Source organism: Canis aureus, chromosome 2 (assembly GCF_053574225.1).
Source record: "Canis aureus isolate CA01 chromosome 2, VMU_Caureus_v.1.0, whole genome shotgun sequence".
Lineage (NCBI taxonomy): Eukaryota > Metazoa > Chordata > Mammalia > Carnivora > Canidae > Canis > Canis aureus.
The window spans coordinates 22,548,283-22,836,640 of record NC_135612.1 but is presented as its reverse complement, the minus strand read 5'-3'; the positions used below and the strand labels follow the sequence as shown (position 1 = coordinate 22,836,640).

Here is a 288,358-nt window from a genome sequence, read left to right as displayed (position 1 = left end):
AGGAAATAGTAACACAAAGTTTGTTCAAGTTCCTCTTTCAAGAATGACAAGCTCAGGACATTACTGCTGGTATATCCATTAATAGATGTTTATCACTATGCCACAGAGTCTCACAATTGCTGCAGCCCTTTTAACACATTCTAGAACTTCATTCTGTGCCCTTTTGGTATTTCCTGCTGATTCAGAGTTGAACAGAATTTTTGGATACCTCACATCACCTGATCTTGTGGAATATCTTCAGGACTTTAGCTTTTACAGAGTTCGAGTTCTTCCCATCTATTCTGTGACTCTAAACATGGTTATGAATTCTGTATAGATGCATGTGATAGATGTCTAATACATGAATATATACTGAGACTGACATTTGCTGGTTTATATCATTTTCTGATTCTATGCAAGAATCAAGGATCTTAATCATGTCCAAAGATTATCACAGACACTGTGTGGAGTAAATGAGCATGTCTGGGACTTTTCTACCTTATTTAACCAATTAGTGTAAATAAAAGTGAAGGTAGTTCCCCTCAGAAGTTAATATTCATGTTACCTGTTTATGATGGCCTCAATTTAAACAGAGAGTAGTTGAGTAAAAATATGTCACAGGTCGCAAAATAACCATGCTCTCTACAGATCAGTTGATGATTTTTAATCTCCCCTTGAAACTTTTCTTAAATATGCTCCATTTAGTAAACTATGCGCCTAAAACCTGTAGAATTGTGCTATTTAACCCTTTCACCCAAAAGTACATTCAAGTTGACAAGGATCTGGGTGTTTCCAAAATTATTCCCATTGAGAACAAAGAGAGAGTGTTAGAGATAAGGATGGGACTAGTGGGAGAGAGAGAGAGAGATCATATTTCCATATTTCATAGTTTCCATATTTCAGAACAATTAACTGGATTTCATGTTATGAATGCTGTTGAATACAGCTTTTATAAGTAACAATTGTAAAGATGTTTTTAAAATGTGTAGTCAAACTAGATTGTGCTGAGTATCTTATTTTGAATACAAGCTCAATAGGTAAGTCAAATATTTTTTAAATGGTTCAAATGTTTAATGGTATGATAATTTATCTACTATAATAATGAGACATCTTTAAAGTTCTTTGTTATATGCTGTATCTAATCAATCATCTCATTCATCTTAATTTTAATAAGTATTCCTACAAGTAAGTGGTTAAATATTAAATGTGAGTTGAATTTCTAGTCTAATATGCCAGGATTTTCCTAATCCAGCTGGAGGGCTTTTAATTTCTATCTGACAGGTATTACTTATCATGTCAACGAAACAACCAAAAAGGAAAATATCTTTAGATGAGATCTTTGATGATAATATCAGAAGTTCACTCTTAATTCCTAACTATATATCATTTATTACAGCTCTGTAATGAGATATGTATTATTATAATATCAAACATTGGCAAAACTGGGAGAAAACAGGGAATGTTGTTGCTATGTAGAGTGAAAATTATAAGCATTGTATTTCATAGAAAATTAGTCCTCAGAATTATGTTTAAAGTATGTCTTATTCCCATGAAGTTGGTATATGTGCCAAAATCAATAAAACCTACATTATTTTCTAAGTAAAGATTTTTTTAGCATCGTATTACTCTGATGACATCATGGGCATCACAAATATTGGTCATTGCTCCTGGAATGGTAAGAATGAGGATAAAATCCTTAACAAATATCTCTTTTTTGATATACGTAAATAGAAATTTTCAATCCTACTCCTGGTTTTTAGACCACCTATAAAGTGCCTATCATAGAGTTTTTCCCATTCCTTTGTTTTATTTTATTCCCTCCATTCTAGTCCATTTCCTTTAACTTTACATTTAAAGAAAACAGACTATTTGCCATTGTGAATTAAAATATAGTGCAATAAGATATTTTTAATATGGTTAAACAGTATTAATTAATCTAGCTATTTATTGAAGTCAGAATACAATCTACACTGGTCAGTAAAAGTAAATGAACCTTGAATTCTAAGGATAATTTGATCAAATATATTTCCGTAACATGCCCTAGAAAAGATGTGGGATGTGAGTAGTATAATATCTGGTTGTGAGTGTCCAGAGACGTAACTCAGACAGTCATTATATGGAATTGTGCTTTAGAGTCCAATATGGTATAGTGCAAAATAGATACATCATCTTTCTGTTGCCACCTGCCTGTTTGATCTACAGGAAAACCCATGACTTTATCAAAGTATACATTTCTCAGAGGATGACTTTAACTAAGGTTTTTTTTTTTCTTTTTTTTTCTTTATTGGAGTTCAATTTGCCAACATATAGCATAACACCCAATGCTCATCCCATCAAGTGCCCCCCACCAGTGTCCGTCACCAGTATTTTTTTTAACCAACTATTTTTTATACATGGTTATATTATGCCAGACTAGCTTTTCCTTTTTTGCCTCAGTTTCATAAAATTTTCCTGTGAAAATGGATTATCTCACTAAACTATATATAGGTCAAAGATATGTCTAATTAATGCAAGCCAAATAAATCATATGATTTATACATATAGATCTTTGATATATCATCTCAAGATATTGTACATGGCATTTATTTTTCTACACATCACTCCTGTCTATACACATGCAGGTCATTCAGTTGAAAATGAAAAAGCATTATACTTTCCATAGTACCAGAGGAAAAATAAAACACTATTTTATATTTTCTTTGGAATCTCCCTACTAATTAAGCATATATATCTAAGTGAAGTAATTTTCAAGGTGGCTCTGAAGTGGGCTTCAACTGATAGTGGGAAAATATGATCCAAGCAGTGTAGCACCCATATTTGTCACATCTTTCCTGGTACTCCAGCTGAATTTCAACTGTCAGCACCTGCATCTATGTGCATGAGATTTCCCCACTTTACTAGGGAAAGTCATGCAGTCCTCTTAAGAGTACTTGTGACAAGTGCAACATGCCAAAAATAAATATTCCCCAACAAACATTCCTCAACCAATGAACCTCTGCAGTTGGTGTATAATTATCCCAATTCTCTCAGACCTCTAAAATATGTGCTATGCGTCTCTTCACAAAGTTTTCCAGAATTATTTTCTAGCGATGATTATGGCAGCTGTTTTAAAGTGTGAATCTTATTATTATCCTTTTCCTCTGTGTATCAATTCCACCACCTTCCCACTTATGTTAATCGAACTTCTCAGTATACCACTTGCATCAATATTGGTTTCAGGATCTAATTAGGGGAGAATCCAACTTAGACAGTTAATATGAGATGAAATAAAGAAGGTGGGGTATACATGGACTATAAAAAACTACAATGTGTGTCTTGTATTAGAGGTTTTATCACCTCTCAGGTGCATCTCATTGTAGCCATGTGGAAAAACATGCCAAATTTCAGAAGATAAACATGTAACGTAAATTTTTACATAAAATTCCTCATTTTGTTAGTTTGTTTAAACATTGGCAAGTAATGAAATTTTATTTAAATGTACATGGTTATTAAAAAATACATCAAGGGCAGCCGCAGTGGCCCAGTGGTTTAGCATCGCCTTCAGCCTGGGGTGTGATCCTAGAGACCTGGGATTGAGTCCCATGTCAGGCTCCATGCACAGAGCCTGCTTCTCCCTCTGCCTGTCTTTTTCTCTCTCTCTCTCACTGTCTCTCTCTCAGTCATGAATAAATAAATAAAATCTTAAAAAGACACATCAAACTAAGTGGCTAAAATGGAGCAAAAATAATCTCTTTTGAATAATGCTCTATCACCACTGATTCTCTCTTGTCTAGCTTCAGGGAACTCATTTGCTCTAGGCTACTCTTAAAATTGGTACCTTTGAAATTAAGCTGATAAGTGTAAAGTAGCAGTACTTTCCAAATGTTGTATATTCTCTTTCCAAAATCCAAAGCACCCATAAAAAATCTGCCTTTTCCTTAGTGGTAGAAGTTAAAAGTATAATAGATTATCCTTGGATAATTTGGAACCATAATAACTTCATCAATGTGTTTGGTTTCTGAATATCTATGTATTTCCCTCCCATCCCCTCTGGTAAGCATATATCTAATATCTATTTTCATCAGGTTGGATTCACACAATGCCACCAATATAATGGACTAGCGTGGTGTTCTGGAGAATCTTATCATAGTCCAGATGGTTTTGACCAAAAACTAGCCTCCCCAAAATCTCAGTTACAAAAATTTATGTAAAATATGTATACAGCATGAGTAAAATCACAGTTCTATCATCAAACATAAAAAATTTTAGATGACTAAATCCTTGCTATAGACAAATTATTTTTGTATACATAACATAAAAATAAATTTTTGACATATTTTAAAATAGTTAATTTTCTTTTATTTAAAATGAGATTTGGGGGAGTTAATTTTTGTTCAAAACTACCTAGATTTATTTTATGCAAAATTTCAATTCACCACATATCATGATCTAAATTTGTGGTTCAAGGTTATAAAAATTCTATTATTGTGCACACGGGTAGAGTTGTGACAAAATACTTCCATTGCATGGTAAGAAGAACCCTTAGAATAAGAACAGATATTGTAGGAGTTTGATTTTAAACACTATTACAGCATTCAGTCAACTTCAGTAGGTGAATAAAAGGAGATAATGCTTTCTTTAAGGGTGAATAAAAATGTGTAAAGTATGAAAACCTGATTCTTAACCGAGAAAATTTTTTTTTTTTTTTTTTTAATGGGATGCCTGGCTGTCTCAGTGGTTGAGCATCTGCCATCAGCTCAGGATGTAATCCCAGACTTCAGGGATCAAGTCCCGCATTGGGCTTTCTGCATGGAGCCTACTTCTCCCTCTGCCTATGTCTCTGCCTCTCTCTCTTTGTGTCTCTCATGAATAAATAAATAACATCTTTTTAAAAAAATAAAGACGTTATTTATTTATTGACACAGAGAGAGAGTATAAGCAGGGGGAACAGCAGAGGTAAAGGGAGAAGCAGACTCCCAGCTGAGCAGAGAGCCCAAAGTGGAGCTCAATCCCTGAACCCTGGGATCATAACCTGAACCCAAGGGAGACACTTACCCAACTGAGCTACCCAGGTGCCCACTGAAAAATCTTCATAGGTATGATATAATACTGTAGCTATATTAGACAATCCCCAACTCAGATCTGGGATCCCAAATAAATACCACCTGTATCAAGAGTCTCTTTGTGTGATGCCTAGATGGCTCTGTCAGTTAAGCATCGAACTTTTGATTTCAGCTCAGGTCATGATCTCAGGGTGGTGAGTTTGAGCACTGCATGGGAGTTAGCTTGAGATTCTCTCTTTCTCTCTTCCCCTTGCTCCTCCCCCTGCCTGTTTTCTCTCTCTCTCTCCAAAATAAGTAAATCTTAAAAACAAAAAGTCTCCTTGTCTAGTCACCCGATTCTCCCTTAAGTTAATTGAAGCCTCTATACTTTAAATAGGAAGTTGACTGACACTTTAATTGCAATAGAGTAGTTTGAATTTAGGATTTAATGCCACTGTCAAAGTTTAAGAATGTCAAATTTAAAAATGTCTTTAATATTCTATTGTAAAAAGGTTTCCTAGATACCGGCCTCTTCCTGAAATTTCTTGCTACTCTTGATAACAGCAAAATTGACTTAATGCTGGCTATGTGTAAGGCACTATTCTGTGTACTTTATATGTTTTAATATACTTACTTTCACAAAAGCCTATGAAAAAGGTAATATCATTAATCTAATTTTATAGATGTGGAAGCTGAGGTATAGAGTTCTTATGGAGTTTGCCTAAGTTTACATAGCTAGGCAGAGACTGAGCTAGAATTTGAACCCAGAGTGACTTTGACCTAAAGCTATGCCGGAATATTGCCTCAGGAAAGCAGCAAGCAGTAGCCCCATAAATAGAAAAAGTCTGATGACTGTCTTCCCAAGGCAACTTGCCTCTAGAGAAAATAAATCCTTTCCCAGTAGACCTGTCTTTGTTGCTGCTTGAGATGGAGGTAGTACTCTACACAGACAGACAAAAAAAAAAAAAAAAAACAACAAAAAAAAAAAACTTTGTTTCCTGAGACAGAGGCTTCTAGAAAATCCTAGTCCTCTTCACTGGTGTCAGCTTGTTATCCAACCTGACAGGGATAGTGAACATCTAAATATTTTTCTTCTGGGGATCCCTGGGTGGTGCAGAGGTTTAGTGCCTGCCTTTGGCCCAGGGCGCGATCCTGGAGACCTGGGATCGAATCCCACGTCGGGCTCCCGGTGCATGGAGCCTGCTTCTCCCTCTGCCTATGTTTCTGCCTCTCTCTCTCTCTCTCTCTCTCTCTCTCTGTGTGACTATCATAAATAATTTTTTTAAAAATATAAATAAATAAATAAATAAATAAATAAATAAATAAATAAATAAATATTTTTCTTCTTACTGTTTTTCTTCCTTTATGGGCCTTCCAAGGACAGGACCCAATATTAAATTTGGATTTTGCTTTAATATAGTTCAGCGAGATTGTGTTCTCTATGAAATGTCCCACTTTAATTTAAAAGGAAGAAAAATAAGTTTTAGTTCTACTTTTGGAATGAAAACGTTAGCTCTTAATCTAGCACCATTTTTGTTTTGTTTTGTTTTGTTTTGTTTTACTGTCAGCACTATTGACATCTTGGACTGAGCAATTCTGGGTTGTGGGGGTGTTTGGTACATTGCAGGATATTTAGCAGCACCCCTGGCCTCCACACATTACATGCCAGTAGCATCCCCCCAGTTATAACAACCAAAAATGTCCTGTAGTTTGCAAAATCACCCCAGTTAACACTTAGACTCTAGCACTTCAAAAATAAAGATTGATGATGAGATCAAATTGACTGCAGAGAAGAGTGTTTAGTGTGACCATTCTAGGAATTGTTCCTTAGAAAAATAAGTTAATCAATAGGGCAATTTTTTTTTCTAAATTATGTTACAATGTTTCTATTTACCTTACCTAGATGTAAGCCAAATACCTAACTTATCCTATATATTTTATATTGAGAATTGCACGAAGGCCTATACACTTGCCTTGTGTAGGACTAAGAATCACATAAACAAAACCTAAAGATTTAACTCTGCTCCATGACATGACATATATCAGGATAATGAAATAAACTGAGGCTGGGAATGAATGAAATAGTGCAACAATTTGAGGAGGCATTCTGAATCCAGACAGATCCCCAAAGTCAAGGGTCTTTAAGAGTATCAATTCAAAGTCAAAATGAGCTAAAAGCCACACATCAAGATGGAGTAATAGGTTAAAGCAGTCAAGCTGTCAGGGACTTAAAAGCAACAGTATGTCTAGAGATAAGTTTATACCTCAAGTCAGAGAGGAGCCCTTCCTTCCAAATGCAGACTTTTAGAATCAGACATGGTAATTGATTTCCCAGAGCAGACTATTGCACAGTATGGTCCATTTAATGGATGTTGAAAATTATCAAGGAGAGTTGAAGAGAAGAAATATTTTAATGTATATATTACATTAAAAACAAAAGAAGAATGTGGTGAACATGTATCTCATAGTTAGAGAAGGTTAGAAGAGAAACATGATAGTATTATTTTATTATTTTTATTATTTTTTTATTTTTAAATGCTTTTATTTATTTATTCATGAGAGACAGAGAGAGAGTGAGAGAGAGACAGAGAGAGAGGCAGAGACACAGGCAGAGGGAGAAGCAGGCTTCCTGCAAGGAGCCCAGTGTAGGACTCAATCCCAGATCCCAGGATCACACCCTGAGCTGAAGGCAGATGCTCAAATGCTGAGCCACTCAGTCGTCCCAATAGTATTATTTTAAAATGCACACAATGAGGTCCAAAGAATTTAAATGACCATCTATGTGCTTATAGCTACTAAGAAGAATATAAATCCAATCTCTTAATTTCTCTGGTATCCTTTCCAAAGCATAGTACTTGTATTAGACTAATAAAACATCTCTGATTTAGTAGTTGGAGAAACACAAGTTTTTGTAGCATATTAAACAAACCACTAGTCATGACTATTGAGAAGGCAATACATTTTATCAATAAATAAAACTGACAGCAGTATTAGAGTTTTTAAAAATATACTTTTCATAAACATCAGATATTTTGTTTGGCTTACCTAAGAAATTACTTATTCCAATTACAATAGCTCTTCTCTGGTACAACTGCAGTATCATTTGCACACTTCTATCCTTAGCATCTCTTCAAGCATACTGTATGATAAAATGTCTCTTGTACTTTCTGTTTGCATAAACCTTTTAAATACAATATATGGAAATGTTACTGAAAGCTAAACTTTTTAACATAGAAACATATTTTCATGGGGCTCCTGGATGGCTCATTCAGTTAAGTATCTCACTCATGGTTTCAGCTCAGGTCATGATCTCATGAGTTATAGGATGAAGCCTCCCATCAGTCTGCATGCTCAGCAGGAGTCTGCTTAAGATTCTGTCTCCCTTCTAAAATAAATAAATATATTTTTTTAAAGATATGTCTTCTTGGGACACCTGGGTGGCTTAGTTGGTTAAGCATCAGATTTGATTTTGACACAGATCATGATCTCAGGGTTGTGGGATCCAGGTCTATGTTGGCTTCACACTCAGTGGGGAGTCTGCTTGAAATTCTCTCATTCTCTCTCTCTCCCCCTCTCTCTGCTCATACTCTTTCTCTCCAATAAATAAATAATTTTTTTCTAAACATGTATTTTCTTAGAAGAAAAAAACGGTATTGTATATATATAATGTATTTCTCCCTAAGTATCCCTAAAAGCATAGAGAAGGAAACTTATGTAAATAAATACATTACATATATAAAATAAATGTATCTCATGCAAGGAATACCTGTAGGATAGTGATTTTTTCCTCTGTGTGAGTCATCTCTCTCTTTCTTTTACTCTTATTAATAAGATTAATCAGATAAATCTTAAATTTTCCCATTTTGATTAAATTTGCTAATCAAGACATTTTGTTAATCTTTGTAATGAATACAATTGATGCAAATATCTCAGTTTACCCTAAATATACTACTTGTAGTCCATTCCCTTGCAGTATTTTGTGCACAGAATACTACTTATAAGACATCACAACTAGGAACTCAAATGTATATTTAACAAACTTGCATTCAGCTTCTATAAACTGAGATTTCCAAATAAGCACACATTTTTATTTATTTTTTTTAAGCACACATTTTTAAATGACATATTTGTCCATGGCATAATGGTTTACAGCCATATAACAGATATTCCAAGACGGAAATGGCTGTGACTAACTCTGGCATTTAGGAAGCAACAATCATGACTTTTATTTATACTTTATGGGAGGTTGTGGAAACTGAGAATTGGTGTGTGCTAAATTAAAATAGAACCTTGATTTGTTAAAATGTATTAAGAAAGAAAAGAAGCTCAAGATCCAAAACACAGAATTACTAAATCTATTAGTAGCTAAGGGGATTAGCAGTCAAAGTAAGTTTATTGTGCAGGATCTTCATCAAAACTTCTTCCCAAGTGTTAAGGATTTGTAGCTGATCTCCACTAGATCTCCAAGACCTAATTCCACCAGGAGGCCTTCAAAATGCTATCTTTTCAAGCAGTCACACTGAATTGTGATATAACACAGAAAAATTATGTGCTGTATTTCTACTTGGATTAATTATTATAGAGGGTCTTATGTAGGCCAAAGAAAATGTCAACAGTAGAAAAAATATATTACTTAACTAAATGTAAAATATATAGCACTAAAATTATTGAAGAGAATTATGAGATTTTTGGTCATAAGAACAAACAATTGTTTTTAAGTTGAATTATCATTTAGAAATCATTTTCTTTTTTTTTTTTTTTTTTTTCTAACTATACATTTCTTTTTTTTTTTTTTTTTTTTTTTTTTTTTTTTATTGGTGTTCAATTTACTAACATACAGAATAACACCCAGTGCCCGTCACCCATTCACTCCCACCCCCCGCCCTCCTCCCCTTCCACCACCCCTAGTTCGTTTCCCAGAGTTAGCAGTCTTTATGTTCTGTCTCCCTTTCTGATATTTCCCACACATTTCTTCTCCCTTCCCTTATTTTCCCTTTCACTATTATTTATATTCCCCAAATGAATGAGAACATATAATGTTTGTCCTTCTCCGACTGACTTACTTCACTCAGCATAATACCCTCCAGTTCCATCCACGTTGAAGCAAATGGTGGGTATTTGTCATTTCTAATAGCTGAGTAATATTCCATTGTATACATAAACCACATCTTCTTTATCCATTCATCTTTCGTTGGACACCGAGGCTCCTTCCACAGTTTGGCTATCGTGGCCATTGCTGCTAGAAACATCGGGGTGCAGGTGTCCTGGCGTTTCATTGCATTTGTATCTTTGGGGTAAATCCCCAACAGTGCAATTGCTGGGTCGTAGGGCAGGTATATTTTTAACTGTTTGAGGAACCTCCACACAGTTTTCCACAGTGGCTGCACCAGTTCACATTCCCACCAACAGTGTAAGAGGGTTCCCTTTTCTCCACATCCTCTCCAACATTTGTTGTTTCCTGCCTTGTTAATTTTTCCCATTCTCCATTTCTATACACTAACAATGAGACTGAAGAAAGAGAAATTAAGGAGTCAATCCCATTTACAATTGCACCCAAAAGCATAAGATACCTAGGAATAAACCTCACCAAAGATGTAAAGGATCTATACCCTCAAAACTATAGAACACTTCTGAAAGAAATTGAGGAAGACACAAAGAGATGGAAAAATATTCCATGCTCATGGATTGGCAGAATTAATATTGTGAAAATGTCAATGTTACCCAGGGCAATATACACGTTTAATGCAATCCCTATCAAAATACCATGGACTTTCTTCAGAGAGTTAGAACAAATTATTTTAAGATTTGTGTGGAATCAGAAAAGACCCCGAATAGCCAGGGGAATTTTAAAAAAGAAAACCATATCTGGGGGCATCACAATGCCAGATTTCAGGTTGTACTACAAAGCTGTGGTCATCAAGACAGTGTGGTACTGGCACAAAAACAGACACATAGATCAGTGGAACAGAATAGAGAATCCAGAAGTGGACCCTGAACTTTATGGGCAACTAATATTCGATAAAGGAGGATAGAAATCATTTTCAAATGTGGAAATATTTGTACATTTTAAGGTAAAATGTTTATTGTTCATATTATAACTTTGATCAAATTTATTAAATAATTATAACATGACATTTTAACCAATTTTCGTTAAGTTCTTCATTTTTTACATTTTGAAAATAAAAATATCGTTTTCTACAGGAAGTCAATTGAAATATTTTTATGCATTATGACTTACACACATATAAAAATGATTGGTTTACTGCCTTTTCTCATCTTATAACTGAATAGAGTAAAATATTCAAATAGTTAAAATACACTATTCAAGAGTTACAATGTAGTTAATATCATTTTACTAAAAATGACAAATTTGTAAAATTAGCATTTTCCCCCAAGTCGATTATGGTGTTATGGAAAAAATTTTTGCCCTGATGCATCTATATGCATAATCAGTTTCATAATTTGGTCTACATGGCAAAACCAGTTAGGTAAAATTGCTGTGCAATTAAATACATTTTTTAAAACAGCATAAATCAGGGATAGGTTTGTAGCATTACATCAATGGATTTCTTTACTTTGCAACTTAGTTGTAGTTACTAATAGTATTACCAATAATGAGACAATAAAATATCATCACTTTGCTTAATGTTTTAATTACCCCAAATATTTTTTTACTTCCCACAGATGATAATTCCAGTACTTTATTTATTAACTTGAATACTGAGAATCACCTCAGAAAATAGTTAACATTTTAAATGTAGTTAAATCTCTAAAATGTTGATGTTGGAATTACAATATTTTCTAAGGAAAGTTGTTAATAGAGAATCATGCTAATTTTGAAATTTGCAGCTAAAGCTTCTTGTTATAACATTAAGCCCTTTCTTAGCAATCCAATCTAAAAGCACCTCTGTTCACATTCTGTCCTGCATACTAGTTTTTATTAATGGCACTTTACCACCATCTGATTTATTTATATATAGACACAGATATATATATAGATATATATAGATATATATATCTATATATATAGATATGTGTATAGATATCGTCCATTATTAGAATTTAAGCTTCAAAAACAGATGACTTATGTGTTTTATTTGACACTGTATTTTCAAAAACAGTATTTGGAATGGGACTATCAATAAATATTTCCTGAGTGGATTAATGCAAGAAAAGTCAAATGAATAAATAAATGAAAGATTCCCGGCTGCTACTCAGCCTAGGGTACACTCTATCCATGTATTGCCAATGGCAAGATTTCATTCTTTTCGATGACTGAGTAATATTCCATTGTGTACATATACCACGTCTTTATCCATTCATCAGTCGATGAACATTTGGGCTTTCCATTATTTGCCTATTGTTGATAATGCTGCTATAAACATAAGGGTCCATGTATCCCTTTTAGTTAGTATTTTTGTATCCTTTGAGTAAATACTTAGTCGTGCATTTGCTGGATCACAGAATAGTTCTTTTTTTAACTTTCTGAGGAACCTCTATATTATTTTGCAGAGTGGCTACAGAAGTTCGCATTCCCAACAACAGTGCAAGACAGTTCCTCTTTCTCTATATCTTCACCAACTTCACTGTTATTACTTGTGTTGTTGGTTTTACCCATTCTGACAGGCTTGAGGTGCTCCATAGAATTTTAACATTTGAAAAGCAGCTTAATCCCATATTCATCTTGAAATGTAGAGCTTTTGATGGAACCCTCTTACATTTGGAAATAAAAGCATGGTGCTAGGAAATCTCTGGTATCAGGAAAAAGTCCTATTTCTTTTGCTGTACCTCACTGAAATGTATAATTGTTGTTTATTAAAGATGTCCAAATGCCAGAAATTGATCTATCAATAAAGATATAAGAGGTTGTAGCTGTGGGCAAAACAAACTATGTTTGTTCTGGCTCACTTTGCTGTAGCAGGGCTTAAAACATCATTATAAATTTGAGCTAATAGTAATATCCTTAGCATAGGTAATTTGGGGTTGATATTTGAAATCTCTACCCTCCAAGAGTCTTCTCTCTTCTTCCCTCCTGGTTTTTTTTCCCCTCCTCTCTCATGTTCTCTCTCTTTTGTCTTAGAAGGAAGCATCCCTGACAATGAACTCTGCTTTCTGAGGCCAAAGATATAAGTGGCTTTGTTCACACTTGCCATCACTAGACCATCTGGTGGTAGCCCCATTTCAGCTACTCTGAAGAGTGGTTTTCCCACCCTCTAGATATGGGAAAGTATTAATTTTTAGGTTTTTAGTAATGTATTGGTTTATAGGAGAGAAGATGCCTCTCCTGTCCGGCCAACAAACATGCTTTGCATTTTGGTTTTTGTTTATTAGTTTTGTTTTGTTGTCAGTATTTTTATGTCCTTTAATTATTCTGTTATTCCCATTAGATCCTTATAGTATTATTCTTTTAAGACGTTCTCAAAATTTTTTATTAAACAAAAAAAATCTTCCTTAAAATTCTATTAAATTCAGGTTTGAAAATATAAATGAAAGTCAATTTTTAAAATATTTGGTAGACGTCATTATATTAAAGAGTAAAAGTGTTTTAGGCGCACCTTGAAATACACAATTAATGTAAGAGAAGCCAAGGATTCAAACTCATTTCACATTAAAATCTCATTATCGGGATCCCTGGGTGGCGCAGCGGTTTGGTGCCTGCCTTTGGCCCAGGGCGCGATCCTGGAGACCTGGGATCGAATCCCACATCGGGCTCCCAGTGCATGGAGCCTGTTTCTCCCTCTGCCTGTGTCTCTGCCTCTCTCTCTCTGTGACTATCATAAATAAATAAATTTAAAAAAATTTTTTAAATAAAATAAAATCTCATTATCTCTACTGTATCTATATTTTATAGCCAATGTTTTTATTAATCTCCTATCTTTTCCTTTTGTGGGATAAAATGAATTTAGCGACTATGGTTTCTTCAAATTCATCAAAAAGAAAATTAAGTTCTGTCAATGATAAGTCTATATTTTAATTTTAATCTTTAAGTAAGGGTTACATTGCACCTAATAGCAATTTTCACTAAGAAATCATATTATTATTTTTGAAAACTTCATGTTTATAAAGTACTTAGTTGAGAGAGAATCACTCCTTTACTCAATGTAGGCAGTTTTGAATTTAATTTTCTGATTTGACCTAAAACTGATGACTTAACTCTTATCCACAGCGCTTCTTCTTCCCACTGTGAAAGTGTAATAAACTGTACTCTTTCATGGACTCTCTTGATTGAAAAAGAAAAAAAAAAACAGACTATGAGTCCTTACATTTTTCAGTGTTTCTATTAAATTTATATCTTAAGGTTAATAAATTTCACAAAATTGCCAATGTATTTTAGGAAGTCAGTTTAAGTTCATATATTTTCTATGGAAACCCAGGGTGTTTTATAATAAATTTTAACAGATTCTGGAGTAGATATGACCAATTTATCTCCCAGAAATTTGTCTAGAAAACTAATTATACTGCTTCCTCTCAATTTAGTGAATTATCACACTGTTATTAGGCAAACAAGTTGGTCTGTTAGAGTTTCACTGAACCATGCTGATAAATGACTAATAGTCAATGTTTTCTAAGGTATCATAAATATATTTTTCTACCCCTGTTTACTCAAGTATAATAAATACAAGAATAGCCTCCACATGAGAAAGACAGATAAAGCCTGGAGACTTGCCAGCTATTAGTTGCCTTGCCAAAACAAGATAGCATCATATTCAATAATTCTTACAAAAACTGTTCTTACTCATAGCAAAATATTCCCATGGGACTCCTCTTGAGGAGTTATGCAGTCTTTAAAAATAAGTAATGAAATTATAGAGTTCATGGAAGAAAATTGTTCTCTCTCCCAGGTTCATCTATTCTACCGTATCTGAACTTGAAACATCCTTGTATTTTGTTTTTAGTGCAACGTTTCACCCTTAACAGAAATAGGCATTAGAAAAACATGCATACCCTACCATGGGTTTATGGTATAATAGTTAAAACAAACTTCCTTATGCCCCTATTTGAAGTGGTGTATTTGGGGTGTACTGAAAGTATTCACACTGAGAACAAAGCACCATAGTTCAATTCGGAGTAGAGAAAATTAATGCCTTTTCAGTGTTGAAAACAGTTGGGAAAATAGGAAGTCTTACTCACTTTTTTGTGAGAGTGTAATTCTTCAGCTTATTGAGAGGACAATTTAGCAGTAACTATTGAAAGTTCTAAAAGTAATTTAGAACAATAAGGGCTTATGTCTGGAGGTGTGTATGTGCGTACATGTATGCGTGCGTGTGTGTGTGTGTGTGTGTGTATGTGTTTAAAGGTGACCGTGTATAACTGAGGACTTGATGAATGAGATTGGGGGGTGGGGAGGGAACCTGTGTGTAGATTTCTGAGCAATGATGAAAAGGTTTTACTACTGATCTTTACAACTATGAAGGTTTCTACACTTGATCTGAGCTCAGAGTTAATCATTACTAATGTCGCTGATTTGGGTTTTTTCTAGCTATTACTTCTTACATTGTGGTGTAACGTTCCTCTTCATTATTAGAAAAAAAATTAAAAAAAAAATAAATATTCTGTAGTAATCTAATTTCAGAAATAGTATCACTCCGTGCCAAGATATTTGTATAAAGATTCTTATAGTAGCAGCAATTGTAATTATTATATATAAAATAAGCATAAATAATATGAATATCCATCAGAAGTACCATGGTTAAATATATTACATGGAATACTCTAGAATACTAAGCATCCATAGGAAAGAAAGAAAGAAAGAAAGAAAGAAAGAAAGAAAGAAAGAAAGAAAGAAAGAAAGAAAGAAAGAAAGAAAGAAAGAAAGAAGAAAGAAAGAAAGAAAGAAAGAAAGAAAGAAAGAAAGAAAGAAAGAAAGAAAGAAAGAAGAAAGAAACTAAGCAGCCACTAAAAAGATCTATTAGGTCTCTGTGTCCTGATATGGAGAAACTATTACTATTTTTGTTTTTTGTTTTCTTTTTTTGATATGGAGAAATTAGTAACATGTTCCCTTAATTAAATACAAGTTGTGTTATATTTAATTATATTTAATAAACATGTATAGTGCCTTCTAAATGTCACATACTGTCCTAAGTGTTTTATAAATATTAACATTTGGTAATTTTTAGCAACAACTTTGTGAAGTAGGACTGTTATTATTTATCCATTTTCCAGAGGATGGAACTGAGGTATGGAGAGGTTAAGTGTGATTTGCCCACTTTAACACTACAAGTAAGCAAGAAAATTTATATTTAAACCCAGAGGTGAAAGAGCAATGGGGCATATAGATACTGGATGATACCACACAATTGCCTCCTAGATCAAGAAAAGAAGTGGATTGTTTTTATAATGATAAAGTTCCCTCAAAGAAAACTGTAGAAATGAAAATGATAAAGCACTTCTCATTTACATCCTCCAGTTTTGGGAAATTTCAAAGTTCAGTATATAGATTTAAATGCCAAGTTCTCTTTAAGATTAAAATAACAGAACACCACAAAATGTGCCTGAAATAGTTTGCCACTATTAGTCTTATTATCTTTCTTAATCCTGCAGGCAGATATACTGTGTACTCTTAATTAACTAAAAATAAATCTCTTCAGAACTTTACATTAAAGTGACTTCTGACAAAGTTTGCTGACCTTAATCAGAAATCCAACTACATTGTAACCAGAGATAAATGCCTGCTTAGAATCCACTCGTGTACTAATGAATTCAGATTCTACCTAAGAATTCTGTATATAAATTGGAAGGAAATCATATTTTCACACCCTTAATTACTTATTTTTTCAGCTGTATAGAAATTTAATTGACAAAAATGTAGTGTATTTAAAATATATATAGCCTGATGATTTCATATGCATATACATTGTAAAAAGGATTCCCACAATCAACATAAAATATCCATTATCTCAGTTACTTTTGTGTGTGTGTATATGTGTGTGTGTGTGTGTGTGTGTGTGTGTAAGACTGGATATGATCTACTCTCAGCAAATTTCTACTATACACTACAGTATTATTAACTGTAGTCACCATGGAACATTTAATCTTCAAATTCTATTCATTTTATAACTAACAATGTGTATTCTTTCACCAATCTCTCCCCATTCCCCCACCCCTAGTCCCTGGCAACTACCATTTCTCTATTTTTATGAGTCTTAATTAATTTTATTTTTTATGATTCTATAAATAAGGATATATATATATATATGTATATATATATATATATATATATATATGTAGTTATATCACATTGTCTTTATCCATATCCTTTCATTTGTTTCCACACTTGAGATACTGCAAATAATGCTGCAATTAAAATGGGCATACAGACACCTCTCTCAAGATACTTATTTTGTTTCCTCTGGATATAAACCCAGAAATGGTATTGCTGGATCATACATTACTTCTGTTACTAAGTTTTTGAGGAATCTGTACATTATTTCCATAAAGTACAGATTCCTCAGTGTCACAGTGACAATTTACATTCTCATCAACAGTATACAAGGGTTCTTTATTTGTCTACATCTTCACCAACATTTGTTAACTTTTGCCTTTTTGATAACACATAACCTAATAAGTAAGAGGCAATATCTCATTGTGCTTTTGATGTGCATTCCCTTACAATTAATGATTGTAAGCAATCTTTTCATATACATATTGACCATTTGTATGTGTTCTTTGAGAAAATGTCTATTTGGGTTCTTAGCCCATTTTTAAAATGAGTTATTTGGGGATGCATGGGTGGCTCAGCAGTTGAGCATTTGCCTTTGGCTCAGGGCGTGATCCCAGGGTTCTGGGATCAATTCCCACATTGGGCTCCCTGAGGGAGGCCTACTTATCCCTCTGCCTATTTCTCTGCCTCTCTGTGTGTGTTTCTCTCATTAATAAATAAATAAATAAATAAATAAATAAATAAATAAATAGTCATTTGTTTTTGCTATTGAATAGCACAAGCACTTTATATATTTTGGATATTAACCTCTTACCAGATACATAGTTTGCAAATATTTTCTCTCAACCATATGTAGTTTTGTTGTTGTTGTTATTGTTATTGTTGTTTTTGTTGATGGGTTCTTTTGACATGCAGAGCTTTTTAGTTTGATGTAGTCTCACTTGCTTATTTTTGCTTCTACTGCCTTTGTTTTTGTTGCCAAATTCAAAAAATTGCCAAAACTAATGTCAAGAAATTTTCTCTACATTTTCATCTAGGATTTCTAAATTTCAAAGTGTGCATTTATTATTTAATTCCTTTTGACTTTTGGGTATGGTATAAAACAGGAGATTCAATTACACTCTTTTGAATGTGGCTATCCAACTTTCCCAATATTATTTATTGAAGAAGCTATCCTTTCCCTATTGTGTATTCAATGTGTGTTTTGGAAATAGCTGACCATATATCATGAGTGTATCTCTGCACTTCCTATTCTGTTCTATTGATCTATATCTCTGTTTTGATGCCAATACCATCCCGTTTTGGTTACTAGAGCTTTGCAATAGACTTTAAATCAGTGATGCTTCCACCTTTGCTTTTCTTGCTCAAGATGCTTTAGCTTTTTGTTGTCTTTCATGGTTGCATGGCATTAATTCTTTTTTCTAATTCTGTGAAAAATTCCATTGGAATTTTCATAGAGATTGCATTGAATCTACAAATCACTTTAGTATGAACATTTAAAAAAGTATGAATTCTTTCAATCCATGAGTACAGGATATCTTTCCATTTATTTGTGTCTTCTTCAATTTCTTTCATCAATGTTTTAACTTACTGGTATTCAGATCATTTCTGCAGGACAGCTTTGCCAGGTAATGTATTCTTGGTTGGTGGGGTTTTTTTTGTTTGCTGTTTCTGTTGTTTTCCTTTCAGTAAAACACTATAGCCTCCCATTCTATCCTGGACTACAAAGTATCTGCTGAAAATTCTGATAATAGCCTCTTAAGACTCTTTTTTTCTGAGAGTATTTTTTTTCTTGATATGTTTAAAATTGTTCCTTTGTCTTTGATTTTAGACAGTTTAATTAAAATGGGAGTCACAGAAGATCTCTTTGAACTGAAACTGTTTAGGAACCTATGAGCTTAATGAACCTGGATGCTCAAATCTCTTTAGCAGTGGAAACTCTGAGCCATTAGTTCTATAAATAAGCTTTCTACACTTTTTCATCTTCTCTTGGTATCTTAAGAGTACAAAAGTTGTTCCATTTGGTAGTATCCCATATTTCATGTAGGCTTTCTTTACTATTTTTATTCTTTTTTCTTTGTTCTTCAAGTCTGAATAAATTAAAATGACGTGTTTTCAAGTTCATGTGTTTCTTCTGCTGCTTGATTAGGTCTGATATTGATTCTGTCCATCTAGTGATTTTTTTTCTCCTCCCTCTATTCCATTTATTATATTCTTCAGCCCCAGAATTTTTGTTTGATCCTATTTTAGTTTTCATTTCTTTCTTGCTATTATTATTTTCTATCTCTGTTAGACTCACTTTGTTCATGTATCATTTTCCTAATTCTATTGAACTGTCTTTATTCTCTTGCAGCTGGATAAATATCCTTAAAATAATTATTTTGAATTATTTGCCAAATGATTTGTAGATATCCATTTCTTTGAGGTCAGTTACTGGAAAATGATCGTGTTCCTGTGGTGGTGTCACGTTTTCTCTATTTGTCAGGTTCCTTGATGCTCTGTGTTGTTATCTTCACATTTGAAAAAGCAGTCAACTCCTCCACTTTTTACTGGCTGGCTTTAGGAGAGAAAAGCCTTCTGTCAGTGCTGTTGGAGATTTTGTCTCAAATTTTCATTTGTTTCTTTGGATTTTTTTGATATTTCATTTTGTTTTATGGATATGACTATTGCATATTTCTTGTTCTCTCTTAGTGGAGGTATTTTTTTAAGATAGTATGCATTGTCTTGATCCTACAAAACAAGGCTGGTTCTGGCAGCCCCCCATTTACTTTGCCCAGCGTGATTCTGAGAGTTCAAGCTTTGTGCTTGCATTCAATCCTGCAGAGCAAGACTGGTGTTCCAGGCATACTCACTAGCTATCTGCAAGGTTCACATTCACCACCCTCAAGGACATTTAGAGGGAGCCAGGTATGGAATTGGGAGCATTTGAGTGAGGCATCTGCAGTGTTTGGGTGACCATGGACCAGATGACAAGAATCGACATGTGATGTGTCCTCAGTGGTTTGTAGACAGGCCTCCTGATAGAGTCTGTGAATGGTTTAGAGGATCTGCATCCCTTTATCATGTTCCAAACCCTGGCTGCTATTCTCCAAGCTCCTTCCTGCCCTTCAGTCATGCAGCTCACCTCAGTATTCTGGATGGGATAGGAAAGGTGTGGGCTTCTTTGACAGGCTCATACACAGCTTGAGAAGCTGGGTGCCCACTTACATGCTCTAATTTCCACTTGTGAATAACACTATGGGTCAAGGGGGAGCAGGTCTCTCTTGGCATTGAACTTGTGATAACTTGGGGAAAGGATGGTGTGAGTAAGGTGAAACTGTTCATCTTACTCTCTTCAATGCATTTAATCTTGACTTTTTTTTTTTCTCCAACGATGTACCAGAATTTTTCTGCTGAACTACCAAACTTTCATAAAGGTACTCTTGTCCATGAGTGATTGCTAAAATCACATTTTGCTGGTAATATGATAGAAAACTATTATTTCACCTCTTTGCTTATATTATTTAGCCTTAATTCTTGATTAGTGATTTCTAGCTGAATGTGAAAATAATTGTTATTTACAACTTATTGACTCATATAAGTATGTATGTTACTATTCTTGGAATAAAGGCTGCAAGTTTAGCAAATAAAAATACCAATGTCCAGCTCAATTTATTTTTATTTATTTATTTTTAAAGATTTTATTAATTAAGTCATGATAGACATAGAGAGAGATAGAGAGGCAGAGACACAGGCAGAGGGAGAAGCAGGCTCCATGAGAGAAGCCCCACGTGGGACTCAATCCTGGGACTCCAGGATCATGCCTTGGGCCAAAGGCAGGCACTAAACTGCTGAGCCACCTAGGGATCCCCCCCCCCCGCCCCCGAGCTCAATTTAAAGATCATATAATCAATAGCTATTTTTGTTAATGTGACAAACAGAGTATTGGAACATACTTATATTTTTAAAAAGACTTTGTTTGAGTGGTCCTGGGTGGCTCAGTCAGTTAAGTGTCTGCCTTTGGCTCAGGTTATGATCCCAGGGTCCTGAGATCGAGCCCCCTCATCAGGCTCCCTACTTGGCCTCTGCCTCTCTCTCCCTCTTCCTCTGCCTCCTGCTCAAGGTCTCTCTCTCACTGACTATTTCAAATAAATAAATAAATAAAATCTTAAAAATAAAAAAAACTTTGTTATCTGAAACTCAAATTTAATTGAGTATCCTACATTTGATTATAATTTTATAAAATGTCTTTATATAAATATAAATATCTTAAATATTTCTATATTTTCATTTTTAAAAATGTCCCCTTCTATGCAGACCTAAATGTAGACACACACACACATGCATATAAATATACATGTACACAGACATATTGGCTTATAGATTCTTCTGTCTTATGTAGAATCAACGAGAAAAGAAATAGCACATTTACCCAAAGCATAAATTGGGAAGTTAGCTCAGCACACTTTATATTGCAGCTGACAACCAGAAGATGTGACTTATCTTTACATGCAGGAATCAAATATGCCAAATGTCCTATGCTGCTTCCAAGTATGCCAGATGTCTTATGCTGCTTAATATATGTCCTACTCTCATATTTTTCAGTTAATTAAAAAGCTATGCTAAATGTAATACCTCAGAATGATTCCTAGGCTACAGACATGTTCAGGGATATACTGGTATGCTGACAAATACCTTAAATTTCATGTAGTCTACAAATACAGTTCTATCCAAATGATCCCACTGGTATTCTACTGAGGATTTTATAGCCTTCCAAATAATGAGTGTTTTAACATATGTAAATACAATCTATGTCACTTTAATTCTTAAAATCTCAAGATTTAAAATCTGAAATCAATATTCTAAATGACATGGAATTTACAATGTGATCATTCGTAATTTTACATAATTTGTAGTTTTGTACAAATGCTTCAATAAGAATAAAGATAAGTAATATTGAGTTAATATTAAAAGAACTTATATATTATATGTCTTATATTTTACAACAGGCAGTTACCAACATAGGCACTTATTCCTAGACACCAATTTTCGTACTCATACTCCTTTACATGAGGAGCATGTTGCCCCTCTACCTCTCAGACCTATAGAAATCATAAAAAATGTTTATCCACATGAGTATATTGTTTTTATTGTTAAAAGTAGCATAGAGCTGGCTGTTTTATGTAAGATTAAGACTTTAAATTGGCTATTCTAAAACATTCCAGGGCACCTGGGTGGGTCAGTGGTTGAGTGCCTGCCTTTGGCTCAAGTCGTGATTCTGGAATCCCAGCATCAAGTCCCGCATCAGGCTCCCCGAGGGAAGCCTACTTCTCCCTCTACCTATGACTCTGCCTCTCTCTGTGTGTCTCTCATGAATAAAATCTTTAAAAAATTTTTTAAAAATAAAACTTTCCTTAGACTTTTTGGTAGCTCAACTTTATGGTGGCTTATAATTAAAAGATTTACACATCAAATTGACTAAATCAGTGTTGGGTTTTATAAAGTAAAAGTAGGAAATGACAACTTGAGTTAATTATTAGATTGATGCTTTCCTGAGGTATTATTATGATGAAAATAACATTTAATAATACATAATACAAAACAAAAGATCTTCCAGGGTCAAATTGATGCACAGTTATGGGTAGAACTTTGAGACTCAATGACTGTTCAATATTCCTAGAATAACCTCAATTTATTCCCCACTTCCTTCTTCCTTTCTTTCCTTACATGAAAAAAAGGTCTCTCCTGATAATCAGTGCTATCTTTCTGGCCACCTCAGTTGATAAGCAAGTATGATATTCTATTCAAGAATTTTTCTTTCACAGAATTTGTCATTATTCTAGGATGTCCACCCTCACTGGATCTCACCTAAATGGTATGAGAGAGTATCTGCATTCCAAATACTGCCAGGTAAAAAAAAAACTGAACACACTCTTCTATTCCTATCAGAAGATTACCAATTACCTAATACCACATGGCCCACTTGGTCTTCTTCATTCTCTATATGTGTCCTTGCCTTAATCTAGATCATCATATGTACTTATCCTTGTATACTTTGAGGCCCTTAATACTCCTTTTACTGAACTACTCTTTAGTATTTTGTCAGATTCTATAATAAAGGATGTTTTAAGGATCAATACTTTGAAACATGTTAGATCTGTGGTAAGGATATTATGGAGGACAGTATCCAAACACCAAAAGTTAAATATTTATTTTTTGAGGTGGAGTTAGGTCCAGGGGTTTCTGGACCCTGAATTTCTGAGCAGTTGTTCTGATTGCTTATCTTCTGAATACCCTTAGAATTTCTGAGCAGTTGTTCTGATTGCTTATCTTCTGAATACTCTTAATAAAATAAATTTATTTATTTTTATCCTTCACATCAACTCTTAAATTTAATAGCTTCTATGTTTGAATCTTATATATTTATTTATTATTTTTAAATAAGCATCCTCATTGAAAAGCAAAGTGAAGAAAGAGGATTTCTGTGCTTTTTCCTTATGTGAACTTTGTAGAAATCCAATTTTGTTGGAAAAATGCAGAATAAGTCATTCTCTAACAAAGGACATCCCAAGTGCCAGTGCTCGCCAGTGTTCTTCATCCAACTGAACTCCAATATTGAAGATCAAGACAAGTGGAGTCGATTACTTTCTAATAGCAGTAGTCCCTATTTGACCCTGCTGTCAAACTAGTGGGCAGTCTTAATAGCTTTGTAATTATATCTTAGGTTTGTGGCAGTTGTCAAGCTACAATAACTGCTCCAAGTTTACTGTTTGGATATTCCCTCCCCTGCCATTTCTTAGCATATATATAATTTATTTCTCCTGTTCATGCTTTGCCAATTAGTAGACAGCACAATAATGTAGGTTCCAAACCAGTCATAGGATTTTTTTTCTTTTGGCGGATTTCAGGAAAGTAAAAACACATAAAACCATATTTAACAATATCTAAAAGAGTTATCTTTAAAGCATAGAATATATTTTTGAGTAAAATTTAGCTTACTAATGGAAGAATATAATTATACTTATATATGAGGCAGGATGCACTGGTGTTTAAAACCTCCACATCCATAGAGATCACATGGATTCTCCATATAAACTTGTCCATTTAGATGAAGGAATGCCATAGAATTCTCTAAAAAATAATGTAAGAATAGTTTAAACTGTGAATAACCATAAGCTACTTGATATTTTAAAAAATTAGAAGTATAAATGTAACATAATTAACATTTTTTAACATTTTCCAAACTTGAATATTCCTGATGGAATATATCCATTCCTGATGGATATAAGTACCTACAGGAGGATGCTATAATTATCTTCACATTAATAAAAAATGGGAAAACATAATTATTGCATTGGTTAGTCTTAATGTAAAATAAGAATAAAGACATCCCTATTGCATAGATTGCATTCTTCTTTGGAATTGCTTGTTAACAACATAGTAATGTATTTTTAAAAATATTTTACTTATTTATTCATGAGAGACACAGAGAGAGAGGCAGGGATGTAGGCAGAGGGAAAAGTAGGTGCCCTGCTGGGAGCCTAATGCAGAACTCGATTTCAGGACCCTGGGATTGCGCTCTGAGCCAAGGGCAGATACTCAACCACTGAGCCACCCAGGTGCCCCCATGATAATGTATTAAAATGAAGTGATATAATATTGCAAAAAGTTATCACAAAACAAAAATTAGGTCTGTTTCCAATTAAACATTAGTACTCCCAGAATGCTCTTCAAAGATGTATGTCTGTCCTAATGATAAAGTGCAGATGTTGCTTTTCTGTAGAAGATAGATTGAAACTTAAGCCACTATTTCTAATGCTGTTTTCTCCTTTCCTGATTATATTTTAAGATCTATATTATCTCTACAAAACTGACACGATTCAAATTGCCTTTCTTTTATATTCTACTATTGAATATCTGAGTGAATTAAGAGTTATGTCCAGGATTCAAGAACTATCATGTATAGAAAACAAAGAGCAATAACTATCAGGAACTAGTGAGGAAACTTGCTAAAACATGGACATAGATTAGAAAGTATTTCATTTAGCTAAATAGTTATTCTACCACAAACATAAAATCCAAACCAGCCTTGGAGAGTAGGCATTTGTTCTTATTCACATAAGGTCCTGAATGAATGATAATATTAACAATTTGAAAGGATGTTGTCCATTATTTTGGGTGATTCTAGGACCTAATGGTTGATCACACTTCTTCCAGGAAATCCAAACTAGTTGAATAAAACTTTAGACAAATCACAGGAAACAGGGACCAGTATTGCTACTGTACATGTATTGAGTCACAAAACTGGAACAAAGCTGGAGGTTTATAAACATCTAATTAACATTTTGACAATCATTAATCAAATCTTCTTTCTGGAAAAAAAAAAAAAAAAAAAGGAGGGGAGCTGCAAATTGCAAAGTGGCAAACTTTGCTTACATGATGATTTTTTTGGAACCAGAAATGGCACTCCATGAATGCAAGCTTGTTAAAGCACTTGTATGAAATTTCTCTAATTTCTAATCAAATTAACTCAATTCATGGTTTAAAAATCTAATAAATACAGAAGGAAATCTGATCAAAATAAAAAGAAAATTAAAAGCAAATAGTATTAGTTGTTGTTCCTACTTCTGAGTCACATTCAGCATAAGACTCATTTAGTTTTACACATGCATAGGGGACAGAGGAGGTTACAGGGATATTTAGTAAATAACTTCTATACAGTAATATGATGATTTGGGAAATTTAATAAATACCTTTACTTTACTGAGGACAAATTGTAGAGGCAAATATTGTCATTTTATTACATGCTATTTTACAGAATTTCCACTGGGATTTAGAATAGCTGTTCCTGGATCATTCAGGAGTTGATCTTGAAACTATTCTTGAATGATGCTTCCTCATACTAGTTATACACATGTAATATACAATACTTAATTATATATTATATTTTTAGTATTTTATGGTTTATAATAATAGATAAAAATATATCATATCCAAACATGTAGCAAAAGACAGATGCCAAGGGTAATTTAAATAGAGGTTGAAGCTGCAGTTTGATTCATAATCTTTCCTGTTCCTAACAGTCTGCATATGGTTATATGCAGTCTACATACAGTCTGTATACAGATATAGCATAAAGACGACAGCTGCATCTTAATAAGACTTTTTGTTTTAGCATTTGGTATTGAAGATTATATGCTCTCACAAGAAATTATCATTGAAATGAATGGCAATCTATAATTAGGTAAAATGACCCCAGTTTAAAATTCAAAAGGCCAAAAGAGACAAATTTAGTATCAGTAGCAGTAAAATAAAATGATCAAATATATGATTGTCTATGTTGTGCAACTCACATTGAAATATAGGATTTAAATTTCAATAGATAAATTTGCTCTGTATTGACCTTGAAAAAAGTTTGTGATGTGGGAAACATAAAATTATGGTTTTTCCCTTATACTAAATATATCCCTTATATAGTCAGAGTGAATTATTGTAAACTTTTCAGAGTGAATTATTGTAATCTTCTCTTCATAACATTTTTATTATTTGAGAAATAGCTTATGTTATTTGAGAAGGTGAAAAAAAATTGTGTGACAGTGCCTGTTTCTCTTCCAGTAAACAACTGCAGCAAGTAAATAGGAAAGAAAGGTCAAAAGTTTTTATCACTACATTTCAATATGATTTTCCCCTAAATATTAGATGGTTACATTATTATCTAGAGGTTTTGCATGCTTTCAAATTCATGAAAATAGAGAGAAAGGAAGAAAAGTTTGAAAAATGAGAAAAAAATTAGTCAAATTAGAAAGTTTTCCTATAAAAAAAGAATGTTTTGCTATGTTTAGAAGATGCAGATAGATTTGTGTCACATTTTGTAATAATTTCTGAAATAAAATTATTCTCAGGTTTAGAAACAAAGTTGATATGACCCATTTCCACTAAAAATGTGATATGATACTTTATTATATCTTAAAATATATCAGGTGAGAATAAGTAGAGCTATTTTTGTAGACTATATAAAGAGAATTAAAAATTCTTGTTTTAGGTGTTCCAACTCATGCATATGTACATGCATGTACACACACACATACGTATACACGTGCACAAAACAAACCTAAAACAAAATTTTGGAAAAATATACTCTTGAAGATTACAAATTATTCTGAAAATAAATATTTATTTATGGAGGACTGAAATCTCATGAGTACAAAACTTGCAAAATCTGTAGTTCAGGTAGAAAGCACTGTCTGAAGGACTAATTATGAAGTTAAGCACTTAGAATTATTAAAGTTTAGAATTTCTAAAGTTTATTATTATTATTAAATGAGATGTTATATATTGTGAGGAAAAGCCCTAAAGTATTTTTCTGATATGAATGACAGTCTCTTGAATAGAACTGGTAATTGTAGGTTCCTTTGCCTGAGATTTCTACTGATGTCAGCTTATAGGAAATTACTCATCTACATATCCAAAAGCATATTAGATTCCTAAGTAATACCCCATAAATTACTAGGATTTTAAAATATTTTCCCTTTCTTTTGGATATCCCTTCAAAAATTGTGGGCTTATACTAATTTATGAAAAAGCAAAATCAATCCCTATTCAATTCTTAATCAATTCTTAATGATAAGAACAAAAATCTCTGTCTAGAAAATGAAATGAAGAAACAGTAATCCTGGGTTCTATGAATAAAAGCAAATATACGTTAAAGAGAAAGAACTCCACAGTGTAAAGCCCTCCTGATGGACAGGAGATATTTTAGGATAACTTATTATATATTTTCATAATAGGACATTGTTAAAAAAAATATACAACCAGAATGAAAACCAGAAGAAATGCTAAAAACAACAAAGATTTAAGTTTAAAAATAGTTGCTAAATTAAAATTTATTATATAGATATATTTATGCATAATGATTAAAAACTAACACAATGAAAAATAATGATAATAACAGAGATCAAATTGTACTACTTAAAATGGAGAATTTAATTGTAACTCTTAAGTATGTTAAATAATTCATTCCACTCAACAAAAAGTCAGAGGTTATTTGCCATTGACTTTTCAGTTAGGCTCAATTTTTTTAAACAAAAGAACAGTCAACCAATAACAGATTTTTTTAAAAAGATCTAGATGTTAGAGAAAACAAATATTTTTTTTTCATTTGTTTAATGAAAAATATTTGAGTGCTTATTCCATGTCAGGTATTGAACAGTCATTATCAAGCAAGTTCAAAATATAGTTACTATCAATTTAAAATGATCTGGCACTTGCTCTCATGAAACTTACATTCTAGATGGGGAGACAGACAGCTATATAAGTTATTGTTGAGAAGAGTAATGTGTACCACTTATCAATCCCAAGGGTACTGTGTACTTATTACTAAAACTGGGGAGGACTCTAAACACTTCTGCACACTGCATGTTGGTACCTGAGTTGCAAAGGAAAACACAGCACAAACAGTGGACAGAACGATGCTTTACTTATAGAACGAAGAGACACAGCCAAATCAGTTTCAGTAAGTGTGTGTCGGCCACTGTTGGCCAGAGTCTCTCCTACCCATAGCTCTTTTATGCTGCACTGGAAGAAATCTTGCCTGTTCCCCACAGAAAATAGACATTAACATAGGGGTTGGCCAGGTGCCAAATGACATACAAGGCTTAAGCAGAGATAAAATAGTGCTCAATATGCTTGAAACAAGGAAGATATTTGATAAGTCTGACACAGGATGTGTGTGTTATCTCTTGGTAAAGAAGTGTTACAAGCCCAAGGACCAGTTTTATACAGCCAAGAAGGAGTTAAAAGACTGTGTGCATGAGACTGCCTTTACCAACAGTCCACTCCTCACCCCTCAGTTGACCACTGAAGCAGTGGAGAGGGTATATAAAATCTGATAGGACCATTGCCCCTCTCAAATTTAGAGATGCAGTCAAGTCCAGTGGGGCCCCTGAACAACCTGTAGGCATGTGGTTTGTTCACAGAGCTTGTTTTCATCATCACTTTATCAGGCCAATAGGAAAGCCGCACATGAAAGAATGCTTAATCCTCCCTGGAGACTACTACGCAACCGGGAACCCCAAGTGCCAGGGCTGAGCCACCTATAGAAGTCAACTAATGAGTCTAGGAGGGACTGTAGTGTACAGCTGATAGATAACCATTCCATCTGAGCATGGATTCTCTCCACTTTTTCTGAATTATAACACAAAATGTTCACAGTAACACAAATGCCACTCTGTTCTGCCAGCAGATAAACAAAAGCTGTTTGGTTGTTCATTTCCAAATTTGCTCATGAGTTCAGTGAATCTTGTTGGCCCTGAATAGCTTAAATGGTAGCATTAGCTATCCTAACCATAGTCAATGACAAGTTACCACCTTTCTTCTCTGTTACCATATATCACAAAGGGTAAGCAACTATCTGATGGTTTTTCTAGCAGTGTGCTTCATTTAGGCAATGACGTCATGTGCTAAAAATGCGGGGCCCTTCTAGTCTAAACTGCCATTTTGCACAAACACCTAGTACTTAAAATCCCCAAATACCATGCCCTATCTGAGGGTGACAAGCACTCCACAACCCAATATAAGCCAGAAAGAAACATAACTTGAAGGAGCACATGGATCTCAAAAACAAATGCAAGAAGAAAATTGCAGATTAGTATTTTCATTAATTTAGATGCAGAAGTTCTAAAAAAAAAAGTAAACCAAATCTCAAAATCTATAAAAATAAGTATATACATTACCAAGTTGAATTTATTCCAAAAATGCAAGAACAACTCAACATTTGAAAATCAATGTAGTTTACCTTAACAGCAAGCTAGAGAATATAAAAACCATATGAGCATATCAATTAATACAGAAAAAGAATGTAATAACTAAATGCTTGTTGGTACTTTGGTATTTTGTTGTAGTATCCCAAGTGGACAAAGAGAGTAAACTTATTATTCAATAGTTGTTAGAGGATGTTAGGATGTAGTCTTACCTGAGGATAAAAGTGATGAAAAAATGTATAGACCACTGGTACGCGTGTGTTACAAATTATGGTAAGGATCAATCCAACTCTGCTCATTTGTAATACAACCACTACCACAACTATCTCAACTTTCTTTACTTCTATATCAGGCACCCCTTTTGAGCCAATTTTTTTAATTTTTTGGAAATCTTTTTATTATAAGTGTGTTTTCATATTCTGGATGATTCCTAAAACTTTACCATATATTTAAAATTTTGAGCCCTATTAGAAAGCAGATACGTCTGTGAGATGTCACCACCTAAAATGTCAGAATAACTCAGTGTTATTCTATTTCAATTTCATTCCAGAAAACTTTTAAAACAGTTTGAAAGCCCAGAAAGACACAAAGTATTCACTAGGTACCAGGCAGACTGGGGATAGGATTCTATAAATCTGGATTGTGATCTTCCGTGGCAACCAAACAAACTTATTCAGAATTTCTTGGTGCTCTATATAGTACCTGGAACAGAAATGCTCGTTAATATTCATTGTATTAATTAATAAATAAATTAAAAAAAGAAAGTCCAGGACAGAAAAAATGAAGATAATATGACTTTGGACAAAATAGATTTGACAGTAATTAGAAGTAACTATAAATATTTCTTATTACTTCATTCAAGGACCAGCATTCAACAGAACATGTACTCTCAGGTTGCCTCAAAATTAATGACTGAAGATAATTTTCACACATCACTGGACTGATAAGTTTTGATTACATATAGTGGTAGTGCATAATGCATAGTGATGACTTGATCAAATATTATGTCAGCAACTTTTTTGAAAAATGGTCTCAGTGAAAAATGGTCCCATTATTGCTCTACTATAATGAGTAGAGCATTATAGTAGAGCAATAATGCCTGATTTTAAAATCAAACCCTCAATACATTTGTGATGGTAGGTAAGGTACTTTATCTTTAAGATGGAAACAATAATAATGTTTACCTCATAGTTTTTGTTGTTTTTTGTGAGAACTAAATGAGTTGATATTTTCAAACATCAGGGAAAAGTGTCAGGAGTATAAAAAAGGTTATGCACATATTCACACATGATTATTATGCTTCTGAGCAGAATAACTGGCTAAATGATTCTCAGTATCAATCTTCCACTATGCATTCTGTTGTATCTCCTTCCATTAAATGGCCTATCAATTCTACCTCTCTTTTATCTTTTCATCTCAGTCTCTCCATTTTCTTTTTTTTAAGATTTTATTTATTTATTTGAGAGAGACAGAGAGATACAGCAACAGAGATAGCACAAGCAGGGAGGAGAGGGAGAAGAAAGCTCCCTGCTGAGCAGGAAGCCAGACAACCTGTGGCTTGATCCCAGGACCCCAGGATCATGACCCCAGCCGAAAGCAGAAGCTTAACTGACTGAACCACCCATGTGCCCTGTCTCTCTTGTTTCATCAGACCACCTTACTCACTGGTTTCACATGGGTAAGACTACTCGGCAAGTTCTAAATCATTTGCTAATTCTGTATTACTCATACAGAATGATCTCTCTCTATTCTTCTCCAATGATACACTAACCAGGCTAATAACATACATTGATTCATAAAACATACAACTATCTTTCTTTAACTCTATTCTGCTTTTGGATATAATTCTATGCCACACTCTCATTTCTTCTTTACTTATTCGTTTAGATCTGCTTCCTAAATCCTTACAAACTATTTTTCTGTCACATTAGTTATAAGCCCAGAAAAAAGAATGCCCATATTATCTCCTTTGGATTTGGTATCTTCACAGTTCCTCTAGAGTGTTTGGCACAGGGTAGATGCATAATTAGATTCATTGACTAAATATAGTTAAAGTATTTCAGACACTATGGCAGTTTTTGATTTTGAACATCTAACCATTTTCAATGGTTAACTGAGCAGAAATGTTTTATAATAGTATTCACTCAATTATTTGATATACAAAAGAATAAAACATAATGAAACTAAATTATCATAGAATTGATATTTATAAAATTGTCTGTATTCATTAGATCTAATAAACATTCTTACAGTAGGACAAATTTTTGGAAATATAGCCCAAGAAAGAAGAACATGCTTGCATAATTCAAAATCATGTCACCTAAGATTATATAAAGTGTTGTTCAAATAGGAACATATTTCTTGGTGTTTCCTATATGTGTATGAGACAAACGACTCCATAAACCTGTTTGTATCATTGACTGAAATAACCTCATGCTAAGCAATGCTTTAGATAACCATTAACTTGATTCAAAGAACAATAATGTTTGAATTTGTTGTAAGAGTCATTGCTACTTATGATGCTGAAAAAGCTCAGTACACCTTATAGAGGTGTTTGGATATTTGCTTAAAATATTACTCACTACAAAGGAATTTCACAGTGTCATTTCTTAGGCAATGCTGACTGATAGCATCACATGCTACATCTTCTGAAGTGCTTACTAATCAGGTTTTCAAAGGCACTGAGCTCTAGTCAACAGAAGGAAGGGCAATTTCAATGACAGTATTCACAATAAATGTTCTCCTGGGGAGCATTTACATAATCATGGGAATGGAAATGATCATTACTTGTCATTTATTATTTTACTATGTCCCCTTGAAGAGTACTATGGATGAATCCATCCATCCTTTTTCATAGATTACTCTAATAAAGCTCATCTATACAATCCACTTTGTAATCTCCATAATAAGAACAGTTTAGACTCTGAAAGGAACCTTTCATTTATGCAATTATTAAGCACATTTTAATGATGCCAGTAAAATAAGAAAAGAAAAAAAGAAAAAGAAAATGGATTCAAGCAAAGTCCTGTAACAAAGTACACATCCTAATGTGTATTCCGTTTCTTCTAAATAACCTTAGGGAAGATTCCACTCTGAAAAACAAAATGGCATTTGTCCTTGGTTTATGGATATCTTACATTGCCATGCAGTTCCCTGAAATATTTTGTTTGTGATATAATTACTTTTTTCTAAAAATATAAAAGTCCACGTGAGGTATAAAAATATAACTAAAGAATCAAAGGTTATTAAAGCATTTAGAGAATGCATTGCTGAATACTTTAATATGTTTCAAATATTCCCTGAATAACTTTCTGCTTAACCTCTTCTACTGTGTTATGAAATGTGTACTAGTCAATGATCAGCTATAGAACAAGTGTTTCTTCTGGTTCTTCACTGAGGTCTCTGTTTCTACACCACCCTTGGGTGAGCTATCTTTTGGAATAATTGCAACCAGTAAAACTTGCCCTCAAGGTCATATATTATAACTCTAAGTTTGTTTGCCTTGTTTACCCAAGCCAGCCATAATCAAAGGAATTATTTTAAAGGATCTATCAAGATAGCTTACATAATTAATGTGTGGGTATAAAACAAAAAAAGTTAAATAAGGCAAAACAGGAAGTGGAGACTAAAAGGCACATTCCCAAGTCCACAACATTAACTTAATCCACTTGCAAAGTATAAAATCAAAACAAACAAACAAACAGACTTGATCACCTGTCAATAAATGTTTCTAATCAACAGCTTAAATATATGTATACATATGATATCCAACTTTTAAGATAAAGGCCACTATATGTAATTCTGAGGACAAGAAAAAAATCTATATCCTTTTAAAGATGTTACCATGAACAAGATTATGATTAACTCTATTAATAAATAATGTATTAGAGTATTTCTTTTTACCATGCTATTTAATACATGCAGATAGCATCCCACTAAAATATACTTTATAAAAGGTCAATTTTTTAAAACATATAAACATTTAATTTTCCATATATGGTTCTTTGATAATATACTGTTATTATGGCATATATCTTGCTTATATTGCTAGGGGGGTAAACTACATAATTTTATGCACAGTTGTTAACTACTATTACCTGCAAATAAACTCAGTCCACAGTGAATTCAAGCTCATACTCTGTGACAAGTATCAGGAATGTGACTATTGCTTACAATAAAAACCCAAGTTTGTGGTAATTATCACTCCATTTGTAAATATACCTGGTTTTCAGTGAACTCCTTCCTTGTTCGAATTCGATATTTCACAGCAAATATTCAGAATTCACATTCAAAACTATAATAGACTAAAATCCTCAGTCATCTAAAGGCTTTAGAAAAACTGCACAGTACAAATTTAAATGAGTAGAATATTCAATTCTATTAAAACTTCCATTTAAATTATTATAAATATGTTTCTAGGAGGATAGGTAATCAGTTATGCAATGCATCTAACTAATTGTATACGGTGGCAGTCTGCATCTTGGGACAGAGGACAGAGGAAAATAAGATATCTTTCTTTTCCTAGTTCAGAATTTATATCATCCACACCTTTGTTTCTTCCATTAAAACAAACAAACAAAAGCAAACAAAGAAAAAGACATGTTGTGACTACTCCTAATTTCAAACACAAAAATACACATATTCTTTGACTTTCTCAGTCTCTGGCACAGGATGACAGAGAGTAACACAGGCTTTTGAAAGATGCAAACACTACTTATCTAACCCTCTCCACTACTTACTGCCTTTGTCTTTAAGTAAGCTACTTGATCTTTCTAATCTTCAATTTCTTCAGTTTTAAAATGGAAATAATTAGAAAACATTTTCTATGAAACTGTTGTAAGACCTAAATGAGACAAAGTAGTAAATTGAAGGTTTCACCTGAAGCATTATGATAAAATAGACTAAAATTCACAAGTTAGTTAGAAGATGGAAATATGTTGCAAAAAGTGATTTTTACACTTCTTCACCCTTTCATTCACATCCAGGATATTAGATACTCAGGTAGAAAAAAGAAATGTTGCCAGTGTTATTTCCTATGATGAAGGGGAGAGCGAGTCCTATCCCCTTAATTCTAGGAGGACCAGGATAGCTAATGTTTAACTCCTTTTCTCAAGCCTCACTGGTACCACTGAGATAACTTGTTATGTGTTCCCTGTATCTGGGGATTACAGTGATCTGGTGTCTGACTTCCATCTCAGGGAATTAATAGGCCAGCAGAGATGGTCTGGAAAGCTGCTTAGAAGACAAATCTGGGTTGTTGCTGTATCTAGAAAGTAGCTATACTCCCATCTGAATGGCAAGTAACAAAAGAAACCTAGTGTTTTCCAAGGACAAATATGGACCATATATTAGAGAAACTTTTTTAATATTGTTTAAAATCTTACCTAAAATGACCTAGTGGAAAGGTTAAAGTACTCAAAAGGGTGTCTCTGTAGAGTGGAGATGTCAGTCTGCAGAGCTGAGAGTAGAGTGACATCACCAAGATCATTCAAGTTTCAGTTGGAGGGCCCCCATAAAAGGCATCCACATGAGAAAGCGCATCTGCCCACCTGAGTTACAAGTATGCATCCAGTGAGTAAGACTATGTGTTATTCTAAACTCACCCAGGGACCATTGTAGGAAGATTAAGCAATTTTAATTGGCAAATAAGGAAAGGAAAATGCTGAATGGGGAAGAGAATTAGCTACCTCAGCCATAGAAAGCAGCCAGAACTCAGTATGCCCAGGGCTGGGAAAGAAAAAAGAAGATATTTTGTCTCTCTGTCTCTATCTGTCTGTGTTTGTCTGTGTCTGCCTCTGCCTCTCTCTCTCTCTCTCTCACACACACACACACACACACATTTGGAGCTTGTGTGTTTAGAGATTGAATTGAAGGGGCAGTTCTGAAATTTAGGTACTCACTGTTCCACCTACTATCTAAGTTTGAACAAAAAAGTGATGGGTTATTTTCCAGTTTTTACCTGGATAAGGAACTGCCACTATTGGGCACATTTTACAGTGACAAAAAAAAAAAAAAAAGGAGAAGCAGAAAAGAAGAATAAACGCAAACTTGTGTTTTGATTATATCACTTTCCTTGGGCTTGTTAATGTACTGAGTACTTTGATTCAAGGAGTTATTCTTTGTTTTTATGCAATTGCTTGGGATGCAAATTTCATGTTTGAAAAGTCAGTCTTGAGTTTTACTTAAAATCTTCACTAAGGTCCTTTTAATATGCAAATTAATGAAACCACATATTCTTTGGTTCAAAAAATCACTTATTGTGAATATTGATAAAGCATCATTCTAGTCTATGGTTCTAAACAAAGAGCTGGAAGATGAGTTGCTTTATTTATGAAGTGGTAATACTTTTCCTCCATCTGAATGTGTTGCACATATACTGACCTCTATGTTTCCAACCACCAATAGCACTGGAGAGTTTACTCTGTAATGTTCTACAACAGTTTAACCAAAGCAATTACATCAGCATTTTATTGCTTAGTGGTACGTCAGTGTTGGGCCCTCTAGATTCTGGGAAAGCTTATCCATGAAATTTGTAATCATTTTAACACAAATACAGGGCACCTTAGATTTCAGGGCATTTCTTTTGTAAAATCTAGCTCAATACATTATATTTTTCTTTTCCTGCTGTGAACAGTTTTCTATAATAGAATAATCTTTTCTAAAAGTAAAAGTTACAGCTTTTTGAGGAACCTCAATATTGTTTTCCAGAGTGGCTGTACCAGTTTGCATACCCACCAACAATGTAAAAGGGTTCCCTTTCTCCGTGTATTCACCAACACCTGTTGTTTCCTGTGTTGTTAATTTTAGCCATTCTGACAGGTGTGAGGTAATGTCTTATTATAGTTTTGATTTGTATTTCCCTGATGATGAGTGATGTTAAGCATCTTTTCATAGTGTCTGTTGACCTTCTCTATGTCTTCTTTGGAAAGATGTCTATTCATATTTTCTGTCCATTTCTTAACTACCTTACTTATTTTTTAGGTGTTGAGTTTGAGAAGGACTTTATAGACTTTGGATACTAACCCTTTATCAGATATGTCATTTGCAAATATCTTCACCCATTCTGTAGGTTGCCTTTTAGTTTAGTTGATTGTTTCCTGTACAGAAGCTTTTTATCTTGATGAAGTCCCAATAGTTCATTTCTGCTTTTGTTTCCCTTGTCTCCAGATGAGCACTTATCTTCAGAATTCAGGGTCATGGTTTTTCTTCAAATTCAGCTCTATGATGGATCCATGAAAGTCTTTAAGTTTCACTTTATTCAGCTTCTACTTACAAGACAATGACACCTTTTAAGAATGTTACATGACTGAAATAACACTGGAAGTCTAACTTTTTTTTTTTTTAAATGACTTCACTGGATTCTTCCTACCTATAATTCCCCAGTATCCTTGGGTTTCTGTGGTGTGAACTCTCTTGCTTCTCACTGGTATCCTCTCCAACTGGCATTTAGAGTTCAATTTGCCATTCTGTTAAATTTCATCATGCTTTCCACTAAAAAATAATGTAACATTTTTGGGTAGTCGGTTTTCTTTCCTCCCCCCTCTTAATAACTGGGTATTTTAAAATGCCCATTTAAAGATTATAAAAATCCTTTACTGTTTTATTTTTTGATCTCTCAAGAGGAAAGTACTTATATTCAATGTGTAACTTTAAGAAGAAAGAATGCACACACACATTATATTTTTAGTTAGTAACAACTGGCAGTAAGAGACAATATTCAATTATGTGGAAAATATGTTTGTTCCTTTTTCTGGAATATTTCATATCCTAAAGGCATTTCTCAAATGGTACATATAATATTGAGAAAATAATTATCTAGTTTTATTTTGTTTAGAAAGATGTCATTTTATTAACTACTCTATTGGATAAGATAGTAAAATGTTACCAAAAAACATCATTTAGCAAGATGTTACTAAAATTAGGCCTCATATTAATAATTATGTAAATTGACCTTCTAAAGGTGTTGATAAAATACTTAGTCATGTATTTAAAATTGTTCTAGACACAAGGAGTAAATGTTTAGATATAAACAAAACTTCTCTTGAATTTTATATATCTTCTCTAGAGTTAATTTATTAAATTAATAGAACATTAACTTGCACAAAAACTCAGTGAAGATACATAGGATATCTTCTGGAAGTCAGGCAGTTTTGTCATGTTTTTATTATGACTTTCCATCAAAAAAAATAAAGTAAGACTTTTTTAAAGTATTGAGCTTTTGAGGCACCTGGGTAGCTTACTCAGTTGAGCATCTGACTCTTGATCTTGGCTCAGTCATGGTCTCAAGGTCATGGGATCATCAGGCTCCAGCTGGGCTTGGAGCCTGTCTCAAGGTCATGGGATCATCAGGCTCCAGCTGGGCTTGGAGCCTGTTTGGGATTCTCTTTCTTCCTCACCCCCCACCCCTCCATCTCTCTCTCTCTCTCTCTCTCTCTCTCTTTTCAAGAAAGAAGAAAAGAAAAGAAAAGAAAAGAGAGAGAGAGAGAAAGAAAGAAAGAAAGAAAGAAAGAAAGAAAGAAAGAAAGAAAGAAGAAAGAAAGAAGAAAGAAAGAAAGAAGAAAGAAAGAAAAAGTATTTAACTTTTATCATGTCTTTCTGGTTTATTCTCTTGGTATTGGTTTTCCTTCTTTTGTATCCTGCCTATTTTTTTTTTTTTTAATCAACTAGACTTTGCTCTTGAAGACTTGCTGAGAAAACAAAGGAACCCTCAGGCAATATGTTCTTAGTGCTAAGTTAAAAAAAAAAAATTCAGCCTCTGAATTTTTTCTCATTGTCAGTTCTCATGATATTGCTGCAAGGAGGGTACCTAGAAGTTTATCCAGGTTAAAAATGTGATTTCAGAAGTTTTGTGGTGGTGTTAAATATAGGAGTTTTGTGATTTCTCATAGTTAATACACCTTTTCAAGTGGGAATACACTTGACTTCTGTGATTGTATAATAGAAGTCAACATGAAAGTATATTGGATTTAGACACTTATAAATTCTGCTCCTGGACAAAGTGTGGTGAATTGATATAATGTAATAAATGCTCTATTATCATTGACTTCATTTTATTGATATTTGTTTACTAATTCATTATGTATATTAAAGTGAATTTTAATATTACAATAAATGGTATGACCATGGTGAGCATATGTGTACTCTCCAAAATTGTTCAGCTCTGGTAGTGATTTTGTTCATTTTTCAATCTTCTGGAAGTTTTATAATCCCCAAGGGATTGATAATTTACATAACAAAAGAGTGCCTTTTATTAACTATATAGAATATAGATCAGTCAACAAAGTACACAGTTTCTTCAGTTTCCATAAATCTTTTCTAAACTACAATATTGAAATCAATGCAAATATACGAAGCATACTCATAATAAAAGAATACATTGTTATATTTTCCTTCATGAATTTAAATTCCCAACAGACAAAATCTTCCATTTTTTACTTTGCTATTTTCAATTTGGGCTTTGATGTTATATTATTATATTCAAAAAGTTATATTCCCTAAACCATGGGTCAGAAACTATGGCTCATGGCCACATCAAGTCCCCACTTTTATTAATAGAATGTTATTGAAACAAAGTGCCCATAATTTACATACTGTCTATGGCTGTTTTCATGCCACAACATCCTACTTCAGTAGATACGACAGAGATCATTTGGCCACCAGGACTAAAATATTAACCATTTCTTCCTTTATTGAAATTGTCAGCCACTGCCTCAAGATATTGTGTCCTTTAATTTAAATTTTCCATATAAGATTTGGAGTTCAAGTCACCCATGAAAACAGCCAGGAAATTGATCCTTTTTCCTCATTGTTTCTACAGTCTTAATGACCTCAATAGTTACCTAATCCACATATATTATTGTATTTGATATATTTCCCCTGAACAAATGGCCTTTAGTTAAGATAAGCATATATGCTGTGCCAATATAGCTACATTATAACATTCATAAAGATAAAGACTCTTGTTGAGCTCTCCTTAATGTACAAGCAGTAACGGTAATGGACACAATGGTATTCAATGACATTTGAAACTTTCCTCACGCCAAGCACTTAGATATTTTGATTCCTCTACCAAAACAGTAAATTACAGCAGTAGAATCAAAACTACTCTGTGATATTCTTACTACACTAAGCTATAGTCTGCATATTTTGGTTTTGCAAGGAAATCACTACAACAGCAATTCTTAGACCTCTGGATTTATAAAACAGCAGTCTAGGAAAGAAATACAAAGAAACTAGAATCTGTCAGTTATAAGTTCGGAAACTTAGAGACAGTGACAAAAACTGCAAGAAGCAATATATTATCCATGAAGTACCCATGATAGAAACCAAAACAAAACAAGGAAAAGCCACTATTCATTTATCCTAATAGGAACAAGCATTCATTATGGATTCTGCCCATATAAAGTAACATCTTCTTTTCGTTTATATAATTTAGTAGACTTTTTTCTTATACATGTATCTCCTTGTTTGTTTTAATTTCAGCTGAATTGCAAGGATATAAATATTTATTAAATAAGTATATTGTACAAATAAGAGCAAATTTTCATAAATAATCACAATTTTACCATAATATGACTATATAATAAAACACAATAAAAAATTTCTAAAAAATAAAAACACCCAGGGAAGTTTAGAAATAATTGGTAGCCTGTAATTAACCCAAATATTAAATAAGAGTAGAGAATGTATAATCACATCCACTAATATATATTTGGCATACTGTATATTAATCAAGTATAAACTTAATTGCTTTTTAATACGTACTGAATCAGGATATATTTAATGATCCAAGACCAAGGCTACTCAAGTTATTACTTAAAATGTAGTTAACCTTTGGCATGTTATTAACTATATTTCTTTCTTAAATTATATATGTCAATGTCAAGTTATTTTGAAAGAATGCTGATGGAGTATGGTAAGATTTATTAATAAGGTTAAGAATGACTACTTTCATAAAAATATGAATTTTCTCTTACAGAAAACTCATACACTGTTTCAAAATATATGAAAATGACTTTTCCAAACATATTATTTATGCAGAACTCATGCAATTTTTTAAAGAAAAAACGGAAAAACTAGAAATAAAGCTCTTCTATCATTATCATTTATTTATTTTTTAGATGTTTTCTTGTTAGTGTATAGAAATACCACTAATTTCTGTATATTGACTTTATATCCTGCAATTTCTGGGAATTTGTTGATTAATTCCAAGAGTTTGTTTTGTTGTTGTTCGTTGATTCTTTAGGATTTTTGATATACAATGTCATATAATCTGCAAATATTGACAATTTTACCTCAACTTTTTCAATTTGGATGCCTTTTAGTTTTTGTCTTGACTAATTCTTCTACCTAAGATATCTACCACTATGCTGAACAATAATGGTGAGAGTGAGCACTCTTGTCATGTTTCTGATCTTAGAGGAAAAGCCTTCACTCATTTGCTGTTGTGTATGAGATCAATTATGGGCATGTTATTTATGGTCTTTGTGAATTGATGGTAGGAATGTTAATTGGTTCAGCCACTATGAAAAACAGTATGAAGACTCGTCAAAGCTTAAAAATTGAACTATAAGATGGTCCAGCAATTCCCCTAGGGGTGTGTGTATGTGTGTGTGTGTGTGTGTGTGTGTGTATTTCATATATATATATATATATATATATAAAAGAGAAAATAGAATATCAAAAGATAGCTGCATTCCCATGTTCATTGCAGTATTAACAGCAGCCAAAAAATGAAGACCACCTAAGTGTCCATGAGTGAATAAATGAATAAATTGGATGTGTTATACATATACATTGGAATAATATTCAGCCATGAGAAATAAGAAGATTTTGTCATTTGCAACAACAAGGAAAAGACTTTGATAAATTATGCTAAATGAAGTAAGTCAGACAGAGAGAGACAAATAAGTTGGTATCATTTATATTGATATCTAAAAAAAACCAAACTTGTAAAAGCAAAGAGGAAAATGTCGGTTACCAGGAGCCAGGAAATGGAGAAATTGGGGAGATACTGTTTAAGGGTTCAAAATCACACCTCAAGGTCAAATAAATCCTGGAGACTAATGTACATCATAGTGATTCCAGTCAATAATGTTGTATTATAAATTTCTTTTCTTTTCTTTTTTTGTATATAAATTTCAAAATCGCTAAGAGGCAGGATCTTAATTGTTCAACACACGAAGAAAATTATAATTAAGTGAGCTGATAGAGGAGTTAGTTAATGCTACTGTGGTAATCATATTGCATTATGTAAATATATTGAATGAACACATTGTGTGCTTTATGCTTTTAAAGATTTATTTATTTATTTATTTATTTATTTATTTGAGGGAGAGAGAGAGAGAGAATGTAGTGGGAGGAGCAGAGGTAGAGAAAGTCCTAGGCCAACTCTCCACTGAGCATGGGGCCTGATATGGGGCTCAATCCCACAACTCTGAGATCAGGACTCTGAGATCATGACCTGAGTCAACTCCAAGAGTCCCACACTTAACCAACTATGCCACTGAGGTACCCCACATTGTATACATTAAACTTACCCAATATTACATGTCAAATCTAAATTAAAAATTATAATTTTAGTTTATCAACAATATTTAGCAAAAGCATTGTGTATGTTTTATAAGAAGCAAATAAAAAATGGCTGTATATAATCAAAGACTACTATATAATCACTGATCTTTTCATTCTTAGTTCAGAAAAATTATTATTTTAATAATTAGATTTAATTGGCTGAAAAATCCATCTTAGATTCTTATATTTTAGTATAACTAATACATATGCATATGTATTATTTCTCTTTTGGACAAGTTCATTTCATTTTACATGACTTGCTATAATTTTTCATCCTTAAACCTGCTTCTTGTTGATTTGTTTTTCCTGACTGGTCTTACTGTGACACTTCACTTTGTGTAGGGTGTGTATTCAATAGTTTGATACTTATTTTATACTCTTCTATTACAGAAATAATAGATTCTAAAAATCAATTCTACTTTAACATTAGTTCTAATCACTTTTATCAGGCATAGCTTTTTATGTATTAAATGCTTCGAATTATTGTTTCAGCATTCATGTTTTCAAACTCTCTCCTTTGCTTTTACCAAGATTAAAATTCAAAGATTTGCTCTTGGTCCAGGTAAAAGTAATATGATAGTCTGTGTGTGTGTGTGTCTGTCTGTGACTGTGTGTGTCTTTTTATGCCTTCAGAAGGATAGTGAAGGACACTGTCAAATAATGACTCTTCCACTGTGTAATGTGTATTGTGCATTAATGGAATCTTCAAAAACATACACGGTATTTCACATAATTTAACTTTGTCAGAAGATTGTTTCATCTCTTTGTTTTTATACTTATTCTCTGAGACATTTACTGTCATCATAAGTGCTAAAAATTAAAGTTATGTATTTCTCAAAAATCTTAACCTTGAAATGCTGGTTGTTCTTCCATCAGCCACTTTGTTGACATGGTAGCAATTATAAAGGAAAATGTATAATTGATGAATGTATAATTTCAAGATGTGTCACGTTCACCCACAATTTATAATCATGAGCCTTTCCTGTTATTGTTTTAAAAAATCTATTATAGTAACTAACAGTTGAAAATTTAAAAAAGATTACCCAATCATCATCTTAACAGGGAGAGCTTATATAAAGATATGTTAACTAGGTATAAAGTTATTAACTAGGTAACTGAAAGGGTAAGAGAAAGAGACGATAGAGGGATGGAAGGAAGGAAGGGAGAGAGAGAAAGCTCTAAAATATATCCTGTGTAGCAACTGCTAAAGCAAATTCCACCCCAAGGGCTGTGGAAAACAAAGGAATTTGGAATTATTAAAACTTAGAAGGTTGGATCAATGTCTGTGTATGGCTGAAACTCAAATATCTGAGGAGAAATAGCCAAGGTAGCACTGTCATCTCTGGATGTGGGTTTGTTGGATATGGGTGATTTGGCTACAAATATGACAGATCTGCTTCTGCCATAGGAAAAGGTGGGCTCTAGTGATGCTCAAAGGAACTGCAAGCAGAAGGGATGTAGACAGGAAGATCACAGGAAGTACATATAAAAGAATGGTCCTTTCTTCCTCTTCCATGCCCACAGTTTTCCTCTATTGCCCATGACTGGTGCCAAATGGCAAGGCAGAAATGTTTACAAAGTCCTACCCCACAAGTTACAAAGTAGAATATGAGAAAGTGGGTTTAAAGCTGAAAGAGAATAGATTAATAAGTAGTCATTTCACTTTTTTGACTGATTATATGTTTGGAAATAACTGCAAATTTAGAGAAAAGTTGCTAACGAAGTTCAATTTCCCCCCTTGAATTACTTGAAAGTATGTTAGTAACATAATGCTCCATCACTTCTAAATAGTTTGTGGGATACATTCCTTACAAAGATATTTTCTAACATAATCAATACAATTATCGGAATCAGGATATTGACATTGACACATTATTACCATGTGATATTCAAATAGTCAAGCTTTACAAGGTATCCCGATAATGTTCTTTATAGCAAAGAGATCCAATTCAGAATCAATCACATATTGCCTTTAGTTATGTGTCTAATTTCCTTCAACCTAAAAAAGTTCCTGAGAATCTCTTTGACTCTTGTGACCTACATAATTTCTAAAACTAGAGACCAGTATCTTTTTTTTGTTCTGTTTTTGTATGTTTTGTTTTTTATCCCTGCATTAAAAGAGCTTTTAAAAGAAATGGCACCATATCAATTAGCTATTGCTACATAACCAACCACCCTCCACCAAAATTCAATGGCTTAGTATAAAATCATCTATTATCCTGGCTCATATGTGTTGTTTTGGTTTGGTTTTTGTAGAATGATTTTTTTTTTAATTTTTATTTATTTTATGATAGTCACACACAGAGAGAGAGAGAGAGGCACAGAGACACAGGCAGAGGGAGAAGCAGGCTCCATGCACCGGGAGCCTGATGTGGGATTCGATCCCGGGTCTCCAGGATCGCGCCCTGGGCCAAAGGCAGGCGCCAAACCGCTGCGCCACTCAGGGATCCCATGTAGAATGATTCTTAATTTGGGAGTATTCATTATCTGCTCTTCTATGAAACTATACAGTGAATTGCTAAATAGTGCATTAAGGAAAAAATGGGGTAAAATCTATATGGTTGGAACAGGAAGAAAGCAACTGTCATTATGTGGTTTGGAAAAAGATTTAAAAAATGACATTTTCAGGCAAAAAGAGAGTATATATAGAAACACCAAAAGAATTTAGAGGTAAATTTAGAGAATTAGTATGGCTGCATACAAAAATCAATATATAAAATCTATTGCATTTCCTATAAAAACAACAATCAGGAAATACTTTTTTAAGAAAACAAGAATGGCATTAATATATGCAGTGCCGAAGAATAAATAAAAAGCAATAAAACTTTATTGAGGAATATAAAGAAGAGCTAAATAAATGAGAAGACCTACATTTTCATGAATTGTAAGATGATATTGTCAACTTGTCAATTTTTGCTATAGTTTAAAAATATTCTAATAAATACAAATTCTATATAATGGGTAATTTCTGTGACTCTGTTGTCTCAAGTAGCTGCAATATTAAACATTATAAATATTAAATACTTGATAAATTATTTCAACAGATGCCCCAGTGCTGGGGCTTTATACTTTGAGCTAAGCTGAGTTAGGAAGTGTAAAGATAAGCTCTGAAAAAGAATATTTCTGGAGACTGTCAGATGACAAAATAATAACAACACTTTAAAAAAAATCTGATGATGGACTTTTGGAATATGTCCAATCTATTTTGGCCCATGTTGTGATTATTAGGCATTCCTTTTTTCACAGCTTCTATGGTTTCAAGGTTGTTTCTAAAGAATACTCTTGAGCTCAGGAGAAGACAGCCACTGGCAAGTTAGAACAGTATTAAGCTGGCTGATCTTTCCAACATGAAGCTGTTTTCCTTGAATTATTGCAAGCCTTTGGTTAAATCCAAGAGTTCTGAAGAAGTTGAATTTGAAAAAAAATTGTTTTTCAGTGTTCTTGTCGATATTTTGGAGAAGTGGATTTTTATAGTTCCTTACCACACTGAGAAGTGCTCCATTATGAAACACTTATGCTTGTGGATATGCTCGTATGTGTGTGTGTATATAAATTCATGTAATAATAAAAAAAAAATTCATGTATATGTGTATGTAAACCTGTGCACATATATATGTGCTAATATATGAAAAATTGACTTAGAAAGTATATTTCTCATGACATCATACTGTTAAGCATATATATGTTAACGCATATAAGGGTTAACAAAGACTGGCAAGCTTTTCATAATACTTATCACTAATTGGTGGGATTACCAGTGATCTTTCTTTTCCTCTATCAATTTTCTGTATTATCTCATTTTATTATTTTCTAAAGAATCATAAACTATTTCTCTAAAATAATAAAATCAATAAATGTTTTTCATCTGAAAGTAAATATTTTTGTTTTTTGAATTTAATTTAATTTAAATTCAATTAATGAACATATAGTGTATCATTAATTTCAGAGGTAGATTTCAGTGATTAATCAGTTATATAAAACACCCAGTGCTCATTTCATCACATGCCCTTCTTAATGTCTATCACCGTTACCCCATTCCCCCACACCCTCCCCTTTTTTCTCTTTTTCTCCTCAAAACTCCAGTTTTACTCCAGTTTAAACTCTTCTTCTCCAGTTTTTCTTCATCTAAGAGGTAGCTAAAACTCCTAAATATATAAGGCTTAAAAAAAAGATATTGGTGCTATAACTTGGCTGCAATTTGAAAATTTAGAAAATGATAGTATGATTCAGGTTTTACAGTCATATATATAATGTGTGTGTGTGTATGAATATATGTCTATTAGAATGGATATACAAATATGTTCATATATGTATGTATATATGTTCATAATAAGATACTTTGAATATTATAAATTTGCTAAGATATGGCCAAAACTGTATCCTAGCTTAATTGCTAGGGGTTAGTTTCTGGACTTCTTCAAGAGAGTATCTCAAAATTCTTAAACAGAATGCTTTTCTTCATTCAAGAAATTTCTATTTGTCCCTAGATTACTGTGTTATATACAGCATATGAAAATTGCAAAGCCTCTGATTCAAGTGTTTAAATTTGACTGCTTTAGGGATCAACATTTGCTCCATGAACTTCCAGAGCAGAAGCAGTCTCATGGAAGGAATGAAAGGAAGACCAGTTCCTGGCCCCCCTCTCACCCTTAAAAATCATATATAATGGTCTTTATTATTCACTTCCTAAAACAGAGTTTTAAAAATTTTCAAACATTTAAGATACATAGTAAGATCTCACATTTTTCAGGACAAAAAATTGAATATTTTCTCATTTAAAGTTTTGAGATATAGCCCTTATTTCTTTGGAAATAAACTTCAGAAATTTTGACTTAAGTATTGTAATAAGTGTGATTAAAGAACTCGTTAAAAATTAGTAATGTATACCAGAAACAATGCATACCATGAAGTAGCTAACAAAGTAAATAATGTGCAATGCAAAATTTTGCTTAGCAGAATGAGGTACTCATGCATCATTTATAAAATAAATCCATATGGGAAAGTAATCATGCAATGTAATGATTATGTGAAATGTAAAGTTATGTGATTTTATGTTTCTTTTATTTTACATTTATTTTAGTATCTCAATGCTTGCTCTTTTATATCCTGATATCTATTCTATTTGCCTCAGTGATGATCTAGTTGGTTATTTCCCCTTGGAATGCCTTTTTTTTTTTTTTTTGATCCTTCTAAGAATCCACTCCTTCTTCCATTCCTTTCTAGTGTTACCTGCTATAAGAAATGTTTCCTGACCTATTGGAAACCCATGTACACATCAGAAATAAAATCTTCTTCCACTATAACCTATTGCAATATACATGGCTCCACTGAGTATATTTTAATGTATTTAATTTATTTATCACTTCTATTAAATTGTTAAATCCTTCAGAGTAAGAACTATGTCCAATTCACCTAGCGTAATGCAGACTGTATCACATATGGTAAGTGTTTGATGAACAAATTAACTAAAAGGCATTTTATCAAGGGAATTGTACAATAGGCATATATAAGGATTTTTTTCTATTAACTAACTCCTTTTAATGTTTATGTAGTGGTATTTTGCATGGTTTGGCTGCCCAACTTCATTTGGATACTTCTGTGCTCAATTAATTTCCTATAGGAGGAAAAAAAAAATTTCCTATAGGAGGAACCTTGAATCTACTTTTCTCATGCTCTGTCATCCAGATTATAAACATGTAATACAGCCCGGTATCCCCACTGTTATGGGAAGAGAGCAGCAGTAATAGGCAGATTGGCATCCACCACTGAGTATCACCAGCATGAGCTTCATATCTGGACATAGTGGGCAGGTGTAGTACAGTCTTCCTTGGAGCAGCCTCTCCTTGTTTCTAGCTAGATAGCCTCCAAGACTAATTCTGATGACATAGGAAATTTCTAACCATTAGAATCTAATAACTTTTAGTCGATTCTTTTACTCCTTTATTCAAAATGAGCTATTGCTTACAACTAAAAATCTAGTTAGATATACAGTTAGTGACAGTGCAATTCACTCCAAGATATAGTCCGAGATGAAGATGTCAAACACACAAAAAATAGAAACACAAAATGTGGAAAAATGAAAAAACATGATGCTGTTTCATTTCACAAATCAAATCCCTCTCCACAAAAAGCATAATTTGTTTTACTTAATTAAAAAATAATAGACTTTGAAGCAGTTCTCTCTGGCACTTACTTGTCATATCAATAAATAACATTTGAACGAATGAACAGTGAATTTGCTTATTTAAACAAAGATTGGTTTGGGAGGACCACTAGCTGTAGTGATGTTCACAGTAAAGATAAAAAAATAGATTGATATTTTTGTCCCATTACTTTGTTAAAAAGGTATGTCCAAGGTAGCAATTTTATACACACAAAGAGGTCTTTGGGAAAATTCTGGTGCAATTTTGAGTTTGGGTCCAAGGTAAGTAATTAGAGAACTTTTCTCTGAACTCATCTCTATTTCAATTAATAAATTTTGAGCTATCTATTTGATATCTACTGATGTCTACTGATATCTAGTTAGCTTAGTCTTTTTTCAATTTAAAATGGCATGGAATATAAAATCAAGTAATTTCTTTTATATTTGATCATTTTATTTAGTTTATTCTTTCTTCATCTAAATGGTTAATGCAAGAGAATATGATAATCCCCCCTTTAAACTCTAAAATTCCTTGGATTGTGTGGTCTTATCTTTCTTCCCTCTATTTTATTTTCTCTTCTAAGCTTTGCATTTAGCCTTTTCTCTCTCTCTCTCTCTCTCTCTCTCTCTCTCGGTAACAGAAAACATTTGTTATTTGTCTGACTTACTATTTATCATAATAAATCAGAACCCTATTCTTCAATAATGTATTATTTTCCACCATAATTTATACCTCTTGTTGACCATTTTTTTCCTTTTTCACTCAGCAGAATAGCCTAACTTATGTCCCCCACTTTGAGAGAGTGTGTGTGCATACCTGAAACGGGAGGGGGAGCAGAGAGAGAGAGAGAGAGAGAGAATCTCAAGCAGGCTCCATGATGAGCACATAACTCAAGATGGAGCTCAATCTCATGACCCTGAGATCATGACCTGAGCCAAAATCAAAAGTTGGATGCTTAACTGAGTGAGCCACGAGGCGCCCCTGGCATTAGTTCTTATAGTTAAAAACTTCTATATCTACTTTTCTTTAAGTTAGTTGTCACTAAAATGAAGAGTCCCTTTGCAGAGCAGTAAAAACTATCCTTTACTCCAGAAATTAGATCGAGGAAGAGATTTAATGACTTTATTTTTTTTCTTCTGAGATTTAATGACTTTAGCATTTTGCCATTTGATTCCAGTGTTTATTCCTATTTTATAGATGTAAAGTTGACCCAAGTCAACTTTTACTGCAATGGCTCATTTTTTAAAAATAATTTTATAAACTACAAATCAACTGTGAAGTGAAAGGAAACAATTAGGTGGACACAAAATGAAAATTTGACAGAGAGATTTGCAATGTTATAACCTGTAAATTATTTATTTTAAAAGTAGAAAGCTTAAATGTCTGATTTTTAACCAACTTTTAAATAGGCTATCATAAAATCATTTAGAGGTTTCTAACTCGTATTAGTGAATTTGTTTGTATACTGGGTCATAATTTTCTGTAATTGAAGTTCTCTACAGAATTGTATTGTTCATAGAACTTTTATAAAACAAAGTTGGAATTCTCTCATAATATTTAATGGAAAAAGAGACCATTGTGTTGTGAAACTATCAAGCCCAGAGTCCAAAGAATTGTATTAAAAGTTCTGAAAGCTCCACTGAAAATCTACAAGGTTTAATTTTCTTATTTGTAAAGTACAGATTGTAGTTCTTATTATTTGTGGCACACTGGAGACAAATATGTCATAATTCATAGGAATGCTATGAATCTCAAATGAGATACAGATGGTGAAGGTATATTATAAATTATAAAGTTCTGTGAAAACATAAAGCAGAGGTGGCAACTTTTTCTGTAAAGGGTCAGATAGTAAATATTTTTGGCTTTGCCAGTGTTAAAGTCTGTCACAATGGTTCAACTCTGCTGTTACAGCCCCCAAGCAGCTGTTGATAGTAAGGAAAGGATTAAATGTATTATGTTCAGTAAACTTTATTTGTGGACACTGAATTTTAAATTTCACATCATCTCTATATATTGCAAAATATTATTCTTCCTTTTTAGGCATTTCCCCACAATCTTTCAAAATTGTAGAAAACAGTCTGAACTTGGCAAATGAATGAAAATAAAAACCAGCAATTGTTTGTTTTTGGCCTATAGGATATCGTTTTGCTGGCCCCTGATGTAAAGCACTGTAAATGACGATCTACTAACTTTCCATATCTCTTCATATCTTTAGAATACATAATAATCTAATTTTCCAATTAAATTCAATAATTATTTTACCCCTGGTATGCATCACATACTCCCTTATAACAATGGAGGTCACAAAGCAAATAAAATGACTCCTACTTTAAAGAAGGTTCTATCAATGCAGTTGCAAAAACAGCAGTGAAAGCCAGGACATAAGGCAGAATTAAGATATATTGTTATCTACATGTAAAATAATAACATACAGGGCAGAGACAGGAAACTTTAAATTTATTTAAAGATATTGAGAGCTTATGGCATAAAAATTGGCCTGAGCTGAAGGCAGAACTTAACTGACTGACCCACTCAGGCAACCCTAAAAAGTATAATGTTTGACACAGTTAAAAGTTATGATATTATCTAAAATAGGAACTTTTTTCTGAAAAGTTTGAAATGACACTGCTTCAGGTCCAGATTTTAAAATAATAATGGTAAATAAGACACTGATAATAAAACAAAATAAGTGAATAATAAGTTAAAAAGTAAATAAAAGCTATTACATATTATACAGAAAAAATGTATTTATTTTTCACTGTAAGAATTTGAGAATGAGCCAGTTAAGTGTGAAGTCCTGCAGCTTTCTTGCTTAATAATGTCAACCAGTTACATAAAACAGCAAAAAATTGAATAATATGGCTAATTAAGTTCTTTAAAAAAAATTCTAGTGAAGCCTGAAACTTGACTAGTTCATGAGAGTGATAGTAATTAATATAATAAAACATTAAAATTTGAAGTAATTTCATGTGTGGTTTCATGCAATCTTCTTACATTAAATAGTCTAAGATATAAATTGCCTATGCCTGATTCAGAGATGTTAGGCTACTCTACACATTCATAAGAATAGTTACTGGAAAATTGAATTTATTTATAGTTAAACAGGTACCAAAGACCATGTTTGTAGGGACTTTTTTCTGTCCCACTATCACTGTATTATATAACTAAACATTGGAATCTTAGAATATATTTTCCATTCAATAGCAAAACAAGTGACATGAATTAATCTAGATAAGTATCTTTTATGACAGGGAAAAATGAGCCAAAACATGTGATCATCATTATTCATCTATACCAGTGTGTCTCGGGTTTTTCTTTTTTTTCCCACGAATAGCACACATTTTAATTACCTGATATAGTAGTTAATATACTATTGTAGTTGATAGTCTCATCTTAGACTGAGCTCTCATTTTGGATGAAACAGAATATTCTGTGATAAGAAAAAGTATTTTAAAAGACTCCATAACTAATTATGACAAACACTGTTTCCTAAGAACAGAAACAACACTACGGATATTATTTGTTTACATATATGTGGGGCAAATAGTTTAGCAATAATACAGCATATGCTTTAATATTATCTAAGTAAGGAGAATGCATTTCAATCCCAAAATCACAGTTTCATTTTTCTACCCCTGTCCACACGCCAAATAGAGTTAAGATTCCATAAGGTGGATGAAAGCAGTAAGTTATTTAAAATTCGGATTTTTATATTTTATTCTCCAAATTACTAAAGATAAATTGGTATAACTTTCCACTAAATGAAATATACCTGTGAAAATAAAGTTAGATTAAATAAGAATTAAAATGTGCGTTGTTTATGGAGTATTAAATATTAAAAGAATTGCTTGCACACATACAATTTTGATATGCAATAGAAATAATATTTTAATAGATTAAATAGGTCTTAAAAGCTGTCTCACATTTTAAGCCACTAACTGTCCATGAGCTTTAATTTTTTCAACTTTAAAATCAGGCCAGGGTGGCTCTAAGGAGTATCTGTAATTCCCATCAATTTTTATTATCAATGATTCTATGATGGCACCAATGATTAATGGGTTTTGTTTGCTTGCTTCTTGTTTTTTTTTTTTTTTTAATTCCCCCTCCCAATGTCCCATAAGTTAATTGAATATTTCTTTGGTTTGAGTAGCTAGCTTATTAACCTTCCATACATATGTTTCTCTTCCCTATGTTCATAGCAATGCTTGCTGGAAATGCTCAATCATTTTGACACTTTTGATGACTGTAGAGTACTGAAATAATCTGCATTATTGCTCTATGTATGATAGTACAAACAAAAAGCTATCAATTGTTAGGTATGGATAAAAATACCAATTTAAGCCAGATAGTTAGTGATCCATTCCTCACACTAGACTGCCAGGTGTATCTATTGCCTGCTTTAGGGCACTAGATTTCTAAAAAAAATTTTGCAACTGAAGAAGAGCCCTAGGGCTTAATTTTTTTAAGGAAAAAGAAAAGCTTTATTTTCTAAAACATCTGCATTTTTCTCCTTGAGGCTATCATCTTCCTTCAGAGGCCAATGCTTATTTTCCACATTTTGTCGAAGGCATCTTCCAAAATTGTTTCACAGGTGGAATCCCTACTGATAAGAATGGGCATATGGCAAAACAAGCATCAAAAGGCATTCCTGAAAAAAAAAGCCAAGGAGCTTGACTTGCCTAAAGGAGGTTTGGGGAAGAAAATAGCCAGCAATCAATCTAATCGAATGCAGCTGTAACATTTGTTCTTTAAAAAATGTTTTTGATAAGGATCTATTCCACCTGTGCTTTAATATTTTCAAGTTTGCCACAAAGGGTTTCATGTTCTCATAACAAGTAAATGTAATGCTACATTTTATAAATACTTTATAAGCCCTAGTAATATCAGTAACTAATTTTTAAGGCTAGTCCTTGGTATTTTTGTCATTTTGAAAGTGCATGGTAAATATGTTATTTATAACACTGCGTGAAATTTAATCTGATGTGTGAAATTATAGGAACCATATAAAGTCTAAGTATGAATAGATTTTGAATGTAACTCTTTCCAGTAGCCTTCATATAAGGCTATAAGGCTCTGTAATTGTACTAAAAACTATTTCACAAGTCTGTGTATGTACATTATGTACCAGGCAAATGTACACAGGATATGTCACTGTCATTTGCATTAAAAATTGATAAAATTGCTTATCAATTGTTATCTAAAATCCCTTTTTGCAGAAAAAAAAAAAAAAAACAAGAATCCCATTTTAGAGTAAGTGGATTTGAATCCTAGTGATACTTACCTTTGTGACTTTTTATGTGAAAGCACTCTGAGATGGTGCATTCCAGAGTTGTCCTCTAGGTAATCACATCTAGTAAGTAGGTATTATGAATTGATAAAACAGTGCCAAGCTGTTTTAATTCATTGGTGGCTTCCAGTTCATATTACCGGTGTAGATTTGCTATCTATAAAACAGATTTGAGCAAATGGGCTCCACAGGGTAGACCAATTAATGATATAAAAATGAATTAATAGGTCATCTCCAGATTTTATTTGATATTATTGTATGCTAGCCTGACATTCTTCTTCTTCTTTTTTTTTTTTTTTCTTTTTTCTTGCTAAGTTATCTGGCTGGTCTCAGCTATTTAAAAAATTGGACTGATTAATAAAATTAGAAAAGAGCATTTTAAGAAAAGAGATTTAAGGGTTGTTTTTCCTTAAAAGTCAAGTGACTGTGTGTCTCCCATGCCAGTTAATTGTTATTTTAAAAATAAGAAGTGTTTTAAAGGGAGAGGATAAATGTCAAGGAAATCTGAATTCTGAGAAGACCTTCAAAATGGATAGTCAGAGCATCAGATAATTTAGAAAAGCAGTGAGTCATGCTTTAAAAATCACTCTTAAAGACCTCCTACACTTATCATCATAGTGATAATTAAAGTTAAAAATGTTAAAATTTTAGGAGTTTTCCTAAGGCATTTGAGCAATTTTTAGATGTCTTATCAAATACACTAAAATAAATAAATTTTGCCAAAAACTCTAAAAATAAAACAAAACTAAAAACTTGTACACAACTACAAGTCTCCTTTGTCCCCCCCTGAATCCAAGTCTTTCCCCCTCTTATACAGAAGTGGCCTCTCCTAACTGCGTAGTAGAGATTCACTGGGGCCCTTCACTCTGCATTTGTATAATGTTTGTGTTTATGTGATATATCTATTAATCTCATATATCAATATATATTTTAAAAATATAAAGTCCTTGTGGAACTTGCTCTTTTCACTCATTATCATCTGTGAATGATGTGTAAAATGAACATTAGGTGTTGAATTGTAATCAAAACATAGCTATACCTCAATTTTGAAAATAAGTTAGCTAGGCTTATGTGAGAGTCAACATTTTGCAACTGTTTAGCTTTTAATCTTCTTGTTTTAACCATTGGGATTTTCTCAGGCTAAAGCTACATGGCAAAGAAAGCAGAATGCTTCTATTTTCTTACTGTAAGTTTATGATCTCTAAGCTCATCTTTGTCCCTACTGGCTAGCTACAAATTCAGCCATAGCTATTTGTCAAGTAGAGCAAAGAGGAGAAAATTCTTACTTGGTATTGCAGTTTGAGCTGTCTGGAGACTGCCAGATAATTAAATGTGATTTGCCCTCAGGAGGTGCTTTCCTGGGTACTTTAAAGGCTTCCCAGCTGGACCCATCTCTTTCAGTTCTTTTGACTAATGTGAGGGATCTTCTCTCTGAGTTATGTGCTTTGGTCTTCCTTTCACTTCTGAGCTTTCAGATGTTTACCTGCATCTCCGTCTGCTGAGATATCCCCTCAGGCAGCCCTCTTAGACAGGATCCACGATAATCCCACATCTGCCCTTTCTCACTTGTGCCAAAGGTATGTTAAAGCAGAACTTGGGGGTCCTCTATAACTATAAATGCTGAGACTGGGAGTGTAGTGGGAAAACCCTTCTATCCTTCATAGTTTAAGGAGCATCCTCCAAACTGCAGGTAAACACTTTTAAAATTCTCCCAGTGGTTCTTTTTATTTTTTTATTGAAAAAAATTTCCCCCCTTTTACTTCTTTTTAAAGGGACTTTCAAAAGGCTTGGAGATAAAAAGTGGCATCATTCTTTCTGAATGCATTTGTTTCTACACCAACTATAAACAGATGGAATTGTTGGATCTCAGGATGGATACATATGAATTTTCATAGAGTATAATAATTTTTTAACTAAATGATTTTATTAATTTATACTGGTAACATTTGAAAGTCTCTGTTTTCTCATATCCTTAATCTATTTATGATTTATAATATTTTTCATATTTATTAGCTTAGCAATTTCTATGTCCTCCATTACAGTTTAAAAACTCAAATCTCAGTAGAAAATTTAAGAAAATAGTAATAGTTATTCAGGTTTTTATGAAATGAGAATTTATTCTCTTCATTTGGTGTATTGTATCAATCACTCTAAAATGTTATTCATCATAAAGTCTTGCTGTTTACAACAACATGGAAACATGGATGGATCTAGAGGGTATAATGCTAAGAGAAATAAGTCAGTCAAAGAAAGACAAAGTATGATTTAACTCATACGTAACATTAAAGAAAAATGAGCAAAGAGAAGAGAGAGAGAAATCAAGAAATAGACTTAGCTATAGAAAACAGTTACTAGAAGGGAAGTGTGTGGGGGACGGTGAAATAGGTGATATGGATTAAAGAGTAGATTTACCAAGATGAGCACTGAGTAATGTATAGAATTGTTGAATCACTAGATTTTACACCTGAACTAATGTAACACTGTATGATAACTGTACTGGAATTAAAATTTAAAAAAACAGTAAATAAAAATAAAGTAAAATGTTATTTATTAGTCTCCTAAAAATAACTTTTATATGATAAGTTCTATCGTTCACCATGATCGATCTCTAATTCTTTCTTTCTTTCTTTCTTTCTTTCTTTCTTTCTTTCTTTCTTTCTTTCTTTTCTTTTCTTTCTTTCCTTTCTTTCTGTATGTACTCTGGTAAAGTGAAGTAAAATTTAGAAAAATCACTTCACACTTACTTCTCTGATTTGTCGGTGAATTAGAAATCCCTAAATTCTACTGTATATGCATGAGAGCATGAGTGAGAAGAAGAGTACCTGCCAAATGAAAGGGAAGAATGCAGAGATTCAAAAATGAGGAAAAAGTGAAATGTGTTGGGTGTGGAGGCTGAGAAAATTAAGGCCATTTAATTTTAAGTTTAGAGTTAGCACAAGTACAGCCATCCCAGGACCCTGTGAATATGAGCTGAAATTTACATACTTCAGTTACAGAGAAAAAAAAAACAGCTTACAGCTTAATGCCCTAGAAAGCCCCATATTAGAATGAAAACAGAGCTCAAGCCAGTGGCAGGAAGCCCCATATCAGAATGAGAACTGAGCTCAATGCCCTTGAAAGCCCCATATCAGAAATGTAAACAGAACTTGAGAAATTCCTCCACCTTCTGGAGGTCCCTTAGACCAGCCCATAAAACTAAGCTGGAACCCACCTGGGGGTCCAAATCCCTGCTCTGCTGTGTTGGGTATACTTGGACCCAGGCTCGAACTTGTAAATAAACCCTCCTGTGTTTACATCGGTGTCGGCTCCTTGGTTTCCCAGATATGTAATCTTGGGCACAACATTGGGAAGATAGTTGGTTTATGTCAACTGTAAAGTGTATGTTTTGATAAAGGAAAACATAACTGAGTTCTCTTCATTAGAGGAATTCTGTAAGAAGAAATGATCCATTTTATTAGTTTATGTGAGTTTTTTGGTACAATTTAGTTCTATCTGTAGTATGAATGTTCTTTTATTGATTATCCCTCTAGCTTGCATCGGTAGCTTTAGAGATATGGGATCCCTGGGTGGCGCAGCGGTTTGGCGCCTGCCTTTGGCCCAGGGCGCGATCCTGGAGACTCAGGATCGAATCCCACGTTGGGCTCCTGGTGCATGGAGCCTGCTTCTCCCTCTGCCTGTGTCTCTCCCTCTCTCTGTGTGACTATCATAAATAAATAAAAATTAAAAAAAAATCCCTCTGAACATGATATAAGAAGAGGACATCTGAGAGCCTTGGATTTTATATACTTTAAACTAAACATAACATGTTAAACTTATACAGAGAATAATATAAATGTTTAATGCAATAGAGATCAATTTCTTATTCTTTTTCTACTTCTCTTTGTCTAACAAGCTTCAAGAACATTCTTTTCTGTTGGTAAGTGATTTTTCCCCCAGTAGCTTCCAAATTACTTCTTTTCGTCTTATTCTATTATTTTTTCACCAACGAAAATAAATTTTGTAATATTCAAACAAGATAACACTAGTATACATGATGCTCTCTATCCTACATTGCAAATTAATCTTTGGCTATTTGTTTATTTCAAGTGCTGTGGTTTAAAAGGGTAGCTGCAATGAAGTGTATGCAACCAATGTGACTATAGGAGAGCACAGGAAAAATGTAATAACCACACAAAAAAGAAGCAAGTAGGCAGATTGCACAATGCAAATATGCAAAATGACAAGATCAATATCATCATTTCTTCATTTATGGAAGGCTCCTTTTATCTAGAAATCAGATTTAATAGGGAAAACAGTTTCTGACAATGCCAATGATTTTCCATTTTTCTTCCTCTTATATGAATGAGAATGCTCATAGAAAATATATATTTAATAAGGAGGAAGTTTCTCATTGAACTAATATTTTAAAAATCTATCTCCCTATGTCACCCACTCCCTGGGTAGCTCAGTTAGTAAGTGTCTGACTTTTTCTTTCTGCTCAGGTTATGATATCAGGGTCATGAGATGGAGTCCTGCCTCAGAATCTGTGCTCGGCATGGAGTCTCCTTAACATTCTCTCCCCTCCTCCCCCTACGCGTGCACTCTCTCTCTTTTTAAATAAATAAATAAATAAAATAATAAAAAAACAAAAATATATAAATATTTTTCCCAAAACTTTTATCTTGGCTTAATACAAAAGTACAAGGTATACATTCTTTACTTATATTTGACCAGAATAAAAAACAGTAATAATAAACACATTTTTATAACTTCAATATAAAGAGAATTGTAAATATATATATCTACATGTCTATATATATATATGTTTTCTCATACAATAGAGTCTAAAAGCAGTATTGATATATTTCTCATTAATTCTTAAAATGCATTTTAGTTGCCAGTTGATAGTAAATGCCTCTACTTTGTGTGTACACAAACACATGCATGCATTACAGGCATGGGGTGAATAAAATAAATAAATCTAAGAAATCCTCTAATTAATTCTAGAAATGTAATATTATTTTGATAATATTAAAGGCTTCCAAAGGTGATAAAATTATATTACAACACTTTCATTTAATTCCAGATCAACTAAATGAATAAGCTCCTGTAATGGTTTGAAAATATGAGAACCATTCATTAAATCTTTTTTTTTAGAACTGTTTATGTTCACTTTACATTGCAAGGCTATTGCTATTAAGTAGAAGTGCTATTTTATTTTCTTTGCACAATAGTTGAGATCCGTTTTAACAGCGAAAAAAATCCATTAGATTATTCGTCAAAGTACAATTTTGATAGAGGAAAAAAGATGTTCAGCTTTTAAAAGTTGCCCAGGTATTTATGTGCTCAGATAACCACAAAAGTGCTTTTGTTTAAGATCTCCTACTTGACATGCAAATGGTCTTTATAAAGCAATGCTTGATTTGGCCTATTTTAAATTAAATTCCTGTGACTTTTTGTCAGTCTACTGGATAGGAACACGGAATCTGACATATTGAATCAGTCTATTGCTCCATCAAGTAGACTATTTTGTTTCCAATAATAGTCTATAAAATGAGACTTCAGAGAAAAATAAAGTATATCGCATGCTGTGAATTTTGAAAGATCTTACCTAATGTTCCTGATTCAGTCCCATGTAGGCATTTCACTGTGAACTTTAAGGTGAGAGCAATGCAAAATTTCCACATTTCCTTTACTACAGAGGTACTTCAAGTGCATTTCTTACTTCCAAAGAACAGCAACTTATGTAAGAAACTTGTGCCATTTTTATTAGATTGCACATTTATAGTAAGTTATAAATGTGGGAACAGTTTAATATTGAATTTAATTCTAAATGTAAAAGACTGCCGTAGTTGGTTTAATGGAGATTATACTTTGGAAATGTTTATATGGCTATAAATAGCCCAGACTATTATAAATGCAACACTATTCTTTTCAGTTAATCTTTTGTATGAATAAGAGGTTGACTTCTCCTTCAACATAATCAAAGAGCGTCTCATCACTTTAGTTATAAGAAAACCTTAAAACTCAAGTGGGAAATTGAGGAATATGTATTTAGGGCAATCTCAATATATTTGTCTCATAGATATATTTAATACATATTTATTTCAATAGCAAGAAACTACATTAACCAAAAGTTGACCTAGACCAATCACACACCAACTCAGGTCAAGGAGCACTGAATTGCAGATCCTAGAAGCTAAAGTGACTTCATTTATCACATTCCAGTCACAAAAATAAATTTTCACAGTATCTCATTTTGAGAGGTACTTCAAAGAACAACACATACAAAATACTTTTATGAAAACAGAGGTATATACCCAATCAATACAGGTTTTTGGAAAGTATACATGATGTCTTCCCAATAATTTATATTGATCCTAGACATAATACATGTTACTTTGTCTCCTCCTTAATTCAGTTACCTAAATTAACTCTTATGAATACAGAGTTAATTTTTCTACACAGAATTATTAAATTAAAAAAAATCAAGATCCCCCCAAAAAAGCACATTACACTATCATGCTCTGCACTACCATCCATAATGTCAGAGAATCTAAGAACACATGATTGTTTTAATTATATTACATTAAGTGATGTACCTTAAAACCGGATACAGATTAACAGATAGACTTAGTACAATTAAAGGTTTTATTAAAAAACAAAAAAAAGGTTTTATTATACTCATAGTTTCCTGAGGAGATCACAATACACTAGGCAAAACCATTCAGGGAAAGCACTAGAATGTCAGGAGGCAGCCAAGTAAAAGGAGAATTGTGGGGAAGCAACTTTATTGTGGTTTCTGTGAGAAGGAAAGGGTAAAGTAGGGCAAACAGGCTCAGAATTGGTTTGCTATATTTGAAGGTGGCTCCCTCCCCCATAATATTCATATTCACTGTGACTGTTAGAGTATATACATTAAAACTATCTAAGGACTCCAGATGCTATGGATGAGTTACAGTTTGGTTAAGGATAGCTAATAGTCCCTTAGGTGGATATTAAGGTATCCATTTACAGAAATTAAAAGGATGGTTAATACAATGATATAGCCATCCTTAAATATCACTATTGTTCTCATCAATATGAATATGATTCGCACATAAATTGAAATGAAATATATTCATGTAATTTAAAATTATCTTTTCTTTGTTCCATGCATTGTCACAAATAAAGGTTCCATTCCATTTTTACTATGCACTTTTCAACTTGCTTTACAAAAATGCACATGTAATTTCTGACTTCCACTAAAGAAAATATAGAGGCTAGCTTGATAATTTGTGTGAAAATGTTCCAATATTTTTAGAAAATTTCCTATCTGAATTATGGGTTTTATTGCAGATTCTGGGTTCTGAGTGAACTGACATTTTTTCAACTCATAAATAGATGATCTCTTATATTATTCTGCAAAACCTTCACTCAGTTTGTTTCTTGATTACCTGCCTTACCTTTAAAAAGTCACATATAAAAATAATTTCACTTGTGGGATGCCTGGGTGGCTCAGCGGTTGGGCACCTGCCTTTGGCTCAGGGTGTGATCCTGTGGTCCAGGGATCAAGTCCCATGTCGGGCCCCCTGCATGCAGCCTGCTTCTTCTCCCTCTGACTACGTCTCTGCCTCTCTCTGTGTGTCTCTCATGTATAAATAAATAAAATCTTTTAAAAATGACTTCATTTATATTATTATAAGAAACATTGTAAAAAAATCTCAAATTTAATTTAAAAAGAACTAATGTTCATTAACCTTTTCAAAATAGAAAATTGAAGTAGGGACCAATAGGGCATCCAGAGTTTTGTTTCCTTTCCCTCTCCTATCAATTTTTAAATACCACTTGGCAAATGGTCTAGATTAAGATATTCAGCACAGAAGCAAATAAGAATGCAGTACCTAGAGTATTTAAGAAGGATATTTAGGGGCACTGTCAGTTAAGTGTCTGCCTTAGGTTCAGATCATGATCCCAGGGTCCTGGGATGGAGCGCTGTATCAGGCTCCCTGCTTAGTGGGGAGCCTGCTTCTCCCACTTCCTCTGCCCCTACCCCCACTTATGTTTGCTCTCTCTCACTCTCTCTCAAATAAATAAAATCTTAAAAATCAAAACATAAAAAAGAAGGCAATTTATTTCACCATTATTAATTGATTCCAAACTATTTTTCTGTCTTACATATTTCATCTGGACTAGTCACCATTATTTTGAATCAAAGACTACCTTCAAAGATTGCAGCATTTTATCATTGTGTATGTTTTGAAACCTCATGCACATTTTAAGCAGATTGAGTCTTATCAGTCTATAATACTTGCTATGATCTGCTCCATGCCTGTTTTTCCTGCCTCATCATTTGCTTCTCTTCTTAATCATCAGATTATACTAACTCTCTTTCCTCACCTTCATACATAACTATCTTTGCCCTCAGACTATGCTCTACTCCCTACTTCATATGCTCTCCCTAACTTGGATGGCTAAGATTCATCATTCAGTTCTCAGCTAATATGTAAGCTCTTCAGAATAAAATTCCCAAACTACCTTCTCTACAGAGATCCTCTTCTCTTTCTATCATAGAATCGGTTAATTTTCATTATATTATAATTTTACTTAACGTTCATACTTTTTTTGTTTCTTGATATAAATAGTCTTCCTCACAAATGATAAATTGCGTAAGGACGGGAAGTTTTTGCAACACTGATCACATGCAAGATTTAGCAAAGTGCTTGACACTCAGTTCATTTATTCTGATTCAGTGAATGAAAGTTATGAAAATGTTGGTATGGGAAAAAGGAAAGAAGTAACGTTGTTGTTGTTGTTGTTGTTGTTGTTGTTGTTGTTGTTCTTCTTCTTCTTCTTCTTCTTCTTCTTCGTCTTCTTTGTCTTCTTCTTCTTCGTCTTCTTCTTCCTCTTCTTCCTCTTCCTCTTCTTCTTTCAGAGATGCAGCATTTAGTCTATGTTTATGTCGATTAAGTAGAACAAATGTTCTACTAAAAGATAATTCATTCTTGCCACAGAAAAGTTCAGAACAGTTTTATCTTGAGTAGGTCTTCCCACAGTCCAGACTGCCATGCTGATAATGACCATGGTGGGGTGAAGAAAGCTAAAGCACCAGTAAATGTACTTGGTCATATATTACAGCCATTTCTACAACAACTTTTATGCATAAATAGCACATTTTATTCTCTATTTCTCTGATTCTTCTATCCAATTTTTATATAGTTCTGTACTCAGGTAAAAAAGGGAAAACTGATATTTTTCTAAAATTCTCTATTCTCCGAGAGTTATTTTGAAGACTCATTATGCAATAAGCTAAATAGTAAGGTGATATTCTTGAATTCTAATATAATTAAAGCTGAAGATGTTCATAAAATGTCTATTTGAAAATTTTGATTTTCAAATGAGAAATTATTGTTGAGATGAGGGAAATATCAAAAAGAAGTTTTGAAGTTCATGTGTAAAATAATAGTATGATAGTTGCTCTGAGATAAGACATAAAAGATGTAATTCACAGTAATATTGAAGGAAAAGTACATGCACAATTAAGTGTTACTATGTAAAGGAGAAAGTTAAGGTAAATGGTATTGACCACATAATCCACGAGTAAAAATCTTTAACTTTGATAAAATTCAGAAGATTCCAAAACACTCCCAAAAAGCCGATTTGTGTTTCTCTTAAATGTCCTGTGAACATCTGTGAAACTCTTTTTACAGTAAATAGAAACTCTTTTTGAAGCCTTTAAAAAAAGTTGATGATTCATTTAGTTAGTTGAGGATTACAAGATCTTGTATGTTGTATGGTACCATCCAGAGTAACTACCATGTAAAATTAATTCTGAAATTCTAATATACAAGCTCCGTTTTTCACATACTGCTACTAGCATAAAAATAACATTAAAATGCCTTCTAGGAATGTTCCAAACATTAAAATGTTCATCTCAGAAACTACATATCAGAATAGACATAAACTCAAAAACAAAATACATGAACCTCCTCAGATACTTAAAGCAAAGAACAGCCATAATTGGACAGTCCTAATTCACTTTGTTATTATTACTCACCAGAGAGACAGTATGATAATATCATCATCTCAAAGATGCAGAAAAAGCATCTGACAAAATCCAAAAGTCACTCACACTGTTCTGTGACTGGGACTAAGACTAGTAGTAGTAGTAGTAGTAGTAGTAGTAGTAGTAGTAGTAGTAAAAGAACTTCTCAGAAAGGTAAAAATAGGAAGAAAAAACACTTTCCCAATTTTATATAATATGTTTGTCCACTTCCCCCCCAAAAAATATAGCTAAAAATACATGTAAGTAGAAATACTGAAATCTTTTCATCGATGGTTGAAGACAAAGCAAAGCTATAATGTTTGCCATTTGCATTCAATAAACTAGTATATTAAAGGATTTATTAAATATGCAAACATAATGAATGATAATGCAAAAGTAAAATGTCCACTATTCATAGGCATCATGAGTACATTAAAAAAATATATCTATTATAAACAGACAAAAATAACTAAACCTCATAAGGAAATGTAAAACATCACAGGATATAAGTCAAATGTAAAAAAAAAATAGTCAAATGTAAAAATAAATACTATTACTATATACTAGCAACAAACACTTTGGAAACAGAATTTAAAAATGTATTCATGGTAGTATTAAATGCTATTACATAGATAGGAATAAATCTAGCAAAATATGTGTAAGACCTCTACAATGAAAATTTTAAAGTGGCACCTGTGTGGCCCAGTGGTTGGGCATCTGCCTTTGTCTCATGTTGGGATCCCAGGGTCCTGGAAGACGGTCCCACATTGGGCTCTCTGCAGGGAGCTTGCTTCTCACTCTGCCTATGTCTCTGCCTCTCTGTGTGTGTTTCTCATAAATAAGTAAATAAAATCTTAAGAAAGAGAGAATTCTAAAATAGTACTAAAAGAAACCTAAAATTTAAAAATTTCTAATGGTATGGAAAGTATAACATTAGAAGACTCAATATTGTTAACATAATTATTAATTCAAAAGATCTTGTATACTAAACACAATCCCAATGAAGATTACAGAAGTCTTTTTTCATAAAATCAACAAGATAAATTTATAGTTATAACAATGCAAAAAGCTAGAATTGCACAAAAATGATCTTCAACAAGAAGAACAACACAAAGATCTTCACAAAGCTACCATAATAAAACTTAGTGATACTGATGTAAGAATAGATAACTAGAACAACGGAATGAAAGAGTCTAGATAAACTAGAGAAGTGCATACAGAGAAGTGAATTACAACAAAGGTGTCAAGTCAACTTAATGAAGGAAGGAAACTCTTATAAGGAAATAATGATAGAAGAACTTGATATCTGAACCCAAACAAACAAACACAAAACTAAAAAATCAAAGCCAAAAGAAAGCCTCAAATACTAGCTGATACAACAGAAACATCAATTTACTATGAATCATAGACCTAAACATATAAGGTAAAACCATAATTCTAGAAAAAAAAAACATGAAATAATATATTCACATCTTTGAGTAGTCAAAGATGTCATCAATCAAATACAGAACCACTCACTATAAAATAAGAAAAAGGTATCCAGAATTTCATCGAAATTAGTATCAATTCATTGGAAAAAATTAAAAGGAAAACAAACAAGGAATATATTGGTATAGTTCTATATGTCTATATATTAATATCTATTCTATAAAATGAATAATTACAAGTTAACTAAAAGACAAGTGAATAAAGGAGGCAAAGTACTGAAAAGACACTTCATGAATGAAATGGCCATAAACACATGTAAAGGTACTCTGCATAATCAGTCACTTGAAAAATGTAAATTAAAAACATAATGAAGTATGCTAATACTACTCACAAGCATTGCTAAAATAGAAAAGACTGACAAGAACAACTATTGAGGATATGAACTAACAGAATTTCTAAATGATGAAATTGTTTTGGAAAACTCACTGGTAGTGTCTTGTAAACTTAAACATTTATGCATTTTTAAGCCAAAGCATTTCATTGCTAAGTATGTATCTTAGGTAAATAAACACATGTCTTCGATGGATATTGTAAAACTGTTTAGAACATCTATAGAAGACAAAACTGGGAACAGCACAAATGTCCATCAATGAGAGGCTGAATTGTGGTTTATCCATAAAATAGAATACTACTCAATTTGCCAATGAAAAGGAACTATTTCATTAAAAAACAAGCCAGATCTAGAAGAATATATATCGTATGACAGCATTTATATGAAGTTAAAGAACAAGTGAAACTTACATAGTGAGAAAGAAATTAGAAAATAGTTACCAAGGTAGGGAGGGAATTCACTGGAATGATCAAAATGTTTTATAAGTTCTTTTGTGTGGTGGTAGGTGACAGTTTTCAGTGATCATACTCACCAAATTTAGATAGGTGAGGGGGTGGGCAAAATGGGTTAAGGGGAAGGGGAGATACAGACTTCCATTTATGTAATGAATAAGTCACAGGAATAAAAGGCAGAGCATAGGGAATATAGTCAGCAATATTGTAAAGGTATAATCATGTACCTAGTGATATTGTATGGTGACTAATGGTAGCTACATTTGTGGTGAGCATAGCATAGCATATAGAGAAGCTGAATCACTATGTTGTAGACCTGCAACTAATGCAACATTGTGTATCAACTACCTTCAAATTTTAAAAAAATTAAATTAAATTTTTAAAAAAAGCTCATCAAACTTAACACTTAATATCTGTACATTTTCTTGAGGATAAATTATACCTAAAATATTAAAAATGAAAGAGAAACTTTTCATAAATTAATATGGAAATATATCCAATAATACAATGTACAGACTAATGAATAGAAGATGCTACTTTACTCTGTTTTATCCAATCAAGTGGTATCTAGGAATAGTTCTTCATGTTCTTTTACCTTTAACAGAGAAACCAATGAAAAGTGATTATTTCTTGAAGGGTAGCTAATAAAGGAGGGAATAAAGTGGACTGGGCAGAGGTACTAACATTTATTTTACTATACAGGGGGTGCCTTGATGTCTTAGTGGGTTAGCAGCCAGTGGTCTCTTGATTTCAGCTGGGGGCATGATCTCAGGGTCATGGGATTAAGCCATTTCTTGTTCCACTCCCTGCCTCACCCCACACTTGCACTTTCTCTCTCAAATAAATAAATGAATGAAAAAATAAATAAAATGTTAAAAAATTTTACTATATAAATTTCCTATTTCATGTTTTTTGGGGCATTTTAATATACTAATCAATTATATTGATTATAAAAATAATAAAGGGGGATATATAAAAAAATAAAGGGGGATAGTCAGATGAAAAGTAGCATCTTATGAGGTATACCTTAGCAGTAACTGCTATTATTATTATTATCATCATCATCATCATCATCATCATCATCATCATTTTGTAGATAATTGGTTCCATCAGTCTGGTGTTGCTCAAGGAAATATCTTTGATAGAAGTCAAGATCAGAAAAAACATAATATATATACTCTTAAGAAAACGTAAATCCCCTTATCTGTCTTGGGCAAGACATGTGATAGAAAGGGTCAAGATTTAGTTCGATTAAGATTACAAACTATAGATAAGTATTAATAAAACATGATCATCTTTAGCCTTTGTTTTCCTTGATATTTATTTTAATCAATAACTTATGAATAACGATTATTCATATTTGTGTTCTACTTACAATTTTGTTGAATGTTTTAGAAAAAACTACCCAATGCTAATACTAAGAACTAATTTCCATGATTATAGCTGCATGAAAGCATCCTAGAAGAAAAATAATTTTTAAAAGGCATTTTGAATCACTCCCACTGTTTCTCTTTTACCATCATTGAACCATAAAGTATACACAATGGGGAAATTGGCAAGTCAACTTTGGTACCAGCAATTCAATTAAATCATGACTATTTCTCACACAGAAGTGACAAGATAGGTGTTTTTTTTTCACCACTCCCACATATTTTTATGTTTAGGCTATACGTTTTTCATTAAATATGCTTAATATCTAATTAGTATTATGTATTTAGGAAATATATTTATAGAATTAAATTAGAAATCTATTTCCAGAATGTACATAAAATATATCCTAAATCATATGCTCCCAATACACAGTAGTAAAAGAACATTAACACACATTAATATCTTTTGTTGAAGTGTGTGCCTCTGCTTACATTCATAAAATGTTTCAGTAAACAAATCTTTCTTTCTTCTCTTCTTTCTTTCTTTCTTTCTTTCTTTCTTTCTTTCTTTCTTTCTTCTTCCTTCCTTCCTTCCTTCCTTCCTTCCTTCCTTCCTTCCTTCCTTCCTTCCTTCTTTTCTTTCTTTCTTCTTTCTTTCTCTCTCTTTCCTTCCTTCCTTCCTTCCTTCCTTCCTTCCTTCCTTCCTTCCTTCCTTCCTCCCTTCCTCCCTCCCTCCCTCCCTCCCTTCCTCTCTCCTTTCCTTCCTTCTTCCCTTCCTTCTTCCCTTCCTTTCTTTTTCTTTTTGGAAAATATATTAAATATATTCATTTCATGTAGTTCAACCATTAACTCAGGAGAGGAGGGAATTCTTTTCTGTTCTTTGTCAGCAATTCATCACTCAGTACATTAACTACAGCATTCTGTAGTCTCTGAAAGTGAAGTATAATTTCAATAGGAATTATGTTTTTGCTCCTTTCATATTTTTCACATATATATAATAGTAATATTCAATCACCCAAACGTTCCTGCCTCTTTAAATATTTGCCAAGTTTTAAATGTTTTAAAGCCAATTAATCTTAGTAGATAGTGAAATTTCTATTTTAAACTTCTCATCCAAAAATAAATAAATAAATAAATAAATAAATAAATAAATAAATAAATAAACTTCTCATCCTCCATCTTTTGCATTCTTTTAGCTTTTGGTCTTTTAACTGCCTGGTACATTATCCAATATTTTTTCATCTCACCAAATTTCATAAGGAGAATGGTGTTTGGTCCAAAGCCCAAGTTTAGAGAGGTATAATATGAATAGTTGGTATATCTAGTGTGGACATGTCTTTTCCTACACAATCTTTGCTACTACTGGCTTTACAACAAAATATTAACTCTAAGTTTCTTTGTTCCTTCATGATCTTAATTTTTGTTTAAGAAAACATGTTTTGGGATCCCTGGGTGGCGCAGTGGTTTGGCGCCTGCCTTTGGCCCAGGGCGGGATCCTGGAGACCCGGGATCAAGTCCCACGTCGGGCTCCCGGTGCATGGAGCCTGCTTCTCCCTCTACCTGTGTCTCTGCCTCTCTCTCTCTCTCTGTGTGACTATCATAAATAAACAAAGAAAAAAAATATTTAAAAAAAAAAAAGAAAGAAAACATGTTTTTCTCATTATCAATACATTTTCCCCAGTGTGTCTGCTTTACTTCTCTGTATCTTCCCTACTTTCTCCAAAATAAGAAACTGTCCCCAACAGGACTGATAATGCATATTTGCCTGAAATGGGCATGAAACTACTCAGGGAACTGAATGCTTCCACTGAGACAATTTCCTTAATAATCTAATCCCAGAGCTGCTAGTATTCCCAGCAGAGACAGTGCTTACAAGAGAATAAAATGAAATTGTGTTCATCCTCACACAAAAATACACAGATTTACTTTTATTATTTTACTCAGGATTTAATGGAGGAGAATTATCACTAAGTCCTGATGCTATTCTCTAGTTTCTCTTTCCACAAGAACTTATACAATGTTAATCAGTGTGTTGATGAGGGAATTTTTGTGTTGATCTGGACTTTCTTTAGTGAATTATTCTAATTTCAGGTGATCTTGTCAGAATTAGAAATTCTAGGATCCAGCCAATGATTATCTTAAATTTAATACAAGATTTAATTTCTGCTTATGCATTTGTTTAGATGGCTGTCTTCATAATTGATACTGGTTAACCTCAACAATGGTTGTGTAAAATTGGGTTATTGTTTTTATAAACTAAGTTCATTTAGATATGTATTCGTTTTTGGATTTCAAGTTTTCTGCTTTGACTCCTGAATTATTTAGAAGCTTCTGAGTTGTCCACATTCCATGAGGGAGGCAGTAAAGCTCTCTGAAATAGAAGTCTCTTTCTTCTTGAAGTAACACCCACAGCTACTCCTGCTTACCTGAGTAGTATTGGAAAACTTTCTAAATAATATAATTCAACACTCCCCTTGAAAGTTTTATCTCTGGATTTGCTTTGGGCAAAATTTGCTGATCTGTTTGTGCCAAACACCATATGTGTCACATATTACTATATAGAATATTAATGATCTAGTTTGGTTAGATTACTCTACTTTTGGATCTTTCAATTTACTATCTGAGCCAAAGTCTCATTTAGCATACAAAGATTTGCCCATATATGAAGATATAATTATCCAAAAGGGAATAAGTAAGTCCCTACTGAATGTTGATTTACTATATGTCCTTGATGGGAATAGTAGGTTCTGAGTTAGTCTGTCCCTTTTACAGTGCCAACAAATTTGAAGGGGAGGACAGGGGTCAAAATTCTACAGTATCAGCAAGGAGCTAGAATAATCCCAAGGCATTCATTACTCCAGGAGTAATGGTTCAAACTGCAAGTGAAAGGACTGGGTATTATTTTGTAATAATCTCAGTATAGAGATGAAGATGCATTGAAAATATGAGATCATGAAGCTATATATAATGGATAGGGATATTGCTCAGAGGAAGAAAAGATGATGAGCTATGCTCAGAACAGCTGGGTAGACTAAGACTCTTTAAATCAATATACAGTTGACCCTTGAACAATGTGGAAGTTAGGAGTGCAAACTGTGCAGTGAAAAATCTGTGTTTAATTTTGACTCCCCAGAAACTTAACCACTAATAGTCTACTTTTACTAGAATCCTTACTGATAACATAAACAGTTTATTAATATGCTTCCTGTATGTATTATATATTGTATTCTTAAAAAATAAGCTAGAGAAAATAAAATGTAATTAAGAAAATCATAAAGAAGACAAAACACATTTACAATAGTGTACTGCATTTATATAAAAAAAATCCACGTATAAGTGGACCCATGCAGTTCAAACCTATTGTTCAAGTATTGTGTACATTCTGTCCTTAGAACAGAGCTATCGGGCTTCTACTAGATCTCTGCTTTGTCATTTCACAAGGCATAGGGAATATCAATGCAGAATGATAACTCCCTCTGATACACACTAGGGTTGACTTATCTGAACACACTACTTAACATTTATACTTTCCTTCTCCATTCATTAATGTTAATTTTTAATAAATCTTTGCAATATGCCTCTACCCTTCTTTCAAGCTTTTCTCTACAGTATTAGGTATGTGCCATTAAAATATTATTATAGGATTTATATATTTCATCACATCAGAAAATTAAAATGCTGGACCAAAAGGGATCTTAATCATGTGATTACCTGATTTCCTTTTTTTAAATATTTGAGATACATTTCACATACTATAAAATAAACTATTATTAAGGGTACAGTTGAGTGTTTTTTTAATATATTCATCACACTCTAATTCCAGAATATTTTCTTCATCACAAAAATACATCCCATACCCATTAGCACGGCATAGGTTTTTGATTTCAGAGAAATACTAACTTATAGAATGAATTCAAACATATTCTCCTTTTTCTCTTCCTCCTTCCTTTTCTCTTCCTCTTCCCCCTCTTCCCCATTGCAGTCTGTTTGTGGAAGAGTTTATGAAGGATTGTTGTTAATTCTTAATGGTTTGGTAAAATCCCACTGATGCCACCTTATCCTGAACTTTCTTTGAGGGAAAATGTTTGATTACTAAATCAATCTTTTTAAAAAGATTTTTATTTATTTATTTGAGAGAGAGAGCAGGTTTGTTCAAACAAGAGGGGGGAGGGGCAGAGGAGAAAGAGGAAGAGAGAATCTGAAGCAGACTCCACATTGAGCATGGAGCCCTATATGGGGCTCATTGCCATGACCACAAGATCTGACCTCAGCTGAAACCAAGAGTCAGCACTTAACTGAGTCACAGAAGTGCCCCTACAAAAAATCAATTATTTTACCTTTATAGGTCTATTTAAAATTTCTATTTCTTCTGGAGTCAGTTTGATAGTTTTTGCCTTTCTCAGAATTTGTCCATTTCATTTAGGTTATCTGATTTGTTGGCCAATCATTGCTAATGTTATTCCTATATAACCCATTTTGTTTCTGTACTATCAGTAGGAATATACTCTCTTTGATTCCTGATTTCATTAATTCAAATCTTCTCTACTCTGTAGGTAGGTCTAGCTAACAGTTTATGACTTTATTGATCTTTTAAAAGAAACAATTTAGTTCTGATGACTTTTTCACTATTGTTTTTCTAAAATCCATTAATCTGCACTTTTTATTATTCGTTTCCTTGTGCTTGTGTTAGGTTAAATTTACTCTTCTTTTCACCACTATCTTAAAGGTGAAAACTTATGTTATTGATCTGAGATCTTTCTTAGGTTGTTGGGTTTTGCTTATTTGTTTAATATAGGTATTATGGTTAATTGCTTAGTGACTTTTATGTCTAAATCTGTAAGTTCTGAATCTTTATCATATGTGTCCACTGAATTTCTACTTGGTTGGCTTAGTGGTCAGGTAATTTTTGGACAGAAATTTTCTTAAATGTCTGGAAGCAATAGGTCTTCTTGTTTTGGTGAGGGACTATGGATATGTTTGGGTATGCTTTTAACACTCAACTGGACAGTTTATAAATCTACTTTAACTTATTGCCTTTACAGAAGGTCAAGTTCAGTCAAAGTCAAAAGATGAGGACTTTCTTAGGTCTTTCCTGAATATGTGCATAGCCATAATCATGCACAAGGCCTCCAGATTCCCAGAAATATATCAGAGGTTTTCAAAATCCCTATAGCTATTTTATTCTTGAGCTTATTTTTTCATCTAATTCCTTCAGCTATGATCTTAAAATATTTGATAAATATGTTGCAATGCTTTCCCTCAGAAGTTTTTATCACTAGGTCAAATAAAGATAGGCCTTTAGATTGGTGTCTTCAGTGAACCACAGGCAGGTCCAATGATGAATTTTCTTTGAGAATGAGAAGCTTTGAAAGAGCTTCTGCCCCATTTTACTCCCTCTAGTACTAGCAATGAAAAATGTTATTTTTCGGGATCCCTGGGTGGCGCAGTGGTCTGGCGCTTGCCTTTGGCTCAGGGCGCGATCCTGGAGACCCGGGATCGAATCCCACGTCGGGCTCCCGGTGCATGGAGCCTGCTTCTCTCTCTGCCTGTGTCTCTGCCTCTCTCTCTCTCTCTGTGTGACTATCATAAATAAATAAAAATGTTATAAATAAATATCATAAATAAATAAAAATGAAAAATGTTATTTTTCAAGTCTGATTGAAATTTGAGGACTAGAGCTGGGGTTAGGGTAAACATGATGCCACACATTAGCTGTTCTTACTGAGATCCAGCCACTTTTCTTGCCTAAATGTCTCTTTCTTTGCTGCAAGCCTTTGGATAATTTTCAGAGTTCTAAAAATTTTGTTTCTAATAATCACTATATTTTTTTATTGTTTTATGGTAGGGTAAATTTTCAGAGGTCTTCTCTCTACCATTTTCACTTAAATTACCCAATTACCTTCATTTTTAAATTAAGGTCTCAGGAGCACTAGACTTAAGTAGGTTTCCCAAAAAGTAGATCGATAGCATTACCTACACAACGCCTACCCACAAAATCTGTGCACATCTAAAATTATGTGTAGCTACTGCCACTCTGGACCAACTGTTGATTACTAAGAAATTCCCTATACATATAAACATATTTTATGCCAAATTCAAATTCTATAGCATTGATGTTATATAGAATAAAACCTGCAGTTTTAAATCATACAAACTTGATTAGTTTGATGAGTTTTTGAGAAGGTCAATAAATTTGATGAATTGTGCTATATGGATTCAAATAATAGTAGGTGTTTGTTCTGCATTCATTTAAGAAGATACAGTCTTATACAAAAAAATGGCAAAATCTTTCTTTTAGTTTTCTTACTTCCCTCAAGTGATGTATAGACAGATCCTTTTCTGAACTCTTAGGCCTTTCTATTAAGTGTGATATCTCACAAAGGTGTCTGGTTTCCATTTTCTGAAAGAAGGAATTGAAGTATGCTGACCTAATTCCATTCTTCTTTGATTGTACTGGAGTGGCAAGCATTCTTTATTGCACAACGGGGAGAACATATGTGATGATTGAGATTGTATTGACAGGGAGGAAAAATTCAAGTTGTGATTTCTGTATTAAGCACAGATCTTTCCAAAAGGGAGAAAAGATTAATGGATAGCAATATTACCTGTTTTCTCCAAGGCTTTAGACAATTCTAAATAGGTAAACTCTTCTATAATTTCTTAATATGAACAAGAAGCCATGAAATGTTCCTATTATGGCCAGTTAATCAATCAGTTGAGACAATGACTTATTTAATAAATTAAAAAAGTAAAATAATTAAGAAATGAATTTTCATAGTCCTAGCATTTTGCTGACTGTAAAATATTCTTTCTGCATTCAGTTAATTAAAATATATTTGTTGAAATTATTTTTTGAACATGTTTTTGAACTCTTTAGCTGTTCCAAATATAGGATGGATAAAGATGAATAAGCTATGCTCTTTGGATGCAGGGACCTTACATTGTAGCCACCAATAAAATTATCAATTTTGAATCCTCCATTTATCTTTCAGGATTCTCTTTCTCAGACTCCTCTGATGACAGTAATTTTGAATTCATCAAACATCAAAAATACATAAATTCATTCATTAAATACCCTTTCCTTCCCATAGTCCATTGTTTTTTTAGAGTTACTTACTTTGTTTTATATATTTACTGAGACCTAATGACATGCCACACATTGAGCTAAGACATTTAAATGCCTTCCTTTATTTAATTTTCAGAAACCCTTTGAAGGTGCATGTATTGTAATCATTTTCTTTTTTTTTTTAATTTATTTTTTATTGGTGTTCAATTTACTAACATACAGAATAACCCCCAGTGCCCGTCACCCATTCACTCCCACCCCCCGCCCTCCTCCCCTTCTACCACCCCTAGTTCGTTTCCCAGAGTTAGCAGTCTTTACGTTCTGTCTCCCTTTCTGATATTTCCCACACATTTCTTCTCCCTTCCCTTATATTCCCTTTCACTATTATTTATATTCCCCAAATGAATGAGACCATATAATGTTTGTCCTTCTCCGACTGACTTACTTCACTCAGCATAATACCCTCCAGTTCCATCCACGTTGAAGCAAATGGTGGGTATTTGTCCTTTCTAATAGCTGAGTAATATTCCATTGTATACATAGACCACATCTTCTTTATCCATTCATCTTTCGTTGGACACCGAGGCTCCTTCCACAGTTTGGCTATCGTGGCCATTGCTGCTATAAACATCGGGGTGCAGGTGTCCCGGCGTTTCATTGCATTTGTATCTTTGGGGTAAATCCCCAACAGTGCAATTGCTGGGTCGTAGGGTAGGTCTATTTTTAACTCTTTGAGGAACCTCCACACAGTTTTCCAGAGTGGCTGCACCAGTTCACATTCCCACCAACAGTGTATGAGGGTTCCCTTTTCTCCGCATCCTCTCCAACATTTGTTGTTTCCTGCCTTGTTCATTTTCCCATTCTCACTGGTGTGAGGTGGTATCTCATTGTAGTTTTGATTTGTATTTCCCTGATGGCAAGTGATGCAGAGCATTTTCTCATATGCATGTTGGCCATGTCTATGTCTTCCTCTGTGAGATTTCTGTTCATGTCTTTTGCCCATTTCATGATTGGATTGTTTGTTTCTTTGGTGTTGAGTTTAATAAGTTCTTTATAGATCTTGGAAACTAGCCCTTTATCTGATATGTCATTTGCAAATATCTTCTCCCATTCTGTAGGTTGTCTTTGAGTTTTGTTGACTGTATCCTTTGCTGTGCAAAAGCTTCTTATCTTGATGAAGTCCCAATAGTTCATTTTTGCTTTTGTTTCTTTTGCCTTCGTGGATGTATCTTGCAAGAAGTTACTATGGCCGAGTTCAAAAAGGGTGTTGCCTGTGTTCTTCTCTAGGATTTTGATGGATTCTTGTCTCACATTTAGATCTTTCATCCATTTTGAGTTTATCTTTGTGTATGGTGAAAGAGAGTGGTCTAGTGTAGTGTAATCATTTTCTTGATGAAACATTGAACCTTTAAAAATTTAAGTAATGGAGAAGTATTTTTAGCGTTAGGCAGCAGATTAAGATGTATTTTCCCAATAAGAACATGTCTGGAAGTAAACAGTTGTTGGAATTGGTTTAATAGTTCAATCATGTTAGGGCTGGAGTCTATGCAATCATCCTGGTTCTTTATTCAGTGTCACTATAGATGTCCCAGCACAATTTATCAATTCTCATTCAGGCTGAAGGGTAAAAGAGGTCAAAGTATCAATGTTATACATTTTGTTCAGAAAATAAGTTAGAAAACCCACAACAGAGTCTTACTTGGTATACTTTACTAGAATTGTGTCACATTTGTTTATCTACATGTTTATCTCTTAATTTCACAAGAGTTTGGGAAAACACAAGTATATATCCAAGAGGAATTTGGAAAGGGAAAAGTGATTTGGATACAGGGAATTGATCAGCCAATAGGTCAGTTTCACCTACTTTTTGTCACAAAGCCTATACATTTAGCCAGAAATCTTTTTTTTTTTTTTTTTTTTTTTTTTTTTTTTTTTTTTAGCCAGAAATCTATACCTACTTATCCCTACTTAAATATAACCACCATCTTTTCAGGAACACTTTAAAACCTTAATTACAAGTATCCTAAAACAACTAATATTATTTTATATTTTTTAACCTTTATAACACAATTATTCTATTTTTAATCTCCTGTAACTTACTTTTGTATTTCTTTGATGTATTTTTAAAAGTCTTCCAAATGATACCTGTAACACCAGTTCATTAAATTTTATAGATAAATTATACTTTATTGTGTCCATATAACAAAATGATGATTACTCATTCTTTTTGTAGATCAAAAAAATGTATATCATCAATTTCAAAGGGCTTAATTTGATAAATATTCATTCTCCCTTTTAAGGACATTTAGATTGCTTTGAAACAGTTTAGCTATGGATATACTTGTATAAGTTTTCTTCCAAAATAAAAATAAAATGTAAGTTTAACTTCAAGCAATGCTTTTCAAAGATATTTACTGCATTGTGCACATAGAAAATTATATTATTTAACATTTCACACACTATAGAATGCTAACTGGTGTTGGTTACTTGCCATGGAACTCCAACCACCACAGGCATACCTGGTCCCTTTCTGATTACATCATCTGCAGCATAACTGTTGAGAAGTTCTGCCCCAAAGAATATACTGTACATATATTATAGTATTATTTTATAATATACCTATTGGTCTTTTAATAAAACTAAACTTCACCTTTTTTGGTATTTAATTCATTTCTGTCCTTATAATTACTATAGAAATGTTTTATATATTGCTGATTATGAACTAGGCACGTGCTAAGTAATTTCCATGTATTTATGTATGTCATCTTCATAGAACTACCATGAGGTTATTTCTATTTGCAAAAAGGAGGAAGCTAAAGCATACTGAGGTTAAGAAATTTACCCAAGGTCACTTGCCTAGTAAAGAAAGGAGGTTGGATTTGGAACAAGGCAGTCTGGTTTCTCATTCTCAGTTCTTAACCGTTGCATTCAACCTTTATTATTTATTTCCTTTTACTCTGCTTGTGTACTATTTAAGTTATGTAACATCTCCACTTTACATCCTAGGGAGATGAATTTCCTCCATTTTAATTTCATAAGAAGGGTATCGATATTGGCCTTTTTTCTTTCCTATGTAGGGTATTGAGAAAGAGAAAGCCAGTCTCTGATGGCTGGAAGCTGGCCTGATACTCAAGTTAGACCATGGTGATATCCTGTTAAACAGTTTCACTCTATAACCATGTCTAAAACAGACAAAAAATCATTGGCCAAGCCATGAAATTAAAACAAAAGCAAAAACAAAAAACAAGCATCTCTCTATCGTTGCTAATATGAGTGACAGCTGCTTCTTTAACAGATACAGCTTACAGCTTTAGTCTCATTTCATTTCTCTTGTCTTCTAGATAAAATTATTAACATAACTAATCAGAGAATTTTCCTTACTGAGAGCATCCAATTTATAGCAATGACCTACATCCTTGAACTCTCCACAAACGCATCTAGCACAAGCTCAAATCCTATAATGAGCTCTTTCCACATCCTCTCATTCACAACCTTCAGAGATTCCTCATTGTATCAAGCTTCCCTTTTGGCAACAAGTAAATCAAACCAACTAAACATGAGTTTCTAAATTTTCTAAATACATAATAATCTTTGGTTTCCATGTTTGTGGTTTACTAATAAAGTAATATAAAAATTCCCCACTTTTTTTGTATTTCTAAATATGTCCCATTCTATGGTTCAAATTCAGACATTTAGTGTGTATATATATAACATAATGTTATATATATTATATATATATAATTTAAAGAAGTTTAAGGTTTACAGAAAAATTGAGAAGTTACAGAAATTTCCCAAATATTACCTGCCTCAACATATATATAACTTCCCTCATTATCAATATCCCCCACCAGAGTCATTCCTTCCTTACAACTGGTGAACCTACACTGACACACCATAATCATCCAAAGTCCATGGTTTACATTAGGGCTTACTCTGGGCATTGCATATTTCATGGACTTTGTCAAATGTACAATAACATGTACTCACCATTATAGTACCACACACAGTATTTGCACTGACCTAAGAATCCTGCATGTTATGACTATTCATTACTCCATCTCCCCTAACCTCTAGTAACCATCCATCATTTTACTGTATTCATAGTTTGTCTTTTTTTCCGAAATGTCATATAGTTAGCATCATACAACTTGTAGCCTTTTTAGTTCAGTATTTTTCATTTACTAATATGGGTTTTAAGTTTCCTTCATGTCTTTTTATGGCTTGACATCTCATTTATTTTTAGTTCTGGATAATATTCTATTGTATACCATAGTTTATTCATCCATTCACCTATTGAAGAACATCTACTCAAAAAGTTCTCATGCACAATCAATTATGACCCCCCACTGCCACCCAGACAACCACTAATATGATCAATTCCTCTCTTTTATCATATACATAAACACACACACACGCATACACATACTATATATATAGTTTATAAACCTCTAAAACAAATGAAACCAATCTTCAATGATAGAATGGCATATAAATATTTATATGTATATACATATTTTAGTGTTATTACTAGGTTAGTTTTTCTCTTCTAGAGTTTAATATACATCAAATAATAACATGTACTTTCACAGAACTCTGATTTTTAAAAGTATATAAAATACATATATAAGTCAATTAAAAGTGTCATTCGGTCAGTCAGAAAGTCGTATCTTTTTTAAAAAACGATTTTATTTATTTATTCATGAGAGTCACAGAAAGAGAGAGAGCGAGAGAGAGAGAGAGAGAAAGAGAGGCAGACACACAGGCAGAGGGAGAAGCAGGCTCCATGCAGGGAGCCCAATGTGGGATTTGATCCCAGGACTCCAGGATCACGCCCTGGGCTGAAGGTGGCACTAAACCGCTGAGCCACCTGGGTGTCCTCAGAAAGTCATATCGGATCCTAAAACATACATCAGCGAAGCAAGTACAGACAACAAATAATATATATATGTACATATATATACACATACATACGAACAGATTAAAAATTAAATCTAAAAATAAAAAATAATCTGGATGAATGTCACACCAACCAAACCAGTGAGATAAAATGTTTTAGAATTTGCTATAATGACCTATATTTAGGCTGGGGAAAAAACTAGCACAGTTTGGGGGAGTCTCACAAGTGAGGTAAAAAACAACTCAAGTTTTTAATGGACTGCAAGTTTAAACACCAATGACTTACATAGATGCAAGTTAATGAATAAACTAATTAATATGTAATTAAAATAAATACATAATTAAAGCAAATTCAATATCTGAATTTATAAAGCAAATATTCTGTCCATCAAAAGTAATCCTGCTGACCAGATTATATGTCACTCCAATCTAAGTACTGGGAATCATTTGCCATAAGGAATGCTTGCAGAAAAGGTAGTGACAAAAAACATAAAACATAAAAGAGAATAAAAGTTTAATAACGACAGGGTTGAAGTTCTTAAAAATTTGGGGCACTTTCCATGTAGAAGCAAAAGTTGATTCACTGTTTTGTCTTCAAGACAGAATTAAGCTAAGAGGAAATTAGAAATGTTTCATCTCAGTTTGAGAATCAGTAGTGCAGTGGTAGCTGATAAAATGTGGCTGGTGAAAGAAGAGAGCAATGAACACAATCTCCACTGGCAGCACATTTTAAATAATTTTGGGGTAATATTTTGAAATGAGATATCCAAATATCTACACTGAAATCACAACTCTAAGATGAATTGTTCTTTAATTAGGTATAACTCCTTAGTTAATATCAAGCAGGCTCTCAACTACTAGTCTTCCTCCTACCTACCACTCACATCTAATTTTACTATTGAGAAGAATGTTTATGTTTTAAAAGTTGGAAAATACTAAGATTAAAACAAAGAGATGCATGATGTAGTGAAACTTTCTATAATTATTTATTTATTTTTCCTCTGGTTAACTTCTACTCTTCTTGGTTTCAGTAAACTGAAATACCAAAATTATAAGGTAAGGGCCAGTGAATATAAAGTGAAATAGGTGGTTCTAAAGGAGAAATTGAGGTATCCAATTTGTTGATTTGTCTATTTTGTATATTCCATTGTTGTGTTATTAGTCTTTATGCTCACAGAATTATTCAAAGATGTTATTTAAATAGTTAAAAATCTTACTCATGGATAAACAGATAAATATTTGTACAACTCAATGATTTTGTCTACTTGCTTTATTAATTGTGGAATAAAGGATATTGGAAATTTCTAACTATAATCATAGATTTGTCTATTTCTTCTTGCAGTTTTATCTCTTTTTCTTCATATACTCAGAAATTCTGTTCTTAGGCGCATAAAAAGTCATATGCTTAAGAGCTATGATTGTAGGGACACCTCCTTGGCTCAGCTGATAGAGTAGATTACTCTTGATCTCAGACTCCTGAGTTCAAGCCCCTAGTTGGGCATAGAGATTACTTTAAAAAAATCAAAAAGAATTATGATTGCAATGATATATTAATACATTTCTTTATTACAAAATGGCCTTTTTTTGTCTCTGGTAGCATTATTTTCTCTGAAAGCTACTTTCATATTAATATAGTCACTCAAACTTTCTTTGGAACAATATTATAATGATATATCATTTTATATACCTTTATTTTAATCTAGTATTTTTATATTAAAGTAGATTTCTTCGGCAGCATGTAATAAATTATTTTTTTCTAATCTATTCCTACTTTCTAAGGGGGCCTTATATCACTTTTATTTAATTATTAATGATTGAAACTAAATAAACTATCTTTAAATAAACTTAATTGTGTTCTTTGTGTATAACTTCTGCTTTTTAAAATTTTAATTAAGTTAATCATTTTATATCCCATTTTATCTTTTTTCTTGACTTATTAACTATCAATTTTAATTGTATGTGTGTAACTAGTTTACTTAAAAAATTTCACTATAGGGTCATCTGGGTGGCTCAGCGGTTGAGCACCTGTCTTCGACCTAGGGTGTGATCCTAGAGCCCTGTGATTGAGCCCCACATCCGGCTCCCTGCACGGAGCCTGCTGCTCCCTCTGCCTATGTCTCTGCCTCTCTCTCTCTGTCTCTCATGAATAAATAAATAAAATCTTAAAAAATTTCACTATAGATCTTTAGCTTATTACACTGTACTTTCAATATTGTTTTTTGCTCTATTTCCTTAGGTGGGATTTTTTTTTTCTGTTATATTCTCATTTCATCTTGAAAATTTTCAATATTTTTCTACTTAAGCCATTTTGTTGTACAAAAAATTGAAGAAATTCTTATTTTTTTGAAAGAAGTATTTCCTTCCATAGAGATATCTCACTTGTCTTTTTCATATTATGATCTCTATGCTTCCTTCTAGTTTCTATGCTGAAGTATTCCTAAATTTTCATATTGTTTACTTCCATATTATCCATTTCTCCCTACTGATGCCCACTGAGGTACTGAATAATGACCCACTCCCACCTTCCCAAAAATGTCCTCATCCTATTCCCCCAAATTTGCATATATTGTTACTTTGCATGGAAAAGGGGATGTTCAAAACATGATTGAGTTAGGGATCTTGACATGGAAAAGATTATCTTGTATTATCTGGGCGAATCCATTGTCATCACAAGGATCCTTAGAAGAATGATCAGAGAAGGTAATAACAGATATAAAGGAGGGGAGAGAACGTGATAATGGAGCATTGTTAAGCAATGTAGCCAGGAGCCAAAGAATGAAGGGAGCATCTCAAATATGGAAAAGACAAGGAACAGATTCCCCCCTATAAACTCCATAAGGAATGTAACCTCTGATTTTAGTACCCTAAGAGCCATTTCAGACTTCTGATCTCCAGAAATCTGAAATGTAAGATAGCAAATTTATGTCATATTAAGTTATTAAATTTGTGGTAATTGGTTACAATGACAGTAGGAAACTTGTACTTCCCCCTATGAATAAGCTCTCACCACTTTCTAAGGGTATAGTGGGGGGAGCATGTTTGAAAATATACACTTATACATTTGACTTTTCCAACCTAAACTCAGATTCAGTTACTCTCATTTATACCTTTAATTTCAGTAGCCTGTGATTAGGAATGTGTTGTGAAAAAATGGGAGGTAGAAAATGTGATTGAGCCAAAGATATCCATAGTATAGCCTAGATGATTGGTCTTCTCTTTTCCTTCCATAGATGATTTACAAGTCTGATAGACTATTTGCTCCACAAAGATATGAACAAATCTTACTATTCTGAGAAGAGTGCTTTTGTGCATTGGATAATTGTCTAACAGATCATGGAGAGTTTACTTACAACAGTTACCTTTCCTCATCCTACTCCCTCATCACTCTGTTTCCATAGGAAAACATATTTCATCTTCTTTTTATTTCTTTAATGCTTATCCATTCCAATTTCTGCTTGGGATAAATTAGATATGACTTATGTGGACCATCTTCATTTTCCTCCAAAGATTTCCTTTCAGCATTAAGAATATGGTGTGTCTAGCACTGAGTGGTGAGGGACTGCTATGAATAAAATTAACAGCAAGCTTTGTCCCATGGCATTTGCCCTGTCATATGTTTTGATGTTATTAGCCACATAAATATATATCTTACAAGATAAGTTTCCACTTATTTTTTGTTTGTTTATTTAAGTTTTGTTAAATTTGTTGGTTCATAACATGTTAAAATACTCACTTTTTCCCCATTACTGTCATTAACTCATTTTTTAGTTCTTTGAATGTGTATAAATAGATAGGGGACATTATATAAGTAAAAATTTTATATAGTTTTTCAGATAAAATATTGTACAGAAATGAATATGGCCCTCACATAACTAAACTGCTGGATTGTAAAGAAAATGTGCATAGATTATTCCTTTGTTATTCCGAAGTTGGTATGCTACAGGTGAAATAGGTAGCCAATATAGTATATGAATCCACTAGTTATTGAAAAGTTATGCTAAAAACCAAAGTCCATTTTCAGAGATATAACCCAGTTGAGGCTTTCAGTGATTGTTCCTTTTTGGTTGTGTTGTCTTGCTATTTTGTTTTCTGAGTCCAATGTTGGTGGTATAAGCACAAAGCTAAATATACTTAGATTTGCTATTGGTCCAAAGACTGAAAAACTAGATGGAAATTATTTCTACTTTCATGGGTTACTCTTATGTTAAAGTTATAAGTTCAAACTACTATACACAACTCCTAATTTTATTCCTTATAATAAGCAAAGATAACTTCTTTTGTCCCAACTCCTAGAATTCTGCAACCCTCAACTTTTACAAAGAAAGAAAGGAGGGGGGAATCCTATGAAATATTTTCTGAGTTCTTCCTTTCTGTCCTACAGGAATGTCTTATCTTGTGTCATATACCTCTACAAATGTTTGTATGATACTTCTGCACAGCCTCTCTCCTTCCTCCCCTCAGTCACTTCCCACCCTAATCTCACTTTCTTCCTAGTGGTTATTGTGATTTAAAGTCTCAGCCTGATTGTAGAAAGATACAAGTACAGAAAAGATTAAGAAAGCATACTCTGGTCATGTCACAGAACAGTAGTCTCTGAAGGAGAATGAGAATTATTTCTTTTTTCTGGTTGGCACTGGCCAGACAACTGTAGGACTTAGTAGAACAGAGCAGCATATTTACCTTTTCAGTTAGTGTTTTTTTCTTCCTGAAACGTTGAGGCATTCAGAGTGAAGTTCAGGTTAATTTTTACTTCCTTTCATCACTTCATTATCATTTAATATAGTGATAATCTCTTTTCATATTATATATGAAATATATATATTACTTTTTAAAACCATTTAGGTTTTAGGGGGGGGGAGAATTTTCAGTATTTCAGTATTTACTTTCATAGAAATCACAGTTTAGTTTCATTAAATACAACAGTAATTCATGATCCATATAATAGTGACTCTGGATCTCTAAATAAATAGATCTTATTTGTGGAAATCATTAATATTAGAAGGATTTTTTTAATAAATTAGTTCTACACCCAGTGTGGGGCTCAGACTCAAAATCAAGAGTTGCATGCTCTACTAACTGAACCAATCAGGCACCGCAGTATTAGAAGGATTTCTGATGAAGATATGAAATCCCACCAGGGACATTTCCATATCTAAAATAGTGTCAAATGAATTATAAAAGAGTGTTTTCACCATATATGATCTTAAAAAAGAAACAAAAATCTGATCCATTCATTAAATGCATTAAGGTCAAAATATATTTTTAGAAATAAATAATATATTTGCATTTTTATATTATTTCAACCATGTCAGCTTTAATTGGATCGGGAGTGAAATGGAATAGACAGGCCAGGCAAAAGTTGGTCAAAACAGGCTTTAAATGGGACATGCTTTCTGCGGGGGGGAGGTTACAGGGTCCGCAGGGGAGGGAGAGAGCAGGGAAGTGGTGCTTGCCAGGGGAGGGCAAGTGGGCTTTTTAAGGCGGAGGGGAGAGGGTTTGGGTGTCTGTATGGGGTGATAGGTATTAGGCATATTACTGGTGAAATCGGCCTGGGGTAATAACTGCCCACGCTCTTATATGGGGTCTGGGTAAGTCCTGTTCAGGTTTCCCGCTTAGGTCCAGTCTCCCCCTGATGATGTGTCCTGGGGGGGCGGGGGCGGGGGCGTCTGCTGGTGGTGGGAAAGTTCGGAGGTGGGGGCAACAAGGTGGAGGGTCCACCGCCATTTGGTTGGTGCTGCCAGATCCCCCTTGATCCTGCCGGCCCAACAAACCACATTTAAGGCATATTTTAAAATTTAATATATAACTTAAGAAGAGAGCTCTGCATAGAGTCTTTTCATGGACCTGAGGGGAAAAAAACTGGATCAAATAAAAATCAATATTTTATAAATATTATTAATACACATGCATCATATAAGGCAGAGTGCCAAAGAAGGTTGGTTTCACTTACAAAATAATCTAGTAATAGATAACCATAAAAATGTAGCTTATAAAATTATGTACTGAAATCTTAATCCACAGGAGAAAAAAAAAGTCAATGTGTTATCCTATTTCTACTCTTTCAATACACATCTATCAGTTAATACAGATCTATTATTAGTAGTTTCCTATGGCTATTGTAATGAATTACCAAAAACTTGAGGGCTTAAAGAAACACAGTTTTCCTCTCTTATGGTTTTGAAAGCCAGAAGAAAAAATGAATCTAATGGAACTAAAATCAAGGTGTTAGCAGGGCTATCCTTCCTCCAGAGGCTCTACAGGAGAATTTGTTCTTCACCTCTTTTAGCTTCTGGTGATTGCAGTCATTCTTATTAAATCCAATCTCTTGTCTCCATGGTCACTTTGCTTTCTTTTCTATTTCAACTCTCCCTCTGGCTACCTCTTGTAAAAACACTTGTGATTGCTTTTAGGGTCCATATGGATAATCCAAAATAATCTCCTCAACCTTAACATAATCACATCTGCAAAGTCTTTTTCTTTTTCTTTTTTTTCCATATTAGGTAGCATTTACAGATTCTAAGAATTCAGACTGGGGGGAGGGAGAATTTTCAGTATTTCAGTATTTACTTTCATAGAAATCACAGTTTAGTTTCATTAAATACAACAGTAATTCATGATCCATATAATAGTGACTCTGGATCTCCCAGACAATCATTCGCCACTTACACATGAGGCTGAGCTTCTTATAAACTGAGTATTGAAATTTGGCATTTTTTTGGTCACGGTATTTTATGTAGTACACATCCTATATATAAAGTATTGAGCTTAATTCTCCATTGTGGCTTAAGGAATTGTTTTAGATCATAAGCTTTTAATGGGAAGAGACAAAAAAAAATATATAGTGATTTAATAGGAGTGAATACTTCAGTATGAAGTACAGTGTGACAGCCTATAAATATATTTCATTTATGATTTCATGGATAATGAACCACTCATGCCTCTTTGCAAATAAACAGGTATAATATACAAGGCTGTCAGATCAGGAAACTCTTAAGCACACTGCTGTAAATTGCTCAGAAAAACTGTTTTCAGATCCTAATACAGTAAAAGAATGTCAGAGAAAATCACAATAAAGTATGGAATGAATTATCCAAAGAAGTATGAAGTTTAAAAACATAAACAACAAAAATTTAATTTGTAGATTTTCATCCAGTGGTTTAATAAGAAGCCATGTGAAACCTTGTTACAACAATGTTACAATGAAATTTTAGCAGCTCTTAGTTGAGAGAAAGGTGATCCATGCATAGAATTACATTTTAATAGAACTGCTTTGGTTCATTTCTGAAATATGACAGGAGAGATGACAGGGAGAGAAACATAGCAGAAGAGAAATCAAAGCAGAATTGCACCTGTCTTAGATTTATTCACTTCAAGTAAAACCACTTAGACAGGTGGTAAGTGACTGGTAATATTTATAAACATAAGATCCCTGAATACACAGAGAAAGGTAAACACAGGTCTTTTCAATAAGACTTCTTAGAAAGGCCTTTCTTTTCCTGACCACTTTATCAAAATCTCCAACTTCATTTTTCAATATTTTAAATTCTCATAGTCTAATGTTTTTTTCAAATTTCTTCAATAATTACTATATAATATTCAACCTATTTAACTTAGTTAACTTATTTATTACTGTCTTCCACAATCCAATACTAGCTCAATAAGGGCTTTATTAATATTCAAATGATTCAGTATCTGTAGTATTCCCACTGCCAAGAACAGTGCCCCCCAATAGCAAGAACTAGATCAATTTTGTTTAAAGATGTTATTTATTTATTTGAGAGACAGAGAGAAAGAGATCATGAGCTGAGGGAAGTGCAGAAGGAGAAGGACAAGCAGACTCTGTGTTGAGCTAGCAGCCTGAGGCAGAACTTGAACTCGGGACCCTGAGATCATGACCTAACTGAAATCCAGAGTTGGGTGCTAAACTGACTGAAGCATTCAGGCACACCAAAACTATATCAAGTTTTAATGAATAAATAACTTGGACATTAATTAATACTTATACTGCAATGAAGCATTTATTTTCTAATTAATTGTTGAAATGTGTGTTTTGTGGATAATTTGTATGAACTATTTCCCAAATAGGCATTAAAACCCAATGAACCTCATGTTGTAAAAAAAGCAAATAAATATGACCCCTATAATAGAATTTATAATATTACTGGACTCTAAAAACACTCAGATAAAAACTAAATACATATGTAGTACACAAGACAAAAAGCTTGTAAACCTAACTTTAAATAATAGAGAATTAAAAATGCATGTAAGTGGGGGCGCCTGTGTGGCTCAGTCGATTAAGTACCTGCCTTTGCTCAGGTCATGATGTAGGATCTAGTCCTGCTTAGGGCTCCCTGATCAGCAGAGTCTGCTTGTCACTCTCCCTCTGTCCCTCCCCCATTCATGCTCCCTCTCTTTCAAATAAATAAATATAAATAAATAAATAAATAAATAAATAAATAAATAAATAAATAAATAAATTTTTAAAAAGATGCATGTGTTATTTCTATTTTAAAAGTCTCTGGGGATCCCTGGGTGGCTCAGCAGTTTAGTGCCTGCCTGTGGCCCAGGGAGTAATCCTGGAGACCCAGGATCGAGTCCCACATTGGGCTCCCTGCATGGACCCTGCTTCTCCCCCTGCCTGTGTCTCTGCCTCTCTTTCTCTCTGTGTCTCTCATGAATAAATAAATAAAATCTTAAAAAAAAAAAAAAAAAGGAAGAAAGAAAGAAAGAAAGAAAGAAAGAAAGAAAGAAAGAAAGAAAGAAAGAAAGTAAGTTTCTTCTTGGGCAGCCCAGGCGGCTCATGGTTTAGCGCCTGTCTTCAGCCCAGGGTGTGATTCTGGAGTCCCAGGATCAAGTCCCATGTCTGGCTCCCTGTGTGGAGCCTGCTTCTCCCTCTGCCTGTCTCTCCCCCTCCCCTCTCTCGCTCTCTGTCTTTCATGAATAAATAAATAAATAAATAAATAAATAAATAAATAAAATCTTAAAAAAAAAAGAAAGAAAGTTTCTTCCTATCATATGAGACTTGTAATACTACAGGACTATGCTTTTTCTTATTTTTGAATCCCAATAACTTGCATAGTACATACCATGCAGTAGATGTTTAATAGGTATTTGTAAAAATATTTTGGAACAGTTTTATGGATACATATCTTAATGGAATGATCTTTTCAGTTTTTCCATTGCAAGAGTATAAAAATACAATTGATTTATATTAATTTCGTATCTTGCAAAAAGACTGAGAGGTTTTTTGGTGGATTCCTAGGAGTTTCTAGCTATAAGATCACATCATCTGAAAACAGTTTTATTTCTTCCTTGTTAACATGGATACTCTTAATTTCTTTTATCTTGCATTATTGTCCCACTTAAGAAAATCTTGGTATGGGACACCTGGGTGGCTCAGTGGTTGAGTGTTTGCCTTTGGCTCAGGGCATGATTCCAGGATCTGATATCAAGTCCCATATCGGTCTCCCTGTGGGAGGCCTGCTTCTCCCTCTGCCTGTGTCTCTACCCCTCTGTGTGTGTGTCTCATGAATAAACAAACAAATCTTAAAAAAAAAAAAAACTCCATATATGTTAAATAGTACAGATGGAATGGACATTTCTTTGTTTCTAATATTAGAGGTAAAGCATTCAATTGGTAACCATTAAGTATGATGTTAACTGTGGGTTTTTCATAGATACATTTCACTTTGTTGATTATGTCCTTCGACGAATAGGAGTTTTAAATTTTGTAATGTACAACATGGTGACAGCATTAACAATTTATTTATTTGTTGACCAACTCAATGTCATGAAGTTATTCTCCTGTTTGCTTCTAAGAGTTTGATAGTGTTAGGTCTTCCATGTAGGATTTTGGTCAGTTTTGACTTGAATTTTGCATTTTGTATGAGGGAAGTTTTGATTTCATTCACTGCCCCAGCAAGCTGAGGTAAGGATAAGTGGGTTGATAAAATTCTTGATGTACCATGCCTGAGATAAAGCACCACTATACCACTGGGGATTTAGTGAAATGATGGAACACTTAACCTTTTGTCCATACTCTAGGAATTTAGGCTCTGAAACCGGGAGTGGGGGCAGAGTATGTATGTATGTGTGAAAATCTGCCAGCCTACAATTCTCAGGTAATAATGTGTCTCTCAGCTTAAGCTGAAGGAACAGAATGTCCAACATTCTTGATTGCACCTACTTGGATTGGATTTTCTGGCATGATGAGCTATAAATGAGAGGGAGAGAGTGGACTGTGTTTCAAGTGATACAAACTCTTGCCATTCCTTTTGTTTTAGTTGATCTTTTTGAATAAATGTTCATTCATTTGTTGTATATACTTATAGTATTTCTGGAGACTGTTAATTTTTAAAATAATTTTAATTAATTTTACTTCATTGACTGGAGAGCAGAGCTCTCTCATGTTACCATTCAAATGTCTAAAACTCATTAAATTGTTTGAATAAAGGTCTTCATCATTTAAATAATATTTTTATAAAATAATTATCAATATCCTTTCTTTAATAAAATGTTAGATTCTTTACTGTTATTTTGTCTGAAAGAAAACATATATTATTGAACTTGCTGTGCTTTCTCATTTTGGAGATGAGAAAATATTAAACTTAACTTGGTGGTTTTTGGTGCCCAAATGCATAACTAAGGATATCCTCACAATTGGCATTTATGTTGTAAAGGTTATATAATACTAATGTATAAAGCAATAATAAACAATGAATAATCAGGATATTAATTTCTTAAGTATATATGGCAAAATTTCAATGTATGCCACTTCTACCCCACTTATTAACCATCCATACTTGCAGAACCAATACACAGACTGTAAAGAAAAGAGTGGGTTCTGAAGCAGGATCACCTTTATTTCAGTCTGGCTTATTTGAATTAATTTAATTAAGTTTTAATTGAATTTAATTTTGATTTACATAACTTCTCAGTGATTCAGTTTTAATATCTATAAAATGACAGTAATAGCAACAACTAGTTTGTGCGGTTTTGATGATTAAATTACATAAGTAAACAGTATATCACACAGAATGTGCCTAGTATTTTTAAGAGCTTAATAAATGCAAGTCTTTTGCTATTGCTGTTGTTATTGTTAGTTATTTTAAAATAATCTTCTATCAAAGGTGTGTTTTAGCTTGCCATTACAGTTTTCTTATTAGAGTACTGAACAATGATTAATAGGTCTAGCAATGAATTAATACAAAATTGGTTGTATGTCCAGCTTATCATTTGTCAACTGTACAATTATAGGAACTTTACCTAACAACTGTGAGTCTTAATTTTATTATCTTTAAAAGAAGGATTAGAGCATGTTAAGTAAGGAAGTATGTAATAAGATTTTTAACTAATAATAAATGTTTCCTTCCAAAGATTTTCATTTCCTGCTCAGTTATTAATTATGTAAACCATTCTTATTTTGATTGTTATTATTGGTTTTCATTTGTATTAAAATATTCTTCATATTTTCTTCTGTATCTGAATTCTCATTTCTCCTATTCCTTACTATATTTGGTTTATATCTACTAAAAAAACTGACAAAAAAATCCTTTTAGGATATGAACAAACTAATATTGAAGTGAAATGACTTTTATTTTTTTCAATTTACCCTTTTCCAAATAAACTGTATTGCCTTAAGGTTTTAATGATAAAGCAAAATTTCCTGTACTGTCAAAGGAAACGGATCAATATAGACACCACAAGCCATGTTAGTATGAAAGATAAAAATACTCACTAAGTTCATCTAATATTGTTTTTTAGGAAAAGGTCTAAATGAGAAAAGAAATTTATGATTTTTCTCTTATAATTATAATTTTAATATTCTATCACTTTTTGTAGCTTCAAATAAGAAAGTGATATTAGGAACAAGTTAGAGGCAGATGGGGCTTGGCAGGGAAAGATAAGGGAAAGGCCCCAGAATCAGGCTCCTACCCATCCCAAGAAAACAGAAATAAGACAGTAAAAACAGAAAAAATAAACCTGGCTCCCTAGCTCCAAAATGTTAGGGAGTAGTCCCCTTCTACATCTACTAAGTAATCACAGAATCTCACCAGACCACAAAGAAGTATATCATTAAGGTGTTATCAATAGTCCCTGCTCAAACCAAGACACACAAGAATCTCAAGGCCATGGGCTACCTGACTAGGCTCACAGAAATTTGAGATGTAGAAAAATATTATGGAGGAGATATTAACCTGAGACAAGAACCCCTGGTTTGGGCTCATGATACTTACAAAAACATTCTGTTTGTTATTATGATAGTTACAAGTCCACTGTTTGTTCTGGAATATCCACCCTGAAATTGACAAGAAATTTACCAAGTTCCCTGGTCAGTTTCCTATAAAAGACAGACCATTAAAGCCCCCAGTGGCAACCTGTCAGGAACCCACTTTTTTGAGAGTTTTCTCTGTTTCTCTGCTTAATAAATTTCTATCACTTTGCTCACTCTCTGTTGTCTCCGAGATTCATTCTTCAACTCTGTGAGACAAGAACCAAAATCCCTGTATCAAAAGGATTTCCTATTATATGGACATGCAGTTTAAGAAAATGTAGTTTTGTGAAAAATTTTACATTTATGTATCCATTATTAAAATAATTCATTACTGTATTGTTGAAGCAATGTTAAAACATGAATATTAGAATATTATATGTAATATTCAGGGAATAAGAAAACCACTTGGCCTAAAATCTCAAATTAACTGAGGTTATTTCTGTTTAAAATACTGTGTATTTTCAAAATTTCTGAATAAATTTGATATTTATACAAAAGATTAAATTAGATATAGTTTTTTTCAGACTTCCTTGTTAACACTGTTAACACGAACTTTGTAAAGTTCTTGAGTATTTTCTTTATGAAATAGCAATACAATTTATAGTGAGACTATTTCTTTTTCTAAAATTCTAATATACGATATGCCAGATTTAAGATGTACATTGTAATAAACACAAATCTGCATATATTCAGCTTCATTTTAGTCACATAAGTCTTAGAAGCAGACGGGTAATATTAAATACTGTGAAAAATTTTTACAATATACCTTACGACACTGATTACCAAAGATTAGGGTAGTTTTAAGTATTAAACATATGAAACATATCAAAGCACACTTCCATTTGAAATTCCTAACACCAAGTGGGACCGTAGTCTGCCTACCAATCTTTCCACACTTCTATAATCCAGTGCAATGTAAAGTAAGTATAGAAATCAATAGTCAGCTTTTATAAAATGTTATAGCATTTTGACAGAATAATAATGTCATTCCAGACAATAATAAACATAGATATGTTGTTGCATGCCTTTTATTTCATTTCCCAAACAATTTGTTTTTATTATTGTATTTTATATACTCATGAGAAATTGGAAATTAAAATAAAATGAACAAACAAGCAGAAAATTGCCTTCACCATAGACACTGCAAGAAGCACTGCATTAACCCATCAAATCTTTCAATTTCATTAGAGATCACATCATGTCTTCCCTCCTCTCCTCCATACTTTAGATCATTTCCCACATTTCTCACCAGTAGTTAATAACCATGTTTTATATTTTGTTGGAAAAACAGAAGGGGAAATTCACACATGTCCTCCCTCTATTCTCCTACACATCTCATCCACTCACTGATAGCACCTGCGTCCCTCCACTCTGCTTTACATTTCATTATGATGGATAAATTGTCTGTGCATGTAAGGACAGCCCCTTCATGAGCCTCCTTGTCTATAATTATACTAACTTCCCCCCAAATTTTATCACGGCAGCTTTGGAACAAGGCAATATAATTTCTCCCTAAACTATTATAATAGCCTCCTAAATGTTCTTTCTACCCCACTATATAACAGCCAGAGCATTCCTTTTAAAATGTAAGGCTGACTCTTTTGGTGCTATGCTTAAACCTTGAAAAGCTCCCTAATTTCTTCTGCACCCACATTCCTCACCTTCACTCCAATCATCTTCATTTGTGTACCTTTCTTAGAATTCTGCAACCACAAGTCAATTTTATATATTTTATGCCTAGGGCCATTTCTCTCAGATATCTCCTTGGCTCACTCCTTCCCCTTCATCATGTCTCTGCCCAAATGTCACTACTGAAAGGAACCCTTCACTGACCTTCCATTTTGAAATTGAAAATCTCAGCATTCACCTTATTTTTAAGGCTTCCTTATTTTTAAGGCTTCCTTATTTTTTCCACATCACCATCAGGAGGGTATATATTTTACGTTTTTTTTTTTTTTTTTTTTTTTTTAAATAAAGGCTTTCTCTGGAAGAAAGTTCCTGTTCTGTCCTGGTACACAGCAGAACAGAGAATAGTGCTCGGATGACAACTGATGACAGTTGTATAAATATTTATTTCCCTTGTTTTTCAGTTGAGATATTTCTGGGATTTGTGCTCAAGGGTTTTATACTGACTCCTAGACTCCCCTAGAGGAAGAAATTCTCATTTAATTGCAGTGGTAACTTCCTTGATAATGCATCATTTATTCATGGCCTTCCCTTTCCTGACTTAACTCTTCACTTTGTTACTGAGAGTTCCTTTTTTTTAAAAAAAATCTTTGCTTTACTTTTTCAAGTTTTTATTTAAATTCTAGTTAGTTAACAAACAATGTAATAATAGTTTCAGGTTTGTTTCTTAAATTCCATATATGTATGAAATCATATGGTATTTGTCTTTCTCTGATTGATTTCTAAGGATCACATCTCAAATAAAGCACATGCACTTGAAACTTCAACTTGATATTTATATCTGGGGTAAATTAAAAATCATAATATGTGAGACATTTGTTGATATATATGAAGGGCTAGTCTTGCAGAATATGCAAATGCTTAGGGATATGAGATAATTCTCAACTGTTTTCCAAGGTAATAGTACCAATTTATATTTCCACTGCCAGTACATAAGAGATGCTGTGAACTCAAATCTTCTTAAAACCTTGCTATTGGACAGCCCAGGTGGCTCAGCGGCTTAGTGTGATCCTGGAGACCTTAGATCGAGTCCCACATCAGGCTCCCTGCATGGAGCCTGCTTCTCCCTCTGCCTGTGTCTCTGCCTCTCTCTCTCCCTTTCTCTCTCTCTCTCTCTCTGTGTGTGTGTCTCTCATGAACAAATAAATAAATAAAACCTTAAAGAAAAACAAACCTTGCTATCATTTTTTTCTTTTTCTTGATCCTATGTGTTTCTTCTTCTGTGAAATGCCTGTTCATATATTTGACCATTCTTCTATTGGAAGTTCTTTACATATTCTTATGAATTGTGTACCTCAAAGTTTAGAAATAACATATTTTAATAGGATCAAATATATCTGTCAACTATAGGCAAATGACCAGACAAACTACACACCACACCTGCTGAAGCATGAAGAGAGGAGCAGAGCAGGTATAGATTTTTCTACTATCACCCATCCTATTCTGGAGCAGAGCCCAAACATCCAGCCAATCTGGGGGATTTGGGCTGCATTATTAAGGAAGCATGATTTCCTCACCCGGCAATATCAGAAACTGAATATAATGACAAAAACTTGGATCCAGCAATATTCATTCAGTTAAGCATATGTGACTCTGGAATCACCAGTCTATATCAGTGTAATTTGATGGATAGTGTGATTTGCATTACACATGTGTGACATGTTAAGCATGTGGCATCACACATGATTAAAAATCATAGTTTAAGGATCAATTGCTGATCTTTGGGCATGGTCAGGACCTGAGATCAAACATATATAAATAGGCATACCACTTCAACACTTTACCTAGATTGATGGTTTCCATGGAGTTACTTCTAGTCTTTTTGTTTATCCTTACACCAATAACATAATCACATTAGTCACTCTAGTTTTGTAATATCATTTTTAAAAAGATTTATTTATGTATTTGAGAGAGCATGAGTGGGAGGATCAGAGGAAGAGGGAGAAAGAATCTCAAGCAGACTCCATGCTCAGTGCAAAGCCCCATGCAGGACTTGATCTCGTGGCCCTTAGACAAAGACCTGAATTAAAATGAAGAGTCAGGCACTCAACCAACTGTGCTACCCAGGCACCCCTGTTTTTTTTTTTTTTAATATCTTGTTAGAAGTCTACCAACTTTAAATCTTCATCAAAATTATGTTGACTTTTCTTGGCCTTTGTTTAATTTACAAAACAATAACACACAGAATTGTTATCTGCATAAAATAGATAATCAGTGGAAAAATTAGATTGTTTTTCCTTTTTAAAATCTGATACATTACATATAACGCTTCATATTGATTAAAATTTTTCCTACAAGTGTTTAGATCACATGAGTCTTAGAAATATCAAATTCATCCAAATATAAATTATACATAAATTTTTATAAACACATCTATTACCTATAATATTTGCATCTGTTAGAAATTGACATGGTATATTTAGAAGAATAGGAGAAAGACAGGCAGTTACTAAAATATATTTCAGCAGGAGAGATTTTGGAAATATTGAGATTTCAGTTTTCTTTATAAAAGAATGATTCACAGATTTGCTGTTAGCAAACCTAAGCCACTGATCATTGTAAAGCAATATTACCAAAGAATGGCCAACGAGAGTTGGAAGAAAATCATAAAGGATCAAAAAATACTTTGAGTCTTCAGCTGTAGATCAAGACATTAGCAAAAACAAAACAAAACAAAACAAAACAAAACAAGATTTCAGTCCAAGTTTTAATCAGAATAGGAGATAAAATAAAGAATAAAATGATAATTTCTCATCAGTGCATCTACCATATAATTTACTGGAATTTTTAAACTGGTTGGTATTAGAATACCAACCATTAGTTCTTATTACAAGGTAGATTAATGTGAAAAATATAATTTTCCAAACTTCCTTTTCTTGGGAATAGGAGTCTCATTTCTTTCTCCATAAAAGCAGAGAACAAAACTCATTATCTTTTGTTATTCTTTTTTTTTTAAGATTTTATTTATTTATTCCTGAAAGACACAGAAAGAGAGGCAGAGACATAGGCAGAGGGAGAAGCAGGCTCCTCACAGGGAGCCCAATGTGGGACTCGATCCCAGGAGTCTGGGATCATGATCTGAGCCAAAGGCAGATGTTCAACCACTGAGCCACCCAGGCGTCCCATGGTATTCTTTTTTTTTTTTTTAAGATTTTATTTACTTATTTGACAGAGAGAGAGAGAGAGAGAGAGAGAACACAAGCAGAGGTAGTGGGACAGGGAGAAGCAAGCTCCCCACTGAGCAGGCGGCTGATGCAGGACCCAATCCTAGGACCCGATCCCAGGTCCCTGGGATCATGATCCAAGTCAAAGGCAGACACTTGACCAACTGAGCCACACAGGCTCCCCTGCTATTCTATCATCTCTTTGACAATCACCAGCCACAATGTGGTAATAGTTTTTCAATCTAGGAAGGATTTTTTAAAATAATGTCTATAGACTTTTGTGCTATAGTAGTGACTTATTAAGATGCTATTTATTGTCTTCACTAACAAAAAATGAGAATGAATAATTGTGTGTTTATGTTAACTCAAGTTTTACTTGAAAACTTATAAGAATTTATAATAGTTTATTTTAATCATCGCACTATTTTATTGAAGTGATACAATTAATCAAAATATTATCTGTCAGACGAATACCATTATTCAACTTTATTTGTGTAGCAAAATAAAACTTCTCTCCACAGGGATAACTAAAGTTATCACAATAGAAAATAGCATCTAACTCTAGTATCTCTAGATAGCCTGCATTATGACAATAAGAAATAATGTTAGACATTTTCTTTTCCAAAAAAAGTTTTTTTTATTTGTTTATTTGTTTTGTTTCTGCATTATTCTTTTGTGACTCTCAAGATCCATAGCTATAACAAAATTGTAGCCCATCTGGTGAGCAGAAATGCCAGGTAATATAGGCTTTTCAGATGCTGTGTCTCCCCTCTAACTCATTTTGTGATAAAATACAAAGGCCACATGCAAATGATAAAACCAAACCCAACACAAATTAAAAGTATGACTTGTTGCTGATGAAAACTATTAAAATTTCAGGACACCTGTATGGCTAGTCTTTCCCAGCAAAATAATCTCTGAGAGTCTTTCCCAGCAAAATAATCTCATCCTTTTAAAACATCAAAAAATATATGAGGACTTAATTTATATGCTTGGCATCTTAGCCTGTGTGAAAACTAGGAGCTTGGCAGAGGTGCCTGAAGACTAGACTTAGCTAGACCACTTTTGCTGTCTCCACATAGTTTCAGGGACTCTCCACACAGCCTCTTGACAGCATATTTAGACTTCTTACTTAATACCCAGGGCAGAAATTGTAGTCCTTGTAAATGCTAGACATAGATTTAGCTTAAGATCACTCACACTCTTCTCTATTTGACAAAGTAATCATGACCCAGACCAAATTCAGAGACAGAATATAGACACCATCTCTTAATGAAAAGGTTATCACAGAATTTGTGGTCATTTTTAATTCAACACAGTTCTCATATATTACTAGAAGTGACATCTTCATACAATAAGACTCCAAAATATTTACGATGTATCTAGAAAAATTATATGCAGGGGAGAGTTCAGATGGAATAGCAGAAAGATACTATACTTGCCTTCTCCCTCGAACATAACTAAATAAATATCAAATCATTCAGGACACTAAATAAATCAATCTGAGAGCTGATTGAACAAACTACACAACTAGAGGGAAAGAAGAGGCCACATTGTGGAAGGTAAGAGGTATGGAGATGTGATTTGAAGGTGAAAAGGATTATGGGTGCTGAGGAGGGGAAGGAGCCCTGATAATGGAGAGAGGGGCTATGCAGAGAGTTGCAGAGAGAGAGCTATGCAGAGGGGATCACACAAGGAAAATACTTCCCCAAAACCAGGGACTGGCAAAATGAGAGGAGCTGATTATCGTGAGTTTTCACAAGCAGTAGAGCTCAAGGACTATAGTTTGAGAAGTGGTGTTGAGCCCAGTAGGTGCTGCAGTGCTCCTGTGAAGAAGGATAGCAGAGGCCCAGGAGTGGATGGTGCAATCCTACTTACAATGCAGTAGGAGAGACAGGTTCATCTTTTGGAATGCATCTGGGAGAGTGGAATTGCCTCCTCAAGTATAAAAGAGCTGGTGGGTGCCACCATACTCCCCTCCACCATAAGCGCAGGGGCAGAGACACCTGCTGAGGGGAGCCAACTGGACTCAGGATCTTAGCTGACTCAAAACTTCAAGCGCTTGCACATTGGTGTGACTGCTCTTCTGGAACAAACTGGCACCAGCCTCAGCATTGCCACACCCAGAGGAATAGCAGTCTGCACAACACAAGGTCCCTAAAGTTTGGAGTTTTGAACTTAAACCAGCGTGCCTGAGATTTAAAACAAACAAACAAACAAACACAGTTTTGTGTGCTGCTGTGTGGGCAGATGGCCCAAACACAGACAAGGTGAAGGCAGGAATCTGAGGAAGGCATAAGACACATCAAGAGGATTGTCTGCACTTCTGTGAGGACTTCCTGGAGTGGAGGATGCAAACTCCCCTCTTGTGGGATGAGGGAGAGGATCAATGCCATTTTTCTCCCTGCCCATCAGCACAGACTGACCTGAGTGAGCAGCACAGCATCATCAGTGGAGGCCTGAGCCACTTCCACCAAGCCGTACCTCCCTATGCTCTGCAGGTGCTTCTTCACTAGAGCAAGTGTGCCTGAGAACCAGAACAGCAGGCTCCTCCATGAGACGACCAGCACAAACCCCCTGCACACACCAAGTCTACTGACCATAAAGTGCTGCAAAGATTCAGCTCGAGTGTAAACAGGATCAGCCCTCTTTTAACAAGCAAACCACAGCACACCTAGATAAAAGTCACCACACTCTGGGCAAGGTCCAAACACTCCTCACTGCCAACACTGCAGAGGACAAATCTGAGTGAAAGAGCAGCCAAAAGACAGCATCAGAATGCACATAGCATATACCAGAAACAGTTCCTGAAGTGTCAGGCCCTGGATGATATATGATATCTTCCCAAAAAAGCCATTACTCTCAGGAACAGGAGACATAATAGGTTTTGCTAACACAGAGAAGAAGATAGAGACCTAGACAAAATGCAAAGGATAGGAATTCATCTCAAAAGAAAGAAAATGAAAAGGTCATAACCAGGGATCCAATTAAAACAGATACAAGTAATATGCCTCATCCAGAATTTAAAATAACCATCATAAGGATACTACCTGTACTTGAGAAAAGCATAGAAGATACCATAGAAAAGCAACCAACCCTACAGAGACAAAAGGCCTAAAAACTAGTCAGGCTGAAATAAAAAAATGTTAAATCTGACTGGATGTAAAGACCATAAAGAAGGAAGAAGCAGAGAAATGAACAAGTGATCTAAAAGACAAAATTAGGGATCCCTGGGTGGCTTAGTTGTTCAGTGCCTGCCTTCCACCCAGGGTGTGATCCTGGAGTTCTGGGATTGGGTCCCACATTGGGCTTCCTGCATGGAGCCTGCTTCTCCCTCTGCCTGTGTCTCTGCCTGTCTTTCTGTGTTTCTCTCATGAATAAATAAATAAAATCTTAAAAAAATAACAGACAAAATTATGAAGAATAATGAAGCTGAAAAGAAGAGAGAAAAATATTAGATCATGAATGTAGACTTAGGGAACTCAGTGACTCCATAAAAAATAATAATGTCTATACCATAAGAGTCCCAGAAGAAGATGAGAGGGCCAAAGGGGTAAAAGATTTATTTGAGTAAATTACAGCTGAAAACTTCCTTAATCTGAGGAAGGAAACAGACATTCAAAACCAGGAGACATAGAGAACTGCCATCAAAATCAACAAAAGCAGGCAAAAACTAAGACATATTATGGTAAAATTTGCAAAATATAGAGACAAGGAAGAAATTCTAAAAGCATCGAGATGGGAAAAACCCTAACTTACGAGGGAAGACAAATAACGTTAGCAGCAGATATCTTCACAGAAACTTGTCAGGCCAGAAAAAAGTGGCTGATATATTCAATGTACTGAATGGGAAAATGTGCAGCCAACAGTACTCTATCTAGCAAGGCTGTCATTCAGAACAGAAGGAGAAATGACGAGCTCCCAAAGAAAAAGTAAAGGAGTTCATGATCACTAAACCAACCCTGCAAGAAATAAAAAAAGGAGAATCTTTGAGTGGGAAAGAAAGACCAAAAGTGACAAACACTAGAAAGGAACAGAGAAAATCTCCAGAAGCAAAGACTTAATAAGTAAAACAATGGCACTAAATTCATATTTATCAATAATCACTCTGAATATAAATGGGCTAAATTCTCCAATCAAAAGACATAGGTTATCAGAACAGATTAAAAAAAAAAGACCCATCTATATTCTGCCTACAAGAGACTCATTTTAGACCTAAAGACACCTCTAAGTTGAAAGTGAGGGAATAGAGAACAATTTATTGTGCTAATGGATGTGAAAAGAAAGCCAGAGTAACAATATTTATATGGACAAATTAGATTTTGAAACAAAGAAAAACTTGAAACAGTAAAAAATAAAAATAAAAACAAGTACTATAAATAGGTAATTCAGTGGGTTGTAGTTGGAAATTCATTTAACAGGAAAAAAGCAGAAAAATTACATTGCACTTTAAGAATTCTAACACCTTTTTTTGACACATGCATCTCTGATAATTTGTATTGATTGATTGATTGATCCTACATAATGTAAAGAATGAAATATACACAAACTATTTCACCATAGTGGTGGATTTATGAGTAATGGCAGTGGTGGCATAATTTAGATTTTATGAAATTAAATCTATATTCAATTCTATTTACATAATAACATCCAGAAAAGGAGATAATTAATATAATATTAAAATATATAATTCTTTATAAACCACCTAAAATGTGTGGGGTCTAGAAAATATGGTCCATTTTCCAGTCTACTGCATTAACGAATCAGTGCGCACACAAATATATGCCTGGAGCAAAGTAGTGTTGAGAGCTAAATCACTTTACAGAGTAGGCTGGTTATTATTGAATTTCTAAAGGAAGAATGAGTTGCCTTAATCCCTGAAATACAGAATGTCAAGGCAAATGAATCTTAACCTCAAAATGTCTATGGATTTTTAACAAAAGTTATCTCTAATATCCAATTTTTGATTTAGTATTATCCTGAAATATTAACCCTTCAATTTCTGAAAACCTTTAGTACAATATTTGCAAGCTAACCAGAACAATTAAAGCATCAATTTGTGGTTCAAATTGTGTTCTTCCTTTATACAGTATAGGCCGGCCTATCTAACCATCTTCGACTTGTTTAAAAACCTGATTGTCCATTACTAAAAATTAAAACTTTCTTGCAATTTATTTGTAAAATAAATACATAAAATTAGTTATAAACTATTAGCCAATGAATATAATATGTGTTGAGAAATTATTTAGAGTTATTGTCATCTATAAAGAAACAAAGATCAAATCTAATAAAGCTGCCACTTTAAAATAAATGATATTTTCCAATGAGAATGTAAGCGGTGAAAATGAAACAATTTATTCCATCAGGTCCAACATTAAATTAAAATTAACATCATCTCTATATATCCTTTTAAAGGAATGTGCTATGATTTATAAAGAGGCTTACATTTGGTGCCTAAGATTAAAATTTCATCAATATTTCTCTCATGTTACATAATGCAAGAAATTGAAATTTTTAGAAAAGGCTTAGCTATTTGTCACCTTGTGGAGGTTCAGCAAAAGCTTACTGATTAATACATCTGTACAGCAGCCCATAGGTGGCCTCTGATAAATCTGATTATTACTGTATCAAATAAATGGCTCATTTATCAGCCTTTGTATACCCTGGCTGTCTGTGCACATGTTGGAGAAAGATAATCACACAGTGCTTAGAACAAACAAATTGGTCCATTTTTGCTAGTTTTGTAATTAGAAAAAAAGAAAAACTGGATAAGACAGATCAAGGGTTCTCTGCTAAAACGAATTTCATTTTCAAACCCAGTAAGAAAAAAGCCCAGGAACCAGAATCTGTAAAGCTTAATATTATAACCAGTAGAAAATAAGTATCTATTTTAAAATTAAATCATGCTTAACGTGCTTTAAATTAATTTCTGCATTTTTATTAAGTTCATATGCTGAACATATTAGTGTCTCAAAAATTTTTAATTTCTTCAAAGATAGACAACCTAAATTAAAAGGTTTTATGTTAGGGATGTCTGGGTGGCTCAGAAAGTCTGACTCGGTTTTAGCTCAGATCATGATCTCAGGGTCTTGGGATAGACCTTGACATCTGGCTCTGCAGTAAGTTGGGAGTCTGCTTGAGATTCTCTTTCCCTCTGCCCCTCCCCCCGCTTGTCCACGTGCTTTCTCTCTCTCTCTTACTCTCTCTCTTAAATAAATATACTTAAAAAATATTTTACATTAAATGTACTATGTTTCAAAAACAAGGATTATCATCTTTTCCACCAATTGACAAACTCTAAATTTGAAAAAATATTTAAAGTATACACACACACACACACACACACACACACACACATATATATATATTTGGAAGAACTATATTAAAAGAAGTGGGATTTTTTTTGCCTTTGCCTTTCTACTCATACATGTGACAAAGCAGTGTATTTTATAAGATATTTTTGAAATAACTTATTACTAAATTATTCAATACTAATGTATTATGTGTAATTAAATAAGCATAAATATTCATACAAAGAATAGTTAAATATTGCATTACAATACCTTAAATCTGTCTAAAGTTAATGCTCCTAAATTTGAAAGTTAACTTCCATGTTAATTTCTCTCAATAAGCTCTTGTCCAGTGTTTTTCAGATAAGAGAAAATAAAATACTAAAGAGATGATAGTAAGATAACATGAGATGGATAACTCAGAGAGTTACACAGAGGTGATGAATTCCAAATGATATAGTTAAAAGTGGAACATAATTGTAACCCCAGGAACCGAATTTAATAACACCTGTCCACATCTGCCTTTATTCAAGCAAACTTTTGCATCCAAATTGTTAATACATACTTCAAGACTCAGTATTACTAATATACAAGCATAATACAAAGTAAACCACTTTAAAAAAAACAAAACAAAACAAAGTAACCACTTTAAGAAAATGTCTTTTATTAAATAATAAGAAATTGCCTTAACTTTATAATAGAGTGTGCAGATTGCCCATCTAATCTACATTTAACTACTAATTACATTTAACTAATTACATTTAACTACATTTATCTGCTAATCTACATTTAACTTTGGAAATCAACTTTTATTTAAATCAGTCTACTATTTTGATATAAGCAATATTTTGCACAGATTAACATCTCCTTCAGGTTTTTATATGCCTTCAGTATTATTACATATATAAATAGGTAATATATTATATATATTACATACATAAATGTCTCTATATAGATACATGTGTTGAGATATGTAATTTCTCAACATACATAATTAATTTGAGGACCAAACTGCAGATGTTGACTCCATCCTCTGACTCAGGGATATTAGAGTGGATGAAATGACACTTGTCAATTGTGTTTCATATATTTTCTTACGTTCAAATATTGTGTTATTCATATCCTATATATGCAATGGAGTAAATTTTAAAACATGTTTTTGAATGCCTAGTTTTCTGATGTAGACTGCAATATGGAAATAGAGATGTGTTGCCACATTCAATGTTTAAATCGAATCTATGACATCATTTTATCTCCTGTGATTCTCTTACTCCGCTGTTTTAGATTTTTTGATCCCTTGACACTACTTCCATTTTTGTGTCACTAAAATGTGCCCTTAGGGGTACCTGGTTGCTTAGTGTTTGACTTTGGCTCAGGTCATGATCTCAGGGTCTTGGGATCAAGCTCTACATCAGGCTCTATGCTCAGTAGGAACTCTGTTTCTCCCTCTGCCCCCTCTCTGCTTGTGTGAGCTCTCTCTCTCTTACCCTCTCTCTCAAATAAATAAAAATATTTAAAATAAATTAGCTAATTAATTAAAAAATAAAATGTGCTACTGTAATCCTAAATTAGAGTAGCCTTCTGCCCTTTGTCCTCAACAGATCATTGTAAAGGGATTGTAAGAATTATTGTTATATTTCTTTCAGAAAGGACTGGTTACTTTTTGATCTTCAAGTAGTAATCTCACTATAAAATATCATAATTACTGAGTAGCTAGCTTCCTAACGCTTTCTATAAAATCTTATCATTGTACTTAGTTTTTAGCTCAAATAAATATTTATAAGATCTATTTTGCAAATTGATCTCAACTATGTGTAACTATAGGATAAATCACTCCAAAAAGTAACATGTAAAATGACTGATGAGTATTTCTCTGGAGCAAAGATATTTCTAAAGCATTCATAGTTATGTAACTCATGGCAAATATGTTGAACTTTTCAATAGTCACAATTAAATTCAATATGGTATCCTGGATTGTATCTTGGAATAGAAATAAGGACTTTGCAGAAAAAAATTGATGAAACCCAAATAGAATGCTTACTTGAGGTAATAGTTTAGTACCAACACTAATTTCTTAGTTTTGATAAACATCTAATTGTCATATATTAAGGGAAACTGAGGGAAAGAACAGAAACTCTCTGTGTTTTCTTTGTAAGTTTAATATAAAGTATTTTAAAAAATCTTATACTCATTTTTAATTTTTTGTCTATTATTAGATTTAAATAGTTCTTCATATAATCTTAGTGCAAGTCTTTTTCAGACATATATATGTACATCCCAATGACTCAACCTTTTTATTTTTTAAAGTTTCAATTTATTCATTTTCATTATTAAATATGTGACTGGCAAAATTATTTTAAAGATGTACTTTTTAGTGAAATATAAGTATTTTCATCATGAAACAAAAGTCTTTTATAACCCAGGGTGCCTGGGTGGTGCTGTCGGTTAAGCATCTGACTCTTGGTCTCAGCTCAGATCCTGATCTCAGGGTTGTGAGCCCGACGTTGTGCTCTGTGCTGAATGTGGAGTCTGCCTAAGACCCTCAAGTCATGATCTCAGGGTCATGAGGTCAAGCCCCTCGTTGGATTTCATGTTCAGCATGGATTCTGCTTGATTCTCTCTCTCCCTCTCCCTCTGCCCATCACTCTCCCAGTTGTCTCTCCCTCCATCTCTCTCTCAAATATATAAATCTTTAAAAATTATTTTTAGTTATTGGTTAGCACCATCTATAAAAACCACTATCAACTTTTGTTTTACTTAAACACTAAGTGGTGTTATCTCTGTGACCTTTTTAGACTTATTAGCTCAGAAATGTGTCTATTCTCTAGACAAAATGAAAGAAATAGTTGAGAACTTTTTTTACGCTTTTGTGATGAAAATTTAATTGTGTTACTATTTGTTTGTTTCCAAACATAATTTTGATTTACTTAATAAATACAATGTTAACTTATTGAAAAAATTAGGCTTTTAAGGGACAATGTGTGCTCTTATTTCATTTTAAAAACTGAATTAGCCCATCAAACTTTCTAAAAAGATGGAATATAATTTTTCTATCATTCATTTTAAGTGTTATCATTTTCACTGCATATACATACACATTTTGTAAATATATTTTACATATGTAAAATAAATCATTGTAATTATTGGTTAAAACAATTGTGTAATCATTGAATTTATATGTAACTAACCACTTTTCAGTTGGCAGCAGTAATACAAAACTGAAAGGATAAAAATGCCTTGCTATGACCGAGTCTTACTTTCTTAACTCTCATTGTGTAGTCACCTTATTGTATTTGATGAAAGAGGAAAAAAAACCCTAATCACCATTAAACAGTTTCTAAATTATGTTCAGTTGCCATGAATGTAAGAAAGTGCATAATTTCTCTTTTGTTAATTGATCAAAGTGTCCTTAGCTAAAGAAATATATAATTATAATTCAGAAGAATTTTTAGAGGCAAAATAGACTCAGGGTCTTAATATCCAAATTGACTTTCCATATTAATAAAATACATTTGACCTTTAGGTAGTAGATTTTATACATTTTATTTCAAAGAAAATATTTTATGGTTCCACTAGAGAAGAATGTAAATGAGAAGTGTAAAGATTTGAAGCTGGTGTTGATGAAAATTGCACCTTCAAGATGATTTAACTAGCATGGTCTTAGTTTCAGGGGAAAAAATTGGGGTACTGAAAAGTTACGCCTCACCATACACTCCAACAGCCTAGCATACAAATCCCTTCCTACAGTAAGTTTGAAAATATCAACAGAATAAAAAACAGAGAACTTCTATAAGCAATAAAGATTCATTCCATATGTATTAACTGTTGCCTATTTCACAAACACTGTGCCAGATACTCAGGCTCTAACAGAGCCTGATATGGTATCAAAGGACCAAACATTCCAGAAGCCCTTAGCTGTGGGATCTCACCTGCTTTCACAACTAAGGATAAAATCCGAAGGCAAATAGAAATTTACAAGGAAAAAAGGGAGTAAGAGAGTGTTTCTAGAAGAATGGGGGCAAATGAAAAATCCCAAAAGAAAAAGAAAGATAATATGCTGGACAGGATGAAGCATAATGATAACTCAGAAGGCTCCAGGATATGGTGAAAAGACTAGTGCTAAAGATGAAGCTGGAGAAGCAGGTAAAAGAAAAGCTCTGTAATCACTGAGTTAAATTTTAAATTTTATACTAAGAGTAAGAGAGGGTCATGATATTTTTATTTTTAGGTACAGAGCTGCATGTTCCAATTTAAAATTATCACTGTGGCTAGGATAGTTTCAACTATCAACTATCAATTTTCAAATTATTGGGTTAGAGAAAGAATATAAACAGGGAGAAGATGAAGGAGGCTCATACAGAAATTTTAAGAGGTTTTTTTCTTTCCTGACATAGGATATAATGTGAAGAGAGACCAGATTTAAGAAACTTACAGTTTGTTATGTCAAAAAGATATGTTAAATTATTGTAAGTGGAATGAGAGAGAAAGAAGAGCCAAGTACATTTCCAGTTTTGTGGCATGGGAACCTGCACAGATTTCCAATTAAGTAGTTGATCATAATCACTTGTTCCCCTGAAACATGAGCATTGCTCCAAATCTTCCAGACTCTAGTGCTTATGTTATATACAGGATGTCCCCACACTGCCATTTTATATTTTATTTATACACTTTCATTTGAAATCAAATGAGAATGGAGACATAGTCTCTCAACTGACAAACGCTTATTAAACTTCCTTTATGTGTGTGGAAAATGCTGTTAGATATTTTCTGTGGGAGTAAGTCTATTGTGGAGAGAAATAGATGATAGATGATAGATAGATAGATAGATAGATAGATAGATAGATAGATGTCTATATATGTCAGTTCCTATCATCAGTAAGCTCAATAACTTTATGAGACATGAAACATATGCAAGAATAACTACAATGCTACTGGGAACAAAGTTGTGAAATTCACAGAAAATAAAAAATGCTCTATAGCTACAAGGACCACAAAAGATTCCTTCTCCATCAAAGACCAAAGTCGGTCAATCAAAAGCAGGAAAAGGAGAGAGTATGTTTTTAAAAAGCACTGGAGCATAGCTGTAGAGAAATAGGAAACAGTAACAGCAGATAGACCAGTCTGACAAATAGCTACAAGGGCAAAAGCTTTAGGCCAGCTCTAAATCTAAGAAAATAGCAAACATGATTCTGAAAATACTGACTGCAGTTTTCTATCTAAAAAAAAGCTAATTCCTTACAGAAAGGTAAAAGTCTATAGTTATTAATCTTTTTCAATCATTTTATATTTAAATATGGACAATATCCATTCTTAGCCGTATATATAAACCTATTCTGAATGTGCAATATAGAGAGATGTACATTTAGGGAGAGCATATGTAATCAAAAGGAACATAAAATGTTTAAACTTTCAGTATGATCTCTTAATTTAGTATTTTGGTGAAATTTAAGAGTTCTAACTTAATTAGATCAGCAAATCAATAAGTCATCTTTGGATAGGATCATGATTCATCTCTTATACCTTATCAGTGAGACAACATAAAAAATGTCTGTTGACCTTGATTCTTAACTCATTTCCAACATTGCTACTTATTTTGTAGAAAGAATTCACTGTGGATCTGGATTTAAAAACAAGTTAAGTATAAATAAACCTTAACTATATAGGAGAGGAGATACCTTATATACTTCTCTATACTTCTATGAATTTCCTGTTTCCTACAGTACATTTCATGGGATATATATCTTTTAGATAGATAGATAGATAGATAGATAGATAGATATCCAGTTACATGAAATCTACTGCAGAAAACATAAATATAAATATATATCATATATATTATACATATACACATCCATGTATTGATACATATACACACATAAATAAATATATTTAACAGAATATATATATATATATATATATATATGTATGTATATATTCTTATCAGATTATCAGGGCTGAAAAAAGCTCAGTTCTTATATATCTAATGGAATAAATAAATAATAGCCACAAAAATAATCACCTACTTCACAACTGGGGCACTTGCAGGCGGTCTGATTCATAAGCAGGAGCATGGCAGTGAAGCATTTGGCTATTCTGGTCTCTGCTTCATACTCTGAAAGAGGACAAGAAATTTGGGGGTAAAGGAGTGGAAAATGGTGTCCCATATCCTCACATCTTCAAGAACAGCAAACCTCCATGTTTCTCTAATATCCTTCCAGTGGCTTAAGGAGACTCAGAACCAGTAGCTTTTGTGCCACCTACTCCAAGAATGGCACAGACTTTAAAATTATTGCAAGGGCACAGAAAATTTAACTGTCATTAGAATTAAAATCCACAGAAGTCGGTGAAAAATTAAAAGCTAAACACAAATAAGATAACTGCCTGCTAATACAATTTAGCTAGATTTAATATTTAGATAGAATTGAGTCTCCTATCATAATAACCAATATGTTCAGGATATAATTAAAAATTATCTGTTCATACCAAGAACTAGAAACAGCATTATTCAAATGATCAAAGACAATCAAAAGAGGTCAACACCAAGATAAATGATATGTTACAATGGTTTGACAAGAATTTTAAACAGCTGTTATTAAAATGTTTCATGGAATAGTATTCAGCCATGAGAAAGAAGGAAATCTTGCCATCTATGACAACATGGGTGGACCTTGAGGGCATTATGCTAAGCGAAATAAGTCAGAGAAAGACAAATACTGTATTACTTTTACATAGCATCTTAAAATAAAACAGAATTCATAATCTCTAATATATACAATGGAATATTATTTAGCTATAAAAAAGTAAAAAAATCTTTCCCATTTGCAACAGCAAGAACATACCTTGAGGGCATAATGCTATGGGAAACAAATCAGATAGAGAAAAACAAATAGCATATGATCTCACTTATATGTGAGATCTAAAAACAAACAAACGGATGCCTGGCTGGCTCAGTGGTTACCTGCAGGGATCCTGCTTCTCCCTCTGCTTATGTCTCTGCTTGTCTCTGTATGTCTCTCATAAATAAATAAATAAAATTTTTAAAAAGAAATTCAAAAAATTAAAACAAACAAAAAACCCCTCAATGATGCAGAGAAAAGATTGGAGGTTGCCAGAAGGAGGATGGAGTTGGGAAAATGGGTGAAGAGATCAAAAGTTACACACTTCCAATTATAAAATAAGTCCTGGGGATGTAAAGTACAGCATGGTGACTTTAGTTAAAAATACTGTTAGGTATATTTCAAATTAGCTAAGAGAATATATTTTAAAACTTCTGATCACAAGTAAAAAACACTTATAACTATGTGTGGTACAGAATATTAACTAGACTTATGGTGATTATTTCACAACAGACAAGTATATCACATATACTTGTTATGTGTTATGCATGTGAAAATAGTATGTTATATGTCAATTACATGTATCCCAATAAATGAAAACCACAATGAGACACCACTGTACATCTATCAGAATAACTAAAATAAAACAAAAAATGGTGATAATAACAACTGTTAATGAGGATGTGAAGAAATACCACTAATATAATGTTGGTAGAAAAGTAAAATGGCAAAGCCACTATAGATGTTCCTTCTAAAACTACTAATGGCCTTCCTGTATGTGTAATTAGGGTTCTAGAGAGAAGTAGAACCAATAGAATATACTGGCAGGTGTTGATATGACAGTCTTGAGGCAGAATTTCTCCATTTTGAGGCAATCCACATTATTAAGGGCAATATCTTTTACTTAAAGTTAACTAAATGTAGATATTAAATCATATTTACAAAATGCCTTCACAGGAACACCTACATTGATGTTTGGTTAAACAACTGGGGACTACAGCTAGCCAATTGCTACAGAAAACTAATCAACATACCATATTATAAACCATACCAGCAGTTATGTTCTTAGACATATACACCAGGGATATTAAAACTACTTTCACCCAGCAATTTGTACACTAATGTTCATAAGCAGCTTGATTTCATAGCCAAAATCCAGAAAACTATCCTTTGATGGATGAATGTTTAAATCAAAAGTGTAACATCCATATGAAATAATACTCATAAAAAAGAGAACAGGCTATTAATGACTCAGATAAACCTCGAATGAAAAAACCCAATCTCAAAAGAATGTATATTTTATGATTCTATTTGTATAACATTCACTAAATAACATTACAGAAATGGAGAACAGATTAGTGATTTCTAGGGGTTAGGAACTGGTCAATGGTGAATGTGGATTAAAGAGGTTTGCAAGAGAGTTTGTGGTAATGGTAGAGTTAATTACCTTGATTGTGGTTATTGTTGTACAAGACTAAATATTATAAAATTGCATAGATACACACACACACACACACACACACACACACACACCTACCTGGTAAGATCTGAATAAGCTTAATGGATTGTATCCATGTCATTTTTTTTTGTCTTTTATATTTTGCTATAGTTATGCAATTGTTAGCACTGGAGGGGGTTGGGTGAAGAGTATACAGGATCTGTCTGTACTCTTCTTTGTACCTTACTAATTGGTATTTCAAAGCAACAGGTTTTCTTTAAAAAGATAGATTAATAAGCACAAAAAACATAAACAGTGGATTTGTGGTCATTCCTCATTAGGTTGTTTCATTAGTGTTGTTCACTTACATGAGACATAGGCTCTCAAACTTCATTGTTTAAATAAGAAATCTGGCCCCCTGCCTATCTATCCTTTCAAGAAAAACTCGATTCCTAGAAATTGGGGGATTAGGATACAGCCTTGAACTGGGATTTTTTTTCAGGGTAGGTATCAGACAAGAGAATTGTTTTGCCAAATGTCTGACTTCTTCCAGGAAAGCCCTTATTCACTAACTGAGGCAGTGGAATAAAGGACAGCAAGTTTAGGGACTATCCTCTCCAGAGTTCCTTGCAGGTTGTATGATGGTTTATTAATTCTAAATCACAGGTCAGTATCTCTGTCTGCCCAATCCTGTTTCCTTTTTCCTTCTTCTTACCAATCTCTAATAAATATCTTGCACTCCCCACCCCAAAAAGAATTGACCTATATATGTTAAGACAAGTGCACCTAATGAGATATTGTGCCATTAACTACAGTGATGTTTTTGAAAAAGTTTTTAATTAGATAAAATTTGTTTTATGTTTATATGTAATTATTTAATAGATATATTATTATATATTTATATATAATTTTATAATGTTAAAATTGCTATAGATATTGAATTTGTTAGATGATTGCAATATCTTAACAATTAAAAAACAATTCATATCATACCATATCAAGAAGACAAATATACAATTATATAAATAAAACTTATTTCTGAGTATTAGGATTATGTATTATTTGTATTTTAGTTGTTATGTTTTATAGAATTGTAACAGTCTTCTGTAAAAGTGATGGATTATTCTCATAATATACTAAAAAATAGATAACATGATCAAAAACTGTGTAAGAATGCCGAACTAAAGAAGAAAGTTAATTTTCACTCAGATTAAAACTTAATTGAAATTCAACCTTCACTTGTTATCAAGTTTATTTTATTTTATTTCTATTCTTCTTCTGCATTCAGTATTTCACCAAAAATTTTTTTCATAGATGAGTTTAATTGTTAGTGCTTGAAACTAACTTGGGTAATGATTATCTCCATCATAGAGCTGCAATTTCCCACTTTTGAAATAGAAATTTCATCCATCATTGCTATAAGGATAAAGAAATGTCTTAAGTATCAATTTAGAAAAATTGAGAAGGTAACTTTTGAGTCAAATATTCTAAATGGTAGATTATCACCTTTCATGATAGTTTGAAATGAAATTCAGTGGTAATTGCAACACAACATGGCCTCATTTGGATTTGCCATGAAGGTTTTAAATTATAAAACTGATTAAATAACACAATTCCTTTAGTAGATCATTTAGCTTTATACCATTTTCTAAACTTTCATTCCATATTTTTCTAAATAACAATGAAAAACAACAAAAGCATATATGTACAAAATGATAATACACGTCACTTTTCTGCTTCTTTACAAGTAACTTTTTTTAATCCTTTACTCTGTCCTAAAATAGGAGTATTTTGATGCTTGGAAAAAGTATTTTTTCAAAGATTTTATTTATTTATTCATGATAGACATAGAGAGAGAGAGAGAGAGAGAGAGAGAGGCAGAGACACAGGAAGAGGGAGAAGCAGGCTCCATGCACCGGGACCCTGACGTGGGACTCGATGCCGCGTCTCCAGGATCGCGCCCTGGGCCAAAGGCAGGCGCTAAACCGCTGAGCCACCCAGGGATCCCCAGAAAAAGTATTTGTTGTAGATTAAAACTGAAAAGAGGAATGATTAACTGCATCTATTTAAATGTTAAGTGTCACTTCAAGTATGGGATTGCGAAAAGTATGAGAAATTTTCCTAAAGATATTCATCCTATAAAAGCATACATTTCCATGCATTTGTATAGTCTTTGTAATACCTAAACATTTTATACATCTCTTCCTTGCTTTCACAGGTTACACAAACCTATGGGAGAAAACACTGTAATATTACATTACAGTGGTAGTGAAAATTATCTTTGTTTTTGAGCCTCCATTGAGTGGAGTCTAGTTATCTTTTTTTTTTTTTCAGCAGAGTGCCAATGCTTCCTTTTTTTCTGTCAATTATTCTTATTAATTCTTTTCTTTCCCCTGACTCCTAGATATATAAAATTTCACCTACAGTTTTCTTGCTTCTTAGCATTGAGAGAATTTATTTTTATGGCAGAAGATGGAAAGAGAACCTGATTCCAAAAGCTCTCCAAAAGGCACATAAAACGTGACTATTTCAATCTCCTTTTGGTTCCAGTAGGTTTTGCACTGGATTGTGTAACAGGACATTCTAGTTGGTAACACTTTGTTCTACATTTGAAAGACTATCTCCCTGAGATGCCTGGGTGTCATAGTTCGTTAAGCTGGCAACTGCCAGTTAACTCTTGATTTTGGCTCAGATCAAAATATCAGGGTCATGAAATCAGTCCCCTGCAGGGCTCTGTGCTTAGCATGAAGTCTGCTTAAGATTCTACCTCCCTCTCCTTCTGACCCTCTCCCTCTGCACACATTCTCTCTTTCTTTCTCTCAAATAAATAAGTAAACCTTAAAAGAAAAAAAAAAAAAAAAGAATCTCTCCCTGGTGATCACAGACCTCCCCATTTCTCTGAGAATGTATAAGACGCTATCACTCATTTCTACTTCAGGGCAATGTTCTTTTGCAGTGTTATTTCAGATATTAAAAGGGCACATTATTCTAAAATCACTGCCCAGTGTTTTAAGAACAAAAGTCAATAAAAGCTAATTTCAATATTTCTCAAAGAAAGCACCTTTGATGGTATGATATGGTTAAGAAATCTTCTGCAGAGACCTAGAAATACAGATTATTTTTCCAGACTACAAGAAGGCAAACAATAACCTGACCAATAATACAATATAGAAAAGACAGTAATGATTTTAATATACAGAAATTAAAACTAAGCTTCAAATACAAATATTGCGTATTTAATTTTATTTAATACTACAAAGAATCCCATGAATTCATGAATAATATCCACATTTGACAAATAAGCATAATGAAATTGACCTATTATCATTTTCACATATTTCATAACTAAATAAGCAGTAAAGAAAGATGTTTACCTTAGACAAGGGTTTCTGAAATTGCTGTCAATGGACTTTCAGTATCAGAAACTAGTGGGTGCAATGATAAGAAATGAACAGGTAAACTGGGTGGTTCTGAGGGATATAAAAATTTGAGAAACTGGGATCCCTGGGTGGCGCAGCGGTTTGGCGCCTGCCTTTGGCCCAGGGCGCGATCCTGGAGACCCAGGATCGAATCCCACGTCGGGCTCTCGGTGCATGGAGCCTGCTTCTCTCTCTGCCTGTGTCTCTGCCTCTCTCTCTCTCCCTCTGTTACTATCATAAATAAATAAATAAATTTAAAAAAAATTTGAGAAACTTTGTCCTGGGCTTTTTGTCTCTGCTTTTTAAAATATACAGGTAATAATTTAAATTTAGATATATAATCTAAAAATATGAAAACATACATCAGTTCTAATATATACATTTTTCAAGGTAGTATTAGCTCATTATTTTTTTTTGTAAATTAATGAATGAGTGATATTGTTTAGCTTAGAGGTATCAAATTGCAGCCAAATATGACAGACTGGTAATACCTACCTGAGGGATTAACTTGAAAAAAAATTAAGGTTGTATCCAGATAAAGGGGGATAAAAAAGTGCTATAATCTATTATCTTAGACTTCTATAGGCAAAGAATAGATAAATTGTACCATACTTGCTAAGTGTTTACTAGCCTTGAAATAGCTGTTATTATATGTAACTTGATGTTTAATATGCCTCGTGGCACTAACTTTTCAAATAGTATTGTTTGTAGCAAAAATTCCAAATTGTAACTTGGATTCAATTCAAAGAGGAAAAGGGAAAACAGCTGTTCCATATCTCACTGGAATTAAATTAGTATGTTTGAGAAGTAAATTCTGATAAGTTAAGCTATATATGGTAAGTCTCATAGCAATTACTAAGATAAAAACTAATATACATATGAAAACATATGTTAAAGGAATTAAAATGTTATACTAGAATAAATTCACTCAGTATCCAAAAAAGACAGTAAAGGAGGAACAGAAGTAGTGGAAAAAACATCAACTGTATAGACAATCAGAAGCAGATAGCAGCATAAATTCAACTAGGTAATAATAACATTGAATATAAAAAGGCACATGTATGGTCAGTTGGTTAAGCCACACACTCTTGATTTTGGCTTAGGTCATGATCTCAGGGTTGTGGGATCTAGCCCACCTCCTGTGCTCAGTGGGAAGTCTGCTTGAGATTCTCACTCTCTCTCTCTCTCTGCCCCTCCTGTCCTCTCACTCTTTCTCTCTCCATCTCTCTAAAATCATATATATATATATATATATGATTTATACACAATTTTAAAGACATCTATATCTTAAATTGTTTCCCTTTTTATGTATAATCTGGTTGGTTTCTTCCCTTTCAAATTCCTACTTTCTCTCAGCTATTATTTATCTTTTACTTACACATGTTTGAAATTATTTATGTTCTGATGTATAACATTTAATTATTTAATATTTTCTTCACTCAAAGCACAAAATTGGTAGTTAAACTAATATGATTATATAAATATTTCACATTATAGATACATTTACTGTTAAGATACATTTACTGTAGCTACATTAGTGACATTGGGATTTTTTCCTTCCTTCCTTCTCCTTTCCTTCCTTCCTTTTTTTTTTTAAATTCAGTATAATGACCTTTGTAAAAGTTGCAGCAAAATATTCCTTGTGTTGAAAACGAATTACTTTTTCCCTGAAATATTTTTTATAGCATATCAAATTAGAACATGACTTTTATTTGGATCCATGTTTCTCATACATTTTCTCTGCTTTTATTTATTTATCTTTATTTTCCCCAGTTTAGTGGATTTATGTTTTCTAAACCATGTTATTAATATTATCTCTTTCATCATTTAATATTTCACTTCAAAGCCATTCCATTTATTCCTCAGAGCCCTCAACTTCCTTTAGTTGTTTCAAATGATTGTTTTCTCTATCTTCTTTTTAGTAGTTCTCAGGATTTCCTTCCTTTCGGTGCATGATTATTGTTACAATACTGTGTTTTTCCACACATCCTCCTCTTCTTTTCTTTAACATATATTTATAGTTCATACTCAAAGTAACTTTTTCAGAAAGTACACAGAAGGCAACATTTCTTTGTTCTTACATATCTGATACTTTTGCTCTCTCAACTGATATTTTATCTGAGTTTAGAATTAGAAATTTAATCTTTTTTGCTAAGATGTTTAAAGTTACAACTCAACTATTGCAATAAGAATCCCATAGTGATAAGGATTTATTTTTAATGTTTTATTTACTAATTCATGAGAGTCAGAGAGAGGCAGAGACCTTGACAGAGGGAGAAGCAGACTCCCTGTGGGAATCCTGATGTGGCACTTAATCCTAGGACCCTGGGATCAAGCCTTGAGCCAAAATGCTCAACTGCTGAGACACCCAGGGGTCCCTCTGTCTTTCTTTTCATGTATGTTAATATACAATAAAACATATCTGTCTTTACTATGTGTGCATACATGTGAGTGTGTATGTGTGTGTTGGCCACTAAGATCTATGTACCATTACATTTCAGAGAATCCCGCAACGTGTGTAGTGCTGCATATGGGATAGCCTAAGTTAATTGGATGTGCCTGGTCAAAACTTTGAAACTTGAGAAAACAGGGCAAAAGTTCAGGGGTGAATTTAAATACTCAATGGTGTTTTAAGTATAGAGTTTTTCAATAGTGGCAGAGAGTTTCTGAAGACAACAGCAGTTGTGGAGAGCTAGGTACCTGATCCTTGGTCTTACATGTCCCTTTCTGTGGTTCCTGTGGCCTAAGCTCCCTTGATTCTTCTTTTAAATATATCTTTTAAAGATTTTATTTATTTATTCATGAGACACAGAGAGAGAGAGAGAAAGAGAGAGAGAGAAACGCAGGCAGAGGGAGAAGCAGGCTCCATGCAGGGAGCCCGACGTGGGACTCGATCCTGGGTCTCGAGGATCACGTCCTGGGCTGAAGGCGGCGCTAAACCGCTAAGCCACCAGGGCTGCCCTTATTAACTTATTTTTAAAAGATTTTCTTTATTTATTCATTCATGAGAGACACACAGAGAGAGAGAGAGAGAGGCAGAGACACAGAGGGAGAAGCAGGCTCCATGCAGGGAGCCTGATGTGGGACTTGATCCCGGGTCTCCAAGATCACCCTGGACTGAAGGCGGCGCTAAACCACTGAGCCACAGAGGCTGCCCAGCTCCCTTGATTCTTACCCATATCTGAATGTGGTTCTTTAGCATCTTCCCACCAATGTAGTCAGCTGCTTGATATATTCTCAAGTCTATTATCAAATCTACTCATAAAAACATAGGGTCCGTACTTTGCAATCAAGAAAAGTGATTTACAGTAGGATATTGTTTTTTGTTATTATATACAACTTTTTAAAACTCCTGAGGATCTTTTTTTTTCTTAGTTTTAAGACACTTTGGTCAAGTACTGTGTCCACGTTTGGCTATTTCTTCCCATTCACTCTGCTCTAAGGAATTGGATAACTTTTAAAAAATAAGTCTCACACTCAGTATCATAATTTACTGTGTTTTCATGTAATACCTTCAACATAATTGATGCTATTGTACAAATTTTTAAAGCTCCCTTTTTTAGATTTAAGTTTCAACTCCTTACTCTTTTTTTTTATCATAATCACTACAAAAGAGTAACTATTGACTGTATCCTTCTATTACAAACAACTGAAACAAGGTACATATGTCCTATTTTTTGCAGTAGTATTTATATGGATGACAGATTTTAGTATTAGAGTCATTTTCCTTTATGAGTTTAATAAATAAAAAGGTAACAGTCATAAAATTTATTCTTTGGGATTATCTAAATTTTATTGTAAATAGCTTATTTTTTGTAAATAGCTTATTTTTTTATTTTTTTAAAGATTTGTTTATTTATTCATGATAGACATAGAGAGACAGAGAGAGAGGCAGAGACACAGGAGGAGGGAGAAGCAGGCTCCATGCCGGGAGCCCGACGCAGGACTCGATCCCCCGACTCCAGGATCGTGCCCTAGGCCAAAGGCATGCACCAAACCGCTGAGCCACCCAGGGATCCCCTGTAAATAGTTTAATATAGAAAAATCATCCTGTTAAAAATCTTTCTATACATTTCTTCCATTATCAAAGTTCAGGTCAAAATTACTTAGCTTTAGTAAGAAAGCCAATAAGTTTTTCCTTAAAGATCAAAACTGAATTGAGAGTTTAACAGGTAGGTGCATCAAAATATCACATTCTGCACAGCCCCAGGGAAATAACACTAATAAATTTCAGCACATTTTTTGAAGTCTTACATAGTAAATTCCTTGAGATTTAGAATTATTAAAGAATTATCATAATAAATATTTCAAAGTATTTATAAAACAAGTATCAAAGGTATAATCACACATACAAATACATACACACATACACACACTCACAGCCATACTCCAAAAAGTACATTCATAAATTTAAAGAAAGAACTCATTGGCTAACTTTACGTGTAAATCAGTCAACAATTGCAAATATATAGGCCTTTATAAATTATCTTTTGTTTAGAAACCAGTTTATTAGTCCTGTCAATATAGACTAAGTTAAAGTTGAATAGATAAGAATGCTATCTATTTCAAGTTAGAAACTAATTTATAGAAAAGGTCATTGTATGTCATTAAAGATACAGACTTATCAATATCTGATTGATGGAATTAGCCTAGTTAGTTGGTCGACTCATTTTGAATTTATATATTTAGACATTAAAGAAATAAAGATTTTCTTTTACTTCCAAACTTTCCTTGGGTAAGCTTTTTGATTATAAATTACAGATCTATATCCAGAGTAAATTCTGCAGAAGAATTAAGGTAATTGACACATTAGTCAGATAGTTTAAAAATAAAGATGCAAATATAAACATTATCAAATTATAATTTGATTTATAAAGAGGTTTATAAAGAGGACAGAAAAACATTACAAAGTGGAAAGCATACACATGTAAGTAGTTTCTTGGATATTTTCTAAGCAAAAATAATGTAGTCTACTAATAAAGCCTAAACTATGAAGAAATTCCAGTGTTATTGTGTGAGCATTTTAAATAAATTATCTGTCATTTTGTAGTAACTACTTTTATAGAACACTTGTGGTATTTATTTATGAGAAAACAGAATGGGAACAGCTTGGTGGCCCAGTCAGTTAAGCATCTGCCTTTGGTTCAGGTCATGATCCCTGGGCCGTGGGACTAAGCCCTACATTGGGCTCTTTGCTCAGCAGGGAGCCTGCCATTCCCCCTGCTTGTGTGCACATGCTCTCTTTCTGTCAAATAAATAAATAAGATCTTTAAAAAAATGTCTTGATATGTTTATTACCCCTGGTAAGGAGTACATTTTTTAAAATAATTGTGTCCAATGTTCAAGGCCTTAGAAACACTAGAAAATAATATGTGTATGTGTGTGTGTGTCTGTAAATATATATGTGTATATATATATATACACAATACAATATAGTATATATATAGTGTAGTGTGTATATATGCATGTATATGTATATATAATATGTATGTATGTATAGATATGTGTGTGTATGTGTGTGTATCCTATAAGACTATCTTTACATGTGATGGTTTTATGGGATAAATGACTGTGAAAGCAAAAAGCTAAGGAGATTCTGGTGGCTTTTAGGGTCTCACACTTTTGCAGACTTATTAAGAAAATATTGTGTGAGAAATTCTAACAGTGTCTTTCCAATTGATATAATATTTTCAAACACAGTGAAAGCACTAAAATAAATAGAACCAGATAGAAATTTTATCCAACCAGTAACTGTTAAGAAACTCAATTCCTTACACATTCTTAGTGGATTTATAAAGAACACCACTGAAATAAAAATAAAAGCAGTTTCATTGAGCCAGGATATATTCTCTGTTACTGTTTATACAGTTTCTAAATCAATGCCATCATCAGACTACATAGCAAAGATTTCCAATTAAATGCAGAATAAATCAAAGAAAGTAGTTCTTGCTGAAATCAGTATTATTTTTCTTGTAGAATCTAATTTTCTGGGTCATGCATAAGGCAAAGGCCTGTCACTCTGAATATTTGAGTAGATACAATGATTCAGTAAGAAATAAAATATGGAAACATTTAATTGTGGAAAAGCAAAAATTCTCTTCTTTGATAATACAGCATAGTCTTAAGTGTTCATTTGCACCCAAGTGGGCCCTGAATTGTCTGGTAGATTCCTCATTTTTTTGTGAGTTGATGATAAGCACTGAGTTTCTGAGGCTTCTTACTGAACAGTAAATGAAACAATGGGGAATATCTTTCTCTAACTTTTGGAGGATTGTAGTCCTCATATCTACTGACTTTGTAATAAGCTAAGTTAAATGAATTCTAATCTAAACAGAATCTTTGCATATGCCAATCTCTAAAACTAAAACACACTTTGTGGTCCAGTTTAATTCATTTTTCCATTTGGGTTAATTGGGGTAATTAAATGAGGACTGGGGAAAAACCTGAATAATGGTGAGACTCACTGGCTACAGGATACATGTTTAATCAAATCATTGAAAATTGGTAGACACTGAACTGTGTGTTTTCAAAGAATGAGGACCCTTTTGTAAATGTGTTAGGAAATTCAGGGAGTGGGAAGTACAGGTGCAGCCATCAATCATAGGATTTCTCCCTCTCAGAGACATCTGTTCCTGTAAAAGAAAAAGGGTGAGAGAAAAACATTGTAGCCAAACACAAAATAGAATCTTGGAGATAAGCTAAATAGTAGGTATATGCTGCTATTCTCAACAATTTAATTAGCATCTAATTAGAACCAATATGGAATTTATAAAAAGAGAGTTAATCTTTTCCCTGATGAAAGAAACAGAGGATGTTCTAATATCTAAGGAAAGGCTATTGGTTCAATCATGCCCCCGGCCTTGAATATATTGTAGTCTAATGTAGTCCCAAGGCCAGGAACAGAATTAATCCTTCATACTTGGATGTAGATGGTCTGCAGTGATTCCTCCCAAGTACAGAGTAAAAACACAGTCCATCTCAGCCAACCCTCCGTCCAAACTGTTGCATCTGGAAGTGCCAGTGAACTGGGCAGAGGAATGCCCCTAGGAATGGAGTAAATAATCTCAGAACTTTATGTTCTCAATGGCCTTGTTGATAAGTATTTATGAAAGTTATCTGAAATTATTATGAGAAGGAACATACTATGAAATTAGCAAATGATACTAGTTTACAGCTTCAGCTTAGAACTTTATAGAGAGATACTGTGTTTCCTACTTGGGATAATAAGAAGTGTATGCAGTCATAGGATGGGTGGTTGTATCTTGTTGGGAGAAAGCATAGAGTTGTTTTGTTCTTGTTTTCAAATTCAAATACAAGCATATGAAAGGTACAGATGCAAAGTAGCCATAAGGATGGACTATGCCAGTTACTAAAATATTTTGTTTTAGCTCCAAACTACCCTTCTACATTCTCTTTTGTGATGCTGGGCAGAAATTAAACAAACTCCCATTTCTCCTTTGGCACCTGGTTCCCAATAGGCTTTGATAAAAGTGAAGCAGAGGGAGACAGGATGTTTGGAGAAAAAAGAAAGGGATGTACTCTCTTTTTATTGTTCCTTGTTTCCTTTTCTGTTCCTGTTAGTTTCATCAAAGCAGCATTACCTGACCTAAGTACATGATTTTTATCCAAAAACAGCTATTTAATCCATTATGTAGTTTTTCCTAATAATACCAGAACCACCCTATTCATACCTCCTTTGGAGATTTTAGGACTATCTGGCTTGCACCCCACACACACACCTCACACACATACAAATGCATGACTATCACCTCTACAAAGACCATATTCTGATCTCATTATTACACCAGTCAAGATCTTTCACAAAACTGATGTTTAGTGAGTCTTAGTAAATTAGCCTGCCACAGTCTCATGAATGTTAGGAGAAGACATGAGACTCCTGGGTCAGAAACAAAAGACACTTTAACACCTACAGTAATGGCAATAGAATATCAGAATTTACACTACTTCTCTGAGTCTCACCTCCCAGAGGGAAGTGTGAAAAGGTGCTGGGTCACAAAAGAGGAACCTCAAATTTTCAGAACCTAAACATTCCATAACAAGCGGGAAGAAAACATTTTGAGAACCTAACATTCCATAACAAGCAGGAAGAAAACATGCCTAACCTTTATTTCAGAGGCAGATATCCTGTCTTTGAATGATCTGAAAGGAGACACTATCTCTTGTTTGCAAGATGTACAGAAATACAAAAGGCCCTTGAATGAGTATCACCAAACAATATCACCTCTCATTTCTACAGAATTCTGGTCTCTTGGCAAGTTTTCCCAATACTCTATCACTCTTTTTGCCACTCTGACTAATCCGATGGAAAAAGACCTGAAAAAATTTCAGTCTTTTTGTCTCATACAGAATTTAACCAAGGCTACCATCAATAAGACTGAAAAGCAGAAAGAGGCTAACCTCCAGCCTGGTCACCTGAACTATGCTGTTTCCCAGGCACAATCGGTTGAACAAATTCTACAAACCTACAGGCTCTCACTTTTGAAAGTCAAATGTCTTTCTCCAAATTTCTCTATTTAACCTTTCCAATTGGCCTGAAGCATTACAACAGGGAAAGCAGAATATTTACCAACTGTAGCAAGGAGAAAATCTAGGGGAAATCTATCACACAAAACAACCTTAGCCAATGAGAGAGGTTGGCCTAAATGCTTCCTACAGTTGAGGTTATATTGGTAATTTCAGCTAAAGCCAGAGAAAACTTTCTTATGACAATTTTTAATTAGGTAACTTCCATTATAGAGATAATTGTCCACAGGTATGCATAAATAATGAGTCCCTTTGAAAGCTATCCTGAAATCAAGGATAGCTTTTGGGGGGGAAATCTTATTAGAGATTATATAATAATGTATGGCATATATATATATATATATATATATATATATATATTCCCTTGAATATTTGAATTCTTCTTCTGAATACCATTAAGATATAAGTCATGTTTTATTCATGAGGGAGCCAAATTAATGACTGGTTTCCAACATAAGAAATACAATATGGGGAAATGTGTGGCAGTCTGGAAAGAAAGTGTTGTATGTAAAAGTAGGGGAAGAACTTACATCATTTGGGGACACAGATAAATCATCTAAAAAGCTTCTGATATATCTCATTGATCCTAAATTTCCAAGTTCAACTAACATAATTCAGTGCTTTTTTTGGAGGTTCTATCATATTTGTCCATGTGACCAAATGGGGAGCATTTGTCCACACTCTGGATTGATGAAACAATAGTTATGAAAATGTAAATAAGGAGGTATTGATAGTTGGTTGGCCTAGGATGCACAGGAGTTGGAATCTGATAAACTTCTTTGTAAGGTTACAGAGGATGGCAATCAAATCTTTATCAGCACCATGTGACAGGATGAAAAATCCAGCAGTCAGTTAAATTTGAGGTATTTATAACAGTTTGAGAGAGCTTCAACAGTGGATTTTCTTTGGCAAGAAGACTCTAGGGATAGTTCTAAAAGACAAAGATCATTAATACCCCTCCCTCCTCCATACGTCAGAGGGTCTAACTTAACACTGCTTTGCTGTCTGTAAACTTGAAAATAAAATTGCACATACAGTCCAGTAGTTATAATTTCATCTTTTTTTCTCTTCCTCACCCTTACCCAGACCTTTTATCTGGAGGAGTCAGATGTAAAAGAGACAGGGAAATTTTTATAAGTAAACTTATAAAGACATTATGGCACCAACATTGGCACATATAAATCATTTTACAAGGACTGAAAGTAGTATTAGTATATTTTTTTAAAAGTGATTATTAGACCTATAAGCTAAAATTATGTCAGTCTAGCAAAAAGACCTGGGTATATGAACCAGAATTAATTGAATCCTTTGGGACTTCTTTTGGCTAGGCTAGAACAAGTAACAATAGGCTAGGCTGGAATCACTAATAGAGGAAAGAATAAAGTATCATGACTGGAAATAGCCAAGGTGAAATCCTGAATTTTTAAAATGGGTCTAAATAACCTGCTATACTTTTTATCCTCATCATTACACAGAAACAGAAAAGATAGAATGATCTTTTTCTGGAACAGCCACATTCAATGACCACATTGTCCTATATGATTAAATATGTGATTCAGGAGAAGGTAAAAAAGGTGTTCAGAAGCCTCAAATTGTTAGTTTGCCAGCAGCAGATGACAATAGGAGAGGTGCAGTCTCAATGAGCAGCTTGATTAATTTGGCCTCATCACTGAATGAACCTTAACCATGGGAAATTCAAGAGTGATTCCAATATTTTTATGGGCATCCACAGATCGTTTCTACAGTTCATGTGCGCAAAGACTTTAATTGCTAGACTCTAGTCTACCATGTGGAAGACCAAACTACTAAGTCATTGGCAAGAGCCAAAGAATCAGAAAATGGGGGCAGCCGGGTGGCCCAGCGGTTTAGCGCCGCCTTCAGCCCGGGCGTGATCCTGGAGACCCAGGATCAAGTCCCATGTTGGGCTCCCTGCATGGAGCCTGCTTCTCCCTCTGTCTGTGTCTCTGCCTCTCTCTCCTCTCTGTGCTTCTCATGAATAAATAAATAAAATATTGAAAAAGAAAATGGAACAAGGCTCACCAACTGAAGAATTGGCCAGAGCTCTGATGACCACCCTGAGTTCTTCCCACTTAGTAGAAACTGGTTTTTGTTGTGTATAGCTGGTACTGAATTCGAAAAACCACTGCAGCTCATCGGAAACCACTGTGTTTCATCACTGAGGGTAAGCTGTGAACCAAGAACTTCACTGAGCCAGTGACTTGGCTTCACATGGCAGGATAGGTAAAATATTTTTCCCCAAAGAGAAAGCTTCTATTTTTCATGTAATCTCATAATGCTGCTGGGGCCAGGCTAGCTGCGTTCTCAAATACTGTCACCATTTCTGATGGCCTTCTTGAAATTTCAGAAATAATTTTAAGCTCATGGTCATTCATCAGTAAGTTTTTAAAAAATATATATGTTTACAATGAATTTCTAGTGCCTGTAGGTTTTTTAAGGCAAAACTCAAAATTCAATCACCTCAAAGAAAAGCTTGCTGGAGGATATAAGAGAGCAATTAACAACGTTTCTATAGATTATAACATAAAAGCAATATAAAGAAACATTATGCAGTACTACTTAATTTTCCTAATATAAAAAATTCCTCTTACAAAATCAATATGAAGCAGAAGGCAGCAAAAAAAATGGGAAGAAAAAATGTAAAAATGTTCAATTCACATTTTAAAACATGTAAAACTCACTAGAAATAGAATGAGACCAAATACAAGAGACCTCATAATCATAATGTCATAAAAGGTTGATGGATATTCATTGTTTTCCAGAATGTTGCAAATGTGTACTCAGAAACATTAGTAGTATAAGCATAAATTGACTTGACATTTTGGGAGGTCACTTTTGCAACATGAACCAAAATTTTAAGAACAGCACTATGTATCCTTATAATTTATCTTTTAAAGATGTATTTCATGTTGAAAGAGTCAAGTGAAAAATTATTTTGGCATAAGAATGTTTATCAGAAACTTGTAAGAGTATAAATTTGGAAATAAATATCCATCAACAGGGAGTTTTCTTATATGCATTATAGCAGAGCTACACAATGGAACACCTTTTGTAAACAAAGAAATACTGTGTAGATATTGAAATTGTTAGTATAGAACTCTAATACTTGAGACGAGAAAAAGATCACAATGTGTAACAAATATAAATGTGATAAGAATGCAATATGGATAGCAAACTATGAGGAGATAAAGGACATGCCCGTATGCTGCAATTGTATATGAGGTTCAAAGTCCATCAAATAATAAACATTTCATGTTTTTCCATTCTCCCTTTTAAATATATAGTCCTCAGTAAAATTTTAGAAATAGCTACCTGTGAACTGTATATTATTCAAGTGTTTATAAATAGACTACAAATATTTACACTCAAATTTTGTAACTATGCATGTATCATCTGTCTACATGTCTATGTATTCATCTATGTGTGCATCATGCAAAACAAAAACAACAAAAATATTTCATGAAAACTTTAAAGGTTATGCCATATGCCCAAGCAATATGGGTCATGTTGCTTTTTTTTCCCTCTTAATTGTTAATGCTGAAAAACCACTGCAGCTCATCGGGAACCACTGTGTTTTTATAATCAGAAGGGAAAAATAATTTTTAAAAAGTAATTTATTAAAAAAAAATAAAAAGTAATTTATTCTTATTATTAGAATTAACTCCATTTTAAGATTTTTATAGTTTATTAATCCTCTAAACATTGCATTATCAGATAAAATAGGTTAAAATGTAATCATTACATGTGACAGATGGGCTCATTTGAATTGATGAATCAAAATACATAGACACAGAACTGTGGGCACAGCACTATTACAGATATTTTGATTATCCCAAAGGAATATAACTTGTTCTTTCTGTTAAGAAGAACAGAAAGAAAGTTAAGAAGGATTTCAAGACAATTATGCCTACTCATTAAAATTTATACTGAGGGGCAGCCTGGGTGGCTCAGTGGCTTAGTGCTGCCTTCAGCCTAAGGTGTGATCCTGGAAACCTGGGATCGAGTCCCACATCAGGCTCCCTGCATGGGGCCTGCTTCTCCCTCTGCCTCTCTCTCTCTCTCTCTCTCTCTCTCTCTCTCTCTCTGTGTGTGTGTGTGTGTGTGTGTCTCTCATGAATAAATAAATAAAATCTTTAAAAAAATAAATAAAATTTATACTGAATGGAGAGTTAATTATGAAATGTGTGGTATAAAAGACAGCACAATGTAGAACGGCCCCAAGTGGCCCTGGTCTCTGCGATAGTGGCTCATCCCCTGTGGAAGAGGACCAGCACATAAAATATGCAGGCACTGTGCACCCACCCACACATGATTTGCCGAACTCTCAACCACCAAGGTCTTGGAATTGGAAGCATGTCCTCTCTGGAAGAAGACCCACACCACCTTTTAAAAGTAGGCATCCCACCCACTACTTTCACTAGTACCAGACATAGCTTTCTTAACACACAGAAACAGACACAGAGTTGAATAAAATGTGGAGACAAAGGAATGTCTCAAATGACAAAACAGGACAAAATCACACCAAGAGACCTAAGCAAAAGAAATATAGATAACATGCCTGATAGAGAATTTAAAGTAATGGCCATAAAGATACTCACTGGATGGAAGAAAAGACTAGTGGGCATCATAATACTTTTAATAAAGAGATAAAAAAGAACCGATCAGAGATGAAGAACACAGTAAATGAAATTAAAAATATACCAGATGGAATAAATAGCAGGTTAGAGGAAGCAGATTAATGAACTGGTGTTCTGGAAGACAGAGTAATGTAAAGTAATTAAGCCTAGCAGATAAGAGAAAAATAATTACATAAAATGGAAATAGACTTATGGAACTCTGACTCCATCAAATGTAATAACATCTGCATTATATGATTTCCAAAAGAGAGAGAAAAAGGGATAGAAAAATTATTGAAGGAATAATAGCCAAAAACTTCCTGAATCTGGAGAAGGAAACAATCCAAATCCAAGAGGTACAGAGACTTCCTCAACAAAATCAGTACTACAAAAACAAGCAGAAAACAAGTAACAAATGGCAATAAATACCTACCTATAAAAAAATTACTTTGAAGGATGCCTGAGTGGATCAGCAATTGAGCATCTGCCTTTGACTCAGGGTGTGATCCCAGGGTCCTGGGTTCGAGTCCCACATTGGGCTCCCTGCTAGAAACCTGCTTATCCCTCTGCCTATGTCTCTACCTCTCTCTCTCTCTCTCTCTCTCTCTCTGTCTCTTGAGAATAGTCTTTATTTTTTTTTTTAATTTTTTTATTTATTTGTGATAGTCACAGAGAGAGAGAGAGAATGAGGCAGAGACACAGGCAGAGGGAGAAGCAGGCTCCATGCACCGGGAGCCCGACGTGGGATTCGATCCCGGGTCTCCAGGATCGCGCCCTGGGCCAAAGGCAGGCGCCAAACTGCTGCGCCACCCAGGGATCCTGAGAATAGTCTTTAAAAAATAAAAATAAATAAAAATAATTTTGAATGTAAATGGACTAAATGCTCCAATCAAAAGATACAAGGTGATATAATGGATTAAAAAAAAAAAAGGAGACCCATCTATATGTTGCTTACAAGACTCATTTGAGACCTAGAGACACATGCAGATTGAAAGTGAGATCATGGAGAAATATTTATCATGCTAATGGATGTCAAAAGAAAGCTGGGGTAGCAACACTTATATTGGATATAACACACTTTAAAACAATGACTGTTGGAGGCACCTAGGTGGCTCAGTCAGTTAAGCATCTGCCATTGGCTCAGGTCATGATCCTGGGGTCCTGGGATTGAGTAGGGCTCCCTGCTCAGCAGGGAGTCTACTTCTCCTTCTCCTTCTCTCCCTACTCCTGCTCATTCTCTCTCTCTCTCTCTCTGTCTCTCCAATAAATAAATAAAATCTAAAAAAAATACAAAGACTGTAATAAGAGACAAATGATACTATATAATAATAAAGGGGGCAATCCAACAAGAAGACATAATAATTGTAAATATTTATACACCTAACTTGGGAGTACCCAAATACACAAAACAACTAATAACAAACATAAGGGAACTAAATAATAATACAATATTGCACAGGGCTTTAATGCACCAAATTCATCAACAAAAAATCATCAAAGCAGAAATTCAACAAGGAAACAGTTGCTTTGAATGGCACACTTGACCAGATGGATTTAATAGACAAAGTCAAAACATTCCATCCTAAAACAGCAGAATACCATTCTTTTCAAGGGCACACGGAACATCCTCCACAATAGATCACATATTAGGCCACAAAACAAGTCCCAAAAACTCTTTAAAATGATCAAAGTCATATAAAGCATTCTTTCTGACCACAGTACTATGAAAACTAGAAATCAACAATAAGAAAAAAATCTGAAAATAGCACAAATACATGGAGGTTAAATCACATGCTACTGAACCATAAAATGCTCAACCATGATTTCAAAGAAGAAACCAGAAAATGCCAAGCAGAAAGATGAAAATGAAAACTCAGTGTTCCAAAATCTTGGGGGGTGACGCAAAAGCAGTTCTACAGTGGAAGTTTTTAGCAATATAGTCCTATCTCAAGAAGCAATAAAAATCTCAAGTAAATAACCTAACCTCACACCTAAATAACTTAGTGAAAGAATAAATGAAACCCCAAATAGCAGAAGGAAAGAAATTAAAAAAAGATTAGAGCAGAAATGAATGATACAGAAACTACAAAAATAATAGAACAGATCAGTGAAACCAGGAACTGGTTCTTTTTAAAGATAAACAAAACTGATTAAGCTCTAGCCAGACTCATTAAAAAGAGAAAAAGAGAGAGAACTCAAACAAAATCACCAATGAAAGACAAGTAACAACAAACACCAGAAATACAAACAACTGTAAGAGAATATTGTACGAAATTATACAAATTGGGGGATCCCTGGGTGGCGCAGCGGTTTGGCGCCTGCCTTTGGCCCAGGGCGCAATCCTGGAGACCCGGAATCGAATCCCACGTCGGGCTCCCGGTGCATGGAGCCTGCTTCTCGCTCTGCTTGTGTCTCTGCCTCTCTCTCTCTCTCTCTCTCTCTCTCTGTGACTATCATAAATAAAAAAAAAAAAAGAAATTATACAAATTGAACAACCTAGAGGAAATGTATAAATTCCTAGAAAAATATAATCTACAAAAACTGAAGTAGAAAGAAATAGAAAATTTGAAAAGACTAATTACCAGCAATGAAGTTGAATCAGTAAACAAAAAGTTTCCAACAAATAAAAGTCCAGGACCAGATGGTTTCACAGGGAAATTCTATCAAACATATAAAGAGTTACTATCTATTCTTCTCAAACTTTTCCAAAAAATAGAAAAAGAAGGAAACAACTTTCCAAACTTGTTCTATGAGACCAACATTATCCTGATACAACAAGATAAAGACAACACAAAACAAAGAGAACTATAGGCCAATATCTCTATGAACATAGATGCAAAAATACTCAACAAAATATTGGTAAACAAAATTCAACAATACATTACAAAAATCACTCACCATGATGAAGTGGAATTTATTCCTAGGCTACAAAGGTAGTTCAGTATTTGCAAATTAATCAACATGATATATCACATCATTAAGAGAAAAGATAAGAACCATTTGATTCACTCAGTTGATGCAAAAAAAGCATTTGACAAAGTACTTTCCATGAAAAAATCCTCAACAAAATAGTTATTGTTGCAGTTGTATATAATAGTTATATATATAATAAAGGCCTTATATGTAAAACCAACAGCAAATATCATACTCAGTGGGGAAATACTGAGAGCTTTTCCCTTAAGGTTAGAAACCAGATAAGGACCCATACTCTCACCACTTTTAATCAACATAGTACTTGAAGTCCAGGCCACAGCAATCAGACAACAAAAAGAAATAAAAAGTACTGATTGGGAGATGTGATACTTTCACACTTTGTAGTTGACATGATACTACAAAGAGAAAACTCTAAGAACTCCACAAAAAAAATAAATAAATAAAAATAAAAATAAAAAAATAAAAAACAAACAAAAAAAACTACCAGACAGTTCAAAAAGCTAACAGATAAATGAATTTAGTAAAGTCATGGGATACAAAATTTACATACAAAGAGAAATCACATTTCTATATACTAATAATGAAGTAACAGAAAGAGAAATTAAGAAAACAGTCACATTTACAATTGCTCCAAAAGTAATGAAATACCTAAAAATAAACTTAACCAATGAGATGGAAGACTTTTACTCTGAAAACTATAAAAGATTGATGAAAGAAATTGAAGATGACACAAAGAAATGGAAAGATATTCCATGGTTATGGACTAAGAGAACAAATATTCTTAAAATGTCTATATTATCCAAAGCAATCTACAAATTTAATTTAATTCCATCAAAATATCAACAGCATTTTCCACAGAACTAGAACAAGCAATCTTAAAATTTGTATGGAACCACAAAAGACCCCAGACAGCCATAGAAATCTTGAAAAAGAAAAGTAAATCTAGAGGCATCACAATTCTAGACTTCAAGTTATATTACAAAGCTTTCATGATCAAAAACATATGGTAGTGGCATAAAAATAGACACATAAATTAATAGAACAAAAGAGATAGTCATAAATTAACACAAAATATGCAATCAATTAATTTTCCACAAAGAAAGCAAGAATATGCAATGGGTAAAAGTCTCTTCAACAAATAGTGTTAGGAAAACTGGAGAGCAACTTGCAAAAGAATGAAACTGGATTACTTTCTTTACCATACACAAAAATAAACTCAAAATGAATTAAGAACCTACGTGTGAGACCTGAAACTATCAGAATCCTAGAAAGAGCTTAAATATCAAGCTCTCTGACATTAGCTGTAGCAACATCTTTCTAGATATGTCTCCTGAAGGAAGAGAAACAAAAGTAAAAATAAAAAATAAGGACTATATCAAAATAAAAACTTCTGCACACCAAACGAAACAATCAACAAAACTAAAGACAACCTACTGAATGGGAGGAGATATCTGCAAGTATCATTTCTACCCAGTAGACTAGGGCTCCTGTTTCTCCACATCTTCACCAACACTTGTTGTTTCTTGAGTTTTTTATTTTAGTCATTCTACTAGATGTGAGGTAGATATCTCATTGTAGTTTTGATTTGCATTTCTCTGATGATAAGTGATGTTAAGTATCTTTTCATGTGTATGTCTTATTTGGAGAAATGTCTCTTTATGTCTTCTGCACATTTGAAATTGGATTATTTGGGGTTTTTTGGTGTTGAGTGGTATAAGTTCTTGTATACTAACCCTTTATTGGATATGTCATTCACAAATATCTGAAACACAGTATGTTAACTATACTGCAATTTTTTTAAAAAATTGCACAATGCAGGTAAGTGCACATTACTTCTTGAGCTTGTGATTTCTGAAGTCATTTTGAGTTACAGCTAAATCTTGTTTTCTGATTATCCTTTGATCTACTGATTTCACACTTTGCTTCCAAACTTGTAGTTTGCACTGACAAGCTGATTTTCCACACACCCCCTACCCCTGTCCCTTGCCAAGCTGCTCTGATTTCCAGATTTGATTCAGCATCCATTGTTCAGGTATATTCTTTATTAAATGTAGTTCATTGGTATAAACTGCCTGATTCTTTTGCTCTGAAAATGTCTTACTGTGTTTTCCTATCTCCCAGGACTAATTATTTCCATGCCTTCTAGAATTGACCTAACCCTTAAATTAAAATGTGGTTTGGTCTGCAAAAGTAGAATTCAAGTGGAGGAATAATGAATGAGCTGAGCTTTGATAAGTAGGAAGGATTTGGAGAGGGTGATTGATCCTTTAAATTGATTTTTCCCTCTATCATATATTATCTGTATCATTGAAAGTGCAAATATGAAATAATTACTTTTGTATTTCAGAGGACTCTGATACTCTTTCTTCCACTGTTAAGTTAGTTATGTGATTCAAATTCACACCTCTTGATAACGTTTCAAGGCTCAGTTTAGTGTTTTTAACAATGTCAATTTATAATCATTGTGGTTGAAACCATTCAGCATACTAAAGTTTGAGATTAGCACCAGACTCAATCTTCCTTTCAACTTCAAGTGGCACAACATCTGGCTTTAATGCTTTGATGTTGAAAAACACTGCTTTACAGGAAGTATATTTACATGGATGACATTAAATGACAAGTAAATAACTCCTGAAGATTTTAATAGCATACAGTTATTGTCTTTAGCCAAATAATTATTCTTTTTAGTCACTTTATTCATGGTTCCCTAATGCTAAAATGAGCGATATTATTTAAGCAAAAATAGATATTCAAATTATTAAACTGAGTTGGGAAATATTAGATTGATTCTTTCAAGGGTTACAAAGAAAAAGCAAACAGGAGTAAAATTACTAATAAAAATGGCAGAATTGTTTGCTAAGCATCTACACGCAAAGATTAGAGAAGCTACAACAGAGATATTTGAACCCTGGAATCACTTTATGATTATTTATGGGGACAAACAAAGAACCAGTGCCATTAGTACAGAACATTCGTTGGATCCTCATTTAAAGCTATTGGAAGTGAAGCTGTGGTGAAGCTTCTGTTCTCTAACTTCATGATTATGGATGAACTAGAATTACTGCACTAGGGTAGCCCTGGTGACGCAGTGGTTTAGCGCCACCTGCAGCCCAGGGTGTGATCCTGGAGACCCCGGATGGAGTCCCACATCAGGCTCCCTGCATGGAGCCTGCTTCTGCCTGTCTCTGCCTCTCTCTCTCTGTCTCTCATGAATAAATAAATAAAATATATAAAAAAAGAATTGCTGTACTAAATTAACATAAGGTTAAACAGATTCTTCTCAATGGTGCTGAATTAAGAGGCAAAATTAGGAAAAGACATCTCATCTCTGAGTATGAAACATTTTCTTGTTGCCCAAGAATCAACAAAAACTTTATAAGAATAAATGTTATGTCAATGAAAATTATTTCTGTTGCTTATTTTATCTTAAGAAAAGAAGCTGATTTGTGTCCAGGACCCACAGGCAAAAAGAAAAAAAAAAAAAAGAAAAGAAGCTGATTAGTGTTCTCGTATATTATCTAAATATGTTTTCCTTTAAAACTTCTTGTTTGGCTTTCTAATATGATTCCTTGTGTGCTACATAATATTGAAAATAAATGAAAACAACCCTAAATCATTTAAGAAAAACAAATGATTTAAACTTATTGATAGCTCACTCATTTTTATAATCAAAAATTTTTGTTAAGGTAGAAAAATATTTTAAAGAACTGTGGAAGAAATTAGTTAGAATATAGTTCTTATAGTTCTTAGTTAAGACCTGTATAGTAGAGATTTAAAAGTCTTTATGTGGTGGATTTGTGCTGTTTTCACCTTTTTTTTTTTTTCATTGAAACATCTGTTTCCTGTCCTTATGGCAACAATACTGTATTCCATGTGCTTTCTAGAAACCTAAATCCATCCAATGCTCTGGAATATAGCAAGTATATTAGGCCAGTCAACTATTCCATCATTGTCACAAATACTGGTATAGGGATGAACAGGTGACTCATGAAAGTCAACAGGTCAAATGAAATTATAACCTAAGATTAGTGTTTCTCTCACTGGGTGGCCGGAAGTTACTTAAGGTGGAAGCAATCCAATGAAAGGGGAATGCACCTGATGACATTGCCTAGACCCTGCATCGTATTGTGTCTGAAATCATGATTACTGCTTGACTTTTTATGTAAGCCAATTGACCGTATTTTTATGTAAGCCAATGGATTGAGTTTTCTGTATTTGGAACAAAGAGACTCCTAGACAGAACAGAATAATTAATACTATCATTTATATACTTCTGACTAGGTAAAAATCATTTCCAAATTGTTTTGTGCTAAAAAAAAAAAAGATCCTCCTAAAATTAAACATTTTAAGTTAATTTAAGATGAAATGCATTATTTAGATTAGACTGGTTACACTGATCATAATACCACTTTTAAAAATTTCATGTATTTAGTTTACACTTCATGCATATGTTATACTTTTTAAAAGACTTTGCTTATACTATGCATTTTTTAAATATATCATGATTGTGACCTCCTTAGACAGCAAAAGGTATTTATTCTTCAAAGAATCTCAAAGTCCAAAACATTAGCTTCAAATTCCATAGCTGCTTATTATGCACTTAAAAACTCTCAAAGTCAGTAGTCACATATGAGTTCCATGAGCACCAAAAATATTTTAGTTCTAGGTTTTTGAAAAATTTGTATACATCAGTATAGGTAAGGAACACTGTATATAAAGTTTCGTAAGGCATGCTATTAAAATCTTAGGAAGATGAAATGTGAAGAGATATGGAGAGTAAATTCATAGAAAAGGAAAGATTAGCAAGAGAAGAACAAAATATGTTAAATTTAAAGTCAACACAATGATTTAACAATCATTAATTTAAGCAAGTCTTAGGTGACATGATAACACTTTCTTGGAGAAGTGCTTGAAGAAATATGAGCTGCAACATAACATGGTACTCAAATTCTTGGTCTACTACTTACTGACTTAATAAACGACAAAAAATGTAAGCCCCCTTATTCACATTAAAAAGGGCATAGAGTCCCCACCTCACAAAGTACCTAGCATTTGCTTGCATATCAATTATGGATCTAAAAATTAATATTACTATTATGACGACTAATATTATTGTATAGCAAATTGTCTCAACAGAAATTCCTGTGGATTATTTTGAGAATCTTATAACTCTTCTAGGAAATAACAGTCTGTTAGATAAAGGTTACACATCTTTGTGGGGCACATCTTTATGTTGGAGGTTTATTTGACTCCATCATAGAATTCACAGGGAGTAGAAGCTTTAGTTTAAGTAAAATAAGGTGTTCCAGAAAAATGATGCATTATTTAACAGCCACTCAGTGGTGACTTTATAAGTTGATGAAAACTGCTTGGGTATTAATGTGTAGTTGTTGATAAGACCACAGTTTATTATCAACTGGAAGAGTTTTGATATGTGCCATCTGGAACTAATAGATAAAAATTACAGTGAAGAGATTACCTCAAAATCTGAAGAATATAGAATATGTATTTGATGAATAGAATAGCAGTGGTTAGAACCATGAAGAAACCATTTAGCAGATGAAATTCCAAGGAATCATTATGTGATATTACCTCTCTCCACTAAAATGGTATTTTAGATGTGATTTGATGACACTTCTATAACAAAAGCACAGTGATGGTAACTCAAGTGTTTGGTACATGAAAATAATTTGAAGAGCACTTAGTGTTATTTGAGCTTATGTTAGACTCCATAATACAAATCACAGGTACTTGGTGTGTTTGAGATCATCATTATGAAAGTAGGAGGTTAAAAGCTATTGATTCTAAACAATATATGTTGGGATAATTTTAAATTCTATTTAAATTTCATACTCTTGCTTTAATTTTCCATTTTTCACCTATTCTCTTCCTTACACTTACCTATTTGGGTAATAATTTACCATGGAATAAACCACCACTTCAAATCACCATTTACTATGTAATTTTATCCATCTGCAATTGCTCAAATGAATTTGTGATTTATGTATTTCTTTTATGTCTGTATCATGAACTGTGACTGCATAAGTATAACTTTCCCTTCAAGCAGGCTCTTATTGCTGCATCTCATAAGAGAATTAATGGAATATTAACATATGTAAAATCCTAGATTTAAAATTTATAAAATAACTGTGTAAATAAATATACTTTATCAGATATGAAATTAATGCTGGAATATTCTTTTAAGTAGATCTCTTAATTCTTGGAAAACATTTACTTACATAAAAATGAATAAAAATATAAACTAATAACTTAAATTCAGAAAACCTTAACACTAAATAATGTTACACAATATTCAGAGCGTGTGAAAGTGAAAATTTGGTGTGCTTCCAAAATGGTTCAAAACTTGGGATGCCTGTGTAGCTCAGCAGTTGAGTGTCTGCCTTTGGCTCAGGGCTTGATCCCAGAGTTCCAGGATAGAGTCCCACATCAGGCTCTTCCCAGGAAGCCTGCATCTCCTTCTGCCTCTGTCTCTGCCTCTTTTTTGTATGTCTCTCATGAATAAAGTATTTATAAATAAATAAATAAATAAATAAATAAATAAATAAATAATCAAAACCATATTTAATATTAGTCTTCTATGTTTTAACCTATGTAATGTTTGTTGCAATGTGCTAATTCAGAAAGTATAAACCAAATTAAATGTTTAGCATATTATAACCTAAAATGCAAAGAAAGCAACAATTGGATGTGAACCTTACAGGTATCATTGATCACATTTTATGAAGTATTAATTAAATACATTTGAACAAAAATAGCCATATCATTTGATCTCATGATCTTTATAATTATGGAATAAAAAGAAAATGCCTTTTTTAGTTTTCTGTAAATTATTTCCTATTTAACCTCCTTAGGAGCGTACATTTAAAATCCATTAATGTTGTATGGTTTCCTACAGCCTTCTCCAGAATCAAATCTTTAAGTTGAGTCAATAGATGGGCTAATCTATGGCATCAAAACGCCTGTACTTCTTCAAGTACTATTTCAGGCTGTTTTGAGTGAGGTGAGGTGGAAAGGTTAGCAACCTATTATCTTATTATCTTTTACAATACTTTCTTTTTTCCTTCATGAGAAGTGCAATATTGAATTTTGGAAAGAAAAGAATAAGACCATATTAGTATATACTTGAAAAGTAAATAGAAACAATTAATTTTGAAAAAAAAAGTGTTGAAAATAAAATCTCATCATTCTAGATGTATACCATGATTGTATTGATTCGTTCATAGTGAATCAATAGTGAATTTATAGTGGAAATTTGATAGACAGTATAGAAAAGATGAGGACATTATGTCCATTTACTTCATAAAAAATGTCCATGTTAATGTTTTCCAAGGAAAAACTATGGCACAAAAATAATGCTTTTATACTCTAAAGAATTTGTAAGGAATCACTATGTTGTATACCTGAAATTAATGTAAGATTGTTTGCCAACTATACTCAAATAATTTTTAAAGGAAAAACGGAAACCTCCATCTATTGTCCAACTGTCTTAGAAATATTTTCTACTAGTTTTGTATATCACCTTCCAGTTTTTGTTTTTTGTTTGGCTTGGTTTGGTTTGGTTTGTTTTACTTTGTTTTAATGCATGGATTTGTAAGGCATTGCCTCTCTCTTGGACAACATAAAGAGCAGGCATATATATATATAATTATAAATTCTTTTATTTCATGGATAAAAAAGAGCGAAGAACTAAGATTTTTACTAGTCATATAAAGAAAAGGAATCTTTGACTATGTGGCTGTATATATTTCTTATTCCTTTTTCTTTTCTTGTTAGCAAGGTATCACTGTAATACCAGCAGCATTTCAGTTGTATAATGGTTTCATCAATCTAGCTAGTTTTGCTAGTTCTAGTGTTAATATTGTTTTCAATTATTCTAATACAAATAACTTTGCAGTAATATTGTGGATTTTTTTCAATTTTCATCCTAAAACTAGAATTATGGAGTGTGAAAAAATAAATATTTAAAATATTTTATCCATACTGCTTTCAGCAATCTGCAAAAATGACACTATTGTTAGCAGAGTATGAAAGTAAGAAAAAAGTGAGAAAAATGATGTTATCTTCATAAGCATGAGAAAGCCTATGGTTGTCTTTATTATAGTTCATGTATGATTAGTGAAGCAGAAAATTTACTGCATGTTATTAAAATTGGTTAGTATTTTTATTTTGTAACATTTCCATTTTTAATATTTGGCTAATTATTATATTTTAGCATTGGTATTTTTCATACATTTGTATTGTGATTTTTCTGTGATATTTCCTATGAAAATCTTCCACTTAATTGTTTATTTCTTTGAGATTTATCTACTTGTAGATTAACTTTTATAATTGTGAAATATTTTGATTTTAAAAAAATATTTATTTCTTCATGACAGACACAGAGAGATGAAGAGACATAGGCAGAGGGATAAGCAGGCTCCCCATGGGAGCTTAATGTGGGACTGGATCCCAGAATCCAGGATCATGACCTGAGCCAAAGGCAGATGCTCAACTACTGAGCCACCCAGGCACTCCTAAAACATTTTGATCTTAAATATAGGCTTTAATTTAAGAATTTTATTTTCCCAGTAATGCATGATTCAACTAATATTTTCTTCTAGATATTTATTCATTAAATTATTTTTAGATTTTTATTTACTCATATAGAATACATTTGATTTTGATGGAAGAATGTAATCATTTTTTTCTCCCAATAAGTTACTCATTTTTCTTCATATAATTTATAAAAATTATTCCTTTTCTAAAATCACTTTTATCAATATATCCCTAGGCCAGGTTGGAAAGCTTGAGTTTAGGCTTATTTGACAAATGTGAAAATGTGGGTGGGAAAACTATGGCCACTGTAACGTTTATCAAGTAGTCTATGATCCTATTCAATCATTTTCCCAGTTATTTTTAGAATTATTTTTAACATGTGTTTTAAATCTAAACGGTAAATAAATTATTTTATCTTTTATTGTGGCCTAAAATATAAAAGAGAAAGTAGACTATTACAATATATAGGAAGTGTTATAATAAAGAGTATAATTTTGAAGGCCATTAGTATAACATCTGGTGTAAGAAATGTGACATTGGGCACGTAGGTGGCTTAGTCAGTTAAGCATCAGGCTTCATCTCTGGTTATGATCCAGGAGTCCCAGGTAGAGCCCCATATCTCACATTTCCTGCCCAGTGGGGAGTCTGCTTTCCCTTCTCCTTCTGCCCCTCCCCTGCTCTTTTCCTTCTCTCACTCTTTTGCTCTCTCTCTACCAATGAAATAAAATCTTTATAAAAAAAGAAATGTGATATTTATTCATGCCGTTGTTACACTAGTGCTATATTTAAAATAGTTATATTTTGACAGTTAAAAGTTGATAATTTGCTTTTATTAATGTTATATTACTGTAAGCCAAATATTTATTAATTTTACCAGATAAGTTTAGGAAAGTATTTTCAATTTTCATAAAATCTGATTTCCAAAGTAACTGAATTTGTATATATTTAAATTAAGAGGAGTTGATATTATTTAAAATATTAAATTATCTAACTCACATATTTACTATTCTTTTCCATGCATTTAAATAAACTTTCAGGATTTGCACTGGTCCCAGCTTTCACCTTAAAGTTATTTATAGGTGTTTTTATTTTGTCATTGCTATTGTTGCTGTTACATATTTTTCAAGAGAGCATTACTGGCAATTTAAACAGGACAATTTTTCATTCTCCTAGACTCTCTTATACATTGTAAGAAATTAATCATCTTGGACATACCCAGTAAATGCCAAGAAAGTTTCTTTTCCCCAACCACTGCAATAGTCAAAAACACCTCATGCCCATTTCTGTTGTCTTAGGGTGAGTCCCTTACATTTAAAAAACACACTACAGCAATTTTTCTCAACTATGATTTAATTAGGGTATTGTCCCATTTAAATCTACCTTTGCAAATTGACCTTTCAATGTGGCTGTTATCTAATTCTAATAGATTTGCAATTAATTATTATGTATTCCAGTTATATTATTCGTCTTCCACATATTATGAAAACTTCAATATTTTATGAAAATTTTATTTCAACATTTTATTTCAATTTCATATAATTCCCTTGGGCAAAACTCCCCAAACAACAAATAATAGAAAAAAATATGCATTTTTTACATATACATATATGTATTTGGCAGGTATTTAGATTTTGGAATAATTACTTTTATCATGTCCTATTCAAATGACATTGCGACCATGAGGCTGAGGTGGAAATTCTATGACTTTTTAAGGAATAAGAGAGCTAATAGCAGCTTAATAGAGTTAATTATGAAACTAAGAATTTTATATTATCATGTAAAGAACGAATATATATATCAAAAGAGTTGGTTAATAATTTATTGATTAGTTTTTTTTGTAGTAAAAAATTTGTGGTAACGTGACTTTTTATCAGCTATCAATAAAAAAACGAAGTTAAAAAGATTCAATAGATTTAGTTTATTATTTATTTTAGCCAGGTTGAAGTCAAATAAATGTTCCTTACCATTTGGCAATATAAACAATTATGTTTTTCAGAGTGATATTAATTCATCACCATAATTTCTCTCTTTATCAGTAATGTTACTTATTAGAAAGTTCTCAGAATATTATGGTGGCTAATTTGTAGTGAAACATCTTTACAGTTCAAAGCACAGAAATCTGTTTGTTTGGGTGGTTGCTTGGTTTTGTTTGTGGTTGTCTTGGTTTTTCTAAGAAAACCAATGTCTTTACCCTGAAAGGCAGAAAATAATAAGAAAGTATATACACTTAAGAAATTTCCCTATAGCTTTAATTTTTATTTGCTGGATTATTTTTAAGATTGCAAAAATTATCTTCATCAAAAAGCCTTTTATTTGAACACCTCTTTTCTTTTCCTTCTTATCTTCTACCTTGTTGATGTGGTTTATGTCATTGCCAGTTCATATGAGAGAGATCTTGTGGCTCAGAATTTAGTGACAGAAAATGTCTTAGGTGGCCTAAGTATTAGAACACTGGTTTTATACAAATATATATAAATGAACTTATATAAGAACATATTTCATGTTTCTCAAGGTGCAACCAAAATTATAGGGTATTAAATTAAGGGTTCTAGTGTTAGCCCCATGATCTTCAAAGAATAAAATATTCTCTAAAGCTTCAAGGAATTTTTCTACAAAAATATAGAGACAGCTTTGCTCCCTCTTTCCACTCCCCTATTCCCTCAGGTTAAATATGAGAATCTTTTATTGGTATATGTTTTTGGATATACACTATTATTGTTCCATTATTTTTTTTCATTTTGGTACTAATGAGTACATTTATTTTATAACATCTTAGAAGAGTATATAATAGCATGTATATATGCACATGTGTGTATACCTATATGTATATACGTGTAAAAGTACATAATATAACAGGATATAACAAAATAATCACTATATTTTACACTGGAATATCTTTTAGATCTCTTCCAGTTATATTCATTAAGATTTATTATTTTCCTAATTATGTAAGGACAATGTTTAGAATGAGATATCATATTGTTAAAAATTAATTTGGGAGACAATACCCACATTATAATTATCTTAGCAAAATGACATCTAGTTGATACGGGAGAGCTTGGTTCATGTCTCATGGAGTCGAAGAATGAATCTCGCAGACACAGAAGAGTGAGTAAAGGAATAGAAGTTCATTAAGCAAAGATACAGAGAAAGCTCTCAGGAGTGAGAGGGGTCCCGATAGGGTTGCCACTGAGGGCTTGTAGGGTGGTTGGCTTTTTATTGAGAGCCTAATCTAATTAGAGTCTGATAACTTTTTGTTGGTTACAAGTAGCTGTTATAAGAAGACACCCTCCCTGCCCACATCTTAGGACAGGGTGGTCTGTCTGGTTTCCTTATACCACAGCATTTTTGGATTTTGTGAGCCTGCTTCCATGGACCCTTACCTAGTCCTGCCTAGCCCCGTTTGTCCCTAACTCATAGTGAGTACTAAATAGAGATAGTGACAGAAATAGCACTGGGAGTCCCATAGATAAAAATGTAGTGAAAAGCAGAATTATTCTTGCTAAAGTTAATTACTATTTCCTCAAATACCAATTTAAAAATATATTCCAGGGCATCTTAATAACAATTTTGGAAGTGATATTAAAACATGTTCAACTTTCATAGAACAACTAACGAGAAGAATGGTTCAGGAAAATAACAGATTTTCTATAGTGAATCATTAAAGTCAAAATTTTAATTAATTTAGCTGTACAGGGCGGCCCCGGTGGCGCAGCGGTTTAATGCCACCTGCAGCCCAGGGCCTGATCCTGGAGACCCGGGATGGAGTCCCACATCAGGTTCCCTGCATGGAGCCTGCTTCTCTCTCTGCCTGTGTATTTGCCTCTCTCTCTCTCTCTCTCTCTCTCTCTCTCTCTGAATAAATAAGTAAATAAAAATCTTCAAAAAAATTAGCTGTACAATTGTTGGGCTGAGAGTGACATTAATTTCTCTACAAATGTCTTCTACCCCTTCCATATTTTAATCCTCTTGTTCTTTCTATGTGTGATTTCTTTATTTTCTTTCTCGTTTACAAGTTGGCCTTTACTGTGGGGAAAATTTAGTTTAAATTATAATCAAGCAATTCTCATCAGTGTTCAAGATTATACAAAGTATACTGCTAATGAAGTTGTTGAAAAGTCACTTTTTAAAACTACTTGTAAAATAGTGTAGAGAACCTTTTGTTCATGTATATTTGGTTAAGAAATTCGCTCAAGTAGAATTTTAATATTTTGTTTAATTTCCTTAGGAATCATAGAACACTTAGGATAATGTAGTCTTAAACTCCATTCTCAAGGATCTTAATCCCAGAAAACTGAAACTGACTGCCATAGGCAAGAAATAAGTAAATGGAAAATACAAAACCAGCATCAGCTTTAATAGTTCCACAATTTGTGATATTTTCAGTATATCACATAACATGTGTTCATGCTGAGAACCTACTAGTTGTCATTTAATATAAAGAATGGAGACAAAATCATTGGAACAAAATGCAGAGTTAGAATTATCTCACTAATTTTAACTAGGCTGTATTTAAAATTGTTCTAAAAGTGGCCTGGAAACTACCTTATAAATGGTAAATTTAATAATTATTTTCTAATTTGCACTCATTGTACATACAAGACCTATATAAATAATCCATCTGTAAACATCTTGGAAAATATTTTACTATATAAAAATACACACAAGCTTTAATTAAAAAATTTAAAATACTTTCAAAATATTAATTAATATACCCCTAGAAGTTTTTGTTCTGGCTGTGAGCAGTAAAATGGGAGGAGTTTATTTAAAGGGCATAGAAAGACTTTTTCTAAAGTACCAACATTAAAGAAAAGCTACACATTCATATAATCAATTTTATATAAATTTGAACATTTCTTTTTTCATTTGGGCTTATGATATAATTAATGTCTGTTTCAGGAAATAATAATTTCTATGAAAGTCAAGGTCAAGGTATCAAAGATGCTAAGATTTCTGCCGAAATAAATGCAATCTTTTTTTTTTTTTTCTTGAAAGTGGACTATTATGTTAAAAAGGAATTTTAAAAATGGCCTTTTTCTATGGCCTGGACAAACTTTTCTTGTTTCTAAAAATAATAGTATTGGTATTTCTGTGTGGACTAAGAAAAATGAAAGGTTAGAGAAATATATAAAATGAATTATAAAATCTTATGCCTCTCCATTTAATCCCTTCAGATGTATATCTACTTAAGTATTCTTTCCTTTCCTAAATGATACCTCATATTTCTGCATTTGAGTGTATCTATACCTCTTTATATATATATGAAAATGCTAGTTTTACATATAAATATAGAATCATAAACAGTATGAAGGTCCTTGTTTTTCTAATTTAACAAAAAATATTGGATAAATTTTTATGTCAGAATGTATAATTTTCCCTTTTAAAAAATTCCGTGATCAGCTATATCACTCTATCTACAACATCTGCTAATAAATTGATAAAGAATGATGAATTTATAGAGATGTCCAAATAAATTGTTTTCAGCATGATATCATTACACACAACTCAGTGAAGTAATCTCAGTTATCGGCCTTTTTTTTAAACTTTCAGCTAAAGTTCAACCTGAGGCAAGATGTTCTATATTTCAATGTTGCCTATGTTCACTGCAATTTCAAGAAAATTTCAAAGAAAATATACATCAATAGCAATACATTAAGGTAGTTGAAATAAGATCTCTTGAGAAGTGGTTGGCTATGACGGGGGTGAAGGGTATTGGAATCTATTAGCAAACTCTGTAAAGGTATAAACAAATGTCTTATGCCTATTTCAGTGACATTCAAATGATATACCCTATGTAGAATTGCACAGGAGAGTGTTTTTCTTAATTTCATCTCAGCAGTAAAAATCTATGCCACAAAAGTACAAATCTTTCTTTGAAAGTGTGCAGTTCAAATTAATAACTTAGGGTGAAATGAATCTCCATCCTAAACTATCACAGAGGAAAGGATCAAACTCTGATATTTTTTAGAGTTAATTTTAAGCTAAATTATTTCCTTTGTTTTGCTATTTAGAAATAAAAGTTGACATTATAGAGAGAAACAGAGATCACATTCCTCTTTGAACTTCTATAAAGTGATTTTTACCACTCATTTTATATTTAACATCATGTCTCAGACTGTTTAATTAGGATTAATCATTTAACTATATGGGATTCATATTATATTATTAGAATAAAAATAACCACTGATTTTTTTTATTTAGAATGCCAGAAACAAAGGCATCTTGAAGGGCAGAATAGAGTAAATGGCAACATAGTGGGAAAAGTTGAAAATATTTTGATAGGAAAGTACATATATTTTTCTTTTACTTTTATCCTTCTCTTTTACTTCAGGAAATAAAGTATATAAAGCACACAATGAAAGATACATCAACGATAGAGGAAATAGAAACAAAGCGCTTAATCACAGTATTATAATAATAGTATAATTTTATACCTACGTCATGAGAAATTGGAAGCTGGAAATCTGGCAAAGGCTTCCAGTTAATGGACCAATTTTCTATAGCTGAAGTGGTCTTAAAAATGCATTTATTAAATATTTACAAATATATGGTTTTCCTGGAAAGAGTCTTTGTTTCTGGTAATTAATCTTTAAATATATACATATGATAAAATATCATTTTTCCCAGTACTTTTCATTCTCCTTCCTTCTACAGAAGACTTCTGACTTCACTCATTTATTGTCTCCTCCCTCCTAGTCACTCAAAAAATTCTACCATTTCTTTGTCAGTTACTTGCACATTTTTGATTTCCTTCTACAGAAGACTTCTGACTTCACTCATTTATCGTCTCCTCCCTCCTAGTCACTCAAAAAATTCTACCATTCTTTGTCAGTTACTTGCACATTTTTGATATCCAGGCAGTAGGAAGAGTTTATATGGCAGCTAAAAGTTGCATTAAAGCTATAATTTAGAATGAATTCTGAGAAATTTTAAAAAGACTCACAGGAATAGTTGTAAATATGAAAAAGTTGTTGGTAGACAAATTGTTGTGAGAGATTATGAATATTACCCTCTTATTATCTAAACAAAAGAACAGAGTACTTTTTTTTTTCTAAACTGCCTTCTGGTAGTAGTTGGGATATGTTTATAACCAAGTGCTATTTGACACTAAATAAAGACATTCAGGCTTCCTATGTTCAATAGGAAATATATCTGTGCATATATTTGTGTATAAGTATTCTTGCCATATCAGTGTTCATTTTTATCTATCTATATATTCACATACGTAAGTATCTATATTTCATATCAGGTTTTGAACTTTGTTAAAGTTTATAGAAGGTCTACTTTATTGGATTATAACTATAAAATAATTATTTCCAGGTTTGCAAAATAACAACAAAAAGTGTAATGCATGTTTACAAAGTATTCACTATAAATCAGGTTTTTAATTACTTTTAATTTTTAAAGTAATAACTAAGATGAATCACATTGATTGTTTTACGGGTGTTGAACCAGCCTTGTGTCCCAGGGATAAATCCCACTTGGTCATGGTGAATAATTTTCTTAATGTACTGTTGGATCCTATTGGCCAGTATCTTGTTGAGAAACAATCAATGTGATTCATCATATCAGCAAGAGAAAAACCAAAACCATATGATCCTCTCATTAGATGCAAAGAAAGCATTTGACAAAATACAGCATCCATTTCTGATCAAAACTCTTCAGAGTGTAGGGATAGAGGGAACATTCCTCGACATCTTAAAAGCCATCTATGAAAAGCCCACAGCAAATATCATTCTCAATGGGGAAGCACTGGGAGCCTTTCCCCTAAGATCAGGAACAAGACAGGGATGTCCACTCTCACTACTACTATTCAACATAGTACTGGAAGTCCTAGCCTCAGCAATCAGACAACAAAAAGACATTAAAGGCATTCAAATTGGCAAAGAAGAAGTCAAACTCTCCCTCTTCGCCGATGACATGATACTCTACGTAGAAAACCCAAAAGCCTCCACCCCAAGATTGCTAGAACTCATACAGCAATTCGGTAGCGTGGCAGGATACAAAATCAATGCCCAGAAATCAGTGGCATTTCTATACACTAACAATGAGACTGAAGAAAGAGAAATTAAGGAGTCAATCCCATTTACAATTGCACCCAAAAGCATAAGATACCTAGGAATAAACCTAACCAAAGAGGTAAAGGATCTATACCCTAAAAACTATAGAACACTTCTGAAAGAAATTGAGGAGACACAAAGAGATGGAAAAATATTCCATGCTCATGGATTGGCAGAATTAATATTGTGAAAATGTCAATGTTACCCAGGGCAATGTACATGTTTAATGCAATCCCTATCAAAATACCATGGACTTTCTTCAGAGAGTTAGAACAAATTATTTTAAGATTTGTGTGGAATCAGAAAAGACCCCGAATAGCCAGGGGAATTTTAAAAAAGAAAACCATAGCTGGGGGCATCACAATGCCAGATTTCAGGTTGTACTACAAAGCTGTGGTCATCAAGACAGTGTGGTACTGGCACAAAAACAGACACATAGATCAATGGAACAGAAGAGAGAACCCAGAAGTGGACCCTCAACTTTATGGTCAACTAATATTCAATAAAGGAGGAAAGACTATCCATTGGAAGAAAGACAGTCTCTTCAATGAATAGTGCTGGGAAAATTGGACATCCACATGCAGAAGAATGAAACTAGACCACTCTCTTTCACCATACACAAAGATAAACTCAAAATGGATGAAAGATCTAAATGTGAGACAAGATTCCATCAAAATCCTAGAGAAGAACACAGGCAACACCCTTTTTGAACTCAGCCACAGTAACTTCTTGCAAGATACATCCACGAAGGCAAAAGAAACAAAAGCAAAAATGAACTATTGGGACTTCATCAAGATAAGAAGCTTTTGCACAGCAAAGGATACAGTCAACAAAACTCAAAGACAACCTACGGAATGGGAGAAGATATTTGCAAATGACATATCAGATAAAGGGCTAGTTTCCAAGATCTATAAAGAACTTATTAAACTCAACACCAAAGAAACAAACAATCCAATCATGAAATGGGCAAAAGACATGAAGAGAAATCTCACAGAGGAAGACATAGACATGGCCAACATGCACATGAGAAAATGCTCTGCATCACTTGCCATCAGGGAAATACAAATCAAAACCACAATGAGATACCACCTAACACCAGTGAGAATGGGGAAAATTAACAAGGTAGGAAACCACAAATGTTGGAGGGGATGCGGAGAAAAGGGAACCCTCTTACACTGTTGGTGGGAATGTGAACTGGTGCAGCCACTCTGGAAAACTGTGTGGAGGTTCCTCAAATAGTTAAAAATAGACCTGCCCTACGACCCAGCAATTGCACTGTTGGGGATTTACCCCAAAGATACAGATGCAATGAAACGCAGGGACACCTGCACCCCAATGTTTATAGCAGCAATGGCCACAATAGCCAAGCTGTGGAAGGAGCCTCGGTGTCCTTTGAAAGATGAATGGATAAAGAAGATGTGGTTTATGTATACAATGGAATATTACTCAGCTATTAGAAATGACAAATACCCGCCATTTGCTTCAATGTGGATGGAACTGGAGGGTATTATGCTGAGTGAAGTAAGTCAGTCGGAGAAGGACAAACATTATATGTTCTCATTCATTTGGGGAATGTAAATAATAGTGAAAGGGAATATAAGGGAAGGGAGAAGAAATGTGTGGGAAATATCAGAAAGGGAGACAGAACGTAAAGACTGCTAACTCTGGGAAACGAACTAGGGGTGGTAGAAGGGGAGGAGGGCGGGGGGTGGGAGTGAATGGGTGATGGGCACTGGGGGTTATTCTGTATGTTAGTAAATTGAACACCAATAAAAAATAAATTAAAAAAGAAGAAAATAAGTTATAGCTTAAAAAAGGTAATAACTAAGAATATTACTCCCATTTTATTTGCTCAGTATGAAACAACTAGTAAGTAGATTAAAAAGAATTTGAAATAATATATTTTCTATTCTGAGGCCATTTCTACATGATTTCCTTGAGCAATACAGAATATTGCTAAAAACAATATTTTGTTTTCCTTCAAGGATTATGGTCTCCCGGTGGAAAATATATATATAATTTAACTTCCCAAATAAAATATAATTTCCTTGAGAGAAGATCATAAACTAAATGGATTTTCATTATAGACAAAACATCTAAGCAAGCAAAAATAGAATGGGTAATTGATTAGGTCACTGTCCTAAAAACATACTGTGTAGGTATGCTTTTATTATTCATAGCTTCTTGATTCATAGTCAACATAATTTTGAATTTCATTTATAAAGGGAAATATGAGAAAACTTTAATGTTATATGTATACTGTTAAAATCAATTCCTACCACTTTTTTTCTCCACAAAGAAACTAAGATTTGCAAAATTTAAGTAATAAGTAATCACCATTTATTTGCTGCTATGAAAACTAACTAAAAGGGTAATATTTTTGACCTTTTAAAATATCAAATCATACCAATGCATTTTTTCTAACCTTTCAAAAATCAAATTTGTCACACTATAGTTGAGAGATAACAGAACTATAATTTCAGTTGCATTTATTGTACACGCTGCATTTCATTTCAAGAGAAAATTAGCCTACGTGGGAGTAAACACTGCCTACTGCCACCCTAACTTTAACCTCTTTTGATATTTTCATCAATCTGTTAATTATTATTCATCAAAAGTTCTACATGATTAGAGACGAGAAAAATAGGGCCAGAGAATCCACAACAGTAGCAAAAGAGACAATAGCCATAAGATCACCAGCTGTTGCCACCCCTGCTATGATTGATATTTATAATTTTGAAAATAACAGAGCAGCTTATAAAAAAGTGCAGAGATGTAACTGTGGTGGATTTTGTGTGTGCAGGGGGAAGTAAGGATTTTTGGTTTTAAAAGAGGGCTGACTCTCCTTAGATTTGAAAAATTGGTTGGTTTTTAGATGTGAAAAATGGGTAAACCATGGATGCAGTACAAAAAGAGAGAACAAATTATTAAGGTGTACCACCTTAAATTAAAAGCCTTCATTAGGTTTGTTTGTCTCTTTTTCTACAGAACCTAGCCCGAATGGCATCAACCAAGAAATGTTAATATATTCAAGAAAGTATAACAAAAAGCTCTTATTTTATCTACATAGCATACATTTTTTGCTGTTTTCTTATTTTTTTATTTTTTTAAAGATTTTATTTATTTATTCATGAGAGATACAGAGAAAGAGAGGCAGAGACACAGGCAGAGGCAGAAGCAGGCTCCATGCAGGGAGCCTGATGTAGAACTCAATCCTGGGTCTCCAGGACATCCTGGGCCTAAGGGAGGTGCTCAACTGCTGAACTACCCAGGCGTCTCTGTTGTTTTTTTGTTCATTTGTTTTTAATTTTATTAAATTTATTAAATTCAATTAAATGTATTCCTAAGAGACACAGAGAGAGAGGCAGAGACATAGGCAGAGGGAGAACCAGGCTCCCTTCTGGGAGCCTGATGCGGGACTTGATTCCAGGACTCCAGGATCATGACCTAGACCAAGAGGAGACACTCAACCACTGAGCCACCTGGGAGTCCTTGATGTTATTTTTTAAGATTTATTTATTTATTTGTGTGTGTGTGTGTGTGTGTGTGTGTGAAAGAGAGAAAGAGAGAGTGCACAGAAGCGAGGGGCAGAGGGAGAAGGAAAGAGAAACTTAAGCAGATTCTGTGCTGAGTACAGAGCACAATGTGGGGCTCCATCTCACAACCCTGAGATCTGGATCTGAGCACAGACCAAAAGTCAAGCACTTAAGTAACTGTGTCCCCCAGGTGTCCAACTTGATCTTTTTGAGGCGTATTTTCAAGTCTTTTTAAATCTTAAGTGGTCTCTACCTTATGGCTATTTTAACCCCTCTAAAATGATAGGAATCTTTGGGAGTATCTAAATGCCCCATTAATGCAACAATATTTCTCCAATCTGAGTAGTAAATTTGAACTTTTAGCCCTGGGAGATCTCAGAAAATTCCCAGCTTCTTAACTGTCCTTTCTATGGTAGTTGTTTTTTGCCTGGCTTTTTAAGTTCCACCTGGTGTAACCAAGTTTAGTGTTTAGCCAAACACAGAAAGGACTTTTAAGCAGGTTTTTGGAGTTCTTTTTTGCATAGTTCCTTTTTCTCAGTACTCTGTCCAGCAAATTATAGCTACCACACTCTCCCTCAAATTAGGTTTAGGTCTCCTCACATCACCAAAATTATTAGACTCTTCTTGGGTCTTCCTCCCTTTGCTATAGCCAGTCAATTATCTTCAAGCAGAAAGTCTGAGTGATGGTAAGGGTTCATCTCATTGATGTTCCTCCCTTCAAAGATCAATCTTGCATTGGCTGTATCAAATATCTAAATGAAATGGTTACATATATTTTATTCAATTTTCTAGTTGTTTCATGTGGAAATTCAAATCTTATACAATTACTGTTTCATAGGCCAAAATTGCATAAATTTTACTCTTCTACTTCATCAACCACAGAATCTAGCAATTGTTATTGAGGAGAAACCTGCCCATTGCCTTGGCCCCTAAGTATCCCAATGAATCTCCTGGGCTTCTTTAGTCTTAACAATTGTTCTTCATAGCTCTTATAGTCCCAAGGTTCCAGCCTTCTGCTAGCATTCTGACAAACTCACAGGGAGTAAAAAGAGCTGCAGAAATCGGACAAACTCAGATTTTTTCCTTTCTTTGGTGTCTTAATCCTTCCAGTTCTCATGACCTACATAACTCTCCAGCTTCAAATGCCTGAATTTTATGTAAATGTTCTAGCTATTTTTCTCTAAACACTAGTCCTCCATTAGCTGCTCAATCTCACTTGGAAACAGTGGTTCTTACTTGCATTTTCAAAAAAAGTTTATCTTCCCCTATAATTGTTAAAACCAAATCTACCTTCTATACACTGTAGGACTTATATTATAAATCTGTATTATGGTTATGCAATCTGTCTGTTCAAAAGCTTTTACAAAAGACTATGCTAAAGAGCAGCACACACACAGTCCCCCCTCCTCTCTCTCTTTTATATACACATAGACAAAATGTTTTTATACAAACCTATGGAAAATATTGTGTATACACTGAATGGGTAATAACAACAGGTATGAAGATAGTTTATATTCTTATACTTGTGTGAATTTGAAAATATAAGTAATTACTTAACATGATATATATGTTATTATATGCATCTTTATTATTTTATTATTTAACTTTTTACAAGAAGCATGTTATCTTTTTAAGATTTTATTTATTTATTCATGAGAGACACAAAGAAAAGCAGAGACATAGACAGAGACTGAAGCAGGCTCCATATGGGGATCCTGATCCTCGGGATCAGGACTCCAGGGACTCAATTCCAGGACTCCAGGATCACACCCTAAGCTAAAGGCAGACGTCCAACCACTGAGCCACCCAGCTGCCCCTCATTCCTCTGCCAATTTTTTTAAGATTCTATTTATTTATTCATGAGAGACACACAGAGAGAGGCAGAGATAGAGGTAGAGGGAGATGCAGGCTCCCTGGGAAGAGCCTCATGTGGGACTCCATCCCAGGACTCCAGGTTCATGCCCTTAGCCAAAGGCATATGCTCAACCACTGAGCCACCCAGGCATCCCAAGAAGCACATTATCTTATTAAATATCTGTTTTTCTTTAAAATCCAGTAAATTACATTAAATTGCAAATAATAAATAGCTACCCTATAACCTGTGGACGAATTTTAAGCTTCAAGAAGTGTCACCCAATGACAACTTTGTGCCTGGGTAGTTGATTCTCGAGTTTCACCTCTGATACCACTCTCTGCCTCTCACTTTGCACTCTGGCAAACTACAAATAATTCTAAAGTCTTGCATTAGCATGTGAATTACTTGCCATTGTTGTGCTCTATTCTAAGTTCTTTTATATGTTCAAAACCCATCCCTGATTAAACTAAAGTTTTCTTCCCATGGCATTAAGTCTGTGCCACTTTCAGAAAACTTATTGCTGGAAACCTATCAGATTATTTTTCCTCACATGTGTTTCAGCTATTCAATGTGAGTTAACAGTGGAGAATTTTTCTTTTCATAGCTGAAAATCACTGCTTAGTCTCATCTCCTGCACATATTAGGGAGGTAGTGGCATGGGATTTAGTTAACTTACAACAGTCAACACCTTAGTAATTCCTATGTAAATAATATCCCGCTCTGATGGTAAAAAAAAAAAAAAAGAAATTACATATGGAAAAAATTAATTAGACTTGGTATGAAGATAGAGTCCTGACTCCCACTCACTTGACAGAAGAACAACCTCTAATATATAAAATTATATTGGTATGTGGTAATTTATTTTCATAAATTCTTACTTTCCTCCCAGATATGATTTAGATACTGTGAAGAATAGAGTCTCAAGATTCCATTAAGCATTCATTATAATGGAATCATGCATTTCTTTAAAAACCACTCAAATATAATTATGGTAAAAATTGGGAAATTGAAAAAAGTAATTATACTAACATAATTACTTTGACATGATCATATCACATTTGAGGAAATACAGACTCTTTATGAAATAATAATTTGTATGGTGTTTTTATTTTCTGAATAAATTAGTAGTTTATATAGAACGGGAATTACTTATATATTTTGAAGCCAGTGCTTGTCATCAACACAGTCTATATACTCCCCTGAACAGCAATCACATTATGCAATTTTAAATAAATTGTAGTGTAATTAGTTTTTTGCCTAGCTAAGGATTCAGTTTAGAAAATACCTGTTCTAGCCACTGCCAAGGACCTTGGTCATATAATTTACCTAATATTCCAAAGTATTTGAAATTTTAGGAATCTAAGGCTTATGTCCAAACTCATTGTATTGATAAACACCTTTAGAAAGTATTATTTTAACATATCCCACCTTAGGGAGTCAACAGGATCAGAAAGAAAATCAAAAGAGAAATGTGCTATTATTACTTGTTTAAACTTCTAAGTAGTCTAAACATATTTAATATTGGAAAAAAGCAATTTTTTCTTTCATTAAGCAAAATACAAGGCAAATTCATAAAATAAACATCTTATTGTAACTGAAGAAAGATGTAACTTAGTGCAATTATAAGATTACAGTAAAAATTGGAAATCTGGAATATTAGACCACAGGTTCCTAACACACATTAGCATTTTTATATTGTATAGTTGTCTATGTATACCAATTTTATATATATAATATATAATTATGTCCTTATATATTACATAATTGTATACTTATAAACATATTTAAATATGTATATGTGCATATATTTAGACATACTTTATGTGTGTGTGTGTGTGTGTGTGTGTGCTCATGAGGTGTAAAATGCTTTATGCTAGGAAGATTTGAAAATATATCATAGAATATAGAATAATTGGGCTTGGATGAGGGGCAGAAGAATTTTAGTTTTGAACATAGGCTGGTCAGAGGGCTCATTTTTGAGCAAAGACTGAGTGATGTCAAGGAATGAGATATTAAAGGAATATATAAAAGAGTGTTATACAAAGTAGAAAGCCTTCCTTAGAAGAACACTATAAAAATAATGTCACTGAGACAAGAATTTGCTTAGCACATTCCACAAAAATACTTAATCTGTATAAAAAATGATTATTTCACCTGCAAAAGTTTTCTGTTCCTCTATGTGTCCAGGTCATTTTCTCTTTAGCTATATTTTTTGTTTACTTTTACCAAAGTCTAACTTCTTTTAGTCTCTTAATTTTCCAAAAAAAGTAGGCTGTATTAATTGATCCTCAGATCACCACATTCAAAGGTGTACAAGTATTAAACTCCATTTCCTAATATCTACAATCTACTTTAACTTCAATCTCATCAGAGATCTGTCGACTCTTTTATTTTACCTTCAAGTGTCTAAACTACACTTTACTTACAAGGAGAATAAGCACATCAACTGATGTTTCTAATCAATCCTATGATTTTAGACAAGTCAATTCATATCACTGAATGTAACTCATGGCATTTTCATAAGGGAAACCAAAAGACAAAAATTCAAGATTAAAGTCATATGTTTTCATTGTTTTAATCATTAGGACAGTTGGATATAGAGGCATCATATAAAAACAAAAATGGCTAAGCAGGAAGATTTTACTTAAATAAGAAAGTTTTGCTATTTTACAACATGTAACTGTTATGGGCTATATATAACTGTTTGTATCATAACTGTAATGGACAGTGAATGCCTAATGCATATGCCAAGCCTTGAGACAATATATATTAGAGTCTATGATAACAGGTAGTCTTTTCAAATCACACTTTATTCTCCAACTACCAAACTAACTTTCTTCATATCGCAGCCCTGTTCCTTAGATGAGTTGCTTTTCCTTAATTCTTCTAATTAGCTCTTAAACTCACTCCATTCATGCTCTTCCTCCAACAGTCCACCAAACTGACTCTTGTCTATCACTATGGATAGATAGATGATAGATAGGTAGATAGATAGATAGATAGATAGATAGATAGATAGACATATAGATACAGATGTAAAATGAGATGTAAAGATGAGATGAAATTAAATGATGGACAAAACAAAATTTAGTAAAATTTGGTTAAATTGATTATTGGAACTGTCTCCTTGAGTAGGTGACAGATAATGGGTTTTGCCGCATGAAATGAGGAGTTGGCCTTGGCTAGACGCATTATCAGTTTATTCATAAGAACAAAAGGAAAGCATAGCTTATGGTCCCAGATGAAAGTAGTTTTGTAGTTCTTCTGGTGACAATGGGTGAGATCTCATTTGACTGTTTATATTTTCTCAGATAAATAGAATGTGATGAGCAGCTGGGGGGGTGGAGATTGTATAAGAGACATTGAAAGTTTGAAGAACAAAGTGAAGTGGTGATAAACTCATCAAGAAGCATAGAAAAGTGAATAGTTTAAAAAATAAAGTGTAATTTCTGAGCACCATCGAGGTCTCATTGAGGGTTTATAATCATGGATTTAAAATGAGACCAGTCAGCAAAGATCTGTGACTTTCTTAAGCCACAAATGTCTATATGGGTATAGGCATGAGGGTACAAGTAAAATGGATTTGGTTAAAATTTTAAATGAATAATTCGTACCAATGTCTAAAACCATAAGAGTAATAGCTAAAACGAAATTGTACTTACTGAGTGAATTTTCCTAAGCCTTTACCTATATAATTTTTTTAAACTTCAAAACAACCATATAAGATTGATGCCATCATTTCCTTCCATTTCACATGAAGAAAATGAGACACGGAAGTGTTAATAAACTTGCCCAAACCACACAGATAATACTGGCAGAGCTGGAATATGAATCCATGTAGGTTGACTCTGACACTCATAACTTTTAAACTGTAAGTTATGCTGCCTATTTTCATATTATTCTACTGCCTTATCTTTTGTCAACTGTTTCCTCAACATCAAATTTCTAGGAAAAAATAGTACTGCAATTTTAGAGTTGTTAAAAATTAACATTATGAATCTGTGTTACATATGGTGAACACAAAGATTGCTTACTTTTGGTAACGATCTTTTGTTAAACTCAGTGACTCCTTTTCAATATTTTTGCCAGAAAGTTTGGGAAAGAGTAAGATTTCAGTAACAATTGCTAAAATTTTATAAAGAGTCATCGAATTTTATTAAATCACAATTTTCAAGGAAAATCCTACAACATATTGTTAACATACTGATTTTGTAGGTACATTTACTCAACTAGGTTGTTCCACCTCAATTTATTTTTATTTTTATTATTTTATCTTCCTAACATTGGAGCATCTTAGAATTCAGTACTTGAAACTCTTCTCTTTTTATCTTTACTTCATCCCCAGGTGACCCCATTAAATTTAAATCAATGTCTTTAAATATCATCTATATTAGTTAATTAGGTGTATTAAGTCCCAATTTAAATGGTCTAATACAACAAATGTTTATTTTTTTTTCTCATCTAACATGTGCAATGTAGGTTGATAGACTGTGCTCACAATAGATACTCAGACAGGCTGGTCTGGATTCACCATTATGAGGAGCCAACATCTCAGAATGAAGTTCTAAGGTATGCTTGAACATGGGAAGATAACTTGGAGAATCATTGCTGACCCTTGAATGTTTCCAATCAATATGACAGACACTTTTTCTCTTCACATTTTGTTGGCTAACAGACATTATGTGGACATACCTAAACAAAGTCAACAGAGGTATTTTTATCCTTTGTATTTGGGGAGAGGAGGATAACTGGAAATATTGGTGAATATTAGTAATGCTTATTATATCCATCTAAATACTAATAATTTATGAATTTATATCTTTGGGCTTGACTTCTGTAAACTAGCTACACAAGATTTCCAGTTGTGTATCTAATTGACAATTGAGTTTAAACATAGCCAAAACCAAATGACTGACTTACCTTTTATATCTGTTCATCCCATGTTCTTCTAAGTCTCCATTCTTACTATTGCTCAGACCAAGAAGATCTATGAGTGCTCCACATCTTTCAATTTTTTCTCACACTGCATATCCAATCCATTATACTGTTGAATCTATCTTCAAAATATAATAAGAATTTAATTGATTATCACACCACCGCTACTAGTTACTCTAATTCAAACCATGTTCATCTCAACTGCAGCCAAAGTAATCTTTGGAAAGCATAGCAATGGTTCCACATTAAACACAAAGTAAAAGCTAAAGACCCTTACTTTTCTTATACAATGCCTACTTGCAACTATAGTTTCATCACATGTATTTTAACAATCTATTATTTTTTTAAAAATTTCCCTCACTCCTTTCCAGCCACACCAGTTTTCCTGCATTTTCTTTTATACATATGTCATACCCCTATCTTGAGACTGTTGAATTATTTTGTTCTCTCTACCTATAGTAATTTTACAGAGGGTAATTTTACAGTCACTACCTTAACCAAATGATTAAGGTTAAAATAATCAATAAGTTGTGTTGATAGCATGTATCCCTTACTAAGAACAATGAAAAAAGTATTTTGCATACGCAGTACTCTTCCTCCAAAAATCCATAATTCCAGTATAACAATGAGGAAATATTAGGCAAATCCAAATTGAAGAAAATTCTACAAAATGCCTGTCCTGTACTTTACAAAAGTACAAAAACCATTAAAAATGTCTGAATAATAGATTGATAGACTGATTATCCAAATGATTTAGAAGCAGTATGTTTATGTTCAGATAATCTGAATTTTTTTTTTAATTGTAGATACCAGATTGTGGGGAGACCTGGGATTGATTGATTCACTCATTCATTTTGAAATATTTTATTTATTTATTCATGAGAGACACACAGAGAGAAGCAGAGACATAGGCAGAGGGAGAAGCGGGCTCCCTGTGGGGAACCCAGTGTGGGACTCCATCCCCAGACCCCAGGATAATGCCCTGAGCCAAAGGCAGATGCTTAACTGACTGAGCCACTCAGGCACCTGATAATCTGAAATTATTATTTAAACAAGAATGGCATATATGTTTTATAGATGCATTACATGTATCACACTAAACCATTTATTTATAAATAGATATGTCTCTATAGGGTATGTTAAGTACAACATTCAGGCACTTTATGTTAAATTGACTAAAAGGAGAAAATAATTGTACATTCCTAATATAAATAGATATAATGAGTTGATTTGATTTCTACTTTAACCTTTTTTCAAGTACTTCTCTACCCATTTCTCCATTATTTCAAAAATGATCCCAATGCTTATTCAGAAATCCCTTCTTGTTTTTTTCCTTTCTTTTGATATGAAGTCATAGAGTCTCAATTTTTCTTCAGATATTATATGGTAGTTTACTTGATTGTAAAATATTTGGGATATTGTAACTTGATTCTGACATTTGAAGGTCAATGACAATATTTATGAAATTTTTGCTTAGTGAACACTGGAGTCATAAAAAAAAATATTTTATGGAGTGTGGAGAATGCATGGGAAGAAGAGGGATACCTGCCCTGAACAAAGAACTATCTATTATTTAGTGAACTGCACTTAACAAAGTGCCAACATTATATTACCAATAAGCAAGCATGATTAACTTTCAGTGATTATGTATTTTATAGGTGGTAAAATATTTCTGTCCTCTGTGCAAAGACAAGATTCTCAAAACAGTTACCCTCCAGGTAAGAGAGGAGTGAACTTGGATAGATGAGCTACATTCTATATATTTAGTTAAAAGTTACTTACATTTTATGGCATTACGTATTAGAAAATTGAAATTTAAAGTACCTGGTATTACTATGCCATTATAATCAATTGCATTAAGATTATTTCTCTCTCTCTCTCAAAAAAAAAGATTATTTCTCTCATATGAGAATCAGAAAAAGTCACTTGTTACTGATCAGGCACTTTGGTAGGTATTTCAAAGTAGGATTAGAAGGAGAATAACTTACCTTCAGCTTAAGGTTACTTTCTTTACATTCATCTGAGAAGCACTGAGAGATATCATGCACTCAGTCCTCAGTGCAAGGGCTTGGTGACAAAAAGATGAAAAAAACACAGCCACTACTTTGAATTAGCTTCTGTTATCAGGAGCCACAGATAATATGAACAAACTATATAATAGAATATGATCAATTAATACTTCCAGCTTTGGCAGTTGAATATACCCATCAAAGAAACTATTAATATTACAAAAGGGAGTGAAGACAATGTATGCACAAAAACTTGAGAAGGGGTAAAAAAAAAAAAGAGAGAGAGAGAGAGAAACACAGGAAAACAAGTTTCAAAGGAGGGCCAAAAGCTGATTGGCCAAGAATGAACCATATGATTTATCAGTATGAAGGTCACTGTTGACCTAGCCAAGAGCTGTTTGGGTAAAATAATAAAGTTACTGACTCAGGACACCTGGGTGGCTCAGTGATTGAGCATCTGCCTTTGGCTCAGGGAGTGATCCCGGAGTTCCTGGATCAAATCCCACATCGGGCTCCCCATGGGGAGCCTGCTTCTCTCTCTGCCCGTGTCTCTGCCTCTCTCTCTGTGTGTTTCTCATGAATAAATAAATAAAATGTATATTAAAAAAAATAGGGACGCCTGGGTGGCTCAGCAGTTAAAGTGCCTGCCTTTGGCCCAGGGCGTGATCCAGGAGTCCCGGGATCGAGTTCCACATCAGGCTCCCTGCATGGAGCCTGCTTCTCCCTCTGCCTGTGTTTCTGCCTCTCTCTCTCTTTCTCTGTTCTCTCATGAATAAATAAATAAATCTTTAAAAAAAAAAAAACAAAAAAAATAAAGTTACTGATTGAAATGAGTTCAAGACAAAATGCATGGAGAAGAATTGATGAATGATAATATAGGAAATTCAGTGTAAAGGGCGCAGATTCAATAGGATTTGGCTACAGGAGAATGCATAGTTAAGAGATAGCTTTTTTTCCTTTGAAATGGGAGTTATTAAACTCCCATTTGATTTGGTAAAGAATCATTTAGCCAAAAAAGAACTGGTATTTTTAGCTCTAAGAACAATTACTGAAGCTATACACTTGAGTGGATAATGGTGCATGATCTCTAGTAGAACATAATTGGACAGGTTTGCTTTACTTGGCATGAAGGGAAGATACTGATATTTAGAAGTGTAGACATAGATAGGTGGGTAGACATAGTGGCAGGGACAGATGGAAACTGTCTTATGATCATCTGTGAAATAGGAAGTATAGGAGAAAAAAATTAAGTTACAAAATAGTCACTTTTGAAGGTGGGGAAGGTGGCTGTAAATGAACAACTATAGTGGGAATGCTGGATATTTCAGACTCATCTGAAGTTAGCATTCAAGAATACCAGTTGACAAAAGATTCCCTGTAGCAACATTAAGCTAGGTAGCTCATGAGTAAAGTCCACAGTTGAATTTTACAGAGTTGGGATTTTTCTTGGAATGTCTGAAAAGCTATGAGTACAATACTAATGAAATCTAAGGACAGCAGTGAAGACAGAGGAGAATAAAGGTCAATACAACAATGGTAGGATCAATGACTTGTAGAAAAAGAGATGGGGAGAAAGGTGTTCATAGGGTTGAGTAGTTAGGGAAATGGGACATTTAAAATGACTGTTCCTTGATAGAAGAAGAAACACATGTTGTAACAGATATTTCTGAATAAATGGGATTTTAAAATATATTATGTATGATATAAACATTTAGGTACTAAGTTCTGTGTTAAATTCACTGTAATTCAGGTCTCACTGGGGTGATCTTAGGAAAAGTCCTAAGAGTTCACTTCTTTGAGTTAGGAGGTCATTTGTGTGGATCCTTCTCTCTTACTCTCTTGTGGTAAAAAAGATGAGTTAATAATACATAGTGGGGAAGAATTAGGACTGTATGAACTTGGCTCCCCATACCAACTCTAAACTTATTTTCTAAAATTCTGTACTTCTTTCTCTGCAGTAGCTTACCAAAATAACTGCTCTAAACAATATTCTCTTGGAATTCAAACTTTACTTTTCTCCCATATCATTGTCATCTCTATATAACTAATTTATTGTCTCAAAACCAACATTCTCTCTGTCCTCATTTTTATTCTACCTCTTCTTTAATAAAGAGTATGGCATAGAGTAGCAAAGACAGGTTAATTTTTCACTACTAGCTTTTATTAAAGGCTACTATCAATGTCAATCTAACTTTCCATATATTTGCTTCAGTGATTCTTAATAAGGAAATTAATGTAGAAAATAGCAAGAAAGTTGGTCTTATATAACATGTTTCATACTAAACACTTCCTTTTAAAACCACACTATAAATATTCTTAAAGTGGGGTAAGTGTGAGGGTGGCTCTTATGTGCACAATGTTAGTTTTTGCTAGCTTGTGCTATTCAGATTATTAATGAAAAAGAAAAAAAAACAGGAGAGAAGTAGTTCAACTCAATATAAACTGCTGTCTTCATCTTCTCAGGATGCCATAATAAAATACCATAAATAGGTAGTTTAAGCAACAGAAAGCTATTTCCCACAGTTCTGGAAGCTGGGAAGTGCAAGATCATGGTACCAGCAAGGTAGGTTTTATCCTGAGGACTCTTCATTTGACTTATAGGCAGCCACCATCTTGTTGTATGCTCATGTGACCTCTTCTTTTTTTCTGCATATGTGGAATAGGGAGAAGAGCAAAGTCTTTGACATCTTCTTATAAGGGACTAATTCCATCAGGCTAAGCCTTTTGCCCTCATGACCTCCTCTAAGCCTAATTACCTCTAAAAAAGGCATTAACCCCAAATACTATCACTTTGAGGTTTGGGCTTCAGCATATGAATTTTGAAAGGACACAAAGATTTAGTTCATAGCACTTGCTTGTGAAGTAAAATAGTTTCTACACTGTGAGATATTTTGAATTCTTTGATACTTTATGGTATTTTGTCAGTCTACAAAAAGAAGACATATTTGCATATATTCCTAACAGTTGAACCAAGACCATTTTCTTTTATGGAACATACCTCTGAACCGCTATAACTCAGAACAACTTTGGGAATGCAAGAGTGTAACTTTTTTTTTTTTTCTCTTCATTACAGCAGCCACAGAGGGGGAAAAAAGGAATTAATGTGACTGGAGTAGAAAGGTCATGGTCAGACAAATTTATGAAACACTGGTTTTAAACAAAGTTTAAACAAGGGGATTTGTAATCAGAGCTTCCCCCTCCCCCCTTTTTAACACTGAACTACTATATATTAACTCTTTGAGATCTGGAAACACAAGAGTTACAGATGCAATTAATTAAGTTAAAATGAGATCATACTGAAGTGGGTGGGCTCCTAATACAGTATGACTGGATCATTATATTTTTTTAAAGATTTTATTTATTTATTCATGACAGAGAGAGAGAGAGTGGCAGAGACACAGGCAGAGGGAGAAGCAGGCTCCACAAAGGGAGCCTGGCGTGGGACCTTGAACCCGGAAATCTGTTATCATACCCTGAGCCAAAGGCAGGCGCTCAATCGCTGAGCCACCCAACCGTCCCATGACTGGATCATAAAGAAGTGAAATTCAGACACACACACACACACACACACACACAACATTCAGGGAGAATGCTATGTAATGATGAAGGAAGAGATCACAGAGTGATGCTTCTACAAATCAAGGAATGCAAAAGATTGTGAGCAAGCCAGCCCATGCTAGGAGAAAAGCATGGAATAGGTTCTGACTTACAGCTTCAGAAGGAATCAACCTTCCCAGCCCTTGTTGTAGGAGTTTTGGCCTCCAGAACCTGGAAAACACATTTTTGTTGTTTTAGCCCCCAGTGTATGGTGCTTTGTAATGGAAGCCCTGGCAGATTAATACAGGGAGGTGAAAACAGATAATGACTATCATACTAAGACAGAGGTGTTACCATATATCTGTGCACAAAAGACAATGTGATTTCCATCCATATAGGAAATCCAAAAGCATCAGTTATAGCACAATTATTTTACAACTTGAATTAATTCTTAACATGACGCTATTTTAAAATGCTTCATTACATGGCAGAGGTTAGAGCTGAAAAAAAGTGCAGGAGTATGAGTCACTCAAGCCTCTGCAGCCACACCTATCTCTCAATCATTCCTGAGGGAGGATTTGAGGCATAGGCATACTTCAGCACCTGGCATAGTTAAAAATAACTGAGTTTCACAATAGAACACTGTGCATGCCCTCCTTCATCTTCAGTACTCCTTCCAAAACTGACTTGCACCAGCACCTTTCTTTGTGGCTTGTTTTGCTCATTAGCATCAATACAACATCTTAATAACAATCATTTGACACTATGTCACTTCTATAACCACAATAATAACAAAAATAATATTATTCATGATAACAGCATTAGGTGATTATTTTTCATATACCTCAGGTACTCTTCTAAATATTATTATTTATTCATTCTATGTATTTTAGACCAACACTGTGAAGTAGGTTCCAGTAACTGGTAAGCCAGAAGCCAGGATTAGAACTCAAATGACTTGACTTAGGAATTGTAAACCAATACTAGACAAACTATTTGTAATACTATAAACAAATGTAATTCTTCAAAATTATAAATATGCATATGTTTTCAATATATATGATTGGGAGTGGTATATAGTACAGGTTGTGTTGGTCTCTTTGGTATATAGTACAGGTTGTGTTTACAATTTCCTTTTTTTGCAGTATCTTACTGAAACAATGAATGCTAGACAATATATTGTACCAAATAATAATTCAATCAATACTATCAATAGGATCTTGTGTTTCAAACATTGAATGAAGAATTGTGATAGTTCTGCCTTTTTATTCTATCTCTGCTTAAAGGAAGCATGCAGAAAGCCTGGTGGCTGAGTGGGTTGAGCATCCAACTATTGATTTCAGCTCAACTCCTGATCTTGGGTCATGAGATCAAGACCTGTGTAGGGCTCCACACTCAACATTGAGCCTGCTTCTCTCTCTCTCTCTCTCTTTCTCTCTCTCACTCACTCTCACTCTCTCTCTCCTTCTGCACCACACCCCCACTCCTGTGTCCTCTCTTTCTCTCTAAAATAAATAAATAAATCATTTTAAAACATAAAGCATGTATATAGAAGAATAACAGCTTTTTTATGAATAGCATTAATACTAAACATAAGTGGATTGTAAATTATTCCCCGTGTAAGCGAGCAATGGTATAGAAAAATACAATACAAAGAACTATAAGTATAGAAATAAATTGAGTTGGTAATTGAATATAATTAGACTACCTAATATTATTCTGATAATTATATTTTAATTCTTTAATCTTTCTTGTGAATTAGTCAATGAAAGCAACAGAAATTTAGGTTTATATCACCACTCTAATATTTTTCATCTATGTGATGTTGGTAAGTTAAAACCTCTTGGGAGCTTATTTTACAAGAGTTTTGATTAGGTGACTGGTAAAATTATTTTTAACTCTAAAATGTACAATTATGTAATAATGTAATAGCATTACATAATAATAATAGCATATGTAGCCTTCTAATTTTACCTGTTATTTTTAACTAAAACCTTAATTGCCTATTAGTTACTATCTGAATGGCAAAAGAAAGTGAACTTTTATTTTAAATATCTTAATGGCTATATCTATCTGTAAATTAAAATGAAAATATAAATATAAATAAATGTAAATGTATATAGTTAAGAAAAGTAAAATCAGTTTTACATAAAGTTTATTTATCTGCTAAGATGTAAGTACAAGTGTTTTGGTAGGAGCCCGAATTAAGACCATTACTTTGTCTGAAAATTGATTTTTTAAAATAGACAAAGATTTTAGACTGATAAGATTGTACAGAGTAACAATAACTTATTTTTATATCATGTACATATTCCTCAAAAAGCTAATTACTCAATGCCATATTTAACTGTTTTAAATGTTTTTAGTTTTTTTTTTTATTTCTTCAATTTAAGCACTTGAGTTTGGCTAACTTTTTATTTACTTAAATATATGTTCACTATTACTTCAAGAATAAAGTATAGATATTCCCCATTGAGGATAATAATATTAGTTAAGGTCTTTTGTATATGAGTTTTATGATTTTATAGTATATTCCCTCTATCTTTATTTTGTTGAGGACATTTTTATCAAGAATGGATCTGTACTTTGTCAAATGCTTTTTCTGCATCTTGAGAGGATCATATGGTTCTTATCCTTCCTTTTATTAATGTGGTGTATTATGCTGATTAATTTGAAAATACTGAATGACCCTTGCAGCCCAAGAATAACTAAGAGCTCTTCCACTATGGTCAGGAACAAGACAGGGATGCCTACTCTCACTATTGTTATTTACCATTGTTTTGGAAGTTCTAGCTTCAGTAATCAGGCAACAAAAAAGAAAACGAAAAAAGACATCTTTAGTGAAAGCCAATCTTTCACTTTTTGCAGATGACCTGATAGTCTATATAGGAAACCCAAAAACCTCCACCAAAAAACAGTTAGAACTCATACATGAATTCATAAAGTTGAAAGATACAAAATCAGTATACAGAAATCTGTTACACTTCTATACACTAATAATGAAGCAGCAGAAAGAAATCAAGGAATGTATCCCATCTACAATTTCACCAAAAACCATAAGATACATACGAATAAACCTTACCAAAGAGGTTAAAAGATCTATATTCTGAAAACTATAGGACATTTATAAAAGAAATTGAGGAGGACACAAAGAATAGAAAAACATTCTGTGATCATGCATTGGAGGAACAAATATTGCTAAAACGCCTCTACTACCCAAAGCAATCTATATATTGAATGCAATCCCTATCAAAATCTGAACATCATTTTTCACAGAGCTAGGACGAACAATTCTAAATCTGTATGGAACCAAAGAACACCCCCTATAGTCAAAGCAATCTTGAGAAAGAAAAGCTGCAGGCATCACAATTTTGGTTTCAAGCTATATTACAAAGCTATAGTCACCAAGACAGTATGGTGCTGGCACAAAAACAGACATATATATATATATATAGATCCGTGGAACAGAATAGAAATTCAGAAATGGATACACAACGATATGGTCAACTAATCTTCAACAAATCAGGAAAGAATATCCAATGGAAAAGAAGTCTCTTCAAGAATGGTATTGGGAAAACTGGATAGTGATATGCAAAAAAATAAAAATGGACCACTTTCTTATACAATACATTAAAATAAATTCAAAATGGATGAAAGACCTAAATGTAGAATAGGGAACCATTAAAATGCTAGAAGAGGACACAGGCAGCAATATCTTTGACCTTGGCCATAGCAACTTCTTACTAGGTATGTATTTCTTCTGAGCAAAAGCAAAAATGAACTACTGGGACTTCATCAAGATAAAAAGTTTCTACACAGTGAAGGAAACAATCAACAGAACTAAAAAGTAGCCTTTTAGCTGCTAGAAGATATTTATAAATGACATATCCGATAAACAGCTGATATCCAAAATCTATAAAGAACTTCTCAAACTCAACACCCAAAAACAAGTAACCCAGTTAGAAAAAGAACAGAAGTCACGAATAGACATTTTTTTCAAAGAAGATGGCTAACAGACACATGATAAGATGTTTAACAGCACCCTTCATTAGGAAAGTACAAATCAAAACAATGAAATTCCACCTCATGACTGTCAGAATGGCTAAAATCAACAACACAGGAAACAGCAGATGTTGAGGAGGATGTACCATCTTATACCGTTGGTAGGAATGCAAACTGGTGCAATAACTCTGGAAAACAGTATGGAGGTTTCTCAAAAGGTTAAAAATAGAACTACCTATAATTCAACAATTGTACTACTAGGTATTTACCAAAGGATACAAACATACTGATCTGAAGGGGCACATGCACCCCAATGCTTATAGCAACATTATCAACAGTAGCCAAATTATGGAAAGTGCCCAAATGTCCATCAACAGATGACTGATAAAGAAGAGGTGGTTATATTTATTATATATTATATTTATTTATATACATTTTATATGTTCTATACTTATATATTTACTCTATATTATGTATTTATTATATATAATATCATATATCTTTATATGGATAATATATAAAATATATACATATATATCTATAGATATTTTATGTATATTTATTATATATCATATATTTATTCTATTATGGTTTATTTTTATATACTATATATTAATATATAAATATCTATTCTATTACATATTTATTTTATGTATGCATTATATAACAAAATGTACATTATATTATATATATATATATATATATATACACACACACACACACACAATGGAATATTATTCATCTAGGCCCTTGGAGTATACACATCTTCTCCTAGTTATTCAGTTATACACTAAGTAGGTACTACCATGAAGGTACTTTGTAGCTGTAATTAAGGTCCCAAATCAGGTGACCTTAAAAAGAGATTATCAATTGGTCCTGGCCAAATCATATGAACCCTTTAAAAACAGTTTTCTCCAGCTAGTCACATAAAATTAAATTATAAAAATATATTCTTACAAAACTAGAAAAAAACTATCACCTGTGCTGTGAATTACCTTCACATGTCCTGCTACAAGAACTACTAGTAGCCTTGAGGAACTGAGGTCCTTTATCAACAGCAGAAGGAAAACAGGAACTCAACCTTACCACTGCAAAAAACTGAATTCTGCCAACAAGTGAGTTGAAAAAGAAACCTCAAACTCAAACTCAGCTCCAGCCAATATCTTTATTTCAGCCTGTTGAGACAAACTGGAAAATAAAGCAACACCATGACTAGACTTCTGACCTTAGAAACAGCAAGTGCTTGTGAGATACTTTTAATTTTTAAAAATAATTCACGTATCATACAATTCACCTATTGAAAGAGTTAGTGCAATCAGAGAGTTGTAGAACAATTACCATACTCAATTTTAGAGAACTTGTATCACCTAAAAAAGAAATTCCATACCGATTACGAGTCATTCCCTATTCTTCGCAGTTCAATCAGCCCTAGGTTATCACTGTCTAATTTCTTTTTTTTTAAAGATTTAAGTTATTTTATAATTTTATTTATTTATGATAGTCACACACACACACAGAGAGAGAGAGAGAGAGAGAGAGAGGCAGAGACATAGGCAGAGGGAGAAGCAGGCTCCATGCACTGGGAGTCCAACGTGGGATTCGATACCGGGTCTCCAGGATCGCGCCCTGGGCCAAAGGCAGGCGCTAAACCGCTGCGCCACCCAGGGATCCCCACTATCTAATTTCTGTTTCTAAAGACACATCTATTCTTATATAGTATAGTATGACAAGGTCCTTTGTGACTGGCTTCTTTTATTTAGTATAATGTCTTCAGGATTCATCTATATTGTAGCGTTTATAAGAACTCTATTTTTATTGCCAAATAACTTTCCATTTTATGTTTATACTATGTTTTATTAATCCATTCACCAGTTGATGGATATTTGGTTTGTTTCTACTTCTTGGATATTGTGAATAATGCTGCTATAACATTTGTGAACTATTTTTTGTGTGCATGTGTGTTTTCTAATTTCTTGGGTATGTATCTAAGAATATAAGTGCTGGGTTATATGGTCACTTTATGTTTAACATTTCACAGAACTGCCAAAGTGTTTTCCAGAGTGGCCACACAAGTTTTCACTACCACCAGCAATGCATGAATGTTCCTATTTTTCCACAGTCTCATCACTATTCATATTTTCTGGGACACCGGGGTGGCTCAGCAGTTGAGCATCTGCCTTCAGTTCAGGTCGTGATCCTGGAGTCCTGAGATTGAATCCCACATAGAGCTCCCCGCATGGAGCCTGCTTCTTCCTCTGCCTGTGTCTCTGCCTCTCTCTCTCTCTCTTTCTCTGTGTGTGTGTGTGTCTCGTCTCATGAATATATAAATAAAATCTTTTTTAAAAATTCATATTTTCTTTTTCCTGTTATAGCTATTCTAGTAGATGTGAAGTGGTATCTTATCATGATTTTAATTTCAGTTTCCCTAATGATTAATGATGTTGAGCATTTTTCTTATAAATCATGAAACATATATATTCTTTGGAGAATTATTAACTCTTAACTTGATTGTTTGTCTTTGATTAGCACATTTAAAGAGTTCTTTTTGTAGTTCAGATATGTCCCTTATTAAATGTACAACATTCATATATATTCTCACTTAACTCTATGGCATGTTTTGGAGAACAATTTTTCACTTTGTTGAAAAATAAAATGTGAAAAGCACATTTTATGTGCTTTTTTTCTCTCTTTCATTATTTGTGTTTTTGGTGTCACATGTAAGGTACTTTTATCTAATCTGAGAGTCCAAAGGTAAACTCCTAAATTTCTCACAAGAGTTTCACATTTTTAGCTTTTATATTTAGGTCTATTATCTAGTTAGAGTAATTATGTGATGGTGTGAAGACGGGGCTAACCTTTATCTTTTCCATGTAGATATCCAGTTATCCCAGCACCATTTGTTAAAGGCTATTTTCCCTCCATTGAATTGGCTTGGAATTACTGTTAAGAATAAATTGACCCTAACTACAAGGATTTATTTCTGTTCTATTTTATTCCATTGATCTATATATTTATGGCAGTACCCTACTATTTTGATTACTGTAGTTTTGTAACAAGTTTTGAAATAAAGAACTATGAATTCTTGAAATTGGTTCTTTTTCAAGATCCCCCCCTTCTATTCTGGATTCTTTATATTTCCATATGAATATTAGAATAATCTTGTCAAATTTTGCAAAAAGTCAGCTAAGATTCTGATAGGGATTGCACCAAATTTGAAGATAAATTTTGCTACATACCATAAATTTTGGTATACCATTTTTATTTTCAATCATCTAGAAGTATTTTCTAATTTTACTTGTTACTTCTTCTTTGGTCCATTTGGTTATTTGGAAATATGATGTTTAATTTGAACATAGTTCTAAATTTTCAAAATTTCCTTCTGTAATTAATTTCTAATTTATTTCAACTGTGGTTTGAGAACAACTCTTGCATAATTGAACTCTTTTCAGATTATTAAGAAATCTTTTATGGGCTAGCATATTATCTGTCCTGGAATTTTTTCCAAAAGTGTCAGAGGATCATGCGTATTCCACTTTAGTTGGGTAAAGTCTTCTATAGGTAGCTGTTAATCCTAGTTAGTATACAGTATTTTTCTTTTTCCTTTTTTTTTAAAGATTTTATTTATATATTCATAAGAAAGAGAGACAGAGAGACAGAGAGAGAGAGAGGCAGAGACACAGGCAGAGGGAGAAGCAGCCTCCATGCAGGGAGCCTGATGTGGGACTGGATCCCGGGTCTCCAGGATCACGCCCCGGGCTGAAGGCAGAGCTAAACCGCTGAGCCACCAGGGTTGCACAGTATTTTTCAAGTATTCTCTCTTCTTCCCCCTCTCCCTGCTTCATGTTATGTGGAGGAGATTTGTACTCCATCAATAAAAGCCATTATTTATTTTTGTTATTTTTGTATCCCTGCGGTATGCTGATTCTAGACAAGCTCTTTTCTTTTTTCACTTTATAATCTAATTTTTTTCTGAGAAAATGAAAGATCATTTGAAGGTCTCACTCTAGGATATACTTCCACACTATAACCCAATTATAGGCAAATAAAAATCTGTTAATTAGAAATAAATATCCTTACTAATTACTAATATATATTATATACATGTAATATATATGTAATATGTATGATGTGTATATATATGTATAAATATAATACCTTTCCAAAATATTTAGGTAGTTAAGAGCATGACCCATCAACAAGTTTCACTATTAAAAATTAAAAATTCGGGATCCCTGGGTGGCGCAGCGGTTTAGCGCCTGCCTTTGGCCCAGGGAGCGATCCTGGAGACCCGGGATCGAATCCCACGTCGGGCTTCCAGTGCATGGAGCCTGCTTCTCCCTTCGCCTGTGTCTCTGCCTCTCTCTCTCTCTCTCTCTCTGTGACTATCATAAATAAAAAAAAAAAAAATTAAAAATTCCTAGTTCAAAAACAATTCCTAGTTTATAATATATTATTTGGCCTAATAAATTTCAAAGCTGGTTAGTATGCACATATATTTTTTATGCTCATATAGAAGAAAATAGATAAAAAACTAACGTAGCCATAAGGTAACATTTCTTTACAAATAATAGAATTTACATTGCGTTTCTAATTAGGAATGACTATTGTTTAAAGTATTTTCTAAATTAATTCCTTCATATACATTTACAAAAATATTTTAAAAGAGGAGCATAGCAAAGCATATCACTTATGATGAATTGTAGTTTTGTATATATGTACTCAATACAATTTATAAATGCTAAAATATATTGTATATATAGCTGTTTTATTAAAACTGTTTAAATATTAATATGCTATATTAAAATTCTTAGGATAATATACTATAAACACAATCATAACCATATACCTGTAAGTATTTATTAAGGTAACGTCCAATCAATCACCTAAAGCCAAAAGCAAACTTTGGTTTCTTTAAAAATTTTTAATTTTCACTATACTAAGTTTATACAAGCATAATATGCTAGTATAATATATGCATTGCAGTAAAATATTTTCACTTACATATATAGATCAAAGGAAGTTTATAAAGTTGAGAGAAATAGATGAAATATTTCAAAACATTTTCTTCAGTTAATTATTACTTGAATTTTTTTAAATGTTAATATTGTATATTGTTCTAATTTGCATGTAGGAGGCTGTAACTGATCAACATTTCCAGCATGCTAGCTAGGAGAAAATAAATGAACTAAAACAAATTAATTTTAAATATGAGAACTATATTTCAAAGAGGTCTATAGATATTAAATTTTGCAGAAGTAAAAAACCCTGCTAGGTAAGAAAATATTGACAGCTCCTTTCTCTTATAGAGAGATGTGCTAACACTGCCCAGGTAAGAGGATATTGAGACTGCCACAGGCAGAGGTATTCTCCTGGAATTAAAGAAGAACAGCGGATATTTTTAGGGGTAAATGGGCTAATATACATATTGAATTCTGTTAGAAACATAAACACAGAACTAGTTTTCCATGTTCACAAATCTTCTTCATAAAACTTTTGGGTGGTATATGTTTATACAAGAAGCAAGAGCTAGACCTAGAATGCTTTGCAGTACTTAGAGATATAGCTGTTTTTAGTGGGAAAAGACCACCATAAACAAAAAATTGTTCATAGTCTCAAGAATTTTTTCTGGCTTCACTGAAGTATAATTACAAAATTGTAGGATATTTTAAGTATATAACATAATGAATTAATGTACTTTTAGTAGTCATTGTGAAAGGACTCCCCCATCAAGTTAATTAACACATCCATCATGTCACATATTTGTGACATCACATAAATGTGATGAGGACACTTAAGTTCTACTCTCTTAGCAAATTTTGATTATACAATATACCCTATTGTATTTTATTGTATTGATAATACAATAATATTGTATATAATCAACTGTAGTCATTTTATAAATTAGATTCTCAGATCTTATTCATATTATAACAAAAGTTTATACTCTCTTACTAACCTCTTCCTTTTTCCCTACTCATCAGCCCCTAGCAAATTCTCTATCCTGTTTTTAGAACTTGGACTCTTTTTTGTTTGTTTTTAGTTTCCACATATAAGTTATACAAGGTGGCATTTTTCTTTTTCTGTTTGGCTTATTTCACTTAGCATAATGCCCAGTCATACTGTCACAAATGACAGGATTTCTTTTGTTTTTAGGGCTGAATAATATTCAATTATGTGTGTGTGTGCATGTGTGTATCTCATATATTCTTTATCCATTTACGTATTCATCTAAGGGCATTTAGACATTTTTATCATAAAAATGTATGACATTAAATTCACCAACTTAATCATTTTTAATTGAACAGTTCAGTGGGTTAAATTGCACAACATTCATATTGTAGTGCAAATGATCTCTAATAAATTTTCAGGTTGCAAAACTAGAACTCTATCCACAAGACTTTTGGAACCAGTGGTCAATTGAAAGTAACTAAATTTGCAAACAACATAGTCCTAGTCAGCCCAAGTTCTTACTGAATCAAAATAATCAAACTCTGGCATAGCTGTCTGAAGATTAAAATGTGTGCAGTCTCCGGGGTAAATAATACTTATTCTACTTTAGACAGCACTTTAAAATACAACATATGATAGGAAATTAAAATTAAAATTAAAAAATTAGATGCTCAAGAAGGAAGAGGAAAATGTGATTATTTAACAAAAACCATTAATAATTAGAAAAAATGTATTCAGCAGTTGGAAATATCAGACCAAAGGCTTAAAATGATTATTATGTTAAAGTATCTAAATAAAAGGATGAAAATTAGATTAAAAGATGGAAAACTTAGAAAAATTATCTCTTACAACAACAAAAATATCTTAAATAAAGATTTCAATGCAGGTAGTTAACATAAGGCTAGATGTAAAAGAAGAAGGAATTAATGACCTCAATGAAAAGTATATAGAAATTTTTCAAACTGATGAACATAGGGATTAAAAAGTACAGAAAAACAAACAAAATATGAGATGCATGTTAGACAATATCTTACTGACAATATGTGTAACTCCAGGCAACATTAAAAAAAAGAAAACCATACATAGGCACTAATATTTCAATTTCCTTTAAAATACTTTAAGCTTTAAAGTTCCTTTAAAATACCTTAAGCTCCTTAAACACAGAAATATATACAATATATAGATAGACAACATTGCTTGTATATAATATATAGATAGATAACATTGCTTTTCCATTCCTTACAAGCATTTTACTCTTCATATAACGTAAGAATTAGATCTGTTGCCCATTTTCTAGACAAGTGCCCTGATATGAGAGGATCAAGTGGTTGCAGCATAGATTAGGTCCCTAGGTTGAACCTCAAGTTATCAGAAAGACTAGAGAATAGTATATCTTAGATATTTACATTGTAGGAAATATGAAATCCAAACTGAAATTCAGAGATTCACAGAGTTTTTCTGACCCTTAGAAAAATATACTTCTATCTTAAAATGATAGTTGGGACCTAGCATCCTTTTCATCTTATATCCAAGCAGTAAAAATTGTCAGTATGTATATGTGCATGAATATGTATGTATATTTATTCATTCACATATATATGTATGTAACAAATGTGTGTATGTACAAATAATTTGTTTATATTTATATAGTTTATTTATTTACTTGTTTCCCAGAAAGGAATGAGTTTTCTCTTACTTCACACAAATGAAGAAAATCTATTACCCTCCTTCTCTTCTCTATGAAGTGACTGGTTTCTCTAGCAAGGTTATTGTTTTGTTTTATTTTCCATGTGGCTTTCATTGCATTTCACCTTAGGTAAGGTCTGTGGCAAAGGAGAGTCAACATACTCATAATTTACTTTAGTTAATAAGAAATTATTGCCCAGGAGTCCAAGATGGCAGAAGAGTAGAAAACCTTAGTTTTGTCTGGTCCCAGAATTCAGCTGGATAGCCATCAAATCATTCTGAACAATGCAAACTCAACCAGAGATTTAAAAAAAATAGCTGCAACTCTACAAGTTGAAAAGTGACTACTTTCTGCAAGAATGACAAGATGGAAATCTCACCTCAAAAAAGAGAACAAGAGCCAGTACTGACTGCTGGGGACCTAATGAGTATCAGCATAAGTAAGATGTCAGAACTAGAGTTCAGTATAATAATTATAAAGATACTAGCTGGGCATGAAAAAAAGCATAGAAGACACTAGAGAATCCCTTTCTGGAGAAGTAAAAGAACTAAAATATAATCAAATTGAATTCAATGAGGCTATTAGAGATGCAATACAAAATGGAGGCTCTACTTGCTAAGATAAATGTGGCAGAAGAGAACTAGTGATAAAGAAGGCAAAATAATGGAGAATAAAGAGACTAAGAAAAAGAGAAATAAACAACTACTTGATCACGAGGAGAAATTTGAGAGATAAGTGATAGCATAAAACAAAACAATATTAGAATAATTGGGATCCCCCCCCAAAAGAAAAAGAATAATTGGGATCCCAGAGTAAGGAAGGAGAGAGAGAGAGAGAGAGAGAGAGAGAGAGAGAAGGTATATTGGAGCAAATTATAGTGGAAAACTTCCCTAATTTGGTGAAGGAAACAGGTATTCAAGTCCAGGAGGCAGAGAGAACCCCCCACAAAATCAATAAATAGAGGTCAACACTCTGATATTTAATAGTGAAACTTGCAAATCTCAGAGACAAAGAAAAATTTCTGAAAGCAATTTAGGACTAGAGGTCAACACTCTGATATTTAATAGTGAAACTTGCAAATCTCAGAGACAAAGAAAAATTTCTGAAAGCAATTTAGGACAAGAGGTCCAGAAACTGGAAAGGTAAAAACATTAGACTGGCAGTAGACCTCATGATATATTCAGGGTGCTAAATGAGAAAACTATGAAATCAACAATATTTTATCTAGCTAAGATGTCATTCAAAATAGAAAAAGAGGGGATCCCTGGGTGGCTCAGCGGTTTATAGCCCCTGCCTTCAGCCCGGGGCGTGGTCCTGGAGTCCCGGGATCGAGTCCCACCTCGGGCTCCCGGCATGGGGCCTGCTTCTCCCTCTGCCTGTGTCTCTGCCTCTCTCTCTCTCTCTCTCTCTCTCTCTCTCTCTCTGTGTCTTTCATGAATAAGTAAATAAAATATTTAAAAAAATAGAAGAAGAGATAAAAAGCTTCCAAGACAAACAGAAACTAAAGGAATTTGTAATCAATAAACCAGCCCTGCAAAAAATATTAAAAGGGACCCTTTAAGTGAAGAGACCCCAAAAATAACACACCAGAAAGCACAGAGACAATATACAGAAACAGTGACTTTACAAGTAATACAATGACACTAAATTCATATCTTTCAGTAATTACTCTGAATGGAAATGGGCTAAATGCTACAATAAAAGACACAAGGAGGGCAGCCAGGGTGGCTCAGCGGTTTAGCGCCACCTTCAGCCCAGAGTGTGAGGATTCAGCCCGGGGCTTTAGGGATCAAGCCCGACGTCAGGCTCCTTGCATGGAGCCTGCTTCTCCCTCTGCCTGTGTCTCTGCCTCTCTCTCTCTCTCTCTCTCTCTCTCTCTCTCTCTCTCTGTGTCTTCTATGAATAAATAATAAAATCTTTTAAAAAAAGACACAGGGAATCAGATTGGATAAAAAAAAAACAAGACCCATCCAAATGCTGTCTACAAGAGACCAAAAAAATGGGATCATTCCCGGCAAATTTTCAGACCACAATGCTTTGAAACTGATTTGGAGAGAACACAAAAATACATGGAGGCTAAAAAGCATCCTACTATAGAATAAATGGGTCAACCAGGATACTAAAGATGAATTTTTTAAGAATCAAGGAAACAAATGAAAATGAAAACACAACTGTTTAATACCTTTGGGACACAGCAAAGGCAGTCCTAAGAGGGAAGTATACAAGCCACTCTTAAGAAACAAGAAAGGTCTTGTTTACAAAAGAAGCTGGAGGATGGCTAAAAGGATGGCTAATAAAGCTCTAAGTCAGCAGGAGAAGAGAATTAATAAAGACTAGAGCAGAAATCAATGAAATACAAACCAAAAGAACAGTAGAACAGAAAGAATTAATACGATAGATAAACCACTGGCCAGATTTATCAAAAAGAAAAGAGAAAGGACTCAAATAAATAAAATTATGAATGAAAAAGGAGAGATCACAACCAACTGCAAGGAAATATTAATGATTTTAAAAATGTATTATAAGCAACTATATGCCAACAAATTAGGCAATCTGGAAGAAATTGATGCATTCATAAAGAAGTGCAAACTACCAAAACTGAAACAGGAAGAAACAGAAGATCTGAACAGACCCATAACCAACAAAGAAATTGAAACAATAATCAACCATCTCCCAAAAAAACCAGAGTCCAGGATCAGATGGCTTCCCAGAGGAATCCTATAACACATGGAAAGAAGAATTAATATATATTCTTCCGAAGCTGTTTCAAAAAATAGAAATGGAAGGAAAACTTCCAAACTCTTTCTATGAGGCCAGCATTATCTTGATCCCCAAACCAAAGACCCCACCAAAAAAGGAGAATTATAGACCAATATCCCTGATGAACATGGATGCCAAAATTCTCACCAAGATACTAGCCAACAGGATCCAACAGTACATTAAGAGGATTATTGACCATGACCAAGTGGTATTTATTCCTGGGCTACAGGGGTGGTTTAACATCAATAAATCAATCAACGTGATACATCACGTGAATAAAAGACAAGAAGAATATGATCCTCTCAATAGATGCAGATAAAGCTTTTGACAAAATATAGCATCCTTTCTTGATTAAAACTCTTCACCTTGTAGGGATAGAGGGAGCGTATCTCAATATCATAAAACTCATATATGAAAATCCCACAGTGAATATCATTCTCAGTTGGAAAAAACTGAAATCTTTTCCCTTAAGGTCAGGAGCACAACACGGGTGTTTGCTATCACCACTGTTGTTTAATATGGTACTAGAAGTTGTAGCCTCAGTAATCAGACAATAAAAAGAAATAAAGAGCATCAGAATTGGAAAAGAAGAAGTCAAACACTCACTCTTTGCAGATGACATGATATTATATGTGAAAAATCCACCCCCTCCCCCCAAATTGCTAGAACTCATACAGCAATTCAGCAATGTGGCAGGATACAAAATCAATGCAAAGAATTGAGCTTCATTTTTATACACTAACAATGAGACAGAAGAAAGAGAAATTAAGGAGTCAAACACATTTACAATTGAACCAAAATCCATAAGATACCTAGGAATAAACCTAACCAAAGAAGCAAAAAATATGTTCTCAGAAAATTTAGACCACTCATGAGAATAATTGAGGAAGATCAAAAGAAATGGAAAAATGTTCCATGCTCATGAATTGGAAGAACAAATATTGTTAAAATGTCTATTCTACCTAGAGCTATCTACACATTCATTGCAATGCCTATCAACTTTTTTCATCCAGCCAAAGAAATGTTGAAAAGCAAAACCAAAACTGGTGGAATCACAATCCTAGACTTCATGCTCTATTACAAAGCTCTAATCCTCAAGACAGTATGGTATTGGCACAAAATAGATAGATCCATGGAACAGAATACAGAAGCCAGGGAGCAGAATAGAGAAGCCAAAATGGACTCTCAACTTCTCGATTTACTCAATGCTATTTGTTGAAGAAACTGTCTTTTTTTCTTTTCCCATTGGATATTCTTTCCTGCTTTGTTGTATATTTGTTGACCATAGAGTAAATTGCACAGTTACGGGCAGAAGAATAAAACTAGACTGTTTCTTCACACCGTACACAAAAATAGACTAAAAATGAATGAAAACCCTAATTATGAAACAGAAATTCATCAAAATCCTAGAGGAGAACACAGGAAGCCACCTCTATGACTTTGGCCACAGCACCTTTTTTGCTAGACACATCTCCAAAGGCAAGGGACACAAAGGCAAAAATGAACTGCTGGGATTTCATCAAGATAAAAAAAGCTTTTGCACAGCAAAGAAAACAGTTGACAAAAACAATGACAACTGACAGAATGTGAAACATATTTGCAAATGACTTATCAGATGAATTGCTAGTATCCCAAATCTATAAATAACTTATCAAACTCATCACCTGAAGAACAAATAATCCAATCAATAAATGGGTAGAAAACATGGACAAACATTTCTCCAAAGAAGATATACAAATGGTTAATAGACATATGAAAAAATGCTCCACATCACTTGGCATCAGGGAAATACAAATCAAAACCACAGTAAGATACCACCTGACACTGGTCAGCATGGCTAAAATGAACAAATCAGGAAAGATCAGATGTTGGTGAGGATGTGGAGAAAGGGGAACCGTCTTACACTGTTGGTGGGAATGAAAGCTGGTACATACACCCTGGAAAACAGCCTGGAGGTTCCAAAAAGTTGAAAATAGAGTTGAAAATAGAGCTAATTTATGACCCAGCAATTGCACTACTAGAGATTTAATCCCAGAGATACAAATGCAGTCGTCCAAAGGGGCACCTGCATCCCAATGTGTATGACAGCATTCTCCACAATAGCCAAACTATGGAAAGAGCCCAGATGTCCATCTACAGATGAACAGATAGATAGATAGATATAGATATAGATATAGATATAGATATATAGATATAATGGAAAATTACTCAGCCATCAAAATGAAATCTTGCTATTTGCAATGACATGGATAGAACTAAAGGCTATTATGCTAAGAAAAATAAGTCAATCAGAGAAAGACAATTATCATATGATCTCACTCATTTGTGGAATTTAATAAACAAAACAGAGGATCATAGGGGAAAAGAGGAAAAAATAAACAAGACAAAATCTGAGAGGGAGACAAACCATAAGAGACTCTTAATCATAGGAAACAAACTGAGGGTTGCTGGAGGGGAAGGGGGTGAGGGGATGGGATAACTGGATGATGGACATTAAGGAGGACCCATGATGTAGTGAGCACTGGGTATCATATAAGACTGATAAATCACTGACCTCTACCTCTGAAACTAACAATATATGTTAATTGAATTTAAATTTAAAAATTAAAACAAACAAGAAGAAATAATGCCCAATCCAGAACACTCCAACAACAACAAGAAATTATTGCTGAATCCAGAACACTTCATCTGCACATTGAGGATAAACTGAATGACCATAATAAAGAAAAACTAAATCCTGGGGCACCAGTTGCCTGATGCCAGTTATTCTGAAAGGACAAAATAAAACTAGCGCTTTTACTGTTGGAAAAACTGCATACTATATCTAGCTGTTACTACGGAAGGAACTGCCAAGTTGAAGAAGTGTTATTAGAGTAATGTTCACAAGAAGAGAAACAGACAAGAAGACTACATGAATGTCCTAAGAATGATCAAGCTCCTTTTTCCTCCTCCTAACTAACTTATAGTCTCCTTCTACTGCCATCTATCTTCAGAGGATAATGGAGCTGGCTGGAACAGCAGACATATGCTTTTCATAGTTCTAGATCCAGTATCAAAGAGTAGACTAGATAAGAGAAAACTTGTAGGTCAGAGATAACAACTAACATCACAGAATGTTTTTAAGAAAGTGGAGGATATCCCATCAATTTATATCATCTGATATTCCTGTGTTGCTGTTTTTTTTTCTTTCTGAGATAGCATCATTTTAACCTGAAGTGAAGAGAAAATTTTTCCAGTTTTTTTAATGTTTGTTCAGATTATATTCTAAGTATTTAGAAAGGAAAATAGATTTGTTCTAAGATTTATGTTAAAAAGTGTACAGGTTGTTGAGTATAAAAGCATTAGTCTCTTAAATTATGTTCTAAGTAGGAGCAAAAGGTAAATGAAATAACAAAGCGCAAACGCAACCTATTTGTTGGTTTGACAAAAGGAACAAATTTCATCAAAATATCTTATGACTCTAAAAAATTTTGTTCAGCTGGATGGAAAAGACAAATGCGGAGGGGGTGATGGCTAACAGAGATACCTAGTGTTTTCTGATGTTTGTCAGGATTTGTGCAGTGCTACAAATATAGACCTACACATTCATAGTGTGAGAAAATGTCATTATTCCCTTTACCAAAGAAATGGATTTTGTTTAGTAAATACACTTATAGTTATAAGTAGGAAAAGGTTAGGAAAAGGTTAAACCCTTGAGGGAATCATTAGGTAGAAAGTCTATGAAAGAACTAGCTAAAATTTTCTCCATGAGAAATAAGCAAGAGCCTGTGGAGTAAGAGAAGGATAAGGGAAGAGAATAGCAGCAACATGGCATGAGATTAGGGTTAGAAAAGCAGCAACATGGCATGAGATTAGGGTTAGAAACAAGAGAAAAAAAGCCAATATAAACATATCCCAAGATATAGGATATGAAAAACAAAAAACACACATGCCACATCTTCTTTATTGATTCATCCATGGACACAGGTTGTTTCCATGTCTTGGCCTTTGTAATAATGCTGCAGTGAACACAGGGTTGTGTATATCTCCTCAAACTAATCATTTTGTTTTCTTTGGGTAAATACCCAGAAGTAGAATTGCTGGATCATAAGGTATTTCTCTTCTTTAAAATTTCTTGATGAACGGAAGCTATCCAGGCCTACTGACAGCTAGTCAGGCGCTCCAAAACTTTAAAATTTTAAAATGAACAAAGTTGACAGTTAATTCAGGGGCTTCTCTTTTAGTTTTCATTTCAGCTAATGTATTAATATTCAATAGAAAAATTATAATTGAAATTATTTAAAGACAACATTATCAAAACAGAAAGACAACTAGCAATGACCTAAAAAAAAACAAATTAGTGGAAATGTAGACATTTTCAATCTATCAAAAATAATATTAATGATATTAAAGCACCAGGTTATCTGGGATAACACAGTCTATTGAGTACATAGGACTCAAAGGAATAATGCATCAAGACAAAGATCGACCTATGCACATTCAAATTTCAGCATTGACACTGGTGACTTAGGTTGAATAGGAGTCATGATTGTGGAAAAGAAAAAAGGTGAACATATTTGAGTATCATTTAAGAGTCAGACTCTATTATATTTGGTAGGAGTGTTATAGAGGAGAGGGATAACTTTAGGTCTGCAGGATAGATACATAGAGGAAAACCTGATCTTGAAGCAAGGAAGTGATGACAAATAGGAATATACTAGAACAAGCTGGGACCTATGAAGACAAATAACTCATGTCTGTTTCTCACTGTTACCATCCTTGACAATGCAGATGACATATAAAAGAAGATGATATTCTTTACCATGAAATCATATATATACCTAGCTGAAGTTCAATGAAACTGAAGAAAAAAAAATCTGACAGAGGCTGGAAACCCTGTGCACTCAGCTGCTGTCTTACACCAACAATGTGTACTAGTAGATTAGTGACAATGTGCACAAGTTGCAGTGATGCCTGGCACACAATACCAACATTCACAGGGTAGTGGTTGCTGTTAACTGCATTATTCCAATTCTCATAAAAACTTCTCTTGGGGACAAAATATAACGAAAAATTACATAAGGCAAGTGCCTTTGTAAAACATTTCAGCTTAGCTATGTCGACACAATACAAAACCACTACAAGTTTTATGACTTTGAGGTCAGAAAGTATTAGAAGTACTTGCAGCAGATAGGAATGATGTTAAGAGATAGCTGGCAAATCTCAACTAGACAATCATAGTGCAAACCCCTAATGTTTTGTAGTAAGACTATGACTTCCTTTGCTAACAATCATTCTCTGAAAAGCAGTCTTTGGATTGCTACTAGACCAGATAGTTGTTGGATGTCTGACTGTGGGAAATCATATGAACACATCACTCATCATAAATTGATCCAGTGAATAAAATCAGACCTGTGCAGCAACATACAATGGATATTGTATATCTGACATGGTGTCTAAGCAGGACCTGGGGCAAAAATATATATAAATTACAATTGGTTCAGGGGCCCCTGTGTGGCTTAGTAGGTTAGGTGTCTGCCTTCAGCTCAGGTCATGATCCTGGGGTCTGGGACTGAGCCCCACATTGGGCTCCCTGCTCATCAGGGAAGTCAGCTTCTCCCTCTCCCTCTGCCTCTACTTATGCTTTATCTCACACTCACTCTGTCTCTCAAATAAATAAACAAAATTTAAAAAAATTAATTAAAAAAATACAGTTTGCTCAGATACCTATTGTGCTTGCTCCGGTTGCTTTGTTACCCACATTTCAACCAACACTGATGACTACATGGAGAATTCCCTTTGATCAATTAGTATAGAAAGTGTGGTTTATAGTTGATTGTGCATGATATACTGGCACTCACCTGAAGTGGATAGCTACTATACGAGAGCATAGTTCTGGAATGGCTATGAAAGACAGTAGTCATAAAGGACAGACTTGGGGTCCTTACATCTGGTTTCCAACTTCATGTGGAAGGAGAGGTAGTCTAAAGAATTAATCTACACTACTTTATGAAACAAAGGGTAAAGGAGGTTTTTTTGATTGTTGGGGCTTTCAAAGAACAAAATTGGAAAATTGTTAATAGGTAAACTGTAGAGAACTATTTATATGGATCTTTCAGAATGGCCAAAAAAACTAAGATATTCATGTGCCATGTAAAAGCCCACCAAAGGGCAATTTAAAAGAAGGAGGTTTTCAATAATCAGGTGGGAAAGATTACTTTTCCTGTGGATTTTAATCAGTCTCTTTCTCCAGCCATCCGGCTGTTTGCTCAATGGGCTTATTTACATGATCTCTGTGGTAGAAGGCATGGAGACTGTGCATTGGCTCTGTAACATGCATGTCCATTAATTAAGGCTAATCTGGCCACCTGCTGCCACTGCTGGGTGTTAATTGGCAAAGGTAGAGGCCAATATCTAGACAGTCTCTGGTGAAAGGTTTATTAGACCCCTTTCATCATGGAGAAGGCTGTGATTTATCCTATGTAAAGAGATGAATATTCCAGATAAAGATTACCTTCTCTGTTCAAAAAGCTTTTGCTATATTCTCATTCAGAGAATTTAAATTTTCTTTTTCCACTTCCTGGCTTCCCACAAAACATCAACTCTGACTAGATACTGCATTTATGATTAAGGAAATATAGGAATACATTAATACCTACAGAATCCACTGTGGTGGCTTAATGTTATTGTAAAATGCTTTGTTAAGGGATTAGTTGAAGTGCCAGTTAGGAATCAATATCCTACAATTCTTTGGTTGTATTCTATAGAATCTAATTTAAACCATAAATCGGCTGCCAATATATGTTCCTTTTTGTGTTTTACACAGTGTACACTGATGCAGCAACCCAAGGCTTCAGTTTGGAATAGATCATTCCACAATCATACCTGATAATATGTGGTAGATTAATTACCAAAAATTCCTCAAATCCATGTATACATACATGCTTGTCACATGGCCCTCCACTTATCCCATTGAGAAATGAAGTCCCCTCTAACCCTTAAATCTGGCCTGACCCTGTGTATCAACTATGTACTCAGCATTTATGTATAATCTACTAGAACTTCAATGGACCCATATGCTTAAAATATATGCATTCTTAAATAGGAAGGCATTCATGTTAGTAAAATTATCTGTGTGATTTGATAGATGCCTACATTTTGTAGAACCTCGAATAACTTAGACTTAAACTATTACAGAGAGAAGAAGAAATTTATAGATGTGATGTCAGTCTGGGAACTATCCCAGGATTAGTTTAGAGGCAAAGTTGAACAATGCAGATCATATTACACAGGAAAGACAAACTATAAAGACATTTTGAAATGTCAGAATAAAAGGAAAATCTTTCGGTGAATGTTAGAAAAAAAAAGGAGGGAGGAGGAGGAGGTAGAGGAGGAGGAGGAGGAGGAGGAGGAAAAGAAGAAGAAGAAGAAGAAGAAGAAGAAGAAGAAGAAGACGACTTCCAATAGAACTTTAAGCTATCAACTTATAAGGCTAGTTATATCTAGTACATATAATGCTGTTATATCTGTTATAGGCCAAAAACACACAGTGATGAGAGGAATTTGGGAGAGGTGATCCTGAGCCATGAAATGAGAAAATGTGCTTGCTTGTGAACATGCCAATGATGAAGTGCTTATAAGAAATGGCAGGGTGACAGGTGAAAATATGGGTCTAATGCTCAGGAAAGAGAAAGGGCTGGAAATACATATTTGGGAGTTATAAGCCTATTGAATGCAGTAAAAGAACTGAAATGACTATGAGCTCCAAACAGAGCACAAATTTAGAGAAAACCTGACCATGACACCACTACTTTAAGTATAGACTAAGGAGAAAGAGGCAATGAAAATGGCAGAGAACAAGTGACTCTGATATAGAAGAAAAATAAAGCGAGTCCAAGGCAAAAGAGAGGTGTCTTATTTGTTGGTTTTTGTTGTTGTTGTTGTTAAGATTTTAGGAGGATAGTAGCTGGAAACATAATAAAAGACTCACAAGTCTTTATTTCTAGTTATGCTTTTCCAAATAGGTGATAAACAATATAATTATATATATGAACATTTTAGCAGCATTCATTCATTCCTAGTGACTTTAGAATTTATGTTTTAATGAAGTAAATTCATATTTTAGATACATGAACACAAATCTGGCTCAAACCACCCTGAATTAAATTTAGCTACCCTTATATATATAAGCTCTACTTTAAATCTCTGCAATAGTGAGCATTAAGAAATTTAATGACTAGTAAATCATACAATAAGACTTTAAAATAGATAAACCATTAAGTATTCTTGAAATAATTTTTCTTCCTCTTCAAAACTTAAAATGAACAGTTCTTGTTCAAATGTATTTCTTTCCCTTCATTTCTATTATATTCTATTGTGCATGTACATTTATCTTTGTTAACAAAATGAAATGCATTGCTTTCTTTGAAGGTAGAGTGAGCTATGACCCAGGATCTTGCTGAGTCTTTGGAGGCCTGGGACATCACCTAGTCTTTCAATATTAACCACCTCCTGTGCCTTGGGGAAGATTGCTGTCTCTTATCTTGGAAGACCTGATAGCATATTAAATAATATGCAAATCAAATCTCCAATCTTTCCATTAAAGTGACTTAATATTACTATTTAGCTTACCACTATTGTTGCATTTGTAACATGCCATGAATTGCTTTTAATAATTAACCAAAAAGCAAATAAGTTAAGCATTTAGTCAGCATGTTCATTCTAATCCTTTGAATTCAGAAGGATTAATACATTAATATCCTTTCCAAAGCTGTTATAATAACATTTATAGGTAAATAAGAGGAAAATAAATTGCTAACTCTTTGAAAAGCCTTATTCAAAATACAATTTAGCTCAGAATTTATATTCAAGGCAAACTATCATCACTGAGATATTTAACTTGTTTTCTAAGAGAAAAGAAGTTCTATGTTTTAATGTATCATTCTTGTAACCAAACTTCATAATTAGATTGGAATTGCATTTATTCTGTAAAAGTGATAAATGGTTGTATTGCTTCAAAAGGTACTACGATATGACACTATAATTCAAAGTAAAATAAATTTGATTGCTGTTTGGAATTTGAAATGATAAGCATATGTACATATATTTTGAAAATCTCACAATTTCATTCCAGGATTAACTACCATTTTCTCAGATAAGTTTTACAAATTCCAGTTAGAGTATTGGAGATAGGAAAGGAGCTTTTGAGAAAGAGCCTTCCCATCTGAATGCATATATAATGTGCAAAATAAGTGCTGTTTAACTTAGTTTCCTAACATGAAAGTTCCACAATCAGAATTGAGTTTAAAGAAGAAAAGAGGACAGGGGTGCCTGAGTAGTTCAGTTGGTTAGGAATCTGACCCTTGATTTTGGTTCATTTCAGTGTTGTGAGATTGAGGCCATGTTGGGCTCTAGGCTCACCATGGAGTCTGCTAGAGTTTCTCTCCCTCCTCTCTTTGCCCCTCCCAGCATTGTTTGTGCGCTTGCTCTCTCTCTCTCTCTCTTTCTCTCTCAATGAATGAATGAATGAATGAATTTAATTAAATACATTTTTTAAAAAAAGAAAAGAGGACATATTTATTTTCCATGTATTAAGATCAACTTAAATCCTTTACTTTCTAATAACACCTGTATGAATTTGTGTTCTTTGATGTGCTGGTCTGAAAATTCTGAACAGTTTTCAGAAAAGCACATTGATATTACAGTCCTTCAGTGACTCTGTATGGTAATCATTTGGATCTGAAAAACACATGTTAGTGTTTCGCCCTCAATTTCATTTTTGAAAAAAATATCAAGAGTTGGTGGTATGCTATTAATTAGTTTTAAGATATTAGAGAGTCTGCCACTATATATCAGTACATTAGCACTAACATCTTATATGAAAAGAAACATATTTACATGGTTTCTACTTTAAAATGTACCTATAATAAACAAGGAAAATAATATAAATTAAATTTTTCCTTCTCTGTACTGTAGCATTTTGTTTCTACTTTTATGACAGCATTTGTATTCTGCTATACATGGTAATTATCTATGTTCTTCTCTTTCCCAATATATTTAAGCTTTGGAAATGTAGGCACTAAATCTGATCCATCTGTTACATATATTCTAAGTTCCTAACAATCTGATATATATTAATTATTCACTTACGGCTTGTTGAATTGATATACCCTAGACAAATACCTGGCATAATTCCAAATATCTAATTTGATTTATATTTATATTATATAGTTAATATATTTATATGTCTTAGTGATATTAAATATTATATTACCTTCAAAGTCTGGAGAATATATATAAGTTTTAATGTATTTTACATATAAAATAAATTAACATGTATTTATATCATAATGGTATCATAAAACATTTTTGTTATATTACCTTAAACCCTAGAGAAGTAATACTTTTAAAACTGGGTTAAAAACACAATAATAAATCTGTAATTTTAAAATAAAGTTAGCTGATAATAATTATTTGCACATATTTTCCAAGTAGTAGTTTCCAACTTTATGTCCACTAAAATTAACAAGCAGCTATTTCATTATAAAAATACTCTCGATTCACCTATAGTAAAATTTTTAGTATTTAAAAACCATGTACTACATTCAGAACCATACATTCATGTTCTGTAAGGAATGGCTTCAAGTAAATTAGATTTTATTATAGAATTAATTAGCTGAACTTTAACTCTTCCATTTTCTCTTTTTAGTATTATTTTTAATCCCTCTCTTTTACCTTATCATAAGTCCGCTTATCTGTAGTAAAGAAGAGAGAACTTAAGTGAAAAATTCTTTACAGCAGTAAAGCTATTGCACTAGCAAGAAGGAAATTTGTCTTTTGGGAAAGTCAGTATGCTTTTAATTCAACAACAACTATAGAAAAAGATACAAATTACTGTCATGAGAACTAGTAGGTAGCAATATTCAAGAAAGCACACTTTATTTCCTAGAGATTTTCATACAGATATTACAATTTTCATATTATAGCATGTTCCACCACTTTTTGTTCTAGTATATTATACCATATGTTTGAAGTTCATAGTCATCTATAGAGAACCTATATAACTGTATAGGCTAATCATTCAGGTCTGTTTGAAAAGATTAGCCATGTTATTCTTTTTTTGTTTGTTTGTTTCTGCTGTATGATGTTCAACTCAGTAGTTGCATATATGTTTTTGAGTAGAGGCGGGGGGGGGGGGGAATGGAGAAAATACAAAGTAACTGTTATAATACTTGTAAAAATGTAAATACAAATCCATGTTCAGTTTCTAAAATTTCCAAGAGAATTTTGATAGATTTTCAAGCCAGAAATGGGAATAAAGATGATGATGATGATGATGATTTCTGTATAATACCATTTATCTTATTAAGAAGCAGGCACCATGGATTATATCAGAAAGTACTACTTAAAAGAGAGCCAGATGGGGATCCCTGGGTGGCGCAGCGGTTCGGCGCCTGCCTTTGGCCCAGGGCGCGATCCTGGAGACCCGGGATCGAATCCCACGTCGGGCTCCCGGTGCATGGAGCCTGCTTCTCCCTCTGCCTGTGTCTCTGCCTCTCTCTCTCTCTCTCTCTGTGACTATCATAAATAAAAAAAAAAAAAAAAAAAATTGAAAAAAAAAATATTTAAAAAAAAAATTGAAAAAGAGAGCCAGATGAGAGAAAGTATTGAAAATTTACTTTTTTAAAGTGAGCAGATGAGAAATTGAGGAAAGTGACAGAAGAAACAATGACAAGATTCCACCTTCTTCCTCCATTCCCCTGCCTGAGGTTGAGCCTAGAAAGGAGTATGGCTTTAGAGAAAAGAAAAAAAAATAGATAATTTGGGTGACCTCACCAGTGTGAACACTTTTGTCACACTCTAATATGTGGGTTCCAACCACAGTAAAATAACCCTAGTGGTATCTATGACTAAGCAGAAAGAAGATAATATTTATCTTCCCAAAATGGCCCTTGATTCTGTTTTAGTATGAATGGGTCTAAGAAGCATATGAAATATTAGTCAAGAGAATTTTCAGGAAAGAGTAGTCATAGGGCATCCTTTGGAAGCTAGGAGGGGACTCACGTGTCTAGTTGAAGAACAAATGGGATTCAGACTCAGACCTTGGCCGCATGTGTGAAAAATGCTTTGTATGCCAATAGTAGCTGGAGAAAACACAAAGCAGCCAAACAAGACTGCAAGATACTGCAAGCACAAAGCAGGATAGTCCCGCTTACACAAACTACTATCTTTAGCACAGTATGCCAATACTACGCTGTCTGGTTGCACAGTGACCACGCATACAATGGATGTTGCTTTGAAAACATAAGAGCCATCAAGAGGATACCTTGAGATCTGGCAACTTATTTTCAATGCCACAACAGACTATTACTTCTTTTTCTCTATCCAGTCCTTAACACTTTTTATGTATCCTGAAAAGAATGCGAAACTTAAGAACTTGAGCCTTTTTACTTGAAAACCTGAACATTTTAAAAGAAAAATTGTTTGTCTTACTACCACAGTTTTAAGTTACCCCTAAGAAGAGAATAAGTGGTTTCCAGTTAAGACAAGATCAATTTAGACGAAACATAGAAACTAAATTTTTTTTAGTACAGTTGTAAGTATATTTTCTACTCTACTATAGAGGAAATTTGTATTCCTTTTGGTTGCCCCATCAGTAGCTGGTATTGAAAGAACAATAGACTTGGAGTTGAGATATGGTTTGTATTAGCAGTTCTCTCATTTACTAGCTCAGTGATTTGGGATATGCCAGTTAATTTATATTGTCGTCTTCGCTACGGTAACCATTGCTGAAAACTCAATATAAATAACAGGTAAAAATGTCTTGTTTATTGTGATGCAATAGGAAAGTGAAAAATATTATAAATGCCCTTATATCTGTTTGCTCAATTTTCTCTTCTTTTTCCCCTTACCCTTTTTATCCTAGGTACATAGGATAAAATCTGCTTAGTCCCAACTTATATCTGTGGTTTTTTCCTAACACAAGCCTACACTCATACTGTAGGCTAAATAAAGGTTTAAAAGGTTAAAAGAAAAAGCCTAATGTTTTGGAATTGTGGAAGCATCATTTAATTTTGGAAATGTCTCCACTTAGCCTTCATTCCTCTGCTCTGATTTTATAATATTTCTTTTTCAGAGGATGAATGACATTATTAAATAATATTCCACATATCAACACTTAATGTTTTAGTCATTCATCTTTTCCCCTTACTGTATCTTCTACCTTGTTGAACATTCACATATTTGGGGGAAGAAATGAAATGAGTTAGTATAAAACAACATATTAATAATCAGAGGTAGATTAATCAGTTTCTTACAACATTTTTAAGCATACACTTTAAAAGCCTTCAATATTGGGTTTTCATTCCATTGTTCTCAACTGAAGTTACCTTTTCTTCTATAGTTATGTAGATAATTCATAATAGGATTAATAATTCTACAACTATATGGCATATAATTCATAATTAATCCATTACTCTTCCTCCTTTAAAGTTGTAAAATTTTATGTCTTTCTATAATCCTCACCAATATGTAAAATATTGTAAGTTCGAATATATGAAGAAATTCACAGATTTGTTTTTCAGAAGAGAGGTATTAAACCAAAAATCAAAGCAGTTTTAATCTACTTCATCAAAGGACGTGCTCGCTTCTTTCGCAGGCAACTTTCTTTTCTCTTTTCACTTTCAGGTTATCATATGACCAAATCCCTTTATTCACAGATTTGAGGATCAATCAGAATTATCTTTCAGCTCAGTTTCAATTATACCTTTTATCTATGACTCAGTGCAAAGTCTAGGCAAAGGCAATCAGTGGTATAGTGGCCACAAACTTGCACTACATTCTGCTTCCAGCAACAAGTGGAAAGCCTAATGATGCTCTGGCTTTTGTTCCTAAAGTCAAAGGAAATTTAATTTACTACATGTGATGCTACATGTGATTTACATGTTGTAAATGAAATACAATGCAGAAACAGGTGCTGAAGAAATGCTTCTTCTGGATCATGGTGGTTCACAGTACAACAGAACTACATGGCCAGTGTCAGCACAAATGAAATTGAATGTTATATAGAGGACAAGACACTTACATGGAAGAAGTTCAGGAAGATGTATAAAATTAAAATATAAAACACCACAGATCCACACTAAAATAAGTGAAATATATTACATTTATTCCAAGGAAAGGTCTCAATATAATAATTTCTTATAAAGTATAAAATGTTTTAGGAAAAAATAAAAATGTTAAGTCCTAACAGTAAAAAAAAAATGGATTTTGTTTTATGTATTAACTATTTGATCTTACCAAATGAGTAAAATGATCTGTAGCATAAGTTAATTTTCTGGTCATTATCAATGCTTCATTTTTAGTGTACATTTATAACTATGTCTAAGATATATGCCTTCAAAAATATAGGACTCTCTGTAAGTAAATTCTCATAAACTTGGTGGTCAGTCTTAGATTGTTAACTTTATGAAAGATTTCAGGGTGGTTTTAAGTTTTTAGCAAGGTAAGAGATTTTTTGCTGTTTAATATACATATAATATTATAAAAATAATTTAACACTCAAATGCATAATTCTCCTGTAACTGGAAGTGTGTGTGTGTGTGTGTGTGTGTGTGTGTATGGCTGTCTGGAGACATTCTGTGATATTTATTTCTTATTCTTGGGTACTTAATTTTGCATGTTATCATCACTCATGGTTTATCAGCCTTGAAGCAGTTTACTATTAATGTGACTCCTTGTTGGAATATATTCGAGCACATATACTTTCTGCAGTAAACTTATAAACCATTTCACATATGTAGCATACAAAAAGTTACCGGACTAGAATAATAATCAATTCACAGTCCCTAATAACACTATCTACAATTTCAATTATATCATGGAGATAATGATAAATTGATAAGGTCATATTTTGAAACCTCTAACATTTAGTGACACATATTAATTCTTTTAATGAATAAATAATCAAGTGTTGCCTTACACAAAGTTCTAGTGATGCATCAATGTGTAAAATTTACTATAGATAGTAATATGCAGGCAAATATATAATAATCTGTTTTGCAGTATGCTAGAAATATATGTATATCATTAAAGTTCATGGAAAGAATAACCAATCCAAATTTGGTATTCATAAATAAGGTTTAAGTTTGAACTTTAGCATAGGCAGGAAAATTTATAAATTGTAATTTCTTCCCTGCATCTCTTCTTCATTCTCTTTACACTCTTTACTTCTTTAATAGAAGATGATAAGTCTCAAAAGGTGAAAGATGGAGAAACTTCAAATCTCAATAGTTCAGTCAGAGCAAAGAGTAGGTACTGGAAGTAAATTAAAATAAAAATGTTGATATACTTCATTTATGAACCAAAATTGAAAATATGTGTGCTAGTTTAAAAAAAGGTGTTTTGTCTAGTGCTTAAGTACCATTTGTTTAAATCATTTTTGAAAAACCAACACAGGGATCCCTGGGTGGCGCAGCGGTTTGGCGCCTGCCTTTGGCCCAGGGTGCGATCCTGGAGACCTGGGATCGAATCCCGCATCAGGCTCCCGGTGCATGGAGCCTGCTTCTCCCTCTGCCTATGTCTCTGCCTCTCTCTCTTTCTCTCTCTGTGACTATCATAAATAAATAAAAATTAAAAAAAAAAGAAAGAAAAACCAACACATATTTTGTGCATTTATTTATCCCAAAAATGAATAAACAAAAGCAAAGAGCTTCCCTAGAACAGTCATATATGAGAAGAAGGAAAATAAAAGCAGAGTGCTCTGTGCTCATGTTGAATTGTTGAGGAGTAGGTTATTTGCCTTTTTTAGGCTCTCCTTTACTAAGCCCCATGACACATTCCACTCCATAAACCCAATAAAATGAACGTCAGGCCCCTTTAGCTCTGTTCTCTACAAGGGCACAGGCTATCTTTATGCTCTCCACATATATGCAAATGAAGTACATAATCAATAAGTATGTTCTGAATGCATGAGGATTGAAGTGGCTTTAAGTGATATTATGGTTCCAGGGTACATCATTTGAAAAACATTGGTTATATCTTCCTCTTTTGTAGTAGTCAATTTTTTAATGTAGTGAAATTCACAGATTTTAAATATAAAATTGAGAAGTTTGGCAAAAGAATATTTCCAAGAACCAATAATTTCATATTTCCATTAATGCAGAATGCTTATTTGTACTCCATTCTAATTGATTCACTATCCAGAAATAGGCAATATTTTTCTGACTTCTATCATTGATTAGTTTTTCTAGTTCTTGAAAGTCATATAAAAGGAATCCCAGTATAATACTCTTTGGAGGAGGGCTCATTTCGTTTGACTTGAGAATCAAATATCTGTCAAATATTGGCACTAATTATGCAATGATGAATGAAGCATAGAATTTGCCTTCATAAAACTTGTTTTCTAGTAAGGGAAACAAATTAAACTAAGATCAACATCGATCACTACTAAGTTACATGCTGTGGTAAGTACCTGGAGAATTTCAGGAACTGAAAAAAATTGTGTGTATCACTAATAAATGATTGAAGATAGCAGTTAAAAATAAGGTCAAAAAAAGATACACATGACAAGATCACACAGGTTATGTTAAGGATTTGTTTTAAGTACAATAACTCTAACAGGAGAATTTAAGAAAGAAAATAACATGGTCAGATTTTCAATTCAAATACATCACTCAGGTAGAAGCTACCATCCTGCTAGCCACATGTTTCTAAATTAATTGATTATCCTTCTATATAAGGAAATTTTTTAATCACCTGCCTTCTTGTTTTATAATCTTGATAATTTTTCTGTGGTAAAGTTTATATTTGTTTATATATATAAACAAATATATATTTATTAGTGATACACACAAGATATATATATATATATATAAAACATGGGACTTTTCACCAGTCCCATGATTATTTTCTTTTCCTTGTTTTTCTTTAATTTTGAGCTTATTCTCATAGTTTTTTTTCCCCTTTTTTCTTCTTCAGCTTTCATTTTAATGTGTATGATGGGCTATTTTTCAATTTGACTAACATGGATGAATTCAATATTATTGTCAAAACCTGGCTTCCCGCTGATAGGACAAAACTTGCTTACTGTGGTAAGGGATAAAACACCTCAAAAATTTCAATGTCTGGGAGAGGGGAAGAAGAGGTCAGAATTTTTCTGAGGATTAAAAGTTTAGTTTAAGACAAAAAAAATTTTTGGGATCCCTGGGTGGCGCAGCGGTTTGGCGCCTGCCTTTGGCCCAGGGCGCAATCCTGGAGACCCGGGATCGAATCCCACATCGGGCTCCCGGTGCATGGAGCCTGCTTCTCCCTCTGCCTGTGTCTCTGCCTCTCTCTCTCTCTCTCTGTTGACTGTCATAAATAAATAAAAAAAAATATTTAAAAAAAGACAAAAAAAATGTTTAAGGGGAAAAGGAGCTTCATTATGATCAGATAAGGATCGTGATACAAAACTGCCAGGAGAAGATTTTAAGGCAACAGATTCAAACAATTTTAGAGCAACGTGAATTGCCTGTTGACGGGTTCATAGAACTTTCTGGAAATTACTAAAATGAACAATCAAACTATTCACCTGGACAGAAGATACCTGTCAGAATAAAGTCATGCTAATGAAGAGAGAAAGAAAGAAGACAACTTCATAATAATGTAAACAAGAACATATGATTTTGGTTCTTGGCATCAATGCTGAAAGTTTTCTCCATTTTTTTTCCTTCTCTCCGCCTTCTCCCCTCTGCCCACTTCCCATAAATACAAAAACATCACTGACAATACATCAACCCTTCAAAGTCAACTCACAAAGGTGATTAATCCAGGTGTAGCCTCCAATCTCTTCATAGTCTAAATTAATTCTGTGATTCAATTCATATTTGGAGATTATAAGACATCCTAATGAGGTAGGCACTAAGTATTCCTTTTTTTAATTCCTTTAATAAAATTTCTAAAATATTTAAGATTAAATATTAGTGTTATAATTCATATTAAAAATAAAGCTATTTTCAAAATAATACTATTATCATTTATTGAAAGGATAGATAAGAGGAATTGAAGGAATCTGGTTTAATAGAATAGAAGAATTTCAAGTGTTATGATACATAAAGGAGGAATACATATTTTGGAGACTCTAGAATCTCTTCAGAGTCCTAATTATTCATATTCATCATTATTTACCCTTAATATAGTCAGAACATATTTGGTCATTCTGACTATACACATACTGGCTTTTTTATTACTTCAATCTTTATAATTAATTTCTGAAATAGTCTATTTTTTGTCAGACATTTCAGATGGCAAAACATATGGCACTGTTGTTTCTTAGATGAAGTAAAAGACAATGTGCTATTATATGGTTATTATATAAATAGAGTTATTTAAGTCCCAGTGGGAAATTTTTTTAGGTCAGGGTATGTAATCAGTGTTTTAAATATAAGAATATCTTTGAGCAGCAAAAATAATAACAGTTGTCTTGAAAATTAACAATATCTTTATTTTGTTGAAACCTGAAAGTTGAATATAACACCAATTAAAAAGAGAATTATGTTCAGGTTTAGAACTTAATTCCCACCATGAAAGAGTTGTTTATATTTAAAGAATATTTATGTTTTCTAAAACTAATACTTTTGCTAGACATACCCGAAGGCGTATTTATCTATAATTTGAGAAAACAGTACTCTTTACTCTTTTTCTAAGTACATCCATTTTTATACCATATTTGGTGCTCTGAGATATATAATTTGGGCTAACAATATAATTCTTACACAATATAATCAGTCTTTGGATTCTCTCACTGCAGTAGCAATACATCTAATGTTTAGAATAATTAGTGTTTCTATCACATTTCTTAGCTTTAAGTAATTACACATTCCAGAAAGGGAAAGTTCAAAATATCCTATTTACAGCCTGAAATTTGTCAATATTAGATCTTTGTGAAAACAACAGATGATATTATTTTGAATGTGCAGTATGGATGATAATTGTACTGTTAAGACAAACTGTCTTTCAACAAAAAGACTTGAGATAAAGAAAGAGAAGTAGAGGATGAGACATCTTGGAATAGAATGTCCCAAAAAGTCCTTGCATTACAATTTTAAGCTGTGTTTAACATATGGTTGAAGCATTTAGGATGCAAGAAAATATGGATTACTGGGCATTGTGAGTATATCTAATTTGGTAATTGAAGGGAAGGCAACCTACTATTTAGTACAATTAGAAGGAGAGATCAAAAGAATTCAAAATTTTGGGTTTATCATTCTTAGTGATGATAGCAGAAAGCAGGCAAGGAAGAGGCAATGAACTGACATCTCAACAGATAAAAAGTATCAGCAATCAGAACACTGCTTTTCTGATTTACAGGCAAGAAGCAATCTATAGTGTCTAGATGTCTGTTACAGGCTGCTATGGGACCATGACACTCAGGGATATAAGTAGAAAATGAATCCATGGGCTAAGAAACTTGTCTAGCTTACTCCAACCTTCCTCTAGTCAATTATTCAACAAGTTTTAAGTTAGTAAATCAAAAGTGCCTAGTCTTGCCCAAGGTGTTGGGGATTAGTTTTACATTCATTAGTGTACTACAATTAAATTCTGGCACTAACGACCCAGAGTTAGGGCAAACCCCACAAATTAAGGACTTGGTCCCACACAAGACTTGCCCTATTTCAGAAGCTAGCCATAAGTGGGGTTCCCAGCCCACCTGCACTTCTCACCCAATGTCTACAAATCTGGGGGTTTTCCACAATTCCCCTCAGGAATGACAACTGCTAGAATAATTCACAGATCTCAGGGAAGTCCTATACTTACTATTACAGTTTTACTGGAAAGGACACACACTAGACCAGCCAAATGAAGATAAATATAGGGCAAAGTCTAAGAACTCCCAGAATGCAGAGCTTTCTCGTCCTCTCCTGGTGGAATCAAGGTGTATCAACTTCCTAGAATTACCCTATTGGCGTAAAGTCAGATGTGATACAAAAGGCTCATGAATACAAAAAATTTATTTCAATCCAAAAATTCCAAGGATTTTAGTAGCTACATGCCGGAACCAGAGACAAATATCACATATATACTTTACAATAAACAGAGAGCTTGGAAGACCAGGTTTTCATTCTTATGGAATTTACATTCCAATGTGATGGATGGATGGATGGATGGACAGATAAGTAGATAGATATAGATAAATGCAAACAAACAGACGAATGTGTATTATTTGGTAGCTATTTTATGTATATCCCGAGGTCCAGGAAGGCATCTCTGAGAAAAAAAATATTTAAACTGAGATCTGAACAATACTGAGATGGTCAAGGAAAGATCTAAAAATACTCTAGACAGAAATAATAAGTAGACAAAGCTCGAAGCCAGAAAGATACTTGCTATTCCCACCTGCCTTTCAACTTATGGGGCCCTTTTCTTCTTCTCTAGTCAATAAACTTGAAATAGAATACAACAGTTAAAAGTGTGGTCTATTACGAGGTCTATTACGGGGAATTAGATTCTGTTGTAGTCTATGATTTGAGTAAGATAGTACCTTTTTTAGGCCTCATTTCCTCAAAATGTAGATTGGAAATCATAGTAGTACTGACCTAAGAATATTCAAGTAACAATTAAAGCTAAGAGGTTAATGTTTAAGAAGAGGAAAGGACTACAACTCTGTAACTCAAGACATCATATGCCAATAAAGGTCAAGAAAAGCATTTGCAAAAATGCAAGAGTTAAGCAACTCTAGGAACAGGATACTTCACCCACAAAAATACGGACTACAAAAGGACTCTGATCAAATAACAAATGAACAAAACAAGGACCTTAAAATCAAGAAACATGAAAAGAAGTAGAAAGAGTTATAGTAGAAGTAGTTATAGTTACGACTATATAAGGACAAGAATGGAGTGTCTGTATTGTACCAAAAAAATGTCAGATGAAGAGTACCTAGGTAACTCAGTCAGTTTAGTGGCTGCCTTTGGCTTCGGTCATGATCCAGGGGTCCTAGGATGGAGTCTTTGTCCCTGCTTCTCCCTCTCCCTCTGTGCCTTGCCTGACCCCTACTCTCTCTGTCTCTGTCTCAAATAAATAAATAAATAAATAAAATCTTTAAAAAAAATATCAGATGAGAATTCTTGAAACAGAATGGTCATACTGCAAGAAAAACTTTAATAATAGAAGTAAATATAAAATTTGGAAATGAATATTGACAAAGGGGAAGAAAGTATTCCCAAGTTTTTATTCAGGATGAAATAGGAAGAAGAGTAGAAATAGAGAAATGTCCTCAAAATGACTTACCTTGTGGGGTTTGAAGACGGTGGAAAATAGAGCATTTCGGTAAGTGATATAGTTTCTTGGCTTTATATAATGACAATGTCTTAGTCTGTCCCAGTGGTTGTAATAAAATACTATCAACTGGGTGTCTTATAAACAGTATAAATGTATTGCTTACAGTTTTGTATGCTGGAAGTTCAACATCAGGGTTTTCACATGATCAAGTTCTAGTGAAGGCCCTCTTCTCGGCTACAGGTAGCTAACTTTTCAGTGTGTCCTCACATGGTGAAAGAGGGCAAAGGGTCTCTCTCAGCTCTCTTTTGTAAGAACATTAATCTCATTGAAGAACATTAAACATATTTTTTTAATAAGTGGAAGAATACAAAATAGTTATTCTACCTTATTTGTAGGAAAGGACCCATATCTCACAATACATTCATATTGGGCATTAGGATTTCAACATAGGAATTTTGGTATAACACAAATATTCAGGCCATAGCAGACAATAAACTATATCTAGTTATAATAAAGCCCCATAGAATGCACTGGTAAAGCCACTCTGGAAAACAGTGTGGAAGTCTCTTAAAAAGTTAAAAATGGAAAAAAAAGTTAAAAATGGAATTAGCCTATGATCCATCAATTGCACTACTTAGTATTTACTTAAAGGATAATGCAAAAATATGAATTTGAAAGGATACATGCACCTGCCACTTATAGCAGCATTATCAACAATAGCCAGCCAAATTATAGAAAGAGCACAAGTGTCCATCAATGATGAATGGATAAAGAAAAGGTGGTATATGTATGCAAAGGAATATTACTTAACCATAAAAAGAATGAAATCTTGCCATCTGCAACAACATGGATGTTGCTAGAGAATATTATACTATGCAAAGTAAGTCAGTCAGAGAAAGACAAATACCATGTAATTTTACTCAGATGTGGAATTTAAGAAACAAAACAAATGAAGATAGGGGGATGGTGGGTATAGGAAAACCAAAAACCAGACTCTATACTATAGAGAACAAACTAGGGGTTACTGGAGGGGAAGTGAGGAGGGGGATAATTGATGTATGTGATGGGTATTAAGGAGGTCACTTGCGATGAGCACTTGGTGTTCTACGTAAATTTTGAATCACTAAATTCTGCGCTTCTGTGAAGCTAATATTACACTATATGCACTATATGTTAATTAACTGGAATTTAAATAAAAAATTGAAATGTTAAGAAAAAATAGTCCACATGCCAAAGTGGTACACTTGTTCCAAATCCCTTCACAATTCAAGCATGCAGCATATCCTATTAGCAAACCGTATAAGTAACAACTGTAGTAATCCAGCAAAAAATAATATGAAAAAGTAAGCATAGTAAGAGTCAAGAAATAAAATTGCATGGCATTTGTTAGAACTAAAGTTGAATAACTATTTCATATTCTTCCACTTATTATTAAGAGAATTTACTATTTATCTGTGATGTAATTTCTTATTTGACTTCTTCAGAATTCAATCCTGATCCCTTTTTTGCTAGACCACATTGACTTAAAGAAGCTAGAAATGCAATATGCTAACTCTTCTCACCTTCCTTGCTGCTAAAAGGTCCATGTTCACAAGTTTTAACCAATGACATATGAGCAGATCTCTCCTGGATAGATGCTGAAAAATTTTTTTTTTCTGTTCTGATAAAAATGAACAGATATTGCCACAACTGCCCCCTCCCCAACAGACTCCAGCCCTGAATGCAGACAGATGGCAAGATCATAGATCCAACTATTATGTGAACATAAAAACATTAGTCAGGAACATATGAGAGAGAAAACATGAAAAAAAAACACACAAAAACCTGCTATATCTTGACTTGCACACAGGATATATGTCAACTGAAGCTGTGGTGTTAGTACCAATGGTAAGAACATTTGTATGGTAGTGTATAATGGTTACTTCCAGCTGCTTTTAGCCAAATCTTCAAAAAGAGATATGAACTCAAATTTCTGAAAGTAGATGAAAGCAGAGAAAGAAGAAAATATTTGCTAAGAGATATATTCTCCACATGTGGCCTACAGTCTAAGTGATTTAGAGTCCCATAATTTGCGGGCCTGCTGGGTTTCAAAAGACAATGTGTGTACCCCAAATTGCAACTAGTCAAAGAAGCAGAGAAATAGCTAACACAGCAGGAGATAAGATTGATAAAATTAGGGAGCAGGTGGCAAAGGGAGGATTCAGGAAGGTATCTCTTCACCTAAGGCTATCATTTCAAACTGCCTCAGGGCAACAACCATTATGGGAAGGGAAAGAGGCCTAAATAGAACAAAGGCCAGTTAGCTAAAAGACAAGAAACTTTAAAGACTATGTTTAAGCAAAATCTTTAGCTATCATTACTTTTACAAGAAATGACTGGGAAAAAATATCCTTAAAATATAATACCTTTTCAAAGGAACTATTTTGCAAAAATAATAGCATTTCTGGACTGCAACAATCTATAATTCTTCATCACCTATTACAAAAACTGAGCATTTATAAGGCATTCTTCTCTAAATTCATGTCATACGGCCAAGGGAGAAAAAAGATAAGAAAGATCATTTCAATGTCGCAAGCAGCAGCCAAGGACAATGAATAATAGAGACTGCTAGATGGCAAAAACAAGTTTGCAGTTTGTGGAAGTGGGAAGGTGGAGTAAGGTACTTATCAGATGAATTTATCTGGACAAAGATTTCTCATTTTTCCTCTCCACCATGAAGTGACAGGAGCTAGGCATCATTGATTGCTATGCATTTCCTATTCTTCCCTTTACTTAGGGGGATTTGTAGTTGTTGTTGTTGTCGTTGTTGTTGTTGTTATCCTCTTCCTCTTCAAATATTACATTATCAATGTGTTAAACAAAGATATAGTGTTCTTTGGGCATAGATCACTAGAACATGAGATGCTATATGTAGACCACAATGACAGAAGTGCAACTAAAGATGTCCTGAACTTTAAACTTGTGGGGGTTGGTTGTGACAAAAACTTAACATTATCCTCAGCTTAACTAAACTTTCCACAGACGTCATCCAGACTAGAGGTTTCCTATTCCTCTTAGGGCATTTACTTTAGAAAACCTACAACTATAAACTCTTTCTCTGTCCATTTGAGATACAAATATTTTTAAAAGCCTTCGGCTTTAATAATCCAGAGATGTCTTTCTCAAGGACAAGGGAATCATCCTTTTGAAATGTAATCATAAAAGAAGATAATGCGGGATCCCTGGGTGGCCAGCGGTTTAGCGCCTGCCTTTGGCCCAGGGCTCGATCCTGGAGACCCGGGATCGAATCCCACGTCGGGCTCCCAGTGCATGGAGCCTGCTTCTCCCTCTGCCTGTGTCTCTGCCTCTCTCTCTCTCTCTGTGTGTGACTATCATAGATAAATAAAAATTAAAAAAAAAAAAGAAGATAATGCTCCTACCTTCCATATCTACAGGAAGATAAAAGCCTAACTTCTCCAGGGCACTTGGCTCCTAGTTGTGAAGATAGGAGAAAGTTTACTTCTCTTTTGGGAAAACCAATTAGCAAACAAAGATGAGGTAACTTCTAATTTCTTCCTCCTTCTCTTTTTTTCTTTATAAATCTTGATTATATTGATAACTACAGATGTTACAAATAGAAGAAAAGAATTAAAAAGACACTAAGCATCACCACTACACTGAACCATGCCTGCAGCCTACAACCTTCAGACATTTTTTTGTGCATTTTAAGAAAAATTGTTTTTTCTTTTATTCACTCAGGCATTCAGTTAACATATAGCTAAAAGAATTTCTGAGAGCCATTAGCATCTTCAGAAACATGAAAAATAAAACAAAACAATAAAATAAATATAACATTGAAAATTAAATTTAAAAAAACAAGGAAAGTCTTAAAAATTAATTTAAAATCAAATTTTGGTTATGATCAAGAAAACCAAAACCTCACAAATGTGAATTCATAAAAAAAGAATCAAAGATAGAAATTAAAAATGAAAATATGATAAAACATTTAATGTTTGTGGACGTTTAATTAGACAACAAATATAAAAGTTACCAAAAGTGATAGCAAAAGCAAAAAATTTGAATAAACCAATTAATATAAAAATAACTGAAGAGTTTAATGAAAAACATGTCATTGAAAAAGATCAGAGGGTCAGATGAAGATCACAAGGAGGAGGAAGAGAAAGAGATGGAGAAGAAGAAGGTGGAGAAGAAAAAGAAGAAGGTAGAGAAGGAGAAGAAAAAGAAGAAGAAAGTTACACAATTATTTAAATCACTTCATGTCATGGTAAAGATAGAAATGCCCCAAATCTTTTCATAAACAAAGTGTAAAAATTATAACAACATTTCACAAGGATGCTTTAAAAAAATGTGTACACCAACCTCATACATGTTATTGACTTAAAAGTTGTACATGAATATTAATTAAAGTGGAATAATTATGTAAGAAAGTTACACTATCAAATAGAATTCATTCTAGAAAACAGAAAGTGGTTTGTTACCAGAGAAACTCTTAATATAATTCATTACTATAGCAAAGGTAGAAGAAAACTCTATCTTATCAATAAATTAATATTTTATAATTTGATCAAAAACTAAAAACTAGAGTAAAAAAACTAAATAAAAGATTAGATTTCAAAATAAATAGCAATTGATTTTCTCTTTTTTTAAAGATTTTTATTTATTTATTCATGAGAAATAGAGAGAGAGAGAGAGGCAGAGGCAGACAGAAGGAGAAGCAGGCTCCCCACAGGAAGCCCAATGCAAGATTGGATCCTGGACCCCGGGATCACGCCCTGAGCCAAAGGCAGACGCTCAACCACTGAGCCACCCAGGTGTCCCACTAACTGATTTTCTAAATGAGGAAATACTAAAGGTAGTTTGAATCAGGAATTTGACAAGCAAATTCTTACCCTTGTATTTAATCTTGTCTTAACATATAGTACAAGTAATAAAACTAGAAAATTAAATTCCTTATATGAGCAGTGGAAAAGCAAGATCTAAAATGTTTTTTATTGATATATAAACATATTCCTAGAAAAATGAAGAAAGCCTATTATATAAAGGAAAAATATTCTAATGAGTTAATAAAAAAATAGCAAAATGTATGAAATTTGAATAGCTTTTTTAGTCTAGTAAAATACCTTAGAGAAAAATTTTAAAAATATCAATTATAGCAGTAAATATAAAACCATACAAAATATTTGTGAATAATTCGAACAAGGGAGATCTAGTAGCTTTTTCACCAGGAAAAAAATATGTATTTTTTTCTGAAAGGCATGAAATATAATCATAATCATAACAAGAACTGAAAGAGAAAAATCCAAGTACCTGATTAGGAACATTTTAAAACAAAATATGTTGATTCATGTAAGATTCACATATAAAATATATCCAATTTCATTTAAGAAATTCATAAAGAAAAAAAAGAAATTCATAAAGAAATTTTAAATTGGATACAATTGATTGCATTATCATCCCTATAAGAAGCCTCTAAATCTTCAAAAATCCCAAAATATAATGGATGAAATAGGTGAAGGGGATTAAGAGTTATTATTATTTACATTACATTAATTATTACATTATTATTATGATGAGCACTGAGTAATGTATAGAATTGTTGAATCACTATATTGTATACCTGAAACTAATACAACACTGTTAATTGTATTCAAATTAAATTTGTTAAACTTGGTAAATAAAAATAAAAACATAATAAAAACTAAAATTGAAATGAGCAGTAGGTGGAAAATAAATGAGAAAAGATGGAAATCCTTGAGTAAACTTGCAACTATAAACACAGTCATAAAGAGAATAATCATGAATCATGAGATGTGTGGCACAACATATGAGGTGACACTTTTTTTCAGTTAAGTCAGGATTCCTGGAAGACTAAAGTTCTCTCATCTCCCATGTTGCTCACTGAAATCCAGAAGAACCAAATAAAGTTCTCTTTGTGGGGGAGCATCCCTCAATAAAGACTCTTATTATTCCCATCAATTAACATCATGCCAAATATGAACTCACAATATGAGATCATAAAATCATGAGAGGATACAAAGTGTAATGAAGACATATTAACAGAAGCATTAGTGTTAAAGTATAGAAAGCATCAGATGCAGAATATCAAATAATTAAATATGAAATGTTTAAATAAATACAACACGTCTAACAAAATAAAAGCAGCAAAAAAAAAAAAAAAAAAAAACTATTAAAAACAGTAACAACAGACTCCTGCATCATGTCATGACTATGGTCCTATACAATCCTACTCCTTACAACAGCAAGAAAAGTCAGACAAATTATACAAAAAGAACTGCAGGAAGAACAACAATGAAGAGCAATAAACCTGAGCAGGAGTAACCTTGCTTTAAAAACCAAGAAAAGGCAAGTACATCAAGATAAGCTCCACAGTCACTTCATTTGTTTTCTTTAGGACATTTGCCTAATCTTAGAATGACATAATCAATTATTGAGCGGAAAGTGACTACCCCACTGGTTTAGGAGACTGTGAATAAAGTATTGATCTACTAACCTCTTTGGGGATTGTTTGAAAACTATTATTAATACTATATACCAATACAGATAGCAGAAATAGAAAATTTTTTAGTATTGAAAACTGGGATATGAATACAAGGATATGCTCATTGCTGTTGGGTATGACATTTATTGTTGCTTTTCAAAAGATTTTCAATAGCGATCATAATTTTTAAAAGTTGACATATCCCTTGACCTAGCACACAAAGATATTTTCTGGATTTCCACAAAGTCTGGACTTAGTACTGATGGTCTTTCAAAAAGGCTCCGGCTATGTATCTGCACATTGGGGAAAAAAAAAAATTAAACCATTTGAAAAAAAAAGGAACTAAAGTAGGGGATTTGGAGTGATTACCATGTATTATTTTGAGTGAAGAGAAGATTAAGAATATTGTGTATAATATTCTGTCATTTGTATAAAGCAAATGTAATTCCTGTAAATGCACGAGTGATTATGTGCACACATTGCCACATATGATTAAATGAACTTCAGAATATATTTTCTAGGACATATAATTAATTTAAAATTGGTCGCTTGATTAGAAAAGGGGTAATGACAACAGGTGAGGGGAGGATGGAGATGAAATCATCATATTCAGTAGTTATATAAAAGTATATATTTATATAAATGCATATATATAAATCTAATAAAAATGTGTTTAAAAATAAAATAAGTATATCTGAATTACGTCCATTTCTAAGCCAAGTATAAGCTAATTTTGATCACAATAAATTATTAATATGCAACCCTTTCTATCAATGTTTTTGAGCATTTTCCTAAATTATGTGCTATGGAATATTTGTATCTGAACAGAAATATTTATAGGTATTCTCCAAATTAACAATTTTCACTTTTATAGTAAGTATGATAAACTGTATATACTATATTCTCCTCTAGAAGATTCACAATGATCATTCATTTATTTAAGGCTCTGAAAAGTCCTGTAATAAAAAAGCTATTTAACTGATTAACTGAACATTTCTTGCTCCACCATAAATTAGCTCTCTAAACTTTGGTATAGATCTTAATTCCTCATGGACTTTTCCTGATCTCTAAAATGTAGGCAGGATTTTATTACCTTTGATGGTCTTTTTAGTTCTGAAATTCTACACATCTGATAAACTTTGAGAAGTAAGGTGGCAAAGGTCATGCCTTCATAAAGCCCCAAAGATATAGTATAAATCAAAATTGAGTGAATCATTGTATTTACTAGCATTTTTTTTACTGTTCTTGTGAGGAATCAGGAAAATAGTAAGTTTCCATCTTAAGAAATAAAGAAGTACTCATTGTTCATTGTCTTAAATCATACATTTTTAGCCATAATCCATTAACCTTTTTTGCTGATAAACCCTGGGAATTGATTTTATCTAAGGTCAGTATAATAATGGAAGCTGGTGCTCATACCTCATAACTCAATTTGCCTTAGCAAGTTTATGCTAATTCAGCTTGGTATTTATGACTTCTTTTAAAGTGCCTCACAGAGAAGAAATTCTGGATCTTTTTGGATCTGCGCTGAGCAATGCTTTTTCAATGGAAAAGTATTATTGGACTGTAAAGCAGAATCTCAGGTCAGATGTAAGTTTTAAGAGTTAGCCTTATAGAAGTACACTAAGGATAACAGTTTTTCCTATTTGCCTTAGTGCTGCTAAGAGGCATATCATAAATTCTTGACTTCTGCCAAACACAGATAATTTTCCTGCGACTGCTCTCAAGAAATATGCCAAGGCCAGGGCCATTACAGTACAAGGGGAAAAAATGAACATTATAATAATGAATAGTCTACTCAGTATTTTGCTGATACTTGAATAAAATATGGGCAGCCATTTTGGTTAGTGAATTGCTAAATCAAGTCCAGTTTTCCTTATTTATTGCATAAAGCAACAAAGCAATGCAGAAGAGTATAAATCCTGGCTTGTTCTTCTAGGCATCTGACATTCTAAATGATCATTGAAAAGAAATTAAAATAAGAATCTCATATGGAGCTGCATTCTCAAATATATGAAACTAAGAAATTTTGGAAAAAGTAAATATAAATCATTTTGATGATTAAAATGATATCAAGTAGATGAGGTATGAGATATAGGCATTTTTAACCACTTAATAGAGAATTTCTATACACTATCAAATTAACATTTATGAAGACATTTACTATGAAGTGATAGCACACATCAGAGTCACTTTTTTTTGTTCATTAAGTGGGAAGTTTGTCTTTGACAGAACTCTCATAAAAATGTTTACATCCATTGCAGTATGCCACACACAATTCAAGATAAATCTTCTCCTAATTTATCAGATAACCCAAGCAGAAAATATATATTGGTGACACTTCAATCCTATAAGATACAAATCTAAATTGGTTAACCTAGAATTCCATCTGTCCTTTAATCACATTTTTTCTAATATAATTTTCCCTTTTCAAAAAAATATTCTCATGGATATTTTTCCTAACCAGGCCTCTTGTAATCCATTGTATAAAATATTGATCACATTATTCTTCTTACATAGGACACCTTTTTCATTTATCCACCTGTCCAACCATTACCCACCATTTAATATATTAGAAGTCTACTTCATCAATTAACTTTTCCCAACCTTGCCAGGCCACAGCAAAAACTTAAACAAATTAACTGACAGAGAATAAATTATTTTATTTTTAAAGATTTTATTTATTTATTCATGAGAGACAGAGAGAGAGAGAGAGGCAGAGACACAGGCAGAGGGAGAAGCATGCTCCACGCAGGGAGCCTGATGTGAGACTCGATCCCGGGTCTCCAGGATCACGCCCTGGGCCAAAGGCAGATGCTAAACCGCTGAGCCACCCAGGTGTCCCTAAATTATTTTATTTTAAACAAGCCATTAATGCTATATAAGCATTGATGTAGCTATGTGGAAAATAAGAATAATTTTCAACTTACCTGACTGCAATTCTACACCCAATTATTTAAAATGTCATTGGGGCACCTGGGTGGCTCAGATGACTTGATTTCAGCTCAAGTCATAATTTCATGGTCATGAGATCAAGCCCCACATCAAGCTTCAGGCTCAGCATGATTAAGATTCTCTCTCCCTCTCCCTTTGAACTAAATTTTTGACTTTTTTGGTGGATGAGAGAAGTAGCAAACAGAGTGTTTATAATCCACAAACTTGACATATTTTCAAAGCTTAATCAATGAAGTTCTTAGTTCAATGTGCCTCTGTCTTCTAGAAATCTTTTTATTTCTCCCCTAAATTTTTTTGGTCATTTCTTCCATAAAACAGAGGTCTAATTCTTTCTCAAAGTATTTATTCAAAATCTTTTTTGGGGAATGTGGTTTCTAGTGAGACAAATTACTTCTTTTTAACAAGTTAAAATGACATACACATCCATTGACACAAAAACACAAATTAGACATTTATGGATACTTAAAATAATTTCCTCAATTCCAGAGGAGTTCTTTTGTGAGTCCTAACTAGTCTCCACTTATTTAAAAACTACTGAGTACCCACTCTTCTAAGCATGCCTGGCACTGTTCTAAGCAGTGGAAATGAAAAAAAGACAGCTATGAGTTCTGTTCTTGTGATACATACATTCAAATGGAGGAGATAGAAAATAAAGAAGTGCACAGTGAAAAGTACATAAATTTTCTGAAGATTATAACACAGTTTTAAAAGCTATTAAGAGATACTGGGAGTTGGGGTCTTTGTTAAATAGGATATTATTAAGTTCTCTCTGAGGTGATGACAGTATAATCAAAATCTAAGTGGTAAGAGACGATCAGTCATTCAAAGAGCTGCCAGAGGAGGGTTCAAGATAGATAATAGACACTAAAGCCATGAGACAATATAGGGGCTTGATAGTCAATAAAAGAAAAGAAGGTGAGAAAACTCGAGTTTAGTAAATAAAAGTACAGTAGTCTGAGGTTAAATGATATAAAGAGGGTCTATAAAAAGTTGGAATTAGAAGACAATGATGAATTATAATTAGTGAAACAATCTGCTTTGGATTTCCAAAAATCACTTGTGCTATTCTATGAAAAGTGCATTGTAGGGTATAAAAATAGAAGCCAGACAACTAGAGGATGATAAATGAGTTGACAGTTGAAGGTGCTTTGAGCTAAAGTGACATTAGTGGCATTACTGAGAAGTAATCAGTGATAAAATTGGAGGAAAACCAATAAGGCATGTCTTGTATTATTCCTAATGAATTATTGTTAATCTTATACCAATGATATCACAACAGTATTATCCTGAATACATACATATGACAAAAATATAAATACTTTAAATCAAGGGGCTTATCTTAATTTATGATGGGTGCTGTTGTGTGTTGTGTTTAGTGGCTTACAAGTAATAAAGTTATGAAAGATAAAACATTTTTGGCTGTGAAGATTTTCTACAACAAATGTGCATTTTCTTTACCTTTCTTTAGTATATTACATTACTTTTTCCAAAAGTGGAAACTTCTTGATTTAGGAAAATGAAAACAAAATCAATCATAGCAAAGAGACAGTTGTAAAAATATTTCAAGAAATGTTCTTGAATTTAAGTGCCTTAAAATATTTCCTATTCATTTATTTTGATGTATACCAAATTGAGTAATCAATGGAAAAAGTAATATTTTTTTTTTACAAGTAGGCATCATCTTATAAAGAGACCATTTTCTAATTATTGTGTGAGATAACCATTAAAAATGTGGAAGACGCAGATTTCTTTTTTTCCTACTATACAACTCAGGTCAGCACGTCAAAGTTGTTTTTTTTCGGGGGGGCTCCTTCTTTTTTTTTGCTTTTGTTTTGTTTTTGTTAATTCATGAATATATTTTAGATGCAACACTAAGAGAGCTCATATAGCTAATCTAGAATACTTTGCAACCACCTGCAAGCTTGATAAGGGCAGAGCCTGTGCTTTATTCTATGTTGTATCAGCAGTGTCTGTGAATACCTGTCACAGTGAATCATTGAACTGTGTTTGTTAAACAGAAATGAATTGAACTATACATAGCCATGGTTCACAATTTGTCACTACTGGTAAATATATCCCAAGTTCTAATTAATTACATAAGGACAAAGCCACCTGCCAGTCTCTGCCTTCTTGGTCTTACTCAGCTACAGACACTAAAGCTTGTCAATGCTACATACCTCTTGAATCAAATTAGGCTAAACCTGACAGTGTGCTAAGAACCTTAGATTCATAAGTAGAACCTATGCACATCTTTCATGTAATTTCCCTGTTTAGTTTACCTAAAGGATCCCCTGAGAATATGTGCTATCTTTAAGGGACAGATTTTTCCATTATTTTTTTACAGTAGGCTTAGTTCATATTATTATAAATTATCAGTTTCAAAATGCCCTAACAATATACAATATATCATTCTCCCTGCAATAGCCTGAGAATTAAACTATTCCCGGGACTCTCTTTTATTTGATGGGGTTTAAATACCCCTAGTTCTGACTGCTTATAGTTTCATACCAGACAGAGAACCACACCATCCAACTCTGAGCATCGCCACTCTCTCTGATATATATATATATTGGTGCTCACCCATACTGATCTTTACCACACATCTTTGAATAATTGACATTTAACAGGCCAAACTCCTTGTGGTTCCACTGTTCCTAAATTCTCGATTTCCACAAAGTCATAACATGTTTAAACTGTATTTCTTTAAATATATGACATTTCACAAATCAGTGAGTGATTCCAGAGGAAGTAAATGTTCTGGATCCTAGTGACATAGAATTTGACATCAGTATGAATGAAGTTAACTGCTCAATATGTATAGTGCAGATACTAAATCACTAAGTAAACACTTGTCAAATTTTAGTGTGCATGAGATTCAACTGGGGTGCTAATTAAAATGTATTACCAGACCCCCTTCCAGAGATAACAATAGGCTAGTATTGTTCAGTCCAAGTGTCTGCATTTTATACCGCCATGAAAGATTCTGATACAGGTGACCATGTGCCATAGACAAAGATAACGTTACTCAATTTAAAGGTGTTAATTGGGGAACAAATTTCAGTTGCTGCTACTTGGGAAACTGAGATCTGAATTCAGATTACTCTAGTGTATTCCCTCAAGTTAATTCCTTCAAGTTCTAAATGTAATTCTTATCTAGTAACATCTTTTCACTGAACTAGACTTAAGCTAAATGAGTGGGTCCACAAAAACAATTTAAGAAAAACACTTTAGAGAAACATCTTTTTTTTTTCTGGTCCATGAACATTCCAATTTTGAACAAACTTGAAATTTGAAGATGCTAATAACTGATAACTGGTGTACTTCATATTTCTTTCTCATGGAAAATTTTATTCTATTAAAAATATGGATTTGAGAAAGTCAGAAAATTCCAAGTTTGTTCAATTTCTTTTAATTTATCATAATTTATCATAAACATTCAAGGTAACTTACATTCTAGATATATTGGAATATTCAAGAAACAAAACAAAGGAGCATATGGGAAAAAAGAGAGAAAGAGGCAAACCAAGGAACAGACTCTAAACTATAAAGAACAAACTGATGGTTAATAGAAGGAAGCTGGAAGTATGGGTGAAATAAGTGATGGAGATTAAGGAGGGCACTTGTGATGAGCACGGGCATTGTATAGAAGTGTCAAATCACTAAATTGTACACCTGAAACTATTACACCGGAACTGGAATTTAAATGAAAACTTTAAAAAAGGACCCTTGGGTGGCTCAGTGGTTGAACAACTGCTTTTGGCTCAGGGCATGATCTTGGGGTCCTGGGGTTGAGCCCCACATCAGGATTCGTGCAGAGAGCCCGCTTCTCCCTCTGCCTGTGTCTCTCTCTGCCTCTCTGCATGAGTGTGTCTCATGATAAATAAATACATTCTTTAAAAAAAAAAAAAAAACTTGAAAAAAAACTAAAAAAAAAAAAAAAGGAAGAAACAATGCCATTCTTCCAAGCTAACTACTATTAGTATAATGAATTGTCACTGTTATACAGGGTATCACTAGAAAGGTGCATGATTATTTAATTACACAAATAAGTAACCACTTGCATAAGTAATAGAGGAATGAAAAAATCCAGGAGCAGTAGCATTAACAAACCCCATGGGTTTGTTTTGGGGGTTTTTGTCTGTTTGTTTTTAAGTGCTTGATTTAGTTATATCTCTAAAAACACATTTTTTCATATATTGATGCTAAAGTCAACAGAATGGTAAAATTCAGAATTTAGATAGAAAGTAGCATTTTAAATTTTCAAAATAACTTAGATAAACTTGCTTCCAAGTTTCCATTGATATTTTGGTTGTTATTTACATTTAATTATAGTTCTTTCATTCTCATTTTGTATCAATATACTTCTGTCAAGACTTTCAGAAAACACCAACTGTGACGTAACTTAGTTATACATGCTTAGATTCAAAGCAGTACCTGAAAATTTCCACCTATAAGATCTAGTTGCTTCTAATTGTTGTATTACAAGAACCTGGATATATTGTAATAAACAGGATTGGATGTCAGAGAAACACTTAAAAAGAAATAAATGCAAACTGTGTTTTGCAAGCATCATAACGTTGACAATTGAGTCATAAATTACAATTTCACAAATATTTTCCCATCATTTGTGATTAAACATGTGATTCTACAATTTTCTGAAATTTTCCCCTAATTCCTTAATATCTAACCCATCCTAGAACTCATTGCAGCTTGCAAGGGAGAAAAGCATCTGGGAATAGTATTTTTGCTCTTTCAAAATTTCTATTATTTCCATTTCCTTGAAGACTGTTGGTTTTCCATTTGAACTTAGATATTGTTATAAAAACAGTTAATTTCAAAAATACATAATTAGAGATTAATGACACAGAAAATAGATTTGATTTTTGTGTGCTTCTCCCTTAGAATTTCAAATCAATATTTCTTTAGTACTTGATTTAGTGTATTTATGCTTTACCAAGAGACAGACTAACCAATACTAAAAGTTATGAACCAGATGTCAGCTTTCTGGCAATGGATATCTTATATGCCTCACGAGACATACATTGCAATATGGTACTACATGGATGCCAATACAATGTTGTCAACAAGGGATTAATTTGTATAGTCTTTTTACTATAAAATATCACACAAACATTTTTTTAATGAACTTAATTCCCACAGTAGTCCATTGAAAAAACTTGTGACAGAGGAGAACCTTACTCTTTCTCTAGTACATTAAGAAAACCAAGAATGCTGCAAAATTTATCCAAAGTACCAGAAAATTCATTTGAAAAATGTATACTTTTATTATGTAATGTCCCCACATTTCCTTTGATGCAATTATTTGCATCTTGTCTATGTTTCTCCTTAGTTACTCTAGATCAAGCTTTGTCAATTCTGTTGATCATTTCAAGAATGAACATGTGGTTTTGTTGATTAGTACTATTATTTTTCTATTTTCTGTTTATCTGTGCCCTCATTTTTTATTCTTTCTTTCCTCCTGCTAGCTTTCAGTTTACTTTATTTTTCTTTTACTAATTCTTAGAGATATAACATTAAGTGATCGACCTCAAAATTTTCTTCATTATGAACTTAGGCATTTGCAATTATAATTTTACTTCTGAGCACTGCCTTTTCCACAGTCAACAAGTTTTGGTATTTGGTGTTTTTCTTTTTCATGATAAGTCATTTTCAAATTTCCCTTTTGAAATCAGATTTTTTTTCTTTGATTTATTTTTTTTCAGAGTGTGATCTTTGATTCTAAGCAGTGTGCATTTTCTGTATTTATTCTTTTACTGATTTCTAGCTTAATTCCTTGTCAGAAAAGATACATTTTTATGCTTTGAATCTTTAAAAATTTATTAAAACTTATTTCATAATCTAATATATATCTATCTGGAAATATTCCATATGCTTTTGTATATATTCTGTGCATTTCTGCTATTCTGGAGCGAGTATTATGCAGATGTTTGCTAGCTCTCATTGGTTTGTAGTGTTTTTCAAGTTCTTGATTTCCTTATTGATATTCTAACCATTCTACTGCTGTAGATCATTTAACTATCCCCCTAGTTTTATATAGCATTCTATTTCTTTTTCCTTAAATTCTATCAATTTTTACTTCACATATTTTGGAGCACTGTTGTTTGGTGCATACATGTTTACAATTGATGAATTGATACTTTTTAAAAAATCAGCTTACTAATTTATGATGTCATCTTTGTCTCTTGTAACATTTTTACTAAAATCTATTTTGGATGATATTACTATAGTCACACCAACTCTTTTTGTTACTATTTTCATGGAATATCATTTTTCGTCCTTTACTTTAAATCTATTTGTCCTATTATAACCATTGCTTATTCCTTGCCTTTCCTTCTAATACGGCACACAACATCCCTGATGCATACGATAAAATCCCCTGAGTATGTATGATGTACTGACTAGTTTGCTAAGTACTGCAAAAACCTCATCTCTGCCATCAGTGAAGTCACAGCTTAGTGTATAAAATATATATATATATATATATATATTAATTTCTTAAATAACAATCTGGAGAATGAATTAATATAGAGAGAAACTAGTAAAAAAAATCAGTACAGAACTCTAATATATAGTATCTGACCTAAACTGGTTTTGAAAAAGAATTTTAAGAATACCATGTTATTTTCTACACATAGAAACTAATTTTTAAATATTGATGTTAAACCAAGATAGGCCCTGAAATTCCCCTATTGTATAACCCCAACTTTTAAATATAAGCTATTCTAGACATAGTGACTTGATGGGACACATCATTTCTCTTCTCTTTAAGGATTAAATAACACATAGCATTGTTAATAATCTAATTTTATAATCATTAATAGCAGAAGCATCTCAACCAAATTTCTATGGATTTATTCTGCACCAAGTTCAATTAAGTAAAATATTTTTGACTAGAATATTACACATCATAGACTTTTAAATGGTCATCTTTGACCATTTTCACAGTATTCTGCATAGAAATACTGATACTTTGGGGGCACCTGGGTGGCTCAGTAGTTGAGCGGTTGCCTTTGGCTCAGGGCATGATCCCAGGGTCCTGGGATGGAGTCCATCATTAGGCTCCCAACGGGGAGCCTGCTTCTCCCTTTGCTTATGTCTCCGTCTGTCTCTCTGTGTCTCTCATGAATAAAGAGAGAAAAATCTTTAAATAATAATAATAAAAGAAATGCTGATACTTTTTAAAAAATATTTTATTTATTTATTCATGATAGACACAGAGAGAGAAAGAAGAGAGAGAGAGAGAATGGCAGAGGAAGAAGCAGGCTCCATGCAGGGAGCCGGATGTGGGACTCGATCCTGGGTCTCCGGGATCACGCCCTGGGCCAAAGGCTGCGCCAAACTGCTGGGCCACCCGGGCTGCCCAGAAATGCTGGTACTTTTAACTGAGTTTACATATTTTTAAATTCACATATCTAGGTAAATAAAGAAACACTTCAACTCAAATTACATTTTTATCATTTAAAAGTTATGCAACATCCAAAAACATTCTTTATAGGGCACATACATTTACCTTTTATAATATGTTGTAATACGATAAATAAAGATTAATGACGAAACTTATTTTCCAACTGAGTACTGTCATTTATCTGTCTCTTACCAGTAAAAACATTCCATTTTTGGGTAAAGATATTTATAATATGATGTGCTGAAATAGCAAGCATAAACATAGCTCCTATTTTATTTAGATGTCATGTTCTGGAATTTTCAATTTATTCTGACAGTTACTATAGATGATATTAACAAACAGTCTTGAGGAGAAAATCAGAAAGACTCTACATAAAATGTAATAGAGTTTATACTTTGAGAATAGTGGTAGTGAACTATGAAATCTCTCACTTTGGGATCAAGTATATAGTTGCTTTTCTTTCTTCCTTTTCCTCTCGTAGTCTTGATATTTGACTTATGTTCAGTGATCCATCCAAAATGAATTGTTTTGGGTTATTTCCTGACAGTAGATATTTGTGTCTTCATAGATATTTATTTGATAGGAAGTATTAAATTCTTGTTTACCATTTTGGTGGAGCAGATAGAACCAGTGTGCACACAGAATACTATCTGATTTATTAAAACCCTAGTTCCTTTACAGATAAGGAAGAGTTGAGTATCACTCTGACAAGTTTTGCTTAACCATAGTGCTTATGTTTTCAACTTATAGACATGTTAAAAATAGAAAATTTCACATAAAATTATTTATTTCCCTGTATTTATGTTAAATATGTGTGATAAATTTGTAAATGTGTAACATGAAAAAATATATTTCTCTCAGCTGTATCTTATCATATTTTATCAACTCTGCATTTTATTCTTTCAGGATTATATAATGTCATGAAGTCATAAAAGAATTAGGGATGAAGAATTTCAAGTTTAACTTCTGTCTCAAAGGAAATACCTTCATACTAGGACAGTAGCTGAAACTCCTTGACTCTACAGAAATGCATTCTTCAAATATAATTATGAAATTCATTGTCAGAAAAAGAAATGTTTTTTACATCTATAAAATAAAAACCAGTTCAGAAACACATGCAAATAATAAAACTGTTATCTGAGTCATAATATGAAGTTTTGCAAGTTTTACACAGATGTAATAGAAACAAGCACATAATAATGTATACATGATTTAAAACATTTTACTTTTCTTTGTGTTCTTCATTCTATTCTTAAATTGATAGTAGATGGAATAAAGTGATACATTTAAGGGATGCTTAATTATTTGCAAGTCTCTTGTAGTTATCAAATTTTTATTGTCTTGAAAAGTGGTCAATAAGAATTTTATTACTGGGCAGCCCCGGTGGCACAGCAGTTTAGCGCTGTCTGCAGCCTGGGGTGTGATCCTGGGGACCCTGAATGGAGTCCCACATCGGGCTCCCTGCATGGAGCCTGCTTCTCCCTCTGCCTGTTCCTCTGCCCCTCTCTCCCTCTGTGTCTCTATGAATAAATAAATAAAATTAAAAAAAAAGAATTTTATTACTTTATTATAAGGAGGAACATATATATACACAAATAAATGATGCTATAATATATAATGCTGTCATTTATCTGTCTTAATATTATATATAATATTAATATATATTATATGTTACTGTTATATATATATATATATATAATGCTAGGTATTTGAAATAATTCACCGTGGATAGTCACTGACTATTTTATGTGTTACCTTAAAACTTAGAGAAGTTACTTCATATTAATTATTCATAACAATATGACAAAAATATTTGAGTAATCATCAACAATTAGATAAATTAGATTAAAAATGAACTGTGGAGGAAATATATTATTAATAAAAATGTGTCAAGTCAAAGATAAAGATAATCAAAGAAATCATACCATTTTACTTATTTTTTTATTTTTTAGACACCATTGATTTTTTATTGATATGACTGACACATATAACATTAATTTTAGACTGATGCTTTTGATTTTAAGAGAAATAAATTTGATTAAATGTTTTCTTATCACATTGATGTAAAATGCGTGCAATTTCAAAGATATTAAAGTGGAAGCTATTTGTTTTAAAGCCAGTTAAGTGTGCCATCATCAGTTTGCAGATTCCATTTTCAGCTGTGTCTTATCTATGTTTAAAATGAACCATCAACATTGTAATTTTGTTTATTGAATTTTAATTTAAAAAGTTCAATATTATTCTTTTTTCAAATCTCCTAGGTCATTTTTTATAGTTCCTTTTTCCTAAAGGTGTCTCCAAATTTGTATTTATGTTATCATTATAAGCACAGAGTGTTTTTGTTGTTGTTTTTTAAGCTTACTCAAACTGCTTTTTTTTAACTTTAAATTCAATTTGCCAACAAAAAGTATAACATCCAGTGCTCATCTAGTCACAAACCCTCTTTAATGTCTGTCACACAGTTATCCTATCCCCCCACCCACCTTCCCTTCTGCAACCCTTTGTTTCCCAGAGCTAGGAGTCTCTCATAGTTTCTCTTCCTCTCTAATTTTTTGTCACTCAAACTTCCCCCTTCTCTTATCCCTTTCACTATTTCTAATACTCCACATATGAGTGAAACCATATTATAATTGTCTTCCTCCAACTGACTTATTTCACTCAGCATAAGATCATCCAGATCTATCCATACCAGTGTAAATGGTACTATTCATCTATTCTCATGGCTGAGTAATATTCCATTGTATGTATATACCACAACTTCTCTATTCATTCATCTGTTGAAGGACATTGTAGCTCCTTCCACAGTTTGACTATTGTGGACATTGCTGCTATGAACATTGGGGTGCAGATGTGTCATTCCATTACATCTGTATGTTTGGGGTAAATACCCAGTAGTGCAACTGTTGGGTCATCAGGTAGTTCTATTTTTACTTCTTGAGGAACCTCCACACCATTTTCCAGAGTGGCTACACCAGCTTGCATTCCCAACCACAGTGTAAGAGGGTTCTCCTTTTTCTGCATCCTCACCAACATCTGTTGTTTCCTGTCTTGTTAATTTTAGCCATTCTCACCAGTGTAAAGTGGTATCTCATTGTGTTTTTTTTAATATTTTATTTATTTATTTATTTATGAGACACGCAGAGAGAGAGGCAGAGACATAGGCAGAGGAAGAAGCAGGCTCCATGCAGGGAGCCTAATGTGGGACTCGATCCCAAGACTCCAGGATCACTCCCTAAGCCAAAGGCAGACGTTCAACCACTGAGCCACTCATGTGTCCCTCATTGTGTTTTGATTTGTATTTCTCTGATGGCAAATAAGGTGGAATATATTCTCATGTGCTTGTTGGCCATGTGTATGTCTTCTTTGGAGAAATTTCTGTTCATGTCTTCTGCCCATTTCATGACTGGATTTTTTGTTTCTTGGGTTTGAGTTTGATAAGTTCTTTTCTTAGATCTTGGATGCTAGTGCTTTATCTGTTATGTCATTTGCAATTATCTTCTCCCATTCTGTAGGTTGCCTTTGAGTTTTGTTTACTGTTTCCTTTGCTGTGCAGAAGCTTTTTATCTTGATTAAGTCCCAATAGTTGACTATTGTTTTGTTTCCTTTGCCTTTATAGATGTGTCTTGCAAGAAGTTGCTGTGGCCACGTTCAAAAAGATTGTTGCCTGTGTTCTCCTCTAGGATTTAGATGGATTCTTGTCTCACATTTAGATCTTTTAACTATTTTGAGTTTATCTTTGTGTCTAGAGTAAGAGAATGGTCCAATTTCATCTTCTGCATATGGCTGTCCGGTTTCCCAACACAATTTATTGAAGAGACTTTTTTCCATTGTATATTCTTTCCCGCTTTGCTTAAGATTAGGTGACCGTAAGTTGAGGGTCCATTTCTAGATTCTCTATTCTATTCCATTAATCTATGTGTCTGTTTTTGTGCAAGTACCATACTGTCTTGATGACCACAGCTTTGTAATACAGCTTCCAGGCAGGCATTGTGATGGCACCAGCTTTGGTTTGCTTTTTCAGCATTCCTCTGGCTATCCAAGAGCTTTTCTGGTTCCATACAAATCTTAGGATTTTTTGTTCCAACTCTGTGAAGAAAGTAAATGATATTTATTCCTTAATTTCTCTTTCTCCAGTCTCATTATTAGTGTAGAGAAATGCAACTGATTCTTTTTGCATTGATTTTGCCACATTGCTAAATGGCTATATGATCTCTAGCAACTTTGAGGTGGAGGCTTTTGGGTTTTCTATGTACAGTATCATGTCATCTGTGACAAGGGAGAGTTTGACTTTTTCTTTGCCAATCTGAATGCCTTTTATTTCTTTTTGTTACTGATTTACTAAGGCTAGGACTTCTAGTACTACGTTTAATAACTGGTAAGAGTGGGGGATCCCTGGGTGGCGCAGCGGTTTAGCGCCTGCCTTTGGCCCAGGGCGTGATCCTGGAGACCAGGATCAAATCCCACGTCGGGCTCCTGGTGCATGGAGCCTGCTTCTCCCTCTGCCTGTGTCTCTGCCTCTCTCTCTCTCTCTGTGACTATCATAAATAAATAAAAATTAAAAAAAAAATAACTGGTAAGAGTGGACATCCCTGTTTCTGACCTTAGGGGAAAACATCTCAGCTTTTCTCCACTGAGAAAGGTATACTGTGAGCTTTTCATAGATGACTTTTATGATATTAGATATGTTCCCTCTATGCCTACACTTTGAAGAGTTTTAATCAAGAAAAGGATGTTGTATTTTGTCAAATGCTTTATCTGCATCTATTGAGAGGATCATATGGTTCTTGTCTTTTCTTCTATTCATGTGATGTATCACATTGATTATTTTTCTAATGTTGAACCATTCTTGCATCCCTGGGATAAATTCCACTTGGTCATAGTGAATAATCTTAATGTACTCTTGGATCTTACTAGTTAATATCTTGGTGAGAATTTGGGCATCCATGTTCACCAGAGATATTGACTCTGTAATTCTCCTTTTTGGTGGGGTCTTTGTCTGGTTTTGAGGTCAAAGTAATGCTGGCCTCATAAAAGGAGTTTGGAAGTATTCTTTCCATTTCTATTTTTTGAAACAGCTTTAGTAGCATAGGTATCATCTCTTCTTTATATGTTTAGAAAATTCTCTTGGGAAGCCATCTGGTCCTCGACTTTTGTTTCTTGGGAGGTTTTTGATGACTAATTTCCTTTCTGGTTTTAGGTCTGTTCAGGTTTTCTATTTCTTACTGTTCCAGTTTTGGTCATTTATACATCTCCAGGAATGCATCCATTTCTTCCAGATTGCCTAATTTGTTGGCATATAGTTGTCCATAATATGTTATTAAAATTGTTTGTATTTTCTTGGTATTAGTTGTGATCTCTTCTCTTTCATTCATGATTTTATTAATTTGAATCTTTTTTTTCTTTTTAATAAGTCTGGCTAGTGGTTTATACATCTTATTAATTCTTTCAAAGAATCAGCTTCTGATTTCATTGATCTGGTCTACTGTTCTTTTGGTTTCCCTTTCATCGATATCTGCTCTAATCTTTATTATTTCTCTTCTGCTTGGTTTAGGCTTTATTTGCTGTTCTTTCTACAGTTCCTTTAGATGAAACATTAGCATGTGTATTTAAGATTTTTCCAATTTTTTGAGGGAGGCTTCTATTGAAGTGTACTCCTAAGAGTGCCTTTGCTGTATCCCAAAGATTTTGAATAGTTGTGCTTTCATTTTTGTTAGTTTGCATGAATCTTTTTAATTCTTTTCTAATTTTCTGGTTGACTCATTCATGTTTTAGTAGGATGCCCTTTAACCTCCACGTTTGAGTTTCTTCGAAATTTCCTCTTGTTATTGAGTTCATTTCAAAGCATTGTGGTCTGAAAATATGCAGGGAATAATCCCAATATTTTGGTATTGGTTGAGACCTGATCTGTGACCTAGTATGTGGTTTATTCTGGAGAAAGTTCCATATGCCCTTGAGAATAATATGTATTCTGTTGCATTAGAATCAAATATTCTCTATATATCTGGAAAGTTCATTTGGTTCAGTGTTTTATTCAAAGCCCTTGTTTCTTTGCTGATCTTTTCCTACAAGATCTGTCCTTGGCTGAGAGTGGAGTGTGAAGTCTCCTACTGTTAATTTATTATTATCTATGTGTCACTTTACTTTGGTTATTAAATGTTTCATATAATTGGCTGCTCCCATATTAATGATATTAATGGCATAAATATTCATAATTGTTAGGTCTACTTGTTGCATAGACCCTTTAAGTATGAATATAGTATCTCTCTTCATCTCTTACTACAGTCTTTGGTTTAAAATCTAATTTATCCAATATGGGGATTACTACCTCAGCTTTCTTTTGAGGTCCCTTTGCATGGTAAATTGTTCTCCACTCACTCCTTTTTAGTCTAAAGGTGTCCTTAGGTCTAAAATGAGTCTCTTGTAGATAGCAAATAGAGGAGTCTTGCTTTTTTTTTTTTTTAATCTAGTCTTATACCCTGTGTCTTTTGACTGAACCATTTAGCCCATTCATGTTCAGAGTAACTATTGAAAGATATGAATTTAGTGTAATGAAATTACCTATTCAGTCCCTGTCTTTGCAGAATGTTTCTTCGGGCTCCATCTTTGTTTACAAGATCCCCCTTAATATTTCTTGCAGAGCTCGTATGGCTGTCACATATTCTTTCAGTATCTTTCTATCCTGGAAGCTCTTTATCTCTCCTTCCATTCTGAATGACAGCCTTGCTGAATAAAATATTCTTAGCTGCATGTTTTTCTCATTTAGTACCCTGAATATATCATGCCAGCCCTTTTAGGCTTGCCAGGTCTCTGTGGATAGGTCTGCTGTTAATCTAATATTCCTCCCCATATAAGTTAGGAATTTATTATATCAATTTGCTTTTAGGATTTTCTCTTTATCTCTGAAATCTGCAAGCTTTACTATTATATGCCAGGGTGTCGATAAGTTTTTGATTTTGGAGGGGGTCCTCTTTATCTCTTGGATATGAATGCCTATTTCTTCCTCCAGATTAGGGAAGTTCTCAGCTATGATTTGTTCATGCATACTTTCTAGTCTTCCCTCTCTCTCCACAGCCTCTTGAATCCTAATGACACAGATTTATTCTTTTTCAAACTATCAATTCTCGTAGGCTCTTAGTTGTTTTTCTCTCTTTTCCTCAGCTTCCTTCCTTTCCATCAACTTGTCTTCTATGTCACATATTCTCTCTTCTGCCTCATTTACCCTAGCTGTTATAACATCCAGTTTAAACTGCATCTCAGTTAGAGTATTTTTAATTTGGCCTGATTAGATCTCATTTCTGCAGTAACAGATTCTCTAGAGTCTTTTACTTTTTTTTCCAAGACCTACTAGTAATTTTATAATTATAATCTTGAATTTTGTCTCTGACAGAATCCATATCTAGTAGATCTGTGTCAGACTATTGCTTCCAGTTCTTTCCTTCTTTTTTTCTTTTAAAGATTTTGTTTATTCACGAGAGACACAGAGAGAGAAAGAGAGAGAGAGAGAGAGAGAGAGAGGCAGAGACACAGGCAAAGGGAGAAGCAGGGAGGCCAACGTGGGACCCGATCCTGGGTCTTCAGGATCATGCCCTGGGCTGGAGGCGGTGCTGAACCGCTGAGCCACCCAGGCTGCCCCAGTTCTTTCTTTTGTGGTGAATTCTTCCTTCTAGTCATTTTGTCCAGTGCAGAATAGCTGTATGTGTGAGCAGAGTCAAAAATAGCAACAAAACCCCAGCAAAATGCACATTAGATAATTCCAAAAGGGTCAGAGACCAGAAAATAAAAGAAAAAAGACAACAAAAGTGAAAAACAAGGAAAAAAAAGGAGAGAGGGTGAGGAAATGGTGGAGGAGAGAGAATATTATATTAATATTAATCTCACAGAATGGACCAACATGGTGATATACTTGGTCCCAAGTATATTTTGATCTGTATGTTGGAAAGTACTTAATTCCAAAATTATAAAACAAAACAAAAAACCCTAAATCTATATATATATATATACAAAAATTAAACTGAATACAGTGAATGGAACCCAAAACTGAAGAATATAACTATAACATATAATTGTAAAAATATGAAAGTCAAAAAGAAAAGTAAAAATAAAAAGTTGATAAAATATTATAGTTAAGATGGGAAAAAAAATATTGGAAATTTTTAACTTGAAAGATAAATGAATCACAAGGAAAAAGTCTTGAATTCTACAAACTATCTTCTCTCAGTCCTGGAGTTTTCCAGTCCTGTTTGGTCAGCGAAGTTGCTATTCCCCTGTGCTTCCCGCTGATCTGGGGGAGGGACCTGCTGCACTGATTCTTAGGTGTCTGTGCCTGGGCAGAAATGCCCCTCCCCTTGCCAGGCTCAGTGTAAGCTATTCACCCTGTGAGCTCTTTGTTCCCTGAAGGCCATGCCTCTCTTAAGGATAAAAGGGGGAGAAAATGGCCAGCTCGATCTCCAGACCCTGATGGAAGAGCTCCCACCGTGTCCCACACTATAGACTTGTTTAATGTCCATTGTCTCAGATCCTCCTGGGGGCAGGTGGGCGGGGGGGAGAGCTGACGTGTACAATTGGAAGGGTAGTAGGCAGCAGGAGAGCTTCCTGGCTTGTGAGCTCACCGGCTCTGACCCTCCCGGAGGAAGCGGGGAGTCATCTGCTTCTGTCCACTGCAGGACCTCAGCACTGAAAGAGTTCACCAGGTCAAGTGGGCACCTGCTCCACCCAGATACAAGCAGAAGATTGCTGTGTTCCAGTCCTTTGCAGGGACCCAGTATGGACAGCAGTTCCCTGATCTGTCCATGGTTTGTGGTTTATGGCACAAGTTGAGCCTTTTCCCTGGCTCACTGACCTACACCTGCCCCCCTTGGGAACTTTGCTGGCTTAGGCACCCCTGTTCTTTCTGTGCTTCTTAGAATATGGAGACCTCACTGTCCCTCCTCTGATTATGCCCCATTTCACCACTGAGCATTTTGCAGGCAGAGAAGACTCTCTCAGGAGCAAATTTCTAAAGGTCCCAATTTTGCATCTCAGGGCCGAATCACTTTCCTACAGGCAGCTTACAAATGTTCCCCCCTCCTCTTGTGGTTCATTGTCCAATATATCACCTTCATTTCCCTTCTCCACACCTACTTTGCAAGAAGTGGTCACTTTTCTCTTTGTAGCTTTCCAGCTGTTCCTTTGCATCTCAGGTTGAACTTATAGGTGTTCATGATGGCTTGAAAGTCATCTAGCTAAATTTAGGGGATCAGATGAAATGAGGACCCCACTCTTCTTCCATCTTGCCTTCCTCTCCCAAAATCACATCTTTTTAAAATTGATATGTTTAAAATACTGTTAGTAATATATTGCAAGAAATGAAGTAATATATTAGAACTATATAGATAGAACTCAAGTAAATTATTTTATTAGATTTTAGTTTTATAAAATTTTCTCTTGCATAATATACCACATTAGAGACTATACTCTTTTTTTTTTCTACCATCCTTTGAGATAAAGCATTCTCATTACCCCCATTCAATAGGCAACACAACCCCAGTGCTTAGAACCTAAGTAACATCTCTAAGTTTATATTCCATGTAAGCACTAAACCTGAGCCTATATGAAGTTAGGACTCTAATTGTGAGTTTTTAGTATTTGTGAGCTATCTGAGATTTTAATATTTCTTTATTATGTTATCAAAGCAAATCATATCAACAGTGATTTGTTCAGATCTCTCCTATTATACCAATAGAAAATAATCTGCCCTCCTTGTTTTATTTCCTATCATCTTATCTCTAACTGGCATGCACAAAGTAGTATTTGCAAAGGTATAAATTTACATTTTACTGGCATGATAATATGTATCTATAGTCAGAAAAATAGAGCTATAATAATCATATAATTGGGAGAAAAGTGATTCATCATAAGCAAAGTAAGTTTATTTTATCACCATGAAGAAGAATAGTCAGTACCCTATCTTTATTGCTTCGGTGAGCTGCATGTATGAAGATGGATGAAAATAGTACCTCCAACCCAACACTGTATGTCAAAAAAATTACAGGGCAAAGAAACTATGCTCTAAATAATGAAAAGTTTGTGCACATAATGGCCTCAGCGGCCATTTGTACTACAGTTAGATTTGTGCTTGGTATAAGCAAGAATTTCTGGTCATGCATCCACAAGCTCATTTGCACAACAAATATAGGAATATAGGGTTTGCACAGGCCCAACAGGCTTGACTGCTTAACACCAGGACTGATCCATCTTCCGCTACTGCTGATGGAATAGTCAGCAATAGGTACTGAAGCTAGACCTTAGTGTGTTGCTAAAGTTTGAAGATACCAAGCTTGCCACTTTGGCAAGTTAATTAAATTGGATCCTTTCTACCCTAGAGAGGAAGCATCATGTTCTTATGAAGATCAACACATATTCCAGATGCTACTGTTAACCACCCACAGATCTTTGACTAGCACCATTACTACGTGCTCAGAGTATATGATTTACTGTTATCTCACATGACATTACTTTAGACCAAGGGATTCATTTTTTGACAAAGGATGTGTAACAATAGATACATAATTCAAATATCTTCTGGCCAAATCACATAGCAAATAACCTGGAAACTGCTAGCCTGATTAGTGTCAGAATTGCTTCCTTGATGCAGCTAATGTTTCAGCTTAGGGATAAACCCCTGCCAGTCTATGGTTCTATATATAGTACTTTGCATTAACAGGTATCAAATAATACCGTGCTCCCAGTAGGCAGACATGTCCAGGGATCAAAGGATGAAAGTAGGAGTGGTCGCTCTCTCTCCATGACCCCTAATTACTCTCTCTCAGGAGTTTGTGTACCTCCCATCTCTACAACTCAGGAGTTTATGTACCTCCCATCTCTACAACTCAGGAGTTTGTGTACCTCCCATCTCTACAACTGACTTCAGAATGAAGGATTAGAAGTCAAATGTTTCCAGAGTGATGGAAAGCTGTCTTGAGAGGACATAGCTATATTTTACTACATCTATAGGTATCACTTGAAGTTTTAGGATTTCCATATTAGGCAAAGAAATTAGCCGCTATTCTTGTAAAGGTAATTGATCCTGATTATCCCTGATTGTTGTAATATAATGCGAACATTGAGTCCAGAACACAGAGGATTCACTGGGCACCTCTTGGTACTTCGCTGACTTTTGTTAAATATAAATGTGCAATTGCAATGACTATAGCCTAATAAGAAACAAGAACTTGACCAAAGCTCTTGAAGAAATTCAGTTTTCACAGAAATCAAGAGTTTAAATTTCTTAGGAATGAAGGCCTTGGTTGCTCTAGTGGGCAAATACCTATTCCAGCAGAAGTGATAACCCAGAGAGGGAAGTCTAGAATGGATGCTAGAGGAGGTAATTTAATGTTAGGGTTTTGCGTACTGCAGCAACAGAGACTATAGTTTATCTCACTAATCTTCCTGTTATTTTTTTTTCTTTTAAGAATGTGTACCACAATACCACGTTGCCAATAACAGTTAAGGATGGACATGAATGGATGCTGAACTATGCAACAGTAAATGCTACTGGTACTCTCCCTGCCAATATCTACGTGGCACTCATATGTATATTCTGACTAAAGTCTTCTAAGTATAAGAAACTCTTTCATGGCTTTTTATGGTTGAGAACTTGTTCAGACTGCAAGCAAGGCAAGCCTGACTCTCTGGTGAGTTCATTCATTCAAAAACAGCTCTGAAGAAGTTATGAATTGAGGAGTTTAATAAATACACCAGCTCCCTTAATCCTTGACTGGGAAAAATCTGAGGCATACACAAATTATTTTCTAGAGCACCCTAGCAGGATTGAAACAACAGTCATCCATAAAATAATTTGGTCAATAAAACATCCTTCACTGGAGTTATTCTCTCCCACTTCATTTCCCCCTCTTCCTTATTCTGTAACCTCCCCCCAAAAAAACCCTTACACTTAAATCCTATCTCATTATCTGTTTTTATTTTTTAAGGTTTTATTTATTTATTCATGACAGACACAGAGAGAGGCAGAGACATAGGCAGAGGGAGAAGCAGGCTCCCCACAGGGAGCCTGACTCAGGACTCGATATCAGGCCCCCAGGATCACAACCTGAGCCAAAGGCAGATACTCAACCACTGAGCCACCCATGTGCTCCCCATTGTGTCTTTCTTAAGGAACATAACTTAAGGCAGGATTCATGCCCACTTCTTAACTAATATCAATGTAAATCCAATTATATTTCAAGGTTCCTCTTGGAACCATTTTCTTCCACACTATGTATTTTGCCTTAATGTCCCCAGTTGACAATAATATTTCTATCCTTTGAATACTTGTGACACAACTGTGGCACATAGTTTGACCTCATATCAACAAATACTTTGAGTTATGCATTTTAATGTAAAGTTCTTCTTTCTTCTTTCTTCAGGATTGCACCCTTTTATAATGCTATCTATACAGTCAGCAATCAAAAAATTCTTCTTTTTTTTTTTTTAAAGAGAGTACAGTGTCTGAGTGAGGTGGGAGGGGAGGGGCAAAGGGAGAAGGAGAATCCCAAGCAGGCTCCATACCCAGCACAGAGCCTGATATGGGGCTCAATCTCCCAAGCCTGAGATCATAACCTAGGCCAAAATCAAGAGCCGGATGCTTAACTGACTAAGCCACCCAGGTGCTCCAGTGAACAAAAAATTCTTGCTGAATTTTACCAAATCATCCAGTTGTTCTTGGAACTTTAGCCAAGGATCTGTTCCTTGTGATTGCATCAGTATCAGTCCCTACATCTAGTGTAATGAACAGGTATATAATGGGTTTGTGAGTAGTTCTAGCACTGGTAGGATCATTGGTAAAAATTTGTAGGAACTAGATAATCCAGGTTAATAGGCTCATGTAATGAAGGTTAATACATGACCTTACTCTTTGAAACCAAAGAATCAACACGATCATATGACCTCTGTAATCCTATTGGATTACATAGTAATGTAGAAATTATACAGTAATTTCCTATGGCTGTTCTAACAAACTGCCACAAAATTAGTGTCTTAAAACAACGCAAAAGTATTATCTCACACTTCTGAAGATCTCAAATCCATAATGTGTCTCACTGGACTAAAATCAAAATATCAGTAGGGCTGAGTTCCTCTAGGGATACTAGAGGAAAATTCATCCCCGGCCATTTTCCAGGTTCTAATGACCACCTGCATTTCTTGACTTACGGCTCCTTCCTCCATCTTTAATGGCAACATTTTCAAATACCTTTCTAATTTGGATCTCCTCTTCTACATTTCTTTTTGACTGTAAATGATCCTTTTAATTATGTAGGGCCCACTCAGATAATTAGCCATAATTTCCTTATTTTAAGGACCAATCTAAAGTCTGTCTGCAACCTTAATTTTTCCTTGCCATGTAACAAAACATATTTACAAGTTCTGAGAATTAGGACATGAAAATATTTGGGGGATTATTATTCTATTTACTACAACCTCAATTCTTCCATGGTACCAGTATTCTTACAACTAAATGAAAATAGCAAAGCATTATACTTTTGTTATTAAAATATTTTAAATTACATATATAGGTACCTACATCTGTTATCTTGTAAAATTAGAATCAATAATACATCCTTTGTTTTTTATAAAGACACTACAATAGCTTTTGCAAATATCACTGCAACTGTTACTTTATATCCTCATTGCATGAAACATTTGAAACTAATTCCATAAGTTAATATTTCTGTGTGTTAATAATGGGTGAAGTGGCCACCACCTTTATGCTTCATATCCAATGTCTTTAGTTAGTCTTTTAAACTTTTTGATAATTTTTACAATACATTTTTAAAACAACTTCTTTCATCTAAATGCTGTAGAAAACAGGCCCCCAAGAATTTAGGTCACTTTATTCAAACTCAGAATTACAGGGGCAATCTGGATGAGGTATGATGCCACCAAGAGACTGAAAGTAAAATAGAGCCGAGAATATCTGAGAAGGCCCACAATATTTGTGTACAAACACTGGCCTACTCAGGTTCTAGTTTTCACTACTTGATTAAACTCAAAACTAATGCAAATATCTTTTTTTTTTTTTTCTTTCTGGTTCTTAAGCCAAGGGCTTCAAAAAACTATTAGGAAATAATCTCATCTGCCGATGAATTCATGTTTACTGCAAAGTATGTTCTTTTACCCTCTGCAAGTCTTTTACTCAAATGGTATACAGGCAGGAGCAAATAATCTTGGCAGAGATTTTATTCCATTCAAAACCACTCCCTGGGTGCTTACTATATGATAAGCATTGCTTGAAAGCACTAGAGATACTACAGCAAAACAAAACAAAATGAAGATCTTACCTTCATGAAGCATCCCTGCTTATGGAAAGGACAGGCAATAAAAAGCAAACAATATTTTTGAATTTAAACATTTATTTTGATTAATGGCTTTATAATTGTAATTGATGGATTTTTTTTTCACTTTTAGTGAACAAAGTAATATTAGATTTTAATTGACTATGTTTTGATTTCATGAGATACTGAAATAATGGTGAGCAGTGGAATGGGAAAAAAATATGTTAACATAGATAGGAAGTGTTAAATTTGTAGAGAAAGCAACCTGTAGAGAAGGAAATAGTGGAGTACACTCTTTAAGAAAGTAAGGAAGTAAATCATGGGTAGCCTGTGGAGAAGAGCAATCAGGAAAGAATGGACAGTATGAACGTTTCCAACAGAAGTGAGATTGGGATGTTAGATATCCAGCAAGGAAGCCCTGGCAGCTTTGAGAACTAGGCAGGAGGCAGTGGCATGAGATATGTGATAATGGCAGGACATTTAGAGATATGGAAGTTGTAAAGAATTTAACTTTTATTCTCTAAGGGTTGGAATACAGGAGTGTCTAATGATTTATGTTTAGAAAATTCAAAGATGGCAAACTGAGAAACAGACTCTTAACTGTAGAGAATAAACTATGATTAACCAGCGACAAGGTGGGTGAGGGGGTAGGTTAAATTAGTGATGGTGATTAGAGTACATTTGCTGCGATGAGCACCAGGTGATATATGGAAGTGCTGAATCACTATATTGTACACTGGAAACTAATGTTACAGTGTATGTTAACTAACTAGAATTTAAATAAAAACTTGAAAAAAGAGTTTGGAATTTGGGAATATTTGCTAGGAATTAGAAGAGAGAGGGGTACCTGGGTGACTCAGGGGGTTTAAGCATCTGACTTTGGTTCAGGTCATGAACCCAGGGTCCTGAGACTGAGTCCCGTATTGGGCTTCCTACTCAGTGAGGAGTTTGCTTCTCCCTCTCCCTTTGCCCTGCCCCTCTCATGCTCTCTCTTTCAAATAAATAAATAATCTTTAAAAAAAGAATTAAAGCAGAGGTATAGCATAGATAGTTGAATATAAATGCCTGGTGTTCAGGGAAGAGGTTCAGACTAGAGACATAAATCTAATTCATATCAAGCTGAAAATAGTAATAGATAGGAATAGAATGATCAGAACTTCAATAAAGTCACAGTGAATCAAATGTAATGGTCACTCCTATAAAAATCAATTGAAAGATCTGGCCTAGGGATCCCTGGGTGGCGCAGCGGTTTAGCGCCTGCCTTTGGCCCAGGGCGCGATCCTGGAGACCCGGGATCGAATCCCACGTCGGGCTCCCTGCGTGGAGCCTGCTTCTCCCTCTGCCTATGTCTCTGCCTCTCTCTCTCTCTCTCTGTGTGACTATCATGAATAAATAAATAAAATCTTTAAAAAAAAAAAAAAAAGCTTTAAAAAAAAAAAAAGATCTGGCCTAGAAAAAGTCACGGTCTTCAATGTTATTGATAAAACACAATATCAGATATTCATGACTGAATATCAATTGAAGAAAGAAATTATGATCAAACTAATAGCATTAAGTAAGCAATAGGAAAAAATTAAAGATTTACAAAGCTTGCTTTGAGGGACACCTGGATGGCTCAGTCAGTTAAGTTTCTGTTTTAGGCTTAGGTCATAATCCCAGGGTCCTGGAAATCCCAAATTTGGCTCCTCCTCAGCAAATAGTCTGTTTCTCCCTCTTCTCCTCCTCCGCTTCTCCACTGCTTAAATCAATAAATAAAATCTTAGAATATTTTTTTAAAGATTTATTTATTTATTTTATGATAGACATAGAGAGAGAGAGACAGAGAGAGAGAGAGAGAGGCAGAGACACAGGAGGAGGGAGAAGCAGGCTCCATGCCAGGAGCCCAATGCGGGACTCCATCCTGGGACCCCAGGATCGCGCCTTGGGCCAAAGGCAGGCGCTAAACCGCTGAGCTACCCAGGGATCCCCAATAAATAAAATATTAAAAAAAAGATTGCTTATTTACTTTTTAATGTTTACCTGAAGAAAATTTAACTGAAGAATAGATTAACCACTTCCCAAGCTATATTAAAAGTTGTGATTTACTGAATGGGACTAGAAGCAGTTTGTTATTATCCCAATTCCTGGGTCATTTAGTGATCATTCATCAAGTGACACTAATTCAGGGTAATTTTCTTTCTAAAAAAAGCAATAATTGAAAGGGAAAACTCATCTAATTGAAATAAATGATTACAAGGTATTGGTAAGAACAAAAACTGGGGCACTTCTGGGTGTCCAGGTAATAGCAATGAATAGAAAAGTCCCCAGGTAACTGCTCTAGAATGAATCAGCTGTTTTTCATTCCTCTCAAAAACAGTAACTAAATTTCAGGAAGAACAAATCACATTGGGTTTGAGTGAGTCACAGGCTTACCCCTTGGACAGTAATCAAAAGAAGGGCAAAAGAATGCTAGGCAGGTAAAAACAATAGATGTACACTGTGTATTCTGTGTATGCTGTTTTGAAACAAGTATAAGATTATCTATATCACCAAAATCCAAGTATCCCAGGATTGGATAAAGAACACTCATGCTGGGATCCAAGAAGTCTCAGTCTTTGCCAGGCATCAATCACACAGTATATCAGTATATCAAGAAGATACAAGATAAGCAAAGAAGTCTGTATACAGGGAGGTTTGAGATAGGAGATGGGGACCTCTTAGTCCCTACTACACAGATTCATGGAAATGTCCCACTGAAACCATCAACCAATATCAGAATTACAATATGAATTGTCATGGTAGCAATGCATGATCTGTACAGGAATGTGCATGTTTGTATTTGCGTGTGTGTGTGTGTGTGTGTGTTTGTATGTGGAAAGAATCTCTCCAGTTACTCTGAGACTGAGGGGATTCCTGGTAAATTTTAGTGCTAAAACCAGGAAAATCCTGGGCAAAGCAAGATATGTGAAATTTCAAGATTAATTAAACTTTCAAAATAAAGTTTCAACTCCTTTTGTAATCTATTTTAATCTTCTATTTAAAAAATACTTTCTTAGTAATAATCTGTTCCCCCAACCCTTGTCCTGACTGCTTCCTTCTTTCTACCTCGCTACATACCCTGTCTCTTTTTAAATTTGGCAACAGGAATCTCAGAAAATTTTATTACTAACCTGAATCAGCTCCACTTCCATTACATCCAATTTTCTATTTTTATTTAAGGTTTACCAGCCTTAAAGACTGTGTATGTTTTCTAGCTCTTTGGAAAACATGGTTGTATTATCAAAGATAAAAGGATAAATATCATAATTATTTTTTATAATTATTTTAAATGATTCTTAAATTCGCCTGTTAATTGATGTTTAGCTACTTTGTATTCATATACTCAAAGAGGAATTTATTATTGATTGATGAAGTATTTTGTCTTTTAAGGACGTAGCTGGACATATTATATTGGTAATAACATACTCTTCACAGGCTAATTAAATATACTGATATTTGCATTTAGAGTTGGTTAAGAATTTTCTTCATTTTTTCCCAATGAGCTGCGTGAGTGCTGTGAAGGATCCAAAGAGCAAACAAATATAGGTCTTGCCTATACGATGTAAACAATCTAATAGGAGAAATAAGGTAACAACTTTAAAAAATGAATAAAAATCATAGATTAGGCATGGAAAATCTTAAAGTCTCTAGTCAGGTATACATAAAACATTCTGAAAGCTCAGATAGGAGGGTGTCAAACACTGTAGTGATAATGTAATTGTATAATCAAAAGTAATTTATTTGACTGAAGTCTGAGATTTAAAGAAGAAAACTGAGCCTAGTTTAAACCTCATATAATTCTGAGGTTTATTTCCAGATGGCACTCTATTCTTATTTCAAAGTAAGAAAGCTGAAAATTTTTGGCTCCTCCTTCTTTCCTCCCTTTTTTTTCTCTGATCTTCCTCCTTTCCTTACTTTATTTTCTCCTTCTTCGTGTTCTTCCTCTCCTTCCTTCTTCTTTCCTCCTACCCCTTTTACTTTTTCTCTTCTATTCTTCCTCCTTATTTTTGTTAAATAACCAATACTATAAATTTGATATTTTTATTTCAGAGAACTTGGTTAAGAAGTAACTAAAAATCTAGTACTCAGGATATAAGAGACCAACATGTAGTTTTCTGAATATCATCTGAGTATCAGTAGAATAATCTTGGCCCATCCTTTCTCTTATATTAGATTTCTATAGCTGCTGTAACGAATCACCACACACCCAGTAGCTAAAAGCAGCACAAATGTTTATCTTATAGTTCCATAAGTCAAAGGTCTGGTACAGTTCTCAGAAGGCTTAAATCCAGGTGTTGGTACTCTGTACTCCTTCATGAGGTATATAGTGGGAAACTGTTTCCTGCTTGATTCGTTGTTGGCAAATTCATTTCTTGTGCTAGTAAGCTAGGACGTAAACTGATTCATGTTATATGGACTGGGATTCCACAGATAATCAAGAATTATGAAGGTCCATAACCTTAATAATATCTGCAAAGTCCCTTTACTGTATTCACAGGTTTTCAGGTTTAGGATGTGGACAACTTTGAGGAAGGCATTACTCTGCCTATCATATCTCTGTCCTCTTATATCAATCTAGATAGTAGAGTATCTAAAACAGTGCAGTTCAGTAGAAATATAATGTGATGAACCAATCTAAGCCATATATGTAATTTTACATATTTGTAATATGTAAAAATCATATTTACATATGAAGCCACACTAAAAAAAGACTTTAAAATGATATTAATTTTAATTGTTTATATAACACAATGTTAAAATAACATTTCAAATGTATATAAAATATACATATAACATAAATATATGTATACTAAGTACTGAAATAGTTCATATTCCTTTTTTTTTTTTGTTCAAAGTACATATTTGAAATCTAGTGTGTATTTTTATTTTTAGCAACTCTCAATTTGTACTAGTCACATTTTAAGTGTTTAATGGCCACATGTGCCTAATGCCTACTTTTGGGTAAAGCAAAGTAAAACGAAAAGAATACCCAAGTAGCCGCTAAGTGTTGCAACCTCTCAATCTTTCTTTTTCAAACTAAGAAAAAATACGTTAGGAATATTAGGTACAAATTAGGAATAGTTTGGTGTATATGAGCATTTTCATTTGTTCAAAATCTACACATAATTGCTGAGTATCTTTTTATTGAGTGGTTGTGAGGGGAAAAATGCACAAATATTTTTCTGTACAATGTTATATACATCTCTAGGTTTTTCGGTGTATATATAACATAGCTTTTACTTGTATAACTGTGTATGTTTATATGCATGATTTCATATGTTTATGTCTATAGAGAGAGAGAATTGATGAGTGCACACACGTACATATATACACGATTACAGTATCAAGATTAATCCACATATCAATAATACCATTATTTTTCTATAAATCAAGACTGAGAAGTAATATTTTATGTAAAGTTTACAGTGATTCTTACATATATTACACACAATAGCAGATACACAATCATACAATAAATACACTATTCATCAAATTTGACTTATTTTTGCTAGTCTACAAAAAAAGTTCAAATTATGCCATAAATATTTCTGAGTTAAGAGAACTTTTTAGAATCTTATTTTAACTAATTTCTCCAAGACAATCATTAAATACAAGAGAATAATCTATCACTTAGGTATTTTAAATTTGCTGTTCTTTTATTGATTTAATTTATATTGCTGTGAAAATGATCAGTACAGAGATTTTTCACTAGGCTTTCAAATATTTGACTCCCAATTGTTTTTCCCCTATAACTTATCTTAAAAAATCAACTTGGGCAGCCCGGGTGGCTCGGTGGTTTAGCGCCACCTTTGGCCCAAGATATGATCCTGGAGACCCGGGGTCGAGTCCCATGTAGGGCTTACTGCGTGGAGCCTGCTTCTCCCTCTGCCTGTGTCTCTGCCTCTCTCTCTCGTGAATAAATAAAATGTTTTAAAAAATTTTAAAAATATCAACTCAATACAATTAAGTTTCCAAAATAAAATCATATTGTAATATATGGAAATTATTGCTACAATTATAGGGACGTGATCTAGTACATGAATCATTGGTTAAGACCAGGGGATTTATTGTACATAAACCCAAAATCTATTTTCAATTTTTTTCACTTCTAAAATGAAAATATACATGTACACACACATATATGTTCATCACTTTAAAATCATTTTATAGTAAGTGATTTGTAAAATCCGACCCAGTGTTTATTATGTTCTTTATTGATTAAATATTATATTAACATGTTAAAATATTTATGGTTTAAGTGGAACATCATTGTGTATGTACCCTGTTTTTTTTTTCTTTTACTTGCTTTATAGAATCATGTGATTGAACAAATGAAAAACAAACAGTACATATCCCAATGATACTCTATATATCCCTAGGAATTCATTCAGGATACTCCTGGGATATACTTCTTGAAAAACTATTTGAGGTCTTATTTGATCCTTATATCAGACACCTATCTGAGAAACTTCCTGGTCTGACAAAAATACTATAAAAAATAAAATAAACAATTTATTTTGTTACTCTGTTGCAGAGTATATACTGTGGTGAGTGGCTTTGTAAAAATTCAAAGAAATTTTCTCACAGTTGAAATATATAGATAAAAAAATAACATATTTCTTTTGCTAATGCTTATGTTCAAACTCCTAAAGTCTAGTTTACATATTATTTTTTCATTTTAATAAGAGGGCATAGATATCTTCTATTTGTCTTATATTCTGCATACATGTGTTTCCACTTGATTGTCAGTGTTTATTTAATAGTGTTTATCTACCTAGACGCACACAGATGACATATACACAGTTTTACACATATGATATATACATGCATATATATAACATATTTATATGTGAAATACATACATGCAATATTTATATGCCCAGCATTCAGCATAGTGCTTGCAATAATCAAATAGCATGGAATTTTTGTTGAAATAAATTTTTTGTCCAACTATACTTCTATATTACTTTGCATCTTCAAAGATGTTTTTCATTGCTTAATATTTTCAAATGCTATGTTTCCCAAATAAGAGAAAACTGTCATTGATCTGGTTACCTTAAAAGGAGGGGTGTGTGTATATTTTATATCATATAACAAGCAATCAAAGGAAAGATGATTATTGATTGTTATTCAAAAATATGACATCACCAAAGACCCAAATCCTTTATATGTTTGTGTTCTATCAGGTCATTGGACTCATCCTCATCTAAGTTGGCCTTATTTTCAAAAGACAGTTGTGGGAGCTCTAGGTATCACATTCTCATTTTCATTTCTTTTAGCATGTTTGTTTTCATTTAATCAAGGATCAGTAGAATTTGTCATAGCCAGGACTAGGTTCTATTTATCATGTATTTTCTTTCTTAAGGTCAAAGAAAAACTTTTAGAGAAGCTTAATTACCAACTTCACTCCATATCCCACTACCCAGAAATGTGCCCCTGTGTCCATACTTCATAAAGTCACTGACAAGGGGAAAGAAACAAAAAGATTGCCTTGGATCTGTCATGATTCAGTCCTGAGACTGGAAAGGGAGCCCAATAATTGAATAGGGGAACAAATAGAGCCAAAATTCTATCTGAGAAGTGATAATTGCTTTCACTATCTTCAGAGAGATAAAACTATTAGCAAAAACAGTTAAGTTTATTATCAAATAGTCTCTCTTTAGGAGAATACGGCTTGCAAGAGATGACCTAGTTTAACATTCTCCACATTTCTGTCTTTTCTCTGTTAGGGTTTATGTACAGAAATCATTACTTGTCTTCCTGGCTTGAGCAGCCAATAATAATCCATATATTTACATTGATTCAGTTTTCCCTTGTGCATATAAAAATATTTCTATTTCCATTTTATGAATTTTCATACCAACTAGTATTTTCATGATTTAATATTAGATCTCATTACAACTTACTAAATCTTTTTTTCTGTTTACTTTAAGCATCTAGCGATTTCCAACATATATCTATTATTCATTCCATTAGATGTGGTGATACTTCCTCCACTATGATGGAACACTCAATGCTATCCCATGAAATGAAGTATGCAATTTTCTTTTTTGCCTCTCACAGAGAGAAATTAAAACCTCTCTTGAGCAGCTTAATCCTGCTAAACAAACTTATTTTTGTGAAATCCTTTCTTCCTGTATTAGAAACCATTTGCGGGGGGAGGGAATATTCAAATTATGACCCAGAAAATCAAATCCCACTATTGATATTATAGTCATTTTTTAATGCATTCATTTATCAACATTATTTTTTAACATCAGCTAAGATACAGCACTGTAAAATCTGCCAGGGAATGTACCAGATATTCACTCTGGGAACTTATAATCTAAGTGAAGAGAACAGTAATATTCCAAAAATTTCACTTGCTAATCCTGTCTGGCTTCTCAAATATCTGGAACTAAAGCTTCAGTAGGCAAAAAGAAAGTCAAAGGTGTTATTATAACATAACAGAAATGAAATAGGAAACAGGTTTTCAATGATAGGAAATTAATGTCATTTAAGACTTTTCATGAGTATACAACAAATATAATTGCACTGTTAAATGTTAGGACATATTGCAAAATACTTTTGTTAGTATGATTAGAATCCTTGTCAAGAGAAGAGCCATCTCATAAAAAAATGTATCCTTTGTTAATGATTATTTCACTAAATTTATTTTTAAGGCCCTGAGTCAAACAACATTGAGTAGTGATGTAAGACTTCTAAGGTGGTTCCTTACTTCTAAAATGGTTCCAAATACAATGCACTACCATTATAAAACTAGGATTTGAAACTGTTTTGTGAAATTTGGAGATGCTATTTAACTTCTGTATAGTAGTTTTACTGATAGCAGTAAATTTATTAAATGCCATACATTGTCATTAACTCTTTACATGTATCAATCCTAGTCTCCATATGAAGATGGGGGAAGACCAGACAATTAAATAATTGATGAGCCGGAACTGAAATCTTGGCTGTCTAGCTTTCCAAAATACTGTGTTCTTAATCACAACTCTGTGTTACATCTATACTTATAGGAGTTTGAACTATTACTTCTAGATTTTTTCCATATTTAAGAATCAACAAAGGATATACTTCATTCAAATAGAAGCCAATTTCAAAAGGAGTTGCCAGAAGAAAAGTACGTTGGGGGCCAGTATATTTATAAAATGTAAAATATCAATTATGAATACTATATTTTATAGAACCATTATATGCTGTTCAATTTTTAAATTTATATGAAATGATTATCAGACTACATATTAATAATCAAACATAGATTAACTAGAATCTCACAATTCCGGTCAATGCTTTGAAAACAGTTCCAGGTGGAAACAAATTATTTTATGTTCCAATATTTTTTTAGTATGACAAACCCTTTTTAATGCCCAAAAGTAGCATGAACCCTTGAAGGAGGTGGTTGTACTTCTTTAGTATCTATTGATTGAGAAGGTGTACAAGGTTGAAAATTATACAACTTTAGTAATATATTTAAAGATGTTTTATATTCATTAATCACAATGACATATAGATGCATTTGGTAAATATATATATATATATATATTAAATGTATTCATTTGGTCAATGAGAAATTCTTATTCAAATAGATATAAATCTATAAAGACTCCACAGGGTGACATTTAAATTATTTATTTTAAATGTCAGGAGAGAGATTTCCCACATTTAGTTTCCATAGAGGGAAAGAATTCCATTCCATTCACCAGAAGAAAGAATTTAATAAGAACAATTTCATTTTCTCTCAGCAGTGATATATTTGATAGAAAAATTTAGAAGAAACTATCTATATCACATTAAGCATCTTTACATTATGATTTTCAGATGTGCCTGCTTACTGAAGGTACATTCTGTATTTAGACAGATTATCTACTTTTAGGCATATAGTAAGCTGGAGGGGATGGGCTCCATCTCTTGAAGAAAACCTTGTATTTGTCCATATGTACAAGTGATTGGTGGATAAATGTGTCCAATTACCACCACAATGTTTAGACCAGCTGGCCACTCATATAAAGACACATCTTTTCATTAGCTTTAGCAGAAATAGAGTTACATGTGATCTCCAATTATCTGGCTTATATCTTATTTCTCACTAAATTCTGAATTATGAAAGATAAAAAGTAATGTTATCTATTACCCTTCCTTAAAATGTATGTCATAATCCAAAGTTCTATAGTAAGACAATGCCTTCCAATGGTAAGCAACTAATTAATACTAATGAATTAGTGTTAATGAATTATGAATAAAATATAACCTGAGATTAAGAACAATTAGACAAGCATTGATAGAATTTTACATTTGTAACATTTATAAACATTTTCAGTATTAAAAAAACTTTCAAGAGATACTAAGTTTTATTGTCATAAGAAATCCAGATATTATTTGAAATTACTTAGAATTGAATATTTAGTGTATTTGATCCAAATATCAGTGTGCAAATCTGGCCAAAGACCACATGGCTGGAAATTTCTTGACACAATTAACCCATGAATTAGGAGAAAATAACCAAACAAAACCAAAATTTTACTCTTAGAAAAAATGACATCTTCTAAGTCTGTTTTAATTTTAAGATACTCCCTTAAAATTTAACTTTATATTATACGGGTTAGCTATAAATTATTATATGTGTTAATCATGTTTTTTCAAAAGGAATAATGTACCCTGGATCAAAGAGCTCATCAGCAATTCCATCAAACAAGTATGCTGTTTTTCTATAGTTATTTTGTATGAATAACAAAATTCAGTTTATTTTAACTGACTTCTAATTAAGGTCTCTAATTTAATTTTTCAAGCTTTTAGTTCTGATGAGCATGACAGCAAATAAAAGAAAGCTATTATATGTTAAACTGTTTTCTAACATAATTTTTGTTGCTAAGGAAACAGCATTTCTTTTCCTCATAGGACACATTTTCAGGGCCCCATTGGTGTTAGGAAAATCTAACTCTAATCCAAATTACTTAAGAATTAAAAGATATTCCATGTACAAATTATACCCAGTTTCAAAAAATTTGACCTTGTATTTCAGATGAATTTATAAATTCACAAATAAGTCACAGTTTTCATAAATGTACTTGAGTTTCATCACTAGTTTTGTGTTCAGAGTAAAAATTGTGGTAGTTATCCCTCCATTATTTCTTTTTTAAAAAAGACTTATTTATGAGAGAGCAAGAATGCATGCACATGGGCAGAGGGGCAAAGAGAGAAAGAGAAAATCCCAAACAGTCTCTGTGTTGAGTGTGCAGCCTGATTTGGGTGGAGGGATGGGGGACTGCTCGATTTCACAACTCCAGCAGAAACCAAGAGTTGGCACTCAACCAACTGAGCCACCCAGGTGCCTCATCCCTCCATTATTTTTTTTTACTTTACCTTTATTAAGAAGTGGATTTTTAATATATTTTACTAATTTTTAGACATATTATTTTAGTGTTTTATCAGAATGTAGAACTATGTATCTTTTTTTAAAACTATATATCTTAAATTTAAACCCAAATGTAGAATTAAATTAGGCCTATGATTAAGAATTAAAAAAAAAAAAAAAAAAAGAATTTTTTTTAGGGGCACTGGGTGGCTTAGTGATTGAGCATCTGCTTCTAGCTCAGGGTGTGATCCCGGGATCCAGGGATTGAGTGGCGCATCGCCTGCTTCTCCATGTTTCTGCCTCTCTCTCTCTCTCTCTCTCTCTCTCTCATGAATAAATAAAATCTTAAAAAAAAAAAAGATTTTTTAAAAATCTAAGACGAGGTTACGGGAATGTGTGACAGATGTCCGGATTCTCTTAGATGTTTATTGTCCTGGATTCTCAGATTTTTTCAGAACAGGCAATATGACTGCATGTACATGCATTAGACGGTTTCTTCCTCAAATTGTCAGAATGCAGGTAATTCTAAATGCTTGGAATCACTGATTACCACATTCTTTTTTAAGCACTTTGTTCATGTTTTTAGTCATATTTATCCTTTTATTTAAAGTTATACATTTATGACTTATCCTATCAGGTTCTCCTTATTACCACTAATAACTTGCCTAAATCTACATTTTATGAGGGACTATTAAAATGCTAGCTCTATTATTCAACTCTCACACTTATTGCCACTACACACAAATTAAAGAATACTATAGTATTATATTAGTGTTCCAAATAAAGATACTCCTCATAAACAATGAAAACATGGGGAAACATCCTTGCTATGGAAAGGGAGAACACAGATCTTTTGGAGGATATAACATCATTGATACTGTATTGTGGGAATACAGCAGATAAAATATCCTACAAGTCCACTAAAATTTACTACATTTTTATGCACCTCCTGGGTTTTTGTGTTTTGTCTGTTTGTCATGTATGGAAATCAGCTTCTTCATTTCCAAATCATAGCTAAAAATAATTGTTATGCAGACATATTATTTTGACCACTGTGGGTATATGACTTCTGCAACATTTTCAGTGAGCTGTTCCCTGATAGGAAGTCCAAAGGGATACAAGCCTTCTTTGGAGTGTAATTAATAGCAAGTAGAAAGAAAAATCTGATGACAGTGGTCCCATCAGTAGAAAATGAATAACCTTAGAGTGTCCCCCAAAAATATATTGTTCACTTTGGCTGACATAATACATAGGAGACCTTGCCCTGGGGTTATAAAGAAATAGCTTAAATTCCTTGTTTTTTTTTTTAATAATTAAATAGCCTTCAATTCTGTTTTGGTCAGATGAATGTTGGCACTGTAGTTAGCACTTTGTGCTGAATCTGCTTTAACACTAGATGAGGTAGAACATTTTAAGCTCAAAATAAAAACAATCAGTTTATCATTGATAGGCTTTAGGAGTTGTCAGGATCTACTTCCTATTCAAATTTTGTTATTCAAATTTAAGAGCAGACATTATCCTTACAGACGATTCAACAAATGAATCAGAGGAAGTAGGGTAAAGTCATGTTGCCCAACACAGGAAGTGAAAACTTATTGACAGAACACTTCAGCTTCAAAAAGAAGGCAGTAGTGGTGAAAATCTGAATGAAATTTATCGTTTTCTCCTGAAATACCTTAAAGGGGGAACAAAATAGGGATTGGGAATATTTTAAAAGTCCTCACATACTTAAACAAAGACTGACTGTTTTATAGCCATCTTATCAAATAACCTTCAAAACTGATTTTAAACCTACCTAATCAATCTATTTCATTTCTATAGTCAGAATAAGATTTAAACATATGAAATGGTTTTAAATCTCTCTGACCAATCAACAACTCAGTGTGCATACTTCTAAGGGCAGCCAATCAGTGTCAGCCTTACACGCTGAAAGACAGCTATTCAGTGTTAAACTCGCTCTAATGAATTCCGTTTTCCAGCTGCTGTCAACCTACTCTTGCTTTTGTAAACAAAACAGAACATGTTTCTAAGGGTTTCATAATCCTGTTTCAGCCTCTATAATCAATACAATCCACCATAAACTTTTCCCTAAAATCCAGTTAATATCAGTGGTTTGCTTTACATAGTAAGCATAGACCTGTCCATCATAACTATCTTTTCCTTAAGAGTACATTCTAAATCATATTTTTACAAACATATCATTACCAGTTAATAATAATCGAAATTCAGAAAATAGTATAATTTTGATTTGCATTTCTGAATGCAAGGATTACCAATTTTTAATTTCGAAAATTTAATTTGTATGATTTTTAGCATGACACATTAGTTCCTGTTTCTATAACGGGATATATTGTACAATAGAAAATCACTAAATTTATTATGAAAAGTATAAATGATTATCCACAATGTTGATCTGAACTACTATATGGATGATTTCTCTCTTTTCTTACAACTTTTCCGTTACTGAGAATATACAACATGACTTAATTGCGTACTTTCTTAGAAGTTTGATTACTCTCTATTATATAGAATATTTCCTTTAAAAATGTTACTTAGGAATAATTAGAAAGACTAATTAAATATATTTAACAAACTACATCAATTATTTGAAAACATTAAAAAAACACATTTCTGAAATAAACAAAAACATAGCAAAGTATATAAATTATTATCAGAAATATAGAGGCTTATGGTATTACTTGATAATTCAAAGAGACAAATTATCTTATTCCACAAAGTGATAAGTGCAAGTTATTTGTATTTACATGTGTTTGTATTTAATAGTAATTATTAAATTTATCCATTCAACAAAGACTATTTTGTGGAGATTTTACATATAAAAGTTCTAGCTTAGTACTACCAGAGCAACAGAGACTGATTTCTAGAACTTTGTTCTGCTAGTAAGAAAATCTAGGCATAGCATTCTTTTTTATCATTTTTTTCCAAGTGTTTATTTAAATTCCAATTTGTTAACATACAGTGTAATATTAGTTTATGGAGCAGAATTTAGTGCTTGATCACTTAAATACAATACCCAGTGCTCATCATAAGTGCCCTCCTTAATGGAATATAGCATTCTTGATGTTTAAGTGGGCTGGTAAACTCATGATAAATTCATGTCATTTATGAATGACGAGAATTAAGTCAATGGTATATAAGTCATATAAGTAAGTCAGAAATAAATTAGTTCTAGTGATACGATAATAACTTTTAGTTCTTTGACCAAAAAGATCAATATATCCTAAAATATTTAAGAAAAGATCTTAGGCAGCTAAACTAGTTCTGGAAAAGTGGTTGAATTTGACCTTCAAATCAAGAATTTGAATGAGAATGACTGTGTACCAAGCCAGAAACCCAGCCCAGCAGGAACTGCCATTATGCTTACCAAATTTTGTTCTAAAAGTATACCACTATTCTGAGGAAAAACTTCAGAACAGTTACGCTTCTGATGTTTCTGTGTCTCATTTCCATATGAACAGGATTATATCTTCTTTAAATGTGAACCCCAGTGTAAGGTCCATTTTTGTTACCATCATTTTCAAATGTTTTAGTTCCTCTACAATGTCCCATAGTTACCTTCATCCACTAACCTTCCAGAAACATAGGTCTAGAGGGAGACAAAAAGGTGAGGAGTGAAAAAAGATATGAAGCTCCCTGACCAGGAATATGAAGCAGTAGTTTGATTCTTTATCTCATCTTTATAACATCAAAAAGTACATTCCACATTTTACTCAAATTTTATTTTTACATTATCTGCCCTCTAGCCAGGATTTCTCAATGCAGATTCAGTCACTTTCCTTTTTATCATTTGTAACATTTACTCAATACATCAGGCTATATAGAAAATATATGTCATGGCAGGACTGTTTAAAACCTCCTATCACTATCATTTCTTTTGTTTGCACATGATTCTACATTTTTCTATAAATATTTTGTACTTTCTTTTGGACTTCAAATCTGAACACTCTATAAAGTGTAGCATTCCTGTGGTGAGAGAGAGATTGACTGCAGAGCATGTTGCATCTAACATTCCTGAGACCAAATAACAGTGGTTTCTGCTGTTTAAAAATGCCAACCAATACCCAGTTTCTCACCACCCTTCAACAGGAAATATCCTCAGCACTTTCTCCATCATTACCCTGAGGAAATTATTTATATAAATAAATATATATATATATACACACACACACACATATATATATTTGAAAAATATACTCGAAATGCAAATGTTGTTATTAAGAAAAAATCTTTTCAACCATGCAATTTTCAGGCTACTGATTCTTCATAGAATTAATTTGTGTATGGGCCTTTTATAATTTAAAAGAAGCAAAAGATAAAGCTCTCCACTGACACAGTTGCAAAGGGTAAATTATAAATTTGGAATAAGAAATGGGTATAATAATTTTTTCTACATTGATTGCTATCATGACTTTCAATCCCAATATAGCATATAAATTATACTGAGGTAATACTTCATAGGTTTCATTATTAGGCCTTTGATACTAGGTAAATCTTAAAGCTAAATGTGTTGATATTCAGTTTTAGTTAACGATACTTAAATTCACTGGTAACTTACAAACGTCTCTTCTCTATATTTCTTTTAACTCTCACAAGCATCCATGTGTATGTCTGTATATGTTAATATTTTAATTTTTTTAAATATTTATTTACTTATTTGTGAAAGAGAGAGAGTACATGAGCAGGGGGAGGTGCAGAGCAAGAGGGGAAGCTGACTCCATGCTAAGAGGGGAGCCATCATGAGGCTGGGTCTCAGGACCTTGACCTGAGCCTAAACCAACAGTCAGATGCTTAACCACTGAGCCACCCAGGCACCCCTATTTTATTTTGTTTAAAGAAGAAATACACTCACTGAATTTTAGTGCTTCATCTAATATCAGCTAATAAATGGTAAAACTGAGAGCAATCCAGATTCAAACTGTTGTCTCAAATGCTTGGCCACATACATCTTTTTATGAAAAATATGAAAAGCAAAAATGTGGAGGTCTGGAAGATAGCATTAAGAGATCATAAATCTCAAAAAAAGATCATAAATTTTTAAAATATATTTCCAGAAAGTAATAAAGGAAAAGATAGATACAAAACAAATGATGAAAATTGTTCACCAAACAACTGAGGGTTGAGGTGTCAGGAAACAACTTTTTTATTGTTATTGTTATTTAAAAGAACTAGGAAAAATCAATTAGAAAACTAACTGGATACAAGAATTAGCTTATTTCAATAAAAAAGTATACCTGAAACTAATATAACATGGTATGTTAATTTTACCTCAGTAATAATAATAATTAATAATTAGAAAGCTTGCCTTTTCTTTCTCTGTCTCTGACCCCACCTTTCCATATATATATATGGAATATATATATATATAATTGGAATATATACATTATATATATAGATATTGTAAAATAAAACATTCATTTGTAATAACAATGAAAAACTATAAAATCCTTAGAAATGCATTTACCATGAAAAATGTAAAGCTTATATTAACAAAAAAGTTAAGATTTTGAGTTTGCAAAAGATAACCTTAAATAAATAGAAACCTAGAAAACTTTTCTAGAAATGAAGACCAAATATAGCAATAAAGAAAGGAAACACCATCACATCTAAAAGTACCTTAAAGGTTACAAAGAAAATTAAGACAACAATGGAAACATTCACTGTACTAAATAGTATTCAGAAAATCTAGAGAGAGTTACAGATTGGAGAATTTTTAAGAGTGTGAAAAGAGTGGGGTATTCGAAGAACTCAGAATTTGTGAAAAATGATTTATTTCTAGTTCGATGGCAGTCCAGCATATCATATATTGCATTTAAAATACTAATAAAACTTACACAACTGTGTCAATGTAAAGAGGAAAAAGTGACTTTTATCTTTGAAAAATTTCCATACCTAAGTCTTCTGTTTTGCTTGTTTGCTGCTTATGTTTTTCTCATTTGCTTCTTCGCCACTTCTGCTACCAGGTCACTTGGTTCTTGTCCCAGATGCACCAAGAATTGGAGACCCGAGACCAGAATGTGGAGATAGTTTTTTGAGTAGATAAGTATAGTACTCTTTCAAGAGTGAAAACTGGGCCACTGCCAGGGCAAGAGTGGCAATGGCATTGAGAAGCTCCAGCTGCATCCTTTTAAGCCTGCTTTCTGAATATGTACATTTGATTTTAATTGGCATTTTTTATTGACAGCTGGCAGTTATCTAACATTTTGGCTTATACCCATTCACCTACCCATGATGCATTCTGTTAGAATTGTATTTATTGGGGGGAGGAGCAAGATGGCGGAGGAGTAGGGTCTCCAAATCACCTGTCTCCACCAAACTACCTAGAAAACCTTCAAATTATCCTGAAAATCTATGAATTCGGCCTGAGATTCAGAGACCAGCTGGAATGCTACAGTGAGAAGAGTTCGCGCATCTATCAAGGTAGGAAGACGGGGAAAAAGAAATAAAGGAACAAAGGCCTCCAAGGGGGAGGGGCCCCGCGAGGAGCCGGGCTGAGGCCGGGGCGAGTGTCCCCAGGACAGGAGAGCCCCATCCCGGAGACGCAGGAGCTGCACCGACCTTCCCGGGGGAAAGGGGCTCGTGGGGAGTTGGAGCAGGACCAGGAGGGCGAGGAGGCCCTCGGGCTCCCGGGGACAGTAACAGCAACTGCGCGCCCAGGAGAGTGCGCCGAGCTCCCTAAGGGCTGCAGCGCGCACGGCGGGACCCGGCGGGACCCGGAGCAGCTGAAGGGGCTCGGGGGCGGCTCCGCGGAGGGGGCTGCGGGGCCCCGGGAGCAGCTCGGAGGGGCTCGGGCAGAGGAAGAGGCTCCGTGCGGAGGGGGCTGCGCGGTTCCAGGAGCAGCTCGGAGGGGCTCGGGGGCGGCTCCGCGGAGGTGGCTGCGGCCCGGGAGCGCGAATCCACCAGCGCAGGCTCCGGAGCACAGGGCGCCGGGACACAGCCCAGGATCCCGCCTCCCCCGGGACAGGCAGAGGCCGGGAGGGCCCAGGACAGCGAGGACGCTCCTGCCCCAGCTGAGCACATCAGCGGCCCCGCCCCGGAGCCTCCAGGCCCTGCAGACGGAGTTCCTGCCGGAGCTGAATCCAGGTTTCCAGAGCTGCCCCGCCACTGGGGCTGTTCCTCCTGCGGCCTCACGGGGTAAACAACCCCCACCGAGCCCGGCACCAGGCAGGGGCACAGCAGCTCCCCCAACTGCTAACACCTGAAAATCAGCACAACAGGCCCCTCCCCCAGAACACCAGCTAGACGGACAACTTCCAGGAGAAGCCAAGGGACTTAAAGAACACAGAATCAGAAGATACTCCCCGGTGGTTCTTTTTTTGTTTGTTTGTTTTTGTTTTTGTTTTGTTTTGCTTTTTGATTTGTTTCCTTCCCCCACCCCCTTTTTTTTCTCCTTTCTTTTTCTTTCTCTTTTTCTTTTTTTTTTTTTTTTTCGTTTTTTTTTCTTTTTCTTCCCTTTTTTTTTCTCTTTCTCTTTTCTTTCCTTCTTTCTCTCCTCTCTTTTTCTCTTTTTCCCAATACAACTTGCTTTTGGCCACTCTGCACTGAGCAAAATGACTAGAAGGAAAACCTCACCTCAAAAGAAAGAATCAGAAACAGTCCTCTCTCCCACAGAGTTACAAAATCTGGATTACAATTCAATGTCAGAAAGCCAATTCAGAAGCACTATTATACAGCTACTGGTGGCTCTAGAAAAAAGTATAAAGGACTCAAGAGACTTCATGACTGCAGAATTTAGAGCTAATCAGGCAGAAATTAAAAACCAATTGAATGAGATGCAATCCAAACTGGAAGTCCTAACGACGAGGGTTAACGAGGTGGAAGAACGAGTGAGTGACCTAGAAGACAAGTTGACAGCAAAGAGGGAAACTGAGGAAAAAAGAGACAAACAATTAAAAGACCATGAAGATAGATTAAGGGAAATAAACGACAGCCTGAGGAAGAAAAACCTACGTTTAATTGGGGTTCCTGAGGGCGCCGAAAGGGACAGAGGGCCAGAATATGTATTTGAACAAATTCTAGCTGAAAACTTTCCTAATCTGGGAAGGGAAACAGGCATTCAGATCCAGGAAATAGAGAGATCCCCCCCTAAAATCAATAAAAACCGTTCAACACCTCGACATTTAATTGTGAAGCTTGCAAATTCCAAAGATAAGGAGAAGATCCTTAAAGCAGCAAGAGACAAGAAATCCCTGACTTTTATGGGGAGGAGTATTAGGGTAACAGCAGACCTCTCCACAGAGACCTGGCAGGCCAGAAAGGGCTGGCAGGATATATTCAGGGTCCTAAATGAAAAGAACATGCAACCAAGAATACTTTATCCAGCAAGGCTCTCATTCAAAATGGAAGGAGAGATAAAGAGCTTCCAAGACAGGCAGCAACTAAAAGAATATGTGACCTCCAAACCAGCTCTGCAAGAAATTTTAAGGGGGCCTCTTAAAATTCCCCTTTAAGAAGAAGTTCAGTGGAACAGTCCACAAAAACAAAGACTGAATAGATATCATGATGACACTAGAAGATATTTGCAAATGACATATCAGATAAAGGGCTAGTTTCCAAGATCTATAAAGAACTTATTAAACTCAACACCAAAGAAACAAACAATCCAATCATGAAATGGGCAAAAGACATGAACAGAAATCTCACAGAAGAAGACATAGACATGGCCAACATGCACATGAGAAAATGCTCTGCATCACTTGCCATCAGGGAAATACAAATCCAAACCACAATGAGATACCACCTCACACCAGTGAGAATGGGAAAAATTAACAAGGCAGGAAACAACAAATGTTGGAGAGGATGTGGAGAAAAGGGAACCCTCTTACACTGTTGGTGGGAATGTGAACTGGTGCAGCCACTGTGGAAAACTGTGTGGAGGTTCCTCAAACAGTTAAAAATATACCTGCCCTACGACCCAGCAATTGCACTGTTGGGGATTTACCCCAAAGATACAAATGCAATGAAACGCTGGGACACCTGCACCCCGATGTTTCTAGCAGCAATGGCCACGATAGCCAAACTGTGGAAGGAGCCTCGGTGTCCAACGAAAGATGAATGGATAAAGAAGATGTGGTTTATGTATACAATGGAATATTACTCAGCTATTAGAAATGACAAATACCCACCATTTGCTTCAACGTGGATGGAACTGGAGGGTATTATGCTGAGTGAAGTAAGTCAGTCGGAGAAGGACAAACATTATATGTTCTCATTCATTTGGGGAATATAAATAATAGTGAAAGGGAAAATAAGGGAAGGGAGAAGAAATGTGTGGGAAATATCAGAAAGGGAGACAGAACATAAAGACTGCTAACTCTGGGAAACGAACTAGGGGTGGTAGAAGGGGAGGAGGGCGGGGGGTGGGAGTGAATGGGTGACGGGCACTGGGTGTTATTCTGTATGTTAGTAAATTGAACACCAATAAAAAAAAAAAAAAAAAAAAAAAAAAAAAAAAAAAAAAAAAAAAAGAATTGTATTTATTTATGTATTGCATATTTATGGACTTTTTTTTTTTAAAGATTTTATTTGTTTATTCATGACAGACACACAGAGAGAGCAGCAGAGACCCAGACAGAGGGAGAAGCAGGCTCCATGCAGGGAGCCCGATGTGGGACTCCATCCCGGGTCTCCAGGATCATACCCCGCGCTGAAGGCGGTGCCAAACTGCTGGGCCATCAGGGCTGCCCTATTTATGGACTTCTTTTTTTTTTTTTTTAATGGACTTCTAATGTGTTTTATTGTGACTTTAAGGTAACCTGAGGGCAAGGTGCACCTTTTCTGCACATGCTCAGCTCTTAGAAATCTCCCTGTGGCTTTTGAACCAGCTCTGTGGCTCAGCCTTTCCTTTCGGTTAGCCCTTAGGAATGACTCTGAAGGTGTGGTCAGCACTTGCTTGATTTATCCCTCCTTGCTCATGCCTAAGTGCCTAACACTTCCAAGTATAGAGTGTATTTCTGCACTGCTACTCTTCAGCTGTCTTAAACAACAATGATATATTAAACTTATTTACATTAATTAGTTTAAGCACAAGTTTCCTCCATATAGCAATATGAGAATTTCATTTTTGAAGCCTTACAAAAATCTGATAAATTTTTGATACATCTGATAAATCAAAGAGAAAAATATTAACTGAAGAGGATGGTACTCTAAAAATGAAAATTCAGTTTATCTTCATAGAGGTAATATTTCTTAGAAGGATCAAGGAATCCTGACTGGTACTCCACAAACGAACCATTAGATGAATGAATCTCCACAATAATCTTTCACTTGATATTACTGGAATCACAAACTGTCTTGACTTTCTCATGATACTATGGTACAAAGCACAGAAGACTTCAGATATTATCTGTAATATTATTTTAGTTACCATGCAAAAATAGTCAGTGTGAAGGCTAGGGCTAGGATTGGAGCTCAATCTACAGCCTAGAGTCAACCTCAAGATTATTCTACTTCAACAATGAGTGCTATAATGCTCTATTGTTTTCTTGAAGGAAGGGGAAAAGGTAAGAGCAGGTTCTGCTCTGCTGTACAAGTCCAACTTCAATACTATGCATTAGCTGTCTGTGAAGGGTGCTGTGAGGGTGGCTTGCTTAGGGGATTGTGCTACCAGGCAGGCTGGGCTCAACCAAGGCTAAGAAATGATTAGCAGGAAATCTGATCCTATCGCACTGGAAAGTTGTTATCTTCTACTCCAGGAACATTTGTTAAAGGGAATTTCTACCAAGAATTAATTTGGAGGCTTACTGGTTGGAAAGGCTATTGGCATTTATGTCTTAAGGGCTCAGGAGGAGTTTGTAGACCTTTGAGAAAGTCTATGTTGTAGCTTGCTTTCTTTATTTTAAAGCTATCTCTGTGCGCTCATCTTTATCTTTGAATTTATGGGAACATCAAATTTTTGGTTTTATATTGATGATATGAAAATAACTATGAGGGATCCCTGGGTGGCGCAGCGGTTTGGCGCCTGCCTTTGGCCCAGGGCGCGATTCTGGAGACCCGGGATCGAGTCCCACATCGGGCTCCCCGCATGGAGCCTGCTTCTCCTCTGTCTGTGTCTCTGACTCTCTCTATCTGTGTCTCTCATGAATAAATAAGTAAAATCTTAAAAAAAAAAACTTAATTTAAAAAAAATAATAAAATAAAACAAAAAAACAAACACAGATACTGAATGGACCTTAGCATGACTTTATTTTGTCAAATAACTAACTACCTTACTTAATTTTTGTTATGTATACATCATATCACTTAACTATCATTATATTTTGATTGAGATAGAATTTTCATAACTAAAATTAACAATTTTAAATAAACAATTCAGTGGTGCTTAGCATATTTATTATGTTATACAACCATGATCCCATGGAGTTCCAAAATATTTCATCACTTCAAAAGTCCATTCAAATTATCCAGTAAGCAGTTATTACCCATTTCCTTCCGGCCAGGCCCAGACAACCACCTATTTGCTTCCTATATCTACAGATTTTCCTATTGGGTAAATTTCATATAAATGAAATCACACAAAATAAGACCTTTTATATCTAGCTTATTTCTGTTTGCATTTTGTTTTAAAGGTACATCTGAACAGTAACATGTGTGGGTCGAATTTGCTAATGAACATTTAAGTTATTTCTACCATTTGGCTATTGTGAGTAATGTACTATGACCACTGGTGTACAAGTATCTGAATCTCTATTTTTAATAACTTTGGGATATATACCTGGGATTAGAATTGCTAGCTAATATGATAATTCTATGGTTAATTTTTGAGGATTTGGTAAACTCTTCTCCACAGAAGATGAATCTTTCTACATTCTCATTAGCAATGTCCATGGATTTTAATTTCACCACATTCTTGCTAACACTTTATTCCATTTTTTTTTTCATTACTGCCCTTCTAGTATAAGTGAAGTGGTATCTCATGGCTTTGATTTGCATTTATTTAATGATTAATGATGTCAAGCATCTTTTCATGTGGTTGATGGAAACATGTTTATCTTCTTTGGACAAATGTCTATTCAAGTCGTTTGCCCATTTTTAAATTGTGTTTTTATAGATATTAAACAAATGACTACTATTTTAATAAATATCTAATTTTTGAACTGGTATATTTAATTACAAACCTATGGTTTGCACTTTAGAGATTTTAATGTATATTATATTCTTCTTATCTCTATTATTTTATTTTACAGAAATATATATTATTAATATATAACTACATGATTTAGTATAGCATTTGGCATAATTTACATGGGTATTAAATTATATAAGATTTTCCTAACTATAGCAGGAATATGATTTCATATTCCCTGCTTACAGAGGCAGGCAAACAAATTAGATACTATTCAGGAAATTATGTTTGAAGTTATCTGCTTATCTTTTCTTACTCTTATTTTTCATTAATGAAATTATAATACTTGCTTCTAAGGCATCTATGTGGTATAGTCAATTGAGTGATCCACTCTTGGTTTCAGCTTGGGTTGTGATCTCAGGGTCATGAGACCAAGCCCCAGGCAGGCTCCACGCTCAGCGTGGAGTCTGCTTAAGATTCTCCCTCCCTCTCCTTCTGCTGCACCTACTTGTGTTTACTTTCTCTCTTTGCAATAAATCTTTAAAAAGATAATAATATCCATTTCTAAACAAAATGACGATTGTTGAATGGGCAGTGGATGATTAAAAAGATGAAAATAACAAAATTCTGAATATATTACACCCATATTTAAGAAGTTCTAAAAATAGTTTATTTATTGTATCACACTTACAGATTTATTTCCAAAGTTATTACCCATGGACATTTTTAAATAATCAACCAAATATTATGGATATGAGTTAATATATGTATACCAAGATAAGTGATTAAGAAGCAAAACTTTTATTTTTTTAAAGCATCTATGATAACTCAATTATGTTAAAGAGGAATAAATGATTATGTTTCTATCCTATAGCAAGTAAAATTTTAAAAGTGGCATATAATTATTTATAATAAAATCTAACTAAATGCTGGTAGTTACCACATACAACTGGGGAAATCTTACAGAAAATGTTAATTATTTAGGAAATTGAAGCAGGGTTTAAAAAGTGATAGTATTTGGAAAATAAAAACTAGTATATTTATAGTATAAGTGAAGTAAATACAGTTTTCACATTTCATAACTAACTGATTTAGGAAAATATTAAATTTAACTGTTTGGCCTTCTCAATCTAATAAATCAAGTTTGCAGTTCCTCTAAAAATTTACAAATGACATAAATATATTATGATTAACTAGAAAGCCATTATTTTTTTTAAGAATTCCCTAAATTGGGATCCCTGGGTGGCTCAGCGGTTTGGCGCCTGCCTTCAGCCCGGGGCGTGATCCTGGAGTCCCACATCAGGGATCAAATCCCACCTCAGGCTCCCTGCATGGAGCCTGCTTCTCCCTCTGCCTGTGTCTCTGCCTCTCTCTCTCTCTCTGTGTGTGTCTCTCATGAATAAATAAATAAAATCTTTAAAAAAAATTCCCAAAATTGATAATTAAGTTATTTAAAATGAGGTTTATATAGAGTGATTGAAATCTCTATCACGAAGAATATCAATGATAATGCACAAAGAAGAGTTAAAATTCAGTATTACTTTGTAGGAAGTATGTTCATTGTAATTGTTAGAGAAAATTATCTTCTGAGAATATTTCTTAAATACATTTGGAAATCTCAAGACTAGTATAATTGAACCATGAAGGGCTAATTTTGCATAGAAAAATTTTACTAGAGAGTGATTATCTGATACTATTTTATTAAGAAATAGAGCAAAATTTGGTCTCAAATAGTATACGAAAAAAGTATGTACAGACTATTTGTTATTACAAAGTATGTTGTTGAAGAACTACATGAGTTCATGAGAGGGAAAAAATCCTATGGTTTATCAAAGAAGAAATATAATTTTTACATGTGTAGAAATTTTTAAAAAATGATTATGATTACGTTCAGATTTCTACATGTTTGAGAAAAAAAGGAAGAAACTAAATGGTACTTAAAATTGAACCTAAAATAGATGGCAACACCAGAGGGCATGGCTCCATGTGATTACTGTGATCCTGAGACTTATTGTTCTGTCCAACAGTCTCAGCATGACTTTAGAACCCAGACATGCAATAAGCAGAGAAAAAATATATATGTGGATTCCAGTTAATGAATGCAGGAGGATGGAGCTTTATAGACTCCATATTCAGGAAAATGGTGAAGGTTTGTTAAAACTGAAAAATCAAGAGAAAGAATAGGTTGAATAAAAAAAAAAAAAAGCTTCTGAGGAGAAGGGATTCATGAGGATTAAAAGAGGTAATGCACATTAGCTAAACATTAAACACAGTTTCATCTAATAAATCATTATATTGTCATTCACTTCTCAGTAACTTAAAACTATTTGAACATTCCAGTGCTCATAGTACTATTTTTATTCTATTTTTAGGTTTAATAGAACTTCAAGTAAGTTTCAAATAACTTTTCTGGATAAATATAGACCCAGAGGTCTCTGTGTATGTGTGTTTAATATATGGCTTTTATGATTCACTCTTAATCAAGAGGCAAAAAGCAATGGCTTTCACTGTGCCTTTTCTTTGAGTGCAGTCTTGATTTGCACACTGTCCTTGCATTTTTGCTTTACCAGGTGTACTCTCCTGATAAGTATGTTCTCTTCTTTGCAGAAATTCACATTGCTGACCTTGCACTCTTTTGCTATGGAAAGGCTGCCACTGGCAGCTGCAGATTAATACCAGCTCAAATCTTGTTGTTTTTGATTAAGGTTCTGAGGTTAGAAAAATGTAATTTGTACCCCACAAGGTAGGATAGAGAGAACATGACAGCAATTAATCCTTTTCTTACTTGATGACAATGATAAAATACCCCCTGTTACCTCCAATGTCTTTGTTAATATTCCAAAAGGGAAATGTATTTTTCCTTATTATTCCTCTGTGTTTATTTACAAAGAACTATTTTTCATAACTTCAAAGAGTTTAATTTCAAACTTTACTAAGCACTTTTTTTGTCAGGAACCATGTCAAAATTATTATTGAAGCAATAATTTATTAAAGCTAATGATTTATAATAAAGCCTAATTTTAATGAAATACAAACTTCTCATATATAGAATGCCAAATGTGTTCTTACTGATCCACTACATATTACAAATTTGGTAACTTCAAATATTTCTAAGATCAAGTCATTCTGGTAAAGTGAAGCCAATAATAGAATGCTTAGTTTACTAATTTCATCTAAGTTTTTAAACTTATCTTTATATTATGTTAGCCTCAGTTATCTATATTATACTCAGATCTCTTCAATTCTCTTTGCAATGTGTATTACCTAAACTTCATTGAGTACTGAATGTTTTATATGGCTTTCTTAAATCAGAGGAATTATTGGCATGAAAAGTATGGCATGTCCCAGTTTCCCCTAAATTACTTAGATAGTCCAACTGAACTCAGTACAACATAAACAACTAGAGAATTAAGTGAAAGTATTGGACAAGAAAGAAGTAGCACTAAGGGTAACATCACCCAATCATCCCACTCTTGGCAGGATATGTGTATTCATGGGATATGCAGAAAGCATTCTCTTTTGGAATATATCTGTTAACAAAAGCTTTGTTAGGACACTCATTGATCATAAGTGTCTAGTGTTTTTTTTAAAGATTTTATTTATTTATTCATAAAAGACAGAGAGAGAGGGGCAGAGACACGGGCAGAGGGAGAAGCAGGCTCCACACAGGGAGCCCAATGTGGGATTAGATCCCAGGACTCCAGGATCATGCCCTGGGCCAAAGGCAGGCGCTAAACCACTGAGCCACCCAAGGATCCCCTGTCTAGTGGTTTTTAACCATCTTTGTGCTTGTTATACCAGGGAAAAGTCAAAGGGATCATTTTGAATGTCAGCGTGTTTTACATAAGGGAAGGATTTCACTAATTACAACAGTCACAACATATAACAGAGGCTATGTCTTCTTAATGCTTTTGAATTGAGTCATGTACAATGCTGTATTTTTGCCTAGATTAGTGCATCAGAAGTGGAATATAATCATCACTGACATAGTAATGTTTAAGACTTAACTATGGGGGAAAACTACCATTTAAAACATAGAAATCCCCAAACTTGAAAGAAGATCAAATCTTAACCAAAATGAGGTAATGAAATACCCTTGTAGTCTAGTCTTCCTGACAAACATAAAAGTATTTCTTCTCCTTTATTATAATATTTGTAACTCACAAACTAATCAATAGTGCTCTAATTTCTCATCTCCTAAAAGAAAGTAATGATGAACAAAATTCACAGTGAATTCTAGCAAACATAGTTCTAGGTGCATCTTTAATAGAATAGTTAAGTACTTGTAGAGATGAGGAAATAGTTATGCACCTATGAATTTAATTGCTCTTAAGAGCATTGATCTATCTACGTGGTCATGTTATGTCTACCTTTCTATATGCTTAATTATTTATGCTTAAATAATTTTTATATACTAGGTTTTTCATTGGCTTGTATCAACCCCTCTTCATGTTTTCATATCAACAAACAAATGTGCAAACAAATGTGCTAGTTTTTTCCATCTTAAAAAAATACCCATTTCTAGTTCTCTCTTACCCCCCCTTTTTTTTTCTTCCCCTTTTTTAAAAAAAAGAATTGTCTTCATTTGTTATCTCCACCCCTATTAAGTCTTCAGTCTATAGAAGTCTGGCTTATATCTGTACTATTCCATTAAACTGCACCTGTCAATGTCTTCTAAAATGTACTATTTTGAAAATCCATTATCACTGCTCAGTTCTCAGTTTAATTAACCTCAGAATAATTTCTCCTTTTGGTAATATTCTTCTGTGCTGGCTCTTATGATTGCACTGTAAGTACTTGCTCAGCCTCTTTTGCTGGGTCTTCATCTTCTGACATTAAAATGCTGGAGTACTTTCAAGTCTCTTTCTCTCTAGTTCTAGTCCCTTTTAAGTAATTTAATGTGTCTTTAATTATTATGCATATGTAAATGGCCCGTATAATATCAAAATCCACCTCAAAATCTCTTCCCTTAAACATAAGGCTCATATTTTTAGTGTCTTATTTATACACATGCACATTTTTTAGAATTGGATTCAATGACCCGATTTTGTTACATTTACAGAATTTTCTGTCTCATTAATGGCATGTCATTCACCATTGGCTGATTTAGCCAATAATCCAAGAATAATAAAATCCCCTCTTTTCTTAATCTTTATAGTTAACAATAGCATAGGTGATGATGCAAAGTAAATTGTGTTAACGCATTTTGTTCTACCCTTTTAATCACCAATTAACATTGTCAGCAATGACATTTATTTGGTTGATCCAATATGACTTATTCCAAATGGATACTAATTTCTCTCATTAATATCAACATTTATTTTGAACTTTAACCTATGCTGTTCGATAAATGTTGAGTGAATGATAAATAAAGGAGCAGAGGGCAGAAAAATAATCATATTTCTTTGTTCTCTCCTCTTAAAAACAATGCCCAGATTTATCATCAGTGTCTTTTAAGGCTACAAAATAATCTTACATGATACTTTTGTTTTTGTCTATATAATCCTGAGTCTACAGTAGGGTATACAACAGTAGTGGTAGAGGTCATAAGATTCAAGTATTTCTATGCTATGATGAATAATAAAACCATCTGGAAGATGTTTTAAATCTTACGTAGTACCTTCAAAGAACATAATATCTTTTAGCCTTACAATAATTGAATCCTGTACATGCAGTCATATATAATACAAATCACAAAGAGATGGGCCCCAAATGAACAGAATTATGTCCAATAGGTACTAATCATTTACATTGGAAGAATGAACATTAACATCTTCTAGAATTACACTGATATCCCATTAGGAGTCTTACTGAGCTGCATTTGTATTAGGAAAGAAATTCCTATTTTGATCAATGATAAACTGCATGACCTTAAAAATTAAATATAAAAGAAATTAAGAGGATGTGGATTTGTACTTTTGTGTAATTTTTCAAGAATCCCCTCTCTTACAGGCTAAGTTTTTACTTAATGTGGAAGGGAATTTTTATTTACTTATATTTTCTGTAGAAGTATACCTAAATGCATTAAGGTAGTTTTTTTTTTTCTTTTTTTCCCTAGGTCAAGACCTGAACACCATCTCAGAAAGGCAGTGTAATGAAGATTAATCAACAAAGAACTCATGCAGACAACAAAATAAAAGAGTAAATGTTAATAAAGTAGCCAATAGTTGAAAATAATATAACAAACAATAAAAAACTATTTTTGTAGTGGAATTTCAGAAATCTAGGTTTATATTCTAGTCATAGAGACAAATAACAAATGCACATTTACATTTTAAGTTATAAAACATTCTGAAATATTTAATATTGACTTAAAAGTGTACATATAGGTGTGTATTAAAAGTTAAGATGAATTTGTCACAATATGAGAAAGGGAGACAGAACATGAGAGACTCCTAACTCTGGGAAATGAACAAGAGGTGGTAGAAAGGGAGGTGGGCAGGGGGTGGGGGCGACTGGGTGAAGGGCACTGAGGGGGGCACTTGATGGGAAGCACTGGGTGTTATTCTATATGTTGGCAAATTGAACACCAATAAAAAATAAATTAAAAAAAAGAGATGAATTTGTCACAATTTTCAGGCTTCTCTCTTAGGAATGACATTATATTATAAGGAGAGGTTTACTAGAAAAGAAGAACACATTATTTTTGAAATTTTAAAAAAGTTGTTACTAAGCAAAAGCAGAAATAACTAGAAATACTAAGAAATAGCTTTAATTGTTATGAGCTATGATTGCATTGGCAATAGATAGGATACATGAAAATATGATAAATAAAGACTATGCTAGCAAATAAATAATTTGGTTCAGTAGGGGAGAAAATTAAATTAACCACTGGAAGAAAAAGAAAGAAGTTTCTTCTTCATAGATTTAAGCTTTATTGGAAAATCAATGAAAGCAGTGTGTTGAGCCTAGTGATTACATCCAAGCCCAACACGCATTAATTATTGTCTATCAAGGGATAAGGAAAAGGTGTGAATGTGTGTCTTATTGTGCTCTGTTTACTGCTTAAAAATATATTAGACTTCAAGACGGGAAAGGAGTTCTTAAACAAGAAATAAGAGAAAAGACTGATTAAATCAGTTGCATTAAAAAAATTGTCATCTGTAGATTTAATTAAGAAAACAGGAAATACAAGCCAAAAACATAGAATGATACTTGAAGTACATATATACAAAAAAGAATACTATCAAAAAAATCAGGAAATCTTAAATATCATTACAAAAATGGCAAAGAAAAAAATAGGCAAAGGATATAAACAGAAAAATTATAGACTAAAAAATGATTAATAAATATATTTATTAGTGATCAATACATATATTTATTTTAAGATTTATTTATTTGAGAAAGAGAGAGAGCATCAGAAGGAGGGGCAGCAGAAGAAGGAGCGAGAATCTCAAGCAGACTCTGCACTGTAGCACTCAGGTGCCCCTCAATAAATAAATAAATAAATAAATAAATAAATAAATAAATAAATAAATAAAATATATTTATTTTTAAAATGTTAACTGGTCTAATATTTTAAAATTAAAAATGAAACATTAATGTTATCTCAGCTAATTCGAATAAATTTAAAATCTGGCATTACATTGTATTGATAAGAATGTGAAACTAACTTTAATGCATAATGACAGAAATCAAATTAGTGCAAATACTTTGAAGAGCAAATAATTTGAAGAGATGCCTATCCTACATTCAACAAATTCACTTATAGAGAAACACCACATAGATTCTTGTCTCGAGACAAGAATTTATTTATACCACCATAGTTTATAACGTAAAAACATATATTACATAATTACCTATAATTACTAAAGTAGTAATGGTGTACTCATGTAATAGAATATTTATGACAATAAAAATGGATGATATAAGACTATACATATCAACATCAGCAAATTTCTTAGAGGAGTTAAAAGGGATTTTAAAGGAAATAATATTATCAGATGGAAAATAATTTCATAATAATAAAGGGTTAATTCATCAAAAGAATATAATAATCATAAATGTTAATGTACCTACTAACAGTTTCAAAATAAAAGCAAAAACCAATAGACCATAAAACTATAAAAGTCTGAGAGAAAATATTTGCAAAACACATCTGATAAAATACATGTAGAAGAAATATGCAAAACTTGTAAAACTTAATAGAAAAACAAACAATTAAAAGGGGGCAAAAGTTTTGTCAGATACCTTAATAATGAAGATACACAGTGGAAAACAAGCAAAGGAAAACATGTTCAACATCAAATAAAACTAGGGAATTTAAAATTAAAACTTAGTAAGATACCACTACAAATCTAGGAAAATGGGTAAAATCCAAAACACTGACAACACACTGGAAATTTCATTCATTGCTGGTGGGAATGCAAAACGGTATAACCACTTTGGAAGAATGTGGCAATTTCTTACAAAGCTAAATAATCTTACCGTACAATGCAGCAATTGAGCTCTTTGGTACTTACTCAAAGAAGCTGAAAACATGTCCTCAGAAGCACACATAAATTTTTAGAAGACTTATCCAAATTGCCTAATTTGAAAGTGATCAAGATATCCTTCAACATGTGAATAAATAAACTGCAGTACTTGCAAACAAGTATTAATTCAGCAATAAAAAGCAGTGACCTATTAGTCACAGAAAGATATGAAGGAAACTTAAATGCATACTACTAAGTCAAAAAAGACAATCTGAGAAAGCTACGTATTACATGACTCCAAATTTATGACATTTTGGAAAAGGCCATATTAGAGAAATAGTAAAAAATCCATGTTTTCCAAGAGTAGGGCAGGGGGGAGGGGTAGTGAGGAGGGGAAAAGGAGGGATGGATGGGAAGATTACAGAAGTTTTCAAGTCAGTGAAATTAGTTTGTAAGATTGTGTAATGATGGATTTGAGATTATACATTTGGCAAAATTTATAGACCTGTACAAAGACAGAGTGAACCACAACATAAACTAAGCACTTTAATTAATTATAATATATCAATATTGCTCCATCAATTGTGATAAATAATATATCAATGCAAGATAATAATGGGGCTTACTGGGGTTAGGGGTTGAGCCAGCAAGGCTGTATATGGGAACTCTGTACTTTCTGGTCAATTATTCCATAACTAATAATACTCAATGAACTATTCTATCAATTAGAAACAACTTCAAAGAAAAGATAAACCTGCATTTATAATTAGATATTCACTACCTTTCTCTCAATATTTGATAGTATAAGTAAATAGAAAACAATCAGTATATAGAAAATCTGACCAAGATTTTGAACCAATTTAATCTAATTTATGTTTAGAGAATAATCCATTGAAAAACAACAGAAAACAAATTTTATTTTTAGTTTTTATTTAAATTCAAGTTAGGTAACATACAATATAATGTTAGTTCCAAGCATACAATTCAGATTCAACACTTCCATACAACACTTGGTGCTCATCCAATAAGTGTACACCTTCATCCTCATCACCTATTTAACCTATTGCCCCAGCTGCTTCCCCTCTGGTAGCCATCAGTTTGTTCTCTATAGTTCTCTATAGTTAAGAGTCTCTTTCTTGGTTTCCCTCTATTTTTTTACCCCACAGTCATTTGTTTTGTTTCATAAATTCAAAATATGAGTGAAATCATATGGTATCTGCCTTTTTCTGATTTATTTGGCTTAGCATAATATTCTCTAACTCCATCTACATGGTGGCAAGATAGTTAATATTACATATTTACACACACATACACTACATCTTCTTTATCCACTCATCAGTTGATGGACATTTCAGCTCTTTCCGTACCTTGACTATTGTTGGTAATGCTGCTATAAACATCAAGATGCATGTATCGCTCTGAATCAGTCTTTTCTTGTATCCTTTGGGTAAATATCTAGTAGTGCAATTGCTGAATCACAAAGTAGTTCTATTCTTAACTTTTCAGGAGCCCCACACTGTTTTCCAGAATGGCTGCCCAGTTTGCATTGCCACCAACAGTGCAAGACAGTTCCTGCATCTTCGCCACACCTGTTGTTTCCTGTATTGTTAATTTTAGCCATTCTGACGTGAGGTAGCATCTCATTGTAGATTTGTATTTACCTGAGGATGAGTAAATGTTGACCACCTTTTCATGTGTCTGTTGGCTATCTGTATGTCTGCCCATTTCTTAATTGGATCATTTGTTTTTTGGAGTATTGAGTTTAAAAAATCTGAGTATTTCGGATACTAACCCTTTATCAGATTGTCATTTACAAATACCTTCTCCCATTCCAAAGGTAGCCTTTTAGTATTTTTTTATTGTTTCCTTTGCTTGCAGAAGCTTTTCATCTTGATGAAGTCTCAATAGTTCATCTTTGTTTTTGTTTCCCTCATCTTCTAGCAAGAAGTTGCTATGGCCAAGGTCAAAGAGATTACTACCTGTGTTTTTTAAGAATATCTCACATATCAAAATCCTGTTTCCTGTTTCACATTTAGGTCTTTCATCCATTTTGAATGTAGTTTTGTCTTTGGTGTAAAAAAGTAGTCCAGTTTCATTATTTTGCATTATTTGCCAATTTTTCCAACATCATTTGTTGATGATTTTCCATTGGTTTTTTTTCCACTGAATATTCTTTCTTGCTTTGTTGAAAATTAACTGACCATTTAATTGTGTGTCCATTTCTGGGTTTTTTATTCTGTTTTATTGATCTATTTGTCTGTTTTTGTGCCAGTACCATACTGTCTTGATAACTACAGCTTTTTAATATAACTTGAAGTCTGGAATTCTGATGCCTCCAGTTTTGCTCTTCTTTTTTAAGGTTGCTTCAGCTATTTGGGATCTCCTTTGGTTCAATACATGTTCCAGAATTGTTTGTTCTAGCTCTGTGAAAAATGCTGGAGGTATTTTGATAGGGATTGCATTAAATGTGTTACACTGCTTTCAGTAGTAGAAACATTTTAGCAATATTTGTTCTTCCAATCTATGACCATGGAACGTTTTGCCATTTCTTTGTGTCTCTTTAATTTTTTACATCTGTGTTTTATGGTTTCAAAGTATAAATCTTTTACCCCTTTGGTTAGGTTTATTTTTGGGTATCTTATGGGTTTTGTTGCTGTTATAAATGGGATCAATTTCTTGATTTCTCTTTCTACTGCTTATTAGTGTATAGAAATGCAACAGATTTCTGTATATTAATTTTGTGTCCTGTGACCTTACTGAATTTATCAGTTCTAGGAATTTTTGGGGGAATCCTGGGTTTTCTACAAAAGGTATCATTGCCTTCTGCAAGTAGTGAAACTAACAGTTCTCCCTTGTCAATTTGGATGCTTTTTATTTCTTTTTCTTCATATGGATAGCACTTCCTGTACTATGTTAAGTAGCAATAGTGAAGGTGTATATCTCTGTCTTGTTCATGACTGTAGAAGAAAAGCTCTCAGTTTTTCCTCACTGAGGATGATATTAGTTGTGGGTTTTTCATATAAGGCCTTTATTATGTTGAAGTATGCTTCCCCTAATCCTACTCCGTTGAGGATTTTTATCATAAATGGATGTTGTACTTTGTCAAACGTTTTTTCTCCTACTATTGAATTATATGCTTCTTACCCTTTCTTTTATTAATGTAGTGAATCACATTGATTGATTTGCTAATATTTGAGAATATTCCTTGCAGCCCAAGAATAAATCTCATTTGATTGTGGTAAATGATTCTTTTACTATACTGTTGAATTCAGGTTGCTAGTATTTTATTGAGAATTTTTACATCCATGTTCATCATGGATACTTGCCTGTACTTCTCTTATTTAATGGAGTTTTTGGTTTTAGTATCAGGGTAATATTGGCCTAAGAGAATGAATTCGGAAGTTTTCCTTCACTTCCATTTTTTAGAATACTTTGAGAATAGGTATTAAGTCTTTAAATGTTTAGTAGAATTCACCTGTGAAGACATTTGGCCCTGGACTTCTAGTTCTTGGGTGATTTTTGATTACTGATTCAAGTTTCTTGCTGGTTGTCGGTCAAGCTTTCTATTTCTTCCTGTTTCAGTTTTGATAGTTTACATGTTTCTGGGAATATTATTTCTTCCAGGTTGTCTAATTTGTTGGCATATACTTTTTCATAGTATTCACAAAATTTTATTTCTGTGGTGTTGTTTGCTATTTCTCCTTTCATTTATGACTTTATCATTTTATTTATTTGGGCCCTTTCTCTTTTCTTTTTTCTACGTCTGGCTGGAGGTTTACCAATTTATTAATTTTTTCAAAGAAATAGCTCCTGGTTTCATTGGTCTAGTCTGTTTTTGTTTTTATATTATATATTTCTACTTTAATCTGTATTATTTCTCTCCTTTGGCTGGTTTTAGGCTGTTTGCTGTTCTTTTTCTAGCTCTGCTAGGTGTAAGATTAGGTCATTTATTTGATATTCTTCTTGCTTAGGGTTGGCCCATACTGCTATGTACTTCCCTCTTAGGACTGTTTTAGTTGCATCACAAAGGTTTCAGAATGTTGTGTTTTCATTTTCATTTGTTTCCATGTAATTTTTTTTTTAATTTCTCCTTTTATTTACTGATTGAGCATTCATTTTTTAGGAGCATGTTGTTTAACCTCTATGTATTTGTGGTCTTTCTAAATGTTTCCTTGTAGTTGACTTGAAGAAAAGATGCATGATATGGTCTCAATATTTTTGTACATGTTGAGCCCTGATTTGTGACTAGTATGCTATCTATTCTGGAGAATGACCCCATATATGGGTAGAATGTGTAGGCTTCTGCCTTAGGATGGAATGTTATGAATATATCTGTTAAACCCATCTGGTCCTGTGTGTCATTCGAAGCCACTGATTCCTTATTGATCTTCTGCTTAGATTATCTGTCCATTGACATAAGTGAGGTACTAGAGTCATCTATAATTATTGTATTACCAATGAGTTCCTTTATGCTTGTTATTAATTATTTTATATATTTGGGTGCTATCATATTGGCATAAATATTTACAATTGTTAGATCTTCTTGTTGGATTGTCCCCTTTATTATGATATAGTGTCTGTCTTCATGTCTTGTTACAGTCTTTGTTTTAAAGCCTCATTTGTCAGGTGTAAGTATTGACACTCCAGATTTCTCTAAATATATATTAGCATGGTAAATAGTTTTTCCTTTCACTTTCAGTCTGCAGGTATCTTTATGTCTAAAATGAGTCTCTTATAGGCAGCATACAGATGGGTATTGCTTTTTATCTGAGAATGCAAATTATTTTCAAGTGTACACAGAACCAAGGTAGCTCATATTATGTATAATAAAACACAATGAATTTTAAGTGATCCAAGTTATATACATTTTTGTGTTTAACCATATGGAAATTAGAAATAAATAAAATAGTTTCTGGAATCCCAAATACTACAACTATCTAAATAACAGATTTCTGTTAACCAATGGACTAAAAAATATATCAGTGGAAAATTAAGAAGTATTTTGTACCGAGGGAAAATAAAAACATAGCATGTCAAATAGGATTCTATTAAGCAATTCATGTAACAAAATCACTTTTTTGGAGTGTCTGAGTGGCTCAATCAGTTAAGTATCTGACTTCAGCTCAAGTCATGATCTCTGGGTCCTGGGATTAAGCCCTGTGTTTGGTTTCCTACTCAGTGGGGAGTCTGCTTCCCCCTCTGCCTCTACCCTCCCCATGCTTGTGCACACATGTGCTCTCTCTCAAATAAACAAAATCCTTAAAAAAAAAAAAACCCTTTTTTGCTGAAAATATATATTTGAAAAAGTTCTCACTTCAATTACCATAGTTTATACATTAAGAAACCAAAGAAGGAAGTAAAAATTAAAGCCAGAAGAAGCAGACTTTAGGAAAAATATAAATAAGAATAATTCTCTCTAATGAGAATAATTCATATTTTAAAAATGGAAAAAATGGAAACAAAAAGCTGATTCTTTTAGAAGATTGATTTAAAAAAAACCTCTAGTCATACTAATCACCAAGAAACGTAAATCACCTATATGAGAAATGGCATAAATAACATTATTATAGACACTAGAAAAATAAAAGAGTAATGAAGAAAATATTATGAACAACTATATGACAATACACTTGACAACATATATGCAATGAACAAATTCCTTAAAAGATACAAGTTGTGAAATTTTATTCTAGAAAATATGGATGGCATTATATCTATTAAGAAACTGGATTTACAGTAACAGCCTTTTCAAAGAAAGTCAGTGCCAGATGATTTAATTGTGGTAATCTCCCCAATAAAGAAATTATGCCAATTTTAACGAGAGGGGGGATATTTCTCAAACTCATTCCATGAGGCAAGCATCATGTAATATATATATTCTATAATGTTATTATTTCAAAAGAGAAACAAAATGTATTCAATTCAATACAACACCTAGTAAGACTTCTGGAATGGCAAAGTAAGGACTTATGAAAATCTGTTATTCCATAGAGCCATTGGGAACACTGACAAAAATTTGTCTAAATCAATTTTTGCAGTACTGCAGCAGTTAACCACAACTACAAAACCCAAGGAACAATACAAGGAGAAATGCCAGAATCTCAGTATGTATAGCAAGTTTTGTGGGTTTGATTATTATTTCCTTCACCTTCTCCTAGCTCCATGGTAGGTAGTCTTGAAAACTAAGTGGCCATTTACTGCAGCTGTAAAAAACAGAAGCCAGCATCCAGTAGAGATGGTAAAACATTTTTAGATCTCCCTAAAGCCCATTCTCCAGAAAGTTCTCACCATTTGAACTCCTTGGCAGTGCCCTAAAGAGTTCCATTCTCAGGGCTTGTCTCTATTTTAAACTTGCTGTGGGGATGCCTGGTTGGCATCCAGGTCTCCAGAATCAGGCGCTGGGCTGAAGGCGGTGCTAAACCGCTGAGCTACCTGGGCTACCCAATAATATATATCTTGATATGATATAGTAAGATAACAAAAATAAAAGCATAGAAAAGAATTTAAACTTGTATAATATGGAGACAATATGATTATATAGATAAAAATCCAGGCAGTCCAGGTGGCTCAGCCGTTCAGGCCGCCTTCAGCCCAGGATGTGATCCTGGAGACCCGGGACGAGTCTCACGTCGGGCTCCCTGCATGGAGCCTGCTCCTCCCCCTGCCTGTGTCTCTGCCTCTCTCTCTCTCTCTCTCTCTCTCTCTCTGTGTCTCTCATGAAAAAGAAAGAAAGAAAGAGAGAAAGAGAGAGAGAAAGAAAGGAAAGAAAGGAAAGAAAAAGGAAAGAAAGGAAAGAAAGGAAAGAAAGGAAAGAAAGAAAGAAAGAAAGAAAGAAAGAAAGAAAGAAAGAAAGAAAAGAAAGAAAGAAAGATCCTAAGGGAAAAGTAAGCAAATTCAGCAAGATCGCATGGCACAAGAGCCATATGAAACCCAGACGTATTTTTATGTACAGGTAATAAGTGAAAATGAAGTTTAGAATTTAAAAATACCTTTTGCAGTAGTGTCAGAATCTGTAATATACCTAATAATAAAATAATAACATAATATACCTAAAAATAAAATAATCAAAAGATTCATACCTCTATAATCGAAATTATAAAAACTTACTGAGAGGATTTTGAAGAATGGAATGACCTAAATTGGAAGATGTAACATTATTAAAATGTCAACTATCATCAAATTTATTCAAAACAATACCAGTTAAAATCCAATCAAGTATTTCCTTGAAATTATAAAACTTATTTTAAAATTTACAAGAAAATGCAAAGAACCTAGAATAACTAAAAAAAATTTTAAGTAAAATTTAGAGGACTTCAACTCCCTAGTTTTAAAACTAATTCTCAAAATAAAAATTATTAGAGGCATAATGTGACTATAAAACAAGCAAATAGATAAATGAAATAGAATAGGATCCAGAAATAGAACTACGCATATGGACCAACATAATTTTTTTAGAAAGATTGAATTAAATTCAATAGGAAATAGGAAATCTGACTTTCTGTATGGAATGAATGACTAGTGACCTCAATATGTAAAACTTAATTTGTGGAGAAAAAAAACCTACATGCAATAAGCTGTAATTATGAAGCTTCCAGAAGAAATATAAGAGACTATTTTGAGACTTGTTGTTAGGCCAAGATTTTTTAGACAGAACACAAAAAATACTAGGCACAGAAGGAAAAGTAAACTGTAGTCTATCATAAATTTAAAACTTTACTGGTAAAAACACTCACTTAAAAAAATGAAAAGGTAAGCTTTTAAGGTCTATGAAGTAGTGTAAGAGCTTTAGAGCAACATGGCTGCCTATCATAACCAGACAAATGAAACCCTGAATATTGGGATTTATATAGTTCAAAAATGTCTGTACTCAAGTTTGATTTGAAAGAAACACACTTACAAATTGAGCTGTAGTCTATGAGTGTGGTTTGTATATCATAGCTCTTGCCCCAAAACTTTGCTTTTCTCAGAACTCTGCATGCAACCTTCATTTCACCTCAGATTGTAGGCAAAATGAATAAAATGCCAATAGCTGAATTTACATTTCCCACTAGCTTTGTGAAAACAAAATAATGTATTTCTTTAATGTCAGTCCTGGCTGCTTCAAAATATATAGTTCCACAGTATATATTATTTTTAAGAAAAAGAATACGATTACTAATTTTTGCCATGAGCAAGACACAGTACTTTCACAACTATTCATATAGATTTTCCTTGGGATTCATTTTAACCTCATATCACATAGAAAATATGTGAGGGCAATGGTTATTGTACACACTAGTCTATGTATCCCATGGAAGGTTCAGAGAGCTGAACCATTATATTGTCTAGTGATTTGCTTTTAAAGAAAGCAATAACTTTGAACTCTTGTTTCAGATAAGTACAAAATGTAAATATTCCAAAACTCATGCATGGACTTAAATATTCAGAATGGTGTCAATGGTGAATATTAACCTTATTCTGAAGAGTACATTTTTTTCATGTGTAAATTCATCAGTCACGTAAAACAAGAAAATTAAGGTTTCTGAAATGGAAGAAAAGACAAGACATGAGTTTGGGGAAGTTGAAAAAAAGTTACTGATTTTCAATTACTTCTAAACTTTCACTATATATTGGTACATCACTAAAAATGTTGAACCAGGAGTAGCAAGAAATGCAAATTACCCACGAAATAATTTATCTTCAATTGTTAACAATTGGGAACTAATTCAGAAAATATTCCTTTTATGCCTAACAGATGATTTCTGAAATTAAAAATAAGTTATCAAAAGTAATTTTTTGCCCTTTCCTAGTCTCCTTTCTACTGAGCCTCCTTTCTACTACTATGAGCCTCCTTTCTACTACTACGAGCCTCCTTTCTACTACTACGAGCCTCCTTTCTACTACTATGTAGTTATCTGTATAACAAGTTATATGGTAAGTTATAAGTAAAATGTCTATAGGGCAAATAAACTAGTGAGCACAAATGTATTAACATGGGACATAGATTAAATCAAGGTAGAATTTACCTACAAGAAGTAAATGAGGTGAATATTTTTTTTATTCATTATCTTTATAAGCCTTCTCATCTTTATTACTTTTCATTAAGTTATTTCTATATCTGATCTTATCATATTATCTTATTGTATATTTCCACTAGACTTAACTAAAAATATCTGGATTATTTCTATTGCCTATTAAATAACAGAGAACTAGAGAACTAGAAACCTTATCAAGATTTTAAAGTCATCCATCATGTAGTTTCCAACTTTTTTCCCATCCCTATGTCATACTGCCCATACACATACAGGCACATACATACATTCAAAAAATAAAAAAACAAAACTCAACTGTTTCTAGTTAAAATGCAGATGGTTATGAAAAACCAGAAATTCCACCATTATGATAAGAAAATATCATGTCATTTATGAAATCGGATTTTTTAAATCGAAGAGCTAAATACAAAGCCTATTACACACAATGGATTGAGCTTTTAGATGAGGAGAGCAGAACCTCCTTTTATTCTTGAGGCCACTAATGAACAGAAACAAACTTACCATAGGAAGCAGGGTGAAAGAAGGGTAAGAAAGAAAGGACTTCATAGAAGAAAGGAAAAGTGTCCTTGACAAAAGGCTAAGCTCTCGAATTCCATCAAGTCTTCCCTATGAAATTTTGCTAATTGTGTGTGCAGAGCAGGGATATTGGAGGAAATCTTGTAGTCTTAAGGTGCTGTGATCCCAAGTCCTGCTGGAAGAAGTCTTCATTCCACCCCTCAGACATAGGAACTCAGTACAGAACTGAAACTAAAGTCACATCCCAGCTCTGACCCAATTCAATTTTTTATATTACTAAATAGAAGAAATTCTGTCTCCAGCCATCTGGAAGAAAAGAGTGAAACAATTTCAAGAGAAAATATTTTCTTCTCTGCTATTATTTCATGTCCAATATCTGGTGGATGTGAACTGGCAAGAAAATGTGAACCATATTCAAAGGAATATAAAACCTGACAGTAAAAGATGACACATAGGCTTACCCAAGGAATGGTGGAAATTAAAATAAAACAATTAACATAGTGAATCAAAAATATGAAGGGAATTTCAGCATAGAAAAAAAAGTTCTAAATAAAGAACCGAATAAAAATTTTAGAATTAAAAATCTGTAATATTTCATATTAAAAATCATTTGGACGTATTAGTAGATAAGGCAAAGAAAAGGTAAGTGACACACCTACAAATTGATAGAATTTAGCTAAATTAATGAACAGAGGTTTCTTTTTATAGCTTAATGTCCTTAATACCAAACTTACAGAACAGCAAAGAAGATAGACAACATTAAAAACATCTACTTGCATGCAGGACAACACAGAAAAGTACGGTGAATGGATGGAATCTACTGTAGGATAAAAATGCTACAAATACCATTTAGTTGCCATCAATAAGAAATTTGTTTTTAAAAGAATCCAAAATCTGGCATTGTCCAAAAGAATTTAACAGGTTTATTTATAAGTGTTATGAAGTTGAACTACCGAAAATGTTCAGTGAAACATTTTGACCTGCATTAATGCTTTATGCCTCCGCATTTATACTAAAAATTTACACACAAATGAAAATGGAACTGCCAAAACCTGATTTCTGTCCCCTATTTTTCCACTTGCAATCATATACTTAGACCTGTTGATCCCATGGGGGAGGGGGGAATCTAACGTTCAAAACTTCCAATAACAGAATTTTCAAAAAAAATTTTTTTAAGACTGAAATACTTGGCATCAAAGTGAATGCTTAAGCACGTAATCTCCTTCTAGCTAGATATCTTGGCATAATTGTGACACATTTGGCCCGGAGAGCGCAAAGGTTGGTGTCTTAGGCCTCACCTGCGTCCTGCGAAGCCCCAACAGTTGCAGCCTGGAGGCTTCAAACCTTCGAGCGGTTTTGAAGTCCTGAGCAGTTCCTCGCACCGGACGCTGGAAAGGAAATCTGCGGACCAGAAGTTCGTGGACTTTGGCTGACGCGTCAGGCCGCGGGGCGCCGCAGTCCCAGGCCTGTAGGGCTGAGGTGTCTTCACCCCTGCAGGAGCCGGCGCGCTCGGGCCGGCGGGCGGCCTCCTCGGGGTCTGACCTCGGGGCGCGCTCGGGCCGGCGGGCGGCCTCCTCAGGTCTCACCACAGGGCGTCCTGCGTCGGCGCCGGCGGGTGACCGACCTCTTCAGGGTCTGACCTCAGGGCTCTGCGGCCGGGCCTTGCGCAGCCGTGGCCCGAGCCCTCCTGCCTGACCCCTTCTTCCGCGGGCGCTCGGAGCCACAGGCGGTCGGGGCCTGGCGCTGGGAGCCGCTGCGGCTGCAAACACCACAGATTTTTTCTTTTCTTTTTTTTTTTTTTCTTAAAGCAAAATGGAGACGAGTAAGTATGAAAAGATGTAAGATTTCTAATATACCTGTCGTTGGCTCTATAGAGAAGGAAAAGAATGGGGGTAAAAAAGTTTTAAAGCCATAATGTCGGGTACCTGGGTGGCTCAGTCGGTTGAGTGTCCGCCTTTGGCGCAGGTGGTGATCCTGGGATGGGGTCCCCAGCAGGCTCCCTCAGCCTGAAGCCTCTGCCTTGCTGTGCCTCTCGTGTGTAAATGAAATCTTAAAAAAACAAAACAAAACAAAACAAAAAAAACCATAATGTTAAGGATTATCCCAAATTAAAGAATGATATTACCCATAGATTCAAGATTAGAAAAAAAAAGAAAAAGCAAAAATATACTAAAAGCTGCTGAAAATCAAATATAATCAAAATGTCTTAAAATTGGCTAAAAACAAAAATCACACATTACAATCGGAGTTATAATAATAACAACAACAACAACAACCAACTTTTATTAGAAACAGTGAAAAAGGGGGATCCCTGATTGGCTCAGGGGTTTAGCGCTGAGGTGATCAGCCCAGGGGTGATCCTGGGAACCCGGTATCCAGTCCCACATCGGGCTCCCTGCGTGGGGCCTGCTTCTCCCTCTGCCTGTGTCTCTGCCTCTCTCTCTCTCTCTCTCTGTGTCTCTCATGAACAAATAAATAAAATATAAAAAAAAAATAAACAGTGAAAAAAAAAGAAAATGGAAGATCACCTTAAAACTCAGGAAAGGATAAAAAGGTCAAGAAAAATTATAACCTAGATAAAAATAACCTAGTAAAGGAAAACTCTTAAAAAATAACCTAAATAATGACACAGGCATTTTCTTTGTTGTTATCTAAAAACTCTAGACTTGTACCACAAGAAATGCTAAAAGCAGTTCTTCAGGTTAAAGGAGAATAATACCAGGTCGAAGTATGAATTTATACTTATGTAAAGAAAAAAGGGAACCAAAGAGAGTAAAGGTGTGGACCAAATTAGAGTATTTGAAAATACACTGTAGAGAATACTGACTGCTGAAAACACCAAAGAGCAATATATTGTAGATTTCAAAATTTAGAAGCAAAAGCAATTCTAAAATGCCAAAAGAGAAGTTAATTGATTAACATAAAAAGGAGAATGAAAGTAGAAATAAACAAAAAAAAAAACAAGAAAAGCAGAAAATATGAGACAAACAGTAAAATAGATATTTTTTAAAAAGGCATACAATAGGACAGAAAATAAATAAAAAGTGTGCATAAGACCTAAATAAGTATTTCACAGAGGAAATATTTTAACAAAATCATTAGAAATGATGAAATTCTTATGTATTAAAATGGCCAAAATTAAAAAGAATTATAAAATCAGATGTTGACAAGGATGCATTACAAATGGAATGTTTACACATTAGAGAACCATGTGATGTGCTCTGAGAATTTTAAATTTCCACATACACTTTGATCTAACAACTTTATTACTTGGTATATGCCCAAAAGAAATAGATGCAGATTCTCCCATAACAATTTGCCTCACTTTAATAATTTTACCATACCTTCCAAATTCCCTTTTATTGCTTTTTGTTCTTCATAACTATTTAGCCTACTATTTAAGGTATACATTTAGTATTTGATGTTAGTTTTCCTCAACAGAATATACGTTCTATGAGCAAAGAATTTTTTTGTTTTATTAATAACTACATATTCAGTGCCTGTAATAGAGCCTTACTCATAGTAGATGATTTATTTTTATTGCATGAATAAATGATCTACTATATAGGCTTTGCTATATGTCCTAATAAATAATAGGTACAGAGTTATCAAGTAAAATACAGGACACCAGTTAAATTCAAATTTCTGCTAAAACAGAGAATGCCTTTTTAGTCTAAGTATGGCCCAATTACTGCATAGGGCATATTTATAGTTTTACTTTTTTGTTTTGTTTTCTTTTTTAGATGTAGTTTGGTATTATCTTTAGTTTATGATTATTATCCTTTTTTAAGTTTTTATCTAAATTCCAGTTAGTTAACATACAGTGTAATATTAGTTTCAAGAGTACAATAGGATGCCCTATACTTTTGTTTCCGAAATGTGACAACCCTACATAAGTATCAGTGGTGAGGGGTACTTGGGTGGCTCAGTCAGTTAAGCATCTGATTCTTGGTTTTGGCTTGGGTCATAATATCAGGGTGGTGTGATGGCTCTGAGTTCAGTTCCAAGTCGGCTTGGGACCCTCTCTCCCTAAGAATAAATCTTAAGAAAAATTAAGTATCACTGATGAAATGAGTAGCTTGTAACTTAGCATCAAGGATTCTTCATGACTGGAACTAATGACATTCAAAATATATGGATTGCATTAAGTAAAAATTCCCTTTATCTTTGTATGACTGACTATGAGGATCTAGTGGGCTAACTAACTTGTTTATTTATTTATTTTTTTTCTGTTTAAATTCTACTGGTTGGACATTCATGCAAATTTTAATCAGAAAACCCCAAACAACAAGCTGGGATTTAATGAAATCCTACCAGCAACAGCAGGCCGAATGACCAAACCTGCCCATGCAGACACACAAAAAAGTTTTGTGTTACAAAATTTGGTCAGAGAGTTGCTGTTGTGTATCTGCAGCAAGATTGTGGAAAAGCAATAATCTATACTTACATCTAATCATTTGTGTCAATCTTATCAACAAGAAAAATCCAATGGCTTTGTCCAACCAAATTATTTTGAATCATTCTACAATGAAAAATGATTATTGATCATCACTATCAGGCAATGGAGGGGAATGTATTAAATTATGTAACATTAAATGACATTGTATAATACATACAATACATTTGAGTAAAGTTCAGAATTTGATTCACCAGTTTTGGTTTTTTATTTTTTTAGATTTTATTTATTTATTCATGAGAGACACAGAGAGAGAGAGAGAGGCAGAGACACGGCAGAGGGAGAAGCAGGCTCCATGCAGGGAGCCTGATGTGAGACTTATCCTGGGACTCCAGGATCACGCCCTGGCCCAATGCAGGAATGCAGGCGCTAAACCACTGAGCCACCCAGGGATCCTCTGATTCACCAGTTTTGAAAGAAATGTCACATTGGTCACAGAAAAAATATTTTTGCATATATTTATCTTTTTAATTTAATTTCTGTCAACTTAATGATCAAATTTTCTCTCTCATAGTATGTAGCAAAAAGCAAAACAGTAATTTCTTTACAACAACACAAACTCCTATAACCTTATAAGTTGAGAAGAGAACCTTGATGGAATATGCTTCTGGGTACTATTTTAATTTAATTTTAAAAATGTACTTCTGCTTGTAGTCAAATGGAAAAATGCATTAAAAATGCATTCTCATCTATCTAGACTTTTTTTTCCCCTCATGAATGAAGCCCCAAAGCAAAAATGTTTGTAAAACACAAGAAGTTAGGTAGCTATATGCTTTCAACCTTATCAACTGTTTGGCTCTAGGTACAAAGGTAAGACATTTCATTCTTGTAAACTAATGCACCATGTTTGAATATTCAGAACTATCCTAAGGCTAAAATTTGAATTTGGAGTAATTTGGAAAATATATTTTTGGTCCATTTTTTACATTGGGAACACCCTACATTTGGCCTATATCTGGAATTTGCTCTTCAAATGCCCAAAACACTTAAATGTTATACTTTAACTATCTGCACTACTGTTTTATAATGCCATGCACTGCAAAAAAAAGACTATCAATAAATAGCTAAAGGAGATATTAATGTGATGGAAAATTACCATATAAAAAGGAACAAAGTAAATAAATATGAGAAACAATATTGGATTAAATACTCTCTAAACTGACATTTAAATTTAATACAGCTAATATAAAATAACAGCACACAAGAAAATAAATGGTAATAATACAAAACCAAATTATTACCAATTTTAATGTCATATAAGATATTGATAAAATGTTAAGATTAAAATATTTTAGCAATAAAATTTCTATCAACAAAATATACAATTTAGTCTATATGAAATATAAGGCAAAAAGTTAGCCACGATCAACATATAGCTTGAAAATTCATGTTGACGTTATCAGCTTTAACTTATTCTTCTACATTCTCATCTATTTTTAATCCTCATATTACATAAATTAGTTCCTTAATTCATAAATTTATTACAAATGAGCAGTCTTCTAATAATACACTTGACATTTATTTTTGGTCACTTGAAAATTAAATTATCAAAATCATACAATATTACATCAGCTTCCTAAACCATATATTATATGGTTTATTATATTATAAATATAGGACATATATATTATATTATATATTATAAATATAGGACAAATGAAACTGACAAATGTTGTAACATCAACATAGAGGTTAAATCAAATATATCAATATATTAAATGGTCTTATAATTCATTAAGTTCCAAGATGATTCCAGTTAATTCAACCATAGATAAATTAGAAAATCAACTAGTGAAATAAAGGAAAACAATATATTACAAACAGAAATGCCATAATGAAAAAAAGACGACTTGGATTTGTCCTTAGGAAATAATTATATTTAAAAAGAACATGTTGATGTAGTGTGGTCTCTGTTTATTCAATGCTGTAATTTTATTCTGTAAAATTACCTCCCATAGAGGTAATTATAGACTAGTTTACTATTATTAGATATTTATAATTCCTCAGTAATATTTTCTAATCTCTTACTTTTTCTGTGCCCAGATAACTGCTTCACAGCTCAGCAGAATTTTTAATCACTTCTTCATAATAATGAACAATTTGAACACACATGATAATAGTGCCTGTAGAGAGAAACCTGGAGTCACAAATGATAAAAACATAGGAAGCCATGAAATGATTGTGCTTCAGTCATCGTCTTTAGTGTAGCTTAGTTATCCCCACTTTTCTTATTTTAGCTTTCATTTTTAAAGGGGCACTCAAACTTAAAAATCAGACTGTATTCCGTTATTTATTTCCTAAGACATTCAAAAGCACATATTCAATGTGTGCTTAGTATTGAGTATTTTAGAAGATGAAATAGGAGAATACAAAAGAAAGGAAGACATAGTTACAAACTTCAGTGAGTTTCTATCTTATAAGTACTGTATAACCTACAACTATGAAATATCTTAAGGACTCTAATAAAAATATATATACTGTCACAAAATACATTGTTAGTGGGGTATAAATTAGTCATTCTGAAAATTTTTTTTGAAATTTTTTATATCATAAAATACTTTTATATCATTGACCTGTGGATTATCCTCCAAGGAAACTATTCAAAAGCAGATTTTTGGCAAAAATATGTTAACAGGGGCTCCTGGGTGGCTCATTTGATTAAGTGTCTGCCTTTGGCTCAGGTCACAATCACAAGGTCCTGGGATCAAGCCTCCCCCACTGCCATAACATTCAAAAATATGGATGAATTGAAAGACTTTAAAGAAAAGAAGCAACAAATACAAGAGTATGTATTTATGAGTCCATTTATAGAAAGATCATTAGCAGACAAAACTAAACTCAGTGACAGAAGTTATTAGGGAGAGAATTTACTAGGAGGAAGCAATAGCACATTAGTTAGTGTTAACTATGTTTGGTGTTTACCAAGTGTTTACAAATATAAAAATCCATAGAACTGAAATGTAGATGTGCGTTTGAGCAATATTCACAACAACCATGATACGGGAACAACCGAAATATCCACTGACAGATAAGTGGATTTTAAAAATCTGTTAATTACATACAATGGACTATTATGCTGCCTTAAAAGAAGAAATCCTTCAATTTGTAACAACATAGATAAGACTTGGGGACAATAATGATAAATGAAACCAGTCACAGAAGGAAAAATATTACGTAAATCAAATTGATATAAGTATCTAAAATAACCAAACTCATAGAAACAAATAATAGAATATTGGTTGCCAGGGCTGGGGAGGGAGGGTTATGTTCATTTTAGTACATTAATTTTGTTTTCCAATTTAAAAATTTAAAAACTAAACATCACCTCAAATTTTGGAAACATATTTGACCGGCTCATATATCACATCAGTATTTTTTTTCATTTTCTAATAGAATAATAACACTAAAATACTGGTTGATAAATGTACTTGATGTACGGTTAATTCTATGTACTAAATAATTTTCATTTAAAAAACAGAATAGACACTAAATACCATATTGAATTACATCATTACAAAAAAAATAAAGTTACCTGGAATTAAAAAAAAATAAGATTTATTTATTTATTCATGAGAGAAAGAGAGAGGCAGAGACATAGGCAGAGGGAGAAGCAGGCTCCCCATGGGGAGCCTGACGTGGGACTTGTTCCCAGGACCCCGGGATCACGACCTGAGTCAGAGGCAGACACTCAACCGCTGAGCCACCCAGGTGCCCCTGGAATTTAAAAATTTAAATTGCCTTCATTCTGAAGTTCACTATACATAGGAAAAAATCAGGATGGTTTCAAAGCTAGTAGTATATTTTAAATTACATCTGATGGAAGTGGATATATTCCATGTGGGGGGTAAAAAGGCAACAGCATGCTGGAGGGAAAGCAATCTATAGTGAAATGTGGTACAAAAATTTTATTGAGTGGCTGTTTCAGATAGGTGTTTTCATACAGGTGTTATCTTATTACAAAAGACAATAGTAAACTACCACTGAGTCCTATCAGGGATATAGCATCCAAAGAGTATCAGTTAAATATTTATCTCCTTCCTTCCTCCTTCCCTCCCTCCCTTCTTTCCTTTCTCCTCCCCTGCTCTCCCTTTCTTCCTTCTTTTCCATCTTTCCTTCCTTTTCTTTCTGTTCCTTCCTTTTCTTTCTTCTTTCGGTTCTTCCCTTTCCTCCTTCTCTCTCCCCTTGTCTTTGGATTTCTAAGTCTCAGGCAAGGGAATAGTAGCATCTAAGGGTTTCTGCCTCAACAAACTATGCCTTTGAGACAAATCTAATAAGTAATATTACTCATATGAAATGTTATATTAATTACAAATACATTATCTTTGGTTAATGATGTATTTTCTGACACATTCACATATTGAAGTTGATTCTGTATTTTTCTTCAATGGAAAGAATCAATGTAAACTTCCCCAGAACATTTATTTGTAAAGGTTCTTTTTTTTTTTAAAGATTTATTTATTTATTTATTCATAGAGACGCAGAGAGAGAGAGAGAGAGGCAGAGACACAGGCAGAGGGAGAAGCAGAATCCATGCAGAGAGCCTGATGTGGGACTTGATCCCAGGTCTCCAGGATCACACCCTGGGCTGCAGGCGGCGCTAAACCACTGCGCCACCAGGGCTGCCCCTGTAAAGGTTTTTAAAACACTTTCTAGTCACTTACACTTCAGCAAAGGTTAAATAATCAAAGATATAATTTTTAGGAACTTCCTAGTGCATTTTGTTTAAATACCAATGCATATACCAAAGGTTGACTTCAGTCAAAGAATTGTGAATTGATGTGTGTGTGTGTGTGTGCGTGTAGTCTAACCTATATATGCATATGCATATATGTTTGGATACATTTATATATAATATTATATATAAATATAATCATATATACACATAAATACATATATACATAATAGAGGAAATATACCAAAGTTACATCAGAAAGAGATACAAAAGAAATAAGATTCTTTTTTTAAAAAAGAACTCTGTGTGTTTGACTTATAAAAAGATGAATATACATTCAACTGGAAACTTTAATAACATATAATGAAAATGATTGTACTCATTTGCTGTTTTATTTTTTTTTCATTTGCTGTTTTAATAGTATAATTTAAGATCACTTTCCAATTTAATTTTAAAATATCAATTAAAAAGATGAAAATTTCACATTTCTCTATTCATGGGGATTTTTACATAATTTCATTCAGAACTTAAAAAGTCTGCACTTATATGTATATGTTATTTCTATTTATTATTTAATCACAAATTATTGTCCAATTAACAAGACAAAACTTATTTTGTTTATGCCCCTTGTAGGAAGAATGGAGCCTATCTTCATCACCATTTCTCAAAGACATATTGCTCATTAATGACTTGTTTAATTAACAAATGAAAAACTAATGTATGAGGTCCTGACTTCACAGAACAAAAGATTGAAGAATATTTATATTATTTCATCATTTCTGAAACTTATAAGAAAATCTACATAACAAAATTATTCCTCTGGTTTTTTAAAACATATATAATTATAAAATAAGCTCACAAACCTTTGGTATGTTATATATGATTACTAGAGATGGCTGAAGAGAGTATGTATGTATATTAACTATTTCCAAGGAAGACTTTAGAAAGCAGTGATGATCATCGGTGAGCAAAGAATTTGCATATAAGTAATACCCTTAAAAACAGAATTTTTCCCATTTCAGGTATTCTAATGTTAATGTGATTGAACTTTTGATGCTAATAAGCCAAAAGCTGAAAAAAAATTCTGTCAGGTACAGAACAGTTTTAGGACACTTAGGTTTTATATGTCTGAACACCTCATTCATCTCAACTACATAATGGTAACACTGTATTAAGGTCCTCTCATTTGTGGGGCATTGTAAAATGGTTATAATCATTTGGAAATTCCTAAAACTTATCTCCCTGCATCCCATTAACCTTTGAGGTCGAGATACGATGGAGGAGAATACAATTCAGAGGATTCCTTGCTACTTGTATTAGGATTCTCTAGAGAAATAGAATCAATAAAACATATTCCTAGAAAGAGATTTGTCATAAGGAACCAGCTCACAAGATTATGGAGGCTGGCAAGTCCAACCTGTAGGACGGGCAAGCAAGCCAGAGACCCAGAAAGGGCCAGTGTTCCAATTAGAAGGCCATGTAGACAAGACAAGATGATGTTTCCAATGAAGTCCAAAGGCAGTGTGCTAGAGAATTCTTTCTTACTTAGGGAAGAGTTAGGGGTTTTCTTCTATTCAAGCCTTCAAATAACTGGCCAAGTCTCACCTACATTACGGAGGGTAATCTGCTTTACTCTATTAATTAAAATGCTAATGTTATTCAAAAACACCTTTACAGAAACATCCAGAATAATATTTGAAGGCAATAATATCTGGGGACCCTGTGGCCCCGTCAAGATGACCAATAAATATCACACTAGTTAGAAAGGTAAAATTAAGAACAACATATCCATTTTGCTCTGAGATACTGTGGAAATTGAAAAAGGTTGCACTTAGATGCCAGAGCCCATATTTCTAAATCTTGGGAACATTATTTTAGTGGTTTTTAGAAATACTGAAACATGGTTACTGAACCTAAGTATACAAAAAAAAAAAAGAAGAACTACTTACAAAGCCTCATGGTCATCACAATATAAACAGAAACAAGTGACATAATCCACTACCCTTTCATATGAGAAATACTCAAAAATAAGAAATTCAAAATTAAATTCTCACCCTGATAAAAACAACTATTAAATGATCACAACCAACATTAAACTTAATTATTAAAGACCAATAGCTTTCCTCCTACAATCAGGAGCACAACAAGGGATCTGCTTTTCCTACCACAATTCAACACTATACTGGAATTTATAGCCAAAATAATCAGGCAAGAAAGAATAAATTAGGCAGAGTTAATAACTGGATATTTAGAAGCCTCTATAGGGAGAGTTACCAAAAATACTTAATTTTTTTTTTTTTTTTTTAGAAATCCGCATTCTAAGGTTTTGGGACAATCATAAGTGTCTTAGTCCGTTCGGACTGCTATAACAAAATGCCACAGACTAGGTAGCTTATAAACAACATGAAGTAATTTCTCACAGTTCAGGAGGCTGGAATCCTGAGATCAAGGTGTCAGCATGGTTGGATAAGAGCTCTCTCTCGGGTCTCAAACATCTTGCAACCTCACAGGGCAGAAGAGGATCAAGGGAAGTTAGGTTTTAACATACGAATTTTGGGAGTCCACATTCAGACCATAGAAATATGACTTGTCTATTTTCACAAAAGACAGTCCAAACCTCCAGTTTATCTGAAAGGACATTTCAGATAGTTATTATCATGAGCATTTAAAAATCACTGCCAGTTCATTCTTCATATTATAAGCATTATGCATGGTTAATAGGTACAGAAGTGAAAAAAATCCTGTTATGTATTATAACTAACCCTTTCTTTTAAACAAGCTTATTTAGATGAAATATTTTGTTATAAGTGTTTAGAGAACTGATTTGAAAGAGCTTTACAATAAATCTTAATATCTATCTTCTTAAAATTCAACCTGAATAAACTATCCTGTTGGTAGAGATTAATAGGAAAATAACGAAAGTATCAATTTCCAAGGAAATACTTTTCCTTTAATATGAGATCTGACCCATAATATTCATGTTACATAAGGATCTTTTAAAATTGTCAGATTCACTGAAATCATTGACAAACTTCCATACTGAAACAATTTGAAAGGAAAACTAGGGCTTAACTTGGATTTTCCCACATCTCAGTTTAAGCAGTTCATTGTTGGATGTTTCCTACCTAGTATCTTTCCAGGAGTTATCAGAGAACCAAACAAGAAATTTGTTTTTAGAGTACAGGATATAGACTAGGTTTTCTAAGTTCCTTAGGAAGTTAGAGAATACAATACATAAAATATACTATACAGATGGTATAGTATAAATAACACTGGTTTGAACTGCACAAATGCAATTATACGTGATTTTTTTTACAAATACAGCACAATACTTGTAAATGTATTTTCTCCTTCATATGATTTTCTTTATTAAATTTTCTTCTCTCCAGCTTACTCTAAGAAAACAGTATGTAATAACCATAACATACAAAATAAGTATGAATTGACTCTTTATGCTACCAGTAAGGCTTCCAGTCAACAGTAGACTATTAGTAGTTAGGTTCTTGGGGAGTCAAAAATTCTTTGCAGATTTTCCATTGTGCGGGGGTCAGTACCACTAAACCCTGTGATGTTCAAGGATCAGTTGTAAAAATGAAGAAAAAGAAAAGAAAAGAGAGTATGAGAAGATAAATTAAAGTGGGGGGGGGGGCAGCCTGGGTGGCTCAGTAGTTTAGCGCTGCCTTCAGCCCAGGGTGTGATCCTGGGGTCCCAGGATCGAGTCCCACATCAGGCTCCCTACAGGGCACCTGCTTCACCCTCTGCCTGTCTCTGTGCTTCTCTCTCTCTCTGTGTCTCATGAATAAATAAATAAAACCTTAAAAAAAAAAAAGAGTATGAGAAGATAAAGTGGACAAAAGAGTAAGACAAAATAAAAGGAGAGAAAGAAGAGAAAAAGAAAATTATTTAAATATTTATTTTATAAGAATTTAACCTTAGTTAAAAATTCCCTAGTGCGTTTATCTGACTTCACATCCTCAGGATCTTAAGTCAGAAGGATCATGTAAAAAATTTCAAAGTACTTATAAAAAGAAAAATCAAAATACCTAGCTTGTAGAAAGTTAATTTTAATGAGTTTATATGCAGGAGGAAACTATCTTTTATAGTTAAATATATATGATCATATGTGTGGCAATCTTTTCAGAAGACATTAAGCAGAATGGAGAGGACATATTTAATTATTTGGGTAATCTGTTTATCATAGCAATAGAGAGAACTCTACAACTTCACCAAGAGTGATAGCTCTGATGCTTATGAGAATTTTAACTCATTTACATAAACACCGCTGTACATTACCATTTATTTTGAAACTTTAGTTTATGAGACAATTCTAAGCTAATGGAAAATTAGTGGCATTTGTTTACTACAATGAACTAGCTTGAAACTAAGGTCTATCCTAAAGAACAATAGTGTTTCAGTTATTTTAAGAAAGTTATTGCTATTAAAATTTGACATATATGTACTAGATTGTTTTATGAAAGATTTTATTTCCTAAAGAAATGAATATATTTAAATGTAACTTAAAAAAAAAAAGATTTTATTTACCTATTCATAAGAGAATAGGCAGAGAGAGAGGCAGAGACAAAGGCAGAGGGAGAAGCAGACTCCCTGCGGAGAGCTCAGTGCAGGACTTGATCCCAGGACCTTGGCACCATGCCCTGAGCCAAAGGCAGATACTCAACCACTAGGCAGTGAGGTGTCCCTATAACTTAGTTTTTTTTGTTTTTTTAAGATTCTATTTATTTATTCATGAGAGACACAGAGAAAGAGGCAGAGACATAGGCAGAGGGAGGGAGAAGCAGGCTCCCTGTGGGGAGCCTGATACAAGATCAAATCACGGACCCCAGGATCATGCCCTGAGCTGAAGGCAGACGCTCAACACAGGCATCACCCTGTAACTTAGTTTTTAATAAGCTATAACATGTATAATTTTTTCTCAAACATATGGGGTTTTTTTAAGTAAAATGAATTTTTGTACTTTGACATTGTATCTTGCAGACTTACTAATTCCTCTTCTAGTTCTAATAGTTACATTAGATGCATTTGAATTTCCTATGTACACCATAACATTATCTCTAAATAAAGACAATTTTACTTCTTCCTTTTAAATCTTAATGCCCTTTATTTCTTTTCTTCAAAGTAATATTAAATAGGAATTGTGAGAGAACACATCCTTGCCCTGGTCTTGTTATTAGGAGAAGGAGATACATTCATTTGTTCACCATTAACTATGATCTTACAGGATTTTTTTACAAATGCCCTTTATCAAATTGAGGGCATTTCTTTCTTCTCCAAGTCCACTGAGAGGTTTTTGGGTTTTTTAAATCATAAATGGGTGATATATTTAGTTAAAAACTTTATCTAAGTCTATTGAAATGATGTTTTTTCTTTGTGCTTGTTTGTTTCTACTTATGCTGTAAATAACACTCAATGATTTTCAAATGTTAAACCATTGTATTCTTAGATTAAAACCCTCTTTTATCAAGTATTATCCTTTTATTTTATTTATTTATTTTTTGTATTATCCTTTTATATGTTGATATGCTCAATCTGTTTCTAGCCTGTAAGGATTTTCCATCTGAGTCCATGAGAAATACTAGTAATTTTCTTTATAATGTCTTGTCACGCTTGGTATCATTTTTTGACATCTTGGAAAAATATACATAACTTTTAAGTAGTTGAAGCTAATGACATTGACTGTCAATCTCATCATAAAAGTAGAAGCAATCACAAAAATAATTTGGCTTAATTTTCTTTCTTCATTGATAGTCAGAAATTATTTAAGAATTTAACATGTTTCAAGAATATTTAGAACATTCTAGAAATTAGGACTCTATTCCAAAGACTTTGAGAAAAGATGAATAAACATAACCACTTTTACTATCCAATTTCATTGTTTAATAAATAACCTTTATTGTCAATTGAGTGAAATTATGTAATTGAGTGCATCTGAAATTAAGAAAAGTAAAAATGATTTCTAAAATTTTAAATGATTTCATAGGGAAAGGTGCTCTGACATATGAGAATAGTCATGTAACTGTCAGTCATAAGCAGGTCTTCCAAGTTCATGATGGACTCACTGGAATGTCCAGAGAACTCCCAAATGTTCAAGGTGCACTTGAGCACATATTTATTTACCTTATGTGTATTATATTTCACTGAGTAACTGAGTTTTATAAGCAGGAAAGCTGTTTCAACATTATAATGCAATGTGATATCAGTACTGTTGTTATTAACTTAGGAGTGTTTAAATATTTCACTACTTAAAATGTGTTCATTTGTGAGAGATTTTCACAGGAATTATATTGGATACTCTTGTTTTATAAAAAAGCCATATGTAAACATATTAAATAACTGTACTATTATATTCAAAAAACAAATTACCAGGGTAAAAGTAGGAAGAATATATAGCTGTATGCCTTTGTCTATCTTATTAGACTTCAGATAAAGGTGTTTCTGTACAATAAACCTGAAGTAAAATATAATTTATTATGTATACCATATGACACCACTGACATGGAACAAACTTATACATAAAAATTAAGGCACAGGAAGGCAGAAGGAATGCAACGAGGGAATCACTTTGAGTCACAGTAATTGGGAAAGGATCTGTAAAAATAAAATTAACTTTCTGGAATCCAAATAGCTTCAGGACATACAATCTCAAAAAAACATTAAATGATACAGTTGTTTTGACACTGAGTCCTTTAAGTGAAGAAAGGAAAAGTAATTTTTTCCCATTGCATTTAATATAACACTTGACATTTAAAAAGATAAATATATATTTTTCAAACTTTTTTTTTCTCTTGAACCAAATAGACTTAGCTATTTATGATCACCCCACCCTTCTGAGAGCAGCCCCCTGTAATCTTTAATGGCTAAAGCTTTTTTGTTCATAAGCCTTGGACCTGTAAAGTTATGAAGAGGTTAGTCCTACCAACAAGAGACAAATCAAAAGTTTTGGAAGGTCCTCTTCTCTCAACTATAGATATTTTAGCAAAGAGCTAGGTCAGTTGCCTCATCATGACTTAGCAGTAAAGAGATAAGCAGGCAAAAACCGTAGGGTACAGACACATACATCACTAGCATTTCATTTAATATAAAAATCTAATATATGTAGAGAACTGTATAAGTCTAAATAATTAGATCTAATTCATCTTAAAGGTAACAAAAAGAGAGAAGGGATCCAGGTCACAAAGCTAAAATGGAGAAAAGTCTCATCTTGTTGGCCTAGTACCCAGTAGATATTTCCACATTGTTAATTGATTATGGTTTGTTTTTAACCTATTGTATTAAATGCAAGCCACCCGCACAAAAGAAGACAATTTTCAGAAATATTATGGGAATCTCATATTGGGCAAGGAAATATTCCAATTACACTGGTGTGATTATAACATAGTAAATGTACTACATGTTTTTTTTACTGAACTACACAGAATGGGAAGAGTAGGAGTAAGTTATTCCACCAATTAAATAGGCTATATAATTTCTTGGGTGGAACTCTTGGTTATTTAAGGGAGGGTTCCTAACTTGATTAAAATCTTAAGATTCAACTGTCTTTCACTAGAGGGGAAATTTTATTAATATACCTTACCTTATCTAAATAATTAGCTAGAGATGAGATATGAAAGAAAATATTTCTCTCACTTCAACTTTTTACTTCTATCTTTTTTTTCTGTTGTTCCTGTGTTTCCAGGGGGGTTGTTACATATTTAACAAAAGAAAAAATGAAAATTAAAATAGTCACTTTCCACTCTAATTTCATTCTGCCTACACCCTGA

The 288,358-nt window shown here is 33.5% G+C and overlaps 1 long non-coding RNA gene and 1 other non-coding gene across 3 annotated transcripts; one reads left to right on the top strand and one right to left on the bottom strand.

The window, feature by feature from the left end:
• Nucleotides 1-15,368: 15,368 nt before the first annotated feature.
• LOC144304072 (small nucleolar RNA U2-30) lies at nt 15,369-15,438 on the top strand. The gene has a single exon (XR_013371055.1). It is a non-coding gene; the product is annotated as a small nucleolar RNA U2-30 (small nucleolar RNA).
• A 60,042-nt stretch (nt 15,439-75,480) lies between these two features.
• LOC144294222 (uncharacterized) lies at nt 75,481-273,021 on the bottom strand. Of its 2 annotated transcripts, none has more exons than XR_013361680.1 (5): nt 272,751-273,021; nt 157,653-157,789; nt 121,078-121,245; nt 108,944-109,032; nt 75,481-76,227 (listed from the first exon to the last, which is right to left on the bottom strand). It is a non-coding gene; the product is annotated as an uncharacterized LOC144294222 (long non-coding RNA). The 2 variants fall into 2 exon arrangements; XR_013361681.1 differs by having other exon boundaries at nt 157,653-157,785; nt 272,751-273,020.
• Nucleotides 273,022-288,358: the final 15,337 nt, after the last annotated feature.